This window comes from Nerophis ophidion, linkage group LG11 (assembly GCF_033978795.1).
Source record: "Nerophis ophidion isolate RoL-2023_Sa linkage group LG11, RoL_Noph_v1.0, whole genome shotgun sequence".
NCBI classification, from domain to species: domain Eukaryota; kingdom Metazoa; phylum Chordata; class Actinopteri; order Syngnathiformes; family Syngnathidae; genus Nerophis; species Nerophis ophidion.
The window spans coordinates 53,732,696-53,999,477 of record NC_084621.1 but is presented as its reverse complement, the minus strand read 5'-3'; the positions used below and the strand labels follow the sequence as shown (position 1 = coordinate 53,999,477).

The window sequence follows — 266,782 nt, the reverse complement described above, 5'->3', positions numbered from 1 at the left end:
GACGTTCAATGACGACCGCATTTGACAGGGGGGAAAAAAGCATGTGGAGGGTTGCTGTGCTTCCATCCATCTTCTCGTGCTTATCCGAGGTTGGGTCGCGGGGTAAGCAGCCTAAGCAGGGAAGCCCAGACTTTCCTCTCCCCAGCCACTTAGTCCAGCTTTACCCTGGGGATCCCGGAGCGTCCCCAGGCCAGCCGGGTGACATAGTTTTCCCAACGTGTCCTGGGTCTTCCCCGTGGCCTCCTACCGGTTGGATGCGCCCTAAACACCTCCCTAGAGAGGCGTTCGGGTGGCATCCTGACCAGATGCCTGAACCACCTCATCTGGCTTCTCTCGATGTGGAGGAGCAGCGGCTTTACTTTGAGCTCCTCCCGGATGGCAGAGCTTCTCACCCTATCCCGGCGGAGGAAACTCATTTCGGCAGCTTGTACCCGTGATCTTGTCCTTTCGGTTATGACCCAAAGCTCATGACCATAGGTGAGGATGGGAACGTAGATCGACCGGTAAATTGAGAGCTTTGCCTTCAAGCTCAGCTCCTTCTTCACCACAACAAATCGATACACCTTCCTCATTACTGAAGACGCCGCACTGATCCACCTGTCGATCTCACGATCCACTCTTCCCTCACTCGTAAACAAGACTCCTAGGTACTTGAACTCCTCCAAATGGGGCCGGGTCTCCTCCCCAACCCAGAGATAGCATTCCACCTTTTTCCAGGCGAGAACCAGGGACTCGGACTTGGAGGTGCTGATTGTCATTCCAGTCGCTTCACACTTGGCTGCGAACCGATCCAGTGAGAGCTGAAGATCCCGGCCAGATGAAGCCATCAGGACCACATCATCTGCAAAAAGCAGAGACCTAATCCCGCGGCCACCAAACCGGAACCCCTCAACGCCTTGACTGCGCTTAGAAATTCTGTCCATAAAAGTTATGAACAGAATCGGTGACAAAGGACAGCCTTGGCGCAGTCCAACCCTCACTGGAAATGTGATACTGATCGTACAGGGAGCGGACCGCAACAATCAGACAGTCCGGTACCCCATACTCTCTGAGCACCCCCCACAGGACTTCCCGAGGGACACGGTCGAATGCCTTCTCCATGTCCACAAAGCACATTTAGACTGGTTGGGCAAACTCCCATACACCCTCAGGGACCCTGCCGAGAGTATAGAGCTGGTCCACAGTTCCACGACCAGGACGAAAACCACACTGTTCCTCCTGAATATGAGGTTCGACTTTCCGGCGTAGCCTAATCTCCAGTACACCCGAATAAACCTTACGGGGAAGGCTGAGGAGTGTGATCCCACAATAGTTGGAACACAGCCCCCGGTCCCCCTTCTTAAAGAGAGGGACCACCATCCCGGTCTGCCGATGCAGATGTACCGCCCCCGATGTCCACGCGATGCTTCAGATTCTTGTCAACCAAGACAGCCCCACAGCATCCAGAGCCTTAAGGAACTCTGGGCGGATCTCATCAACCCAGGGCCTTGCCACCGAGGACCTTTTTAACTACCTCAGCAACCTCAGCCCCAGAAATAGGAGAGCCCACCACCGACCCCCCAGGCACTGCTTCCTCATAGGAAGACGTGGTTGTGGGATTGAGGAGGTCTTCGAAGTATTCCTTCCACCGATCTACAACATCCGCAGTCGAGGTCAGCAGAACACCAACCCCACCATACACTGTGTTGACAGTGCAGTGCTTCCCTTCCTGAGGGGACGGAAGGTGGTCCAGAATCACTTCGAAGCTGTCCGGAAGTCGTTTTCCATGGCTTCCCCGAACTCATCCCATGTCCGAGTGTTTGCCTCTGCGACCGCTGAAGCTGCACACCGCTTGGCCTGTCGGTACCTGTCCACTGCCTACGGAGTCCTATGAGCCAAAAGAACCCTATAAGACTCCTTCTTCAGCCTGACAGCATCCCTCCCCGCTAGTGTCCACCAACGGGTTCTAGGATTACCGCCACGACAGACACTACTACCTTGCAGCCACAGCTCCAATCAGCCGCCTCGACAATAGAGGTGCGGAACATGGTCAACTCGGACTCAATGTCCAGCACCTCCCTCGTGACATGTTCAAAGTACTTCCGGAGAGGGGAATTGAAACTTTCTCTGACGGGAGATTCTGCCAGACGTTGCCAGCAGACCCTCACAATACGTTTGGGCCTGCAAGGTCTGTCTGGCATCCTACCCCACCATTGCAGCCAACTCACCACCAGGTGGTGATCGGTAGAAAGCTCCGCCCCTCTCTTCTCCCGAGTGTCCAAAACATGAGGCCGCAAATCCAATGACACAACTACAAAGTCGATCATGGAACTGCGGCCTAGGGTGTCCTGGTGCCAAGTGCACATATGGACACCCTTATGTTTGAACATGGTGTTTGTTATGGACAATCTGTGACGAGCACAAAAGTTCAATAACAAAACACCATTCAGGTTCAGATCCGGGCGGCCATTCTTCCCAATCACGCCTCTCCAGGTTTCACTGTCATTGCCAACATGCGCGTTGAAGTCCCCCAGTAGGACAAGGGAATCACCCGGGGGAGCACTTTCCAGTACGCCTTCGAGTGTATCCAAAAAGGGTGGGTACTCTGAACTGCTGTTTGGTGCGTAACCACAAACATCAGTCAGGACCTGTCCCCCCACCCGAAAGCGGAGAGAGGCTACCCTCTCATCCACTAGGTTGAACTCCAACGTACAGGCTTTGAGCCGAGGAGAAACAAGAATTGCTACCCCAGCTCGTCGCCTCTCAATGCGTGCAATGCCAGAGTGGAAGAGAGGCCAGTCCTTCTCGAGAGAACTGGTTACAGAGTCCTTGCTGTGTGTAGAGGTGAGTCCGACTATATCCAGTCGGAACTTCTCTACCTCGCGCACTAGCTCAGGCTCCTTCCCCCCCAGCAAGGTGACGTTCCACGTCCCAAGAGCTAGCTTCTGTAACCAAGGATCGGACCACCAAGTGCCCTGCCTTCGGCTGCCGCCCAGCTCACAACGCACGCGACCTCTATTGCCCCTGCTATGGGTGGTGAGCCCATTGGAGGGGTGATCCACGTTGCCTCTTCGGGCTGTGCTCACCAGGGCCCCATGGAAACAGGCCCGGCCACCAGGCGCATGCCATCGTGCCCCAACTCTGGGCCTGGCTCCAGAGGGGGGTCCCGGTGACCCGCGTCCCGGCGAAGGAATACTGAATCTCTGTTGTTGTGTATCCGTACAGTAGAGGTCTTCGAGCTGCTCTTTGTCTGATCCCTCACCTAGGACCTATTTGTCTTGGGACACCCTACCAGGGGGCATAGAAGCCCCCGGATAACATAGCTCCTAGGACAGTACTTCTTAACTGGGGTTCGATGAGTTGGTCTCAGGGGTTCGGCGGAGCTTCCGCCGCGGAGGGCAAGACACACCCAACTCATCGTGTCAATTTGTGATGCTACGCCACGCTTGGCCATCACTGGCTGCAGATGATGATGTAGCGGCTGGCTACGTGGTGTTAGCTAATGGCTTTGGCTGGGGGGCGGGACTTCCGGGGAAGTGACATTAATGATAGGAAGTAGGGATTCGAGTTTTGCCGGGAAAGAGGAGGGACGCACATTGGAGCTGTTGTGTGGTTAAATTGATTTTGTACATTAAGAAGACAAGACTAATAAAAAAGTATGAGCCTTCATTCCTGGTATTATTACAATACATTGCTTGGCCAATCAGTCCTGCGGAGAATATAGTACACTCCGTAGTCAACATGTGACTGTCGTGGTAGTACGTCGTGTGATTTATTTCTTTATATTTTAATCCATACTAAGTATGTCAAGCAAAAAAAGAAAGTGGTCAAACGAATATGTACAACATGGATTCACATGTATCACGGAACGTGATGGGACCCAGCGTCCTATCTGCATGATATGCAGTGTCAAGTTGAGCAACTCTAGTGTTGCACCGGCAAAACTAAAGGAACACTTCATGAACCTGGATGAAGATGGGGAATACAAGAACACAACGCTTGCTGAATTCAAATTGAAGAGAGCCAGATTCGATGAAAAAGCCACTATGCCTGATTTTGGATTTGTACCTATTAAGAAACCGTTCCTCACATCATCGTACAAAGTTGTTTACCTAATCGCGATGCAAGGCAAGCCATACACCATTGGTGAAACACTCATAAAACCAGCTACGTTAAAGATGGAAAATCTGATACTCGGAACAGCGGCCAAAGGTAAATTATCCCAAATTCCTCTTTCAAATGACACCATTAGCAACAGAATAGATTATATGAGTAAAGACATCTTGGCTCAAATAGTCGCAGATCTAAGTCTAAGTTTAAGATCTGATTTCAAGCCTGGCAAAATTCAGCCTTCAACTCGATGAGTACACAGACGTTTCTAATCTAAACCAGCTTGCTGTTCTTGTGAGCTATGTGAAAGACGACATGATAAAAGAATAATTTTTATTTTGTAAGCCTCTTACAACAACAACTAAGGCATTCAACAACAATCTTTCCTGGGATATGTTTTCTGCAGTTTCTACGGACAGAGCTCCAGTCATGCTGGGAAGAAAGTCTCGTTTTTGGCGCGCTAGTAAAAGCCGATGCACCACACATCATTGTTACGCATTGTATTCTGCACAGGCATGTGTTAGCAACAAAAACCTTGCCTCCAAAAATGGCAGAAGTATTAAAAACTGTAGTGGAGTGTGTGAACTATGCGGAAATAGTGCTCTGAGGCACCGCATCTTCAGTGAACTGTGTAAAGAAATGGGCTCTGAATTCAAAGTATTTCGGTACCATTCTAATGTTTGGGGACAGGTGCTTAAAGGGGAACATTATCACAATTTCAAAAGGGGTAAAAACAATAAAAATCAGTTCCCAGTGGCATGTTATATTTTTTGAAGTTTTTTTTCAAAATTTTATCGGTCTCCGAACATCCCTAAAAAAAGCTTTAAAGTGCTTGATTTTCGCTATTTGCAATGCGACTATCCATTTCCCTGTGACGTCATGCAGCGCTGCCAATGTAAACAAACAATGGCGAATAGCACAGCAAGATATAGCGACATTAGCTCGGATTCAGACTCGGATTTCAGCGGCTTAAGCGATTCAACAGATTACGCATGTATTGAAACGGATGGTTGGAGTATGAAAGTATTGAAGAAGAAACTGAAGCTATTGAGCGAATAGCTATTGACGCTATTCATAGCCATAGCATGGCCAAATAGCTGCGTTAGCATCGTCGGTAAAATGTGCGGACCAAACGATCAGGACTTTCGCATCTTGTGACACTGGAGCAACTTAAATCCGTCAATTGGTAAGTGTTTTTTCGCATTTAATGTGGGTGGAAGGAAGCGTAATATAGTTGCAAATTCATCTGCAGGTTATCCATACATCTCTGTGCCATGTCTGCTTTAGAACCGCCGGTAAATAGCATGTTAGCATTGATTAGCGTAGCATGTTAGCATCAATTAGCTGGCAGTCAACATCAACAAAACTCACCTCTGTGATTTCTGTGACTTTATCGTGCAAATGCATCTGCAGGTTATCCATACATCTCTGTGCCATGTCTGCATTAGAACCGCCGGTAAATAGCATGTTAGCGTCGATTAGCATAGCATGTTACCATCGATTAGCTGGCAGTCACGCCGCGACAAAATATGTCTGATTAGCACATAAATCAACATCAATAAAACTCACCTTTGTGATTTCTTTGACTTTATCGTTGCAAATGCATCTGCAGGTTATCCATACATCTCTGTGCCATGTCTGTCATCGCCGGTAAAATGTGGAGACTTTTTTCTGCACCATCAAGGTATATATTGACGCTTACATAGGTCTGGTGATAATGTTCCCCTTTAATCGTGTTTTTGCCATGCGTGTGGAATTAGCCCTGTTTTTGCAAGAGCACCAACATTTTCATGCAGATTGCTTCAAAAATTCTGAGTTCATTCTCATTTCAGCATACATGGCTGATACTGAATATCCGCAGCTCTCAATCATCTCAATCAGCAGATGCAGGGTGGTGGAGTCAACATCATGGAAGCGGAAGAAAACCTGAAGGTTTTTCAAAAAAAGCTACCGTTAAGGAAACGACGAACAGAGAACAATAACTTCACAAACTTTCCCCTTCTGGACGACTGTGTAAGATCAAAGATGTGTCTGGATACGGAGACATTTCTGTACCCATGGAATTGAAGCAAACCATTGCTATGCACTTAGATGAGTTTGCAAAGTCTCTCGACGGATACTTCCCTACAAGATAGTCATATCCAGCATGGGAGAGACAGCCGTTCACGTTTGCTGTTGAGACAGCAGATGTCAATGAACAATACCTCGACGAAATCATGGAAATTCAGCAGAACCAGGTTCAACAGCAACTCTTCAGAACAACAACACTCTCAATGTTTTGGTGTCAACAAATGGAAACTTATTCATCCTTCCATCCATTTTCTACCGCTTATTCCCTTTTGGGGTCGCGGGGGGCGCTGGCGCCTATCTCAGCTACAATCGGGCAGAAGGCGGGGTACACCCTGGACAAGTCGCCACCCCATCGCAGGGCCAACACAGATAGACAGACAACATTCACACTCACATTCACACACTAGGGCCAATTTAGTGTTGCCAATCAACCTATCCCCAGCGCATGTCTTTGGAAGTGGGAGGAAGCCGGAGTACCCGGAGGGAACCCACGCATTCACGGGGAGAACATGCAAACTCCACACAGAAAGATCCCGAGCCTGGATTTGAACCCAGGACTGCAGGAACTTCGTATTGTGAGGCAGATGCACTAAGCCCTCTGCAAAAAAAGCCCTGGAGTTCTTTGCGAGCAATCATTTTCGAGGATGCTGGACATAAAAACGAAGAAAAGGAACAAACTTTGCTGTGAGAATAACATGAGAGTGACACTTGCCAAGGTGAAGCCACCCATATCTGAACTGGTCTCTCAAAGGCAACAGCAGAAGTCACACTAATTTGCAGGTGTGTAATTTGTTGTGAGTTCATGCACTGTCTGTGTCGGTTTTGTTCTTTGAACATGGTGATGTTCATGCACGGTTCATTTTGTGCACCAGTAAAAAAACATATACCTATGTCTTGAATTTGAAAAAAAATAATTTTTTATTTTTTTATTAAAGAAAAGTTCGGCGCATGCGCATATGAAACTGGTGGGGTTCGGTACCTCCAACAAGGTTAAGAACCACTGTCCTAGGATCATTGGGACACGCAAACACCTCTACCACGGTAAGGTGGCATCTCAGAGAGGAGGGGTTGCTGTGCTGTGTTTGGGGGGAAAAAATGGAGCCAAGCGTGTCTTGCCGTTGTGATATTTCTAGCAGGGAAGACAACAAAACTATCCTCTAAACCAGGGGTTCTCAAATGGGGGTACGCGTACCCCTGGGGGTACTTGAAGGTATGCCAAGGGGTACGTGAGATTTTTTTTAAATATTCTAAAAATAGCAACAATTCAAAAATCCTTTATAAATATATTTATTAAATAATACTTTAACAAAATATGAATGTAAGTTCATGAACTGTGAACAAAAAATACAACAATGCAATATTCAGTGTTGACAGCTAGATTTTTTTGTGGACATGTTCCATAAATATTCATGTTAAAGATTTCTTTTTTGTGAAGAAATGTTTAGAATTAAGTTCATGAATCCAGATGGATCTCTATTACAATCCCCAAAGAGGGCACTTTAAGTTGATGATTAATTCTATGTGTAGAAATCTTTATTTATAATTGAATCACTTGATTATTTTTAAACAAGTTTTTAGTTATTTTTTATATCTTTTTTTCCCAATAGTTCACGAAAGACCACTACAAATGAGCAATATTTTGCACTGTTATACAATTTAATTAATCAGAAACTGATGACATAGTGCCATATTTTACTTCTTTATCTCTTTTTTTCAACCAAAAATGCTTTGCTCTGATTAGGGGTTACTTGAATTAAAAAATTGTTCACAGGAGGTACATCACTGAAAAAAGGTTGAGAACCACTGCTCTAAACCGGTGGTCCCCAACCACCAGTCCGGGGAACGGTACTGGTCCTTGACGCATTTTCTACCCGGCCGCAGAGAAACATCAAATAATTTATAAAGGACTGCATTTTCTTCGACTTAACTTTTGCCCGTACTCTAGACACACTCTAAGCTTGTTTATAGATGTACAATAAAATTCCTCATAGGAAGTTGCCATTTGTTATACTTGGTATAACTTTGTGACATGATACAATGCACATTAATGAACATAAAAAATATAAAAGTGACAGATTGTAGCCAAAGGCTGATTTCCATTTGCAGTGCCCAGCAGGTTGATGGGAACCTGCTGGGGATCTCATTGCAAAGAAAGAAGCCCAAAGCCACTACTGCTGTTATAGTGAGTTGTATTTTTCATGCACTTATTTTTGCTGTATTTATATGGCAAAAGTGGAAAGCCGGTCCCTGAAATTAATGTCACATTAAACCGGTCCATGGTGCAAAAAAGGTTGGGGACCACTGCTCTAAACAACTCAACTCTAACCAAATAAGGGTATTAGACTAGTATGGTAGTGTTTCTCGAAGGTCTATTTTAGCCCCTCATTTTTCATCATATGGGGTATTCAAATGGTGGACCATGAGTACAGTTAATAACAATTGTGAGAGTCCCACATTTTTGCAGCAGATTCTTGACAACACCAGAGTGTTGCCATAGAGATGATCTTTCACTATCTTTTTTGCAGAAGGTCCTTGAAAACAGCAAAGCGCCCCTCGAAACTCTGACAAAATAAATAGACAAAGAAAATCAAATGTCTACTATAGAGGACACATGATGTCTGGAATATACAAAACAAGACCAATAGCAAAAGAAAAAGTATGCCCCCAAACTCGGATTACTGACAAAATTCAGCTGTCATTTTGGATTGGTGTGGTGGTGTTATGGAAAAGGAAAAGAAAATACAAAACAAGGTAACTTATTTAAAATCTGGAGTGAGACACAGGATAATACTTTAAAAAGCAAACAAAAGTTTGTGTGCGTGTCTGTAAGCCTCCATGTGTGCATGTGTATAATGCAAACATGTAACACCCAGGAAGCAGATAACAGAACTTGAAGGAAAACTGTACTTTTTTTTAGGAATTTGATCTATTTGACAATCCTCATCTGAGACAAGAACACACCCCTTTTCGGTGCATTTTAAATAGTGCAAAAATAACACTTTCATTTACATACTGTGACCTGCATAATAATCAAGGTGGGGCTGGGCGATATGGACCAAAACTGATACCGCAGTATTTTTAGTCCTAATACCGGTATATGGTATGTACTGGTATCTTAAACAAAATGTGCAAAGTGCTTAAGGTTGCCTCAGTGTTTTACGGAGAAATAACCAGTGATGAGCGTACTCAGGTTATTTTTCTTGTAAGTATTAATGTAACGTGTTGTTTATTGTAATAAAGTAATTAGTTAGCCATTATTATGTTGAAACAATTTTTATTAATTTTGTTCATTAATAATATGTTTATAGCCTCGCGCTTGTGCTGTGCTAAGTCAATAACTGAACTGAGCTGAACAACATAAACAAATGAGATTAGTGATTAAGTCACCTCAAAGAGAGATATAGGTTCTCAAGCAAATTGGTATATGTATAAATCAGTGGTTCTTAACCTTGTTGGAGGTACCGAACCCCACCAGTTTCATATGCGCATTCACCGAACCCTTCTTTAGTGAAAAATAAAAAAATATTTTTTTCAAATTCAAGACATAGGTATATGTTTTTTTTACTGGTGCACAAAATGAACTGTGCATGAATATCACCTTGTTCAAAGAACAAAACCGACACAGTGCATGAACTCACAACAAATTACACACCTGCAAAGTAGTGTGACTTCTGCTGTTGCCTTTGAGAGACCAGTTCAGATATGGGTGGCTTCACCTTGGCAAGTGTCACTCTCATGTTATTCTCACAGCAAAGTTTGTTCCTTTTCTTTGTTTATATGTCCAGCATCCTCGACAATGATTGCTCGCAAAGATATGTTGTAACAAATGGTATAAAAAACTCCCGGGCTTTGTTAACAATAACTTGATAGTTTTCCATTTGTTGACACCAAAACGTTGAGAGCGTTGTTGTTCTGAAGAGTTGCTGTTGAACCTGGTTCTGCTGAATTTCAATGATTTTGTCGAGGTATTCATCATTGACATCTGCTGTCCCAACAGCAAACGTGAACGGCTGTCTCACCCATGCTGGATATGACTCTCTTGTAGGGAAGTATCCGTCGAGAGACTTTGCAAGCTCATCTAAGTGCATAGAAATGGTTTGCTTCAGTTCCATGGTTACAGAAATGTCTCCATATCCAGACACATCTTCGGTCTTACTTACACAGTTGTCCAGAAGGGGAAAGTTTGTGAAGTTATTGTTCTCTCTTCGTAGTATCCTTAACGGTAGCTTTTTTTGAAAAACCTTCAGGTTTTCTTCCGCTTCCATGATGTTGACTCCACCACCCTGCATCTGCTGATTGAGAGCTGCGAATATACAGTATCAGCCATGTATGCTAAAATGAGAATGAACTCTGAATTTTTGGAGCAATCTGCATGACATTGTTGGTGCTCTTGCAAAAACAGGGCTAATTACACACGCATGGCAAAAACACGATTCAGCATCTGTGAGAACCACCGAACATTAGAATGGTACAGAAGTACCTCGAATTCAGAGCCCATTTCTTTACACAGCTCACTGAAGATGCGGTGCCTCAGAGCACTATTTCGCACATAGTTCACACATTCCACTACAGTTCTTAATTATTCTGCCATTTTTGGAGGCAAGGTTTTTGTTGCCAACACATACCTGTGCAGAACACAATGCGTAACAATGATGTGTGGTGCATCGGCTTTTACTAGCGCGCCAAAACCAGACTTTCTTCCCAGCATGACTGGAGCTCCGTCCATACAAACTGCAGAAACCATATACCAGGAAAGATTGTTGTCTCTGAAGAAGTCATCCACAAGTTTCTTCACATCGACTGCCTTAGTTGTTGTTGTAAGAGGCTTACAAAATAAAAAATCTTCTTTTATCACGTCGTCTTTCACATAGCGCACAAGAACAGCAAACTCGTTTAGATTAGAAACGTCTGTGTTATGATCCGCCTCCCGGATTATAAATGGTTTTGGGTTTTGAGTCTTTTGTGTTTCTTGTTTATTGTTTGACTCTTCCGATTCTTATTTTGTGCACTTCCTTGTTTGTTGTTGTCACCAGGGTTTCCTATTTGTCCCACCTGCCTTTGTTAGCACACCTGCTTTTCATTAGAGACTCTATTTAACCGGCCTGTTTCATATACTCGTCCTCGTCTCGTTGAGTTTGCTACGCGCAATCGGTGACTTTGTGGACTCCCTACTCTGGTAAAACTCTGTTTTGGTACTTGCTAGCTTCCACGCTTAGCCTCTCATGTTTTCTAGCTCATATGCTAGTTCTTTGTTTTACCTGTCGTGCCTCGAGCAAGTGTTCTGTTTTGTTTCCCTAGCTCACACGCTAGTAGCTCTTTGTTTGCCTTTTTGCCTTAGCACTAGTATTTTTGTTCTGAGCCTGTTTTGAGTTTTAATAAATCATTATTTCTTACCTGTACGCTGTGTCCGAGCCCAATCTGCATCATGGAAGAGCACCATCCACATCAGAATGCCACGAGACCGTCACAGTCTGTGGACTCATCGAGTAGAAGGCTGAATTTTGCCAGGCTTGAAATCAGATCTTAGACTTGGACTTAGATCTGCGACTACTTGAGCCAAGATGTCTTTACTCATATACTCTATTCTGTTGCTGATGGTGTCATTTGAAAGAGGAATTTGGGATAATTTACTTTCGGCCGCTGTTCCGAGTATCAGAGTCGCCATCTTTAACGCAGTTGGTTTTATGAGTGTTTCACCAATGGTGTGTGGCTTGCCTTGCTTTGCGATCAGGTAAGCAACTTCGTACGATGCTGTGAGGAACATTTTCTTAACGGGTACGAATCCAAAATCAGGCATAGTGGCTTTTTCATCGAATCTGGCTCTCTTCAATTTGAATTCAGCATGCGCTGTGTTCTTGTATTCCCAAACTTCATCCAGGTTCATGAAGTGTTCCTTTAGTTTTGCCAGTGCGAGACTAGAGTTGCTCAACTAGACACTGCAAATCATGCAGATAGGACGCTGGGTCCCATTACGTTCCGTGATACATGTGAATCCATGTTGTACATATTCGTTTGACCACTTTCTTTTTTTGCTCGACATAGTTTGTATGGATTAAAATATAAAGAAATAAATCACACGACGTACTACCACGACAGTCACATGTTGACTACGGAGTGTACTAAATTCTCCGCAGGACTGATTGGCCAATCAATGTATTGTAATAATCCCAGGAATGTAGGCTCATATTTCTTCTTTATTTATTTGTCTTGTCTTTATTGTACAAGATGCAATTTAACAACACAACAGCTCCAATGTGCGTCCCTCCTCTTTCCTGGCAAAACTCGAATCCCTACGTCCTATCATTAATGTCACTTCCCCGGAAGTCCTGCCCCCCCAGCCAAAGCCATTAGCTAACACCCCGTAGCCAGCCGCTACATCATCATCTGCAGCCAGTGATGGCCAAGCTTGGTGTATCATCACGAATTGACACGATGAGTTGGGTGTGTCTTGCCCTCCACGGCGGAAGCTCTGCCGAACCCCTGAGACCGACTCATCGAACCCCTAGGGTTTGATCAAACCCCGGTTAAGAACCACTGGTATAAATAAAGCTGTGGTCAGTCACCCACAGCCAAATGCAGTCGCTGTCCAAAGCATTGCATCACTCGGGCATGTTTTAAAAACAATGTGTAATGCCTGTGTATAGCCCTTACCTATGGGCTGATACTGAGGGCGACTGTGTTGACCAGTTTGACGCTTGTAAATGATAATGTTCAGTACTGTAGTTTTGTTTTTGGATATGAAAATCCATTTATTTTTAAGCTAACAAATTAAATCAAATGTATGCTCTACAACAAAAGTATGCTGACCTCTGCTAGCTTATTGATACAGCATTGTTGCAAAACTCACATCTGTAACGTCACGGCACGACACGACACGTTCGATAACATGTTCCTTGACACGTATAATGACACGACACAGTCAAAAACTGTTTGTCCTCCATTCGCCCTGCCCCTGCTCACACCTGAACCCAATTTAAGGAGGTTAACATGGTAACCACACCACAGCAACCGTCCCATCCCTGTCAACACTTCCTGGTTCTTAACAGGAAGTGGGTGAAGCAATTTGCCGAAAAGGAAATTCAACATGATCTGAGGCAAACATCAATTAGGGAAATTAAAATAAAAACAATATATACAAATAAGGACATTTGGCTCCAGCATCCCGTCATCATGCGCCATCAGGAAAGCCTTCGTAAACACGGTAGGTACGGGCGTGAGCCAAAGAGGATGTTCTGTGCTTCCCCTGTTAGACACAGATAAAAGCAGACATACATAACAAAGGCACATAAAAAATACTGGTATGGCGGTATCATCTCAACTATATACCGCTTTCTAAAACGCTTGTATATACCGGTGTTAACTATATTACTGGTATACTGCCTAGCTCTAAATGAAGCTACAACAACAGTGTCATTGTAAGAACTAAAAAAAAAAAAAAGTTATTGCAAGAACGAACACTGAGGAACTACTTTTCTGGTGTAGTAACAGCACCTTGCTCACAATGCTCCTCCGGCCACTAGCGAGAGGTAAACTAACCCCTGAGCTTCTAAATTGATGACAGATTATAAATCATACCTTGCACCTGTATAGTAGAAGGTTGTGGCCATAAGTCGAGAAGTTGGTCAACGTTAAGATTCTGCATGTCAACAGCCAAAACTCTGGACCAACTAAATCGTGGCTCTCAACTTAGACCTGAAGAATCCGAACGGAAAACAAAATTAAATGATAGATTGTTGTCAGCATTTTTTTTACAGAATTGACCATCTTTACTGGAAGCACAGATATATGTGCTGAAAGATACAATCATCCCATTAGTGGGAATACCAGTGAGAGCGGACATTGTAAGTCCATCCATCCATTTATCCATCTCGGTTCGCGGGGGAACTAGAGCCTATCCCAGCTGCACTGGGGCGGAAGGCAGGGCCAACATAGCTAGACAGACAACCATTCACACACCAGGTACTGTTTTTTTATGTTGTCAATTAAATGTATAGCACTTGGAAGTGATTTCTAGTGATGCTTAAAATAAAAAAAAATACTGTAAATAATATATGTTATGAACTTGTCTGTAACTACACTACATACATACTTGCAGCATGTATATAAAGCGTTGTTAGGGTGTTTTTGAGAGTGCTCTATATTCAGAGTAGGTCAATCCTCACTACCTGCATTGTTCGCCGCCTCTGACTCTCACGGTTGTGTTGGATCCACTATGATTGAACTTTCACAGTATCATGTTAGACCCACTCGACAGCCATTGCTTTTGGTTCCCCTAGAGCAGGGGTTCTCAACCTTTTTTTTCAGTGATGTACCCCCTGTGAAATTTTTTTTAATTCAAGTACCTACTAATCAGAGCAAAGCATTTTCGGTTTAAAAAAAGAGATAAAGAAGTAAAATACAGCACTATGTCATCAGTTTCTGATTTATTAAATTGTATAACAGTGCAAAATATTGCTCATTTGTAGTGGTCTTTCTTAAACTATTTGGAAAAAATAAACAAGTGATTCAATCATAAATAAAGATTCCTGCACATAGAAGTCATCATCAACTTAAAGTGCCCTCTTTGGGGATCCATCGAGATTCATGAACCTAATTCTAAACATTTCTTCACAAAAAAAAGAAATCTTTAACATGAATATTTATGGAACATGTCCACAAAAAATCTAGCTGTCAACACTGAATATTGCATTGTTGTATTTTTTTCACAGTTTATGAACTTACATTCATATTTTGTTGAAGTATTATTCAATAAATATATTTATAAGGATTTTTGAATCGCTGCTACTTTTAGAATATTTTCAAAAAATCTCACATACCCCTTAGCATACCTTCAAGTACCCCCAGGGGTACGCGTACCCCCATTTGAGAACCACTGTCCTAGAGGACGGGCGTTGCCCTCATATGCGGTCCTCTCCAAGGTTTCTCATAGTCATCATTGTCACGGATGTCCCACTGGGTTGAGTTTTCCTTGCTCTTATGTGGGCTCTACCGAGGATGTCGTTGTGGTTTGTGTTGTGGTTTGTGCAGCCTTTTGAGACACTAGTGATTTAGGGCTATATAAATAATCATTGATTGATTGATTGATTGATTGATATTTATAAGGCACAGAAAAGACACGTTTGATCTTGTGTCACCTCGGGATTGTGGATGATGAGCAACATTAAAAAAAAAAGTGCAGTTTCCCTTTACGATGTAATGAGAGAGAAATAATACATCTCAGTTTGGCTGAGTCGTCACTTAACTGACGGGGGCTTGCTGGCTGTCTTGGAAAACTCTGCTGACCTGGGTGCATCCAAATTAGATATTGGCACAGTTGAACGTATTACACACTGGGAGCGCCGGCCTGGCTCACGCACCCGCTGCTTTCATCCTGCTCTCACCAACACAATGCATCAGCAGGGAGGCAACACCTTCTCATCCTCATTAAGCTGCCAATACACAACGAGATAAAATAGAACCTTCATTTGTCTCCTATCTCAGTTTGATTCCGCTGCCGTCGCTGCTGCGACTGCTTTTAAGGCGGAGCTTAAATAAGCCAGTGAAAGTATAGGTTTATATTCACACGACACTACACAATGAGAGGCTCTCACGTATTTTCACCGAGTGACAACACGTAAATAATATCATGGCGACATCCGTCTATTTTACATCCATTCATTGCTTATTGCTTAAGAGATGAAAGCAGGAAGCAAAAAGAGGATGATAGAAAGGAAAGGAGGATTGGCAATAGTGATGATTGAGACAGGAAAGCAGGAAAGAAAAAAACGAGGTGGCCATCTCTCACTTTGATCAGTGGCCCAGTTGGGGAAGTGAGGAGTGCACGTCAAAGGTCGACGACTTTGATAAAACGCTGATTTCTCCTTGCACCATCGCCTCTTTTGAAAAAGTCCCTTCATGGCTGCAAGGAGTCAATGCCCTGCTTTTTGAGTACACGTTTTATTGAATTATTATACTGTGGTATGTGAATTATATTTATAAAGCGTGAATGGATTATTGTTTGTGTGTGACTGAATTATATTTATATAGCCATTTTCCCTAGTGACTCAAAGCGCTTTTACATAGTGAAACCCAATATCTAAGTTACATTTAAACCAGTGTGGGTGGCACTGGGAGCAGGTCGGTAAGTGTCTTGCCCAAGAACACAACGGCAGTGTCTAGGATGGCGGAAGCGGGGATCAAACAATGAACCCTCAAGTGGCTGGCACAGCCGCTCTACCAATCGAGCTATACCGCCCCTATAGCGCTGGTCTCTAGAGACTCAAGGCATTTTACATAGTTAAACTCATTATCTACATCTTTAAAGTACGTTTAAACCAATATGGGGCAGCACGGTGTGACAGGGGTTAGTGCATGTGCCTCACAATACGAAGGTCCTGAATAGTCCTGAGTTCAATTCCAGGCTGGGGATCTTTCTGTGTGGAGTTTGCATGTTTTATTTTTTTATTTAGCCTTTATTTAACCAGGTAAAATCCCATTGAGATTAAAGATCTCTTTTCCAAGGGAGACCTGGCCAAGAGGGCAGCAGCAAGGTTACAATAAAAACAGTAAACAACACATAAAACATCACATTTTCAACATTAAAACTTGCTCATATGACACATGTGCATATAGACAAGGTAGACTGCAATCCTTTCACAGAAGCTTTAAACTCATTCAATGTAACAAGGGTTTGAAGTTGAATATTCGATTGTAGGTTATTCCAAGCCTTCGGTGCTGAAAACCTAAATGCTTTCTTGCCCAGTTCAGTTCTTACTTTGGGGATGACAAATTGAAGAACATTCATTGAACGCAGATTGGGACTTCCTTGTTTTTTTGTTAAAAGACAAGATAGATAAGATGGAGTGATACAAAGAATGGTTTTGTAGATGAAAACATAACAATGATTGAGGCGTCGAGCACATAAAGATGTCCAGTTTTCCTGATGACTGCGTGGGTTCCCTCCGGGTACTCCGGCTTCCTTCGACCTCCAAAAACATGCACCTGGGGATAGGTTGATTGGCAACACTAAATTGGCCCCAGAGTGTGAATGTGAGTGTGAATGTCGTCTGTCTATCTGTGTTGGCCCTGCGATGAGGTGGCAACTTGTCCAGGGTGTACCCCGCTTACCGCCCGAATGCAGCTGAGATAGGCTCCAGCACCCCCTGCGATCCCAAAAGGGACAAGCCGTAGAAAGTGGATGGGATGGATGAATCAATATGGGAGGCACTGGGAGCAGGTGGGTAGTGTGTCTTGCCCAAGGACACAACTGTAGGAAGCGGGGATTGAACCTGGAAGCCTCAAGTTGCTGGCACGGCCGCTCTACCAACTGAGCCACGCCGCCAAAGTTGGTACCTCAAATAAAGAGGATTTTAAGATAAGAGCTGTGGCTCGGTTAATGGTTGTGCTTTTAGTTGCAAGAAAAATTTGAGGTGCAAGCATTTCCACTATTAGTTGGCGTAGAAGATGTCACAGCGAACACTATGTAGGAATTTATCCGTAACTGTTCTGATTGAAGGTCCAATAAGACATCTCATTCTTTTCTTTTCTTTTTAATTCTGTGCTCACACAACACACACTATCATTTAATCAATCAAAGTTTACTTATATAGCCCTTGATCACAAGTGTGTCAAAGGGCTGCACAAGCCACAACAACTCTCCATTGCTCATTTAGGACCGGCATTGAGATCATGCCTAATGAATTGTCATAGATGAGAGTTGGGGAAAGACTAGCTTGTAGTTTGATTCTATTTTAAAAATGTATACTGTATATACATACCATAAACATTCTTATCCGTATTATCAGCTGTTGCTTGCTGGTGACAGTTACAACTATGGTACCAGGTTAGCCTTAAGAGGTGCTCTCACCCGTCTTAAAACCAAAAGTGATGTTTTGAAAAAGACTGTAATGTATAGGGCAATCACTTACTGGAATCGACTTCCACAATAACTGGTATCAATCACCAGCATTGTGGGTTTTAAGAAGAGATTAAGAGGAGAAGTATTGCGGAAAGAGATTACTCTATTCTGTACCTTATGTCATGACTGGTTTTATTGATTATTGACTATTTTATTGATTATGGGACAACCAGTAAAAATGGATGGTTGGTACTTTTTTGTCACTTATTGTTTGTCTTTGGTACACTAATGTGTATTTTTTAGGCCATTGGTTCTTTGTTTAATTTTTGCAAAAATATATATATTCATCCATTTTCTACCGCTTATTCCCTTTGGGACGGACGTGATGTGGTTGGTATTAGGTGGGGATTGAACCAGGGACCGTCGGATTGCGTACGGCCACTCTACCACTGTGCCACGCCGTCCAAGGCAGAATTAACAAAAGGGGCAGTCTTAAATAAGGCAGGTGATCAGCAAAACAGGTGTGTGAAAACCGAGAGTAGCAGGTGGAAATAATATGTAACCATGGAAAAAGACTAAACAGGAACTAAGGAAGTCCAAACAACAGAATGTGATACAGAAAGGAACCAATGCAAACATTGGCAGACTATAATACACAAATGGAACAAAACAAGAAATATGGTATGATCCGTATATTGGATCACAACAATATATATATATATATATATATATATATGTATATGTAGGTGTGGGAAAAATCACAAGACTACTTCATCTCTACAGAACTGTTTCATTAGGGGTTCCCTCAATCATCAGGAGATTTTAATGGAAGCATTCATGTTGCGATCTGCTGCTCAGATCTTCACGTGTTTGTTTTTTCATTCTCAGTCTGACCCGTTTATTTCCTGTTTTTGTCCATCACTATGGTTACACATCAGTCCACCTGTTAGTCTCGCCCCGCACACCTGCTACTAATTTTCACCCTCCTATTTAAGCTCACCTTTTCTGTTTACTCATTCTCGGATCCTAATTTGCCCACGCGCATCAGTGACGACTCTCATCATTCGTATGTATTTTCTCGCTAGCTCTCACGCCAAGCCACTTTATTGTCTAGCTTTCATGCTAAATGTTTTGTTTACTCTTTTGTGTCCTCGTACCAAGTTCTAGTTTTCCTTGTTTTATCCTAGCTTTCACGCTAGCGTCTTTTGTTTACTTTTTCTCTTTACACCAGTATTTTTGTTCATAGACTTTTGTTATTAAATACCCTTTATCTTACCTATGCTGTGTTCTGCTTCGACGCATCCACGGGAAAACCACACCGGCATTACAATGCCGAAGAAGAGTCTTCACAGTAGGATCCGAGCGTTAAAGAGTTTTTCCGCGTCTGGCAACCACGAGGAGACCTTCGACGAAGGCACATGGAGGGTATTCCGAGCGATGGAGGCTGAGACTCTCCGATGCAATCCAGACGAAAGCATGATGTGGGACCTGGAGGGAAAACTGGTTCCGATCGATGCTTCCGGGAGCGGTGAGTTTCCCTCCCGCAGCGCTCGCGCTCGTCCGCGTCGGCGGAAGCCGCGAAGTATGGCTTCGTCGGGCGACAGAGCCTTTCCCACTCCATGTCTCCCTCCTCACGAACACAGCAGCCTACAGTCGGCACACAGGACCCCTACACCATTGTTTGGGGACCCAATAACACACTTTGCTAACAGTTTTACCGACTGGGCAAATTCCCAACTTGTGTCCCGCGCAGATGACGTCATTTCGTCGACGCCCCCCGGTGGCGCGGGCCCGTCCTCCGATGATGACGTCATCAACAAGGAATTTTTAGGGGAAGATTCGTTTTCTCAGCCATTTTCAAATGACAATAACATTAATAATAAGATACAAAAGTATCAGGATATTTTTTCTTATTATTCTAGTCAACCTCAGTCACCTAGTTTTTCTTCTAACCCACCGTTTAAACCTCATTCTCTGCCCAAGTCCAAAGTTTTTTCTCCCTTTTCAAAGGGACACTCTGGACAATATAGAGGGGAGGGGTCTGCCTGCCTCCAAACCTCCCACCACCCTCCCTTATGGTCAGTCCCTGACCACAGGGAACGGGTCTGGGATTCCCGTCTGGAGGGGGGGGCTACGGCCTATAGCTGTGTTGCGGAGGTAGGGCAGACGCTACCTCTTCTTAAAACTACTAAGCCTCCTAGACCTCCACCACCGGTGTTCTCCCCGGTCAAGTCACGCCCTCTTAGACCTCCTCCACCTGTGTTCCGTCCGTGCCCTAGTTCTAGTTTTAGTCACAGTCTCTCTCAGAGTTCGAGTCCCAGCCTTCTTCGTAGCCCATGCTCTAGTCCTACTCGTAGACCGACTTGTAGACTGAGTCGTAGTCCAAGTCCTGGTCCGAGTTTCCGTTCTGATTCTAGTTGTAGTCCTAGTCTTTCTCGTAGTCGTCCTAGTTCCACTCGTAGACTGATCCGTAGTCCGAGTCCTGTTTCGAGTCCGGTCCCGAGTCTTGTTTCTTGCCTTTGTAATATTAGTACTGATTCCCCTCGTGGTCTTAGTCCGAACCCTAGTCCTTACCCAAGTTCTTGTCCGAGCCCCAGTGTTACTGTAAGTCCTAGTCTTTGTCCTAGTCCTTGCCCGAGCACCAGTTTGATTGTTAGTCCCAGTCCTTGCCCAAGCCCTAGTTTGACCGTTTGTCCTAGTTCTTGCCCAAGCCCTGGTATGACTGTAAGTCCTGGTCGTTGCCCAAGCCCTTCTCAAAGCACTAGTGTGATTGTAAGTCCTGGTCCTCTCTCAAGTCCTTGCCCGAGTCCTAGTGTTTGTCTTATCACTCATCATAGTCCTAGTCCTGCTCACAGCCAGTCCCCTAGTTCTCCTCGGCAGACCCCTGTGCCTGCTCCTCGGCTGAAGCCGACTCCTGCTCCTCGGCTGAAGCCGACTCCTGCTCCTCGGCTGAAGCCGACTCCTGCTCCTCGGCTGAAGCCGACTCCTGCTCCTCGGCTGAAGCCGACTCCTGCTCCTCGGCTGAAGCCGACACCTGCTCCTCGGCTGAAGCCGACACCTGCTCCTCGGCTGAAGCCGACACCTGCTCCTCGGCTGAAGCCGACACCTGCTCCTCGGCTGAAGCCGACACCTGCTCCCAGTCTGGTTCTCACACCAGCAAATGACACTAACCTGGTTTTCACGCCAGAATTCGACTCTCGCCTGGTTCACACACCAGCAGCTTTTTCGGGCCTGGTTCTCACACCAGTTTTGAACTCTAGTCTGGTTCTCGCACCAGAAACTGATGTTAGCCTGGTTCTCACACCAGCCTCCGACCCAGAACTGGTTCTCATACCAATTACAGACTTTAACCTGGATCTCACTCCAGCAACAGCTCCAGAGCTGGAGCCGACTCCAGCAACAGCTCCAGAGCTGGAGCCGACTCCAGCAACAGCTCCAGAGCTGGAGCCCACACCAGCGTCGACGACGGGGCTGGAGCCCACACCAGCGTCGACGACGGGGCTGGAGCCCACACCAGCGTCGACGACGGGGCTGGAGCCCACACCAGCACCCCCGACGACTCCTGCGGCTCCCAGGCCGCCTCCGACGACTCCTGCGGCTCCCAGGCCGCCTCCGACGACTCCTGCGGCTCCCAGGCCGCCTCCGACGACTCCTGCGGCTCCCAGGCCGCCTCCGACGACTCCTGCGGCTCCCAGGCCGCCTCCGACGACTCCTGCGGCTCCCAGGCCGCCTCCGACGCCTTCTTCGGCTGCAGCACCCGCATCATCCTCGCCAGCTGCACTCGGGCCTGCTTTGGCTGCAGTCCCCGCACCCTCGTCTGCTGCTTCCAAGCCTGCTGGGATTTCGGTGCTGAGGCGTCGTCCACCACGTCGACCACGGGCGTGGCCTCTGCGAGGTCATCCTCCTCGCCAGATACTCCCTCCTCCATGTCGGCCACGGATGTGGCCGTGCCCGGGTCGTCCGCCTCGCCGGGCACCTCATCCTGCGAGGCGGCCACTAATGTGGCCTTTTCGAGGTTGCCCGCCAAAACTTTTTCGGCAGCAGCGTTCCACCCGCCGCCGCCACATGATGTGTCCTCGGTGGATTCGGGGACATGCGATCTGGCGACCCTCCACCGTGGACTCCCTCCGCCCTCCCTTCGTTTGTGAACTTTCTGGTTTTGGGGAGGGGGTTCAAGTTTTGTTTGTTTTTTAAGACATCTGGTATCTGTCTTTTGTTGGGGGGGAATACTGTTGCGATCTGCTGCTCAGATCTTCACGTGTTTGTTTTTTCATTCTCAGTCTGACCCGTTTATTTCCTGTTTTTGTCCATCACTATGGTTACACATCAGTCCACCTGTTAGTCTCGCCCCGCACACCTGCTACTAATTTTCACCCTCCTATTTAAGCTCACCTTTTCTGTTTACTCATTCTCGGATCCTAATTTGCCCACGCGCATCAGTGACGACTCTCATCATTCGTATGTATTTTCTCGCTAGCTCTCACGCCAAGCCACTTTATTGTCTAGCTTTCATGCTAAATGTTTTGTTTACTCTTTTGTGTCCTCGTACCAAGTTCTAGTTTTCCTTGTTTTATCCTAGCTTTCACGCTAGCGTCTTTTGTTTACTTTTTCTCTTTACACCAGTATTTTTGTTCATAGACTTTTGTTATTAAATACCCTTTATCTTACCTATGCTGTGTTCTGCTTCGACGCATCCACGGGAAAACCACACCGGCATTACAATGCCGAAGAAGAGTCTTCACAATTCACATACAATGGTTTATATAGGGCACAGAGTGGGTAGGTACAGGCAGGCGTAGGGTGTGGTGATTGGCTCATGTGTTACCTAGGAGGTGTTTCCGTCTGTGCCGGCATGTTGAAATGATTTCACTGCGCTTGTTGAGGGATGACCGATCTGGATGATATATAATAAACAGTTTCTCTTTTAAGCATAGGTTGCATCTTTTATTACCACTGTTGTAAGGTGTGCTGGATGCAAGAATTTACCATGTTATTGAATATTCAACATTATTGTCTTTGAGGTTCCAAATGTGTTTGCTGAGTTCTGTAGAATTCCGCAAAGTCTGGTTTCTAAAGGAGGCCTTGTGATTATTCCATCTGGTTTTAAACGCTCCTTCGGTTAATCCTACGTACGTGTCGGATGTGTTAATGTCCTTGCGTGTTACCTTTGCTTGGTAAACGACTGATGTCTGTAAGCACCCTCCATTGAGAGGGCAATCAGGTTTCTTGCGACAGTTACATTCCTTATTGGTTTCAGAGTCGTTTAGTCTGGGGGTAGGCAGTCCTTTTGCAATTACTTTGTTGTGGTTTGAAATTATTTGTTGTATGTTATTCATACAGCTGTAGCTCAATTTAATGTTGTTCTTGTTGAATATTTTTCTCAGGGTGTTGCCTTTGGGGAAGTGTTTGTCGATCAGAGTGAAGAACTTGTGGCCGATATTAGTTGAGACGTTTTTGCTGAATGGCGGGTTGTACCAGATGATGTTGTTTCGTTTTCTGCTCTTTTTTGGTTGGTTTCCTGGAGTGGGTTCATAGGTGAGGGTGAAGTTGTATCCGCTTTCATCAAGTGCTTTCTGGTACGGGGGGGTTGCTTGGTCCAATTCAGATTTGCTAGATGACAGCATCGATAGCCTTTTATTAAGGCTATCGATTTTAGGTATTCTTTTCGTGGTGGTGGGTGGGTGGTTGCTGTCACGGTGCACGTATAGGAGTTTTGTGTTGGGTTTCGTGAATGGTTGGTAGCTGTTATTTCTCAGTTTGAAAGTGAGGTCAAGGAAGTTGACGGTTTGCTTGTTGGCTTCAATCGTGATCCGTAGGCCGTTTTCTTTAAAGATTTGGCATATGCGCTTCTTGGTATTCTCGCTGCTCCTTGGCGAGGCGCGGCACCTTGCCAGTCCGTCAGAACTCAGCAAACACATTTGGAACCTCGAAGACAATAATGTTGAATATTCAATAACATGGCAAATTCTTGTATCCAGCACACCTTACAACAGTGGTAATAAAAGATGCAACCTATGCTTAAAAGAGAAACTGTTTATTATATATCATCCAGATCGGTCATCCCTCAACAAGCGCAGTGAAATCATTTCAACATGCCGCCACAGACGGAAACACCTCCTACGTAACACATGAGCCAATCACCACACCCTACGCCTGCCTGTACCCACCCACTATGTGCCCTATACAAACCATTGTATGTGAATGCTTCCATTAAAATCTCCTGATGATTGAGGGAACCCCTCGTGAAACAGTTCTGTAGAGATGAAGTAGTCTTGTGATTTTTCCCACACCTACATTCATATTGCGCTCTACCACGGTATCGAGCACTATTCTCTGGATAATCCAATCAAGATATATGTATATATATATATATATATATATATATATATATATATATATGCATTTTTAGACAATATGATTTGCCTGAGCAGCTAGGAGACACTGAGAGTAACAAGCGGTAGAAAATGGGTTTGAAAGGAAAGACTTTAAAAACATAAAATAAAAAAATCTGCGATGATGTGGTGTACTCGCTTTCCGCCCGAATGCAGCTGAGATAGGCCCCGTGACCCCAAGAGGGACAAGCGGTAGAAAATGGATGGATGGAAAATAAAAAAATAAAAATTATATATATATATTTTTTTTACTTGAAACTGGACAACGGCGGGCGTGATCTGACCCGCGGGTCGTAGTTTGGGGACCACTGAATTAGACGGACGTAATAAATGTGTTTGTGAAATCTCCTGATGTTGTTTTAACCTCGACATTCGCGCCGCACTACACACTGTTGCTACTGGGCAAATGTTTCTTAAAAAATAATGTTGAGCTTGGCTCAGCTATTCATGCGTAAACACATTTTTACTGCAAATGAATATCAGCGGCCTTCACGGTGGCAGAGGGGTTAGTGCATCTGCCACTCAATACGAAGATCCTGAGTAGTCTTGGGTTCAATCCCGGGCTCGGGATCTTTCCGTTTGGAGTTTGCATGTCCTCCCCGTGACTGCGTTGGTTCCCTTCGGGTACTCCGGCTTCTTCCCACTTCCAAAGACACTCACCTGGGGATAGGTTGATTGGCAACACTAAATTGGCCCTAGTGTGTGAATGTGTGTGTGAATGTTGTCTGTCTATCTGTGTTGGCCCTGCGATAAGGTGGCGACTTGTCCATGGTGTTGATTGATTGATTGATTGATACTTTTATTAGTAGATTGCACAGTTCAGTACATATTCCGTACAATTGACCACTAAATGGTCACACCCAAATAAGTTTTTCAACTTGTTTAAGTCGGGGTCCACGTTAATCAATTCACCGCCCGATTGTAGCTGAGATAGGCACCAGCGCCCCCCGCGACCCCAAAAGGGAATAAGTGGTAGAAAATGGATGGATGGATGGATGAATATCAGCTCCAACTGTCAATTATTGTTCTCCTTGACGAACAATTATCGGTATCAACCACTAAATCGTAATCGTATGTTTATTTTTAAGTGTAACAAATTATGTGCTTGTGTACGATCCGCTTATCGGTCAGAGTCCATCAAAGTCAACATTGTGAGTATCCTTCGGTTTCAATGCATTGCAGCACAAAGTCCCATCACCATAATGCTGTTGTAGGCACAATACCAATGTGAGCAATTAGCAAAATGCGCAACCGCATTTTGCAAATTTGTATAATGCACAATCTTTTTGCAATTTGCTTCCAGCTATATATTTGAATAATGTGTGGTGCACATTTTGCAAATCAATGGGCGCAAATACATGTTTTTGGTGTCAAAATAATTGATTAAATACTTATGTAAATCCATTCATTTGTAGTCGGGACAATATAACTGAGTATTGCCCTCAAATCAGTCCAACCCTAACCCCAACCCCAACCCTAATCCTAACCCTAACCACTATACAGTGTACATCCACGACTAAACTACTGACTAAACTACTACCACAACTTGATTTGCTATTTATAAAATATAATAATGTAGAGTTACTGACTAAACCAGGGGTCACCGACGCGGTGCCCGCGGGCACCAGGTAGCCCGTAGGGACCAGATGAGTAGCCTGCTGGCCTGTTCTAAAAATAGCTCAAATAGCAGCACTTACCAGTGAACTGCCTCTATTTTTTACATTTTATTTATTTACTAGCAAGCTGGTCTCGCTTTGCTCGACATTTTTAATTCTAAGAGAGACAAAACTCAAATAGAATTTGAAAATCCAAGAAAATATTTTAAAGACTTGGTCTTCACTTGTTTAAATAAATTCATTTTTTATTTACTTTGCTTCTTATAACTTTCAGAAAGACAATTTTAGAGAAAAAATACATCCTTCAAAATGATTTTAGGATTTTTAAACACATATACCTTTTTACCTTTTAAATTCCTTCCTCTTCTTTCCTGACAATTTAAATAAATGTTCAAGTATTTTTTTTTTTAATTATTGTAAAGAATAATAAATACATTTTAATTTAACTCTTCATTTTAGCATCTGTTTTTTTTCGACGAAGAATATTTGTGAAATATTTCTTCAAACTTATTATGAATAAAATTCAAAAAATTATTTCGGCAAATCTAGAAAATCTGTAGAATCAAATTTAAATTTTATTTTGAAGTCTTTTGAATTTCTTTTAAAATTTTTGTTCAGGAAAATCTAGAAGAAATTATGATTTGTCTTTGTTTGAAATATAGCTTGGTCCAATTTGTTATATATTTTGACAAAGTGCAGATTGGATTTTAACCTATTTAAAACATGTCATTAAAATTCTAAAATAAATCTTAATCAGGAAAATTACTAATGATGTTCCATAAATTATTTTTTTATTTTTTTCAAAAAGATTCGAATTAGCTAGTTTTCCTATTCCGTTATTTCGGTTAAATTTTGAATTTTAAAGAGTCAAAATTGAAGATAAACAATGTTTCACAATTTAATTTTCATTTTTTTCATGTTTTCACCTCTTTTAAACCGTTCACTTAAGTGTTTATTTAATCATTTATTCTCTACAAAAAACCTTCCGTAAAAGGAAAAAAATGTACGTCGGAATTACAGACAGAAATACCCTTTTATATATATATAGAGAGAAAGAGAGAGAGAGAGAGAGAGAGAGAGAGAGAGAGAAAGAGAGAGAGAGAGAGAGAGAGAGAGAGAGAGAGAGAGAGAGAGAGAGAGAGAGAGATTTATTAAAGGTAAATCGAGCAAATTGGCTATTTCTGGTAATGTATTTAAGTGTGTATCAAACTGGTAGCCCTTCGCATTAATCAGTACCCAAGAAGTAGCTCTTGGTTTCAAAAAGGTTGGTGACCCCTGGACTAAACCATCCTCAAAATCTCGTGTTAAATCTCGTTTTGCGATATGCAAATTGCTTGCGCACAATGGAAATGACGTTTAACCGCCTTGATTTACTAAAGCCCCGCCCGGTTTGGGTGTACCTGCAAAGCCAATGCAACGCACAGTGGCCTGACGTCACATCCTCATCAGTGTCCGTCCTCGGCTTGTTGGCTCCAATGTCCACAACACCTTCTTATTCCTTCATGTGTGACCAACACACCGCTTTCTCTTGGATTTGGACCGCGGCAATGTTTCGGGAAACAACCGTGGAGACCTCGTAAAGGAAAGAAGAGGACGTGGAGGACGAGGAAAAGTCGTGATTTTTGGAAGTAGGAGATGCAGTTTTCATTTCCACACTTTGATGTTCCTCCAGAGCTAACAAGCTAACCTGGGGAATGTGTGTGGAAATGACGTCTTTTAGCTATCTGGTGGCCAACCATGAGAAACCAAAACATTTTTGTTGTTTTAAATATGCATATTAAAACAGAGTTAACGTTTACAAATGTCTTATATTAGGTGTTGCGCGGCTGAAAGGAACAACTCTTTCGTCGCTCAGGCATGTCCTCGCGGAAAACAACAAACGTACAAGTTATTTTTTCCGTCTAACATAAAATTGACATTTTCTGCAAAATGAAAGTGACGCTGTACAAAGAAATCAAGCCCCGATGCCGCTATTGAGGCATATTTGTGATTCAGGACCAACTTTGGCCAGCTGCTTGGTGGCACATTGAGTTAGGTGCACATTAGAAGTCGCCCACATGCTTTGGATCAGTGCCCGGACTTGTGAAAGACATCCGAAGCAGAAGGTGGGAGACTCGCAGCCGGGAGAAAGATGGCGGCGCTCTCCCACAGGAGGTAGTCAAGCCCAAACTTCAGGACCTCTCGGATTTATCGCCGCGCATCTTCGCCCACATCTAAGGACACATGCAGGCCAAAAAACGCTACCTAATCTTGTTCTCCGCCGGCGTGTGTCTCGTTCTGCTCTTTTGTTTGGGGGGGATTCAAATTCCGCTGTCCGGACGCGCTCTAAGCCGGCGTGATGAGCGGAGTCTTCACCCGGGGGCGCGGTGGCGTCGCTCCCCCGGGACCCTGCAACCTTTCCTAGGCTGGGAGCAGGACCCCAACGACAATGTTAATGATCACGTATCTCCAGGACAAAATAAAGATGCAGACTCCGGAAGGCGGTGTAGAATGGAGACGTGTTTTGACTTCTCTCTTTGTGAGAGAAATGGCTTTAGAGTTTTCATCTATCCCAAACAGAAAGGAGAGAAGATGTCTGACAGTTATCAGAACATTTTGTCATCCATTGAAAGCTCAAGGTTCTTTACCGCAGACCCAGACCGGGCTTGTCTGTTTGTCCTGGGGTTGGACACCTTGGACCGGGACCAGCTTTCACCGCAGTACGTGCACAATCTAAAGTCCAAAATCCAGAATCTTCCCCTTTGGAATGATGGCAAAAACCACATTATTTTCAACTTGTACTCTGGCACCTGGCCCGACTACTCGGAAGACCTGGGCTTCGACATTGGCCTCGCCATGTTGGCGAAGGCCAGCATCAGCACAGAAAACTTTCGGCCCAACTTTGACGTCTCCATCCCCCTTTTCTCTAAAGACCACCCCAGGACAGGAGGGGAAAGGGGTTACCTTAAACACAACACAATCCCTCCTTATAGGAAGTACATGCTTGTGTTCAAGGGGAAGAGATATTTAACTGGAATAGGTTCTGACACAAGGAACGCCTTATACCATGTGCACAATGCAGAGGATGTGGTTCTGCTCACAACCTGCAAGCATGGGAAGGACTGGCAGAAGCACAAAGATGCACGCTGTGACAAAGACAATGCTGAATATGAAAAGTAAGTACCTTTTTTTTTTTTAAATTATCCGCAGTATTCAAACATGCACATAATGTTATGTGATTGCTCCTCTATGTTACATTAAGGTTGCACTAGTGGGCCCCCTTCATTTTTATGTTTTTGATACACATACTCGTATATAAATGTGTGCAGTGAGGGTGTAGCGATACGTTTTAACAATTCAATTTGATTCAGAAATTGTGGTTGCCGATACAATTAAGGGATGGTATTTTTTTAATTTAGAACGATACAATCTGAAACAATTCAGTGAGTTGAAAACGATTTAGTAACGTTTTAGCAAACAAAAAGAGGAGAAATTTAACCTTAAAGGAAAATCTAATTTAAAACATTTTATGCTCGTACAACACTTAAAACCTTTATCATTTCAGTATGTGGAATTAAATTATGGAATGGATTAACTAAAGAAATCAAACAAAGCACCAATATGATTCAGTTTAAGAGACAGTTCAAACTACAAGTGTTCACAAAGTACACAAAACAAGAATTATGATATGATTATGTTACAAAGAACAAATAAATCGGATAAAATTGCTATGGTATGAAAAGGGGTAGGATTAAATAAGCTCAGCTTCTTCCTATTCCTTTTTCGGACGTGCTGTAATGAAACATTTGGAAATATGTGATGAATTACATTGCATTGTATGCATGTTCGAAAAAAAGTGAAACTGAAAATCAACCAGTGTAATTACAAATAATTACTAGATACTGGGCAATGCAGGTGAAGTTACCTAAATTCCTGTTATTTCTTGTACCGGAAGTTAATAGATAATAATGAATGATAATTACAAAGAAGTGAACAACAATTAATGGCCAATGCATTCGCATCATATGTACAAGTGCAACTAACATTTTAGGTTGAATTAACAAGAGAAAACTTCTCTGCTCACATTTTTTAATAAAACTACAATAAACAACATTCTAACAGTATATTTAACCATTAAATAAAGTTCCCTGACCCCTCCATACAGTATCTGTTCTCTGCCCGGCAATGAAGGACAGAGTCCCAGGTGTGTGGAAGCATGTATGCCCCCTCATCCTGTCGATGGTGTTGGCCCCCCGCTTCCTAATTCCCATAGCTTCCTTCATGCATCTCTGAGATTGATTTGTTTTTGGTTAAATCAAACTACTCCTCATGTTCCTAAAGTCGGTGCATCGCCGTAACTTGCCCGTTATTGTTTCCGCTGTGTCAGTCGCATCTTTTGTGGACCTAAAGTTGTTTCGGCTTTTAAATGCGTTGTGTTATTTGTCTTTGTTGTGGCTTTTTCAATCACGCTGTCGCTAAAAAGTGGTCATGTCCACAACTGCCTACAGAAGTAGTACTTGATTTTTCGCACAGCTTAATGGTGATAAGTAATCATCCATCCATCCATCCATCCATTTTCTACCGCTTATTCCCTTTCGGGGTCGCGGGGGGCGCTGGCGCCTATCTCAGCTACAATCGGGCGGAGGGCAGGGTACACCCTGAACAAGTCGCCACCTCATCGCAGGGCCAACACAGATAGACAGACAACATTCACACTCACATTCACACACTAGGGACCATTTTTAGTGTTGCCAATCAACCTATCCCCAGGTGCATGTCTTTGGAAGTGGGAGGAAGCCGGAGTACCCGGAGGGAACCCACGCATTCACGGGGAGAACATGCAAACTCCACACAGAAAGATCCCGAGCCTGGATTTGAACCCAGGACTGCAGGAACTTCGTATTGTGAGGCAGACGCACTAACCCCTCTGCCACCGTGAAGCCCTAAGTAATCATCATTTTTGCAAAATAAATATACCACCTAACATGTAGAAGTACTTTGGGAATTGTTTGTCTCTGTGTTATAGAGTTAGTTTGGTAGTTTAAAGTGACCATGTGTACCGGTGGCAAGCACAGAAATGACCTAAGAATGGTGCACCATGCAAGGCTGTGTGTATATAGTGCTGGCACGACTCCATGGAGGTGAGTGTTTGTCAAGTACTCTGTAAACGGTCCCCTTTTCCTCTCAATCACAGCATTTCAGTCACATTACCACAATTTATGCGACTTTCTGTATTTAGATTCTGTTTTTAGCGTACATTGAAGCGGTAGAAAATGGATGGATGGATGATTCTGTCCGCAATTTTCGATGACACATGAATTTATGATTGTTTACTTTTGCAAACCTAAAAGTAGGGTGGTAAATGGTCGACTCGGATTCGCTCTTCCGCCAGTCTTAGGAATCTTTACCTAAAATACCTGTACTTGGTATACATCCCTAATCATAATAAATAACAATTGCAATTCAGATGTGAATTTATTTTTTGGAGCACCCCTGATAAATTGTCTTTTTCTCAACTTAGGAGCTAAAATTTTTCAATGACTGAGCTTGTAACCTAAAACACCTGTTCCTTAAATCAGTGGTTCTCAAGTGGGGGTTCTTGAAGGTATGCCAAGGGGTACGTGAGATTTATTAAAAGTATTCTAAAAATAGCAACAATTCAATAATTCCTTTATAAATATATTTATTGAATAATACTTGAACAAAATATGAATGTAAGTTCATAAACTGTGAAAAGAAATGCAACAATGCAATATTCAGTGTTGACAGCTAGATTTTTTGTGGACATGTTACATAAATATTGATGTTAAATATTCCTTTTTTTGTGAAAAAATGTTTCGAATTAAGTTGATGAATCCAGATGGATCTCTATTACAATCCCCAAAGGGGGCACTTTAAGTTGATGATTACTTCTATGTGTAGAAATCTTTATTTATAATTGAATCACTTGTTTATTTTTCAACAAGTTTTTAGTTATTTTTATATATATTTTTCCAAATAGTTCAAGAAATACCACTACAATTGAGCAATATTTTGCACTGTTATACAATTTAATAAATCAGAAACTGATGACATGGTGCTGTATTTTACTTTTTTATCTCTTTTTTTCAACCAAAGGTGCTTTGCTCTGAATAGGGGGTACTTGAATTAAAAAAATGTTCACAGGGGGTAACATCACTATAAAAAGGTTGAGAACCGCTGCCTTAAATCATCACCGCTCATTGAAATAAATTTAAATACATTTAAAACATGATTACACCATGCGACATGCCTTTTTAGAAATAAAACGGAACTTTTAGATAATAACTGTTTTTTGAAAAGTATTACGAATGTATTAATGGTAAATGGGTTGTACTTGTTTAGCGCTTTTCTACCTTCAAGGTACTCAAAACGCTTTGACACTACTTCCACGTTCACCCATTCACACACACATTCAAACACTGATGGAGGGAACTGCCATGCAAGGCGCTAACCAGAACCCATCAGGAGTAAGGGTGAAGTGTCTTGCTCAGGACACAACGGACGTGACGAGGTTGGTACAAGGTGGGGATTGAACCAGGGACCCTCGGGTTGCGCACGGCCACTCTCCCAACTGCGCCACGCCAAACATCTACAGTAGTTCTATGAAAAGCGAACTAATGTGGTGGGTTGCTTCTCGTCATTTAATGATGGGAACTGTTGTTTATGTGGCACAAAAACATCTTTGTGTGACAGACCAGAGAGGTTTGAGTTGACAGCAACTGGTATGTATGTCTGCATAAGATCTAGTTAGCAAGGGTAATGCTCAATTGTCCAGCTTGTAGTCAGGACACTGAACAAACTAAACCGCGTCGTACAAACCATTTGGTACCTTCTCTATATTTTCATGGTTTAATGTCCATGGTTTGGATATTGTTTTGGCGTGGAAAATGACTTCCGCTTCTAACGGTTTTACACTAGGGTTGCCTCGCCGGGTTAGCGACAAGGTTGGTCAAGCTTTTGATGGGTTGTTTTTCTCATTTGGTGGGTGTCATCTGCTTTTTCTTTTCTGTGATTTCCTTCGCACTATTTACAGAGCCACCTTCTTGTCATGTCTACTATCTACCCATTCATATATTTGGCTGACAGTGTTGTCTGTGTAAATATTATTCTCTCTACTGACTTACTAATTTCCAATCTAATTATCTCTCCTTCGCTGGTTATTCTCAGCTGGAATGCGGTTTCACTTAGACTTTTGTTGAAGTGTACCAAGTAATGATTGGCTTCTGTCCATCACATACTTTTTGACAGAAATGAGCAATAATGATTGGTGGCTAATCGATTGGAGTACCATCAGTTGCAACCTTTCCCCGTGTGCGGCCATATTTTCTCCACGCAAAGTATGTAACATTGACATATTTACTTCATTGATGAAGTTGATTAAGTTGACAAATTGCCCGAGCCCTACCTACTTTTGATTTGCGTCTATCTATACACCGTACATTGACCAATAGCATTTATTTTGTCTTTAATCAGACGGCTGTGTTGTTTTTGGTGGCTGCTGGATGTTTGACTTTGGATGGCTGGGATAGATTAGAAGGGACAAAACCCTGTTGCCAGTCAGGGGAAGCCACAGTGGGTCCTGTTTGCTCAGTCATATCCCGGTAAAACCCACATACATGAGCCAGGAATGCCCTGGTCCTAAATTGTGTCCTTGGTGACCTCTGCCACACAGTTTGGGGACTTGATACCCATAGAGGGACAAGCGGTAGGAAATGGATAGATGGATAGGATTGACAGTTGAGACTATTTTTTTCTTTGCTGCATTGTTTCACAGTATGTTAACTGTTCAAATTAAAAGAGGGCATGTCCGGTGAGAAGAGGAGGTATGGTCAGTCTATGGTAGCCCAGTTGCTGCTAATATGCTGTGTATTGTGCCTCGGTGTGTTATGTTTACACAACGTGCGGTACGCTACTTAATATGTCCAAGTGGAAACTCGTTCGGTTGGAGGGTCTTCCAGCTCTGGCTTTAACATGTTGTCCTAGCCCGGTCGCTGCTAGCATGTGTACTCGTCCTGTAAACCTCCGAACCGTACCGAAATCCCCGTACCGAAACGGTTCAATACAAATACACGTACCGTTACACCCTTAATGTTTAGTGAAGCATATTTAGCTATTCCTCGACCTGCGGATGATACCTGTAAGAAACTTCCTTTATTTGTCGCCATGGAGTCTACACACTGTGTCTGCTTGTAACTACTCCATGATTGTGCGTTGACGGACATGCTCCTCTGCTCTTAAAACCAGCAATATCATGACGTGACGACTTGCCGTAATGCTCGTTAAAAAAAGGGGAGGGGGGTGAGACTGGTACTTTTTAGGGGCGGTATAGTACCGAATATGATTCTTTGGTATTTGGACACCTTCTAATTCAAAGGGTTTTCTTTATTTTCCCTTGACATTTTTCTGTGTTGATTGAGCTGTGTTGAAGTGGCAAAAAGGGACATTATGTTAAATGAAGAGTTTCTGTCCCTAATAGTTGATATAATAATATAACTGCATCATAAAGCTTACATGAATTCCATGGTGTTCAGGGATGAATAGTCTCTATTGCTATTGTACTATTTTTCAGCTATAGTTACATTAATCACTAGTAATGTAGCAGCCTAGTTTTGAATGGCAGGGTCCCTGCTATCACATGTTGATAAAAATATAAAATTTACATAATAACAATCCACTACAGGCTGCCCAAATGCTGTAATAAATTAAGCATGATTAGTTGAGCATATGACAGCATGTGGCACCACTTTTACCTCTTTACTTAATGACTTACTTACAGTAAGTAAGGGAAATTAATGACTTACTTACAGTAAGTCATTAATTTCACTTAGTAAGTCATTATTTTGTCATTTATTGTGACTTAGTAAGTCATTATTTGGCCTTAGTAAGTCATAATAATGACATACTTGGTATCTCAGGTAACTATAAGTCATTATTATGCCTTAGTAAGTCATAATAATGACATACTTGGTATATCATGTAACTAGGACTCGTATATCGCATTCAGCGATGAGGTGGAGACGTGATGGTGACAGGCCGAGTTACCCACCCCCAGCCTCTTCCCCGTCCGTCCGCCTGTTACGCCTCTTCCCCCTGGAGAGACACCCACTTGACTAACACATTTTCTGGTGGAAACACAGAGTAGAATACCATTTTGTCTGTCATTCAGAAGGCACGGGCCATTTGCTTCTTATCACTCTTCCGCTGACTTCTGACAGCTTTTTGTTTGCTTTCCTTGCAGTGAGACATTCACACTGTGACTCACCGAGATCCCAGAGCCATTTCGAGAGATAATGAGCAAGCCAGTCACGTGATTGATTGATTGATTGATTGATTGATTGTAGTAGATAGTACAGTACAAATTCCGTACAATTGACCACTAAATGGTAACACCCGAATAAGTTTTTCAACTTGTTTAAGTCGGGGTCCACGTTAATCAATTCATGGTAGATCTATGACATAGGAGTAGCAACCACAAATCCCTTCCTTATTTACAATAATGCTAATCAAGCAGACCTAAATTATGATCCAGAACCAAATATTTTTGAGCCCGAACACAGAGAGTGAGTAATATGTTTTAGAAGCGTAGCACATTGCAAGGTGCTAAACATACACACTAACAATAATATGAACAAACACTTACTGTAATATTTACACTCTTCCCCGGATGCCAACCAACCGTATGCTTTCGTAATCCCGTTAAGATGAAGATTCAATCACAATCCTAACGAAGGGTTAAAAAAAAGTTGCAGCCATTAGCGTCTTTTTCACCATCTCGGGGAATGTGAAAGTCGACCAGCGTCTTTGTCCATGACCATGTTTGTCTAAAAGATGCAGGCATTGTAATCTGGAATTAACTTCTAGCAAGTTTGAGACAAGGCCTAAGAAGCAGCCACCGACTTCGTGTGGCAATAATGACGGCATTAGCTACCATTAGCACACTGCTATCAATGTACAACTAAAATAGGCTGCTTGCATTGGCACTTTTAATAATAGTACCACCCAAATTTGGTTAGTGTTTAGGTCATGACTTGTAAATGGAGTATTGTCGGTGGTTTCTGGACATTTTTTTTAGACATAGTATAATTGGCGCAATGGAGGACCCTCGATCTGTTGACTCATCAATTGTTTGCTATTTATTTACGATTTAGAATGCATAAAAATACCAAGCATATATGTTCTTGTCTTACATAATTATTGTGGATGATAGACAGCACATCTCTTTTTCATCTGTGCAGTGTTTCCCACGGGACTATTTGTGCCAGTGGATTGTTTTTTGAAGGCTAGATAATTGTCTAAATCACATAATAAAAAATTAGCAAAACATTTTTATGAAAATCAACACAAATACTTTCTGAAATACAAATACATGTCTTTTGTTACTTCTTTGTCTTGTAATGCTGTGGCAGACCAGTTGTTAGATGTTTTAAGAACCAGAGTTACAATCCACATCACCACCTACTGTACGGTGCTGTAAGTACAAACAGAATTCATTCACAGTCCAGAAATTATGCAATGCATTATGCGGTACCGCTAATCCATTTATCGTGGTCCAAATCTATTTGTGGTGGGTCGCCAGAAATACATTTATGGGAAACACAGATGTTTATCAGGCATGTGTGAAGCAGCTTACCTGGTTGTCTGTGAAGAATCCAGATCCCAGTGAGTAGTAGTCCTACATCAATTATGACGGAAGATAGATGCTTGCTGGTTTTTAACCTTTTATGGTTATCATTTTGTGTTCTGCTGTGTTGACTTGAGTGAAACAAGCATAAAATATGGCATTCTTAAGTGACACAAATTAATTTAATACAAATGATTTCTGTTTGCACTTAATTGCTTCTATTTCGGAGTTTTTGGATGGATAGATTTATATACAGTAGTTAGCTTGAGCATGAAATTAGTTTCTTTATTTCAAGTCCAACAATTATCTCTCAATAATTGTATATGTATTGTATTTTTTGTTGCATTCCTCAGAATCTAATGTTCTTTAGTTCAATACAACTTTTTATAACACGTAAAAGTTTCTCGCTTTCCCACACTAAATGTTCATTTTATAATAGGCAACTTGAATTGCAGCCAAAAGCGTGTGGAAAGCGAGAGCATGATGCAATTTTAATCTCAATGAGAAAGCCCTTACACATCTTGTTTCCGATTAAGAGGCCCTACAGAATGAGCGCGAGCATGTGAGTTCTTGAGAGGGCACAATGATGTAGGACTGAGGGATTAATTGCATTTGTGACTATGATTGCTTTATGATAAAACATATTGGGACGCGATTACATGTTGGTAATGTACCAGTACTTACTGAATTTCATACTGGCATTGAGGAAATAACTTAGACAATATCAGTGTTCTTTGACCAAGGTATTATGTTAATTGCCATGGGTTCATAGTATTGAATATGTTTTATAACCTTGTAAAAACGGTTCAGTATATTCTCCCATACATAACTGAGGAAGAATTCTGTACCCCAATTGTACAAAAAGTGCGGAGACAATTGCTGCAGATTCTTTAACATATTCGTACCAAGAGGAGCCTTTGGAAGCCATTTGTTTAATTACTTTTAAAAGCTAAGTTTTTTAGTACCTTTACTTTGTTATTTAAAGGGGAACTGTACATGTTTTGCCTATCATTTAGAATCTGTTTACAAGACATGAACACATACGTTTTTCTTTTTGTTTTATTCATTCTAAATTTTAAATAAATGCGATCAAAATTCCGCTTACAATGGAGCTTATGCGAGTCGCTCTATTCTGCCTATGAAGCCCCTTAAAATTCATCCAAATAACTCCATTAAGGTTTTATATGCATGGTGTAAATACAAATGAAATGTAGTTACAGACACATTAATAATAACATTTAATATATACTTATGTTGATCATCAGATGATCAGACTAGAATCTTGATCATCCCTGGCTGTTTATCAAAGTGCAGTTATCAATCGCGTTTTTTGTTTTTGCCTATTTTAATTTAAAACAGTAATACTAACCATTGGGAGTTAATACCGTTTATCAATACATCCATATTTTGAACATAAATTAGTGTTAAACAAAGCGTATGAAAAAAAAGTTGAATTATTTTACCAAGTTACCCCTGCGATACAGGCTAAGAGTGAAGGAAGGAGAAGTATAAAAGAAAACCCAATGCCAGGCATCTGGCAGTGAGAGGTGAGTGCAGTAGCTGGCCAGGTGCTGACTTTGGTCAAGTTGGTGTATTTATAGACTCACAGGGTTTTAATCCTCAGTAATGGCCAAAGCCTCTGGCTCAGAACAGCTATCCAACACGATGCAGGTTTTACAATTCTTGGGGAAAATTTATTTGTCTAAAGGACGAGTGGTTGAGTTCTCACATACTGTATATCTGAGTGCCTCTGTAATCTGTCTCGTTTTATTTATTTAATAGTTCAGCTAAACGCCTGACTACTTTTCCAACCTGTTTAGGTCATCCACATAAAGGAATGAGAAAGAAGTCGCATTTATTGCTATCTAAGTTGTATTATTTATACCAGGCCTGGCAATTATTTTGACTCGGGGGCCCAAATTTAGAGAAAAATAATTTCTGAAGGCCCATATGTCTGTTTTTAGAAACACTAATACAAAACCTCACAATAATGTCCGATTGATTGCTAAAAACGTTATGACAGACCGCCTTAAAAAACGTAATGGAATTTCAAATTTTTTACTGAATGAGATACCCAGAATGTACATGAAAAGAAAGAATATGGGATTTACAATATTAACTATGAATGAATATTGACAACACATGAACGTAACACCCCTCTCAATCTACATATTTTACAATCCAGCGAAATGCAACAAAGCAAACTATGAACACGAAGGGTAAAAAAAACAACCAACACTCTGATATATCCGATACAACACTAAGCTTTAGAACTTTGTTGTAAAAATCTCTTTGCGTCTGTCTCTGACACCCACATTTCAGGCTCGCTCTGGAAACACTCTGTAGAAACGCTCCCCACCCACACTGCTTGGTGTCTGGTCTGAGCTGTTGTGACTTAGATGACCATGGTAACTAATTAGATTACCATAGTAACTAATTACATGACCATAGTAACTAGTGTATCATGCAAAAGCGGAGATTACATCCATTGAAATACTTTTTAAAATTCGACTTATGGCCATTTGAAAAAAATCATTGCACATCATAATGGCAGCTACACTTTCCATCTTAAAGATCTGAAAAAATGATTTGGGACTGTGCAGCGGGCCAGATTGAAAAGCTTAACGGGCCGCATGTGGCCCCCAGGCCTTAATTTGCCCAGGTCTGATTTATACGAATAAGGCTGATGATGCAAGAAGAGTGGTTTAATATATTTTCAGTGTCCAGCAGTTAGTCATCCCTTCAGTAAATGATGAATTCATGAGGGCCAGGTGTTTGTATGGTACATTTCATCTGTATGAACAATATATAAATAATAAATGTCAGTGTTTATCTCACGACGACAAAATAAACACATCAGATCTAGCGTTAGCCTTGTTAGCATTAGCATTCGGTCACTCATGTTAAAACTAATAACTACACTAATGTATCTATATATGTGTAATGCATGTAATAAAGTAAATTGTGAATATTTAATGTGGTTCATTCCACTCCTTCAACTGCTTCCTCTGTTTCAAATTTATCATCAATGAGGAGTCAGAGTCCAGGTGAGCGGCTGCCTCTCCGCTTCGATGTCTGACTGAATACTGAATATTTTTCTGTAAATACCTTTCAAAGAGTCAATGTGCGTCTTGTAACTTTGTGTATCAAAATGAAGTACGCAAAAATGAATAAACAGCATTTAACTGCAAACTAGTTAAAACACTTCCACTGAGTTAAAACACTCTAATATAGCAGAACAAGAACCAGTACTCAATGCACCCTAAACATTGCAGCTGCTCAAAAGTTACTTTTTTTCTGCCATTTCTCTGTTAAGTATACCGTAATAGAAATACACAAGAAATTAACAAGTTGTCCTCGCATTCTGTAATAGCAGATGAAACTTTGAATACAAAGTTTTAGGAACCACTCAACTGTGTTCAACCAATCAGTGTTCGACAGCATAGCCCGCCTCTTTAAAGTTCCTGGAGAAACGTTTCACTAGGTGTTAGGAAGTCAAATAGTTCCTGTGGAACTATTGGTAGTTTTTTTGGTGGCAACGCAGGGGGGTATTTCATTAACCATGGGAAAGTGCCTGTAAAAGTTTCTCTGGTGACTTATGTATGTCGTGCCCAGGGAAAGCGCATGTGATGCAAGCTTTTTGGAAAACGGTAAAGAAGTATGTAAAATAATGTGTTGTTTTTTTAAATAAAACTTGGTGAAAAGATTTTTGTTTAAATATTTAGGAAACATTGGAGAACATTTAAAAATACCGCAATAATAATGTTAACCGTGATAATTTGGGTCACAATAACTGTGATAAGAAATGTTCATACCGTGACATCCCTAGTTACTACATTACATATATACTTACATCGTGTATATAAAACTGTAATGGAGGTAATTGGATGTTTTTAGGGGCTCTTGAACGGCTCCCATAGGTTCCATTGTAAGCAGACTTTTGATCACATGTATTAAATATTTAGAATGCATTAAAAAAAAGGTATCCGTCGTCATGTCTTTCATAATAACTGTGAACATTAGGCAAAATTCCAAAAAAGTGCAGTTCCCCTTTAAATTATATTAAAAGATTGTTTTTCAAGTTGCTTGCGTAGTGTGACTGGGGATTTTTTAATCATCCCCCATGTACAGAGAAATATGTTAAGACTGCTACATGCAGAATTAAGCGCTACGCCTTGACTAGCCAACTCTTTTGGGGATTTAATTCTGATTACAGAGTAATGTCTTTGCCTCTTGAGTCTTTTTTCATATTTTTCAAAGTACATTTGATTTGAATAAGCTTTTAGTACAGCAAATATTAGACGTATTAAGAAGTCACTTATTTATGAGGTCACATGAACGTGTTTGTCCCCAATATATTTTCCAAGGCATTTTGGCAACGTAAGATCTCACTATTTATGACCATCTTGTATCTGCACTTGGCAGCATTTAAACACTGTTGCCAAACACTCTTTTGGCCATGTAGTGACTTGGATCATCAGGTCAAATTCTTACATTCACAGATGTCCTACCCGTCTTTGGACAAATTAGGGCTTCAACTAGTGCTGTGAAAAATGGAATCTCACAGGCTCATGACCCAGCGTGCATGCGTGCGCTTCTTTATCATTAAACACTTGTTAAATATGACTGAATGTGGCGCGCCACCACAGCATTTTACATTACCGCTACACCTTGAAAATAAGGGTTGTTTTTTTTTACTTGCAAACATTAAAGTAATAAAATGTATTGTAGACCCCAGAAGAAATCACAAAGTCCAAAGCTATTTTTGACTTTTATTGCCAATATTTTGATAACAAACAGCACATTTCTAGCAGGTTTAAGTTTTTTGTCAACGTAAGATCTCACTATTTGGGACCATTTTGTAACTGCACTTGGCAGCATTTAAACACTGTTGCCAAACACTCTTTTGGCCATGTAGTGACTTGGATCATCAGGTCAAATTCATACATTCACAGATGTCCTACCCGTCTTTGGACAAATTAGGGCTTCAACTGGTGCTGTGAAAAATGGAATCTCACAGGATCATGACCCAGCGTGCATGCGTGCGCTTCTTTATCATTAAACACTTGTTAAATATGACTGAATGTGGCGCGCCACCACATGATTTTACATTACCGGTACACCTTGAAAATAAGGGTTGTTTTCTTTACTTGCAAACAAATTAAAGTAATACAATTTATTGTAGCCCCCAGAAGAAATCACAAAGTCCAAAGCTATTTTTTATTTTTATTACCAATCTTTTGATAACAAACGGCACATTTCTAGCAGGTTTCATTTTCCGTACAAACACTTCCCCGGACACACAGGAACACTTCCTCATTCTCCACCAATCACCTTTCAGTCACGGGCTGTGTGTTTGTGACCACGGGGAAAAACTGATACCAAATCCAAACCACACAGACATAGAACATCAACGCCAGCTTGTCGTTACAGTATATATTGATTAGGGATGCAACGATACACAAAATTTAGGGTTCGGTTTAGGGCTGGTCGATATGGCCTTTTATTAATATCTCGATATTTTAGGCCATGTCACGATACACGATATATATCCCGATATTTTGCCTTAGCCTTGAATGAACACTTGATACATATAATCACACCAGTATGATGATTCTATGTGTCTACATTAAAACATTCTTGTTCATACTGCATTAATATATGCTCATTTTAAACTTTCATGCAGAGAGGGAAATCTCAACTAAGTCAATTTATTAAACAGTTATTAAGCAGTGGCACAGACATTCATGTCATTTCCAAAACAGAAAGTGCAAAATTGTCAGAGACATTTTAAAACAAGCTATAAGTGCACTTTTGTGAATGATGTCACCAAGATGACATATCAAAACAATACTAAATTAAAGTCTACTTTTTGTACAGAATGCTACTACAATAGTTAAAAACAAATAAAGTGCACTTTTGTGCTTGATGTCACACAAGATATTTCAATAACTGTAAAATAAAATTGGGCTGCATAATAGGTTTCCGCGAACATTATCTCCTTCTGTTGTTGATTTTTTTTTCATACGGTGTTGATCTGGAAATAGTTGCTTCGGCATTTTGTTGGGTGGCACCGGCCAGAGATGTTGATGCAGAGTTTCAAGCACTCATTCTCTAGCGGGTGACTTTTCAAATCATGCTACATTAGCAGTGCTGCTACTTTTTGTAGTGACGCTTTTGCCCCATAAATGTTGAACATATTTCCACTTGAAGCCGAACCACCGCCGGAAGACGGATCCCATGCTTTTATTTTTTGGTAATTAATTCTTCCTCCATTTGTTACCAGATTCGCACCTTCTTTCTCTCGTATTACCACCCGCACCTCACCGTTAGCATCACAGCTAATGTTACCGTGTCGCTACCTCTCCGCTCTGCGAAAGTGTGTGATGTTGCACATGTGACAGTTTGTGACATGTGTAAGAAGGTGCGCTTGGTTTAAGTCTCTGTGAGCAGGAGAGACAAGAAAGAGTGGGAAACACATGCAGCGTAATGCCTGCAGCTAAAAGCAATTGCGTGAAAAATGTATACTCGAATATCACGATGTAGTCACTTTCTATATCGCACAGAGACTAACCCGCGATATATCGAGTACCTGTATATTGATATATCTCCCATCCCTAGTTCGGTTCAATATTTTTTTGTCACAGTTCAATATTTTTTCGATACAAAAAAAAGAAATTTCCATGCCTTATTTTACTTATAGTTTATTAAAATGATCAACATTTTTGTTTCAACTGAAAAGTAAAATTTCTTGTACCAAAGTACATTTAAAATATTGTATCTGGTGCAGCTATACTTGCCGCATTTTCTACTGTGCATACTTAGTACCATATAAAACAAATACGGCACCTTGTAAATATTTATAATAATAAAATGAATGCATCTGATAAATCACTCATCTTATGTGGTGCATTCTTAGCAGCAGAGTAACAGCTGGTGCCAATATTGTCACTGCGGTCTCTAATTGAGCTTTTGTCTTGTACAAAGCAGGAACTACAGTATCGTGAAGGAATCTTGTAATGGGGCTCAAGTGTCCGCAGCAAACCCGACATTTTCCACAACAGAAAAGGGTTGCATGTTGACAGCAATAAAAGTAGCAATCGCCTGATCGATTTGTTTTGCCCTCTTTGAATCATGTGCTATTGGCTCTTTAAATGCCCCGGGTAAAGTTTGTAGGGTGTTTGTTGTCGCTCTTTGTTTTTGTTTGGTTCCACTTATTTCCGCATCGGGGTGATGTCTGCGTAAATGTGTTGTCATGTTTGATGTATTTCTACTGTTGTAGTTTATCGCGACATACCGTTGTACCTGCTTAGCACGATACAATGATGTCCACCATCATTCAGATCTGAAGGATGGTGGAGGATCTCTTCCATTTCAGGTATATTCAAGGCATTAGCCATGTTTCATGTAGTATGGTATGGTCTTTATTGTCATTGCACAAGTACAATAAAACTTTGTTTTCTGCACAAAACCGTTCAAGACAAACAAACAGTGTACAGGGTTACAGAAAAAGAACGCTGATGGGTCGCCACAAGGCCGTAAAAGATGGGAAAAAGGTAGACGCAGGGGGAAGATGAGTAAAACAAATTTAATCCCAGACTGGAATCCTAAGGGGGCCCAGTCGGGAATGGGGAAATAAATTCCACCGCAAAGCACATATACAGTCATGGTCAAAAGTTTACATACACTTGTAAAGAACATTATGACATGGCTGCCTTGAGTTTTTAATAAATTCTACAACTCTTCTTTTATGTGATAGAGTGATTGGAACACATACTTGTTGGTCACAAAAAACATTCATGAAGTTTGGTTCTTTTATAAATTTACTATGGGTCTACTGAAAATGGGACCAAATCTGCTGGGTCAAAAGCATACATACAGCAATGTTAATATTTTGGTTACATGTCCCTTTTGGTAGCCACCCACAAGCTTCTGGCAAGCTTCTGGTTGAATTTTTGACCACTCCTCTTGACAAAATTGGTAGAGTTCAGCTAAATGTGTTGGTTTTCTGACATGGACTTGTTTCTTCAGCATTGTCCACATGTTCTCAAAGGTGTTTAAGTCAGGACTGTGGGAAGGCTATTCTAAGCCTTCATTCTAGCCTGATTTAGCCATACCCACTACCATCACCATGCTTGACTGTAGGTTGGTTTTCCTGGGATTAAAGGCCTCACCTTTCCTCCTTCACACATTGCTGGGTATTGTGGCCAAACAGCTCATTTTTTTTTCATCTGACATCACATGGACAAAGATAAGACCTTCTGAAGGAAAGTTCTACGACGCTTCACCCCACATGGTATAATAGACTAAGCAGCGCCCGTAGTGACTGGCAGCTTCAGGCCAGATGCCCGCCCCCTCACCCTTCATTGCAAGTCTCGAGTTGTATGTTGAAATATGTATATGTGTTTTGCTATTGAGTTTTTTCCTCACTTTACACTGGGCCCCTTTAGGAACCCAGTCTGAGATTGATTTTTTTACTCATCGTCCTCTAGTGTCTATATTTTCCCACCTTTTACAGGGCGCTGTGTGGCGACCCTTCAGCATTCCTGTCCTGTAAACCTCTCCAGTGTTTGTCTAATCTTGAACGGGCTTGTGCTGAAAACAAAATTGTATTATACCTGTGCAATGACTGTAAAGATCCATCCATCCAAAACAGGTGTTGGGCACTTCACTTCCACTTAATGTGACGTCACGCTAGTTCACTTCCTGTTGTCGTCTAGTATAGATGATCACTAAGCAAGTACATCCTCCCTATTGCAGTCTCTACAAAAGAGAGCCTTCAAGGGTCAAAAATACTAGTATAGTAGTCTTTTGTTGTTGTAGAAATCTCCAACATAGTTGGATATAAAGGTTTGTCAAAAAGCTTGATTTATGAATGTTAAGTCCATCAGTGTGTAGATTGTGTTGAATGCTCGATTATGTACATTATTGACAAAAACTCACAATTTGCTGAGCAGCCACTGACGGAGTAAAACATAACCATGTCCATTTTAAGCCTCATGCAATTAGTGTGTTTTCTATCGCTCCCTCTCCCAGTGAAATTTGTGATTTCTCCTTGTGAGCTCACAAGCAGAGAGCAAGCGAGGAAGCAGTACATTTGATCTTTCCTCCTGTCGGATCTAATAACCCGCCTGCAGCGGCTTGCAATGCCAGTTGGGAAATTCATTACCATTAAAAAGCCCTATAAAGACCAGAGTTTGACTGGAACACATCATTACATATAAATCCACCATTTTATATTTGCCTTTAGCTTTTTTCTATTTCAAAACATCAGTGTTTTTGTTGTTGCCTTTGTCATGGTAATCAACTTGAAAGGCCCAATATACATTTTCTGTTGGGAAAAAGTAATAAAAGTTGTGGAATTAATAGATTTTAGACATCCAAAGTGCCGCTTTACAGAAGTAAAACTGCTGCTTAGAATTACAGAAAAAAATAGTTTCGCTTGTTATCTAGCCAAATATGCTTTTGTTGCCGCAGTATCTTTTCAGTGAGTTCCTCTGTTACCATATGATCTTGGAAGTAAATTAAGGCTTCTCCCTCTGTGATCTCTGGAATTTTATGTTTGCCTTCTTGAAAGCATAAAGAGTTGGAGTTGCACACTTTGACTGCTTGACTGGACGCATTTAACAATTTACTCTGAACAACATTATTGTGCAGCCGTCCTATTACATCACACTGGTTTCCATAAGCCCTTTACTTGAGGCAATACTTTTTCATCTGAATTTTTTTTTTTTGTGGTTCATATTAATTTTAATGGTCAGCCAATGCAAACGCTCAAAATATTTGCTAGCAGGCATGTTGTTATTCCTATCCATTGTATTGTCATCCTTTCTGTTATAAGGCATTTGGTATTGCTCATTATTTACAGTCCAATTTCCAAACACCTTCCGTCCTACCTTCAGCTTACATGTCATCTCCTTTCTCTCCCCTTTAATAGTTGCCACAAGCTCCCACCAAGGACTGCGGCATTATGTCATGCATTCAAAATCTTTTTAGTTTTGAAGTTAGAAAAGTTTAAAGCAAACCCGTAAACAGGTTCAATTCGGCCCGCGAGATAAGTTTGCTAAGTGTAAAACTGAGCTGCATTTTTAAATGAAAGAAACTGCTGTTCTAAATGTGTCCATTGGATATTACAATAGCAATTATGTAGGGCAAACAAATATTTTATACCAGGGCGAGAAACTTTACCAAGCAAGAGGTACACTGTAAAGCTGAGCTGCGACTGCTCCCCCTTTACCCAATGTAAAACAAACAGTAGCACAGCCAATCAGAAGTGTAGATCTTTTGCATGCGCTCTGTTTCCAGCATCTGATTGGCAGACATTGAGAACCTTGGTACATTTGACTGGCTACATGCTGTGTAAATGTTTTTCCCTATCACTGTTGATGGAAAAGTGCTTAACTATAGCTTTTATCCTTTTTATGCATCCTTTAATCTCCTGTTAACTCTCTGTAGATACTCTTAATTCTAAATGATGTATGTCGTTTTTACATGGGATTATCTTCATAGATAATGCATTCACAGCTGTAGAATTTCTGTCTTTGTATTGTTTTGTGCAATTTTGCTGTAAAATGTTTCACATAATAGTCACATTGAAATCGTCATCTGAAGCAAGTTTATCTTCATAGTAAGTGATTGAGGGGAACATGTTTCCAAATTCAGGCATGCCTTTGAGACATTTGTGATTAAGAGCTAAAGTCATAGTCAAAAGTTTACATACACTTGTAAAGAACATAATGTCATGGCTGTCTTGAGTTTCCAATAATTTCTAAAACTCTTTTTTTTTTTTGATAAAGTAATTGGAGCACATACTTGTTGGTCACAAAAAGCATTCATGAAGTTTGGTTCTTTTATGTAGCTCAGTGGCCTTGTGGTTAGAGTGTCCGCCCTGAGATCAGTAGATCGTGAGTTCAAACCCCGGCCGAGTTATACCAAAGACCAAGGACCCATTACCTCCCTGCCCTGCTTGGCACTCAGCATCAAGGGGTTGGAATTGGGATTTAAATCACCAAAATAATTCCCAAATGCAGCCACCACTAGTGCTCACTGACCTCCCAGGGGGTGGAACAAGGGGATGGGTCAAATGCAGAGAGTAAATTCACCACACTTTGTGTTTGTGACTATCAGTGGTACTTTAACTTTAACTTTTATCAATTTATTATGGGTCTACTGAAACTGTGACTAAATCTGCTGGGTCAAAATACATACAGCAATGTTAATATTTTGGTTACATGTCCTTTGGCAAGTTTGTTAGCCATCCACAAGCTTATGGTTGAAATTTTTACCACTCCTCTTGACAAAATTGGCACAGTTCAGCTAAATTTGTTGATTTTCTGAAGTGGACTTTTTTCTTCAGTTGTGTCCACATAGGGTTTAAGTCAGGACTTTGGGAAGGCCATTCTAAAATGTTTTTTCTAACCTAATTTAGCCATTCTTTTAATACTTTTGACGTGTGTTTGGAGTCATTGTCCTGTTGGAACACCCAACTGCACCCAAGACCCAACCTCCGGGCTGATGATTTTAGGTTTTCCTGAAGAATTTAGAGGTAATCCTCCTTTTTCATTGTCCACCATACTCTCTGTAAAAAAACAGTTCCATTGGCAGCAAAACAGGCCAAGAGCATAATACTACCACCACAATGCTTGACAATAGGATTGGTGTTCCTGAGATTAAAGGCCTCACCTTTTCACCTCCAAACATACTGAAGGGTATTGTGGCCAAACAGCTCAAGTTTTGTTTCATCTGACCACTGAACTTTCCTCCAGAAGGTCTCAATCTTTGTCCATGTGATCAGCAGCAAACTTTAGACGAGCCTCAAGGTGTCGCTTCTGGAGTAAGGGCTTCCTTCTCGCATTGTAGCCTCTCAGTCCATGGCGATGCAAAACACGCTTGACTGTGGACCCTGACACCTGTCTTCCAGCAGCTTCCAATTCATTTCAGACCTGCTTTTTAGTGGTTCTCAGTTGTCTCTTGATCATCCTGACCAATTTTCTCTCAGCAGCAGGTGATAGCTTGCGTTTTCTTCTTGATTGTTGCAGTGACGAAACTGTTATGCACTTTATACTTACGAACAGTTGTCAGCACAGTTGCTCTTGGGCCCTTTGCTGCTTTGAAACGGCTCCAAGTGACGTTCCTAACTTGTTAAAGTCAATGATTAATTTTTTCAGATCCGTGCTGAGTTCCTTTGACTTCCCCATTGTCGCGTTTGAAACCGAGTCTAATGACTGCATCAAATGAGCCCTATTTAAATGGGCTCAGAGAAGTCAACAGGTGTCGTCAATCATAATCACTCACATGAAGTTAAGAGGCCATGCTACGAAGCTAATTTGATTCACATCACCAACATTTATAGTTTGTTGCTGTATGTATATTTTTGACCCAGCAGATTTGATCACATTTTCTGTCGAACCATAATAAATATATATATATATATATATATATATATATATATATATATATATATATATATATATATATATATATACATACATACAAAACTTTAGGCATGTTTTTTGTGACAAACAGGTATGTGCTCCAATCACAAAAAATAAGAGTTGCAGAAATTATTGGAAACTCAAGACAGCCATGACATTATATCCTTCACAAATATATGTAAACTTTTGACCACAGCTGTGCATAAATGAAATGTTATTGATTTATATTGATTGTCAAGTCATGTGACAGACAAAGGACATACAGTACATATAGCGCTAATGGGTCACACAATATTGCCACTAAAGGAATTGCATGTGGCCGGGAATACAAGCAAGTGCGGACTGAGGTATAATTGGATGGAGCAATTGACAAAACTTCAGATATTGACATCTTCATGTGTTGAGGAAAATGGGTTTTGATTAAGGATGGCCTAGGGAAGGAACATAGTCAAGAGTGTGATTGTTTTCTTAATTGCTTTTTTTGTAAGCATTTATTCTGCTATCAGGGTGTTTTTTACAGAAATAGCAGATAAGTGTTCATGTACAGTGGGGCAAAAAAGTATTTAGTCAGCTACCGATTCTGCAAGTTCTCCCACTTAAAATGATGACAGAGGTCTGTAACTTTCATCATAGGTACGCTTCAACTGTGAGAGATAGAATGTGGGGGAAAAAATCCAGGAATTCACATTGTAGGAATGTTAAAGAATTTATTTGTAAATGATGGTGGAAAATAAGTATTTGGTCAACCATTCAACGCTCTCACTGATGGAAGGAGGTTTTGGCTCAAAATCTCACGATACATGGCCCCATTCATTCTTTCCTCAACACGGATCAATCGTCCTGTCCCCTTAGCAGAAAAACAGCCCCAAAGCATGATGTTTCCACCCCCACGCTTCACAGTAGGTTTGGTGTTCTTTGGATACAACTCAGTATTCTTCTTCCTCCAAACATGACGAGTTGAGTTTATACCAAAAAGTTCTATTTTGGTTTCATCTGACCACATGACATTCTCCCATGTGCTCGCTGGCAAACTTCAGACGGGCCTGGACATGCACTGGCTTAAGGAGGGGGACACATCGAGCACTGCAAGATTTGATTCCCTGTCGGCGTAGTGTGTTACTGATGGTAACCTTTGTTACTTTGGTCCCAGCTCTCTGCAGGTCATCCACCAGGTCCCCCCGTGTGGTTCTGGGATTTTTGCTCACCGTTCTCATGATCATTTTGACCCCACGGGATGAGATCTTGCGTGGAGCCCCAGATCGAGGGAGATTAACGGTGGTCTTTTATGTCTTCCATTTTCTGATAATTTCTCCCACAGTTGATTTTTTCACACCAAGCTGCTTGCCTATTGTAGATTCACTCTTCCCAGTCTGGTACAGGTCTACAATTATTTTCCTGGTGTCTTTCGACAGCTCTTTGGTCTTGGCCATAGTGGAGTTTGGAGTCTGACTGTTTGAGACCGTGGAGAGATGTCTTTTATAAAGATAACGAGTTCAAACAAGTGCCATTAATACAGTTAACAAGTGTAGGACAGAAGAGCTTCTTAAAGAAGAAGTTACAGGTCTGTGAGAGCCAGAGATCTTCCTTGTTTGAAGTGACCAAATACTTCTTTTCCACCACAATTTACAAATAAATTATTTAAAATTTCTACAATGTGAATTCCTGGATTTTTTTTTCACATTCTGTCTCTCACAGTTGAAGTGTACCTATGATGAAAATTGCAGATCTCTGTCATCATTGTAAGTGGGAGAACTTGCACGATCGGTGGCTGACTAAATACTTTTTTGCCCCACTCTGTGTGATTTGTACCATGTACTGTAGGTTTGAGTGTAGTGACTTGGTACATTTGCCTTTGTTCTTTTTAGCTGGATTTTCAATCTTATCCCCAAGTATTTCTGATGTGGATTCCAACTTTGTCATTTTGCAGGTATGACTATAGAGAGATGCTGTACAACTCCACGTTCTGTCTCGTTCCTCGAGGACGTCGGCTGGGTTCCTTCCGCTTCTTAGAGGCATTGCAGGTCAGTGACACCCACACATAATTTACATATTTATAAATAGAATAAATATTTCTCAATGTAAGGATCCTCATAAACACATGCGATTAATTATGTGTGATACGGACTAAATTATATGTCCTGATACAGCTAGATATACTGGTGAAACTAAACAAAATCTGAATATCGTGCAGAATTTTATTCATGTCAGCAAATATGTGATATAAACGCATTACATGGAAAGTGAGATATGCCAATCCTATATTTTTTCATAATTTAAATGATCATGACTTATAGTTTTTGAAAACTCCAAATATTGTGAGATTTTTGATTTGTAAGCCATAATCAATCAATCAATGTTTACTTATATAGCACTAAGTCACTAGTGTCTCAAAGGGCTGCAAAAACCACAACACAAACCACTACGACATCCTCGGTAATAATCAAAATTATATCAAAAGAAAAACTTTAAACATCGGCCTGTGTCATGTATTAGTCTCACCTTGTAAATTTAATTCCATCCTTCTATCCATCTATTTTCTACCGATTGTCCCTCTCTTGGTTGCAGGGGTGCTGGAGCCTATCCCAGGTGCATTCTAATTGCTGGAATAAACTAACCTTTGCACAAAATTAAAATGTTTTATGTTTCACCTATACAAACACGTATTTGATGTAGTACAAGACAATTAAAAAACAAATTTTTGCTGTAAAGGAATCTCAGCTTCTCTGGAAATGTCAAATAAGTGGTACATTTGTGTTTACATTTTATAGTCTAAATATGTGCAAGAATGCGTTCAACTTTTGTTCAGAATCGGCTACATTCATGACAGCTGAAGTTAATTTGTTCTCATTCGTTGTGGTAGCCTTACAGTGCATTAAATCGTATTGAAGTTGAGCGTCCATTGGCTTCAATAGGGGAGCATGGAGTGGGTTGTTCCACTGCAGCCAAACTACAGTCATTGGATTAATGCACGGCTTTGTCCCGCCCATCAGTTTGACAGTTTGTTCGACTGCAAAATGAGCAAATCTGCAATCTTGAAATATAAACCAGTCCCACAGCATTTTTCAAGTTTGTGTTGTTTTAATCCTCTGACATTTTCTATCTAGCGCCTTTATCTCTTATTTATTATTAGAGACTGTACTCGTGTTTTAGAGTTGCTGAAAATGAGCTTTCCCTACTTAAAAACCCAGCAGATTCCACTGGTCTACACATTCAAATTTAGAGATAGCATCTGTAATTTCAAAGCTCCCCAAAAATTGGACCACCAATTTTTGACCTCAAATCCTGGTTGCAGCCCTGGTCGCACTACGATGTAGGGATTGTGGGATCTGAGCCGAAGATGTTGTTGTGGCTCGTGCAGCTCTTTGAGACATTTGTGATTAAGGGCTATATAAGTAAACTTTGTGAGTGTGAATGTTGTCTGTCTATCTGCGTTGGCCCTGTGATGAAGTGGCGACTTGTCCAGGGTGTACCCTATCTTCTGTCCGAAACGCAGCTGAGATAGGCTCCAGTGACCCCCTGAAAGGGACAAGCGGTAGAAAATGGATGGATGATTGATATTGGAATATTGCAGATCACTACATGCAATATACGTATCTGCTTTAACTTGGGATCATACAGGTTGCTTGAATGCAGTCATTTCTTGGATTTTATAAGACGTGATTTTTTGTTTATTTTATAAAACTGTTTATATTCTCGCCAACTCTACATTTATTTTACAAATAAAGCCCTATATTTGTCTGCACCGTAGCTGCTCTAACAGAACATACTAAACCAAGAAATGATCACACAGCCCTTATCAACAGTAAAGCATGTGACCATGTGATAAACGAAATGGCCTTTCAATTTGATTTATCCTCTACATGTATGTAAAAACACATCATGCTTTTATCCTGATATAATAGGATGATATGGGTCAGGATTGAGCTCAGAGAGCTTCCAGGCCGTTGTTCTGTGATTGGGCTCAAATGAGACCTTTTTATATAGACGCTAAGGACAGAACAGGATTGACCCACTGATGGGCAAGAGTCATGTCACACACTCCATTAAAAACACTACATCAAAAGCCATGGTGTAGCATACATTTTTCTGACAATGTTATATTGGCAACATGCAGAGAAAAAGGGCATTTTGTAAGAGATCATGCATTCAGAGATGCTGTGAGGCACGCCGCTGTCCTGTATTTGATCAGGAAATGTGCAAATACCAGATTTTTTTCTTAGTCAATGTTTATACTTGGAATCATACAGAAATTACATTCATAACACAGATTAGTCGGTAGATTGTCATACATGTTTTTTTTATTTTTGATCGTGTGTGAATGTGAGTGTGAATGTTGTCTGTCTATTTGTGTTGGCCCTGCGATGTGGGGGCGACTTGTCCAGGGTGTACCCCGCCTTCTGCCCGATTGTAACTGAGATGGGCACCAGCGCCCCCCACGACCCCAAAGGGAATAAGCTGGTAGAAAAATGGATGGCTGGATGGACAAAATATTTTCTTTTTCTAAGGCGAGGTGTGACAGAAAATAATTGAAAGCACTGACCTAAGCCAGTTAGTGACCAAGCCACTCAAACTAGGCACACACAAGGACTGTACAGTATATACAACCACTGATACGTACTGTAATATGGACAAACCTCCCAATTCAACACAATGTTAAACAAATAAAATGATGTATGTTCTCTGTGGTCTTATGTACACTCATTACAGGCAGCTTGTGTGCCAGTGATGCTAAGTAATGGCTGGGAGCTGCCCTTCTCTGAAATCATTGACTGGAACACCGCAGCTGTGATTGGTGATGAAAGGCTGCTTCTTCAGGTAAAAATGAATACTGTTCAAACTTTAAAAAACGAAGAATCGCAACACACTGTTTTGATTATTTATTCTATTGTTTTATGGTTGGTGTTTATAAGGCCAGATTGGATTAGGATTGGCACCACAATTTATCAGTTGTGTAGCATTGATAAAACCTAGAGGAAGTGTGTTCAACTTGTTTTAATTACAGGCTACATTCACTGTATGGTTGCCCTCAGTAAGCCAATAATGTGTAAACCCACAAAAACAACAATAAATTGATAGATAACTAGTTCAGAAGTCACAGTAAAATAGTTCCAAGTAGATGTAAAACAATTGTATATTTCATTTTATTTAGGGTTTGCTTGTTATGTCTTGTTGCATTAACTTATACTAAGTACATTTAGTTACAGATTTGTATTGTAATAATGTCTTATTGCAGAATTATTATTATTATAGCAAGGAGCTTCCTGTTTTCCTACTTGATCATGGAGGGGTTAATCAGCATGTCTGTTTGCTTGTGTCACAGATTCCATCAACAGTTCGCTCCATCCACCAGGATAACATTCTATCCTTAAGACAGCAAACCCAATTCCTGTGGGAGGCCTACTTCAACTCTGTAGAGAAAATAGTTCTGACCACATTGGAGGTACGATATCCATTCATTTGTGCAGACTACAATTTTAGGGGTAAATTAGTTTCTATGAGACATTATTTCATTTAAATTACAGTGGGCTTAAAAGTTTGTGTGACTTTGATAGAGACCTGAAGTTTCATCTGAAAGTGGTACACATCCGTTCTGCTCAATACCGCTGTCATGTTTCTTCCGTAGACAGTCGGTCATGACATGTTTGTTCCAGTGAGAGTTAATTTAGTTGACGTTTTCTGGTGAATATTGATCATGTTGCTCTTGAGCTCAAGTTACCTGATTTTTAAGAGAGGTTTGGTTAGCTATTAGATTAAATTTGCTACTACCTACTGCACATTGTTTTGCTTTCTGTTTATTATACACTTATTTAAATAATTTTCAGTTGTTTACATTTTAGGGTTGTAATGCAGTGGTATAATGCATGTAGGTCACATGGTCATATCTGGGTTGGAACCCCAAGTTGGGCATCTCTGTGCGGAGTTGCATGTTCTCCCCGTGACAGCAGTTGCTTTTGTGTGTGTAGAGTTTAGGTGCCTTTTCATGTTTCAACTCCAATTTCATGTGACTAAATTAACAGCAGGGGTAATTATCGCCGCCAATATTTGGCACTTTGACATATATCAGCAACTACCTTTTTTTTATCGCTATAATTTTTACATCAATAGTGAGCTACCAGTCACTCGTGGAGGGTGCGTCAGTCGATCGCCAGCCAGGCATTACAAAAATAGTCCTAAAAATCAGCCATCATGGGGGAATAATGCCTACTGCCAGCCCACAATGCTAATAAGTTGCTGATGGATGGAGAAAACCTACTTGCTGTTTGATTTAAGAATTTAGACATGCCAGCGCCCCCCGCGACCCCGAAAGGGAATAAGCGGTAGAAAATGGATGGATGGATGGACATTTTTTTGCCACTTTTATCTGCCTATGTGTCCATTTTTACTCAATGTTTTTGTTTTTCACTCGATTTAAATGATAACACTCTCACCAACAGACTGAGATTGATGGTACTTACTGCGAGCTTGTCTCTGTCATGTGGCTTTTTAGTTAAATGTTGTACCGAATAATAGAAATGACACCTCACATCCACAAATAATAGCACCAAAGGGAAACAACAAAAGGCCATTTGAAAGAAGTGACTGCAATATTCTTAAACTGCTTTAAAAGACATTACAGCAAAAATCCTACATTTGTATTTTCTTTTGCGTAATGGACACAAAAAGGCTGATTTCTTCCTGATATGTGTCTGACAAGCCATAGTGCTCAAACTGAAAACAGAGTTTTCCAAATGTAACATTCCATTTTTACAGATTATCCACGACCGGGTGTTGCAGCAGACCTCGAGGAGTAACTTAATGTGGAACAGTCTGCCTGGTGGTCTTTTCGCCTTGCCTCAATACTCTACATACCTGGGAGACTTCCCCTTCTACTACGCTAAGCTTGGTCAGTACATTATTGATGCACCCTGTGTGTTATAAATCACTTAAATGATTTTTCAGTCATGACACAAGGCTGGAACAGCTGGTGTGCGGCAGCTGTTGAATTTGAGAATATATGGCAGAGCCACGATTTATGCACTGAGCTTTTAATAATTTAACTTCACTGATGAGGTCTTCTCTAATACAAGTATGATTTTTTAATATCTACTGTAAATTTACTGACATGACTTTAGAAAATGGATTAATGGATGGACTTCAAACAACACTATTAGACCGTTACTATGCCAACTCAAAATACAATGAAGTGAATTTGATTATTTGTATTTCCCCTTGATTGCATGTACACCATTTTGCAGGTATCAAGCCATACCCAAAGTTTACAGCAGTCATTCACGTGGTGACACCACTGGTCTCGCAGTCCCAGCCGGTCATGAAGCTGCTAGTGGCTGTCGCCAAATCACAGTACTGTGCACAGGTAAGGCAGAACATATAGCTTTTCTTGTCTATCATGCCATTTTATTTCCGTAATATAACAAAAAGACATCAATGTGTGATGGCTGCATAAATCGGAATTTGCCTTTCAGCCTTAACGAGTTCCCCCCAAGGATTCATATCTGTGTTTTACAATGTGTCATTTTAGGAAGAAGTGGAGTTTTACTACAGGATGATCTTTGGCAGTCTATTATATATCATGGAAACGACTACCCTCAGAGCTAGTATAGCTGTCAAATGTAATATTTCTTACACTATTCAATTTGGCACACTTACCAAAACATTATTTACCTTAAGAGTGATAGAGGTGTTTTGTGCCTTCCTTGGCAAAAAGTTGTTTTTTTTCAACTTGTCATTATGTCTATTCTTTTAGGGTTTTTTTGCGCCTGAAGGTATTGTGAAATTGATCTGAATTATAATCATTATCCTTCCATCCATCTTCTTCCGCTTATCCGAGGTCAGGTCGCGGGGGCAGCAGCCTAAGCAGGGAAGCCAAGACTTTCCTCACCCCAGCCACTTCGTCCAGCTCTTCCCGGGGGATCCCGAGGCGTTCCCAAGCCAGCCGGGAGACATAGTCTTCCCAACGTGTCCTGGGTCTTCCCCGTGGCCATCTACCATTTGGACGTGCCCTAAACACCTCCCTAGGGAGGCGTTCGGGTGGCATCCTGACCAGATGCCAGAGCCACATCATCAGGTTCCTTTCGATGTGGAGGAGCAGCGGTTTTACTTTGAGCTCCGACCGGATGACAGAGCTTCTCACCCTATCTCTTAAGGGAGAGCCCCGCCACCCGTTGGAGGAAACTCATTTCGGCCGCTTGTATCCGTGATCTAGTCTTTTCGGTCATGACCCAAAGCTCATGACCATAGGTAAGGATGGGAACGTAGATCGTCCGGTAAATTGAGAGCTTTGCCTTCTGGCTCAGCTCCTTCTTCACCACAACGGATCGATACAACGTCCGCATTACTAAAGACGCCGCACCGATCCGCCTGTCGATCTCACAATCCACTCTTCCCCCACTCGTGAACAAGATTCCTAGGTACTTGAACTCCTCCACTTGGGGCAGGGTCCCCTCCCCAACCCGGAGGTGGCACTCCACCCTTTTCCGGGCGACAACCTTGGACTCTGTCTTGGAAGTGCTGATTCTCATTCCGGTCGCTTCACACTCGGCTGCGAACCAATCCAGTGAGAGCTGAAGATCACAGCCAGATGAAGCAATCAGGACCACATCATCTGCAAAAAGCAGAGACCTGATCCCGCTGCCACCAAACTGGAACCCCTCAACGCCTTGACTGCGCCTAGAAATTCTGTCCATAAAAGTTATGAACAGAATCGGTGACAAAGGGCAGCCTTGGCGGAGTCCAACTCTCACTGGAAACGTGTCCGACTTACTGCCGGCAATGTGTACCAAGCTCTGACACTGATCGTACAGGGAGCAAACCGCCCCAATCAGACAGTCGGATACCTCATACTCTCTAAGCACTCCCACAGGATTTCCCGAGGGACACGCTCGAATGCCTTCTCTATGTCCACAAAGCACATGTAGGCTGGTTGGGCAAACTCCCATGCACCCTCAAGGACCCTGCCGAAAGTATAAAGCTGGTCCACAGTTCCACGACCAGGACAAAAACCACACTGTTCCTCCTGAATCCGAGGTTCGACTATCCAGCGTAGCCTCCTCTCCAGTACAGCTGAATAAACCTTACCGGGAAGGCTGAGGAGTGTGATCCCACGATAGTTGGAACACACCCTCCAGTCCCCCTTCTTAAAGAAAGGGATCACCACCTTGGTCTGCCAATCCAGAGGTACCGCCCCCGATGTCCACGCGATGCTGCAGATTCTTGTCAACCAAGACAGCCCCACAGCATACAGACCCTTAATCATTATCTTCCACATAATTTATTTAGATAGCTATTTTTGATTAAATACATGAGAAGGAATGTCAAGGATGTATTCATTTATGGAATATCGTTATACTATCTTTTTTTTTTTTTTTGCAGGTCATAGTTGTGTGGAATTGTGACAGATCTCTTCCCACCAAGCACCGCTGGCCTGTCACTTCAGTTCCTGTCCTTGTAATAGAAGGGGAAAGCAAGGTAAAAGCCTTATTCTGATCCTGTTCTCATTAGGGATCATTATGACTGCAGCATTTTATATTTTGTATCCGTTGGAGCGCTAAAATGTCAAACTACATGGACTATTTGTGCTGTCTTTTTTTCATCATATTTAAAGGGAACCTATTATGCAAAACCAACATTTTTTAATTATTGGTACCTGTTTTTGTGTATGCGGGATCTGCAACAATTCCCAAAAATTTGGAATCAAACCATGGAGGTGTAGCGGTTGAGTACTCTCTTTCGGCTGTGTTGGGATTTTCCTATTGTTCCACCCAGGACTCAAACCCAGGTCGTTGGCAAGGGAAATGACCATGCTAACTCCCAAGCAATAAGCCAGGGCTATCACCCTGATTGCCAGCATTGCCTTTGATGTCGTCAGAAAGTGAAGTTTACTAACGTACACATGGCCCAGCCACACCAGCTGGCCTACGTTACAGAGGCATGGGGAAGATATTTATAGAACAATCTTGCCTTCCTTCATATTTCCTCCAAAAGAACCGTTTGTAATTTGTCCCTATTGTGACGTTTTTTTCCAACTAGGAGGTCAGCGGATATTTTCATAGATAGTAAAAATTTACCCAAAGTGCTTTGCGCGAATATGCCATTGTAGTCCATTGCTGTAGTCAATAAATTCCTTCTCTTTCTCCATCCTCTTCTGGTAGGGCATACTGTCTCGTACATGCACATGAATCCTCCTCTGTTGCCATTTCTAATACAAATTAGTGTATAGGTCTAACTTGTATGTCACTAGACTCGATATGGAGGCGTTAAAAACTACAAATTGGCTGACAGGGAGAAGACACTGTTGAAGTAGAGCCACGTAAACAAGACCACCCACAAAACAGTGCATCCTGAAGAGACTGTCAGAAAGCAGTTCAAAGATGGTCTGTCTGTAAAACATAATCTTTGCAAAATGTTGTCCAACGAACCACCATTACACGTTATGTAGATCACAAGTGACTTTAAAGTAACTTGCTCAACCTGAAATAGGATTTTTTTTAAATGTTTAAATGCAAAAATTGTGTTTTCCCCAATATTTCATGCAACAATGTTACAAACTTCCAATTCAGAAGCAAATAGAATAGAACAGAATAGAAAGTACTTTATTGATCCCTGGGGGAAATTCAGCACCACAGTTTGCACACAATACATTTCTGTGGTTTTGCCTTCATTGAAACCTTCAACGCCACTCCAAGATGATCTGGTCTCAAAATAAAAATGACAGTTAAAAAAATATATATCAAGGAATTTCTAACATACTATGAGTTGGGAAAAAATCCCTCTCATTAAAAAGTCGTCCAAATTCTGTCGCCAAGTGGATCATGTCATCAAGTGAGTTCTCAGCACATTAGCAGCATGAGGTGAGTCTGCTTTCAAATACTTTATCATCTTAACCTAAAATATAGGGGCTGTGAATAGAAATAAAGGGGAGATTTACCAAAGGGGGAGTTCCTAATTACATTTTTAAGGTTAAAGCGCGTGACGTGTAAATTATGCCACAATGAATATATGGTATGCTCACTAGTTGTATTCACGCTGCACTGATAATGTGTCGCTGTTTCATAATAATCATCCACAAGCTATTGGATTTAAATTCACTACATTTGACCTACAAATAGATAGGCTCCAGAACCCCCTTCTAAATCCAAACGGGACAAGCGGTAGATAAATGGATGGATGGATATTACTTTTATTTTTATGAATATCTATGCAAAAAGGAATATGAAAAGCGCAACTCCGGTCAATGAACCAAATAGTTGATATACATACCGTATTTCCTTGAATTGCCGCCGGGGCGCTAATTAATTTAAAACTTCTTCTCACTCCTGCGCTTACCAAAGGCATGCAGTAAAAGTAAGCATGCGCTAATTATTTTAAAACCTCTTCTCACTCCGGCACTTACCAAAGGCATGCAGTAAAAATTTGAGTGTGATGTAAGGATACCATCATGAAAAGCACATTTAATAAAAAAAAAAAAACGATATCATGGTTATTATTTTCAGCACCGAAGGCTTGGAATAACCTACAATCGAATATTCTACTTAAAACCCTTGTTACATTAACTGAGTTTAAAGCTTCTGTGAAAGTATTGCAGTCTACCTTGTCTGTATGCACATGTCATATGAGCACGTTTTAATGCTGTAAATGTTATGTTTTATGTGTTGTTTACTGTTTTTAATGTAACCCTGCTGCTGCCCTCTTGGCCAGGTCTCCCTTGGAAAAGAGATCTTAAATCTCAATGGGATTTTATCTGGTTAAATAAAGGCTAAATAAAAAAATAAATGAAAAATTCTCTTACCTTTTACTTATATATTAAATCCATGCCAGCTCTTTCTGATCAAAAGCATCGATAACTTGTTTATAGAAGTATTCCTTATCTTTATTCAGTTTTAAAAGTCTCTCTGTCTCGATGGAGATCTTTCTTTATTACCTCCTGCCATGATTGAAAATCCAGTTTAGAAAACTGCTATCAGACCACTGCTATCAGTTAACTCGGGTGCGGCCGACGACAGAATTATCCTCGAACAACTTCCCCTCCCGTTCTGCTCCATGGGTGATCTCTTTATCCCACCGCTGCCAACATGAATGTTATTGTATAAATAATACACTGGGTATTTAGGACTGGAACATCTTTTATTTCAGCCCAGTTGTTTACATTGCCAGCAACGGTCCGTCGTGCGCCCCGCCGCGTCATATCCGTCCCAGCACAACATGTCACTCATTTCACTTCTTCTGCAGCCGAATAGTCGCAAGAAGGATCACTAGCGCCCTCTACCACCAGGAGCCGGGAGTGATTTAATGACTCATATTTACAGACGCAGCTACGGTATTGTGGCGGTCTCAAGCCGTCGTCTTGCGGGTTCCCATGACCACCAAGAAAAGACATGGCTTGAGCTGTTTGACTTTGTTTATTTTTCAATAATACCTCAGTCCAGGTCGCTCTTTCGCTCCTCCTCTCCGCTCGCTCGCCGCTATCTTGGGCAGGGCTACAGCTGGCGTGCCCTGCCTGTCTGTCGGACCGTCAGCTCCACAGGTATATTAATAAAACATATCTGCTTACTGTTCTTTTTAGCATACCGGTATTCTATGGCTTGGGCCTTGAATCCTACGGAATAGCTCTTAATCTTCTTCCCTTTATACGATTTCAAATTATTGAAATCCGCCTCCTCCATTTTGAAAATGATGACAGGGGAAGTGTCATTCATGACGTCACGAATTTGACCCGGCGGTAATACTAAGCATGCGCTAATTATTTTACGAAGCGAGTTTGACCCGGCAGAAATTCAAGGCAGGCGCATTCTATAAGCCCGGCGGCAATTCAAGGAAATACGGTGTGTGTATATATATATATATATATATATATATATATATATATATATATATATATATATATATATATCATTCCACTGATGTTCTAAGAGTTTAACACATCAGAAAATATGTGCTTTTTTGCTGTCAGCGTCTATATGTGGCTGAGTCTACTGTTAACAGAGTGAGTTGAAACAACATTGTCGCACTGGAGGCCAGTTATTTTGTGTTTGTAGGGCTTTGTTGACTAAATGTTGTTGAGCTACCTGATACAACAACTGTAGCTGTGTAGGCATGTGACAACTGCCCTCATTTTGCTTTTTTGTTTTGTTTCCCACATTTACACCAGGTCATAAGCAGTCGCTTTCTGCCCTATGACACCATCCCTACTGACGCTGTGCTAAGTCTGGATGAGGACACTGTGCTGTCCACCACAGAGGTAAGAATACAGTTACATTTTGCATACACCATTTTGAATGTGAGTGTGAATGTTGTCTGTCTTTCTGTGTTGGCCCTGTAATGAGATGGCGACTTGTCCAGGGTGTAACCCGCATTCCGCCCAAATGCAGCTGAGATAGGCTCCAGCATTCCCCGCGACCCCGAAAGGGTCAAGCGGTAGGAAATGGATGGATGGATACCCCATTTTCGTTGGATTCAGTTTTACAAATATTTGTTTAAGTTTTCTGACGTTGTCATGGTTATCTTGCGGCCAAAGACTACTTAAGAAACTACTGTACCCTGTACCTTTTAGTTAGTCTGCCGACATTACAGTACTACATGCAAATATTACCCACAATATAGAGAACATACAAATCCTTTATTTATTGAATCAAAGATACTGAAATTCCACGACATAGTGAATTTGCAAACAGCTACAATTATACACAAAGCAATCTATAACCTGCTACCCAAGAATAAACAATTCTTCTCAAAAAAAGAGGAGAATTATAATCTTAGGGAAAAATTTAACTTAAAACATTTGTATGCACGTACAACACTTAAGTAAGACCTTCAGTATATCTGTATGTGGAATCAAATTATGGAATGGATTAAGCAAAAAAACAAACAATGTACTAATTTGATCCACTTTGAGAAACTTTTCAAACTTAGTGTTTACAAAGTACAAAGAAAAACCATGATAAACATTCTGAATTGATTTCATCCATCCATTATTTCATTCTCAAAATAATCTTACTTATCTCAGCATATGAAATATAACTTACTTAAATGATAAATGGGTTGTACTTGTATAGTGCTTTTCTACCTTAAAAGTACTCAAAGCACTTTGACACTACTTCCACATTTTCCCATTCACTCACACATTCACACACTGATGGAGGGAGCTGCCATGCAAGGCGCTAACCAGCACCCATCAGGAGCAAGGGTGAAGTGTCTTGCTCAGGACACAACGGACGTGACGAGGTTGGTACTAGGTGGGGATTGAACCAGGGACCCTCGTGTTGCACACGGCCACTCTTCCACTGCCCCACGCCGTCCTACTTCAACAATTATTGTTTATTCATTTATTTTGATTGTGATTACGTATGTAGTATATTGTGAATAAATTGATGACAGGAAGTGAACAAAAGTTTGAGCAACTTTTATGCAAAAGAAAAGGATTAAAAAGGATTAAATAAACTCTGCTTCTTCCTACTCCTTTTCGAACATGTTGAAAAGAGAAACTGGAAATTGTGATGTATCATGTTGTATGCATGCATGTCCGAAATAAACTCAAACTCAACTCAACAATTTGATCAGTAATTGATAATCAGTACACAATCAAGGCGATGTTAGACTACCGTTAGGTATCATGTTAGTTAATCCTAAATCTAAGGTAAGTATTAGTACAAGATGTTGTTCCACTGACATGGCTTAAGCTGACAATTAATAGGGCAATCAATCGAACAGAAATTTAAAATGAACTCCATAATTTTGCCGGCATCGATAAATGTTAGTGTGTGTTTGCTTTCTTTGTCTCTTGCTTCAGAACAAGGTACAAGAGTGTTCACTCTGTGCATCGCTTTCATTCAATAGTGAGTGAATCCTCTTCTCAGTCATCTAAAATCAATACCTTGGGAACTGGACGGGACTGCTAGCTTATGACAGCGACATAGTCTCAGCAGTCGCTTGTGAGAACAAAGGAGCCAGTGTGGCGATTTTGTTGCAAAGTGATGGAAACAACAACAACTGTGTTGAAAACATGCCTGATAGCTGGTCCAACAGGAAAGTTATTCATCTCTATGTCATCAGTTTTGATCAATAACACGTCACAAGTTTCTGCTTTTTTGAAGTACGGCTGTAAAACAACATGCTAGAACAGAAAGTAACCAGTTAATACCAGTAAATTAACAAGTAGATTCATCATAGTTTTGAGAAAATAATACAACAGAAAATTACGCAATATGTTACCGCGCATATCCGCAGCCAAATTAAGAGCCTCATTTATATACAAATAATATATTGTAACATGTATCGTTACCGCAGGAGGCTGCAATATATATTGCGATATAAAATTTTGGCCATATCACCCCACCCAAGTGTTCATACGTTTTTGTTTTCATCTGACCCTTTAAAAAGAATAAATAACTAAAACCAAGGCCCCGCTGTGATTTTAAAGAACTACATTTTTGTTCCCGTCGATCTATACTAAACATTATTATCTCCCTCATGTCTTTCTGATCCAGTTTTTATTCCTACATGTCTATCTAGGTGGAGTTTGCCTTTACAGTGTGGCGGAGCTTCCCAGATCGTATTGTAGGTTACCCAGCCCGCAGCCACTTCTGGGATAGCCACAAGGAGCGTTGGGGTTACACTTCCAAATGGACCAATGACTACTCCATGGTGCTGACTGGTGCTGCCATCTACCACAAGTACTTAGTCCCGCCCTTTTTTTTTACTGCATATACATGCTCCTTTACTTATTCTAACACTGTCTTTGTCCTCAGATACTACCACTACCTGTACACTACATACCTTCCCACCAGTCTGAAGACCATGGTGGACCAGATGTCTAACTGTGAGGACATTTTGATGAATTTCCTTGTCTCTTCTGTCTCGAAGTTGCCCCCCATCAAGGTTACCCAGAAGAAACAATACAAGGAGACTATGATGGCCCAGGTGAGCAATGCTCTACATTTTCAGTCTTTCTATTTGAACTAGAATGATCATTTCTAAATGCATTTTCTCTGCACCAACTTCATCTTTGTCAATCTCCTCTACTCCCCCTCAGAGCTCCCGGGCCTCTCGCTGGGCTGACCCTGACCATTTTGCTCAGCGTCAGACCTGCATGAACAAGTTTGCCAACTGGTTTGGCACAATGCCACTGGTTCATTCTCAGATGAGGCTGGACCCAGTCCTCTTTAAAGATCAGGTGTCCATACTGAGGAAAAAGTACAGGGACATTGAAAGGCTATAACCCTCCAGAGCCCCCCTGCTCTCTGGACACATGTGGGAAAGAGTAAGGGGGTGTGTTATTTCTTTATTGCACAAATGGATCAATAGAGAATAACGTGTTGATTGAAGTAAGCAAGAAAGAAAAGTTTAGTGTCCTCTTTACGCTATCTTTTTTTTCTACCCTTATCTGTCATGAATTGGGCAGTAGCAGAGCGTACAGCTTCATCTTTATTCTTGGTACATCACACTGGGGACTTTGAACTGGAATTGCCAAAGTCTTGCAATGGATCGTAGAAAATGTTTTCCTTGTCCCAAACCATAACAAACCATTCGTCTCCGTACACTATGCACACTTTCATGAAGGTTTGTGCTAATTATAAAAGTTACATTTACCATATTACTTAGATTTAAGAGGATACCAGTATTTTGGATGTCTTTTTACAGTTCTAGTCGTTTTTCTTATAAAGTACTGCTGCCTCTATTTTGAAGAGAACAACTACAAGCCCTTCACCGGAGTCAGGTTCTTATTGTTCACTGTGCCTCAAGTATATCATTTTTATTTGTAGCGCCAGATAGAAAGACATGTTTGAAAATTAGTTTCTTGCTGCTTTTCAGTTTTCATAATTTGACCGATAAAATGGTGTAGCTCACACTTGAGGCAACGTTCACATTTCTCTCATGAAAAAAGGTTTGGATTTAATGTTTAACAAACTAAATTGTTAGTATTCTATACATGTTGGGGCAACTTACACACTGACTGACTCAATTTTTTGGGATTTAGCCTCTGTTTTTCTATTTACTGGCTCTATGTGACTAAATATTTGCTGGTTTGAGTATAGAAGATTAAACCACTGTGGACTGCATGTGAAATAAACACTGCAAACAGTGTCATTTATGCAATACTGTTGAGCATATTTCACTTTTTTTGTCCACTGACAATCAGGTCCAATGGTACTCACCCTTTTTTATTTTTATGACATTCACACCACTAATTAGTAACATTTAGAATAATTGCTCAATAATACGACAGCATGTTTATACAATTCTAATTGGCAGCCCTAAAAAAAAAAGTCTAAAAAGCGTATCTTCCAAATTTTTTGCAGTAGTCGTCCATAAACCAGTAGCCTTAATGATTCTGATGAGTTTTTTCTCATAAACCTCCTGTTATTTTGAGGACAACAAGCTGTCATTTGACTCAAACTGTGGTTTCATATCAGAAAGTGTTATATGAATTATTTAAAAACGAAAACATTTCATTATTCTGTAGAATGTCTTTAAACTTCAATCCTCTACTCTTTACCCCAAGATGTGCCAATAGTTACCTTTTTTTGAAATGGTTGATACTGTATGGGGAATGCCATGTATTCTCATGTGTATGAATTCTTTCAAGTGTTTCTGTAAGGAGTGTTCTGTTCTAGAAAGAAAGGCTTTTTTTCTGTCCTGGTATTTCTAAACCCCAATGCTCTCAAGATATTTGAAAATAGGTGCAATATTCCGAGTTACATTTTCTCCTTTTATTTCTTTGTCTGCGATGAGGTGGTGACTTGTCCAGGGTTTACCCTGCCTTCCGCCTGCAGCTGAGATAGGCTCCAGCACCCCCCACGACCCCAAAAGGGACAAGCAGTAGAAAATGGATGGACGGATGGATTTCTTTGTGTTGTTTCAGAGGCTTATTATATATTCAGGTGCCTTCAGAAAGAAATACATTCTTCCCTAAATAAAGCCTTGTGTCAGAACCAAGTATCTTTTTGTTTTGCCGCTTGTCACTATCGTACTGGCTCTCTTAATTGCCATTGTTGTTCACCACTGGAATGCCGACATTCCTATTGTTTCTATGAACATTTCCAACATCCTGTTTGATTACATATATATTGTATTGTGAGTTAGGAAATACAGGCCACCTAATTTTGTGTACACATTACACCAGGGGTGCCCAAAGTGTAACCCGCGGGCCAAATTCTGAGTCATATCTTTTGGCCCGCCAAAGGGTGGCTCCCCTGAATTCAATACATATTCATACTCTTTTTAAGCTCACACAATCATTGAGGGTATGTCTGCAAGGCTAACCAGTTGCCATCTATCGAACATTATGAGCTCCACTACCTTAATAATGGCGGTATGAAATTAGACTATAATTGTGCAGCTGTACGCTTAAAATCTCTGTCTGGACCGCGGACCTTTAACACTTTTTTACTTTGGCCCTTGGAGGAAAAACGTTTGGGCACCCCTGCTGTACGTTATTCAACCTAATGGTCTTTTTCTTCTTTTTTTCCCCCCTGTAATCTCTGCCTGCTATTTTCACTTTCTTAAATGCTGCAAGTGTAAAGACTGAAATGGAATGACAGTGGAAGAAATCACATTTTTGTACAATAATTTTCTAAAATAAAATGTTTTAATAAATGACACGTGGCTGTGAGTTCTTTAAAAGTGTTGTTTTATTACCTCTTTTGGACCTGAATAACTATCCAGGTTTCAGAACAGAAAATTAAATGTTTAAATTCCATGTATTCCCCCTTTTCTTACCCGCTTTATTGCAACACATTTCTCAGCTACATTAATGTGTATTTAGTTTTCATCCTTGTGTATATGTGGACCTCATCCCATGCTATGTAACTGATGTCTTTAAATAAATCTGTCAGCAGGGAGATTGGTGGAGACATGCTGCATAAATAACTGCATGCATCTAGTTTCTTGAAAATGCACATGCAAAGCCCTCGCCTACAAAAATATACAGTATAAATACAACACCACAGACCAGGGATAGTCCACTAAATATTTTTTTCCAGAATACTAAAATGGACCCTTCATTATCGGTATTATTTTATACCAGTCTTTTTCAACCTTTTCTGAGCCAAGGCATATTGTTTTCATTGAAGAAATCCCAAGGCACACCACCAGCAGAAAACAAAGGAAAAAGAAACTCAGTAGCCGGTATTGACAATAAAAGTATTTCTCGCAATTGGTGGATATTAATTCAAACCATACCCAACCATGCATCACTATAGCAATTGTGTCAAAGTAGGTGTACTGTCACAACCTGTTACATCACAGCGTGACTTATTTTGAGTTTTTTGCTGTTTTCCTGTGCGTATAGTTTTAGTTCTTGTCTTGCGCTCCTATTTTGGTGGCTTTTTCTCTTTTTTTTTGTATTTTCGTAGAGCAGTTTCATGTCTTCCTTTTACGCTATTCTCCTCATCTCAATTGTTTTAACAATCAAAACTAAGTTGTTGCTATTCATCTTTGTGGGTACATTGTTGATTGTCATGTCATGTTCCGATGTACTTTGTGGACGCCGTCTGCTCCACACGCTGTAAGTCTTTGCTGTCGTCCAGCATTCTGTTTTTGTTTAAATTGTAGCCAGTTCAGTTTTAGTTTCGTTCTGAATAGCCTTCCCCTTTTCTTAGGGGCACTCACCTTTTGTTTATTTTTGGTTTAAGCATTAGATACCGTTTCACCTGCACGATGCTTCTGGCTGTGGTCTGCATATTGTGATCAAGACAAACCATCTTTGTCTCACATGACGTGTTCCTGACATCTATAAAGTACAAACCCCATTTCCATATGAGTTGGGAAATTGTGTTAGATGTAAATTTAAAAGGAATACAATGATTTGCAAATTATTTTCAACCCACATTCAATTGAATGCTCTACAAAGACAAGATATTTGATGTTCAAACCAAATTTTTTTTTTGCAAATAATTACCTTATAATTTCATGGCTGCAACACGTGCCAAAGTAGTTGGGAAAGGGCATGTTCACCACTGTGTTGCATCACCTTTTCTTTTAACAACACTCAATACACGTTTGGGAACTGAGGAAACTAATTGTTGAAGCTTTGAAAGTGGAATTATTTCCCATTCTTGTTTTATGTAGAGCTTCAGTCGTTCAACAGTCCGGGGTCTCCGCTGTCGTATTTTACGCTTCATAATAGGCCACACATTTTCGATGGGAGACAGGTCTGTAATGCAGGCGGGCCAGGAAAGTACCTGCACTCTTTTTTTTTTACAAAGCCACGCTGTTGTAACACTTGTCTTGTTGAAATAAGCAGGGGCGTCCATGATAACGTTGCTTGGATGACAACATATGTTGCTCCAAATCCTGTATGGACCATTCAGCATTAATGGTGCCTTCACAGATGTGTAAGTTACCATTGCCTTGGGCACTAAAACACCCCCATACCATCACAGATGCTGGCTTTTGAACTTTGCGCCTATTACAATCCGAATGGTTATTTTCCTCTTTGTTCTACAGGACACCACGTCCTCTGTTTCCAAATATAATTTGAAATGTAGACTCGTCAGACCACAGAACACTTTTCCACTTTGCATCAGTCCAATTTAGATGAGCTCGGGACCAGACAAGATGTCAGCGTTTCAGGATATTGTTGATAAATGGGTTTGGCTTTGCATAGTAGAGTTTTAACTTGCACTTACAGATGTAGCGACCAACTGTAGTTACTGACAGTGGTTTAATGAAGTGTTCCTGAGCCCATGTGGTGATATCCTTTACACACTGATGTTGGTTTTTGATGCAGTACCGCCTGAGGGATCAAAAACCCAAAATATCATTGCTTTCGTGCAGTGATATCTCCAGATTCTCTGAACTTTTTGATGATTTTACGGACCGTAGATGGTAAAATCCCTAAATTCCTTGCAATAGCTTGTTGAGAAATGTTGTTCTAAAACTATTTGATAATTTGTTTACAAATTGGTGACCCTCACCCCATCCTTGTTTGTGAATTACTTAGCATTTCATGGAAGCTGCTTTTATACCCAATCATGGCACCCACCTGTTCCCAAATAGCCTGTACACCTGTGGGATGTTCCAAATAAGTGTTTGATGAGCATTCCTCGACTTTATCAGTATTAATTGCCACCTTTCCCAACTTCTTTGTCACATGTTGCTGGCATCAAATTCTAAAGTTAATGATTATTTGCAAAAAAAAATGTTTATCAGTTTGATAAACATATGTTGTCTTTGTAGCATATTCAACTGAATATGGGTTGAAAATGATTTGCAAATCATTGTATTCCATTTATATTTACATTTAACACAATTTCCCAACTAATATGGAAACGGGGTTCTTAATTAGCTACTGGCTGCCACCTACTGATGTGGAAGAGTATTACATGGTTACGTTGCCGAGCTCTAGACGGCACCGACACTCAACAACGGCACATTATTTGCAGACTATAATTACTGGTTTGCAAAAAAATATTCTTAACCCAAACAGGTGAAATTACATAATCTCCCACGGCACACCTGACCGTATCTCACGGCACACTAGTTGAATATTTATTATTGAAGTCACAAAGTCCATTATATTTTTTTAACATGCCTCAAAACAGCAGCTTGGAATTTGGGACATGCTCTCCCTGAGAGAGCATGAGGATGTTGAGGTGGGGGGGTAGCAGGGGGTGTATATTGTAGCGTCCCGGAAGAGTTAGTCCTGCAAGGGGTTCTGGGTATTTGTTCTGTTGTGTTACGGTGCGGATGTTCTCAGAGGTGGGTTGTAACGCGCTACATTTCCTTCGTTACATCTACTTGAGTAACTTTTGGGATAAATTGTACTTCTTAGAGTAGTTTTAATTCAACATACTTTTACTTGAGTATATTTATAGAGAAGAAAGGCTACTTTTACTCCGCTCCATTTATCTACATTCAGCTCGCTACTCGCTACTGATTTTTATCGATCTGTTAATGCACGCTTTGTTTTGGTTGTCAGACAGACCTTCAAAGTAGGATCTATAACATGCCTACGTTTCACCAATCAACTGCAGTCACTGGTGACGTTTGACTCCGTTTCACCAATCAAATGCAGTAACTGGTGACGTTTGACTCCGTTTCACCAATCAAACAGAGCCAGTCGGTCATATGATTAACTGCACACTTTTAATTTTTTTTTATAAACCTCTATATATAAATTTCAACATTTACAAACAGTTGAAAATAATAATCAAAGTACAATACAGTACAAAAAAAACATACAAAACAGCACCAGGGGGTTGTAAATTCAAAGTAACTAAAATAGAATGCAAAAAAAAAAAAATATATATATATATATATATATATATATATATATATATATATATATATATATATATATATATATATATAAAATAAACAAAGTGCAAAGCCATAGGCTCACTCAATCTCAGTAAATAACTTAAATTTGAAACACAGCATCATCGTTTTCACAGCTTTTTGGTTGTTAGAGGTAGAGTGTTTTATTATAGAGTTCTAAATCTTTTTAAAGGCACAAAAAACAGGTCGGGTATTGAGAAACTTACATTTATGAATATAAAACTTAGCCAATAGTATAATGAGGTTGCAAAGGTAACATTAATTTTCCAACTTTTTTTCAATACAGTGTAAAACCAAATATATATTATTTAATATATATTATTGTTTTAGTTGCTTAAAAGATATTCCTGGCTCTGAATTTGTTCATTGCTATTTTTATGTTTTTGTGCATTACTTGTTGCCGTCATCATTAAACGAACAGGTTACTTATCAGTTACTCAGTACTTGAGTAGTTTTTTTCACAACATACTTTTTACTTTTACTCAAGTAAATATTTGGGTGACTACTCTTTACTTTTACGTGAGTAATACATCTCTAAAGTAACAGTACTCTTACTTGAGTACAATTTCTGGCTACTCTACCCACCTCTGGATGTTCTCGAGAAATGTGTTTTGTCATTCTTGTTTGGCGTAGGTTCACAGTGGGGCGCATATTTGTAACAGGCTGTTGACCAAGTATGCTTTGCATTCACTTGTGTGTGTGAGAAAAGCCGTAGAAATTGTGTGATTGGGCCGGCACGCAAAGGTAGTGCTTTTTAAGGCACGCCCCCAATATTTTTGTCTTGGTGGAAATTGGTAGAGATTCGGGAGAATGGTTGCCGCGGGAGATTTTCGGGAGGGGCACTGAAATTTGGGAGTCTCCCGGGAAAAACGGGAGGGTTGGCAAGTATGACTGGGAGACACAACTACTCTGTACTTCTCCCTACGTCCGTCTACCACTCCGTACAGTGGCATTTTAAAAAGTCCTAAATTTTTAACTTTTTGAAACCGATACCGATAATTTCCGATATTACATGTTAAAGCATTTATCAGCCGATATTATAGACCAAATTATATTATATGCCGACATTATATACCAAACCTACATTTTCACACATAATGGAAACAATCTGAGATACTCAGCCTTCCTTCTTCTTCCTTTTTCTATTTCAGTTTTCTTGAGGGGGGAATTTGACGAGTGCCAAATCTCATTTGTACATCTTTTTTTTTTTCTTTTTTTTTGGCAGGGACTCCCTGTGGAAACATGATTGAACGCTTTCAGATGAGTCACAAACAATTCATTTCATGAGATCAAACTAATTACGTACATCCATCAATCTGCATTTTGATTTAATGAAGATCTCCTGCTACCTTTTGAGTCCTGGGAGTGTGCTCAATCTAGTCAAGTTGTTTCACAAAGCGACACATTATGTTATAATTGAAACATGCCTTGTGCATCATCTTGTGCAGTGTGGAGCCCCTGTGGATGGAGGTGACGTGTCATTCTTCATATCAGCGTGCAGAAATTGCCTTCTGGGATGAAATGATCTTGTTTAACAGATGGCAAAAAGACTGGAACTGTGTCATCGTCCTCAGGAGGCTGAATTAGGTAGAGTGTTGTATATACTGTAAATGCAAATATCTTGGGTTTTCATATAATGTGATTTTATTAATGTGTTATATTTGACCTTGTTCCTCCCTCAACTGTATGCAAGTATTATGTGCAACAAATCCAATGTAAAAGCACGCTGTGACAGTATAGGATTACTTTGATGCCAGAGTAGATGGTGCTTCAGCTAATGTTGCAGAAATCCCTGTGCGATGACACGGCCTCCTGCTGCTGATAAATCATAAACATGCCCAGCTGGCAGCCTTCCTACAACAGCAGATGCCGTAGCCTATGAAACAAATCCGCTTTCCTGTCTCCCATTTATTGCAATTTGACTGAGAGTCTCTTTTCCCGGCATATTATATTGAATATACTGCTTGTGAAATGGAATTTGCTGCGTGCATTGGCGCCTGGTTCTCATCATTTAGCTTTCAGATGGTATAGTAAAGAGTGATAGGCACATAAACAGAAAACGTGGAGCAATGTTTAAAAAAAAAAAAAAAAGATCTTTGGATTGATAATCCCCATTATTTTTTATTATGCAAAACCTACTTGCTTTGTCATACTGTATGTTTAGATATGTTAGTACCGTAAATAAAGTGAGGAGTAAATCACGTCTCACTCACTGCCTCTAGACATGGCACTGATACTGTGTTTGTGTGTCATAATGGAAATTTGCCATGTAAAGGATTAAAAAGTCACTATAATTAACCTGCAAATAATGATTGGCAAATATTGATTAATTTATTTTTCAACAGATAGCTGTGCAGAAAGGAATATGAAATGCACAACTTTAGTTAATGAGCAGCGGTCATGAACAGTCAAACCCGTACTTTGTGTACATGTTTGTAATTTGGACGTATTTCATTGATTGATTGAAACTTTTATTAGTAGATTGCACACTACAGTACATATTCCGTACAATTGACCATTAAATGGTAACACCCGAATACTTTTTTCAACTTGTTTAAGTTGGGGTCCACGTAAATCCTTTAATGGTATTCATGGTGTCTTTTGATTAGAGCGCTTGCTCCTCGGGGTGGTATAGCTCGGTTGGTAGAGCAGCCGTGTCAGCAACTTGGGAGTTGCAGGTTCGATCCCTGCTTCCGCCATCCTAGTCACTGCCGTTGTGTCCTTGGGCAAGACACTTTACCCACCTGCTCCCAGTGCCACCCACACTGGTAAAAATGTAAAAATATTGGGTTTCACTATGTAAAGCGCTTTGAGTCACTAGAGAAAAAGCGCTATATAAATATAATTCTCTTCTCTCTCTCTATATAAATATATATATATATATATATATATATATATATATATATATATATTATATATATATATATATATATATATATATTATATATATATATATTATATTATATAAATATAATTCTCTTCTCTCTCTCTAATTCTCTCTTCTCTCTAGCAAGTAATTAATGACAGCTCCCACATGTTAATAACAATTCAATACAAAGTCATAACCACAGAACACTTACTCACCAGCAAGTAAATGGTCTGTATTTATATTGCGCTTTGCAATATCTGGAATGATACTCAAAGCACGTTACATTATACATTATATTCACCCATTCACGCACACAGAGCTCAACCACGACCCATCAGGAGCAACGATGAAGTGTCTTGCCCAAGCACACAACAGTCCTGACTATAGGGTGATCAAACCTGGAATTTGAGGGATGCTCTACCATCTGCACCATTTGATTAATGGGATTGCACATCTGCCAAGTAATTAATGTCCGCTGCCACATTTTAAATGAAAACTAATAGAAAGACTCAAAATAATTCAAAAGTCAAAACCACAGAATACTTACTCACCCGCAAAAACATTGTTCGTCGTATAAATATGTCCCTCCCCTCGCGAGTGAATGAATGACAACCGACATATTTTAATAGATATAAAATACAAAGTTTCAAAACAATCCAAAGGTCAAACCCACATCACCTTTGCTTCCTACGATGACAGCCGAGTTCGCTACTGAGATTTGTCATTGATATTATTTGATCGCACCTCCCACAGGTAGTAATTAATGACATAGAGATAAAATACAAAGATTCGAAATAATCCAAAAGTCAAAGGCACGTCATGCTCTCTCACCTATGACTACAGTCGGGTTCATAATAAACATCTGTCATTAGATGAATCACTTCCCTCGCAAGTAATAAATCACTGCCGTCACATTTTGACATATATACTATACAAAAACTTAAAATAATTAAAAGGCAAACCCATGGCCCCGAGGCTGAGTGGATTCTGCCTTATTCCATATATATATATTTATATATATATATATATATATATATATATATATATATATATATATATATATATATATATATATGTATATATATATATATATGTATATATATATATATAAATATATATATATATATATATATATATATATATATATAATTATTTGTATGTATTTATTTATTTATTTATTTTCATTTTGCAAATGTATTAACATTTTGAAAATATCACATGTATTCCCAGCTTTTAATCAAAACTGTGTTGCTCCACCCTTGGTAGTAATTATAGCCTCAAGTCTTTCTTAATATGATGCCATAAGCTTGGCACACCTACAGTGGGGAAAAAAAGTATTTAGTCAGCCACCGATTGTGCAAGTTCTCCCACTTAAAATGATGACAGTTGTCTGTAATTTTCATCATAGGTACACTTCAACTGTGAGAGACAGAATTTGGAAAAAAAAATCCAGGAATTCACATTGTAGGAATGTTAAAGAATTTATTTGTAAATTATGGTGGAAAATAAGTATTTGGTCATCCATTCAAAGCTCTCACTCATGGAAGGAGGTTTTGGCTCAAAATCTCACGATACATGGCCCCATTCATTCTTTCCTTAACACGGATCAATCGCCCTGTCCCCTTAGCATAAAAACAGCCCCCAAAGCATGATTTTTCCACCCCCATGCTTCACAGTAGGTATGGTGTTCTTGGGATGCAACTCAGTATTCTTCTTCCTCCAAACACGACGAGTTGAGTTTATACCAAAAAGTTCTATTTTGGTTTCATCTGACCACATGACATTCTCCCAATCCTCTGCTGTATCATCCATGCATCCATTTTGGGATTTAAAAATCGTTTTAAAATCGTGTTTTTATCACCTTTGTCTTTTAGTAAAGGTTAAACCGTTTTTATCTTTTAACCTTTTTGAACAAGTCGTGCATGCTTTTATTTCAAGTCGCCTGGACTACTGCAATGCACTTTATGCTGGCATTAGCCAAAAAGCTCTCTCCTGGTTGCAGTTAGTCCAGAACGCGGCAGCACAACTTTTAACAGGGGCCAAGAAACGCCAGCATATAACCCCAATTCTTGGGAGTTTGCGCTGGCTCCCAGTTCATTTTAGAATTGATTTTAAAACATCGCTGTTTGTTTTTAAATCTTTACATGGACTGGCACCTCAATATATCTCGGACCTCATCCAAATTTACATTCTTGCGCGCGCTCTGAGATCCGAGAACCAGTTCCAGCACGTGGTGCCCAAGACCAGACTTAAGACCAGGGGAGACAGGGCTTTCTCTGTGGTCGGCCCTATAAGCTCTGGAACACTCTGCCCCTCCATGTTCAAACCGCTTCCACAGTGGAGTGTTGTAAGTCTCGTCTTAGACCCACTTTTATTCTTTGGCTTTTAACACTACATGAGTTGTGTGGTCCTCTGTCTTCTGTTGTCCTCTGTGTTTTTTATACACTTTTATTTCTATTTTACTGTTTTAATTGATTTCACCATTTAAAATAGTTTTTAATCATATTTGTTTTTATATGGTTTTTTTTATATTGGTTTTATATTTAGTTATTTTTTGTTTTAATTCAGTCATTGGTGGAGCATAATATTGTTTTTTTAATATTTTTTAACATGGCTGTGCAGCACTTTGGAAACGTTATTGTTGTTTAAATGTGCTATATAAATAAAGTGGATTGGATTGGATTGGATAAAAAAAATCCATATATTTTGTTATGGTTTGAAAATGAAAAATATCAAAATGGCCCCCGCATGCTTACATTTTTCCGTGTGCGGCCCTCTGTGGGAAAAGTTTGGACACCCCTACTGTAGGAGGTTTAGGCCACGTTTCCATCCATCCTTTTTTTTACCGTTTGTCCCTTTCGGGTGGCGTTTGCCAAGTTTTTCTGGTCTTTGGAGGTATTTGTGCCACAGAGCTCCCTACTGGCCGCGGGTGTTCACTGCAGGTCTCGCCTCGCTCAGGAAACTCCTCCTCCGCCATTTTTGACTGTAAACATCCTGTCCATTTTAAAAGCGCAGCGGAGAGCGGGAGGAAGGCGACTGGCGCCATCTTTACTGCTTTAATGAGTACAACAGGGGGGGATTCGCTGGGAGAAATAACATAATTGGTGTGTTTTACTCACAAGTGGGGTACCGCCGGTGAGTACATTTGCAGTCGCTGCAGTTTGCGCCTTGTTTGCTGTATTTTTGATAAGAAGTTAGCATGTGTGGTCGTAGTGTTTGTGCAGGCCTTCGTAGTACATGAAGTGCTTAGCCGCCAGCTAACCACTTGCTTGGGGTACGAGAGGGAAAAGTGTGAACATGCTTGGATAGCAAACGTAAACGTGAGTTTGGCTCGTCATTTAGCGACGTAAATTGAGTCTTTGATAAGAGAGAATGCTGTTCGAACAAGACAAAATCATGATAAAACGATTGTGGCTAATGCTAATGCTACTGGCGGCTAACTTAGTTCATCCCAGTTGATGGCGCTCACTTTACTGGCGCCGTTCTGTATGTGTGCATCTATCTTACTTTTAATCGTTTTACTGGTACATAACCTCTCTCACTTTCAATGCGCTGTAATATGGGATGTAATAAGGCATGTGCACACTCTGTAATTCATTGCCACTAGTTGGAACAAAGTCTGTCAAAACAATGATGATACCGCGTCTACGTTTTGCTTACAATGCCACCGGAGTCCATCTAACATCAACATCGCAGATTAATTCGACTGTGTTTGTGTTTTAAATCGCTATGGGTTGAAATCATTTACAAAACGTCGGTGTTGTTAATAGTGTATATCCATAATACAGTAGTTCTCAACCCTTCTTCAGTGATGTACTCCTGTGAACATTTTTTTAACTCAAGTACCCCATTATCAGAGCAAAGCCTTTTTGGTTGAAAAAAGAGATAAAGCAGTAAAATACAACACTATGTCATCAGTTTCTGATGTATCAAATTGTATAACAGTGCAATATATTGCTCATTTGTAGTGGTCTTTCTGGAACTATTTGGAAAAAAAGATATAAAAATGACTAAAAACTTGTTGAAAAATAAACAAGTGATTCAATTATAAATAATGATTTCTACACATAAAAGTAATCATCAACCTAAAGTGCTCTCTTTGGGGGTTGTAATAGAGATCCATCTGGATTCATAAACTTATTTCTCAACATTTTTTCACAAAAAAAGAAATCTTTAACATCAATATTTATGTCCACAAAAAATCCAGCTGTTAATACTGAATACTGCATAGTTGCATTTCTTTTCACTGTTTATGAACTTGCATTCATATTTTGTTGAAGTATTATTCAATAAATATATTTTTAAAGGATTTTTGAATTTTTGCTATTTTTAGAATATATATTTTTTTAAATCTCACGTACCCCTTGGCAAACCTTCAAGTACCCCCAGGGGTACGCGTATCCCCATTTGAGAACCACTGCCATGATAGATACGCTGATGTCATCATCGTGTTGAGCCAGGTAATGCTGCACTTTCAAAAAAAACGTTGGACTTGATTTCAAACTCAGTAGTTCAATTGTACCATCTGTATCAATTCAATTGTTGAACTGCTAAACTACATTTGGACCCTTTTGGATTTTCAACTGTTCTATTGTTTAATTTTTTTCCTGTTCGATTGTGGAAGTGTACACCATAGGTTCAAAAAAGTGGGGTTTGCAAAAATTGTAGTAATTACTAGTTTTGCTGGACGATATACTCCAGTGGTTCTCAAATGGGGTACGCGTACCCCTGGGGTTACTTGGAAGGTGTGCCAAGGGGTACGTGAGGTTTTTTTTAGATATTTTAAAAATAGCAACAATTCAAAAATCCTTTATAAATAAACTTATTGAATAATATTTCAACAAAATATGAATGTAAGTTCATAAACTGTGAAAATAAATGCAACAATGCAATATGCAGTGTTGAAAGCTAGATTTTTTTTTGTGGACATGTTCCATAAATATTGATGTCAAAGATTAATTTTTTTGTGAAGAAATGTTTAGAATTAAGTTCATGAATCCAGATAGATCTCTATTACAATCCCCAAAAAGGGCACTTCCTATGTGTAGAAATCTTTATTTATAATTGAGTAACTTGTTTATTTAAAAAACAATTTCTTAGTTATTTGTATATAATTTTTTCCAAATAGATCAACAAAGAGCACTACAAATGTGCAATATTTAGCTTTTTTGTGAAGAAATGTTTAGAGTTAAAAGTTCATGAATCCAGATGGATCTCTATTACAATCCCCAAAGAGAGCACTTTACGTTGATGATTACTTCAATGTGTGGAAATATTTCTTTATAATTGAATCACTTGTTTATTTTTCAACAAGTTTTTTGTTATTTTTATATCTTTTTTTCCCCAAATAGTTTAAGAAAGACCACTACAAATGAGAAATATTTTCCACTGTTGTACAATTTAATAAATCAGAAACTGATGACACAGTGCTGTATTTTACTTCATCTCTTTTTTTCAACCAAAAATGCTTTGCTCTGATTAAGGGGTACTTGAATTAAAAAAACTGTAAACGATTTTATTGTCAGTATTATTTTGTGACTAAATAGCAACATTTCTATTAAATCAATATCAACCACTAGGAATGCAGTTTTTTACCCTTTTTTTGTTGCCATCACAAATTGGCATACTGGCTGGTTTGTGTTAATGGGGTCATGTTTTTCATTTGGTTTGAAGCCGAAATATTCCCGCAACGGGACTTTTGGCGGGATTCACGGTGGAAGAGGGTTTAGTGCGTCTGCCTCACAATACAAAGGTCCTGAGTAGTCCGGGGTTCAATCCCGAGCTCAGGATCTTTCTGTGTGGAGTTTGCATGTCCTCCCCGTGAAAGCGTGGGTTCCCTCCGGGTACTCCGGCTTCCTCCCACCTCCAAAGACAAGCACCTGGGGATAGGTTGATTGGCAACACTAAATTTGCCCTAGTGTGTGAATGTGAGTGTGAATGTTGTCTGTCTATCTGTGTTGGCTCTGCGATGAGGTGGCGACTTGTCCAGGGTGTACCCCGCCTTCCGCCCGATTGTAGCTAAGATAGGCACCAGCGCCCCCCACAACCCCAAAGGGAATAAGCGGTAGGAAATGGATGGATGGGGCATTTGGCTTTGCAATCAACTTTTTCCTTCCTAATTATTGTGACTGGTGCTTCTGACCAGGGAGGCTTTGTCTGTGCATGTGTGTCTGTCCACTTTGATTAACATTGTGGCTGGGTGAGGATTCACTCCGTTCATTTAATTTTGCTATTATACAATATTAACAAGCTCAGAGCGATGCACAGAGTGAACCCTTTGTACCCCGGTTGGTAATTTATCCATGCCTGTGAAGACATTGAGTTAATTTTCATTTATCGTTCGATTAATTCATATATTTGCCCATGCCTAATTTTTTTTATCTGATTGGGTTGGACTTCAACATTCTGGTCATTTTTAAGTACCGTATTTTCCGCACTATAAGGCGTACCTTCAATGAATGGCATATTTTAATATTTTGTTCATATGAGGCGCACCGCATTATAAGGCGCATAGAATAGATGCTACAGTAGAGGCTGGGGTTACGTTATGTATCCATTAGATGGAGCTGCGCGAAAGGGAATGTCAACAAAACAGTCAGGTCAGTCAAACTTTAGTAATAGATTACAAACCAGCGTTCTGACAACTCCGTTCACTCCCAAAATGAATAAACAGCAGTTTTATTATTTTCCCCGATTCAATAAACACGTAAAAAACTGTCTGATATTGTTACGGTAAATCAAACGTTAGTCCAGTCACAATATAGTAACACTCGAAATAGTGCAAAGCAATAATATATCAATAAGTCAACGTTGCTCAAACAATAATGTCACACAACACACAAAATAAACATATAAAGCTCACTTTATGAAATTATTCCCCACGAATCCCTCAAATTCTTCTTCTTCAGTGTTCGAATCCCGTCTTGTCCAAGACGTCAGTGTCGCTGCTGTTAATGTTAAATTCTTTCGCTGCTGCTCTATTCCTGTGTTCTACTGTGTGACTGAATACCTTGAGTTTAAACTCGGCACGCCTCCCGCAGTCATATATCCCAGCATGCACCGCGCGCTTCTTCTTCTACGAGGGAAAATAAGGTAGACTGCTGATTACCGTAGTTGCGAGACCTCTTGTGGCATGTTTAATTCGAACACTGAAGAAGAATTTGAGGGATTTGTGGATGAGGAATAACTTAATAAAGTGAGCTTTACATGTTTATTTTGTGTTTTGTGTTGTGTGACATTAACGTTTGAGCAACGTTGTTATTGATATATTGTGATTGCTTTGCACTATTTCGCGACGTCGTCAATGGAGTCAGTGTTGCTGCTTTTGTCTAGCAGTTCAGTGACAATTCCTGCTTTCCTGAAATCAAGTCTCTCAAAAGGAGCCATTTTGGGGTCTTTACATTTAAACACTCAAATGGAAATGAAACGACACGGCCTGGCGCAGTCATATATCCCAGCATGCATCGCGCGCTTCTTCTACGAGGGAAAATGAAATTGGCGGCTGCTTGCCGTAGTTGTGAGACCTGTTGTGCCTCAATATTGGTCCATATATAAGGCGCCCCAGATTTTAAGGCGCACTGTCAGCTTTTGAGAAATTTTTAGGTTTTTAGGTGCACCTTATAGTGCGGAAAATAGGGTACACATCCCTGACAGCACAGGTAGTACTGACTTTTTTACTGTTTAAATTCCAGTACATTTGGCTCCCCAGGTGAACCTACGCCATTGTGAGAGTGTAAGGCTGTGGTTCCGGGGCAATGTTCTACGCCCACTTTGTCCTCAGCAAACGTGGGCCGCTAGCCAAAATCTGGCTGGCGGCCCACTGGGACAAGAAGCTGACCAAGGCTCATGTTTTCGAATGTAACTTGGAGAGCAGTGTGGAGAGCATCATCTCGCCCAAGGTACGAACATAAGTTCACTTCCTGATATCCCGCAGGCTGTTTTTTTTGTGTGTTTGTCAAGTATAAAACTTGTTTGTGTTTTGCTTGTAGGTAAAGATGGCACTGCGTACATCAGGTCATCTGCTTCTTGGGGTGGTGAGAATCTACCACAGAAAGGCCAAATACCTTCTGGCTGATTGTAATGAAGCCTTTATCAAAATCAAAATGGCTTTCAGACCAGGTAAAGTGGCATCTCCTGAGTTTTCCCTTGGTGTGATGATCTGGGTGCAGTTGTTTTAACACACTTTTGGTTGTATTTCTCTGCAGGTGTGGTAGATTTGCCAGAGGAAAACCGAGAGGCAGCCTACAATGCCATTACCTTACCTGAGGAGTTCCATGACTTTGACCAGCCGCTTCCAGACCTAGAGTAAGTCAGCATTAGGGGTGTAACGATATGAACATTTCATCGTGACCAAAATGATCACGCTTATCATTATTATCGCGGTGTTGTTGAATGTGCTTAAAAAGTACTTGAAAAACTTTTCATCAAGTTTTTTTATTTTATTTTTTTAAATAACTTGAATACATAGACACACTTTTAGAAAACCTACTATTTTGCCTGGTTTCTGTTCCTTATGCTTCACTGATAGTGCTTAAGTCTTAGTAGTTTTTCTGTATCAATGGCTAAACTTGTATTTTGAATATAGTTTTGTACTGTTGCACTTTAAGATTTATTTAAAAGAAAAGTGTGTAACAAATAAAATATATTCATTATTTCACTCCGAGAGGGACGACTGGTAGAAAATGTATGGATTTATTATTTTAGTAGCTGTTGTGGTGTCATACTCTGTTCAATGTGCACAATTGAATAGCTTAGTTACTCAGACAGTAATCAGAAACAATGTTTTTGGCCAAGTATTTTTAACACACAAGGATTTTGACTTGGTAGACTGTGCTCTCTTTGTACAATGTAAGAAACAAAGAAAAACGCAACAACTACGAGAGAGCAAATTACAGTGGCTTCCATCAAGTAGTGTGTTTTTATATAATTTTAGTTTGGGTAAGTAATTTCTTTATGTTAATGCCTTTCTCTTTCATGTTAGCATTTAAGTTAGCGAGCTGGCGCCAGTCAGTCCGTGAGTAGCGATGTATATTAAGATTTATCGCTACTTGGAGTGTAACAGTTTTGTAGATAACCTGGTATTTCAGTTCCAAATACTTCACAATAATACTTTGTGATACCTGGCGGTATCAAACAAAATTTAGGTTTGTAGTTTTTTTCTGGCGCTTTAGTGCAGAATTCTGTGCGCTGCGCAGGGTGCCTAGGTATATAAAGAAACATTGATTGATTTAAAGTTAAATACCTACCTTTTTGAAAATGAGCGTTATTTTAAAATATTGGTATATATATATATATATATATATATATATATATATATATATATATATATATATATATATATGTATATATATATGTATGTATGTATGTATGTGTATGTATATATATATATATGTATATGTGTGTATATATATATATATATGTATGTGTGTGTGTGTATCTATACATAGTCAAAGTGTGTTGCATTCAACAGCCCAGGAAATTGATTGTTAATATGCTACTACATCGACTGTTTTCTTTGGTGTCCTTTCCACAGTGATATTGATGTGGCCCAGCAATTTACCCTGAACCAGAGCAGAGTAGAGGAGATCACCATGAGAGAGGATGTTGGAAATCTCAGTCTCTTGCAAGACAATGACTTTGGTAAGACAGTACTTCTAGACTGATGCCCCAGTTTTTTTTATTATAAAGAAACTTGCTACATTTTAGATGACACATCAAGCAGCAGCACCAGGATTAATTTTAGACTAATGTTTCTGGTGCTGAGGCACCTTTCACAAATACTTGCCATTTTGCAGTGTTTTGCAAAAAAAATTACATAACCGGGAAAAATTGCAAACACATTTTTCAACACCTTTTAATACACAAAAATAAACTGGATTTTTTTGCTCACAATAGAACTGTACTTGACTTGGACAAGTCGCTCCGTTTCCCCCGCTGGCCTAAGTTCACATTGAGCATTTGTGCTTTGGCTTTTCATGTTTTACTTTTGTTGCTGTATATAATAATGACGGCAATGAAGTGGCAGATGGTTGCGGCAGCTCTCTGCCCGTTTTTCCTCTTTTGTGTTCTTTAATGTTTCCCTTTTGTTCTCTGGTGTTTTACCTTTTGGTTTAAACCTCTTTGAACCTGGGAGAGAACTTTTGTGACTTTTGCGCTACTTTTAATACTGTTTCGTGGATTATTTGACACACATAATTTACCATTGTGGAATAAATAAGATTATCTCATTCTATGAGTTGTGAAATTAAAGTGACACTGAAGTGATAGATTCTAACATGGTGTGCTACTTTAACCTATAGGTTTTGCTGAAGTTTTTTTTTTGTTCTGTCAAAAATAGGAAAACCTTTTTTCATGTTGTCTTCATATTAACAATAATCTGCCTTTTTCAGCTGACTTTGGCATGGACGATAGGGAGATGATGCGTGATGCCAGCACGTTCGAGGAGGATATAATGCACGGTGCCGCAGCTTCTAACCTTTTGCTAGAGGCTGAGCCCGGTCCAGCTAATCTGCCTGATAAATCCAACCACATGGAGTATGATGACTTTGGGGACGCCTCCATGGGCAACAGTGATGGAGGGATGCTTGGTGAGCTCTTCAGCATGTCAATTAATTGTGCACATTCAAAATCTTTCCTGGGAACTTACCTATGCTGCATTTATTGTTAAGTGATGATTTGAAATGAGCTTGTGATTCCTCAGTGGATAAACTACTCAGCTCTGAAGATGGAGGTGGTATCTTTGACGACCCTCCGGCCATCACTGATAGCGTCATGATGCCTCCTGATCACGGTGATGATGAGGACGACTTCGACAACCTCCAGTCGCGTAAGTAAAGCTGTAGTTTGTGTGGGGATTACTAAAGTGGGGGGAAATAAATTATTTTAAAAGATTGGGGATTATATTTGACTTTTATTATTTTATTTTTAAGGCTTTTTTTCTTATCTCAAAACACCTCTTAAATTGGGATCCTATTAAACATAACATACTTTTCATACTTGTTTTTGTGTATTTCGGATCTCTATCCTTCCCGAAAATTGAAAAACAAGGCATGGTGGAAATATTTTAGTTATGTCAAATTTCCATTTATGGGTTAGTTTATGGGCCAAACTATATTGGGATATGAGTTTTGATGTATATGGCTCAGCCCTACACTCGTGTTAGCGACTTTGCTAGCACACTTTTTTCTGTGTTTAATGGAGTGTTACAGTAGGCCTTATGATTGCATTGTGTTGATATGAATGAGGGCACATGTGTACCTTGTTTGAGTGTTTATGAAATTGTAATATTTAAGACACTTAACACTGCTCCAAAAAAAATTCTGTGCTACCAATTTTTTTCATTTAGTAGCACGTGTGCTACTAGTGTAAAAGCTAAGCATACAGCACTGCACTGTGTTCTTTGGAGTATGTGCCTTTTGTGCATAATCTTGTTTGCACTTTATGATTGCATTCAGCAATGGCATATTTGTTTTTAGATAGCCCTTTTATCTTTTGTAGATTTGATTTTACAACTGATTTTTTAAGTTTAATTATGAAGTGAACATTTACAATGTTTATTTTAAAAGAGAGAGAGTGCAATAAAAATATGGTCTACTGAACATAGTAAATGATCGTGATTAAGGATGTAACATTAATGGTATAATAAACCGCGGTAAAATTCCAGACAGTTCGTAATACTACTTACATTTTTAATAACCAAAAAAGTGTCATTTAATAATGCATTTTAAGCAACACTGCTTACTTTTTGGAAAACGTAAGCGCCGCAGAACTAGCGTCATGAGGCTCGAGGGAAAAATGGCACCAACTTCACGGACTTTAGTCAATAACTTTAGCTTTGGAAATGTTACCGCGGAGTAAACGGAGCTGATTGCTTTGTTTCACTTAATTTCACTCCCTTCTACTTCCGTGGAGTCTTGGCGTGCGATTAAGTGTGCCTTGCTGTTAGTAGATGACAACTGGTGTGGACAATATTGGAGACAGACTCATTTGTCTCACACTAAAAGTAAGGTGCCATCTTTCAAATTTCTTACATTTATTTATGTTATTTTGTTTATGCCATGTTACCTTGTTTATAATACTTGGGTCACTTTTATATGCAAATTAAAATTTCACTTCAGGTGAATAAATACATTTTTAATGTGTTGTGTTGTTGGTGTTTTTTAAATAAACTTTCAGTGTAAGTTGTTTATTGAAAATTTTGAGCACATTTAAAATTACTGCGGTGATAATTAGAAATAACCATGATCATTTTGGTCACAATAACTGTGATGAAAAATTGTCCGTTATTCCCTAATCGTACTAAATAATCAGGATTTCAATGTTGCTTAAAATAATCATGATTATTATATTGGCAATAGTCCTGCAGACCTGGGTGTAGCTTGCTATTCGCATATCCTCCCACTTGAAAGATCATTACTTTTATTTGACGCCATGTAGGTGAGGATAACTAATTTAGAGGTGGCTTTGCTGCACTCTGGAGGGAAATTAGCTGCTAGTGAGGGCGCTACTTTGCATTCAGGTTGCAGTGTTCGTTTACTTGTAGCTGTCAGATTTGTGGGTCACAGCTCGAATGTGTCAACATGCATTATCATAATATAACGATAGCAATTAAAGCTCTATTGTCGTCCAGACTTGTACCATTTATCGTCTCCAACCCAATGTCTGATTTAAAAAAAAAAAAAAAAATTGAAAGATATAATTGGACATGTGATTTTCCGTCTACAGTAGGAAATCCGTCTTTATTATCTCTGTAAAAATATTTTTAAAAATGTTTTCCTTTTTTTTTCCGACCTACAATAAAATATTGAAAATATTACAATATTGATCAGTGTCTTTGCCATACCTGTTAATAACTAAGGTTTTTCCGTAATAAATCCGGTATTTGATAATCTATTCCGGTTTACAGCTGCAGTGGTAAAAACTATGGTTTTTACCACTGCAGCTATGGTTTTTCATAAAAAATTATCAACTTAAAAATCAAAATTTACGTAGCGAAGCTATGTAGATTGACTACATTTCGCAGGAGCTTTTCTACTTTTTAAACAAATAACGATTTCTGTAGCTTGGCTATTTTTAGACCCATGTAGTGGTTAGTTAAGCTACATGGTAAAAAAGAAGAGAGAGGGAGGAGAGAAAGAAATAAATGGACACATGCAACTCCACAGGCAGGGAACAACAGATACAGGAAAAATCAATGATGATTGGTTTTACGTATAAGAATATCCATGATTTGTTGGTTGGTTTACAATGATGAGTCACGATTGGTTAAGTTTAGAGTAAAACAGTAGGGACAGGCCAATCAGAGGCAAGATAGGGCGGGTAATAAATGGGTTGTACTTGTATAGCGCTTTTCTACCTTCAAATGCTAAATTTCATTTTCATTGGTGTTATAGAACAAAGAGGGAGCTGACATATTTTTCATTATTTATACGGTTTATATTTTGACATTGAATAGTTGAATCATTTTGAAACATATGCAAAATGACAGCAATATATTTATTTCATGCTATAAATAACAAATTACTATTCAGATAAAGGAAGTTAGGTCACAGAATAAACATTGTTTGTACTCTTTATGATTTTTAAATTTTTAGCAGTTAGAAGTGGAGAGTGAGTCGAAGAGACAGAAATTGGCTATGAAACCCAAGGCAGAATCCATTAAAGCAGAAGCAAAAAGGAAAATGCAAGCTGCTCAGAAATTTGCCAGTAAGGCCCATGTCACAGCCATCAAAGCAAAAATGCCAAAGTAATGTGAAAATGAACCAAAGTAATGTGTAAATAACTAGATGAACTATCTGTGGCTGTGAAGTGAACACTAGTAAGGTTGTATATACTGTATAGAGTAGGTTTACCCACGTGGCTGTGAACACAAGTTGTAATTACTGTAGTGACTAAATAACACAGTGACTGAAATGGACATAGTGATTCATTTGGATGAATGGGTTAATTATTTATGTAAACTCTGTTGATAGTTTTTCCAAATTTTTTAAACACAAACAACTTTAAATTGTGCTTTTTTTTGTGCAAATTTTTGCATGTGTCATTGCTGAAAAACCGGGAGCTTCAAATCACATGCCTTTTTATGATGAAAATATTTACAATTTGTGTGTGTGCAGCGGGGCCTGACAGCCCAGACTCTGGCCCAGCTGAGCCACTGCCAGCAATGGCTGACCAGACAGAGCAAACCACGCTGGTCCACAATGAAGAGGAAGCGTTTGCACTGGAGCCAATCGATATCACTGGTAAAAAGAAATATGTTTTGTTTTTGGCCACTTCCAGGCTTTAAACATTTCCCTCTGAATTTAATGACAACGTGTTATGTAGATCTTAATGATGATCTTTCATTTTGTTCCCAGTGAAAGAGACTAAGGCAAAGCGAAAGAGAAAGCTGATTGTTGACAGCGTGAAGGAATTGGACAGCAAAACCATCAGGGCCCAGTTGTCCGACTACTCTGACATTGTCACGACCCTTGACCTTGCCCCTCCCACTAAGAAGTTGATGATGTGGAAGGAGACCGGAGGAGTAGAGAAGCTTTTCTCTCTTCCCGCACAACCTCTCTGGAACGCCCGGTTGCTCAAGGTTTGTGACACTGCCAATTGATATCTAAATGATACAGAGGGGCAGAGCAAGGGTAAGGGAGCAGCTGATGAGTGGCATATTTAATTTATGGAAGAGCAAATAAACTATCATCTGCCCAACACGATAAACCTTTCACGTATAATTTTTCAAGTAGGAAAATGACTGCTGTTGGGGGTTGTTGTTTTTTTTTATCCCATCTTTTATTAGTATTCTGTTCTGGTTTTGAGATAGAAACATGAGGACGTTATGTGTTTTTGTATTTGTATTCCTTTTCTTGCCTGCTTGTGCTTCTCGAGAATACTGAATGAGAAGCATGTTGGCGCATAATTTATCAAAGCTATTTTATCTTTTTGTCTTGCGCCTGTCTGTTATATAGTTTTTTTTTTTTTTTTTTTTTTTTTTAAATTATTCTAATTTGGTTTTCTTCTCTTCCCTCTGAATGTCACTATTGGAATGCTAGATGTTCACACGCTGCCTGACACCGCTGGTGCCAGATGAGCTGAGGAAGAGGAGGAAGGGAGGCGAGGCAGACAGTCTGGATGAGTTCCTCAAAGAGCTGGAGAATCCCGAGGTGCCGAGAGAGGAGGTCATGGGTCAGCACAGAGATGTCATTGGTAAGAGGAGGTTATTGACGTGTGCAGTCGGAATGAAAAGCTAATACTTTTGCTTATTGCTCATATAGATCAGACTATCATGGAGGAGCCCAGCATACTGGCGGCCTCTGCAATGGAGGGCAGCAGGACAACACTGGATGAGACAGTTATGCCTCCTCCCTCCACTCCACGCGGTGTCAAACGCAAGACCCCTGACAAGGAGGGTACTCTGCCTGTGAGTTGTTCAAAAACGTTCCCCCCCTCCCCCATCAGAAGAGTCCCCTTGTTGGTGTGAAAATATCTCATTCGTCATGTTTTGTTGTAGCAAAAAAATGATGAAGCATTGTTACAAAGACAACAAAACACTGATACAAGATGTTGTTCTTTCAATTGTAAGAGAGTTAGATTATTAGAAGTGTCGTCTAATTGGCCGTTTTGTTGCCAGATGGCTGCGTTGGAGCAGCAGCCGCAACAGGTGGCTGACCGCTCAGCCTTGTCTCAGAGGCTAGATATGCCTCAGGTAGACCTGCCCCCAGAGGAGACTACCATCAACCTCACCCAGCTTGTTCCTGAACTTGACCTGATTGGAGAGAAGAGCAAGGACAAGAAAGATGACAGCGACGAAGAGGAGGTAAGGGTGTTAATTTTTTTTTTTTTGGCCTAGTCTGTTTGTACCTTTCAATTTAAATGACCATAGTGTAGATTAAGCGTGAAGCACACCGTCAATTTCATTAGAATAGAATAGAAAGTACTTTATTGATCCCTGGGGGAAATTCAGCATTATTCATCAAATGAATCACATGGCAAGTTTCAAGCTAATACCAAGATGCTACTGTAGTTTTAGTTTGATTTTGAATAGACAAAGGTGACCCTTGCTTTATAAACAAACAATAGCTGTTTCCATTGCAGTTTTTTACAAAATACAACGTTCTTACGTATGGCAGCGGCCACGAATAAAGGGATTTTGGGGGAGAATTGTGAACAAGGAATTCAGACGAGTTGTGGATTCAAGGGCCCCATCAACATTGGTCAGGCATGTCGGTCTCCCCAAACTTGCTGGTCGGCCTCTATTGCCGCAAATGGCCCCGCGCCAAAACAACCCATCTGCCCTTGTCTTGCATCACTGCCCCGCCGGTTGAGTTTAGGTGCCCTGTAAATGCAAAAAGTGTTTCCATCATTTTTTGTGATACACTTCAATATTACAATGTCTAAAAAACTACCTCCCGAGAGCGTTTAAAATAAATATGGCTGTTTTCATTACCAGTTTGTAGTTGAGATACTCGTCATCAATAAGTGAGATTGGCCGAGTGACTGTTAAACAATATCAACACAATATTTAAACTAGTTTAGTATTCTTTCATAATAATTTTATTTCAATTGCTTGAGCAAAGCAAAGTTAATAACACAAAAAATTAAAAACTACTTACTCATTGAAATTATTTTTGCCCTCAGTCCTCCCGTGTCCAAGGAATTATCTGAATTTGTAAACATTAATACAAACAATAATAAATTATTTTAGAGAAAATAAATATATAGATCTAATCATGCAAGATGCAAATAAACCATCTTGTAGTATCAATCATATACTGATATTACTCTTGTTGTCGACACCACTAATTTATGGGTCAATCCACCCTCATACATGTTGTGTACTGACTGACAATGCTGACACAATAACTGTTGGTATGTTATCTTCTCTCTAGCTTTTATTAATTTATTTATTAATTAACTGTCAACAAGTGCAGCTGGGATAGGCTCCAGCACCCCCATGTCCCCGAGAGGGACACGCGGTAGAAAATGGATAGAACTGCTCACTTACTGCTGTAACGCAGTTACATCTATACTTCTTAAACTTTACTAAGCACTTACTACTTATATGGTTTCCTGCGAGCTTAGCAGCTATCTTAGCTATTAGTATACATGCTCCTGCTTGCACTCGGTGTGTAACATGTTTAGTTGTGATAATGATACTTAGTAACTTAACCACCATTCAGTTTATTTGCTGTAATGGAGGTGATTATTTTTTAACTTGGGGCAGAGGCTCCACACTATGTATGGACACACATGATTAGCTATGAGCTTGTCAGCCGGAGGACTACAAATAAAAACAATATTAGCCAGAGGGGATCTGCGTTTGTGATTGGCATTAAAAATCCTTGAAAGGCAATGGTGATCACTTTTTTTCCCCTCATCGGTCATCCAATGCTGACCGGTGGCCTATAAATATGCACAGACCTACCTAGGATGTTTGTTTTTTTACTTCAAAACTGGCTTAGAAATGTTACCTTTGTAAACAAAAGCTGCCTACCAAGCTACAGTTAGTGTCTTCTACCACATAACTTTTGTCTTACTGCTACCCGTCACAGCCTTAAATGGCATTACTGATTTTGATACTGAAAAAACACACCATATGAATGTAAACTCACCATAAAATATCTCAAGACAGTGATATTCTTATCAAGTGCAAAATTACCACGCATGTAACAAAAGCGGGCAAAATAATCTGTACATTTTATCTTGTCTTTGAAAGGATGAAGAAGGCCAAGGCGGAGACCAGGACCAAGAGGAGAAGAGATGGAACAAGAGAACCCAGCAAATGTTACACGGTCTCCAGGTACAAAAGCATGTCTTAATGAGATGTTTGTCTGTGTAGCTATACTGGATTTCATTGTGCAAATACAGTTGTTGTTAAAACAGATTCTGGTGGTAGACTGTTGCACATCACCCTGCAACTGTACTTTTCCACTGGTGGTCCGGGGGCCAAATATGGCCCAGGAATGATACATTGAGGCAAACATTTTTGCAAGAAATTCCTTAAAAAAGCCAGAGTGCTCCTGTTGTACAGAAGAACTTGGACCACATTGACAAATCTTTGCATTGACATTTTAACCTTGCTAGCAAACATAAAACACTGGGGTCCAAACTTGTGATTTACGTAACGGAGCAATTCCTCAAGGCGCACCTTGAAGTCCTCTCCTTTTTGGTCAGTAAAAATTGTTCGCCCTTAATGTGATTTATGTAACTAAGGTATTGCTGTAGCTTGTTTAATTCACATGGGGCGGTAGAGTGGCCGTGCCAGCAACTTGAGGGTTGCAGGTTCGATCCCCGCTTCCGCCATCTTAGTCACTGCCGTTGTGTCCTTGGGCAAGACACTTTACCCACCTGCTCCTATTGCCACTCACACTGGTTTAAATTTACCGTATTTTTCGGCTTATAAATCGCTGCGGAGTATACGTCGCGCCGGCCGAAAATGCATAATAAAGAAGGAAAAAAACATATATACGTCGCACTGGAGTATAAGTCGCGTTTTGGGGGGAAATTTATTTGATAAAACCCAACACCAAGAATAGACATTTGAAAGGCAATTTAAATAAATAAAGAATAGTGAACAACAGGCTGAATAAGTGTATATTATATGACTCATAAATAACAAACTGAGAAGGTGCCTGGTATGTTAACGTAACATATTATGGTAAGAGTCATTCAAATAACTATAACATATGGAACATGCTATACGTTTACCAAACAATCTGTCAATCCTAATCGATAAATCCGATGAAATCTTTTTCCTCGATGTCGCTTCTAAACAACTCTGCCAACTCCAAAGGTATGCGCCGCTTCCTCTTGTCGTTTTCTGCTGCATATTTCCCTTTCGGTGCCAATTTTGTTCAGCCCTTCTCAGTTTTTATAAGTTACCGCCAACGATGAAATGATCCATTTTAATAGCTACGGCAGTAGCATATAGCAGTTAGCATTCCATGACCCACAATGCACTTCTGCCATGCCCCGCCCCCGCCGAATTCTTATTGGTTAACGTGTGTGTGACGATTGCTGACATTTTCTGTGTCTCTTACGCAAATTAAATAAATAATATTTTACGGTAATGTGTTAATTTCACACATAAGTCGCTGCGGCGTATATGTTGCACCCCCGGCCAAACTATGAAAACAACTGCGATTTATAGTCCGAAAAATACGGTAATTTAGATATTGGTTTTTACTATGTAAAGCACTTTGAGTCACTAGAGAAAAAGCGCTATATAAATATAATTCACTTCAGATGCAGTCAGTAGTCATTTGTTCAACTTCTTTAGTTATACTCATAGTGTTCCTCAAGGATCTGTTTCAGGTCCTCTCTTTTTCATCATCTGGATTATTCAACTGGTAGCCAGTGAGTTTTGTTGTTAGAGACTCTCACTTTTGCACCAGATTCTTCAACACCAGAGTGTTGTCAGAGATGATCTTTGGCTATCCTCTTTACAGAATGTGCTTAAAAACAGACAAACCGTGTGCTCCTGTAACTCTGTGTCCCCAAAACAATGGAGTTGAACATCCCTGCCCTGCACTGGGCAAGTGAAGGATAGATGAGGAAAGACTAACATGTTGGTGTCCCTGCAGCGCGTCATGGCCAAGACCGGAGCAGACTCCGTCAGCCTCCTTGACTTGTGCCGGAACAACAACAGGAAGCAGGCAGCTGCCAAGTTCTACAGTTTCCTGGTCCTCAAGAAGCAACAAGCTATCGAGGTCACCCAGAAAGAGCCTTACAGCGACATCATCGCCACCGCTGGACCGCGATTCGACCTTATTTAGACATTGGAAGAAAACAAACACTGCTTTTTTCTTTTCTTTTACCCAAAATCCTCAACTGTTTGTATTTTTTTCCATCAGACTTTTTTTCCCCAGAGAGAGGTTTGGGTTAGTAGGGAAGGGTTTTTGAAACTTTTAGACCGTTTTTACTGTATATCAGGTGGAATCATGCAGTATTCATTTGCTTCAAATTAAAAGAGGGAGAATGTTTAACAGTTATATTTATATAGAAGCATTTCTCAGTCACCAATTTGTGTTGGGTTTTTTTTGTAAAATTTTCCATTTTTCAAACCTAAAACTTAAGGTAACCCTCTCTTCCTGGAAATATTACAGCTTTTAAACAAAAAAGTCCTGTATGTACGTGTACATGTTATGGAAAGGTACTGTTTTATTACTCTAAAGTGTGACCTCTCCACCTGACCCTAGTTGCACTTGTCTTTTTCCAGAAACACAACAAAAGTTAAATCAGTGGAAAATGTTGACTCTTCCTTGCTGTCAGATCTCATGATTCAGTTGTATAATTCAATAATTTCATGTTTTTTTATTTGTATTTTTGCATTTACGCTTGTTCACCTTTTTGCATCATGTAACTAGGTAATGTACTTGTTACAGATACGTACAGTGTCCCACCTTTTTAGTCTTTGGGTAATCTCTAGTGATACATCTGTAAAGGTTGGAAATAAAGTGTTTTAAGTACATGGTTGCCATACATTATTTATGGATCAGGTTTTCTGGAAACATTCTGTATGTTTTAGGCTTCACTATTGTCTTTTAAATACTACTCCCACATTTTTCAACTATTCATCATGAAAACATTTCTTTCGTCAGGCTTATCGGCCTATCAATTTTTGTAAGAAAAATGTGTGGTATTCCTGTTTTACCTTAAAGGCCTACTGAAACCCACTACTATATATTAACTATATACTCTATAGTTAATATATCAATGATGAAATATTAAACATTGCAACACATTCCAATATGGCCTTTTTAGTTTACCAAATTGCAATTTTAAATTTCCCGGGAGTTTCTTCTTGAAAACGTCGCGTAATGATGACATGTACGCTTGACGTCACGGACTGTTAGGAAATATTAGCGCTGCGCACACACACAGCTAAAAGTCGTCTGCTTTAACCGCATAATTATACAGTATTTCGGATATCTGTGTTGCTGAATCTTTTGTTCAATTAATAATGGAGAAGTCAAAGTAGAAAGATGGAGTTGGGAAGCTTTATCCACACAAACACGGTGATTCCTCCTGATATACACTTCCGAATATCAGGTACTGTTAAACTCGCTAAAACACTAGCAACACAATAGAAGGATAAGGGATTTCCCAGAATTATCCTAGTAAATGTGTCTAAAAACTGAATCCGTCCCAATGCAATTTTTTTTTAACTTTTTTTTTTTTTTTCTAGTCCGTCGCCATCAATATCTTCAAACACGAATCTTTCATCCTCGCTCCAATTAATGGGGAAATTGTCGTTTTCTCGGTCCGAATAGCTCTTTTTGTTGGAGGCTCCCATTAAAAACAATGTGAATATGTGAGGAGCCCTCAACATGTGACATCATCGTCTGCGACTTCCAGTAAAGGCAGGGCTTTTCTCTTAGCACCAAAAGTTGCAAACTTTATCGTTGATGTTCTCTACTAAATCCTTTCAGCAAAAATATGGCAATATCGCGAAATTATCAAGTATGACACATAGATTGGACCTGCTATCCCCGTTTAAATGAGAAAATCTCATTTCAGTAGGCCTTTAACAGTCTCTATTTAAATATGTTACTACTTTATTTCTCAACTACTTCTAAATTCAAAATGCTCCTTGCTAAATGTTATGTCAACTTTGTTTTTAGCTAATTTTGCAGCTGTACACCTGAGTCATATTACTTGACACGTTAACTGTTAGTACTGTATATTATATTAACATGCCAACCTTTTTTAACCCAAGTTGACAGCCTCACACCTCAGTCATAAAACTAACTGACATGCTAACAGTAGGCAATTTTAACGCTTCCAAAGTAAAAATACTCCTCGATGTTAGTCAACTTGTTAGCATGAAAACTTTTTTTGCTAGTTTTGCAGACATCATTTACCTTGGTACATGACACATGTTAACTGTTAGCATGTTAATTTAAGCATGCGATCATCAGCTTGCAAACTTTTTGCCAATTTTACAGCCTTCCACCTTCATACAGCTGAGTAATTTTAACGTCCCTAAAATCAAAATGCTCAGTTAATGTTAGTCATCTAATAAACATGCAAACTTTTTTAGCTAATTTTGCAGCCGTACCACTCGGTCATGTAACTTGGTACATGACTCATGTTAACTGTTAGCATGTTAATTCACGCATGCTAGCATCGGCATGCTAATGTTTTTGGGTTTTTTTGACAATTTTACAGCCTTGCACCTCTAAAGCAGGGGTCGCCAACCCAAAATGTTGAAAGAGCCATTTGGACCAAAAATACAAAAACAAATCGGTCTGGAGCCGCAAAAAAATAAAAGCCATATAACATACAGATAGTGTGTCATGAGATAAAAATTGAATTATGAGGACTTAAAGGAAACTAAATGAGCTAAAATATAGCTACAAATGAGGCATAATGATGCAATATGTACATATAGCTAGCCTAAATAGCATGTTAGCATCGATTAGCTTGCAGTCATGCAGTGACCAAATATGTCCGATTAGCACACCACATAAGTCAATAACATCAACAAAACTCACCTTTGTGCATTCATGCAGAACGTTAAAAGTTTGGTGGACAAAATGAGACAGAAAAAGAAGTGGCATAAAACACGTCTTAGAAAGTCGGAAAAAATTATACATGTAAACAAACCACGGTGAGTTCAAGGACCGCTAAAATTAGTAGGACAAAACGGCGCTCACCAAATACTCGATGTAGTGAAGCATGTTTGATATAAACAGTGTGCTTTATAACAATTCGGGATGTTTGTGTCATGTTTGTCCTCCTACAGAAACCATATTAAAACAAAAAAATATGTTTTTTGTTTCCTCTCATCTTTTTCCATTTTTCATATATTTTTGAAAAAGCTCCAGAGAGCCACTAGGGCGGCGCTAAAGAGCCGCTTGCGGCTCCAGAGCCGCGGGTTGCCGACCCCCGCTCTAGAGTCATACAGCTTACTACCTGGCACATGCTACCTTCATTTTTTAGGTAATTTTAAGGTCCCCAAAATCAAAATGCTTACTGTTAATGTTAGTCAACTAATAGCATGCAAACATTTTATGTTTACTGTTAGCATGTTCATTTAAGCATGCTAACTTTTTTTTGTGCCAATTTTACAGCCTTGCACCTCGAGTCAAACAGCTTAGTACCTGACACATGCAAACTGTTTTTAAGGTCATTTTAATGCTAAAGTCAAAATGCTCCTTGTTAATGTTAGTCAACTGATAACATGCACATTTTTTAAAGCTAATTTTGAAGCTCTACACAGAATCCTATATAACTTGCCACATGACACATTCTAAAAGTTAGATTATTTTACAGTTGTACGTTCCATAGTCATCCATCCATTTTCTACCGCTTATTCCCTTTTGGGGTCACGGGGGGCGCTGGCGCCTATCTCAGCTACAATCGGGCGGAAGGCAGGGTACACCCTGGACAAGTCGCCACCTCATCGCAGGGCCAACACAGATAGACAGACAACATTCACACTCACATTCACACACTAGGTTCCATAGTCATATAACTTTGTAATCGACCCATAAGTTTAAGCATAGAATGCTAAATGTTAGCATGCAAACTTTTGCCTTTCAGGTCGATTTGCACATTCCAGCATTCACATGCAATTGCTCACAAAATTGCATTTTAAAGTTTGTTATTAGGTTCCAGATTTTATTGAAAAGTGTCTGTTGTGTGGCTGCAAAATGCTCATGAAAATTGCAGCATATGAATACAAAAATATTGATAATAGGTTGTTTCAACAGTAAAGAGCTTGTTAAAGTATAACAGCTGCATGGGGAATGTTGTTGGATTTGGTACTTGGTGCATTATGTTGGCCAGCTTTGATATAATTGTACATCATCCATCAGATCATTCACCATCTGCCTCCCTAAAAGCGCCTGAGAGTCTTTTGTGGACGGACACAAAAGTGATATGATATGTCCTGTGATGCCTGAAGAGCAGGAGAGTCAAAGTTGTTTTCATTGAGGGCCATAATGTGGTTGGCCTCGGAGGGCCGATTTTAATAATGAGTAATATATGAATATTAATGCAAACATATAATACATTACCAATATATATGTTTTACATAAGCTGCAAAAAATATGCATCCATCCATTTTCTACCGCTTATTCCCTTTTTTGGGGTCGCGGGGGGCGCTGGCGCCTATCTCAGCTACAATTTTTAAATACAGCATATAAAAAAATATTTGCACAATTGGGATGGAACCATACTTGCCAACCCTTCCGGATTTTCCGGGAGACTCCCGGAATTCAGCGCCTCTCCCGAAAACCTCCCGGAAGAAATTTTCTCCCAAAATTCAGCGGAGTTGGAGGCCACGCCCCCTCCAGCTCCATGCGGACCTGAGTGGGACAGCCTGTTTTTACATCGGCTTTCCCACTATATAAACAGCTTGCCTGACCAATCACGTTACAACATCTAAGGATTTTAATTAAAAAAACTGCACACACACACAAGGAGACGAAGCAGAAGAACGAGGAAGTTACAGCCATGTCGACGCCGTCTGTAATAGAGTGATTCTATGTTGTCTGTCGCCATCTCCTGGTGAATGTTGGCTATAGCGTTATGGGGTTGCTTTTTGATTGGCCAACGATTTACGTGGTGTTGCGCACCTGACGGCAAGTGACTCTCGCCAGTACGCAAATGGCAGAACAAGGGTTACTCAAATAGTGAAAGGTAAGTGTTGTTGTTGTTGTTGTTTTTTTTTTAGGAACCAGCAACTACAGTACAGTTAGTAAAACAACTGTGTTTTTATTACTGTGTATCTGATAGGTGCCGTCTGAAATTCAACTATTTATTTTATTTATATATATATATATATATATACTCGAATATAAATACTCGAGTTGGTGAATTGTAGTTGTAAATATACTCCTCCCCTCTTAACCACGCCCCCCGCCCCCAACCACGCCCCCAACCACGCCTCCGCCCCCCACCGCCCGAAATCGGTGGTCTCAAGGTTGGCAAGTATGAATGGAACAGACAAACAATAGCACTGTTTTTAGCGGTAACATTGTAGCAACAAAGCTGCCAGTTTGTTTGTTTTTAACCATAAAATCTTGTTTTAATGTTTTTTTCTTATTTTTTTTTTTTTTAATGTTTAAGTGTCATACTGTATATGGAAAAAAAACAGTGCCAGGGTTGATTTTACTTTAAAAAACTCAAGTCGCTGGAATTTAACCGTAAAATCTATTGTCATTTTTACAGTCTACAATTTGTCTTTATTTTAATTAAAAATATTTTTGGATACATCATAATATAATATGGAGTATTGTAGTTTCCTAATGAAGCCACAGCCTGACGCTCCTCTACTTTCCCCTGCTCCCGCTTGTTGTGGCAACAACGAACAAAACGCCAGACGCTCCTCTTGGTTCTGTACCGTTTACTTGTCAACTTAATCATTTAAAAACATAAAACAATAATGATCTGGGAACAAAATAAAGAGAGTTTGTTACAGTAAGAAAGAGAAAAAGTAAGAGTAAGTTAAAAAAAACTGTGTGGCTAAATTCCACCATACCTGACTGCCATTACCCATAATACACTGCGTCCAAACCATATGACCACACAGATCCTTCCGCCATATATGCAATTAAAAGTTACGTAATCTTTACTGTATTAAAGCAGTATAAAATAGTAAGTCATCAAATTATTCAGACAAATATAATAATTACAAATAAAGTATACCTTTTAATTATTGTAAGCATGTAATATATGCATGTTTGTATTATTTAAATAAAATAAAAAGTCCCCTTTTGGCTGACTAAACATAAAGCACCCTCCATCCAGCCATCCATTTCCTACCACTTATTCCCTTCAGGGTCACAGGGGGCGCTGGAGCCTATCTCAGCTACAATTGGGCGGAAGGCGGGGTACACCCTGGACAAGTCGCCCTCTCATCGCAGGGCCAACACAGATAGACAGACAACATTCACACTCAAATTCACACACTAGGGCCAATTTAGTGTTGCCAATCAACCTATCCCCAGGTGCATGTCTTTGGAAGTGGGAGGAAGCCGGAGTACCCGGAGGGAACCCACGCATTCACGGGGAGAACATGCAAGCTCCACACAGAAAGATCCCGAGCCCGGGATTGAACCCAGGGCTACTCAGGACCTTCGTATTGTGAGGCAGACGCACTAACCCCTCTGCCACCGTGCTGTCTCGTAAAGCACCTTTCATTAAATGTAAATTAACTTAAAGGCCTACTGAAACCCACTACTACTGACCACGCAGTCTGATAGTTTATATATCAATTATGAAATATTAACATTGCAACACATGCCAATACGGCATTTTTAGTTTACTAAATTGCAATTTTGAATTTCCCGCAAGTTTCTTGTTGAAAACATCGCGGAATGATGACGCGTGCGCGTGACGTCACGGACTGTAAGGAAATATTAGCGCTGCACCAAACACGGCTAAAAGTCGTCTCTGTTCATGGCGTAATTACACAGTATTTTGGACATCTGTGTTGCTGAATCTTTTGCAATTTGTTCATTTAATAATGGAGACTATAAAGAACAATGCTGTTGGTGGAAAGCGGTGGATTGCAGCTGTCTTTAGTACCGAGACACAGCCGGTGTTTCTTTGTTTGTTGTGAAGCTTTAACACATAGCGGTCGAGCGAACATGTTTTCTTTACGTCAACCAGCATGTTTTTGGATGGGGAAATTGTGATATTTATCTTACCGGAGAAATCATTGGATTATTTGATGTCGTGCAGCAGCTGTTTAAAAGGCAACTGTGATCTTGGCTCCTCGGCTTCTCTCTGAGACACTTCGGGTTCACCGACCTTGAGGTATGTCTTTACAATCTTTTACAATCTTTACAATCTCACTAAAACACTATTAAAACAATAAGCAGATAAGGGATCTTCCAGAATTATCCTAGTAAATGTATCTAATTACATCTGAAACGCTCACACTGCCGCCGCCCGGAGCCATTGCCTTTTTTCCTTTTTTTTTTTCTTTTTTTTTTCTAGTCCTTCACTATCAATACCCTAATTCACGAATCTTTCATCCTCTCACAAATTAATATGGAAATCGTCGCTTTCTCGGTCCGAATTAATCTTACTGCTGGTGGCTCCCATTAAAAACAATGTGAATATGTGTTGAGCCCTGCAACTAGTGACGTCATGCGCACATACTTCCGGTAAAGGCAGGGCTTTTCTATTAGTGACCAAAAGTTGCGAACTTTATCGTCGATGTTCTCTACTAAATCCTTTCAGCAAAAATATGGCAATATCGCAAAATGATCAAGTATGACACATAGAATGGACCTGCTATCCCCGTTTGATTAAGAACATCTCATCTACTACCCGCTAATTTGCAATTTTAAATTTCCCGGGAGTTTCTTCTTGAAAACGTCGTGTAATGATGACGTGTACGCGTGACGTCACGGACTGTTAGGAAATATGAGCGCTGCACACACACACACACAGCTAAAAGTCGTCTGCTTTAACGGCAGTATTTTGACATCTGTGTTGCTGAATCTTTTGCAATTTGTTCAATTAATATTGGAGAAGTCAAAGTAGAAAGATGGAGTTGGGAAGCTTCAGCCTTTAGCCACACAAACACACGGTGATTCCTTTTTTAAAATTCCCGGAGGTGAAGCTTTCCTATGGATCAGATCGGTCAAGCGAACATGGATCACGACCAAATGTCAACCAGCAGGTTTCGGTGAGAAAATTGTGGTAAAAAGTCGCTTCTTACCGGAGATCTGCTGATTTTGCGCCGTCCATAAAGCTGACGTCGACTTCCCTGAGACACTGCGCTTCAACACACCCGTGGACATTAAAACACTAGCAACACAATATAAAGATAAGGGATTTCCCAGAATTATCCTAGTAAATGTGTCCAAAAACTAGTCCGTCACTATCAATATCCTCAAACACAAATCTTTCATCCTCGCTCAAATTAATGGGGAAATTGTCGTTTTCTCCGTCCGAATAGCTCTTTTTGTTGGAGGTTCCCATTATAAACAATGTGAATATGTGAGGAGCCCTCAACATGTGACGTCATCGTCTGCGACTTCCGGTAGAGGCAGGGCTTTTCTCTTAGCGACCAAAAGTTGCGAACTTTATCGTGGATGTTCTCTACTAAATCCTTTCAGCAAAAATATGGCAATATTGCGAAATGATCAAGTATGACACATAGAATGGACCTGCTATCCCCGTTTGAATAAGAAAATCTCATTTCAGTAGGCCTTTAAATCTATAACAGATATGCAATTGCATGCAATATATGTTTTTTTAATGTCAAAAGGGAAAGAACAAATATATTTAGAAAAGATTGAGTAATTAATTAACACATATTATTTCCAGGCTTTTAAAATAATGTTTTTATGTGTTTTAATAAAAACATAACAAACAAACAAATAATGTTTCAATGTTTGAGTTGGACACCTGTGCTGTAGAGACATTAGATTGTGATGACAATATTCAAAAGATAAACATGACTGTCAGCTTCAGCTGTTTTCTGTGCACATCCCATAATACTTATGTAAAAGTGTTGAATATGACAACACAAACCCTTTGAAATGAGCCCCCGGGACTGATATGATGCAGGTGTGACTGGAAAATGACACAAGAGTTAAAAAAACCCATCAAACAAACACGCTAACGATGTGTATAGTCACTCCTAGAGGTGGTCGATGGCGTCCTGGCCTGACCTGCCTGGAGAACCTCCATAAAGCGTCCACCGTGATGGACTGCCGTGCCTCTGCAAATGGCTTCTGTGGCACTGAGAGCTCCATCAGGCGGGCACACATGTCATCCGTCAGCTGCCTGGTGCGCCCATCAGAGGGCTGACGAGCCACAGGATGCAATCCGTCTTTCCAATTTCTATATTGCTTATCCTGCGTGTGCCTCCGAGCCTCTCTTGGCTGATTTAGGGGCAGAGGTGGGCTTCACCCGGCATAGTCCATCACCACCCTGGAGTGTGGAGACAAGTCTTGAGGTGACCTTTTTGACAAGCAGGGGGTGGGCTCTACACATTCGTAGCTTTCGGTTTACTTCCCCTAACTAGTCTCACACTGCAGTGTTTCTAAGAACCTGCTGCAAAATGTAAGTCTACTACCAATTGGGTTTTTTCTTCTTTCTTCAGTTGGGTGGTTCCCGTGGCACCGCAGTGGTCTCCTGGGAGGGGTTGCTTGTAGGGGGGGGGGCGGTCTTCAGACACTCCAACAAACAAGGTCAGTACCCCAGCAGCTGGGTACCTCGCAACACTGCAGCATGCACGGCAGACTAGAACCTAAACCTCACCGAGCATGGCACCCGAAAGGGGTGCGCGGTGGGACCCAGGGCCCCCCAGACACACAGCACCTGGAGTCCATCCATCTATTTTCTATCGCTTATCTCTTTCTGGGTCGCGGGGGGTGCTGGAGCCTATCTCAGCTACAATCGGGCGGAAGGCGGCGTACACCCTGGACAAGTCGCCACCACATTACAGGGCCAACACATATAGACAGACAACCTTCACACTCACATTCATACACTAGGGACAATTTAGTGTTGCCAATCAGGTGCATGTCTTTGGAGGTGGGAGGAAGCCGGAGTACCCGGAGGGAAAACATACAGTCACGGGGAGAACATGCAAACCCCACACAGAAAGATTCCGAGCGTATTGTGAGGCGAACGTACTGACCCCTCTTCCGCCGTGCTCAATGCCCCCCAAATAAAAAGTACATGTACATACACACACATAACAAAAATGGGACCCATTACCGCCCTGTTTGGTACTCAGCATCAAGGGAAGGAATTGGGGGTTAAATCACCAAAAATGATTCCCGAGCGCGGCCCCCGCTGCTGCTCGCTGCTCCCCTCGCATCCCAGGGGGTGGAACAAGGGGAATGGGTCAAATGCGGAGGGTGACTATCAGGGGGTACTTTAACTTTAACTTTATAAATAAACACATACAGTGGGGCAAAAAAGTATTTAGTCAGCCACCGATTGTGCAAGTTCTCCCACTTAAAATAATGACAGAGGTCTGTAATTTTCATCATAGATACAAATTTTAAAGAATTGATTTGAAAATCATGGTGGAAAAGAAGGAGATGGTCAACCATTCAAAGCTCTCACTGATGGAAGGAGGTTTTGGCTCAAAATCATAATAATAATAATGTCGATCATAATATTTTATTAGAACGTATCAAAACATGAATTGGTATGTCAGACTTAGCCCTGTCTTGGTTTAACTCTTATCTTACTGATAGGATGCAGTGTGTCTCCCATAACAATGTGACCTCGGACTACGTTAAGGTAACGTCTGGAGTTCCCCAGGGTTCGGTCCTTGGCCCTGCACTCTTCAGCATCTACATGCTGCCGCTAGGTGACATCATACGCAAATACGGTGTTAGCTTTCACTGTTATGCTGATGACACCCAACTCTACATGCCCCTAAAGCTGACCAACACGCCGGATTGTAGTCAGCTGGAGGCGTGTCTTAATGAAATTAAACAATGGATGTCCGCTAACTTTTTGCAACTCAACGCCAAAAAAACGGAAATGCTGATTATCGGTCCTGCTAGACACCGAACTCTATTTAATAATACAACTCTAACATTTGACAACCAAACAGTTAAACAAGGCGACACGGTAAAGAATTTGGGTATTATCTTCGACCCAAGTCTCTCCTTTGAGGCACACATTAAAAATGTTACTAAAACGGCCTTCTTTCATCTCCGTAATATCGCTAAAATTCGCTCCATTCTGTCCACTAAAGACGCTGAGATCATTATCCATGCGTTTGTTACGTCTCGCCTCGATTACTGTAACGTATTATTTTCGGGTCCCCCCATGTCTAGCATTAAAGGATTACAGTTGGTACAAAATGCGGCTGCTAGACTTTTGACAAGAACAAGAAAGTTTGATCATATTACGCCTGCACTGGCTCACCTGCACTGGCTTCCTGTGTACTTAAGATGTGACTTTAAGGTTTTACTACTTACGTATAAAATACTACACGGTCTAGCTCCATCCTATCTTGCCGATTGTATTGTACCATATGTCCCGGCAAGAAATCTGCGTTCAAAGGACTCCGGCTTATTAGTGATTCCCAAAGCCCCAAAAAAGTCTGTGGGCTATAGAGCAATTTCCATTCGGGCTCCAGTACTCTGGAATACCCTCCCGGTAACAGTTCGAGATGCCACCTCAGTAAAAGCATTTAAGTCTCACCTTAAAACTCATTTGTATACTCTAGCCTTTAAATAGACTCCCTTTTTAGACCAGTTGATCTGCCGTTTCTTTTCTTTTTCTTCTATGGCCCACTCTCCCTTGTGGAGGGGGTCCGGTCCAATCCGGTGGCCATGTACTGCTCGCCTGTGTATCGGCTGGAGACATCTCTGCGCTGCTGATCCGCCTCCGCTTGGGATGGTTTCCTGCTGGCTCCGCTGTGAACGGGACTCTCGCTGCTGTGTTGGATCCGCTTTGGACTGGACTCTCGCGACTGTGTTGGATCCATTATGGATTGAACTTTCACAGTATCATGTTGAACTTTCACAGTATCATGTTAGACCCGCTCGACATCCATTGCTTTCCTCCTCTCTAAGGTTCTCATAGTCATCATTGTCACCGACGTCCCACTGGGTCATTATTGTCACCGATGTCCCACTGGGTGTGAGTTTTCCTTGCCCATATGTGGGCCTACCGAGGATGTCGTAGTGGTTTGTGCAGCCCTTTGAGACACTAGTGATTTAGGGCTATATAAGTAAACATTGATTGATTGATTGAAAATCTCACGATATCCATTTTGTCCTTAACACGGATCAATCGTCCTGTCCCCTTAGCAGAAAAACAGCCCCAAAGCATGATGTTTCCACCCCCATGCTTCACAGTAGGTATGGTGTTCGTGGGATGCAACTCAGTATTCTTCTTCCTCCAAACATGACATGTTGAGTTTATTTCCTTGCCCTTTTGTGGTTTCTTCCGAGGATGTCGTAGTCGTAATGTTTTGTACAGTCCTTTGAGACATTTGCGATTTAGGGCTATATGAATAAACATTGATTGATTGATTGATTGATACCAAAAAGTTCTATTTTGGTTTCATCTGACCACATGACATTCTCCCAATCCTCTGCTGTATCATCCGGGGAAATTTTTTACCTCTAATTGAAAAAACAGAGAAGGACTTTGCCCGCTGGTCTGTTTTACCATTATCTCTCGCTGGCCGGATCAATCTGATCAAGATGATCACGCTGCCTAAATTCTACGGCTGCAAATCTTTGGGTGTCCCACAATTAGATTCAATATCGATTCTTGGGGTGGCGATTCGATAATATATCGATTTTTTTCGATTCAACGCGATTCTCGATTCAAAAACAATATTTTGTCCGATTCAAAACATTTCTGTATTCATTCAATACATAGGACTTCAGCAGGATCTACCCCAGTCTGCTGACTTGCAAGCACCCAGTAGATTTTAAAAAAAAAATCTTTTATAATTAAAAAGTACAATGTTTTATCAACTGATTGCAATAATGTAAATTTGTTTTAACCATTAAACAAACCAAAAATATGACTTATTTTATCTTTGTGAAAATATTGGACACAGTGTGTTGTCAAGCTTATACGATGCGATGCAAGTGTAAGGCACTGTGACACTATTGTTCTTTTTTTTTTTTTTTATAAATGTTTAATTATAATGTCAATGAGGGATTTTTAATCACTGCTATGCTGAAATTATAACTAATATTGATACTGTTGTTGATAATATTCATTTTTGTTTCACTACTTTTGGTTTGTTTTGTGTCGTGTTTGTGTCTCCTCTCAATTGCTCTGTTTATTGCAGTTATGAGTGTTGCTGGGTCAGGTTTGGTTTTGGAATTGGATTGCGTTGTTATGGTATTGCTGTGTAGTGGTTTGGTGGATTGATGAAAAAAAGATATATATATTAAAAAAAAAAAAGAGAATCAATTCTGAATCGCACAACGTATTCGATTTGATTCGTATTCGAATCGATTTTTTCCCACACCCCTACTAAATTCCTTTACCTTTTCCAACATATCCCCATATTTATTACGAAATCATTTTTCGACAAATTAGACAAATCAATATCCAAATTTTTATGGGGGGCCGGATCGGCCCAAAACCGCAATTCTGTCCTACAATCTCCCAAATCTGAGGGAGGGCTTGCACTCCCCAATTTTAGACAGTACTACTAGGCGGCGAATGTTCAGAAACTCTTTTACTAGATGGATGGAAGTGAATTGTGAAGTGAATTATATTTATATAGCACTTTTTCTCTAGTGACTCAAAGCGCTTTACATAGTGAAACCCAATATCTAATTTTTACATTCAAACAAATGTGGGTGGCACTGGGAGCAGGTGGGTAAAGTGTCTTGCCCAGGGACACAACGGCAGTGACTAGGATGGCGGAAGCGGGAATCGAACCTGCAACGTTCAAGTTGCTGGCACGGCTGCTCTACGGAAGCTCTCAGACCCTCCCGGTCTGGGTATCCCTTGAAACGGCATTCCCACACTTTTCATTACGTTCTTGCTTATGCTCACCACTCCCTTTTCCATTTAAACTTGAAGGCGCAAACACCGTTGTATCGATCTCCATGAAAATATGGAACCAGCCAAGGAAAAACTTGGCTTTTCAGGGCTGACCCCGCTATACTTAAAAAAAACTGTTATTTAAACCGTCCCGTACCGACCCCGCATTTATGACTTGGCACGATCACTGTATCACCACTGTGGAAGACCTCTATACAGACGGAGTGTTCTCATCCTTCGCTGAACTCTCTTCCAAATACGATTTGCCAAACTACCACCTTTTTCGTTTTTTTCAGGTGAGGGACTTCGTAAAGAAGCAGTTCCCAAACTTTCCAAATCGTCCTCTGGAAACTCTTATTGATTCATTGTTATCTCTGAGCCCAAATCTTAAAAAATGTATCTCCGTGATATATACCTCCTTAAGCTCAGTTGCTCCAAAGTCTTTATCAGTGATAAGAGCCTCGTGGGAGAGCGATCTTAACACCAACATATCTGATCAACCCTGGAACTCTGCCCTGAAACTGGTCCACTCCTCCTGGATATGTGCCCGTCTTTGTCTCATCCAATGCAACGTAATCCATACAATTCACTACACGAATAAAAACTATCCAAAATCTACCCCACTGTTAGCAATACCTTTAATAGGACTGTGTGACAAGGGGTGGCACTTTTGTGACCTCTGCGGTGCTTTTTTGTGGACTTCTGAATCTGCCTCCCGGGAATCTTTTGGCCATGGAGACCAGCTGCTGGGTCTCTGCAACACCAGAGTCAGTTTGGAGAGGCTGTAGGAGATGCGGATGAAGAGACAGGGCTGCTGAGCTAGCACTGACTGCCGGGACGGACAAACTTCACAGTGTCTTGGCTGAAAGAGCTGGTACCGGACACCTCAGTCTTCTTGGACGTATCCTCGCTCATCCATGCGGACTGGACACTGGCCGAGAGTTGGTTGGCGGCCGAGAGTGGAGTCGGCTCTCTTGGTCGCTTTGTTGGGTCTGCTCCTGTCTCTGGCCATATTCTCTCCACCCCAGAGGACACTGGCGTGGAACACCGCAGAGGCCACCACAGTGTATATTTTTATTTTACTTTTTGTTCTAGTTTAGGGACGGCGTGGCACAGTGGAAGAGTGGCCGTGCGCAACCCGAGCGTCCCTGGTTCAAATCCCACCTAGTACCAACCTCGTCACGTCCGTTGTGTCCTGAGCAAGACACTTCACCCTTGCTCCTGATGGGTGCTGGTTAGCGCCTTGCATGGCAGCTCCCTCCATCAGTGTGTGAATGTGTGTGTGAATGGGTAAATGTGGAAGTAGTGTCAAAGCGCTTTGAGTACCTTGAAGGTAGAAAAGCGCTATACAAGTACAACCCATTTATCATTTATCATTTATTTATTCATAGCTGTATGTAGAAGTGGCTGGTTGCATCAGCTCCGCTACTTTATTGTCTTTCATGTCCTTTGTGTTCTTTGATGTTTGATGTTTCCCTCTCACACACATGTAAGAGGGATGTGTACTATGGCTATGAGTTGTGTTTTCCCTTGGCCTCAGTCTGGACCCCCTCTCCAGGGGCCCAGGCTTAGACCGATTTTTTAATTTTTAATTTTATTTTATTTTAATCCTTTATTTTTTTTCTCCCATTCCCCCCACTTGTTTATCTGTATCTCACCTTTTTTGTAAGGGGCACGGGAAGTTGGCAAACTTGTCAGCGATCCTGTTCTGTCTCCCGGTAATGTTTGTCTGATCTTGAATGGGATTGAGCTAAAAATTTTAATTTCCCCTAGGTATGAATCAAATATGTATGATTCTGATTCTGATTCTGAATAGATGCAAACAATCTCCGGCTGATCATGTTCATATGTTCTGGTCCTGCTCTAAATTATGTTCCTTTTGGGAGGACATTTTTGACACTATCGGAAAGACTTTCCCTCCAACCCATTATCAGCCATTTTCGACATATGCCCTGATAACACGTGCCCTGTACCACTAAAACGCGCTGTGGCTTTTACGACCTTTCTGGCCAGGCGACTGATCTTGTTCAATTGGAAGCTGGCTCACCCCCCATCACAAGGCCGTTGGATTAGAGAGGTTCTCTACAAACTAAAACTGGAAAAACTTACGTTTTCAATAAATGGCTCTGCTCAAGTGTTTGAAAGTTCATGGAGTCCCTTCTTACTGTATGTCAACTCTCTTGATTTATGTCCAGATGCAGATGAGGAATAATCTCCCTTTTATTTATTATTATTATCTATTTTTTTTCCTTTCTCTCTTTCTCCCTTTCTCTCTCCTTTCAGTCTCTGTCTGTCTCTGGCCTTGTATGGGTGTGTGTGTGAGTGTGTCTGTTTTTGTCATCTTACTTGTTGTTTGTTTGGGCCATATGTCCCTGGTTGGTTTGACCTGAGTGGGGTGGGAGGGTGGGTGGGTGGTTTAAGGGGAAAGGGTATGAAGAATTCACTGACTTTAAAATTGTAATGTTTCGACTTGCACTTTTTTTTCTGTCTATTTGAAAAAGTCAATAAAAAAGTTGCATTAAAGAATACAGAGGAGATGACCTCGGTGTCCTCAACGAGGTGGCGACTTGTCCAGGGTGTACCCCACCTTCCGCCCGTGTGCAGCTGAGATAGGCTCCAACACCCCCCAGGATCCTGAAAGGGACCAGCACCAGAAAATGGATGGATGGAGAACTGACTACATGCATGATTGGTGGGCTTTGGTGGTTGGAAAGTTGGGGAAGCAATATTTTTTTTTTTACTTAAATTCAGAAAAAAAAAAATTTAAAATTGTATTATTTGATGAATTTTTCATCCATCCATCCATCCATTTTCTTCCGCTTATCCGAGGTCGGGTCGTGGGGGCAGCAGCCTAAGCAGGGAAACCCAGACTTCCCTCTCCCCCAGCCACTTCGTCCAGCCGGGAGACATAGTCTTCCCAACGTGTCCTGGGTCTTTCCCTTGGCCTCCTACCGGTCGGACGTGCCCCAAACACCTCCCTCGGTAGGCGATCGGGTGGCATCCTGACCAGATGCCCGAAGCACCTCATCTGGCTCCTCTGGATGTGGAGGAGCAGCGGCTTTACTTTGAGTTCCTCCTGGATGACAGAGCTTCTCACCCTATCTCTAAGGGAGAGACCCGCCACCTAGCTGAGGAAAATCATTTTGGCCGCTTGTAACCGTGATCTTGTCCTTTCGGTCATAACCCAAAGCTCATGACCATTGGTGAGGATGGGAACGTAGATCGACCGGTAAATTGAGAGCTTTGCCTTCCGGCTCAGCTCCTTCTTCACCACAACGGATTGATACAGCGTCCATATTACTGAAGACGCCGCACCAATACGCCTGTCAATCTCACGATCTACTCTTCCCTCACTTGTGAGCAGGACTCCTAGGTATTGAACTCCTCCACTTGGGGCAAGAGCTAAACCCTAACTTGTAGATGGCACTTCACCCTTTCCTGGGCGAGAAAACAATGGACTCGGACTTCAAGGTTCTGATTCTCATCCCAGCCGCTTCACACTCGGCTGCGAACCGATCCAGTTGAGACTTGAAGACCCTGGCCGGTTGAAGCCATCAGGACCACATCATCTGCAAAAAGTAGAGATCTAATCCTGCAGCCACCGAACGGGATTCCCTCAACGCCCTGACTGCGACTAGAATTTCTGTCCATAAAAGTTATGAACAGAATCGGTGACAAAGGGCAGCCTTGGCGGAGTCCAACCCTCACTAGAAAAAAATGTATTTTTCAACTATATATTATTCTAATAAGAATGTGTATTGCAGTTCTGCAAATATTCTACCTGCAAATATTTTACCATGAATTGATTCAGGTGGGGCTTCACGGTGAAAGAGGGGTTAGTGCGTCTGCCTCACAATACGAAGGTCCTGAGTGGTCGTGGGTTCAATCCCGGGCTCGGGATCTTTCTGTGTGGAGTTTGCATGTTCTCCCCGTGACTGCGTGTACTCCGGCTGCCTCCCACTTCCAAAGACATGCACCTGGGGATAGGTTGATTGGCAGCACTAAATTGGCCCTAGTGTGTGATTGTGAGTGTGAATGTTGTCTGTCTATCTGTGTTGGCCTTGCGATGAGGTGGCGACTTGTCCAGGGTGTACACCACCTTCCGCCCGATTGTAGCTGAGATAGGAAATAAGCAGCAGAAAATGGATGGATGGATATTTTACGTGGGCCCAGACTTAAACAAGTTGAAAAACTTATTTGGGTGTTACCACTGAGTAGTCAATTGTACGGAATATGTACTGAACTGTGCAATCTACTAATAAAAGTTTCAATCAATCAAAAAATAGACATGAAACATTTTTGATTAATCCAATTCAACGATACACATGTCCCCAAATAATTCAATAAATATTATATGTAGCTTTCTACATACATGTATATTTAACCTGATTAAAATGACAGCGACCTCTATTTTTGTGAGCGGAACCTTGCTTTTGCGACGAGCGTTCCTGTACAAACCGGAAGTTTGATTCACCTCTATTCCTTCTACCGGAAACTGTCCGTCACAGAAACATTTCCCCCTTTTCCGCGTGCCGAGGATTGTCGGTGTTTTTCTAAAGAAGAACGGTCCGATATATATCGCTGTTATGGCTTCTACTGCGGGTACTTTGGATTCTCCTGTCAAACAGATCCAAATTGAGGGCTTGGTAAGTGTCATGCAACATTTATGTACCTATTTTGTTCATGTATAATGACTAATATTTGAGAAACTGGTGATACCCCCTCGCGAACATATGCGAAGACAGTACTTGCTATAGCAGTAGCACTCTGGCTATTTGAGTGCTCATTAGTCTTATTTATATTATCTAGAATCAAAATCCTGTCAATCATGTTATGTTATTTGGGTTACGATGTATGACTGACCAAACCGATGGACATGTATATTTTGATTGTAAAGCCCAAGTACGTTACATGCTAATGAAATGCTAACTCGAGCCCAGAAGGGACAAGCGGTAGAAGTGGATGGATGGATGGATGGATGTGTAAGTAGCCATGGAAAACGTTGATACATAAACCAATTATTTGTGTTTTGTTTAACACACTTAAGTCTAAAATACATCCAAATACATTACACTGCTACTACCACTTCATATATAGGGACCAAGCGTTTAAATAATCCAGGTATTAAACCCCAGTCTGTCTAGGCAGCGTCGTCTCCAAATGGAAATGATTCATTATTGTATATCGATGGATACTATCATTTTACTATTATGATGTTGAAAAAAAAAAAGCTGCCACTGGCACTTATATAGTCTCACAACATGATCAGACTCAGTGCTAGATGTATCCTGTTTATATTAAAGGCCTACTGAAATGAGATTTTTTATTTAAACGGGGATTTTGATTGCTTGATTGATTGATACTTTTATTAGTAGATTGCACAGTTCAGTACATATTCCGTACAATTGACCACTAAATGGTAACACCCGAATAAGTTTTTCAACTTGTTTAAGTCGGGGTCCACGTTAATCAAATCTTGTTACAAATATATACTATCAGCATAATACAGTCATCACACAAGTTAATCATCATACGATATACATTGAATTATTTACATTATTTACAATCCGGGGGGTGGGATGAGGATCTTTGGTTGATATCAGTACTTCAATCATCAACAATTGCTTCAACAGAGAAGTGGACATTGAAACAGTGTAGGTCTTACTTAGTAGGATATGTACAGCGAGCAGAGAACATAGTGAGTTCAGATAGCATAAGAACAAGTATATACGTTAGAAGTACATTTGATTATTTACATTAGGTTACTTATAAACCGGGGGGATGGGATGTGAATGGAGGAGGGTATTAGTAAAGGGTTGAAGTTGCCTGGAGGTGTTGTTTTAGAGCAGTTTTGAAGGAATATAGAGATGCACTTACTTTTATACCAGTTGGGAGTGCATTCCACATTGATGTGGCATAGAAAGAGAATTGAGTTAAGACCTTTGTTAGATCGGAATCTGGGTTTAACATGGTTTGTGGAGCTCCCCTGGTGTTGTGGTTATGACAATCATTTACGTTAAGGAAGTAGTTTGACGTGTACTTCGATATCAGGGAGGTGTAGCGGATTTTATAGACTAGGCTCATTGCGAGTTGTTTTACTCTGTCCTCCACCCTGAGAAGTGGGCTGAAGTGAGGTGTGATCTGGGGTGTAGGTCTAAAAGTAACCAGACTAGCTTATTCTAGGATGTTTGGAGTCTAGATTTGAGTGTTTTGGAGGTGCTGGGGTACCAGGATGTGCAAGCGTAATCGAAAAAGGGTAATCGATAGCAGGTCCATTCTGTGTCACACTTGATCATTTCGCGATATTGCTAGATTTTTGCTGAATGGATTTAGTAGAGAACATCGACGATAAAGTTTGCAACTTTTGGTGCTGATAAAAAAAGCCTTGCCTTTACCGGAAGTTCGCAGACAATGACGTCACAAGGATGAGGGCTCCTCACGTCCTCACATTGTTTTTAATGGGAGCCTCCAGCAGCAAGAGCTATTCGGACCGAGAAAACGACAATTTCCCCATTAATTTGAGCGAGGATGAAAGATTCGTGGATGATGATATTGATAGCGAAGGACTAGAAAAAATAAATACATTTAAAAAAAGTAAGAAAAAAAAGACGATTGCATTGGAACGGATTCAGATGTTTTTAGACACATTTATTAGGATAATTCTGGGAAATCCCTTATCTTTCTATTGTGTTGCTAGTGTTTTAGTGAGATTAAATAGTACCTGATAGTCGGAGGGGTGTGTACACGGGTGTTTTGAGGCCAGTGTCTGAGGGAAGTCACGGCAGATACAAGGACGGCGCAAACTCCACAGATCTCCGGTAAGAGGCGACTTTTTAACACAATGTTCTCACCAAAACCTGCCGGTTGACAAGTGGTCGGGAACCATGTTCGCTTGACCGCTCTGATCCATGGTAAAGCTTCACCTCCGGGAATTTTAAACAAGGAACCACCGTGTGTTTGTGTGGCTAAATGCTATAGCTTCCCAACTCCATCTTTGACTTCTCCATTATTGATTGAACAAGTTGCTAAAGATTCAGCAACACAGATGTCCAGAATACCGTGTAATTGCGCAATGAAAAGAGACGACTTTTAGCTGTAAGTGGTGCTGCGCTAATATTTCCTGACAGTCTGTGACGTCACACGTCATCATTCCGCGACGTTTTCAACAAGAAACTCCGCGGGAAATTTAAAATTGCAATTTAGTAAACTAAACCGGCCGTATTGGCATGTGTTGCAATGTTAATATTTCATCATTGATACATAAACTATCAGACTGCGTGGTCGGTAGTAATGGGTTTCAGTAGGCCTTTAAGGGGTGTCAAGTTATTATAAATCTCCGGATATCTTGAATTATTGATCGTAAAACATACAGAAGGTGAAAATGTCATACAAATACTATACTTATCTTACGCCTGGCAACGCTGCTTGGCATGTTAGTGAAAATTGACCCTTGAGGACAAGTTGGTAAATGGCCTTTTTTTACTTCGTAAAAGCAACTCAACACTTTTTCCGTTTGAAAGTAAGGATCCCTTAAAGGGGAACATTATCACAATTTTAGAAGGGTTACAACCAATACAAATCAGTTCCCAGTGGTTTATTTTATTTTTCAAAGTTTTTTTCAAAATTTTACCCATCACTCAATATCCCGAAAAACGGTTTCAAAGTGCCTGATTTTCACCATCACTATATCAACCCGTCCGTTTTCCTGTGACGTCACTGCGTGATGCCAATACAAACAAACATGGTGGATAGAACAGAAAGATATAGCGACATTAGCTCGGATTCAGACTTGGATTTCAGCGGCTTAAGCGATTCAATAGATTACGCATGTATTGAAACGGATGGTTTTAGTGTGGAGGCAGATAGCAAAAACGAAATTGAAGAAGAAACTGAAGCTATTAAGCCATATCACGACAGACAACGGAAACGAGGACGAATTCGGCGATTGCCTTCCAACCAACGATTGCATCTTTTGACAACTGATGCAACTTGAATCCGTCGATTGGTATGTATTTGTTTGGCTTTAAATGTGGGTGGAGGGAAAGGTTGAATGCAAATATAGCTACAAATGAGGCATAATGATGCAATATGTACATACAGCTAGCCTAAATAGCATGTTAGCATCGATTAGCATGCCGTGACCATTGATATGTCTGATTACCACACTCCACGTAAGTCAACTTGAATCCGTCCCTGTTCGCGTTGTTACACCCACCGACAACACACCGACGAGGCATAAAGTCTCCAAGGTTCGGAAAACAGTCGAAAAAATTGAAAATAACAGCTGATTTGACTTGGTGTGTATACTGTGTTTGAGAAAATGGCAGATTGCTTCCTGTTGTGACATCACGGGTGAAAGTTCATTGCTCCGACAGCGAACAATTGAAAGGCGTTTTAATCGCCAAATTCACCCTTTTAGAGTTCGGAAATCGGTTAAAAAAACATATGGTCTTTTTTCTGCAACATCAAGGTATATATTGACGCTTACATAGGTCCAGTGATAATGTTCCCCTTTAAAAATATGAAACATTATCTTAAAGCACGGGTCTCAAACTCAATTTACCTGGGGGCCACTGGATGCAGAAACTGGGTGAGGCTGGGCCGCAAGAAAAGATTTCTTAAAAAATCCAACATTCACTTTTAATTAATTCCCCTTCTATGAATGGCTTTCCCGCCCTAGCAACATACTTGCCAACCCTCGCGATTTTTCCAGGAGACTCCTGAATTTCAGTGCACCTCCCGACAATCTACCGGTGCAACCATTCTCACGAATTTGTCCCAATTTTCACCTGGCCAACATTATTAAAGGCCTACTGAAATGAGATTTTCTTATTTAAACGGGGATAGCTGGTCCATTCTATGTGTCATACTTGATCATTTCGCGATATTGCCATATTTTTGCTGAAAGGATTTAGTAGAGAACATCTACGATAATGTTCGCAACTGGAGAAAAGCCCTGCCTCTACCGGAAGTCGCAGACGATGACGTCACATGTTGAGAGCTCCTCATATATTCACATTGATTTTAATGGGTGCCTCCAACAAAAAAGCTATTCAGACTGAGAAAACGACAATTTCCCCATTAATTTGAGCGAGGATGGAAGATTTGTGTATGAGGATATTGATAGCGACGGACTAGAAAAAAAAAAACAAAGTTAAAAAAAAACGCGATTGTAATCGCGTTGCATTGAGACAGATTCATATGTTTTTACAGACATTTACTAGGATAATTCTGGGAAATCCCTTATCTTTCTATTGTGTTGCTAGTGTTTTAGTGAGTTTAACTGTACCTGATAGTCGGAAGTGTACGTCCACGGCCGAGTGTTGACGCGCAGTGTCTCAGGGAAGTCGACGGCATCTGTATGGACGACACAAGCTCAGCTGATATCCGGTAATATGTGTAAGATGTGACTTTTTAACCACAATTTTCTCACCGAAACCTGCTGGTTGACATGTAGTCGGGATCCATGTCCGCTGTGATCCATACTAAAGTTTCACCTCCGTGAATTTTAAACAAGGAATCACTGTGTGTTTGTGTGGTTAAAGGCTAAAGCTTCCAACTCCGTCTTTCTACTTTGACTTCTCCAATATTAATTGAACAAATTGTAAAAGATTCAGCAACACAGAAGTCCAAAATACTGTGTAATTAAGCCGTTAAAGCAGACAACTTTTAGCTGTGTGTGTACTCAGCGCTCATATTCATAACAGCCCGTGACGTCACGCGTACACGTCGTCATTACGCAACGTTATCAAGAAAAAAGTCCCGGGAAATTTAAAATTACAATTTAGTAAACTAAAAAGGCCGTATTGGCATGTGTTGCAATGTCAATATTTTATCATTGATATATAAACTATCAGACTGCGTGGTGTGTAGTAGTGGGTTTCAGTAGGCCTTTAAGGGCGTGCAGTGATTGCACTGCCTTTAACGTCCTCTACAACAGTGGTTCTTTGCCTTTTTTCAGTGATGTACCCCTGTGAAGATTTTTTTAATTCAAGTACCCCCTAATCAGAGCAAAGGATATTTGTTTGGAAAAAAAGAGATAAAGAAGTAAAATACAGCACTATGTCATCAGTTTCTGATTTATTAAATTGTGTAACGGTGCAAAATATTGCTAATTTGTAGTGGTCTTTCTTGAACTATTGGGAAAAAAAGATATAAAAATAGCAAAAAAACTTTTTGAAAAATAAACAAGTGATTCAATTATAAATAAAGATTTCTACACATAGATGTAATCATCAACTTAAAGTGTCCTCTTTGGGGATTGTAATAGATATCCATCTGGATTCATGAACTTAATTCTAAACATTTCTTCACAAAAAAATAAATATTTAACATCAATACTTATGGAACAATTCCACAAAAAATCTAGCTGTCAACACTGAATATTGCATAGCTGCATTTCTTTTCACAGTTTATAAAGTTACATTCATATTTTGTTGAAGTATAATTCAATAAATATATTTATAAATGATTTTTTAAAATTGCTATTTTTTAGAATATTTAAAAAAAATCTCACTCACCCCTTGGCATACCTTGAAGTGCCCCCAGGGGTACGCGTACCCCCATTTGAGAACTACTGCTCTACAACACGTCATCGCGTCCGCTTTTACATCACACAACCAACAAACACATCCGCACCCTAACACAACTTAAACACAACAGAACAAATACCCAGAACACCTTGCAGCCGTAACTCTCCCGGGCTACAATATACACCACCTCAACCGACGCAAGTACGGGGTGTGGGGGGTTTGGTGGTAGCGGGGGTGTATATTGTAGCCCTGAAGAGTTAGGGCTGCATGGGATTCTGGGTATTTGTTCTGTTGTGTTTATGTTGTGTTAGGGTGCGAATGTTCTCCTGAAATGTGTTTGTCATTCTTGTTTGGTGTGGGTTCACAGTCGGCCACATATTTATAACAGTGTTAAAGTTTTTTTTACGACCACTCTGTGTGACCTGTATGGCTGTTGATCAAATATGTCTTTCAATAACATACGTGCGTTTTAAATAGTCAGATGCAACATATAACTGGGCTTGTACGCTTTCTGCACAGGTTGTATAGGGCGCTTAAGGCAGTGCCATTATGGGTCCCCGTGAATATTGTTGATTGGGTATAAATTGACAGAAACTCGAGGGTCTCCTGGGAAAATTGGGAGCGTAGGCAAGTATTTTGCTGTCAAACTCGTGGGCCGCACCAACATTGAATCATTATATCAAAGTGCGGGCCGCAAAATAACGTATCGCTGACCGCAATTGGACCGCGGGCTGCATGTTTGAGACCACTGTCTTAAAGGGATCAAACCCATTTTTTTTTTTTTCCTTTTGGCACCTTCACCCGCTTTTGTGCCTTTGGGATCCTCATAAGTGTTGAGGTGAGGTAACAATTAACAATTCTGTTAATACCTCACAATCGGATGTTTAGCTTCGCTGGCTTCTAGGGATGTAACAGTAAACGATATAATGATTAACCGCGGTAAAATTCCAGACGGTTAGTAATACCGTTAACATTTTTAATTACCAAAAACCTGCCATTTATTATTGCGTTTTAGGCAACACTGTATATTTCCTGAAAACTGAGGAGCCTCAGGGAATGCGCAGTAGCACTGTAAGGCTTGAGAAAACATGGCAGCGACTACTCAGACTTTGCTTCGAAATTGTTACCTCCGATTAAACTGAGCCAATCGCTTCTACTTCTGTGGAGTCTCGGTGTGCGTTTAAAACCACAATGCTGCTGGAGGAGAATAATATTTGATGTTGCGGTTTCATTTTGAACGTGCAACTAGCTTTTGTCCTTTAGCTGCTGTGACTTAGAGTTACAATGCAGCAGGCGATGTGACGGGAATGTTGCCACAACTTGTTTATAAAGTCTTAACTTTGTTTATATTGTATTAGCTAAAATGTTTTGTCATCTCATCGAATTAAACACAGTCTGTGTTGTCAGTAAGACACAAAGATTGTGTATTTGTTGTGAGAGGTATCAATCCTGTTTATTTGTGTTGGCCAAACTGTTGTTACTCAAGTACATGGTGTTGTTGAAGAAGAGCAGAGCTTGTTTTTTTTAGACTTTATCTTCATTAGCCAAACCGCTTTGTGATCTATATTCATATCAAAAAGTAAACACAATTTTTTTAATATTACTTTTTTTTTTCATTCCTCAAAGTAATTTCTTTTATAACCATTCATGTGACATCGCATTTTGTTACATTTTCATGGTGTATAATTAATACCTATATGCCATATTTCTGCTCAAACTCTCAGTGGATCTGTCCCGATACAGCATGTACATGTACATGTAAATGTGTGTACATAACTTAAAAAATATCTCTCACTATGAAAAGTTAAAAATTGAGATAAAGGCTTCATATATTAAAAAAAGCTGATGCTACTAATGAACAAAAACACAAATATATACATATCTAAATATATATATATATATATAATGTTTATCTAGAACATTTTTATTGTCGTTTAAGTAATGTACAACTCTACTTCTGCCTCGGACTGGGTGATATAGATTTAGATTGGTCAGATCCAGTCCCTTGACTCAATCTGACCAATCTAAATCTATGAGCATGAATTGAAGAAGCCTACTTGGATGAGTGGCGAAACGTCTTCTAAGACAAACCGAACAGTCCAGTTGCGATCGATTGAACGCCTGAGATGGCATGCAATAAGTCTTTATTATTTTTCCATGAAATTACTTTTAACAATATTTATTTTAGTTGATCTTAAATTGTTAAACAATGTTATAAATAGCCCGCAATGTTTCGTTGCTCTCAGATCAGTTTGGGAAAATGTTGGGTTTCCCCATCTATCTTGAAGACAAATGTTCTAAGGTGGTTATTTCCAACAGACAATGAGTAAAGTCTCACAGTCATATAATGCCTCAAGATTGTATTTATGAGAAACGGCGAGTGTTGACTGTGTAGTACTGCTCTGTAAACAGCAGAGGACAAACTTGCTTCATGTCCATGTAGTTCCACTCTTACCCCACTTGCCCCCCTCAATCCCTGCAGCCCCCAGTGCCATGGACACAATGCAGTTCATTTTCCCAGTGTGACTTAAAATTGCCAGCTGCTGCCTTTCTTTTATCTTGCTAATTAAAGTTGCCCTGGAATGTGCGGGACCCTAATTTCAAATCTAAATATTTCACGTCAATGTGTATTCTGTAGAGCTCTAATGAGATTTTCTTTACTCATTCTGCCATTCTTATCAACCAAACGTTTTAAATAAAAAACAGCATGACCTCTGTTTGAGCCTTTGCAATAAAGCAAAGGTGTGTGTTTCAGGCAGTGATGTGAAATGTCTTCTGCCCTTGTGTAGTGATGTGCAACACTTGCTCGTGTATTTCGTCATGATCTATCTGTAGGAGGTGTAGCTACAGGTGCACCCTCAGCAGCAGCCTCATTGCTCAGTTGTTGCCATGATTTGAAGTCCATCAGCAGTCGTGTTGCCTCTAAAGTGGCCCGCTCCACAGTGAGAGGTTCTATAGCACACCTATTAAGATCAAACAGTTGCTGTAAATTTGAAAATGCCCTTTTTGATTTCAATCTATGATTTGTGGCAGTCAGTTAACAAGCTCTGATTAAAGCCACAGTACAGTTTTCAAATGAGATCTGATACGTTTGCACTCTGGAGCGTATTACTCTCGGATTAGCATTGCAAATGCAGGTACAAGCCATTCATTTTTTTCCAGAACAAATGCATACTAATAGTTTTATTTGCCTAAATGCTTTGACACAATTGTAATGGACGCCCAGCGCGGTTCGAATGGTCTCGTGTGAATACGTCCCTAGTGTGAATACACTCTTGGATAGGGGTGTAACAATTGATCGATACGATTTATATTCCTTAAATTCAAATAAATCGACCTGTGTTCTGCTAGTTGGTCTTTCATAAGATATATACCGATCTAATACCGATCGATATAAAAGATAATTAATTGATTTTATCAGTATTAGAAAATAAAATATTGGCTATATAAACGGCAGACTTTATTTAAGGTTGTTTATAGCATTTTTAATTGTATAAAAACTTAACCTTTTACGCAAGTATGTCGCCCGGTTGTGACATCACCAGGCGCTATCAGTCATCAAAACAAGTAGGGTTAATACCTGAAGACAGGGTTTACGTGGGGCATTAAAAGTCATTTTATTGATTTTGCGAAGATTAAGGCCTTAAATGGCATTAAAAAGCATTACATTTGATGTCCCGAGGCATTGAAACAATTATACAATTGCAGGACTGGGCTGATAGTAGTAAGTCAATCAATCGAACAGTTAATGAAAATGAACACAATAACTTTGCCATCATCGATACACTGCTTCGTCTGTCTATGTGTTTCTTCCCTTTGGCTGCAGCTTTCAATCCGGGCACCAGAGGTTAGGTAAAGTCCAAAAGTGTGAAAAGTGCTGCCTCAATACGGCAAAATGAAACGGCTCTTGGGGCTCAAACTTTGCCATTCTTTGGTCACTGTAAGCGTGTAATTCTTTACTCTGATGCCATGTCATGTTTTTTAGGAGACTGAACTCGTTATGGGGCTTCACGGTGGCAGAGGGGTTAGTGCGTCTGCCTCAAAATACGAAGTTGCTGCAGTCCTGGGTTCAAATCCAGGCTCGGGATCTTTCTGTGTGGAGTTTGCATGTTCTCCCCGTGATTGCGTGGGTTCCCTCCGGGTACTCCGGCTTCCTCCCACCTCCAAAGACATGCACCTGGAGATAGGTTGATTGGCAACACTAAATTGGCCCTAGTGTTTGAATGTGAGTGTGAATGTTGTCTGTCTATCTGTGTTGGCCCTGCGAGGAGGTGGCGACTTGTCCAGGGTGTACACTGCCTTCTGCCCGATTGTAGCTGAGATAGGCGCCAGCGCCCCCCGCAACCCCAAAAGGGAATAAGCGGTAGAAAATGGATGGATGGATGAACTTGTTATGTACATGCCTCTTTTGTTTCAGTTGTCTCCAGTTCAACGCACATGAGCTAAATTGGCTAACATCGTCTCCAGTTCAACACACATGAGCTAACTTGGCTAACATTGTCTCCAGTTCAACACACATGACCTAGCTCGGCTAACATTAGCAGCGCTCGTGACGCAACTCAGGTGACCTACGGTTGCCTAGGATGGATAAACAAGGCAATTCTCACAAGACCAAAACGCTTATTTTATGAATGAAAGTTCCTTCACCTGCCTGACACTTAATCCATAATTTGCTATTAACTGTACCCAGTTTAAACAACTGAGAGGGTGTAAAATACAATCTATTCTGGGATTGTCCCAATACCAATATCTTGGTACCTGTTTGTTTGTGTCTTTTCTGCATAATCTTTGCATTTCATGATCGCACTCTGCAATGTGACATTTATTTTAGTTTGCTCTTTGACTTTTGTACATTTTATTTTATTTTTAGTTAATGATTGTTATAGTTTCCTTTTGAAAAATCGTGAATAATATTCGGGATTTCAATATCGATGAAAATAATCAGACTATTATTTTGTCCACAATCGTGCAGCCCTAATTTGAGGCTGTAAAAAAAAAAATAGAGCGACTTTTTAAGTTGCGGCTATTGTCTTCCTGCTTGTACATTGATGTTACATCAATGATGTTGTTCACAGCAACACCATCAACTGAGATGTGTTGTGGATGTATGGATTGTTCTTAATAGCTTTAGTTTCGTAGTTTAAATGCTGTTTCAAGTGGTCATACAGACATTGTTTAGTTTGACATTTTTCATCACCAATGTTCCTTCTCCAACAATGGCAGTATTTCAGTCAGATTTATGTAAATTTCCATGATATTATTTTGCGTTTAACAGCCGATTCTTTTTTTTTTTTGGCCAATTATGTGACTTTGTCCGTGGTTACTTCAATGCGTAAATCATATGCCTCACTTTTTTTGATTATTGATTAGACATACTAGTAGGGCTGGGCGATATTGGCTTTTATTAATATCGCAATATTTTTATGCCATATTGCGATATATGATATATATTACGATATTTTGCCTTGGCCTTGAATGAACACTTGATGCATATACAGTTGTGATCAAAATTATTCAACCCCCACACAATTTTGATGTTTTAGCAAGTAAGACATTTATTCCGTATTTTGTTTATAGTCATATCAAATAAAGATGCATTAAATAGACAAATACAACTTGAATTACAACAATATATTTTCTAACATACCAAACAGTATCATTTCTCTTAATATCTCATTGACAAAATTATTCAACCCCTTGAAGATCATAACTCATAAGAAAATAATTTGAATAAGGTCTTTTCAATCATGTGTTGAAACGCTGAGGAACTACAACAGGACATTACAGAGGGGGGAACGCAGGTTTCGTCCCAGACAATAAGGCGCGCACTACGAGATGAAGGCCTCCATGCCAGAACTCCCAGGCGCACCCCACTTCTGACTACCAGGCGCAAGAAAAATAGACTCCAGTGTGCCAAAAATCATCTGGACAAACCCCAAAGGTTTTGGGAAACAGTTCTATGGAGTGATGAGACAAAACTCGAACTCTTTGGGCCTATGAATCAACGTTATGTCTGGAAGAGAGAAAATTAAGCTTACAAAGAGAAGAACACCTTGCCTACTACTGTTAAGCATGGTGGGGGGTTAATCATGGTCTGGGGCTGTTTCTCTGCCTCAGGTACCGGGAATCTCCAGCGCGTTCAAGGTATTATGAATTCTATTTCCTACCAGGATATATTAGCTGCAAATGTCATGAAGTCAGTGACGAAGCTGAGGCTTGGGAGACGTTGGACCTTCCAACAGGACAACGATCCCAAGCATACCTCCAAATCAACATCAGAGTGGTTGCAGAAGAAGGGCTGGAAGATTCTGGAGTGGCCTTCACAGTCGCCTGACCTAAATCCTATAGAAAACCTGTGGTGGGACTTGAAGAAGGCAGTTGCAGCACACAAGCCCAACAATATGAATGAACTGGAGGCCTTTGCCCAAGAGGAATGGGCTAAAATACCTGTAGATCGTTGCAAGAAGCTTGTGTCCGGTTATGTATCACGTTTGAAGGATGTAATTACTGCCTAGGGTGTTCGATAAGTGTTTGTTACTTAGAATATGTTCCCCTAGAGTCCAAATAACTCTAAATTAAGTCTTTGTTACTTACAATATGTTCTCTTAGTGTCCAAATAACTCTAAATTGAGTAGTTGTTACTTAGAATATTTACCCTAGTGTCCAAATAACTCTAAATTAAGTCTTTGTTACTTAGAATATGTTCTCTGAGTGTCCAAATAACTCTAAATTAAGTCTTTGTTACTTAAAATATGTTCCCTTAGTGTCCAAATAACACTAAATTAAGTCGTTGTTACTTAGATTATGTTCCACATAATAAAGTGTTATCAAATACATATAACTTTATCTTGAATTAAAAAAAACACACACAAAAAAATCATTGTTTTTTTTTTAGTAAAGAAGGGTTCTTTATGAAACTGTTGGGGTTCGGTACCTCCAACAAGGTTAAGAACCACTGTTCTAAAACAATAATGTTGTCTCTGAATTATATCAGTAACCACACATATTAATCAAATCTATAGCTGTGTCTCAATTAGGGGGCCGCCTCCTTCCAAGGACCCAGCCCATGAAGTCGACAAAGTGTGGGTCCTCCTGGCGAGAGTCCTCAAGCAACGGCTGGAGTGATATTGATTGGGACAGTCTAGCCTACGGGACACTTCCTGGTTACGTCAGTTGTAACCGCCATTACATTTATGTCACATATATGCTCCTCAGTTTCCCGAGGTTTACCAATGACCAATTTAAGACAAGAATGTCCAATAGTTTTTTTGTCTTCTCTTAGTCCTTTACCTTATTACAGAGGAAGTGGTTAAGAGCTCACGGCATCGCCAGTGTCGGATTTTCCTGATCATGGGAGATGGTTGTAATGGAGATGTGTTATGTGTTGACAAGTATTCTAAAGCTGTTATTCCTAATTTTTAGTTAATAATAGATTTTTATGCTTGTGAGTGCCTGTTGGAGTGGGACATGTACCTTTTAAAAACATACAGACAATCCCAAAGATGTCCCAAAAAGTGTCCTCACGGTCTATCCCTACCACCATCTCTTATTTAGCAGTTACTTTTTTATTATTCGATTCACAATTGATGTCCTTTTCTAATCGTGTCACATTGCTTGCATTATAGCTAGTAGCTAGTAAAGTATTGGAATAATATATTACTATTATTATCATATAATTATTTGTAATGAAGGCAGAGAAAATGAATCACAACAATTACAGTTTCATTACATGAGTTTATTAATTTATATAGGTTATAAAAATACTTAGTTTTTAATCATCTAAATTGGTATGAACGTGTTTGTGTCATTTCTTTTTGCTCTGTTGTTGTCCAAGTCCTTCTTGATTATCCTGCACGGGAAAGAAAGCAGAAAAGTTGAACACAAGATTGCAATTGGGGCGGTATAGCTCGGTTGGTAGAGCGGCCGTGCCAGCAACTTGAGGGTTGCAGGTTCGATCCCCGCTTCCGCCATCCTAGTCACTGCCGTTGTGTCCTTGGGCAAGACACTTTGCCCACTTGCTCCCAGTGCCACCCACACTGGTATAAATGCAAAAATTAGATATTGGGTTTCACTATGTAAAGCGCTTTGAGTCACTAGAGAAAAAGCGCTGTATAAATATAATTCACTTCACTTCACTTCACTTCTACAATAATCATTGATATAAGTGAACATTTTCAAATACCATGAAAATGTACACAAAAAACAGCAATATTCAATATTGGTACATAGATGCACATGATTATATTACTTTAATTTTCTGGCCACACATTAATAGAACATACTTGACTTATTGCCGTTTAAAAAAGTAAATTAGAAAATGGCAGGCTTTACTTTCAAACATTGAAAAAACCTCTGGACACGAAGCAGTCTGCAATGGCCGAATACATGTCTCTCCCTCGGGGTTAAGGTCGCTCAACATTTCGATAGTCGAGGTGTCGTATTTCGACACAAATGTATATCACTTGACGAGTCTGCTTTTGGCTGTTTTAAATGAATAAATGAAGCTGTACTTACATTTTACAGTGGCGTCTCCATGTTGAAAATAATTTTCAGAGTTGAATTTTGAGAAATGAAAGGACGCAAAGTGTACACGGATTGCAAACTTTCCGCTAATGGGAGAAAAAGACACATTTGTCGGCCGCATTCGAAGGACACTTGAAACTTTTTTGAATTGGGACTGCCTTCGCGCACCGCGATGACGTCAGCACCCCACAAATGCACACTGCAAAGGGTGCAGCCGCCGAATCGAGACACAGCCATTGTTAAAAGAAATCATTACACCCCCTACTTCAACCCTAGTTCCACTGTACTGCAGTGTAGAAATGTGTTGTTATAAAACACTTTTGTATGGAGCCAGGCTGAGAAACTATGCACCATATTGTGTTCCTTTATACGCTCATGCGACATCAAACTATCTTTGAAGGATATGGGGAAATTAAAGTGTTAATTTCCAATTTGGTGTCCTGCAAAGCAAAAACAATGATACTGTGTATTTGGCCCGAGGTGTCTAGATTGAATTTTATTGAAAAACTTTAGAAAGCTTTGTTGACCACAAAGTTTGGACAATCTTAAACAAGTGCTGCAAAGAGTGTCCTGTCTGTACATCCCAGAATGTATCAGATGGGTTTTTATGTTGGAAACTTTTTCCCCTTAAATGTGTTGTGCCAGCCTTCATATATAGACTCCAGATGCCTTCCCACCCGAGCATGTGCAAAAACCTCGAGGTGGCTATAGGGTTTATTGTTACACCCAATCTGTGTTGACATTAAAATCACTTTTTACAGCCAGGTTTTCAAAAGGACTGTTTGCTGTAGTGACTGCACTTAAATTTAATTGCCGTGTTTGTTCAATCAGATGTCCATAATCTTTAAATTAAGTATTTTTTTATGTAGCCTATATTTGCATTTATCCTACAAATCATAGAATGCACTGAAGGAAAAAAGGTCAGAATTAAATGGACTGAAAAATCAGATTTTATAACTCCATTTGTTACTCATACAACAGTACACTGGACAAACGTCCTGAGGCAACCATTTTAATCGGTAATTTATCAATTTATGTTTGTATAGACACCGTTTTAAGACCTTTTGCATGTTGTTGCTTGCTTTCAGTTTGAGCAATGCCCTTATCAGTCACAACCTAGCTGTGTCCGTAAAGGTGTGGTTGAATGGGTGTAGTGTCGAAAAACGTAAAAACTCAAAGCTCAGCCACATGAAACATCTTTGGGAACATATATTTTGAGCCAGGTTTGCGCAGTCATTTTAGTGAAGCCTGCTCGCACAAATGTACACAACTTTTAAACTATGAAGGTTTAACCAGTTCTACATTTTCTTCCAATGTCAGGTTGTTGTTGGTGTAAAGTGTCCCCTTTGCCATTTAGCGGTTCACTTACTGCGGTCTCAGTACATCGCAGATTTTAGAATACCAATTTCACCCAGATTACCAATATACTGTACTTGTGTTGGTTGGAGCATGGTTAAGGGTGTGGTCAAGATGTCATCATATAATTTGCATGATCAATGATGATGCATATATTTTCTTTAAAAAATGTTATACATATATTGAAAAACAAATCTGTTGTATTAGTTATTAGGAACATATTTTTTTTATACCATTGCTTCACTGTATTCTGCCTTCTCCACGATCAATTACATGTAGGGGAAACCCTGTCCTGAGTATATAGAGATTTCAGTACCCCTTTATGATTTAATGTTACTGTTACAAATATTTTAGAGTGTATGACGTGTTTTAAGTAGGGCTGTCAAACGATTAAAATATTTCATTGCAATTAATAGAATTTTGTATGTTAACTTGTAAATAATTGCACTTAGTTGTAGATAGTTTTTTATCTTTAGTAAGTGTACCTTCGACAGATCATTTAAATTTTTGAAATATAAAAAACATGGAACTCGGAATGTAACAAAGTGGAATATGTAGAATTTCTGACGTTTAAATTATTGTTTTTGTTTTAAAAATGATTATAATACCGTGATTGATAACTGCACTTTAATAAACCTCATGGACTAACTGGCACCAGCTTGCTGTCTTAAATGCTTACATGTAAACAAGAGAAATTAGTGTTTTCTCCCATTAAGTTACAACATACCCCAATCTAAACTTGTATTAACACATTGGTGTGTGGACAACCAAGTTATTCAATTGTGCACATCAAAATTTCAAATATACTGTGAGTAAGTCAACAAATATAAAATACCTAAATAATCATTATCTAATTTTTTTTAAAGGTTCAAGATATTTATCATAATTTATTTTTGTACTTTGTGGGCTTCACGGTGGCAGAGGGGTTAGTGCGTCTGCCTACCCGTGAATGCGTGGGTTCCCTCCGGTACTCCGGCTTCCTCCCACTTCCAAAGACATGCACCTGGGGATAGGTTGATTGGCAACACTAAATTGGCCCTAGTGTGTGAATGTGAGTGATACCTTGGAGACATCATGCCTCGTCGTTGTGTTGTCGGAGGGTGTAACAACACGATCAGGGACGGATTCAAGTTAATTTACATAAAATGTGCATCGATTAACACGGCATGCTAATCGGTGCTAACATGCTATTTAGGCCAGCTGTGTGTACATATTGCAGCATTATGCCTCATTTGTAGGTATATTTACATCTAGCCTTTCCCTCCATCCACATTTAATGCCAAACAAACACTTAGCAATCGATGGATTTAAGGTGCTCCAGTGTCAAGAGATGCAAAAGTCCCCCGTTTGGTTTTTACCGGCGATGCCACGCCAGAGATGGCAAAAATGTATGGATGTCCTGCGACACTTAAAGTAGATGCATTCCCAACGATAAAGTCAACGAAATCACAAAGGTGAGTGTTGTTGTTGTTATTGACTTATGTGCTAATCAGACATATTTGGTCATGGCATGACTGCCAGCTAATCAATGCTAACATGCTTTTTAGGCTACCTGTATGTACATTTGAAACTATATTTACATCCAGCGTTTCCTTCCACCCACATTTAATGTGAAACAAACACTTACCAATCGACGGATTTAAATTGATCCAGTGTCAATGCGAAAGTCCTGATAAGTTGGTCTGCACATTTTACCGGCGATGCTAACGCAGACATGCATGGCAGAATAGCGTCAATAGCTATTCGCTCAATAGCTTCAGTTTCTTCTTCAATTTTGTTTTCGCTATCTGCCGCCATACTCCAACCATCTGTTTCAATACATGCGTAATCTGTTGAATCGCTTAAACCGCTGAAATCCGATTCTGAATCCGAGCTAATGTCGCTATATCTTGCTGTGCTATTCGCCTGTTTGTATTGGAATGTGACGTTACAGGGAAATGGACAGTGGCTTAAGCAAATAGCGAAAATCAAGCACTTTAAAACTTTTTTTTAGGGATATTCCGGGATGGGTAAAATTTTGAAAAAAAATTCGAAAAATAAAATAAGCCAATGGGAACTGATTTTTATTGGTTTTAACCCTTCTAAATTGTGATAATGTTCCCCTTTATAAAACCCAATACAAAAATAATATTTTCCAAGAACTGAGTGAACAGAATGATTTACCCTTCAGAATATAAAGCCAGGGTGGTAAGGTGATTGAAGCACAAGGTCTTTGTAAAGTTCAACAGCTTCAGCGTTTGCTCTTGTTCTCTTTCCTTATTATTTAGTTCCCCTGTCTTGTCTTCTTGCCTTTCACCTGGTCACCTGTCCCCCCTTCCTCTTGACCTTTTCTGCGTCCAACCTTTTTCATCAAAGGAGCCTGGGCTGGAAGGCCGGTTGTTATAATAATTTTTTTCTTCACTCCAAGCCATATTCTCTCTGCTACCATTCATAGCACTTTTGCTTGTAATGTGACAGATCCAACACGCTACCAGATTATATCATGTGCCCAGACAGATTTGTGTGTTCGTGTGTGTTTCCGTGTGTGTGTGTGTGTGTGTGTGTGTGTGTGTAGCAGGCTGGTGACACCATTGGGGTTGGCTCATGATTTTGATGGGTATTTTTGTTGTTGTGAGCTTGGCTCCAGGACTGCACACCCTCTTTTTTGGTGTATGTGTGTATTATTAATGTTTTTCTATGGCCTGCCCACACTGGTATCACTGTGATTTATGCTCCACACCCTCCACACTATGCTTTGAGTTGATGTTCTCTACCTTTTCATTTAGACCCATTGCCCTGCCTTTTTAACTCTTTGGTTTAGCTGTTCTCCTTTGCTTGCTAGTTTTGTGCGTGTGCATATGTCTAAAAACAAATATGTGTTTAAATAAGCCACAGCCTTACGCTGCTGGAGCCGGTGACACAACATTAGAGGTCAAACGAGCCTTTCATTCAGGAGGCTTTTCCTGTTGGCCCATTTTTATCGGGCATTAAAAATTAAATGCATACAATGGTGTATGGATGTTCTGAAATACGTGTCCAAATATACCCCCCACAGAAGTTAAGTAACATTTTATTCACACTTTATGAGACTCATGTATCATTCCAAATGTGCACAACTCTTCCACTCCAGGGTTGCTCAGAATACTCACATGCAATTACCTCATTGTAGATCAACAATGTTGGAAAATGTTTATATGCATACAATGTGCAATGCTACATTTTTGTTAACAAAACTATTGTATTCAAGCAGAAGTATTGTTTCCCAAAATAAGCTGTTAATTTCATTATTTGAAAATTATTCAATAAAAAGTACAATTTATATCTTGTCTAAAAATAACATCATTGCACAAATTAGAATTCTGCTGTGAATAAGATGCAGTGTATGCAGTATCATTTCAAACTACTAGAATTGGATTAAATTAAAGAAAAACTTGTTTTTAATTGTCTCTGTGATTTGTATTCAAGGGTTTCTTTAAAAAGTATGGAAAAAATTTGTGACTCAATTTTTTTGTGTGACAAACACAAAAAATTCTATCTGAGAATTAAATCTTACTGCAAAAAGCAGATACGAGCAAACAAATCAAACTATGCAATGCAATAGATCCCTAGACTTTATCAAAACAGATTTGTCGAGTGATATCAAGGATTACTGTATTTTTCGGACTACAAGTCGCATTTTTTTTCATAGTTTTGCCCGGGGTGCGACTTATACTCAGGAGCGACTTATGTGTGCAATTATTAACACATTACCGTACAATATCAAATAATATTATTTAGCTCATTCACGTAAGAGACTAGACGTATAAGATTTCATCGGATTTAGCAATTAGGAGTGACAGATTGTTTGGTAAACGTATAGCATGTTCTATGTGTTGTAGTTATTTGAATGACTCTTACCATAATATGTTACGTTAACATATCAGGCACCTTCTCAGTTGGTTATTTATGCGTCATATAACATACACTTATTCAGCCTTTTGTTCACTATTCTTTATTTATTAGGGACCAAATGTCCCTTTGGGACAGAGGACCCTATTGAATTTCTAGCGTTTTATTCTTTCTATTTTTCTTTCTTTATTATTATTCCGTAGCTTTGCGCTGTAATTTGACCCCCTAAACATGCTTCAAAACTCACCAAATTTGACACACACATCAGGACTGGCAAACATTGCGATTTACTCAAAAAACCTATCCCCAAAACTAATAATTGCGCTCTAGCGCCCCCTAGGAAGAAAACACAGACAAAACTGCCTGTAACTTCCAGTAGGAATGTTGTAGCGACATGAAACAAAAACCTTAATGTAGGTCTCACTTAGACCTAGATTTCATACACTGACATCCTTCAGCATAAAACAACAGGAAGTTTGCAATTCCCCTTTCAAAACAAAAGTTTTGTAAAAACACTCACCTTTGCCTCTTTGAGCTGTAATTTGACGCCTTTAACATGCTTCAAAACTCACCAAACTGGACACACATCAGGACTGGCGAATATTGCGATCTAATCAAAAAAACCTAACCCCAAAACTCAAAATTGTGCTCTAGCGCCCCCTAGGAATAAAACACGGACAAAACTGCTCCTAGGAAGAAAACACAGACAAAACTGCCTGTAACTTCCAGTAGGAATGTCGTAGAGACATGAAACAAAAACCTCTATGTAGGTCTCACTTAGACCTACATTTCATATAATGACAACGCCCAGCAAAAATCAACAGGAAGTTTACAATTCCCCCTTCAAAACAAAAGTTTTGTAAAAACCGGTCATTTTTCAAACATTATCTCCTCTGAGCACGTTTGTCGTGTCGGCTTCAAACTACCACAGGAGAGAGATTGAACCCTTCTGATTAAAGGTTGATGAAAGAGTTATTCCTACTGCTCCGGTTTTGATTTTATCAGCCTTCAAAGAACCGCTGCGCTGAAAACCATTTCAAAGATGGGCGCCGTGCGCAGACACAGTGGGGGAGATGTTTTTTTTCCCCGTACCGTCTGCTGCTGGTGCGCACGAGCCATCATTCGTGAGGGAGGGGCTGTGATCGTCTATACCAAGATGACTGCCAGGTGCCGTAGCTAAGCCGGTATGTTTTAAAGTTGTCGTTTGCCTGTATATCGTAAAAACAACCGTCCAACATTTTACAACTAATTGTAAACTTATAGGTGCCGACCATCAGGGCTGAGTTGCGACGAGAGCGTGTGTCGATGTTAAGATATTACGCCGAGTTGGTAAGTCTATCTGTTTGCTAATAGTAGCTTCTAATCGTACCCATGTATTTTCAATGGACGGTTAGCATCAGGTTTTAGTCCCGTTTCCTCCTATGTTTCTGCTCCGATTGAATTTCTTTGTATGTCGAGTCTTTATTTTGGGTACGTACATATGGTGCCTGACTGTTGTGGCGTTTTAAGGCCATCTGCACTTTTTATGCGCCGAGTTGGTAGAGCTATCTGTTTGCTAATAGTAGCTACTAGCCGTACCCATATATTTTCATTCTAACTTATATCTGTCAGTAGACACATCATGGAAGATAAAAACTACAACATTTATAATACTAAGTAGTTCTAACTTATATCTGTCAGTAGACACGTTATGGAAGGTTAAATCTACAACATATTACAAAGTAGTGTGTAGTTGTAACTTATATCTGTCAGTAGACACGTTATGGAAGGTAAAACTTACATCATTTATGATACAAAGTAGTGTATAGTTCTAACTTATATCTGTCAGTGGACACATTATGGAAGATAACAACTACAACATTTGTAATACAAAGTAGTGTATAGTTCTAACTAATATCTGTCAGTAGATTTGTTATGTAAGGTAAAAACCACAACATTTATAATAAAAACTAGTGTATAGTTCTAACTTATATCTGCCAGTAGACACGTTATGGAATGTAAAAACTACAATGTAATACAAAGTAGTGTGTTGTTCTAACTTATATCGGGGAAGCCCAGACTTCCCTCTCCTCAGCCACTTCCATATATACTCGGTCACGTCCATCGCTGCTTGCGGCTTTAATTTTAAATTGCCTTTCAAATGTCTATTCTTGGTGTTGGATTTTGTCAAATAAATTTCCCCAAAAAATGCGACTTATAGTGCAGTGCGGCTTATATATGTTTTTTTCCTTATTTATTATGCATTTATGGCAGGTGTGACTTATACTCCGAAAAATACGGTGTGCGTCGGTTGTGTTCTCAGACTTATCAAACTATTGTGCACCAGACGCCATTCTACGTGACGAATCCGATGAAAACTTAAAAAAGCATGGAGGTCTCCAACTTATTTGTGTGTGGGTGGGTCAAGGAAATTGCTATCAAGACTGTCGCGGGTAAATTTACATAGTTTTTACTCGGGTAAGGTTGCATTTCATGATTTAACTTTGCAACGACAAATGTTTGTTGCTGTTGCATGCGCCAATTACGAGTAGCGTGTTTTTCGCCGTCTTTATCAAAATTAACTATGGATGTCAACAATTGCGTATGAGCTGAAAGCTTCGTTTAGGATTGCTGTCTTTTGTAAAATCGTAACTCTTTTATGTTTTGCTCACATTTGCTTTCTTATATTTACACTCGCCGAGTTGGTGCTTTTTAAAACACTTGTAGCAAACGTTTGTTTAAGAGATACAAATAATATCACTAATAAATAATGAACTATTTAATGCATTCAAACAAATCTTCAATTAAGCAATAACTGCAAACTCATGCATTCCTCAATTCTTCTTCCTTGGACTGGAGTGTGTGCTGCTTTTCTTGTCGTTCCGTAAAATCTTGCACTTTTCCTCCCTTTTAAATTTTTTTTAAAGGAACTCTGAAGAAAGGTTTATCCTTTTCGTATTTTGAAGGATTTGTACAGCCGAAAACACAAAGCATTTTACTTCGAGAAAGGCTATACGGTGCCTAGGACCCATTGAAAACAGAGTTAACTTGACCACCATGTGTAGTCATTGGGAGGGACGTGCGCTGGATGTGACGTCAGTAACATCCCAGCAATACCTTGGAGTTGCACTTTCAAAATGAAAATCCTTCCGTCAGCTGCAGGGGCTGAGACTTACCATGCAGCAGGCGATGTTTCGGGATCATTGCCACAACTTGTTGATAGTCTTTCATTTGTTTACTCGGATGCTCACTCGTTCTTTATCTTACTGCTAACTTTTTTAGTGTTCTAATAACATCGATACTAGCTAAATGTTTTGTCATCTTATCGAATTAAACACAGGCTGTGTTGTCAGTGAGGCACAAGGAGATATTTTTTGAGATATGGTAAGTTACTGAAGTAAGCAGGGAACTTGTGGAAACTTGTAACAACCTTTCACCCCCACAACACATCACTTCCCATCCTTGTCCCAGAAGACCCACCACATAGCCAAAGCCATTGGCTTGAAGCCGTAGCCAGCTGTTATACTATTTATGACTGACAGACATATAGTCTTACTTTATGGATTTATTGTCTCTCCTGACTTATTCATCTACTTGCTAATTTCCTCTTCTTACCTGGTTACTTTCTGCTGTAATGCGGTTTCTATTAAATGTTTGTTAAAATGTACGAAGCATTTTTTTCACTACTCTACATTCAAACCAGCTTAGCGCCACGGCTAGCGAAGCTTGTCCTCTACTTCTCCCTCTTCTGTGTGTGTCCTTCCTAACCGCGGTAACAAATAACATTAAAAGATAATTAGTTAATAGTTCTCTTTAGATTAATTAGAACTAAACATAGAACTAACGTTTGGTGAACATAAGCGTTATTGGCCACTTTTTGAACCGTCTGTATTACTTTAACATACACAAATAACAGATGTTTGGACATTTTGTCCATCGATTCATGAATCGCACACATTCAAATTGTAATGGATTAGAGTATCAATTATTTTTTTCCACCCCTAGCCAATACTGCCTTTGTAACTACATAGTATTGGATCAATAACGGATCTTTTGACTCTGAGGCAGATGTGCTAACAACTAAGCTGCTGTGCTGCCCTTGGCTGAAGTATTACAATATTATGGACATCGCTTCTTCTGTTGACACAGGTGGTTCTGAAGATCATCAAGCACTACCAGGAAGAGGGCCAGGGCAGTGAAGTGGTTCAAGGTGTCTTGTTGGGCCTTGTGGTTGATGACCGGCTGGAGATCACCAATTGTTTCCCTTTCCCACAGCACACTGAGGATGATGCAGACTTTGATGAAGGTATGGAATGTTTCTCTTTATTGCACGGCTGAAATAAAGCTGTAAATAAATGCATACACCCTTCAAAACCTTTTTCACTTTAAATGTTAAATGTTATAACTATCAGCCATTTTGAGACATTTATCGTTGTTGTACAAGTGTAAGTGGCCATTTGCATTTGTATATGTTAGCAGAATGAATAGTGCAGAAAACAGACTGGAATAGGACAGTGAGTGGGAGGAGAAGAGGGTGTACCACGGACGTTTAATGCCAAAGGCAAAGTAATTCCTCAAGTGTTTAATTTCAAAATGTATTTGTCGGACATCATATCCAGTGGTGTTCCCAACATTTAATTCGCAAAATGCTTGAATTATATATGCTGACTGATATTTAAATAATTAATACTCAAGGTTACCAACTTCATTGAAACTGTTATTATAAATTAGTATTATTTATTGATCACTGAACTTTAACAAACTCAATAAACGTTTGGGAACTGAGGAAACTTATTGTTGAAGCTTTGAAAGTGGAATTCTTTCCCATTCTTGTTTTATGTAAAGCTTCAGTCGTTCAACAGTCCGGGGTCTCCGCTCTCGTATTTTACGCTTCATAATGCGCTACACATTTTCGATGGGAGACAAGTCTGGACTGCAGGCGGGCCACGAAAGTACCCGCACTCTTTTACTACGAAGCCACGCTGTTGTAACACGTGGCTTGGCATTGTCTTGCTGAAATAAGCACGGGCGTCCATGATAACTTTGCTTGGATGACAACATATGTTGCTCCAAAACCTGTATGTACCTTTCAGCATTAATGGTGCCTTCACAGATGTGTAAGTTACCCATGCTTTGGGCACTAATACACCCTCATACCTCACAAATGCTGGCTTTTGAACTTTGCGCCTATAACAATCCGGATGGTTATTTTCCTCTTTGTTCTGGAGGACACCACGTCCACAGTTTCCAAATATAATTGGAAATGTGGACTCGTCAGACCACAGGAAACTTTTCCACTTTGCATCAGTCCATCTTAGATGAGCTCAGGCCCAGTGAAGTGGGCGGCGTTTCTGGGTGCTGTTGATAAATGGGTTTGGCTTTGCATAGTAGAGTTTTAACTTGCACTTACAGATGTAGCGACCAACTGTATTTACTGACAGTGGTTTTATGAAGTGTTCCTTAGCCCATGTGGTGATATCCTTTACACACTGATGTTGGTTTTTTGATGCAGTACCACCTGAGGGATCAAAGGTCTGTAATATCATCGCTTACGTGCAGTGATTTCTCCAGATTCTCTGAACCTTTTGATGATTTTACGGACCGTAGATGGTAAAATCCCTAAATTCCTTGCAATAGCTCCCTTGAGAAATGTTGTTCTGAAACATTTCGACAATTTGCTTACAAAGTGGTGAACCTCGCCCCGTCCTTGTTTGTGAATTACTGAGCATTTCATGGCAGCAGCTTTTATACCCAATCATGGCATCCACCTGTTCCCAATTAGCCTGCACACCTGTGGGATGTTCCAAATAAGTGTTTGATAAGCATTCCTCAACTTTATCAGTATTTATTGCCACCTTTCCGAACTTCTTTGTCAGTGTTGCTGGCATCAAATTCTAAAGTTAATGATTATTTGCAAAACAAAAAGGTTTATCATTTTTAACATCAAATATCAAATATGTTGTCTTTCTAACATATTCAACTGAATATGGGTTGAAAGTGATTTGCAAATCATTGTATTCCGTTTATATTTACATCTAACACAATTTCCCAACTCATATGGAAACGGGGTTTGTACTATATACTTATATAGTATTTTTTTTGTTACGTAATTTGTTGTGTATTGTTGTAAGGTAATAAGTTAGCCGTTCTCATGTCAAAAGCAGTTTTTGTTTATTTTGTTCATTAACGTTAGGTTTACCACCTTACGCCTTATGTAGGGATAGATGGAGCTTCTACTTGCTCACTGCGGTGAAGGCCGCTGGCTGTCGAGTTTGAAACTACTTTTTAGCCACCCAGCCGCTATTCTAGGTTATTCAGCACGGGTAATGGGGAGAGGCACTTTCAAGCCGAGGAGTAGCTAAACATTTGACACAGCAGCGAGGAGCTACTGCTAACTGCTGTGCTAAGTTTATAACTGAACGGAGCTTAACAATAAAAACAGAAGAGATTAGTGATAGTCACCACAAGAAGAGCTATAGGTTTCCAAGCAAACTGATATATGTATAAATAAAGCTATAGTCACTCACCAATAGCCAAATGCAGTCGGTGACCAAAGCATTGCATCACTCAGAAGTCGAGAAGTGAGCACCAGAGCCACTATATTCTTTTGAAAATGTTGTTGTGTTGCGTCATTGTGTGTCAGAGAAGCCTACGTACACACGTAAGGGGGGAAGTGTAGCCAAAGCAAATGTTGTGTGCTTTGCCCATCAGGTGCAGAAAAGAGCAAACAATCGTACCAAAGGCACATTGTAAGATACCCTTATGGCGGTATTGTCTCAAGTATGTATCTATTCAGAAAATATACCTGTATTAACTGTAATACTGCTAAGCCCTACACTGATGTAATGACAATACATAATAATAGTGCATGTTTATCCTTTCAAATGCAATAGACTTGTATTGTATATTTTAACATTGTCATAGAAATGTAAACTGTTAAATTTACAAACAAATAACAATAAAATATACTTTGTTGGCAAAACTTTGCACTTGAACAAAACTCTAAACCAAAAGCAATAAAATATGTTGAGGGGGTTGTTGGTCGCCAATTATACACAAACAAAGCAATAAATAAAATGGCTATATAAGGTATTGACGATCGAAGTTGCACTTCAATACTGAACACGTAGAACGAGAGAGACATTACTTAACTGACAATCAAGTTCTGACAATTTTAGACACGTGCAGAGTAACAATATAAACATTACAGTATAACTAAATGTATTAACAAGTCATATGAATAAAAACTGAAGTCTTGCAGATTCCGAATGAGGAGACACCAACATGACAGGACAGTGTGACAAATGTCTGTCAGTACATGTCGATGCACTAAATTAGTCAGATTTTTCAAATAGTTGACTCAAAATAAGTATCCTTTAGCCCTTAATCCAATTGTGTTTGTTTTTTTAAGAAACTGGACAGGCACACCTCGATTATGCGAAAACCCGATCTCTCGAGTGGGTGTGTGCAGCCGTAAGGGACTCTTCATATCGTGCATATCTCAGTGCGCAGGTTAATAACCAGAAGCAGATACTATTCAATCTAAACAGGCAACAACTAGAATTAAGAGGATACCTTTTCTTTACAAATGAAAAGAACATATATTTTTGAAGTGCATTGATGGGAGAAAAAAAGTGCATGGTTTGTAGAAAAAAAATCGTACAAATTTATTTAAGAAAGTAACCAAGGCAATGAAAAATGTGACTTCATTCAGACTTCCGGACAAAAACGAGTGCAATGGAAGCGAAGCATATATATTAAAGGCAAAAAATTAAGTGTACACAAACCTCTTCACGCCACATTTCTGCACTCCAAACTGATGAACAATAACTCTGAATTCCACACAACTGGCAAGATAGTCCAGAACAATAGCAACCCTCACCTGGAACAGTATCAGCCAGGGCAGGAACTGCATTTTCCCAAGGATTTAAACCTCCTTCCATCAATCCACAGAGCATTTTATATTAACTCCGAGACTCTGATTCTCAATGCGTAAATTCCTTTTGAAACAATTCTCTCCTGCCAGTCTTTCTTTGCTTCGGACCTACATTCGCCCTGACCCTTTTTGATTATAGCGTCATGTTCGTAGTGCAATCTAACATCTTTTCTTGATTGATTATTGCTATTTAACATCAACATAGCCACTGGACACGTAATATTTGCCAATATGAAAGCGATTATCAGGTACAACAGAGCTAAAATGTTTCGCTGTGAAGTCATTGTCAACTGGAAGAGCAAATCAGCACCCGCCAGTGTATGAGAGGCACACGGTGTTTGACCAATAGTCGCAATACAGGGTGTGCATGGACAGTTGGACTTCACATGTAGGTGTTAAACTACAAAAAAAGACTATTTAGGTAATCAGACTAATTTAGTGCAATGAAACGTACTGTGTCAAACATTTGCAGTACTTTTAGAAATAGTAGTTTTCTACCGGGTACCAACATAATTACATTAATTGCCCTAATAACAAAGGAAAACAATAAAACGGTGGCTTGACTTGTAATTGTCTATGAAGTAAAACCCAGTATTAGGGTAACATCTATTGTTTGTGCCTGTTATGTCAAACCTGTGACGAGTCACCCCCATAAGTGTGTTATTAATTTAAAATGTAAGTTCCTTTTACAGTGAATTAATTTGCCTTTCCAACACACCTCACATTTACATTAAAAATGTTACAGAGACAAGTAACCGGAGTGCATTCGTATCTGCAACCTACTAAATGTATGGTTTGTGAGTATCGGAGGTTTTAAATGTACATAAATAATCAATGCAGAAACCTTGTAATGAAATGACTGCTTAGGTATTCATGGTAGTTGAGTAATGGATTAAAATGGCTAACTGCAAAATTAATTACTGTTACAGATTTTCCCAATACATGCCAAGATTTTATCTCACTAATCACAACCACTGATGGGCTTTGTACACGGGCTGGGTGTGTGAACAAAACATGAAAAATGCATTTAACATATTTCAATTATTTTGTATCTTGAGCACAACAGCCCTACCACTACATTATCCCCCTTAGACATTCTCTTGTTTATTTTGTAGCGTCTAATTATTCGAGATTCATATCTACTGTTGTCAGGACAGGTTACCACAACCTTCTGCAAAGGTGCAGTGGAACAACACAGACAGAGGAGTTCTGAAGTGTCTAAATAAAAAAGTATTGCCCTAATTTATACAGTACTGATTTTTTATCAAAGAATTTGATAAACTGTAATTTTAAGATGATCTTTGTTCGAGTTGTATATCATAAAAGCAAATGTGTGTCAAAAAAAAACTACATCCTTCTGAAGGAATCAGTCAATAAGCCAATATTGAGAAATAATTAGTGAGGACAATAGCTTTGCTTCAGTAAGTACAAGCTAGTGATAACCTGTACCATGTGCCTACTACCAGTATTTTCTTCTATCCTAATCAATCTTTCTAATAACATTGCAGGCTGACTGGTCAGCGAGAATTTCAGCTCCAGTCTTTACTGTGGTACACATTGTCCACATATTGCTTTATCTTGGCTTTAACACAGCTGACTGCATGGCTGCATGACTTTGGCCCAAGATTAAATCCCATTTTTTTTCTTTGAATACTCAATATTCGATTACGATTTCTATCTTGGGGTTGCTGATGTCATCATGTTATTTATAATGACATAGACTAAAGAAACAATACTACAAATTAGGGCTGGGCAATATGGCCTTTTTTTAATATCTCAATATTTGTAGGCTGTATCGCGATACACGATATGTATCTTGATATTTTGCCTTAGCCTTAGCAGGATGATGATTCTATGTGTCTACATTAAAACCATCCATCCATCCATCCATCATCTTCCGCTTATCCGAGGTCGGGTCGCGGGGGCAGCAGCCTAAGCAGGGAAGCCCAGACTTCCCTATCTCCAGCCACTTCGTCTAGCTCTTCCCGGGGGATCCCGAGGCGTTCCCAGGCCAGCATTTATATATGCTCATTTTAAACTTTCATGCAGAGAAGGAAATCGCAACTAAGCCAAGTCAATTGATCAAAACTGTATTTATTAAACAGTTATTAAGCAGTGGCACACACATTCATGTCATTTCCAAAACAGAAAGTGCAAGATTGTCAGAGACATTTTAAAACAAGCTATTAGTGCACTTTTGTGCAAGATGTCATGAAGTTGACATATCAAAACAGCACTAACTTAAAGTGCACTTTTTGTACAGAACGCCACTACAATAGTTTAAAATAAATAAAGTGCACTTTTGTGCATGAGTTGGTGGGCGTGTGGCACCAGACGGAGATGTTGACAGGCGGAGTAAACACTATTCATTCTCTAGCAGGGGACTTTTGAAATGATGCTACATATTAGCCGTAGTGCTACTTTTGGTAACGCTTTAGCACCACACTTGACAAATTAAGGTTGTCTGTTTGACATATTCCCACTTGAAGCCAAACGATGGACCCCCTGCTGTATTTCTTGGGAATTAATTTTTCCTTTATTTGTTACCGGATTCGCACTTTCTTTCTCTCTTATTACCACTCGCACGGCTTCGCTAGCATCACAGCTGCTACCTCTCTGCTCTGCGAGGGCGTATACGTATGACGTGACAGTAGGTGGCGTGTGTAAGTGCGCTTGCTGTCTGTGAGAAGGAGAGACAACAGAGTGGGAAGAGCCTGTAGTGTAATGACAGCAGCTAAAAGTAACTGCGTGAGAACGTATATTCGAATATCACGATAGTCATTTTCTATATCGCACAGAGACAAACCCGCAATATATCGTGTATATCGATATATCGCCCAGCCCTACTACACATATTTGTGATATTTGTTTTTTGCGTCCACATTTCAGCCTTTTCTCATTGTTTTATGATTTTTGACTTTGTTTTTTCAGTTTTGATTTTATTTCTTCAATGTGCTTTACAGGTTTCTTTTAAAAAGCTGTGTTCCAAAAATGCCCCCACAGCCATTTTTAAACATCTATGGTTTACACATTTCACCAGGACGGCAAAGTGTTATTAAGATGATGAAATAGTGTCTCTAAGCTTTATGTTTTTGTAATTTGATTTTGGTTAAGAATAATTCGTTTAAGGCATTTTTAGCAACTATCATTAGGGAACCTCAATTGGTTACTTTGGCACCTTCAACATATCTGAAAAGGAGTAGGGAGTAGGCTTGTATTCAATCCTTCACCTTCTCCATGTCTTTCCATGAACCTTCATTCACAACATATCTTATATATCTTCCATCCATATTGGGAAAAAATACTTATGTATTGTACTTATGTATTAATATTGTAGCATATGTCATTCTATGGCGCTATTGTAGCTCTTATTATGTTTGGAGCAACTACACTTCCCAGAAGTCTTAGCGGTAGAGCAAACTAAAAGGCCAACACTTTATCTTTCATGACCATTTGTATTTGATTACTGCATCAATGCATGGCGCAAAGACGCACTCATCACTTTCACTATTAATAAGTATTAGGAAAATTAATTTAAAAGACGAATTACAGTTGTCACTTTCCAAACTTTCAAATATCTGGTGTATGTAGTTGAGAGATGTTTTAATGAGAAAAGAGTGCGGGAGTGTGTGGCTTCAAGAGGTTGTGCCTGTTGCCAAGTGAAGTGTGACGTCAGCGAGGGCGAGCTCATTGGCCTTTTTAGCTCAGCATTGGTAGACTGCGACTGGAAGGAGATTGTTGATGGCAGCGTTCATGATAACGTTGCTTGGATGGCAACAAACACTATATTGCCAAAAATATTTGGCCACCCATCCAAATGATTGGAATCACGTGTCCTAATCTCTTGGCCCGGTCACAGGTGTATACAATCAAGCACTTAATAATGGAGACTGTTTCTACAAACATTTGTGAAAGAATGGGTCGCTTTCAGCGTGAACATGTCATAGGATGCCACCTGTGCAACAAATCCAGTCGTGAAATTTCCTCGCTCCTAAATATTCTAAAGTTAACTGTCTGTTTTATAATAAGAAAATGGAAGAGTTTGGGAACAACAGCAACTCAGCCACGAAGTGGTAGGCCACGTAAACTGACAGAGGGGTCAGCGGATGCTGAAGCGCATCGTGCAAAGAGGTCGCTGGCTTTCTGTACAGTCAGTTGCTACAGAGCTCTAAACTTCATGAGACCTTCCAATTAGCCAACGTACAGTACGCAGCGAGCTTCATAGAATGGGTTTCCATTGCAGATCAGCTGCATCTTAGCCATACATCCCCAAGTCCAATGCAAAGCATCGGATGCAGTGGTATAAAGCACGTCGCCACCGGACTCTAGAGCAGTAGAGATGCGTTCTCTGGAGTGATGAATCACGCTTTTCCATCTGGCAATCTGATGGACGAGTCTGGGTTTGAAGGTTGCCAGGAGAACAGTACATTTCGGACTGCATTGTGCCTAATGTGAAATTTAGTGGAGGAGGAATTATGGTGTGGTGTTGTTTTTCAGGAAATGGGCTTGGCCCCTTAGTTCCAGTGAAAGGAATTTGGAATGCTCCGGGATACCAAAACATTTTGGACAATTCCATGCTCCCAACCTTGTGGGAACAGTTTGGAGCAGGGCTCTTCCTCTTCCAACATGAATGTGCACAAAGCTAGGTCTATAAAGACATGGATGACAAATTTTGATGTGTATAAACTTGACTGGCCTGCACACAGTCCTGACCTAAACCCAATTGAACACCTTTGGGATAAATTAGAATTGAGACTGAGAGTCAGGCCTTCTCGACCAACATCAGTGTGTGACCTCACCAATGCGCTTTTGGAAGAATGATCAAAAATTCCTCTTAACACACTCCACAACCTTGTGGACAGCCTTCCAGGAAGAGTTGAAGCTGTAATAGCTGCAAAAGGTGGACCGACATCGTATTGTACTCTATAAGTTAGGAATGGGATTGCACTTCAAGTTCATTTGTGAGTCAAGGCAGGTGGCCGAATACTTTTGGCAATATAGTGTATGTTGCTCCAAAACCTCTATGTACCTATCAGCATTAATGGTGCCTTCACAGATGTGTAAGTTACCCATGCTCTGGGCACTAATACACCATCACAGAAGCTGGCTTTTGAACTTTGCGCCTACAACAATTCGGATGGTTCTTTTTTTGTTCGTTCCGGAGGACAGAACGTCCACAGTTTCCAAAAACAATTTCAAATGTGGACTCGTCGGACCACAGAACACTTTTTCACTTTGCATCAGTCAATCTTAGATGAGCTCGGGCCCAGCGGCGTTATTAGGTGTTTTTGATAAATGGCTTTTGCTTTGCATAGTAGAGCTTTAACTTAAACTTACAGATGTAGCGACTAACTGTAGTTACTGACAGTGGTTTTCTGAAGTGCTTCTGAGCCCATGTGGTGATATCCTTTACACACTGATGTTGCTTTTTAATGCAGTAGCAGTACTGCAGTGATTTCTCCAGATTCTCTGAACCTTTTGATGATATTACGGACAATATATGGTGAAATCCCTAAACTCCTTATAATAGCTGGTTGAGAAATGTTGTTCTTAAACTGTTTGACCATTTGCTCACGCATTTGTTCAAAGTGATGACCCTCGCCCCATCATTGTTTGTGAATGACTGAGCATTTCATGGAAGCTGTTTCTATACCCAATCATAGCACCCACCTGTTCGCAATTAGACTGTTCACCTGTGGAATGTTCAAAATAAGTGTTTGATGAGCATTCCTCAACTATTTTGCCACTTGTGCCAGCTTTTTTGAAACATGTTGCAGGCATCAAATTCCAAATTAGCTAATATTTGCATAAAACAACAAAATTTTCCAGTTCAAACATTAAGTGTTTTGTCTTTGCGGTCAATTAAATTGAATATAGTTTGAAAAGGGTTATTAGCAAATCATTGTATTCTGTTTTTCTTTACGATTTACACAACTTGCCAACTTCACCGATTTTGGATTTTGTACATGTGTATTTAGGTATATATGAATATCTCTGCAGGCTAGAGTGCAGAGAATCTCACAGGAAAGAGAGGCCTAGCTTGGAGACGCCAGACATTTTAGAGAGGAACTTTGATTTTACGATGTTGTTTTTGTTGCATCGTCATAATTAAATAATCGGATTTTGAAATTAAACCGATAAATCCTGCAGCACTAGCACCATGTTGCTTTTGTTTATAAGAGTGCACAATAGACTGACATCACAAATAAGCGACCATACTGGAAGGTAGGGGAGGAGTCGAGGAGCCGAGTGGCAGTACAAGCCACAACAGAGAGAAAAACGACCGATTTTAATGGTTGGACATTTTTAAATTAGAACAAGTTGTAATAAGGCCTGCTGGTGCTGCTTGTTGCCGCATCTACTTGACACTAAATTGTTCAATTGTCTCATTTTGTGAATGTAGCTTTACACTAATATGCAAAAACGGTTTTCCTTTTCTTTCACTTTGATTTATTAGTTGCAAGCAATCCTAATAGATTGAATATATCTTTGCATACGTCACTCGGTAATGTGCTGTTCATGACATCATCCATATATTTTGGTCCAACAACCCCTAATGTCAGTGTAATTTGTAGCAAACCATGTCAAAGTATTGTCCTTAGCTTTGACAGAAAGCTACACAAATGAAGGTCTGCCAGTACGCTACAATTAAAATGATGGCAAGCCAAGTCAAAAAAGTCATCATAAAAGTAGCTAGTATCAGTATATAGGCAAAGATTGGTTGAAGAATGACACACTTTCTTGATCTGATCTGTACACACTGTAAAAAGGACTGAAAAGCACATGGCTGGGAGCCTCTAAGCTGTCAATGTGCTATGCTGTTTTTTATCAACAGGTGCCAGTGTGGAGCCACTGTTTGAGCACAGATGAGCTGAAATAAACATGACAAATATAAGTGAGCACGGCAGAATAACTGAGCTTGCGCAGAAAAAAGGCCTTTATTAGGAGCGGAAAAAACCTTTACTGACATTGCACATGACCTTGCATAGGCCGACCTTGTGTCATGGAGAAATGTATGGAAAGATGTGTAGGATTTAATGCAAGAACCGTTGGGGCTGCTGTATGCAGTGGATCCACACAAGTAGCATGGTTGATATGTTTTTGATCCTGTTACTTTCTTTAAAAAGAAAAACAAGCAGTAGAAAGGGAATGGATTTCTGTGACTAACAATGGAAGATTTTACAAACACAATTTCCTCGTTTGTGCTTCACATTCTCAGTAACAGTTTTTGTCACACACTGAATGCAGTATGATCTTGTGTACTGTCACTTGACACAGGTGTGAATGTTAGTCTATTGTGTCTGCTTTTTTGCATGCTACATATATTGCAGTTGCATGTTGATATTTACATGGTCTGCAGAAGCCTTGTATGCCATATCAATAAAAACATAATACAAAGCTGCTATGAGGCAGCTTTAGTATTTAGAGAATGAACATCTAACCTAATTGAATGTTTAGGCAGTCTTGTCCCTATTGTCTCCTAATTATTTTATTTAAATGTATTTAACCAACCAATATTTACAGTTGTGATCAAAATTATTCAACCCCCACACAATTTTGGTCTTTTAGCAAGTTGGACATTTCTTCCGTATTTTGTTTATAGTCATATCAAATAAAGATGCATTAAATAGACAAATGCAACTTGAATTACAACATTATATTTTGCAACATACCAAACAATGTAATTTCTCTTAATATCTCATTGACAAAATTATTCAACCCCCTAGTTACATGCATCTTTAGTACTTAGTCGAACACCCTATGGCAGTAATTACATCCTTCAAACGTGATACATAACCGGACACAAGCTTCTTGCAACGATCTATAGGTATTTTAGCCCATTCCTCTTGGGCAAAGGCCTCCAGTTCATTCATATTGTTAGGCTTGTGTGCTGCAACTGCCTTCTTCAAGTCCCATCACAGGTTTTCTATAGGATTTAGGTCTGGCGACTGTGAAGGCCACTCCAGAGTCTTCCAGCCCTTCTTCTGCAACCACTCTGATGTTGATTTGGAGGTATGCTTGGGATCGTTGTCCTGTTGGAAGGTCCAACGTCTCCCAAGCCTCAGCTTCGTCACTGACTTCATGACATTTGCAGCTAATATATCCTGGTAGGAAATAGAATTCATAATACCTTGAACGCGCTGGAGATTCCCGGTACCTGAGGCAGAGAAACAGCCCCAGAGCATGATTAACCCCCCACCATGCTTAACAGTAGTAGGCAAGGTGTTTTTCTCTTTGTAAGCTTAATTTTCTCTCCTCCAGACATAACGTTGATTTATAGGCCCAAAGAGTTCGAGTTTTGTCTCATCACTCCATAGAACTGTTTCCCAAAACCTTTGGGGTTTGTCCAGATGATTTTTGGCATACTGGAGTCTATTTTCTTGTGCCTGGTAGTCAGAAGTGGGGTGCGCCTGGGAGTTCTGGCATGGAGGCCTTCATCTCGTAGTGCGCGCCTTATTGTCTGGGACTAAATCTGTGTTCCCCCCTCTGCAATGTCCTGTTGTAGTTTCTCAGCTGTTACCCGGGGGGTTTTCTCCACGGTACCCTTCAAATACCGGACAGCAGTTGCACACAGCATCCTCTTTCTACCACGCCCAGGTAGTGTTTCCACTGTGCCTTTAGCTTTAAACTTGCGAATTATGCTCCCAACTGTGTATCTTGGAATGTGTAATGTCTTTGCTATTTTCTTATATCCATATCCTTTTTTATGAAGAGAAATTACCTCCTCTCTTGACTTCTTTGACCACTCCCTGGACTTCACCATGTTGCAAATACACCATTGACCATCTACAAGAAGCTGATTGTCACAGTCTTTTTCAATCAGTTTAATTGTTGCTCGTTATGGTTCTAATCACATCTACAGGTGTTTTCAACACCTGATTGAAAATACCTTATTCAAATACTCTTCTTAGGAGTTATGATCTTCAAGGGGCTGAATCATTTTGTCAATGAGATATTAAGAGAAATGATACTGTTTGGTATGTTACAAAATATAATGTTGTAATTCAAGTTGCATTCGTCTATTTAATGCATCTTTATTTGATTTGACTATAAACAAAATACGGAATAAATGTCCAACTTGCTAAAACACCAAAATTGTGTGGGGGTTGAATAATTTTGATCACAACTGTAGATTAGTTCATATCCTACCAGGACAAAAAACATTCTTTTTTTAGCCTCTATCCACATTTCTGATATAGCGATAACTTTGAAGGGTTCGTTTAATTGTTCCAAAAATGCATTGTTGTACTTTGCATAAAAACCTCTGCTGTTTAAATGTATAATCAACATTTTGTTGTTGATTTTAATGTTTCCGTCATATTGTTTGTCTGTAAAATACAAACAAATTTTCCTGGTTTGAATGAAAAACATTATATCTCTATCTATGTCCTTATTTAATTCTAATTCAGGACTATTGCGATCTATGCTGCTGAAGGTTTTCAGTTTCATACATTCCTGTTCAGTAATCTTTTGTATTGCCGTATGAATGTCTACAATTGTAGAGCAGTGGTTCTCAAATGGGGGTACACGTACCCCTGGAGGTACTTGAAGGTATGCCAAGGGGTACGCGAGATTTTTAAAAAAATATTCTAAAAATAGCAACAATTCAGAAATCCTTTATAAATATATTTATTGAAAAATAGCAACAATTTAAAAATCCTTTATAAATATATTTATTGAAAAATAGCAACAATTTAAAAATCCTTTATAAATATATTTATTGAATAATACTTCAACAAAATATGAATGTTGGTTCATAAACTGAAAAGAAATGCAACAATGCAATATTCAGTGTTGACAGCTAGATTTTTTTTGGACACGTTCCATAAATATTGATGTTAAAGATCTATTTTTTGTGAAGAAATCTTTAGAATTAAGTTCATGAATCCAGATGGATCTCTATTACAATCCCCAAAGAGGGCACTTTAAGTTGATGATTACTTCTATGTGTAAAAATCTTTATTAATAATTGAATCACTTGTTTATTTTTCAACAAGTTTTTAGTTATTTTTATATATTTTTTTCTAGTTCAAGAAAGACCACTACAAATGAGCAATATTTTGCACTGTTATACAATTAAATAAATCAGAAACTAATATAGTGCTGTATTTTACTTCTTTATCTCTATTTTTCACCAAAAATGCTTTGCTCTGATTAGGGGGTACTTGAATTAAAAAATTGTTCACAGGAGGTACATCACTGAAAAAAGTTTGAGAACCACTGGTGTAGACGAATGTGCACTTGAGTAAAGACTTTCTTGTTTCTTGTGATTCCTTGGGAGCGTTGAAATTTTGTAGTTGAATGTCGATGTTTGTTTTCCGACATACTACATTATTGTTGTTGTTTTGGTTGCTCTGGGAGTTAGAATATTTGCCCAGCTTCTTGATGTTTTTGATAACTGGTACTCTTGCTTCTTAACCCCTATTCAGTTTGATGTAGATTTTGCAGTTGGCGCTCCAAGTTCACTGAATTTCCCCCCGTTTCCTCAAATCGGGTGCTTTCTTGGTAATTTCAGCATTGCGTTTATTGAGTTGCTCGTTCCTTTACACATTTGTACCCTTCAGCTTTTTTCCCTGTCAGCAATGCCATTTTGGATTCCCTGTTGACAATCTTCACGATGTTGACTGGCGTGGAGGTGTTGCCTCTTCTATTCATTGAGATGCACTTGTCAATTATGTTAAAGGGCAACATTATCACCAGACCTATGAAAGCGTCAATATATACCTTGATGGTGCAGAAAAAAGACCATCTATTTTTTTAACCAATTTCCGAACTCTAAATGGGTGAATTTTGGCGAATTAAACGCCTTTCTGTTTATCGCGCTGGAAGCGATGACGTCAGAATGTGACGTCGCCGAGGTAACACACTTGCTATTCACATTTTCAACACATTACAAACACCGCGCCTCAGCTCTGTTATTTTCCGTTTTTTTGACTATTTTTTGGAACCTTGGAGACATCATGCCTCGACGGTGTGTTGTCGGAGGGTGTAACAACACTAACAGGGAGGGATTCAAGTTGCACCACTGGCCCGAAGAGGCCAAAGTGTCTGCCGCCAGACCCCCATTGAATGTGCTGGAGTGTCTCCACATTTTACCGGCGATGCTAAAGCAGACATGGCACAGAGATGTATGGATAACCTGCAAATGCTTTTGCAACGATAGTCAACGAAATCACAAAGGTGAGTTTTGTTGATGTTGACTGCCAGCTAATCAATGCTAACATGCTACGCTAATCGATGCTAACATGCTATTTACCGGCGGTGCTAAAGCAGACATGGGACAGAAATGTATGGATAATCTGTAGATGCATTCTAAACTATATTACGTTTCCTTCCACCCACATTTAATGCGAAAAAAACACTTACCAATCGACGTATTTAAGTTGCTCCAGTGTCAAAAGATGCGAAAGTCCTGATCGTTTGGTCCGCACATTTTACCGGCGATGCTAATGCAGCTATTCGGCCATGCTATGGCTATGAATAGCTTCAGTTTCTTCTTCAATACTTTCATACTCCAACCATCTGTTTCAATACATGCGTAATCTGTTGAATCACTTAAGTCGCTGAAATCCGAGTTTGAATCCGAGCTAATGTCGCTATATCTTGCTGTGGTATTCCCATTGTTTGTTTACATTGGCAGCACTGTATGACGTCACAGGGAAATGGCCAGTGTCTTCGCAGAGAGCGAAAATAAGGCACTTTATAGCTTTATTTAGGGATATTCCGAGACCGGTAAAATTTTAAAAAAAACTTCCAAAAATACAACAAGCCACTCGGAACTGATTTTTATTGTTTTTAACCCTTTTGAAATTGTGATAATGTTTCCCTTTAACGTCAACATCATTTCCCTTCGATTGCAGAAAGTTTACCACTATTTGCTCTGTTGAAGCAGCGTCCATGTCATCTGGTTCTCTTCAATTGTCAACTGCTTTGCCATAGAATTGAGGATTGATGCGTAGCCCAGCAGTGATGATGTAATTTTTTCCATATAAACTAATCCATTTTCTCTTTTATGTTTTCGAATACAGTGATGTTCCCCAGATTGGTGATATGGTGTTGACTCAAATTGAGCTGTTGTCTCAATGCAGCCATCTCCTCCCTGAAGATCTTTAATTCAGTGTTATCGAGTAGCAGCTGTTGGATCAGTGCTTATATTTCCACTTTAATGTTCTCCACAACACTGCTTTTGTCCCAATGGTTGTTGTCTTGTAGCTTGACATTTGACTGTTGGTGCAATGTTGCATCCTCCGCTTTCAGCTTCTCCACCTCCTGTGTTGTTTTCACTGAGAAGCTTAATTTCTTCTTTGTACTTTCTAAATTCATCATATCATCACGAGACTCTTTTCTGTCTGATAGTTTGTTGTTCAATATCCGCGACATCTTTTTGTACACCATTGACAATCTGTTCATGGAGATTATTGAGATCACTTCGTAACTCATTTAAATCATTTTGTAGAGTTCCTATTAACGCTTTTGAGTCCGTTGACGACTTCTTGTTTTGTTCATTGTTGCTCGGCAGCTAAGTGAAGCCGCCGGTGTTGTTGGCTTCCATGCAAAGCGGTGGCCCTATGGTGTTTTTACTTGTACCGTATTTTTGTACTATAAGTCACAGTTTTTTTCATAGTTTGGCCGGGGGCGCAACTTATACTCAGGAGCGACTTATGTGTGAAATTATTAACACATTACCGTAAAAATATGAATTAGCTCCTTCACGTAAGAGACTAGACGTATAAGATTTCATCGGATTTAGCAATTAGGTGTGACAGATTGTTTGGTAAACGTATAGCATGTTCTATATGTTAGTTATTTGAATGACTCTTACCATAATATGTTACGTTAACATACCAGGCACCTTCTCAGTTGGTTATTTATGTGTCATATAACATACACTTATTCAGCCTGTTGTTCACTGTTCTTTATTTATTTTAAATTGCCTTTCAAATGTGACTTATATATGTTTTTTTCCCTCCGCTAAGGAAGTAAGAGGGCGGGCGAGGGCTACGGAAGCTCATGGGGAAAAAAAATATGTCTGACCAAGAGGAGAAAAACACTGATTTTCTTTTTTTTTTTTTATCGTCTGCAACAAAAAACTTGAATTTATCGATAAAATCGATATATCGCCCAAATTGATTAAGCATATAATTCATAAAATATGTGAAAAGTGTGTCTGACTGGTTTATTTAAATTGATGTTTGGGCTCTGATTCTTTTGTGAATATTTGCTGAATGTTTGCTCATCCAGTGAGTGAAAAAGGGTGTTAGCAATCCCTTTTTCATTGTTTATTTCGTCACATAGAAAATCTCATCAACCAGTATCAGTCTATATGTTGCAAGTCTAGGAAAGATACTTTTTTTAAGGTTCTTCTGGGGTTACAGAGGGAAATGGAGACAGATGCTCAAATACTACTACTTAATCTATTTAAAAAAAAGCTATGACAATTTTTCACCTGAATTGTTACTTGATGAATCAGCCTCGTATTTAGAATTCAGTAGTGTATCGTTAACCTTAGGCAAAATACATAATATAATTAGCTGCTTAGCAATAGGACAATTTTATGAATATGTTCAAAATATTCCACTCAACCAGTTAGATGCTGATGTGGTCATTGCTCTTCATAAGTTATTTCTGACTTCCTTCACGGTATTGGCAATCATTTGTTTATTATGTGTTGTGAAAAGTGCAATACTGCCATGTAGGGCTGGGCGATATGGGCTTTTTTTAATATCACAATATTTTTAGGCCATATCGCGATATACGATATATATTACGATACTTTGCCTTAGCCTTGAATGAACACTTGATACATATAATCACAGCAGTATGATGATTCTGTGTCTACATTAAAATATTCTTCTTCATACTGCATAAGTATATGCTCATTTTAAACTTTCATGAAGAGAAGGAAATCACAACTAAGTCAATTTACCAAAACTGTACCCCGCCTTCCGCCCGATCGTAGCTGAGATAGGCGCCAGCGCCCCCCGCGACCCCAAAAGGGAATAAGCGGTAGAAAATGGATGGATGGATGTATTTATTAAAGTTATTAGCAGGTGACTTTTCAAATGATGCTACATATTAGCAGTAATGCTACTTTTGGTAGCAACGCTTTTGTCCTACACTGGACAAATTAAAGTTGTCTATTCGACATATTCCCGCTTGAAGCCGAACCACCGGCAGATAATGGACCCCTTGCTGTTTTTCTTGGGAATTAATTCGTCCTTCTTGTGTTACTAGGGGTGCAACTGATCAAAAAACTCACGGTTCGGATCGTTTCTGGGATCAGAGTCACGGATCGGAGCATTTTTCGGATCAGCAAAAAAAAAAAAAACACAAGACAAAAAAAAGAAGTTTTGTTTTGTAACACTTTTGAATTATTAAATTAAAATATATAAAGTAAAGTTAAAGTGCACAAGGCATAATATCTTCTTTTTAGCATAATTAATGAAAAACAGTGCCACATAAAAAGGGATTTGTCCTTTCGTTAAACTTGGACCAATGACCATTAATAAAAAACAACAACATTTTTTTTAAGTGCAACACAAGAATGCACAACAGCTTCCTTGAAACATAGGTAGTGAAATAAAGCTTGACATCTGGAGTGATGCTGCTGTCTTCTACACTTGGAGCCATGGATTGTAGAAGCCTTGTTTTCAGTGGCAGGATCATTGACACAGATGGTGAAGTTTCAGTGCTCAGCAGAGATGTAACAGTTTTGAGGGGTTTAAGCACCTGGAGGACTTCCTCTGCCACTCTCACATTATCATCAGACATTTGTCTTCAGGTTCTTGTGGGTCAATGCAAAGTATATAGCTACCTGATGCTCCAACATATCAAAAGTGCAGTTCCACCTTGCTGGGGCATCATGTATGAGCTTATGAGTAGGCAGCTTTAGCATTTCTTACTTTGTCTTAAGCACACGAGCAGCTGTTGTGCTTGGGTGGAAGTACAAAACCTTCCTGATCCTCCCAAGGAGGCGCTCCGTCCTATTGACTGAGATCTGATGCCAAATTCACTACATGTGCAAAGCACCCTACCTGTGGTCCCAGTCCTGCCTCATTCAATGCATTTATTTGATTTTTGGCATTATCAGTTGTGACTGGGATATCTTTATCTTCCATTCCTCCACTTCTTGAGTCAGTACCTGCGCAAGGTGACTCTCGTAGAGGGGTCGTGTCTTCACATCTCCCACTCTGCTGTGATGAAATGAGTGCTTATCGTCACATAGTTACCCTGGACCTCCACCCTTCTGTCGTGAGCGCAACAGATGACGCTCAGGATAGTTCGTCCACAACTTCTCTTGCTAAAAAAATCTGGCACAATCTTATCGCTGAAGTTGGTGCGCGGCGGGATGTCGTAATGTGGCTGACGCACTTTCAGCATGTGTTTAAAACCCTCGTTTTGTACAATGGAGTCTGCACCTATAAACACAACGATTAAATGACACGGGGTGTTCAAGTTCCTCCGTTACTCCGTTTGCCATTACCACGCTGTGTGAACAACTTTTTTTTTTCTTCATAAATCAGACCACAGATCACGTGTGAGCCGAACTGAAGATATTGATCGGAACGGATCACGGATCAACGTTGATCCATTGCACCACTACTTGTTACCATATTCGCACCTTCTTTCTCTCGTATTACCACTCGACTGGGATGAGAATCAGCACCTTCGAGTCCGCCAGCATCACAGCTAACGTTAGCCACGCCGCTACCTCTCTGCTGGGCGAGGGCGTATACGTATTTGACGTGTGACGTGACAGTATGTGACGTGTGTAAGAATGTGCGCTCGCTGTCTGTGTGAAAGAGACACAAGAAGGAGTGGGAAGAGCCTGTAGTGTAATGCCCGCAGCTAAAAGCAACTGCGTGAGAACGTACACTCGAATATTACGTTATAGTAATTTTCTACATCGCACAGAGTCAAACCTGCAATATATCGCATATATCGATATATTGCCCAGCCCTGCTGCCATGTGAATGCGAATGATCCAACAGTGATATTCTGCCCCCCCTGAAATATTTTGTTATTAGGATTATTTACAGCTAATGTAACTGACACTGAGCTTTAGTATCGGGCATACTCATTGGTTTGTGATAATACAAAACGTTACATTGCAAAGTAACTAAAGATTGTATTGACTATACTTTTGACATGGTGTCTGTTTTAAAAGCATCCAGATTAAAATTAGAAACAACTGCTCACTAGTCTGTTTTCCCCTCTTTAAACTCACTGCAGGGGAGTGCCGCCTCTGCCTTTCCCTTCTATTTCCTTACCTTTTTCCTTTCCTGTTTCCAGCAACTTACTGACGCTGCGTCTTTCCCTTTGCACTTTTCTTTATTGCTTCTTTAAGGTCTTTCAATCTTCTATCTTCCATAATAGTCGGACTACATCCTCCAGGGTTTCCCCTACATGTAGTTGACCGTGTCCCATTGCCACGGCAAAATAAAAACACTTAAACAATTTAAACAAATTTAAAGGGGAACTTAATTTTTGGGAATTTTCTCTATCATTCACATACCTAATTTTACAGACCTGTGTATATATATGTATGTATGTATATATGTAATATAGTAAGGGGCACATTTATAATAACGTTTGATATTTACTTATATTCCTCCTTTTAATCATACACGGCACATTCATTTCAAAAATGCATCACCATTTTTGATTTTTTCAATTCTACTGATTTCTACTCACTGCAGACTTTTTGAGGGACAACAAATATAATAAAACATTATTTATTGTAAAATGTCTGCTGTTATTAGGATAGCGATTGATAAAATGTTTTTATATTCCTGTTAGCTGATTTAGCTGACTTATAATCCTCGCAAAGAAAAGGTGTCTTTTAGTGTTTTTCTCGCTATTTTTATAATTGGCTCTCAAAGTGTACGAACTTGTCGGAGTGCGTTCTCCTACTATCAAGGTGAGAGGCATGATTTATGATCTCAAATAAACTTATCATGATCACTGAGGCAAGGAAGCAGCTCATTAGTCGGCACACAAGCTAGTAAACACGGTGCCGCTCACGGTCTCTGTTAGCGTTTGTAATAACAGTATCACTCATACTTGGTTATTTTTCAAGTCACGAAATGTAAGAATTTTTGGATAATATTTATTGGGTTTTATAATCGGAATAAAGGATCTCTCCCATTGGCTTCGTTGTAAGTTGACTTTAATTGATGTTCATTTATGAGTTAGAATGCAAAAAAAATACATATGTGGTCATGTCTTTCATGATGATTGTGAACGATAAAAGTGCAGTTCACCTTTAAAGGAGAGAATAGCTTCCAGCAGCACAAATCAAGTGTAACGTCAGGCTCTCTGCAGCTCGCCTTTCGTCGCGGAAATGGAAACGTTTTTAATCATGAGTACAGTCTACAATAACACCAGAAATAGATGATCAATTGTTTTTTAATTTTAATAAAGAAAGAGTAAAAGGATTAGAGGAATCTCTTCGGGAAAAAAATACTCATTTACTTTGTACATTAAGCAATAACAATTGAAAAATACACAAAACACTATATTAAAATTAAAAAATTTTTGTTTTTAATGAAGTAATAAATTGTTTGCCTGTTTAAAGAATATATATGCATCATATTAAATGAGATGATGTCATATTGACCACACCCCTAACCACTCCTCCACCACCACAGGTGTTTTGATAATCTTAAGGAAACTCTCAGTACAGTACATAGCATATGAATTAGATTGCCTCAAAATACATTGAGGACAGATGGTTTCATTTATTTATGAGATAAGTTATAACATTTATATGTCAATGGCACAAATACAATTTTAACAGCATTTTACTGATTCATATGGTTTAAGGATATAAACAATTACACTGTCTTATACAATTCCAACATTATTTTGGAAAGGCTGTAAAATCAAACATGAAACCAGACCAAAGTAGGGAATCATTGCTAATAATGAAAGAAAACTAGGGATGTACCGATCAGGGTTTTACGCTGCCAATTCTGATATTCCATATTCAAGATTGGGCCAATAGCGATCAAATGTATTATTTCATTTATTTATGATGAGTGCATATTGACAGTTTAACAACAATAACACAATATTTAGAACTTATGGTAGTTATTTTTTTATACATGGAAATGCTTGAGCAACACAAAGTCAATAGTACAGGGATTCATTTTTTTGGGTTTAGAACAAAAACGATTTTAGGAAAATGAAAGTATTTATTGAATCACTTACGAGCATCGATCTCTGAGACTACTTTTCATAGCTACACCGCTGATATCTGGATCGATTCGCCCTTCACTTATGTGTACTCCTGGTCGCGAAAACAGAGCAAAACCATTGCTGTAATATTATCCTCTCTCTAGACTGATTAATCTAACACCGCAATAGCTGTATAGCTGTATGGACATACACCGTTAGTTGCTAGCTGTCTGTCAGCCAGGGAACCAAAAATAAATGGTGTCAGCCAGACGAGATTGGCTTTTGTGATTGACATTGAAAGGCAATAATTGGCATTAGCCAATCATGTACTTTTTCATGAAGATCAGCCGACCCTTGATCGGTGGCCAATCGATTGGCGCATCAACCCTGGAGAAGACATTAATTTAAAAATGTAGGGTTTGTGGTTCTTGGTCAATGGACATCGATACATTTTTCACATGTACATGTAATTAACAATCCAAACAAACCAGTTGTTACAAGCATTAGGCGTCTGAAAATTTACCAAAGTAATTGAGAACTACTATTGACCACTTACCTGATGGTACTTTGCTAACCAGAATTGGCAATCCTTTTTGTTTAGGTCCAAGAAATTCAATGAAATACGCTGTTTATCAATATGAATATTCAAACCACCAATTCCTGTTGTTCTGTCAGTGTACAGTAAATGGTGATGTGAACGGCGGCATGGCGTAGTGGGTAGAGCGGCCGTGCCAGAAACCTGAGGGTTGCAGGTTCGTTTCCCACCTATTAACATCCAAAATCGCTGCCGTTGTGTCCTTGGGCAGGACACTTCACCCTTGCCCCCGGTGCCGCTCACACCGGTGAATGAATGATGAGTGAATGTTTGGTGGTGGTCGGAGGGGCCGTAGGCGCAAACTGGCAGCCACGCTTCCGTCAGTCTACCCCAGGGCAGCTGTGGCTGCAAATGTAGCTTACCACCACCAGGTGTGAATGAATGATGGGTTCCCACTGCTCTGTGAGCGCTTTGAGTATCTAACAATAGGAAAGCGCGATATAAATCTAATCCATTATTATTATTATTATTATTATTATTATTATTATTATTATTATTATTATTATTATCAACATTTGAATAGAAGGGCTTTGGAGTACTTTGAAGCTAAAATGGTGTGACCCATTCTAAACAGCAAACAAATTATGAATGAAAAATGAAAGTGTACTGAGCAGATATATTTGACGTATTTGTGGTTATTGCAAATAAGTATTTTATAAGACAGAAAAAAGTGAAATGTATAGTATTGTGTAACCCACAATACAAAAAAAAAAATCTAACTTTACACGATAGCAAAAGAGAGAGTTTATTGTGATATCTACTAATATGTTCCTGAGTATATCTATTTTTGTTGATTTTGTCCTTGCCTCTGCCTAACTCAAATAATTAAGGTTGCTTAGTCCTTTGTCCTGGCGGTGCTGTTTTTCTTGTGTGTTGTGATGATTCAGTAATTAAAGTTTGTAAGTGGGCTTCTTTTTTGTGCTCTTGGAATGAACTTATAACAAGGTTCTTGTTGTTCTCGTTCAAACTCAATTAGAAATGTTACTAAACACAATATGTAAAGATATCACTATTATTAAAAGTTGAGTTGAGATAGGCGCTAGCGCCCCCCGTGACCCCAAAAGGGAATAAGCGGTAGCAAATAGATGGATGGATGGACTTTTTTTGTCTCATTACCAAAATAGCAAAAATCGGCAAAATCTAGACAAGAAAACCAATTGCAATAGTAGCTATTATCTGTGATTTGAGTGTTATCAGGAAAGCTGCCACATTGAACAGTTTGGTCCTTCTGCATCCATTCATGTCCAGTCAATGGACCTTGACAGCACCACTGATGAACTTCCTTATCTTTAAATGATGTGTTTTGGAATCTGCTTACTATCCTTTCCTCTATTCTCTGTTATTATTGTTATGGCTATTTTTTCTGGAGCTACTGGAGACTGTAGTAGTTGTTAGAGACTCTACATCTGCTGTCCAATGTCAGCAACGAACAGCAAGAGCTGCAGCGAGCCTGACGTCACACTTGCTTCGAGCTGCTGCTCCAGCTGCACTTTGTATCTTTTGAAAGAGCGCCATTTTCCTCTTAATATTAAGGCATTGCACATTTTATATATTTCTGTCCGCGGGTATAACTCCAATGTATTAAAGTATGTCCACATCGAAGGCTGCAGACACGCTGCCTCTGCTCCAGACATCCATCCATCCATCCATGCTCCAGACATGTGCGTGTGTATTGCTTACATCATCATGACATCCTGTTTCAGCAGTGCTGTTTCAGTGATCGAAGTCTTTTTTCGGTTGCCAAATTTTCAGTTGATCACTGCTAAATAAATAGGCTGTATGTATCCATTCATACGATAATTTAAACAAAACGTGCAACGTGTTTAGTTTAAACTTAACACCTCATTACTGTTACCACCAGTGTTCTGAAAATGACTTTAATAAAGTCATTATTATAGTTACTTGTTACTAGAGATGTACGATAATGGCTTTATTGTCCAAGTCTTAATTACCGATACCGATGTATACAGTTGTGGAATTAACACATTACTATGCCTAATTTTGTTGTGATGCCCCGCTGGAAGCATTAAACAATGTAACAAGGTTTTCCAAAATAAATCAACTCAAGTTATGGAAAAATGCCCAATTGGCACTGCCGTATTTATTATTGAAGTCACAAACTGCATTATTTTTTTCAACATGCCTCAAAACAGCAGCTTGGATTTTGGGACATGCTCTCCCTGAGAGATCATGAGGAGGTTGAGGTGGGCAGGATTGGGGAGGCGGGGTTGAGGTCGGGGCGTAGGGAGTAGCGGGGGTGTATATTGTAGCGTCCCAGAAGAGTCAGTGCTGCAAAGGGGTTCTGGGTATTTGTTCTGTTGTGTTTATGTTGTGTTCCGGTGAGGATTTTCTCCCGAAATGTGTTTGTCATTCTTGTTTGGTGTGGGTTCACATTGTGGTGCATATTTGTAATTTGTGTGGCGTATATTTGTAATGTTAAAGTTGTTTATAAGGCCACCCTCAGTGTGACCTGTATGACTGTTGACCAAGTATGCCTTGCAATCACTTGTGTGTGTAAAAAGCCATAGATATTATGTGACTGGGCTGGCACGCAAAGGCAGTGCCTATAAAGTTTATTGGCGCTCTGTACTTCTCCCTATGTCCGTGTACACAGTGGCATTTTAAAAAGTCATACATTTTAGTTTTTGAAACCGATACCGATAATTTCCGATATTACATTTTAAAGTGTTAATCGGCTGACAATATCGGACATCTCTACTTGTTACTTAGCCGAAAAAAATGTTTACTAATGTAATTACTCTTTAACAAATGTAATTAATTACTGGGAAAAGCAATTTATGCGTTACTTAAAAAAAACCTTAACCATATCTCATATGCAGTTGAGAGACAGACACACATGCATGTGCGTGCATGTGTGTCTGTTGCCAAGTGACGCGTGACATCAGTGAGGGTTCCAGCTGAACTGTATTTGTTAGCTTTAGCAGTTAGCAGCAGCAGTTTGTCGGCACTGACAGCTCTTCTGTTGAATTTTTCCCCAGCTCGTGTTCCATCTGGTTAATAAAAAGGAGCTACTAACGCCTTAATCCAATTGTGTTCGGTTTATGAAAAGTCAGACTAACACACCTGGATTATGCGATTGGAACCCAGATCCAAAAAGGACCCTTCATATCGCGCATGCATCAGTCTCAAGGTGCGGGATAAAACCCGCAAAAAGATACCATTCACCAAACAAAGCATCAATTGTATGGAAAAGGAGAACTTTTATATGCTTCACAAAGTAAAAGAAGAGATCATTTTGAAATGATGGCATAAAAAAGAAACATAGATTTATTTAAGAAGGTAGCTTCATTTGGACTCCCAAACAAAATACAAATGGGATGTAAGATAATGATGCAAGTATATCAAAGGTGAAGAATAAAGTATACACAAACCTTTTCCCGCTGCATCTGTGCAAGCCAATTGATAATTTCCTGCACAACTGGCAAGATAGTCCAGAACAACCTTCTCCTGGATACCAGTTGGGGAACAAACTGTATTTTTCATTGGATTTAAAACTCTTTCTATCAATCCATAGAGCCTTATGAATTTGAAACATTTTTGTTTTCCATGATTTTTGTCAGAATTCCTTCAAAAAACCTTTCCGCCGCTTTTCTTGGTAGTAGCGTCATGTCCGTAGCGCAATTCAACATCAGCATAGCCATTAGAGACATGATGTTTGTAATCTGTGCCAATATAACAGCAGAGACTACCTAAAACAAGTTGTAAGGATCCCTAGATGGCTATTGTGGCATCATAAGTCAAACAGAAAAGCAATTCAGTTATCAGTTTTAAAATAAAATAAGTGTCCTCCAGTGTACGGGAGGCAAATGGTGCCTGACCAATAGTCCCATTTGAGAGTGTGCATGGACACTTGGACTTCTCACATAGGTGTGACAAAAAAAACAGAAATCAGGCTAATTTAGTGCATGGGACGTAGACGTGTTGCATGTTTTGCCTCGTCCTTATATTTGATATGCTTAAAGTATTATGGAACTGAAAATATTAAGGAATGCAGTTTATTTGCTGTAATGCCTGTGATTTTTAGTAATTTAGGGGAGCGCCTCCACCCTGTTTATGGACATACACAATTGACTGCGAGCTTGTCATGTAGGGGACTAAAAATAAATACAACCTTGGTGAGAGGAGATTGCCGTTTGTGATCACCTATAAAAGGCATTAAGTGGCAATGGCGATCACATACTTGTTAAATAAACTTAGCCGATACTGATTGGTGGCTGATCGGCACATCCCTACTTACTACCCAGTAAATATTGATCTTATGCATCAGCAAAGTCATAAGGCATGCCTGTAATTAATTACCACAGGTTTTATTTTTATAATTTAATTAAAGTGACAAACGATTACCAAAAAATGGGGGCCCTGCGATGAGGTGGCGACTTGTCCAGGGTGTACCCTGCCTTCCGCCCGATTGTAGCTGAGATAGGCGCCAGCGCCCCCCGCGACCCCGAAAGGGAATAAGCGGTAGAAAATGGATGGATGGATGGGTAATTTCATTTTAACACCCACAGATTGGTCAGTTGGCCGTGAAGTTTATACAGAAGGCTAATAAGTAAACAGCTTTTAAAAAGCAAATACTATAAAACCTTAGAAGTAAATGCACAAACGGAACTAATTAAGACCAGTTGAATCGGCAATTTACTGAGGGTCCTGTTAGGTTAGCCCTCAATTTTGGAGCCTTAATTGTCATCTGCAGCAGACATCTTCACCGTAGGTTAATTGAAGTCAGAGGATTAAGAACACCTCTGCCATGATCTCTCAACTCTTTTCTGTAAATACACTGCTCAGTATGCAGTAAATGGTGTGAGTGTGGTTTGGAAAAAGTTTGCCCTAGCCTTTTCTGATGGGGTCTTTGCTTGGGGTTTGCCCTTCAATATATCACTGTACCTGCCCCAAATGGGAAATTGATTTCCACTATTTTTCCTTGTTCAGCATCAGTAAAGCCAATTAGAAATCATTTGGTGGTCCTCTATTCAGGATAGTATGTTTTCACTCAGTGTGTCTCCTATTTTTACTGTACTGCAGATATGTGGTTGTCTCCTAGCCCTGAGCAAGAGCTCTATCTGATTTTGATTCCTCACGCAGCATTATAAATCATGGTGCGGGTCCCTCAGGTGCAGTTTTCATTTCCATCAGTTCCACTGTTTTATTCATCTGGTCCTTTGTCTCATCACGATTCCGCCCTACATTAAATTTTGTGTCTGTGTGGGGGTGATAGGCAAGAAGGTAAGGTGACAAGGACGAGACAAAATGAAGAGGCCTTTGGATGGCTAGAAAGGGAGGTCTCTGAGAAGTGTGGTGGAGTGATGAGGAGAGAAAGTTATAGAGTGGAAATAAGGGCAACCAAGCAAAAGATTGCAAGTTAGTGCAGGCACAAGGAGAGGAAGGAAGAAATGGAAAAAAGATAGACAGCAAAACTAAACAGCTGTTAGAGAGGTACCGGGCTCAGAACAATTCGGTCAAAGATGGAGGAAGATGTGATGAGTTGCTGTGGGAGTGGCATTGAAAGAGGGAGCGTAGAGAATTAAACCATTTCTTGATCTTAATGCTGAGCGATAAACAGTAGTATCGTGTGGAGAACAGTAAACACAGTAGTTGACCATGCAGTAAAACATTAACTCTCCCTTATGGTAACAAGAAATGTAGTATTTTGTTTTTTTATAAACTGTGTGGCAGTAAATCCGTTTCATATGCACATTAGATATTTTATTTATTTATTTTGCATATGTTTATTCTCATTACTTACATTCTGACTGCATGTTTACGAGGCCGTGTTTTGAAAACTCTGTCCAGGCTTTTAAATCTGTCTTTTTATGGTCATGCCATGATGTTCCTATGTTCTTGTAAATTGTTCCAGACATTGTTACCAATATAGTACAAAATGAATACTTTGGTGTCTTCATCTTCTGTTAGGAAAACCTTAACCCCATTTATCTGTCGATACCTGGTATTTTACCTGCTAGGGATGTAAATCTCTTTGTGATCGACCATTCGATCTGCATTGCGATACATGGGTTGCGATGCGATTTATTTATAAAATCTCTGTGATTTGATTCGGTATATGAACAATTCGATACGATTTGGTTTAATGCATAAACAATTCGATACGATTCGATTTTATGTATGAACAATTCAAAAAGATTTGATGGTTTATGAACGGGGCAGCATTGTGACATAGGGGTTAATGTGTGTGCCTCACAGTAAAAAGGTCCTGGGTTCAATCCCCGGGCTTGCGGTCTTTCTGTGTGGAGTTTGTGTGTTCTCCCCGTGACTGCGTAGGTTCCCTACAGAACCTTCACTTTGTTCTGCTGTAGCCAATGACAGGTTGACTTGGCCTTGTGATTTGGATCATTGTCATGTTGAAATGTCCAAAAACGTTCCATGTGCAGTTTGCCAGGCTGATGTTTGCAAATTGTCCTCCAGTATTTTCTGATAACATGCCACACTCATCTTGCCATCAAGTTTGGCAAAGTTTCCTGTGCCTCTGTAGCTCACACATCCCCAAAACATCAGTGATCCACCTCCGTGTTTCACAGAAGGATTGTTGTTCTTTCATCATAGGCCCTGTTGACTCCTCCAAATGTAGCGTTTATGGTTGTAGCCAAAACTAATAATCGGATAAAAAAGACAAACTACATTTCTATCCTTTCCAGTACATTATTAAAAAAAACCCCAGCATATTGGCTTATGTTCTTTCAACCTGCCAAATAAAACAGGGCAAGTGTTACAAAAATGTTTTTTTTATAAAGTGCACCATTGTCATGCACAATAGCAATAATTTTGCTTAGGGGAATTTCAAACCTGTCTACTACCTATTACAACCATTCTGCAATGTTGGATGCTGACTGTCTTTCTTCTAGTGGCATGCTCGTGAAGCAGATTGACTTCATGTTCCATTCGTCTCCAATGTAGTGGCATGTATTGCAAAGGTAGGCTTCCGTGGCTACACTTGTCCACACATCAGTAGTGAGAGCAATTTTGCTCTGGGTGGCTTTTATGTCAGTCTAAACTGCATTGAATGTCTTCTCCAACTTCCTTTCCATCAGTTTGGTAGAATGGGTCCTCGAGGGAAGAGTATAACCAGGGTTGAAGACGTCAATCATTTGTCTAAAACCTTCATCCGCCACCATTGATAGTGGCCTCATGTCAGTTGCCAACATGTTCAGGATAGCATCAGTCTATACAGCCGCTTGCTGTGGTGTGCACAACTTTCTTTTTTACCAAGTCTCTAATGTTGGCTTGTTTTTTTCTGAAATGAGAGAAACCATATTATGAACGTACATAGTAGCATCATTTACATTTAACTCAATACATACCCAGTTGATTGTATTAATAATTTGTGACGTAAAAGACAAATACGCCACCCCTTAAAAAAAAACTGCTAAATTAAATAAATGGACATTGGAGTTGCAGAATACACTAATAATAACACAGAACTGGATCAGATTTAGTACATGTTTCTGTTGTGAATAATAAAGGATTCACTTTAGCCTGCCTCTGAATAATAACATGAAATATTCCAGCACCTTCAAAACGTTAAGTTATACTAAAGCGTCACTCAAATCTAAATAGATTTGTATGGTTTTATGGGGCCCAACTACATTGATCCATTATGAAACGAACCTGAGATATTTCTGTTTGTTACGTTTATTTCGAAATTGGTAACCGTGCGTTTTCTCTGTCAAAATGGAGTCAAATATGCCGGATTCACATTATCAGCCCATGTTGCAACAAAGGGATAACTTAACTTTACTCACAAAAAAGAGCTGGTGTGCTGAACTCATGAATGCCTGTTGCCACTCAAAACAACACCGAAAATGAAGTCGTCCTCTCTCAAAAACGTTCCTAACAATCTGAAAGTTAATACACAACAGTTGCTGCTGCGCTTCCTTAAAAAAATATCCTCGTTAACAAAAGATTGAAAACACAAAATGACGGACACAACGGATCAATATACTCGGACTATGGACTTAAAGTTACGTACAGTGAGTTCTTCTCTTCATCCATTTCTCCAACATGTCTCCTCTTCAGGTGCTCCCGAAGCAATGAGGTCCATGCTGCACATTTTGCAGGAAACTGTCTTCTTTTAAGTCATTAATGTAAAGTGTTCACACACTTTTGACGACTTAGGTCGTACACTTTTCTCCATTGAAGCAATAACCTCAAGATGTTTCGCCGCTGAACTATCGGTACTGCTTTCCTCCGCCATTTTTCGAATGTTTCCAGGCAAAGGAGACGCCGTGGTCACGTTAGCTGCACATGACACATCATTGACTGGCTTATTGTCACCTCATGAGACGTAGCCTCAGTGCATGCGCATAGCGTAGATCCAACGAATCGATGACTAAATTCGTCGCCAACTATTTTTATAATCGATTTTAATCGATTAGTTGTTGCAGCCCTACTTTGTCCCAGATTTGTTAGCTAGCTAGCAGAGCACACCATGCCTCCGCTTTAATTGCTCGCGTATGACACACATGTACTGCCATAAAAAAAAAGTCAGCTTTGCAAAACGAGCAAGGTATTAATGTTTTTAAAAGAAAATGTTCTCACATGTTGTTTACATGCGAGGGGCGGTGATTACCGCTTCCGCCCGGAAAAACACGAATGATGTTTCCATGAACCCATGATGAGGACTATTGTCGACAAATATAATTGTTGGCTACTAATGTCAACTAATCATTGCACCCCTACTTGTGTTAAGCAATGTCGAAATATCAACTCATAAAGTTCACGCATTCTGACTGAGTTTTGATGCTTTGTTTACGGGGTTTTGCAGTTGTGCCATCGCATCAAGGTGGATATGCTTATGAATGAAAACTACTTTATAGAAAATAATAAATATTGTATAGCGCTTTTTCAGAATTGTCTCAATGTGCTTTATATTGGGCAACCCATGCATTCAAACTTGGGGAGGACGGCACTGGGAGCCAGGTGGGTGAAGTGTTTTGCTCAAGTCAGATGCAATGGCAGATGCTGGAATCGAACCAGGAACCCTCAAGTTTCTGAGTCCCTCCGCTCACAAATTTAAGTCATAATTTCAGCCCAAAGCAGCTTTTTTATATTCTGAAATATTAGCACATGTGCAAGTATACCTTATGTGACCGGCAAATCAATATGTTTTTTAAGTTTATTTTCAACTGTTTTGGAAAAAAAACAAACTGCGATGACTTCAAGAAATATTTTAAACAGTGTACATTTTTTAAAAGATCGATTTGATACTTTTAAAGAGGGTGAGGCATGGTTTTAAACACAATCTGGGAGGTTTGGAACACCTCCATTAACGGCCAGATTCCAAAAAACTGGTTTAAGTGACTGTGGAGCAAAATGTACGTAACATTGAAACACAAAGATTATCCAACACATGTTTCATCTACCACAAGTAAGGGTTCTTGCTTGGTTTTAAATTATGTCATGTCCCGCTCATTAATTAGGCGTGGTTGTCAAGCCATAGTCTGTTCTCAATGGGATAGGTGGCACTTAGCCTTTCTGGAAGAAAAATGCCATATGCTTGCGTTGTATTCAGGTGTAAGAACCGTTCAAATTGCAAAAACCATAAAAGTTTCTTCAGAGTTCCTCAAGAGGTAATCAAGAAGGGCGAAGGAGTGCAAGATTTTAGAAAACAAGGACGACAAAAGTAGCACCCACTCCCGTCCAAGGGAGCTGAGTCAAAGAATGCACAAGTTTGCAGTGATTACTTCGTTGAAGGTTTGTTTGATATACTTTTAACGTTTAGTGTTTCCCATTTAAGTATTATCTTGATTCGTGTTTCGAAACGGCCCAACTCGGCACGTCTAAATAAAAGAAAGCAAATGTGGGAAAACCTAAAACAGTTAAGCTTTTATCAAAGGCAGCAATCATAAATTAAGCTTTGAACACATACACAATGTTGACATCTATGGTTCTATTTAGATAAAGACAGCGAAAAACATGCATTCTCATAAACAGCGCGTGCAACAACAATCATGGCGATAGACACAAAGTTAAATAATGAAATGCAACCTTACTCGAGGAAAAACAATGCATATTTATCCAGGATGGTATATACATTTTTTTGACCCAGCCACACTCAAATAAGTAGTAAACCTCCATGATTTTCCCAGTTTTCATCTGCTTTGTCCTGTAAAATGATGTCTGGAACGTGAGATAGTTCGACATGTCTGGAACCGTGGCCGACGGATACTCCATCACTCGATAAATCTTTTTTTTATTGAATGTAGGGATCTAATCCATTGCATTGTAAGATTTTTTTTGCTCGTGTCTGCTTTTTTCATACGATTTACGCCCCTTGTGTACACAGGTAGTTTGCATGCCGCACGGCAGCACTTTTGGCTTGGTTGACCACTATAGTTTTTTGTTTTTTTTTACTTCCGGGAAGAAGTCAAAAAAATATATATATATTTTATGTCCCCCTTTAATGCATAGGTTGTCTTTACATAGCTACATCATGTGAAAATTTACAATAAGCTCAAATAGGTGTTAATTACCGGTTTTAATGTTCTATTTTCAAAAGACACGTTTGCGTCACTGACAAATTGAGTAGTGTGACAAGTGGTGTCAGATGCGCATATGTTCAGCTCATCAGTGTGAACAACCTTCTTCTTCAGTACATCATACTTTGTGTATTGGTCTTGTTTATAGCTCAGTGTTTGTATGTGCCTGAATGTGTCAGGCAGTCCACTGCAGGTCTTTCTTAACTGAGATTAATTGCACCAAATCCACTGTGCCAGGTGGAACATGGACCAAGGTGGCTGCGTTCACACAAATACGCAGGCACTAACAAAAAGGCACACACATCCCATTATATCCTTGCTGCTGAAAATTAGCCTTGTGCCTCTGTTGACACCTCGGTGTAGACTGCAACTCGATACTACCATTTACTTCTCGACATCTTGCACATTTATCACTGTTCTCTCCAACAGATGAATCTATGGACGAGCCAAATAAGTTAAAAAAAGAACAAGCAATGTGTTTTTTCACATTAGCATGACCTGACCTTCAACAAAAAAGTGTGTGTCCTCTTTTTAAAGGATATGGTTGACAGGAAATGTCCTCAATATAGGGAATGGTATGAATGGTGAATTTATTATTCAGGAATGTCCTTCAGTTAATCGTATATTCAATCATAACCTTAACTAGACGGCTAAAAAAAAATCCCACTATTATAACTATTTAAATAAAAAAACTTGTCATGTACTGTATTTGTTTTTCACACTTTACTGAAAGCTTATGGTCCTCTTTACGATGGGTGTCCTGTTACTGGATTTCTGTCCGGTATGAGCAAAAAAAAACAAGTATTGGATGATATTGGCTTGCATCTAAATCTCACTGATATTTGTTCCTAAGGCTGGGCGATACATCAATATATACGATATATCACGGGTTTGTCTCTGTGCGATATATAAAATGACTGTATTGTGATATTCGAGTATACGTTCTCATGCAGTTTCTTTTAGCTGCTGGCATTACACTGCAGTCTCTTCTCGCTCTTTCCTGTCTCTCCTTCTCACAGACAGCAAGCGCACCTTCTTACATACGTGTCACATACGTCTTACGCCCTCGTGGAGCAGAGAGGTAGCAGCATGGGTAACGTTAGCTGCATGTAAGCGATTATAATACGGACCTTCAATTCCTCATGCGGAGCCGTGCGAGTGGTAATACGAGAGAAAGAAGGTGCGAATAAAGGAATAATCAATTCCCAATAAAAACAGCACGGGGTCCATCATCTGGCGGTGGTTTGGATTCAAGTGGGAATATGTCGAACAGACTACCGCAATTTGTCAAGTGTGGGCCAAAAGCGTTGCTGCAAAAAGTAGCATTACTGCTAATATTTTGCATCATTTGAAAAGTCACCTGCTAGAGAATGAAGAGTGCTTACTCTACATGTCATCTCCATTCGGTGCCAAACAAAGATAAAGCAGAGTCAAAACAATGTTTGTTAAAATGGGGTAATGGCTGCACCTCGGAATTATTTCCTAAGTAGATTAACACTATATGACTTGGTTATCTGGAAATCCTATAATTGCCGTGTTAATGGAATCTTGGATGGAATCGGCCAATAAAAACTGAATTTACCAATGAATACGGAAAGTCTCCAATTTATGTAATGTGATTTAGGTAATGTGATTGATAAAAATTGTGAGGAGAAAAAATATTTCCCTGGGGAAATCCTTTATCTAGGGACCTCCTCACAAACATTCACAAACCCTTCCAAAATTAAACGTTTCACTTACTTCTATTGAGACAGGCCAACACTCTACTGAGCCGCTCCGCACCCTTCTCAGGCCAGCTCTCTGCTTGCTTTTGGCACTCTTGTCACTCTGACCTCAAAGCTGTCACCGTCAGTCAAACGATGATTGCTTATGATCTGCTGTACAGCTGTAGGGTTTTGCGTTGAGTTGGCACTTTATTTTAACAAATGTTTTAAATCCTATTATATTGAATTCAATTATAACAAAAAAAACAAATTAATGGGAAACCATTGGTTTTACTTTATTACTCAAGTATATAATCACAGTATATAAATCAACATACTTATCGCACCAACAATAAAACACGGTGAGCCTTTTGATCTCGCTATATCACCTGGGGTTTTGTGTTTTGATGAAAGTCACTCAAAACAGATGGCTGGTGCCGGCCATCGATGTCCAAAGTGCACAATAAAAGCAAGAAAGCTGAAGAAAAAAATTACAAAACATTTCTGTCAGGCGGGGGCGACAGCTCACTGAGCTAGAGGGGGCGTGGTGAGGAGGGGTTAGTTTGCATTTCACATCTACGCCTCTCAAAACGGCCTGTTTTCAAAACGAGCGAAAATATGGCTAACAAATCTGTAAAACAAAATCGATGCAAATTTTTCACCAAAATGTTTTGGAAACCAAAATGTGTTTTAAATGTAAAAGTTTAAAATCATAATATGGCCCTTTTAAAACATGCATTGTAATCTACATAACGTATACTGTAAATGTGGTGGTTGTGTCAAAATGTTGTATACATTTTGTTTCACAGACCAACTTTAAGCCGCTTTCTGTCTCTTCATTATGCGTTGTTTTGTGGGTGGTCTTATTTACATACCTCCACAATCATTCACCAAAAGGGAAAGAAGTGTTAACATGAACAGTTTGGGCAGTCTGGCAATTAAAATGTTATTTATCGACCAGTCGACAATAATAAATATTTGTCAATGAATTTTTATAATTGATTTTGGTGATTATGTGGACTAAACTTTACAGCCTGAATTGGTACTTAACGACATTATTATGCTTTGACTTAAAATATTTTGGAAACACTGTACAATGATTTATCAAATGTTAAAATCAAATGTTAAAAAGTTGTGTTTGAATTAGGCCTGTTAAAATTACGAAGTTAACTCATGTGATTAATCACAAAAAAATATAAACATGAACACACTTAGACTGGTCATGCAATTTTTTGTGACTGCACAAGCTCGTTCGTTTTCACCGCTACACGCTCTGTGATCAGATCAATGCATACATCAGAACAAAAACTCTAGATAAAACTCTTACCAAGTTTTGGGCAAATAAATGACATTCATTTAAGTAAACTGTTCATATTTTTTCCTGGATAACATTCTGACAATGACATTGCATCTGTGGGGTATTTTCTAAAACAAATTTTGAATATGCAAGCAAGAAATCACATGTGATCAATAATAATAAATCCAAATTCCAAAATGTAATCAATCTGATGAAAAACATGAATAAATATCGGATCTGCGGGATCATAGAGCCCACAAGTCTTTAAGCCGCTCCCACAACATTTTAGGTAAAATAAATGTTAAACAGTTAAACCAACTCAATAACTCCGCGGTTAAGTTTTGTGGAGTTTATTGAGGTATTTGTGAAATTGAAGCAATGCAAAAAGAATGTCGTTGTAAGTTAATAATACTAACAACACAGACACTTGTAAAAACGTTTACATATTAGGTAATGCTAGTGTCGTTACATTACGATAGCATGTACAAATATGCATGAAAATACTTCTACAGAGATCACACACGGGACGATTTAGTAAGTATTAACAGTTTTAGTTATTTTGTAAAACTTACAAACATTGCTTGGAGTTATGAATGAAGAATCCATACAAGTAGGAACGCTATGAACTGCTAGAAGTTTGAAGGGCACACTACTGGGTGAAAGCAGTACATTGAAGGACGCTAAGGCACCTGCAGTGAGCAAATTAATCCAAAATATGGCACCATAGCACAGACAATAGAAAAACTTGGTGTTTTTACTATTTTTATATTTTTTATTTGTAGTATGGCTGTCAGCAAAGAAATATATAGTCTGGAATTTACAGTAATCATATGACAGCACTATTTTGAATTGCTGACATTTTTTTGGGGGAAAAAAATAGGGCTGTCTTCGACCAAGGATTTTAATAGTCAAATCTGATTCGTCAGATATTGCCCATAGTTGATTATCAGTCGAATCTAAGAGTTTTTTTTTTAAAGAAACATGAAGATATTATGATGATAGTAGTGTACACTGAATGGTCACTAGGTGTCAATATAATGTCACATGTATAAATAGCAGCTATAAGGTGATTATTTTGAATACTTATAAACGTAATAGTCTTTCACAAAACCGAAATCTCATTTGCAAGTAATGCTACGGCTAAACCACTCTGATAAACACTGTACAAATTGAATTGGGTAGATTGGAAGTCCTCGGCACTTGCGCTGCACCGACAACACGTAAAACTTGACTAGACAGAGTAAACACAGGTAGTGACAAAGTTTCTGTATGCAAACCTGCGGAAAGATCATTACCTTTACAGCAACGAGATATCCCTATGGGACGAGGTCTTTCGTCTGGGTGCACACTATGTCCAATTTCCCGTGGAACTGATTAATTAAAGTTAAGTTAAAGTACCAATGATTGTCACACACACACTAGGTGTGGAGAAATTTGTCCTCTGTCCTCTGAACTGATGAGGGATTCTGCCAACAACAGGAAGGGGCGGTACAGGTGGCTTCCTGTTTGACTGCGGATAGTCCCAACAAGCCCGGTCCTCAATGAAGAAACATCTTAACAACACTATAAGTCAAATATTCTTGTGTGCATGGAAATATTTCCAGAGAGCAAGAGAGAGATGTTGGACACCAAAGCACACGGCCAGCTGTTTTCGGCATGTGGGGTATGACACCCTTGTGTCACACCCCATTTTGTCATAACCTCAAGCAGTGACCAAAAGCAGCAATCAATTTTTAGTGACAGCCAAAATTGGAAGCAGATAAAAGTGATCTCTTACTCTCTAAAAATGATTTGTCTGCACACAACAGTTACTTTTTTTCACCAAAGATGAACACAATTATTCATTCTCCCAACACACATGCTGCACGCGGGGGGCCTCAGCAGGTACTGAACTCCGTCTCACTCCCAGAGAGGGTTTAAGGGCTTTTAATATCTGAAGAAGTGGCATTTCTTCCCACCTGTTTGCCTCTCAAATTGGGAGCGTGAGTCTGCTACCGAACTGTCCTTCACAGACATGCAAGTCTGTTCAAAGGGTTTTATCTGCACAGTTCACAAATTCCAAATGGCTAAAAGGTTAACAGAAATAAACCAACAACTACATTTCAGTTGGCAAATATTTTGTTCATTCATGCAATAGGAGAAAACTATTACATTTCCTCAAACCAGTATGACTAAATGTTGGGTGATTCAATCGGAAAGAAATTAAGAATCCCAGTATATTAAGGGTCTGTTTGCAAACTTAGTGCAGATGCCGAGAGGGTGCTAACTTTCCAAAGTGTTATCAACATATCCTGTCCTTTTCCGGCTTTCAGCATGTGATGACGTAAATTGTGTGTTGTTGTGATATAATGACCGCAATTTGGCTTATATTGGCTATCAATAAATATATAGCCTATTGTAACGGCAGCATTACTGCAAATTGTTTGTTGTCAATCTAGGGTTAGGGTTCCTGCTTTTGTGTATATGCACACACTCCCTGCGTGTGACTGTGGACAAGACCGCTTTGAATGACAGCGCAGTGACAACGCCAGACAAATTTCCTTGGACCGACAAGCAATTTTAATGTATCATATGACTACTCTGCCATTTTAGAAGAAAATGGGTTTTAATTTACACATTTGTTTGTTTGTTTTTCAGAATTTATTGGACTAAAAGTAGTAATGCATGTAAAAGTTTTTTTGTATTTACACTAATCCAGTTAATGGTTTAAAATTATTTTAAAAGATTTGGTAGTGATACATATTTGTTGTCCAAAACCCAAGGGATCCCAACAGTACTGCTGGATGGGAACATGCCTTTCGATGAGCATTTTTTTCCTCATCAGCTTGTTTGTGTTTGTGTTTGTGCATGTGCGCTTGTGTGGACTTTCCAGGCACGATCCCTTTAGTGTGACAAGGTGGTGATTTGAATGTGTTGTGACAGACAGTTACGTGGATATACACTTTTAGAGACAGAGGCTTGCTCATACACACATCTTGCCTCAACTGAAATGTTGTGGCCTGCAGCAGCATGCAAGGTCTAAAGCACTTCACCTCTTGTGTCATTGACTATTAGAGTATAGACTATATGTCCAGTTCATTGCACGGACACACAGCCATTTCCCTTGTTATGTCAAGCATGTTTTACTATACACACACATACACACGGGTCTTTTATTTTTTGTAAGTGTAATTTTTGTAATTTCTTGTAACACTGCTGCCCAAGGGAGAGATTTTAGCTCCCAGTCGCTGAATACCAAGGCACAAACACACAGACACACACACACACACACACACACACACACACACACACACACACACACACACACACACACACACACACACACACACATGCTCACACATGCGCAAAAGCACACAAACTAGTTTCACTACCGTCAAATGTGTACCCCCTTTTTTGCTCTTTTACATCATCCTTCTTGGAGCACCCTCACATTTGTGCACAGGCATACACATCAAGCAGCACTCTGTGAATGGGGTGTCTGAATCCTTGTCTGGCCTTAAGACCCTCATTGATTGATAAATGGCTCCAGGGTAAAAAAATGAGTTAAGAGTAACAAATGGTCGCACATGAACTTAATGACATTGTTAGATGGCTTATTTTCAAGCTAAAATTACCTACATAATACCAACATAATTGTCTCCTCTTTTTTTGTAAATGCAGTCATTGAGACACACATGTTTCAGTGGAGGATACAAAGTGAGACGAAATAAACAAGTCTTAGTTTTATTTTATTTTTAAAATGTAGTCTATCCTTTTGTGCTGGATGATGAAAGAATTGCCTGCATTTATTTTGGTCATTTACAAATTCAAACACACTTAAACTCACAGTAATGTTTAACCGAATGTGATCGGGGTCTTTCTTACGGGCAAGCGTTTTATGAATTATTCACCAGTGCACTGCTTCTATTTCATCTATTATTTCAGTTGTTTTTTAAATAGGATTTTCGTTCTATACCTGCTCCATGAGTGCCGTCATATAACTTTCGTTGTGACTTGGCATTATATAAATACAATTGAATTGAATTGTAATCCATGAGTTTGGCCTAGATGAGATGGCCTTGGGTTTTTTTCTTTTTCTTTCTACTTTCTACTTTTTATAGAAAACAATACATACAAATGACAGAGATAATTCAGAGAAAGTTTTGAGTTTATTTAATCAATAATTATTTGATTGAAAGGAGACAAATGATGCAACTACAACTTATAAGATACATTGTATGAACATACACTGCATCTTAATTTTAGCAAAAATGTATTTAAAATAATTGTTCTTTTTAGAACAGATATAAGTTGCATTTTGTTTTTATAATAAAAAAAAAACTTTATATAAAGAAGTTTGTCTCGGAGGCAAAACTTCTGTTTTGAATAAAATACTTCTGTAAACAAAAATGTATCATCACCTTATGTACAGTAATTAATTATAAACATTATTTTAAACTGTAACTCGGCTGAATGCCTCTGTTTCAGACGCTAATATAATAAGTTCATAGTGCAGTCGCTTACTCCATGTCTGTTGCAGCAAATCCACCATTTTTGGATGCGCAATGCCACTTTGAGATATTTTGTGCTTTAAAGGTTCTAAAACAAACCCAATGTAGAGCAGAACAACATATTTGTCTGAGTTATAGGTAACAAAGCAAAATAGTATATCTAATTATACATCACATTAATAATGAATACATTTTTAATTTAGAATGTGCAGAGGGTTCAATTAAAAACAAGCTGCAGACCGAAAATGGCACGGAGGTTTACAGTTTTTGGTTTTCAGAAAAGTTTAACACCAACTGTTTGAACATTCTGAGTTATTTTATCTTTTGAAAAATAAAGTGGCTTACTGTCTGAAGTAAAGCATAATTAGTTTCAGCTAATGGCTTTGTACCTGATCCGAAATGAACAATGTGTCTCATTGCTATTCACTTAGAGTACTTATGTATTTATTTCACAAAAGATTGACTCTTTATTGAATTTTGGTTTGTAAAGGTTGTAATTGCTCAGTTTGTTCATGGAGTGATAATATTACACTGCAGTGCATTGAAAGGTTGGCGTTTCATTTTTGAAACTTTGCAGTTGCATTATGCATAACAAGGCTGTATATTCACAAATGTGTATTTTTGACAACAAATAGCCCAAAAACAAATATCTATTTGCTAGGGGTGTAACGGTATACAAAAATGTTGGTTCGGTACGTACCTCGGTTCAGAGGTCACGGTTCGGTTAATTTTCGCTACAGTAAGAAAACAACAAAATATACATTTTTTGCTTGTTTATGTACCACATTTGTAAACAATGGCTTTATCCTTTTAACATTGGGAACACTATAATAATTCTGCCCACGTTAATCCACTTTAAACGGCCTCCAATTGTTGCTCGGATTAAATAAAATTCCAAAACTTTTCTTCTACATATAAAAAGTGCAACATTAAACAGTTTCAAGTCAACTCATCATGCATCATTTATTACAGCATTTGGGAACCCTGTAGTTAGTTGATTTTTATTATGTAAATGTGATATTTTTGTCAACATGTGAAAGCAGGTACCCTGCCATTCAAAACTAGGCTGCTACATTACTAATGATTAATGTAAATATTGCTGAAAAAATAGTACAATAGGAAAAGGAGAGACTATTCATCCCTGAACACCATGGAGTTCAAGAGAAATAACAGACAGACAGGGCTATGCTGCCCCTAACAAACACGCACGAACGCACACACACACACACACACACACCCACACACACACACACACACACACACACACACACACACACACACACACACAGCAAAATGAGCTAACGTTACGTTAAAAGCTAATTAGCCTTCAAGCCAGGACTGCGAGAGAGCTGAGCTGCAGTTTAAGTTTCTAGAAAGTCGACGGGCTTGTAGTAACATCACTACGTTACTATGTTACTAGTAGTTGGAAGGTGTTTATTATAATTTGGGGGAGAGTACGCAGCCTTAAGCTCACCTGCTAAAGACCCATCTGTTCAACGCTGAAGCATTGACTACACGCGCTCTGAACACGCACTGCTGATATGCTGTTACCACTCTGAATACGCACTGCTGATTGGCTGTTATCACTTTGTATGTAACCAATCAGATGGTTGTGTGGGTGGGACAATGCTGGGTGCAGAGAGAGGCAGAAGAAGCAAAGCAGATTGTTAAGACTTTAGCTTAGAAACTCGTTCGGTACACCCCTGTACCGAACCGAAACCCCCGTACCGAAAGGGTTCCATACAAATACACGTACCGTTACACCCCTACTATTTGCAGAGAATGCTGATTCTCAGGAAAATATACATATATCTGATTAGGGACGGCGTAGCGCAGTGGAAGAGTGGCCGCAACCCGAGGGACCAGGGTTCAAGTCCCACCTAGTACCAACCTCGTCACGTCCGTTGTGTCCTGAGCAAGACACTTCACCCTTGCTCCTGATGGGTGCTGGTTAGCGCCTTGCATGGCAGCTCCCTCCATCAGTGTGTGAATGGGTAAATGTGGAAGTAGTGTCAAAGCGCTTTGAGTACCTTCAAGGTAGAAAAGCGCTATACAAGTACAACCCATTTATTTTATTTATATAGTTTCAAAAAATAATGCAGTCAAGTTCTGTACTATTACTGTAAAACACATCCTAAATGGTAACAATTTTACATTGATGCATTTCAAATAAATGCGCATTTCCGATACATCCCTCAGTTGCAAGCATGCAGTATCTTTGTAAATGGGTGCGTATTTAAATGTTGTGAACATAAAGTGTAATGTGCAATCCGTTGTGTGTATTGTGTCATCAAAGACATTTGTAGTGTGGCATTAGGGCATACCATCTTCATACACTTCTTCAGATGGTACTTTTACGGCTTATTTTCATAGCAGTTTTATTGTTATGAACCATTACAATTTATTATTCATGTTAAACATAATAGAACCAAGACCTGGGGACTTGATTTTTTGCCGATTCACTAATGTGCAAAATGTGTGTGGTCTGTTAGAATGCAAGAATGAATAAATCTTTTTTAGTTTAGAAGCAAAGTACAGCGTTCTGAATGATTGAAAGGTTCAGGTCCAATACATGTGTGGCAGAAGGGGCTCACTAGTCACTTGTTGCAGACTCGTCGAGGTGGGCATCAGAATATAAAATCATCCGCTCTCTGTTAATTTATTTACACAGTACAAATCTGCATCCATAATTTTCCGACCTTCTCCTTTAGAAACTTTGGCTCTTGGTATAACTTTTGCTCTTTGCTCCTCTAGGCGTGGGCATTATTAGTAAATTGATAATTAAATGTGTTTTAACTCCACAAGAGCTTTGCAGCAGCACCACACGTCCGATTTGGATGTGCAGAGTGATGACTTAAGTGATGGCTCTGTGCATTGTTCTCCTTTCTCATCATACATGATACCTTGTGTATAAATTATCCACCATAGTCAGTTGCTTCTTAAGTGGAGTTTGTTGTTGTGGTCTTGTTAGCCTCTAGAGAGTTATATTTCCCCCAATCGGCTTGATGCTTTGTTTTTAGATGCTGGAATAAGTTTGTTGTGCCACTGTCTTTTATAAATACACTTTGCAGCGTGTAGTCATTTGTTCCACACATGTTGTTGCAAATCTAAAGAACCGCAATACTTTTATTTGGAACAAATGTTGCGCTTTCATTTGGGTTTGGCGATATATCGATATACTCGATATATCGCGGGTTTCTCTATGTGCGATGTGCATGTTCAGGCCCCTCTGAAGTTTGCCAGAGAGCACATGGATGATAAAACAGAGGATTGGGAGAATGTCATGTGGTCAGATGAAAACAAAATGGAACTTTTTGGTATAAACTCAACTCGTCGTGTTTGGAGGAAGAAAAATACTGAGTTGCATCCCAAGAACACCATACCTACTATGAAGCATGGGGGTGGAAACATCATGCTTTGCGGCTGTTTTTCTGCTAAGGGGACAGGATGACTGATCCGTGTTAAGGAACGAATGAATAGGGCCATGTATCGTGAGGTTTTGAGCCAAAACCTCCTTCCATCAGTGAGAGCTTTAAAGATGAAACGTGGCTGGGTCTTCCAGCATGACAATGATCCCAAACACACCGCCCGGGCAATGAAGAAGTGGCTCCCTAAGAAGCATTTGAAAGTCCTGGAGTGGCCTAGCCAGTCTCCAGACCTCAACCCCATAGAATATCTGTGGAGGGAGTTGAAAATCCGTGTTGCTCGGCGACAGCCCCAAAACATCACTGCTCTCGAGAAGATCTGCATAGAGGAATGGACCAAAAGACCAGCTACTGTGTGTGCAAACCTGGTAAAGACCTATAGTAATCGTTTAACCTCTGTTATTGCCAACAAAGGTTATATCACGAAGTATTGAGTTGAATATTTGTTATTGACCAAAGAATTATTTTCCACCATAATTTACAAATACATTCTTTAAAATTCCTTCAATGTGAATTCCTGGATTTTTTTTCACACTCTGTCTTTCACAGTTGAAGTGTATCTATGATGAAAATTACACACCGCTGTCATCATTTTAAGTGGGAGAACTTGCACAATCGGTGCCTGACTAAATACTTTTTCCCCCACTGTATACTCAAATTATTGTATTTGTCAATGCTACCTGCTTTGTCGAAACTATTCATCAGTTTTGATATTGACATTTATACAATACATTTTCCAAAGATTCAGTGTGACCCCATATGTGCATCACTAATTATCTTTGTTGACTGGAGTTTTTACAGTGTGTCTGTCTAGTTAATTCAATCCCATGTAACACGCTGCTAATAAATCCAGGGACCCTCTTTTATAGAAACACTTATCATTAGATCTAGCCTCATGAGAGTGAGTGTTCTTTGCATTGGACATTTGTGTTTTGCATAACATGGCTTTTTATTTATTTGTGCAACTTCAAATGACATTGGTTCTCAGGAGGAGATTCATGATATTCATGCTGTTGGCTGTCTGTATGTTGTGTGCATGTAATATTGCTTCACCGAGACCTTAGCCAATGCAAACAATCCAAGACCATAACAGTGCCACAGGCTTGCCACTAATCACACAGAGAACATATTTTTCTCTCCCTGATAAGTGTGGAAAACTGCAAGGCATATGCTTGTATATCATAAGACCTTAAATTAACTCCCCAAATTAACCTTGTTTATAAAATAACCCTTTGAGTATACACCTGTTTTATGTCTGCACATGCGGTTCTGATTCTCAGAAAATGTAAATTTACAAATCATTCACATTTTTACAATTTTGATAAATTCAGGAGGTTTTTTTCTGCTTACATTGTTTCATGGAATTGGAATCTAAGGACCAACTGTTACACATTCAGCATTGTTTTTTAAAGTGAAAATTCAGAAAAGAGAGAGAGGCAGACCTAAACTGAAGACTGGATAGGATATTAAATCTAGCTTGTTGGTAGCCTTGCCTCTTGACATCCCTTGAGCCTCGAGCTTTAACATTCCAAGACAGATTGCTGTCTTAGTGTTGGGTCAGGTCTGTACTTCTGAGGAACTTGAGAGATAACCACACATACTTATTGGTTTAAAGGTGCAGCGAGGGATGCCTTTTACAGAAGACTGCCTTTGTTATAGTAGCCTTTGTTATAGTAGTGATTACTGAAGATAACTAAAATGTATAGTATACTCTGTTGTAAACAGGGATATAATGATTAACACTACTAGTTTCTGCATACTCAGCCTGCTCTAAAAAATACTGAAGTAAAAGTTAGGATTACAATTTGGCTGTTATTAAGATTCTGCAATTGTCACTGTATTGCAGTGTAGTGGCGATTTTAGACTTATCGTTTTTTTTCTTTTACTTTGTCCTTTAACCCTCTGTCTTTTGACATGTTTTCCCTCCAATTCATTTCCTCCTCTTTTATTCTATCTCTTCATTGTGTTTTTGTTAACACCCACAGCAGGAGAAAGATATGCTCTCCAGGCTGGGGTCTAGGAGGGCACAGCTGCCCTAAAATGCTCTGATTTATCAACCTTCTTCTGCGAACCTGTATGGACATGCTGTTTTGTTCAGTTGCTGTGGCTGTTACTTACTGTCGGCATGGCAAGGTTATTTGTATTTCTGGTCACTCTGCGTCTGGTGCAATGAATTGGTACTCTACTTGTCTATCCCTCTCTCTTCCAACCAAATGTATCAGTCCATCTTTTACCTCTTCACTAGGAAATATTATCAGCATGATGAATGAACTAGTAAAGTGAGTGTCTGCAGTTTCTATAACAAACAAACATCAAATGGAATTACCAATCAATTGGCGAGGGGTGGGCTTTCCTTTTTTTGTTTGTCCATTATATCTTTTGGGGAATAAAATAATTCCACTCTTGTATTTCTCTAATATGCATCATGTCCAATTCAAATTGCAGACCGGATGATCCAATCCATAATTGGAAAAAGACCAACAAGTGTATAGATCGTTTTAATTTAAAATAATTCTAAAACAATATTGTTCTGTTCCATGTTTCCGAATCCAGTCCAGTACCAGATGGAGATGATGCGTTCTCTACGTCATGTTAACATCGACCATCTGCATGTGGGATGGTACCAGTCCACCTACTACGGTTCCTTCGTCAGCAGGGCGCTCCTCGACTCCCAGTTCAGCTACCAACATGCCATTGAAGAGTCTGTTGTGCTCATCTATGGTAAGTAGAACAAGGGGACACATTTTTTAAATGATCACAATGGGTCCATGGTGCATTTGTTGGAAAATGTAGCTTCTAAACATTTTATTTGTCATCACAGTGGAAAATATACAGTGGTCCCTTCACTTAAGAGTATTTCTAGACACAAGATGTTTATTGGCTTTTTGCTACAGTGAGCAACGTAAGATATGCCCCAGAACATCCCGTCTTACTTTCTAGCATTGATTTATATCTTGAAATACAAATAACTTTGTTTTCCACCATTAAAAATTACATCTTTAGCAGCAGCCCAGCTTCTACAGCATTCTAACCGACATACTTTTGCTCCTCCACCCACGGCTCGGATTAATGCACACGCCTGAAGCACTTCTGGGTTACAAGGAGGATTTGTTTCTGTGCTGCAAACAGACACTGCCGATGTCTTCTCCACTCCCGCTACTGCCCAGTTACTCTCCCAGCACATCGTCCGAAAAGCGTCGACCCTTTTCTATCACAACACCTATTGTGGGAGATAGAATAACTAGGAAAATCTGCTTTTTCAACACCATTAGTTGCTGCTATCTCAGCGCTATTTGCCAGCCTTTCTTCTTCGGTGCCTTGGCTCATTGTACATGTTGGATTTAATGGACTGGAAAGACGCCAATCAGAAAAGACTAAATAGGATTTTGAAGTCCTCTTCAGTCTGCCGGAAGAGGTATATGCTGTACATTGTACATTATTAATGTATTACATTACTTATACTACAGTAGTTTTTTACTATTATTGTATTGTTTATTTTTTAATTGTGCTTCTTTGGGATGGCCAAGCACACATAAAATTGATTTCAATGTATTGCAATGGGCAGGACTCATTTAAGATCCAAGTATTCCAGGTTATTGAGGTTGAGATATCACTGTAAACTTGAAGACAGTAGTGATTTTTTTATCATAACTAACATGCTAACTTTCATTGTTTGTATTTTTTGCCATGATTACCATTATTATTGTGATATTCACGTAATTATCATCAAAATAGTTTGTGTTACAATATTGACTTATAGAACGCTTTGACATATGAGAAGCAGAGACACTGATGCCCTTAAATGACAATAAGAACACTGACAGGGCAGCAAAAGAACCATCACCATCCGGCACAAGTTACTTATAATTCATTTATATGCAATAGATTTACAATTTACATCCTGCATCATCATTTACAAAGGAGGTTGTACATGGCATTATTTTGTGTAGTTACAGAGCATAATAAATTCTTTAGACCAGCACCCAGCGTGACGTTTAGTTTTTAAAGTTTTTAAAAGTGTTGTAAAACATTTGTCTATTATAATTTGTAATCACTATTTTCAAGTGTGTCTCTTTCCATTTTATGGAAACGCATATAAAAAGTTCAGCCCGGGTCACAAAGGGCTTTCTACAAAATTTACATCTGCAGAGTGACGGCCAGTAAACATGTTTTGAAAAATGAAATTACTCTGTATTCTGGTATTTTTGTACATCCATGTGTTGGAAAAAAACAGTATTCGCTCCTATTCAAGACTGTCATGTTTAAGAATCGACAATATACGATTCTAACCAGGGGCGGCATAGCTCAGTTGGTAGAGCGGCCGTGCCAGCAACTTCAGGGTTGCAGGTCCGATCTCCGCTTCCGCCATCCTAATCACTGCCGGTGTGTCCTTGGGCAAGACACTTTAACCACCTGCTCCCAGTGCCACCCACACTGGTTTAAATGCAACTTAGATATTGGGTTTCACTATGTAGAGCGCTTTGAGTCACTTGAGAAAAGTGCTATATAAATATAATTCACTAATTCACCATGTGACACATGAACCCCTCTGATGTCTTCTTGCAATCCATTTAGCAAGCCAGGGAGTTAGCGCTTTGTTTTTTGTAAACGGGGCTCCTGTTAATGTCAATAACACAGCACTTAATGGATCAGAGCACCTCAAAGTAATTGATCTGAACTCTGTTTAAAGTCAAAGAAAAGAACATTGATTTTGTTTTTGTTCTCTTCATCATTTGGGTACCAGTCATTTTATGAGAGTGGATGAATCAATCATGTGGCCAATGACTGAGCTAGTAATGTATATCCAATAACAGCTTAGAGCTACATCGGGCTGTTAAACTAATCTTTTGAATATGGTTTATTAACAGCATTTTCTGACAAGCATTACTAATAATATTTTGTATGGAACACACAACATAATTATGTTAATGTTATAAAACAACAGATTAAGGCTAATTGGAAACAAATTGCACACCAACTCCAGTTTTTGTCTTTTGAGTTTAATGTTTCCAATTGCTTTCACAGTTGATATAACATTAACTAACAGAACACATCTACATGTGTACTGTTTTTGATACATACGTTCCACTAATTTATGTAAATGATATTACCCGACTGTCAGATCACTTAGATATTGCATTTAAAACAGAAGCAATGTTTTCTGATCAATTACAGATTTCCCCCACCAGTCTCCCAGGAAAAGAGTCAATATATGTTCATATTGGTTTGTCAATAGCCAAATATGGTTTGTCACCATTGGCCGTTAGAAAAATAACAAGACATGTTATTGGACTGGAGTTTATCCATTTTTCAAATGGTATAAATAAGAACATTAAGGAGTTGCGAATCAATGGAAATCTAACTCATGATTCAAATGAGATAGAAACAGCCCTAAACATATACTAAATTGACTCTGTAAAAAATCGGCCACTTACTCCTGTCCACACATCCAACTTACAATGCCTCTGAATACCACTACTCCGGTTTTTAATAAGAATGAAGTGTTTCAGTTAGATGTAAATAGTTATCTGTGGGTTGAAGAACTCAAAACACAAGAACACATTTGATATGTACACAATGTTTCTCAAAACTCTTAAGTTCAAGTTCAAGTTTAAGTTTATTTTTATTCACAATACCATAAAACAATTTCAATAGTAGTGAATATAATCAATTAAACAATTGTTCATTGATCCAATCACCAGCATCATTAAGAAATCTATAATTAAAGGAACATTTCCAAAGTCATGTAAATCTGCAGTTATTACTTCATCTTTTAAATAAGGAGACCCAGCAATAATTAATAACTACAGACTGATAAGCAAATCTTTCTGCAGTTTCCAAAATAGCTGACAAATTGGTGGCAGGGCTATTCATTAAACATTTCAATAATAGTCCATACAACTAAACCCAATTCAGTTTGGCTTCAGAAAAAAAAACATTCTACTAAGACGGCAATTTGTTTCTTTGTGGAAAATTCAAATTCTGAAATCCATTTTGGTGGTGTCATAGGAGCTGTTGTTCTTGACTTGTAAAAGGTGTATGATACTGCAAATCATCAAATTTAATTAACTAAGCTGTCTTATATAAATTTTTTGGTAAGTACATTGCAATGGATAGAATCATATATTGTGGGGCGGTGTGGCTCGGTCGCTAGAGCGGCCGTGCCATCAACTTGAAGGTTGCAGGTTTGATCCCCGCTTCCGCCATCTTAGTCACTGCTGTTGTGTCTTTGGTCAAGGTATTTTACACCCACCTGCCACCCACAGTGTTTTAAATGTAACTTAGATAATGTTTTGCACACTCTTGGAGTCAACATGTGCATAGTCATGTACATAGTGTCATGTACATAGTGTATATATAACCCCATTTTTTGTATATATTGTGTTTCAAATCACCTGACATGTATACTGTATATATGTACATAATTTATTAATTTTTTTACAGAATATTGTATATATACTGTATGTTACAGGTTATATATCTTTTATTATTGAATGTATCAAATGTGATGAATATTTAATGGACCACAATGGAAACAAGCCTTTTGGGTTTTTGTGCCATCCATTTGCCTTTTTAAAGCATTACATGGATTCAATTCTTTAAGATGTCAATAAACTTCTCAATCAATCAATTGTGACGAGTTTCAGTATGTAAAGCGCTTTGAGTCACATGAGAAAAGCGCGATATGAAAATAATTCACATCACTTCACTAACGGTGTTTTAGAGTACACAAAACAACATCTGAAACTTCTGACATTACTCTTGTTGTACTTCTAGTTTGGGTTTTGGGACCATTTTTGTTAAGTCTGTACATTATTGAGCTGCCAAATAGCTGTCGCTAAAACATAACTTTCTAGATGTATGCTAATGTTGTTGTGTATGTGTTTGCAAAAATTAAATACCTAACTTCACATGATCTATTTGCTGCTATGTCCTCTGCATCTTAATGTGTCAAAACTGTTTGCATGTTTTTTTCTAAGAAGGCAAATTCTGACACAACTCCTGATATATATGTAAATTTTACAAACCTTGAAGTTGTACAGGAGTTTAAATATCCAGGAATTATGAATTTACAGCTAGAAGTAAGAAGCTGAGTTTTGGTGAAGTTAAAAAAAAAACGGTGAAAACAATAAAATACAACGTGTCGACTTCCAGATTAATTCAAAATAACTTAACTCCAGACTCTGCAGAATTATATCTGAATGTTATGATAATGGCACGTATACTCATTGTATAACAACTTGGGCATCGGCATGCAAGTCCACATTAAAGCTTGTCAAATCGGCATACAAGCAAGCTGTAAAAGTCTGAGAAAAAAAACCAACCCACGCCATTATTCTAACATCTTAAAGAAATATAAATTGCTGAGTTGGAAAGCATTTATAAATTGTGCAGATGTTTATTTAGTGTACAAGATTCTCCGTGGACTGGGTTCACCTCCACTAAAATAATTTATAAAGACAAACCTAAATCGATTGAATAGATCTGCATCTAGAGGTGACTGTTTGTCCCATTCAGAAATATAACGGTTGTAGAAACACTGCACATAGTGCTCCACTATGACAACATCAACCAAAAGCTACAAACCAATCCGTAGGAAAATATACAATTATAACAAGACCTTTCTCGAATTTGACCAGGAAATACCAGAGTGGCAAAGCTTAGTTAAATAATAGTCAAAGCACTTAGTTTTCAGTATACCATTAAAAATAGGCTTTCGGATACTATACGATTAAATGATGTTTAATCATTTAAATGCTGTCTGTACAAAGAACCTTTCATAAACACAAGAAAACAAAACTACAATGTAAAACATGCTCTAAATTACACATTATCAATGTGAAGATTACTCTATTCTGAACGTCTGTCTTGCACTACTTACAGACCCTATAAAGACGGCCCAAGGCTCTCTGTCCCTCAAGGCTTACAGGCTCACGCCTAAACTCATGGAGATCTGCAAAGAGAAAGATTTCACCCCTGAAGCGTAAGTAGCTTCTTGCACTGTTTTTTTAAGACAATGTGTGTGTAACAATTAATTACATCTAAATATAACACAACACTAATTTTAGGGATAGAACGTTCAACATGTTTTTTGTTGCAATTTGCTGTACAAAGTGGAAATGAAAGTAAATTAAAGTCCACCCACGGGGCAATCATTCGGTAGCAGCTGGAGATTGATTCAGCTGCTGGTGACTTATCAGTTTGCCCTTGCCAATCAAACAAATGTACTGTTTACGCCTTTTTTGACCCCAAGGCTTAGCATAATTGCTTTTAAATTGCAGTTAAAAGGAAATGTAATAAGGGAACTATTTCGACGCAGCTCATGTGAGTCCAAGTGCACACGTTTTGGCATACAAACACATGAATGAGGACACCTGTACAGAAAAAGACACAGTTTTTTCAATAACAATATACACACTGTGCCAAATCAACTCCCTTTGTTTATTTTGATAACAAAATTAAATCAACAAATTGTAATGTTTCCCCACAACACAATACTGAAAAAAGGTATTTGTTGTTACTATAACTAATGTCATACAAGTGTGCATCTTCTGTGTATCTTGTTTTCATCTCACTCTAATAGCACACAGGGACGTACGAGTGACAATTAGACCCATCCCTTTGGTGTGACCCCCAAGTCCGCTGAGCTATGAAGGCAGCGGTCAATAGCATCCACTTGAGCTCACAATTTGCAGCCTCAAATTAGTCAGCCTATAAAGTCAACCTTTGGCTTTGTACAGCAGGGACCAACTTGGAAAAGATCACAACATTAAGTGTGCCAGAGCAATTTGTCCTGCCTAGAATTTGTTGTCCTTCTTTCTTCATATGCCTATTTGTATTGCCATCTGAAAAGGTCATAATATGCAGGATATATGTTGAAACCCACTGATGGATAATTGTGCCAATATATGTAAGCGTCTATAGTTATCGATAGTGTTTTCTGTCCTCCCCATTTAGACTAATGCAGACTTGTTGGTTCTCTTTCTGAAGTTTGCATTGAGTTATACTTGGGTTAATAAAAACTTTTTTTTAAAGAAACAGCGCTCTTTAGACATACAGGGGTTCACTAAATATTTAGACTTACAGTGAGTGTTGATTTAGTCATATGTCATCAATAAAGTAATGTATACAAACCCGAGTTGGAGATTATGAATAAGCCTTTCTCTGTCAATTGTGATAGCTTCCCCAAAAAGCACTCAAGATTACTATTTGGTCTGTCACAAGGCTGCACAATTAATCAAATTTGAATCACAATCAAGATTTTGGCTGCCGCGATTTAATGAGGATGATCGTAAGCGATGATTTATGATTTAGGGTTTAAGTTTATTTCAAACATAGGATAGAATATACTTTTGTTCATCCTACAATGGGGAAATTACGTTGTTGCAGTGCAGGTTTTTACATACAGTAACAGAAATACAACGTAATGACAACAAAAAAAATTCTAAAACTACTACGTATTGCGCACTAATATTTTGACATAAAAGATCAAATAAAACAAAAAACAATAACATGCGCGTTGCACTCCAAAAAAAAGATTACAATAATCATATTTATTTGTAATGGCTTCTGTGGGTTCTCTCTTGAACAAAACAGTCGTGTGGTCTGCAAATAGCACTAACCATAAGTCCTTTGTAACTTTACAAATGTGGTTTGTATTAAGATTGAACAATTTTTGTCCCAGTATTTATACCCTGGGTTGCGCCGCAATATATATTTAGCACTGCAGACGTATGTTCACCAAGCTTCACGTATTGCTCCACGTTGCTTAAGTAGCTTCTTACTCAGGTCAAGACCACGTTGTAATTTGTTAATTAAAATGTTATGATTAATTGTGTCAAGTGTTTTTGTTCAACCAATAAACACTGCAACTGCACAATGTGTACAATCTATTGCATTGGTAATCAATCAATCAATCAATGTTTATTTATATAGCCCTAAATCACAAATGTCTCAAAGGACTGTACAAACCATTACGACTACGACATCCTCGGAAGAACCCACAAAAGGGCAAGGAAAACTCACACCCAGTGGGCAGGGAGAATTCACATCCAGTGGGACGCCAGTGACAATGCTGACTATGAGAAACCTTGGAGAGGACCTCAGATGTGGGCAACCCCCCCACTCTAGGGTACCGAAAGCAATGGATGTTGAGCGGGTCTAACATGATACTGTGAAAGTTCGATCCATAGTGGATCCAAGACAGCAGCGAGAGTCCCGTCCACAGGAAACCATCCCAAGCGGAGGCGGATCAGCAGCGTAGAGATGTCCCCAACCGATACACAGGCGAGCGGTCCATCCTGGGTCCCGACGAGCGGTCCATCCTGGGTCTCGACTCTGGACAGCCAGTACTTCATCCATGGCCATCGGACCGGATCCACAAGGGAGGGGGGGACATAGGAGAAATAAGAAAAGAAGCGGCAGATCAACTGGTCTAAAAAGGAGGTCTATTTAAAGGCTAGAGTATACAGATGAGTTTTAAGGTGAGACTTAAATGCTTCTACTGAGGTAGCATCTCGAACTTTTACCGGGAGGGCATTCCAGAGTACTGGAGCCCGAACGGAAAACGCTCTATAGCCCGCAGAGTTTTTTTGGGCTTTAGGAATCACTAATAAGCCGGAGTCTTTTGAACGCAGATTTCTTGCCGGGACATATGGTACAATACAATCGTCAAGATAGGATGGAGCTAGACCGTGTAGTATTTTATACGTAAGTAGTAAAACCTTAAAGTCACATCTTAAGTGCACAGGAAGCCAGTGCAGGTGAGCCAGTACAGGCGTAATGTGATCAAACTTTCTTGTTCTTGTCAAAAGTCTAGCAGCCGCATTTTGTACCAACTGTAATCTTTTAATGCTAGACATGGGGAGACCCGAAAATAATATGTTACAGTAATCGAGACGAGACGTAACAAACGCATGGATAATGATCTCGGCGTCTTTAGTGGACAAAATGGAGCGAATTTCAGCGATATTACGGAGATGAAAGAAGGCCGTTTTAGTAACGCTTTTAATGTGTGCCTCAAAGGAGAGAGTTGGGTCGAAGATAATACACAGATTTTTTACCGAGTCACCTTGTTTTATTATTTGGTTGTCAAATGTTAAAGTTGTATGATTAAATAGAGGTCGGTGTCTAGCAGGACCGATAATCAGCATTTCCGTTTTTTTGGCGTTAAGTTGCAAAAAATTAGCGGACATCCATTGTTTAATTTCATTAAGACACGCTTCCAACTGGCTACACTCCGGCGTGTTGGTCAGCTTTAGGGGCATGTAGAGTTGGGTGTCATCAGCATAACAGTGAAAGCTAACACCATATTTGCGTATGACGTCACCCAGCGGCAGCATGTAGATGCTGAAGAGTGCAGGGCCAAGGACCGAACCCTGGGGAACTCCACACGTTACCTTAACAAAGTCCGATATCATACTGTTATGGGAGACGCACTGTACCCTGTCAGTAAGATAAGAGTTAAACCAAGACAGGGCTAAGTCTGACATACCAATTCGTGTTTTGATACGCTCTAATAAAATATTATGATCGACGGTATCGAAAGCAGCGCTAAGATCGAGGAGCAGCAACATAGATGACGCATCAGAATCCATCGTTAGCAATAGATCATTAGTCATTTTTGCGAGGGCTGTCTCAGTAGAGTGATTTGCCCTGAAACCGGATTGAAAGGTTTCACATAGATTGTTAAACGCTAAGTGTTCATTTAGCTGCTCTGCAACAATTTTTTCGAGGATTTTCGAAATAAAGGGAAGGTGAGACACCGGTCGGTAGTTTACCATGAGGTCAGGATCGAGGTTAGGTCTTTTAAGGAGAGGATGAATAACCGCTTTTTTGAATGCTAGGGTAACAGTGCCCGAGGAAAGTGATAAGTTTATAATATTTAGCACTGATGGACCTAATAATACAAAAAGCTCCTTGATAAGTTTCCCAGGAAGTGGGTCAAGTAAACATGTTGTTTGTTTTATTCCATTTACACGTTGTAACAATTCTTCTAATGTTATTTCATCAAAACGAGAGAAACTATTTTGGATATTTGCAGTATCCGCCGTATATACAGTCGTATCTGTGTTAATAGAACCCAGTTGTAGCAGCGACGCATCTTTCCCATAATTTCAGATAATACCATGGATGTCAAATGTTAGCTCTGTAGCCGTATTGGTTGTCTGTGAGTGTTCCGCTTTTCTTAAAAATGTGTCCAATCTGTTTATAAATAGTTTTTCAATCATTTAAAAAAATGTTGCTAGTAAGGAAACAGGTCTATAGTTTGTAAACTGCTGTTTGTCTCCAGTCTTATAAACTTGTACAACTTTTCCATTTTCATTTTGTTTAGGGATATGCCTGTTTGAAATGATAGGTTGCTGATATATGTTAAAGTTTCTGAAATTTCTTCAATTACCTTTTTTTATCGTTTTTATATCAAATCCGTTACAATTAGTTGAAGTATTGTATTTACCGTACATTCCTTTACAATTTGGATTAGTTCTTCTTTGTTTCGTTTGTGAGAAAACATTGAGTTGGGATTTCTGTCATAGTGTCTTTTAAGTCCTCAACTGACACGGTAGCTTGAATCCTTTCTTCCAGATTTCGTCCAATATTTGACCAACACACAGCTCTGCTTGTCCCCATGGAGTCACACGAGCAGAACTAACCGCTAACCATCATACTAAATAAATTCTGGCAAGACAAGCGCCCCATTAGAATTTATGCATCTGTAAATGCGTATGAATTAAGGGAATGCGAAAATGTAATTGGTCATTGAAGGACTAAACTAAACTAAATAACTATTTTTAGATTTTGTCATTTAATACACATCTTTCACACACCAAACAATCAAATGAATGATTAGGCCAAGCTAGGGTGTCCAATTGATGACGGACAGGCCACCCATTAAGGGTGCATAAACAACAGAAAAACATAACTAAAAGCTTCATGTAATGAGAAGAGGCTGACACGAAAGTAATAATGAACACAAACACAAAGTTATGCCTTTAAATATATGGATATGGTTTATTTAGCATTTTTATTAGACTATTACATTTTAAATTAAATAATGGTGTTGCGTTCAGCCACCACAACCGATTCAATAATTATGATTATTAATGATTTCAATATTGTTAATATTGTTTAAGCCAGGGGTGCCCATTACGTCGATCGCGAGCTACCGGTCGATCGCGGAGGATGTGTTAGTTGATCGCCAGCCAGGCATTTAAAAAAATAGACCTAAAAATTAACGATCATCAATCTTCACCAAGACGTGACTTTCGTCACTTGATTGACATTCACGACACCTGAGGGTCTTGTGAGATGACACTGGCTGCTGCAAGCTCTTTATTAAGAAAAAGTGATAGACAGGAAGACAATAATTTTTTTTTTTCAACACATTGGCGCCGTACCTGCTGTCAAAACTCTAAAGACCGACTGCACAGTTCCTCTCTTCACAATAAAAGCGCTGCTTCCTCTTGCCTGCGCCAACAAAATAAGAGTCTCAGAAAGCTGGCGTGCACAAGCTAGCAAGCTACGGAGCTAATGGATTTCTTGTAAAGTGTATAAAAATGAGTATGGAAGCTGGACAAATAAGATTCCAAAAACCACTTTCATGTGGTATTGGACAGACAGGAGGAGTTTTGTTCTCCTCCATTTGAAAAAAACAACTTTATCCGCACTTCTGTCGGATTCCAATCAATGCAAGTCATCCGAATCAGGTAATACTTATATATTCTGGTCTTCATGAAAGAAAGGACTCTATATGTGTTAAAAAATATTGCATTATCATTAAAAACCTTTAAAATGTTAACAAAAACGTATGTTTCATAAATAAAAACATATAAATGATATATATGAATGAGGTATATCCCCTCGACTTGGTCAATTGAAAAGTAGCTTGCCTGCAGTAGAAGTGTGGGCACCCCTAGTTTAAGCCATCATTGTGCAGCCCAAGTCCACCCACAATATTTTAGCAAAGCAATAAAGCCATATCATGAAAGTTTACAAAAATCCATTTGGCATAACATCATATATTAATTCACTCTCATAAAGCTTTGATGTAATTGAATCAAGATAAGTTGAACCCCACCTGGGGATAGGTTGATTGGCAACGCTAAATTGGCCCTAGTGTGTTAATGTGAGTGTGAATGTTGTCCGTCTATCTGTGTTGGCCCTGCGATGAGGTGGCGACTTGTCCAGGGTGTACCCCGCCTTCCGCCCGATTGTAGCTGAGATAGGCGCCAACGCCCCTGCGACCTCAAAAGGGAATAAGCGGTAGGAAATGGATGGATGGATGAATTGTAATAACACCGTTTTCCATTTGTTATATTCAAGGATTGCTTTCACTGCTAAACTCTGGAAAGAGGTTCGCAGCCTCTTTTGCAGAACTTCCAGGTTCTGTAACAGCTTCTTCCCTCAGACCATCAGACTCTTGAACACATCAAAATAATCCCCTCAATTCTTCCACAAAACGGATTAACTCGCTGGACCATAAAGACAATATAACATACATCCGTAAACGTGGATGCATATGCAAAAGTGCAATATATTCATCTGTACAGTAAATCTATTTATATCTGCACCTTCCTTATTGTTTTTTTTTATCCTGCACTACAAGAAACTTATCAGTACTTTAGAGTTAACATTTAAAAAACAATAAAAGGAAGTCTAAGTCTCGTGTGAACAAATGTATAACTCACTGCTCTAAAAATATATTCAAAGCACACCAAGTAATATATTTTCTCTGATAGCACAATAATAGTTATTACCGTACACTTGTTTTACTTGCAAATATGTTCAGAAAGATTTGGGTCAGCCTTTTCAGAGCATGGCTATAAAGGGCTCTTGTACCACAGAAAGTGCATTTACTCAAATAACAGACTGTTTTATGTCAAACCAAAAACTGTTAATCTCTTCAATGACTAAAAAAGATGTCACTTGTGGAAATAGTTGAAAACGCAATTATGAATATCTGTTATAACCTCATCACGAAGGAAAGCACTTAACTTTCAATATGTATTTGTGTCTTTTGTCTTTCTCTTTACCCTCCAGATTGAAGAAGGCTAACATTGGCTTCGAGCACATGTTCGAGGAGGTGCCTATTGTTATCAAAAACTCTCACCTCATCAACGTCCTGATGTGGGAGCTGGAGGACAAGTCCACAGTTGCCAACAAACATGAACTGCTCAACCTATCAAGCAGGTTAGCTCATCTAGAATTTACTCAGGCCTTAGGCTAAGTCCTCACTGTATCAATAGAGAACTACCACATGGAACAACTTTTTGCAACATTTTTATTCTCAAATGACCTTTCTATTTTATCAGACTAAAGTTCCCTTAGAGGCCCTCTAAGAGTTTATCAAGTGTCTTCTTTAGACCTTCAGAAGTCAATGTAAAACAAATGTAATAACAAAAACTTGCAAGAAATACTCATGCTGAAGAAAAGAAAAGCATCATATATTTATTGTGGCTCTTTAGAATAATCCTTTGCATATACTTCTCAGGGCATTCAATCCTTCACATGCAGAATAGGATGTTCGGGTGTGTAGATCCATTCCCAATCTACTCTAATGGTCTGTTCATGGCCCTCAAATTGATCACAATTTCACCTTGCTGAGTGGAAAGCAACATCTTACCCAGTTTGCGATTTAGTTCATGTTGTCTAGCAACTGCCACAACTGTTTATTAATAGTCAATTTTTGCAGAAATCGTGCGTTGTGTGCACAAAGTATTGTAATGTCAGCGGAATAACATTGAGTCAAAGTATTTGTTGTGGAATATTACATATTGTATGTGGCAAAGCTGCTGATGAAATAGAGGAGTGCCCTTGTTTACTGAACATTTGTTTTAGGCTCAGATCAGATACCCGACATCTCATGGGCACAATGTTTTGGCGACAAACAAGACTGCCAATGGAAACAAGACTTACTTTTTGGAAGTAAGCGTATGTAAATCGGGGTAACACTTTACATGTATATTCAGTACATCAAACTACCTCTTAAAAGGGAACTGTACTTTTTGGGGAATTTTGCCTATCGTTCACTAAAGGTTTTCTTTGTTGTTGTTGTTGTTGTTGTTATTGTAAGAGCGAACACTAAGGAACTCTTTTTCTAGGCTAGTAAGACATTTTCTTGGGCCGCATGCTAAGACATTAGCCGTTAGCTAGCGTTTGCGTCAGCAGCTGAATTGCTTTTGAGTTTATAATGATATATAATAATAATATTAATAATACACAACACAATGCGATAGGACACCAATCTGTATTAACTGAACAATAATATTACAGTATATGTAAAGTATTAGCCCACATTTCATGTTTTGTTTGTACACAGCGAGCTCAACTTTCTATGTGGATGTAATAACAGACATGGTGCGCTGCATGTATCATAATCAATATTGTAGTGACTCACTCGGTGGACAGTTGTCTGTTCAGCTGGCCGGGGAAGTTTTTTCGACTTGACTTTCGTTAAGCATGCCAAATATGTCCGCAAAGCTTGGCTCCAAGTTCCACATTTATACCCTTAAGTCATGCCAACTTCACTTCCGTCTGCTCAAACGTTTCACCCTCTGTGCGTCCTCGCTTCTAAAAGCAGCAATTCATCCTCTGTATATTCAGCTTCAAAAAGATAAGGTTTTCAATCCTCATTTGTCCAAAAATAGTCGTCTTTGTTATCTGTTACCAAGTCTGCCATGATTACATGACACACTCATGTTTGTTTACGGAAGTGGGAACACTCATTTGTTGCCGGAAGTCGGAAGTATGCTGCTTTAGAACAGAAAATAATTGCGCAGAGGAAGGAAGTTCCAGTAATGCATAAAATGACCAAAACCTGTTAAATATTGAACATATTATGTCCATGGATGTTTTCATTCATCCAAGTCACTGTATTCTCAGGGTATTCAATCAATCGCAACTGGACTGTTTGTTTTGTTTTAGAAGATGATTTTCCTTTCATCCAAGTCGGCTTCATCAGTTCATCCTCATAGACATAGTCAGATCTTCAGTTGTTGTTCAGGGATGGCTCTTCATATGTACAAAAGAGGAGTGAGGAAGCCATTTCTCTCAAGGTTGAAAAAACATACCTGAACAGAGGAGATGTCTTGCAACATCACATATTTCCCACACAAAAATCTGTCCTTTCAACCATTCCTAAAATACTGTGCAATTTAGCCTCCAACAAATACCAGGAGTTCATGCTCTTTTGTGCCACTTGTTTACAACTGAATGGAATGCTAATGTGGGTGTTTTTGACTATTTTGAGCTGGTAGTGGTCAATTCACAGCGATCGCTTGCCCCACGATACCTCAATGCTGACAAAGGGAAATGACACTTCTGCGACTGGCGAAACCTTTTCTAGCAGTCCAGTTTCGATCGACTGAATGCGCTGAGAATTGAACATGTTACATATTGTCATGAACTGGTCTATTATTCATTTTATATACAAACCCCATTTCCATATGAGTTGGGAAATTTTGTTAGATGTAAGTATAAACAGAATACAATGATTTGCAAATCATTTTCAACCCATATTCAGTTGAATATGATACAAAGACAACATATTTGATGTTCTAACTCATAACTTTATTTTTAATTTTTACAAATCATTAACTTTGGAATTTGATGCCAGCAACATGTGACAAAGAAGTTGGGAAAGGTGGCAATAAATACTGATAAAGTTGAGGAATGTTCATCAAACACTTATTTGGAACATCCCACAGGTGTGCACGCTAATTGGGAGCAGGTGAATGCTATGATTGGGTATAAAAACAGCTTCCCAAAAAATGCTCAGTCTTTCACAAGAAAGGATGGGGCGAGGTACACCCCTTTGTCCGCAACTGTGTGGGCAAATAGTCAAACAGTTTAAGAACAACGTTTCTCAGAGTGCAATTGCAAGAAATTTAGGGATTTCAACATCTACGGTCCATAATAATATCAAAAGGTTCAGAGAATGTTGAGAAATCACTACACGTAAGCGGCATGGGCGGAAACCAACACTGAATGACCGTGACCTTCGATTCCTCAGACGGCACTGTGTCAAAAACCGACATCAATCTCTAAAGAATATCATCACATGGGCTCAGGAACACTTCAGAAAACCACTGACAATAAATACAGTTCATCGCTACTACATCTGTAAGTGCTAGTTAAAGTTTTACTATGTAAAGCAAAAGCCATTTATCAACAACATTCAGAAACGTCGCCGGCTTCTCTGGGCCCGAGATCATCTAAGATGGACTGATGCAAAGTGGAAAAGTGTTCTGTGGTCTGACGAGTCCACATTTCAAATTGTTTTTGGAAATATTCGACATCTTGTCATCTGGACCAAAGGGGAAGCAAACCATTCAGACTGTTATCGACGCAAAGTTCAATAGCCAGCATCTGTGATGGTATGGGGGTGTATTAAAGGCCTACTGAAATGAGATTTTCTTATTTAAACGGGGATAGCAGGTCCATTTTAAGTGTCATACTTGATCATTTTGCAATACTGCCATATTTTTCCTGAAAGGGTTTAGTAGAGAACATTTACGATAAAGTTCGCAACTTTTGGTCGCTAATAAAAAAGCCTTGCCTTTACCGGAAGTAGCAGACGATGAGCATGTGACGTCACTGGTGTGAGGGCTCTTTACATCCTCACATTGTTTATAATGTGAGCCTCCAGCAGCAAGAGCTATTCGGACCGAGAAAGCGACAATTTCCCCATTAATTTGAGCGAGGATGAACGATTCGTGGATGAGGAAATTTAGAGTGAAGGACTAGAAAAAATAAAAAAATTAAGTAAAAAAAAAAGGCGATTGCATTAGGAGCGATTCAGATGTTTTTAGACACATTAACTTGGATAATTCTGGGAAATCCCTTATTTTTCTCTTTTTTTGCTAGTGTTTTAGTGAGTTAAATAGTACCTGATAGTCGGAGAGGTGTGTCCACGGGTGTGTTGACGCCAGTCTCTGAAAGAAGTCACGTACGAAGCTGCAGCAGGACAGAAGCTCCGCTGATCTCTGGTAAGAGGCGACTTTTCACCACAATTTTCTCCCGAAACCTGCCGGTTGACAAGTGGTCGGGAACCATGTTTGCTTGACCGATCTGATCCATAGTAAAGCTTCACCTCCGGGAATTTTAAACAAGGAAACACCGTGTGTTTGTGTGGCTAAAGGCTAAAGCTTCCCACCTCCATCTTTCTACTTTGACTTCTCCATTATTAATTGAACAAATTGCAAAAGATTCAGCAACACAGATGTCCAGAATACTGTGTAATTGCGCGATGAAAAGAGACGACTTTTAACTGTAAGTAAGGCTGGGCTAAAATGTCCCCTCCAACCAATAACGTCACAAACACGCGTCATCATTCCGCGACGTTTCCAACAGGAAACTTCGCGGGACATTTAAAATTGTAATTTAGTAAATCAAACCGGCCGTATTTGCGTGTGTTGCAATGTTAAGATTTCATCTTTGATATATAAACTATCAGACTGCGTGGTCGGTAGTATTGGGTTTCAGTAGGCCTTTAATGCCCAAGGCATGGGTAACTTACACATCTGTGAAGGCACCATTAATGCTGAAAGGTACATACAGGTTTTGGAACAACATATGTTGCCATCTAAGCGGCGTCTTTTTCATGGAGACCCCTGCTTTTTTCAGCAAGACAATGCCAAGCCACATTCAGGACGTGTTACAACGTGACTTCGTAAAAATAGAGTGCAGGTACTTTCCTGGCCCGCCTGCAGTCCAAACCTGTTTCCCATCGAAAATGTGTGGCGCATTATGGAGCGTAAAATACGACAGCGGAGATCCCGGACTGTTGAACGACATAAGCTCTACATAAAACAAGAATGGGAAATAATTCCTCTTTCAAAGTTTCAACAAATAATTTCCTTAGTTCCCAAACGTTTGAGTGTTGTTTAAAGAAAAGGTGATGTAACACAGTGGTGAATATGCCCTTTCCCAAGTACTTTGGCACGTGTTGCAGCCATGAAATTCTAAGTTAATTATTATTTGCAAAAAAAAAAAAAGTTTATAAGTTTGAACATCAAATATCTCGTCTTTGTAGTGCATTCAAATGAATATGGGTTGAAAAGGATCTGCAAATCATTGTATTCCGTTTATACATTATTTACATCTAACACAATTTCCCAACTCATATGGAAACAGGGTTTGTGTATATATATATATATATATATTATATTGTTTTATTGGATTGATTTAAAAAAAAGAAATAAAATTAAGAAAAAAAAAGATAAAAAATAGGGCTTCACGGTGGCAGAGGGGTTAGTGCGTCTGCCTCACAATACAAAGTTCCTGCAGTCCTGGGTTCAAATCCAGGCTTGGGATCTTTCTGTGTGGAGTTTGCATGTTCTCCCCGTGAATGCGTGGGTTCCCTCCAGGTACTCCGGCTTCCTCCCACTTCCAAAGACATGCACCTGGGGATAGGTTGATTGGCAACACTAAATTGGCCCTAGTGTGTGAATGTGAGTGTGAATGTTGTCTGTCTATCTGTGTTAGCCCTGCGATGAGGTGGCGACTTGTCCAGGGTGTACCCTGCCTTCCGCCCGATTGTAGCTGAGATAGGCGCCAGCGCCCCCCGCGTCCCCGAAAGGGAATAAGCGGTAGAAAATGGATGGATGGATGGATGGAAGATAAAAAATAAAAGAATCGATTCTGAATCGCACAACGTATTTGATTCAATTCGTAATCGAATCTATTTTTTCCCACACCCCAATATATATATATATATATATATACATATATAAAAATAATTAAATAAATAAATGATAAATGGGTTGTACGTGTATAGCGCTTTTCTATCTTCAAGGTACTCAAAGCGCTTTGACACTACTTCCACATTTACCCATTCACACACACATTCACACACTGATGGAGGGAGCTGCCATGCAAGGCGCCAACCAGCACCCATCAGGAGCAAGGGTGAAGTGTCTTGCTCAGGACACAACGGACGTGACGAGGTTGGTATTAGGTGGGAATTTAACCAGGGACCCTCGGGTTGCGCACGGCCACTCTCCCACTGCGCCACGCCGTCCCATAATATATATATATATATATATATATATATATATATATATATATATACACATACTTGTAGTGTGTATATATACTTGCAGTGTGTAAATAAAACGTTGATGGAGAGTATTTAGTTTTAATAGAGCGCTTTGAAGGCTACAATGGTGAAATGTTTTTATTACTTTTAAGATCCTTTAAAAAAAAGGATGTGTTCTTGTCTCTCATAATGATTGTGAACGATTGTCAAAATTCCCCCAGCAAGTGCAGTTCCCCTTTAAGAACTGTATTTGGATCTTTAGGCTTTTCAGCTTCATTTTCCTCTGTATTTGTCAGCAATCACTTATGGAAACACACTGCTGCAAGGAGAAACAGCTGTGAAGCTGCTGCCAGTAAAAACAAAAAAACATGGCCAGGTGTTAGAAATTATCACAATAATAACTGACAGCATATTCTATGCTCATACAGTATCTACTTTATTTTATTTCCCCACATGTTTGATGGCATGACTGCAAGTGGACTGTCTGACAGAATGGAATGGTTTCTTGACGTTGTCAGATTGCAACTCAGTTTTCTGTCTTTGTATTGAATTGTAGTGTCTGTTTCGCTACATCTTCTGCTGACAGTCACACCCTTTCTTCTCATTTCCAGTCCTTCAAAGAAGTAAATGATAATGGGTTTTATTTAATGTTTTTCCTTTTGTCATTTTCTAATCTTTGGTACCATTTGTCTCTGTCATCTACTTGGAAAGCGGAGTGAATGCCGTTTCACTCCAGGAAATGAGTTTGTTTTTAACCACAGATGATGCTGTGGAACCCATTGATGGATTGCATGAATTTTAAGTAATTTCTAACTTGCACATTTTTTTTTCTAGTTGTAAAGTTCCCAAAGTGCCTTTTGTTTGTCAGTCAATATATTTTCCCCCTTTTGGGGGGTTTTCCTACTCACCTGATCCTTTCCCCTGTTTCTCGTTTCATCTTATACTTTACATCACAAGTCTGACTTTTCTTCTTCTTGAAAGAAAATCGCTTTGTTAGCTTTTGAGCGAGGAAACACTCAAATGCTGTTTCAGAAGATAAACATGTTATTGACTAATATTAAACAATACAACATTAGTAAATTAAACAAAATGGGGACGGTGTGGCGAAGTTGAGAGACTGGCCGTGCCAGCAATATTAGGGTTACTGGTTCAATCCCCACCTTCTACCATCCTAGTCACGTCCGTTGTGTCCTTGAGCAAGACATTTCACCCTTGCCCCTGGTTAGCGCCTTGCATGGCAGCTCCCGCCATCAGTGTGTGAATGTAAGGGTGAATGTGAAAATACTGTCAAAGCACTTTGGGCTCCTTAAAAAGGGGTAGAAAAGCGCTATAAAAGTACAACCATTTACCATTTTTACCATTTAAAATGGTCAGACTTTTTTCTCCCATCAAATAAATAGCTTTTGACTCAGCGATTATTTCATTCTTGTTTTTTGTTTGTTTAACTTTAATATTATTTATAGTGTTCTATTCTTTAAAACAAAAAATGGAAGGTTGCTCAGTTGCTCTTCACAAACTTGTGCGTTTTTTGTAGATGGGTAAAATTAATCTTTTGGGATTTTCATAAAAATGTGTGTAATTATCTTGTGTTTTTAAACCTCACTCAACAGAGCATTACGTGTATGACTTACTTATGTGAGGGAAAAGAGGCACAACACTGATTGAATTTTACATTGTGAATAGCCTGACTTTCACCACAGTGGACAGGGACTGCACGCACACACACAAACACGCACACACGCACCAAGGTCCATAAGGGCAGATTGTCCCGTGCAGGATTATACCGAGTACTGCTTCCCTACTGTTTACTACTGCAGTACCTTGTAACAGACATTCACGCCATGTTTGATTGAGTAATGTACGCTCACAGATGATTAATGTAATCAACCTGAAATCAATCACGATCATATAATTGCCCAGCACCTAATTGAGATATAGATTTTAGACCAGGCAGTTCTTGCGGGTGTAGTTTTCATCCTATATAAGCAGTCAGAATGTGTGTTTAATAGTACATACTCTATTATGTATCACAAAGACTTTCACAAAATAATTCCAAAGAGGAAAATTCAAACCAGAAGTTGAGTGCTGCGGCCTCGTTAAGGTTGAATTTATACAGGCAGTGAGACTCTCCACTTGCAATGGGGCTCACGGGAGGAGAGAGCGTGGCTTGGTACTGTATTGAGTGTTGTCGGTGTGCTGGGACTGTTTGTTACTGTATTGAGTGTTGTCAGTGTGTTGTGTGAGGAAAAATGATCGTAGCTGTAATAGATGTGATAGAGTGATAGATGTGGCAAAGACACATGTGGAAGAGTCCTCAAGTGTGATGACATGTTTAGGACACGTGCTGCAGGAAAAACCGTGAAAGTAATATGAAATAATCACAAAATGTTAAGACTGTTAAAAAGCAAGGATTAGCTAAATAGAATTTACAAAAAAAAATGTCAAAGCGTTAATCCTACAGTTTTATTTTGTAAAGCGGTTAATTTTGTATGAAACAGTCTCTTGGACAGGGTTTGCTGCTTTATGTCCTGAATCCATTCCTTTTAAGTAGGAGATTGTGAGAAACTTTGACCTGATAGAAATCTGATTGCAACACCTTTTGCCATTATCTTTTGAATTACAAGAAGGCATGATCAATATTTTTATAATGGCAACAATATATCAAATGTCATTGTGTCCTCTTAGAGCCGTCAGTCTCGGTGATGAACCTAAAGATACTTATCACCTCGCTCTGCAGCTCCTCTCTCCTTTACAATTCTTGAGAGTGCATGTTCAATGTTTTGCTACAGCCTCTGACGTTACGTTTTGGTTTGCTGCAGTTACTTACTGCAGCAACCTGCTGTTTTTGTTTTACAATAGAAACCCCTCAAGTGCACTCTGTATTATTTTCTGACCAACACACGTAGTCAATTGAACACCATTTATCAAAAGAGCAAAATACTTAAACAATTTGGATTGAGATTTTTTACTGAATCTTGACTCTAGGGCATGTCTTAGAGAGCAAGGGTTCCTAACCTTTTTGAAGTCGGGTTCCAACTGTTCCACTACAGAGGAGTCTGGGGCCTTCTAACGCAGAATTTCCACTGAATGCGGAACTGCTGTGGACTGGCACACGCTTACCGACCGACTCTTTCCGTTTTTGATCAAGTCATTGTGTCAATTTCCACCGCCTGCAGAACGTCACCGACATGCCGTTGCCGTTCCGCATTTCAGCGCTAAATAACTGCTTCTATTTTTGCCAGACGCCGCAACAATTACGTTTAATTTTGCTAAAAAAAATGCTAGTGCTGGACCGTAAGTCATGCTCAACCGCAAAATAAAGTATCAGGTTTACTTCCAAAATTAAATTATTTTTCATGGCAGATCGTATTTTACACTTTGAAAGGTCCTAATGAGTGGCAACAGACATGAAGTCACACGTTTTCATACTCAATTTAATTTTGTTGACACGAAATGATGAATACATACTGATTCTGGAAGTCCAAAATTAAAGAATAATGTACAGGCATGTACATTATGGAATGTAAATGTTTTGCATTTTCAGTTTTATTGATCATTACAGTAATCATATTAGTAAATGATGGGTAAAATGTTTGTATAAAACTTTACCACTGCCAACTGCACTTGCGTTATACAACCTAAGTTCTGCTTCACACAAGAAGGAAAGATGAATGCAGCAATGTACAGAGACATCCCACCCTTCACTCAGTGTGGCTTGTGCAGCCCTTTGAGACACTTGTGATTAAGGGCTATATGAGTAAACTCATTGATTGATTGATTGAAGTGTCACTTACCTCGAAAGTACGCCTGGGCGGTCTTGCTTAAAAATAAAATGTCACATCTGGCTCACAAAAAGTGCGAATTCCAAACAAGCTCGTTTGCGGGAGTATGCAAAATATGCAAGATTATTTTATAAATATCTCCACAAAGCCTCCACAGTTTTATTTAAAATTTTCGGGACTTATGGAGATCTAAAAGACACAACAGCAGGTACCAATAGGTAAGAAATGTCGCTTACACATAATAGGGCTTCTTCTAAGATGTTCATGCAGGTACAAATCAAATGTTATACTTTAAACGAAATCAGTCAAGGATACACACAGTTAGTTCAAAGCTGTGATTTTCAGGTTAAATGGACATTTGTGATAGAGCAAAAGAATGTGAATGATTTAGTCCTTTTTCTTGCAGTAACCATTTGGAAAAAAGCCTTCAGCTCCTGATGGACAGAGTGGATGACATGAGCCAAGACATCGTCAAATATAATACCTACAGCCGCAACCTGAGTAAACAGCAGCAGCAGAAGCACCAGGTAATACTCATCCAGACACTTGTATGCACCCGCGAATTTTCCTTAATAGCGACACATGCACACCACCCACAGACCCTGGGAGCCAAGTAGCAGGAAAAATATCAACATTGCAGCCTGCATATGTTAAAAAAAGATCTACAAAGGTGCACACATGCTCGCTCGCACGCACACACACTGCCTCTGCAGAAAAAAACAGGTATCAGTCTCTCAGCCGGAGATATGATCGATTGCAACAATAATCACAGTATGCAAGCTGCAAAGCATCAAGTAGTGAGCACACACAAAGAAAATCCAAAACAGTTTTTTCAGACTCACATTACTGTAAACCGGATTAACTACAGTAAACAGCACCTGTGAAAACATGCAAATACCAGTGTCATTAACTAAAAACATGTTCCGTAATTCACTCTCTAAGTACAGACAGAAACATGTTTTGTTTTAATTAAAACTATTATTGTGTAACATTTTTGCCTTTTAAATGATGCAGCTCAACCACACAAAGTACTATACCCCTCAATGTTTACTATTTTTTTAGCCTTTTGTGTAGCAAGGAAAGCCAACCCAAAGACTGGAAATATCTGTATTATTTAGTATGATGCAGTGCAGGTCAACGTTATTGCCAACTTCAAAAGAAATAATAACTGCTGATATGAAACCTCTGAGTATTATTTGTTCATTCATGTCAAACATATGTTCTGTCTTAAAGTGATGCACTTGCAGTTTTTCTCACAGGACTGCAATCTGTGGTGATAGGTTGTGGGGGATTTTGACATTTTACTTAATGAAACAAGACGAAGCTGCCTGGAAGTGCTTTGAGATGGATAATGGGCTGCAGTAGTGAGTCCTACTAGTTTTAGAAGGCTCTCCAAAAGTCTCCAATCATTAATGGATAAATTGTCGCTAGTGGGGATGGGTCCCTTCCACATTTCAATCGATACGACACCAATTCCCGATAATCGATACCAGTTCTCAACAATACCAATTTTCATTACTTTGGTGTGTGTTCAAATGTTAATTAAATGCATTTCTTGTTCAAGCCTGTGTAAACTACCCTATTACTTTTGACATTACTACCAACAATAACGTCTAACTTTACGCCATGTGCATCTTAGACCTCCGTTAGGACGTCTCTGTGTGAGAGAATGTTATGTTGAAGAGGTTCATTTAGCCTACTGGCGTGTATTTATAAATGGTTGATTTATATAGGCTAGTAGGTAAAGTGTTGTACCTGACAACACTTGATGGTACAATCCATATAACACATCACAGACAATGTCACGCTAACATCACGTGACACCTCTGATGAAGGCTGCAGAAGCAAGGTAGCCCAAACTTGTCAGGTACAACACTTTACCTTACTATCCTGTATAAATCAACCATTTATAAATAGTTAAATGTTGTTACCCACATACGAAAAACGAGCAGCACTCTTTGAAACACTATGTGGGCATACTTTTATTTTGAAGTGTCTCGTTTGGTCTGTCGATGGATGTAAGGAAGCTACTTCCGGGTATGAGTACACATTTTTTTGATGGCTGAGAAGGGAGAAAGAGAGCGACTGATCGCAACAAAAACCAAAAAGTGTCACAAGGACTTTAAGCGTTTGGGCTATAAGAGCCAGAAGATCACAATTTCCTCTTAAAATAAGCATGCAGGCCAACAAGGTATTTGTTTGTCATCTGTTGGTGTTTTACTTGGTAAAATGTTTGATCCACATGCTGTGCATGTTATTATTTTTACGTTTCTAACGTGCTTTATTTATTACAGTTTTCACGGTGAATTTGAAGGGAAAGGAAGCCTTCGAATAAATCAGTTCAAGAAAGTCATAGTGTCTGTGCTATTCGGAGGGAGTTACACTTTCTAACCTCACTAATGCCTTGCATCGTCTATATTAGATATATAACAACGGGCGGGTGGCGGGTGGTTGTGGCTTTGATAAAATGTTGGTTCGGGTGTATGGGGGGTGGATGACCACTTTAGTGATGCGATTGCGTATGATATAATTGCCTATCCGCGCATCTCTAGTGCGCGTGCATGTGGTTTTTCTTTGGGTAAGCCAGCTTCCTCTCACATTCCAAAAATATGCACGTTTGGTATATTTGAGACGGTAAATTGTCCTTAGATATGAATGTTAGTCTATATATGTGCCCTGCGATCATCCATGCTTATTCTGGTTAGCCTGTCTATTTGCTAATCTATTGTACGTTAGCATTAAGCTAGCGGCATTAGAGCTCAACCCTTATCCTGTATAATTAAATTGCTTTTTTCAGTTACACATATATATATATATATATATATATATATATATATATATATATATATATATATACACATATATATATATATGTATATATATATACACATGTATATATATATATACACATATATATATATATATATATATATATATGTATATATATATATACACATATATATATATATATATATATTTTTTTTTTTTTAATTTTTTTTTTTTTTTTTGTGAGAATTGTGTTAAATTTAGAATCGATTCTGATTTGAATTGTCACCCCAGGAATCATAATCGAATCGTAAAAAAGATTCCCATCCCTAGTGGTTATCCCTCACTTGTTGGAGGAGTACATGAGACCCTCACTATTGGTAAAAGACAACACATTACTGCTTACTGTCTGCTGGTGGATTAAAGAGGTGATCTAAAAGAACAGTTAATTAGCTACTTTGCTGCACACTCTTCTCCACATTTTTTAAACTTATAACTACATTTTCAAACATCGAACCCGGTTCCACATTATTTTTAATTATAATATTTGACTATTAATTATAGTCATGATTCAGCTGCAATATGCACGCTGTATGTGTTTTTGTTGTTGTTTTTTTCCAAACACAATCATATTCAACCTAACTGTCAGGTTGTCAAATCTGAGTCTTGCTTTCTAACCTGTCAATCACACTAGACACAGAAGACCTCATACAAATGGGCACAAAACATTAGAAAAGCTGCTTTTTTTTTTTATTTAAAATTTTTTTTTTTTTTTTTATTAGTGTATGATAATCCTGTTTTCATTATCTTCCAGTGTCTCAGAGACCCATTTCATACACAGACTTCATTAGCTGTAAATGAAAAATCTGCAGCAGTAATGGTTTTAGTGTGCTCAAAAACACTTAACATGCACACAGACACCACTTATAACACACACTCAGAAGCAGGGAAAGATTCACAGATGAAGACTCATTAGGGTAGCGCATTTTCAGCAACTGCAGCCTCAATCAGATGCATCATAAATGTCCGCCAACACACGCACAAGAGATATTAGAACAATAGTAGCACAGAAGGCTCATTAATGCGCTTTGTGTTCGTACAAACTTCCACCTACTTTCCAACAACGTCAATGATTTTGTTGCTACTCGCAGCGATTGGAATTGAGAAAATGTCCTAAGTGTTAATGCTCAGTCTTCATCATCACGCAGGTTCACAAGCATCAGCCAGGCGTACAATAATCACAACTCTGAGCCCATCTCAGTTCACCATGTGCGCCTCGCACAAAGACAACACGTGTCCCCGGGCCAATCACCCACACTCCAGCCACTATGATTTATCATCCTTTCCCACCGACCTTCTCATCATTGCAGGCCTCGAGCCACACACGCACACTAGTATACGCACACACACGTGTGTGTATACAGTGCCATACACAAACTGACCACTTTAATGGTGTCTCCAGTTATGTACAGTTTGAACAATATATGCACTGAGAGGAGCTGAAATTAAGCTCTTACTACACCTTTCATGCATTCACTGTATTTGCGCCCTGTAATCTTGTGCTTATGACCCTGATGCTTCTGGGACCTTATTAATCATCGGAAGGCTGCAAACCTCACAGTGCGTGAGAGGGCTCCATTTTTCATTGAGCGCTCTTTGAATTTGGTAAATAGCAGGTTCTCAGTAAGACTTGGGTGGAGGAATTGTTTGTCACTCCTCTTGATTTATGTATTCTCATGTTTTTATCTTTTCCTCCCTTACCTCACGATAATCTTTTTGCAGATTTTTACGGCATGACAGCATTTTTGTCTTCTTACTCGTCATTTTTTTTCTGTAACACTTCTAAGCTGTCAGGGATGACATTGGCCAAGATGTCAGTGTGTTTCACGTCAGTCAGTTCAGTGCTTCAAAAGATTAACTGCATGTGTTTGGATTTATATGGATAAACAGTATTAAGACAAGAAGGATATTAGATGAGAAGAATACCCACTAAAATGTACATGAAGCCGACGAGGAATCAATCTTACCATACCTGCTGTCACTTGTTTTTCATTTAGAGCGGCATTACAGTAATAATCGTTTTCCACCAAAAAGTACTTCTTTATGCTTATCTACAAACCCTATTTCCATATGAGTTGGGAAATTGTGTTAGATGGAAATATAAACGGAATACAACGATTTGCAAATACTTTTCAACCCATATTCAATTGAATGCACTACATTGACAAGATATTTGGCTTTTCAAACTCATAAACTTTATTTTTTTTTTCAAATAATAATTAACTTAGAATTTAATGGCTGCAACATGTGCCAAAGTAGTTGGGAAAGGGCATGATCACCACTGTGTTACATCACCTTTTCTTTTAACAACACTCAAACGTTTTGGGAACTGAAGAAATTAATTGTTGAGCCTTCGAAAGTGGAATTATTTCCCATTCTTGTTTTATGTAGAGCTTCAGTCGTTCAACAGTCCGGGGTCTCCGCTGTCGTATTTTACACTTCACATTTTCGATGGGGGACAGGTCTGGACTGCAGGCGGGCCAGGAAAGTACCCGCACTCTATTTTTACGAAGTCTCGTTGTTGCAACATGTGCTGAATGTGGCTGGGCATTGTCTTGCTGAGAAAAGCAGGGGCGTCCATGAAAAAGACATTACTTAGATGGCAGCATATGTTGTTCCGAAACCTGTATGTACCTTTCAGCAATAATGGTGCCTGTACAGATGTGTAAGTTACCCATACCTTGGGCACTAATGCACCCCATACCATCACAGATGCTGACTTTTGAACATTGCATCGATAACAGTCTGGATGGTTCGCTTCCCCTTTGGTCCGGATGACACGATGTCGAATATTTCCCCCAAAAATTTTGGAATAAGGCTGTAACATGTGGAATAAGTCAAGAGTTGTTAATACTTTGTGGATGCAGCATTTAAGGCGACTCGGCTAATTTGGTACGTTTTTTGGCACATTTTGTAAATTAGCTGGGTCATGCTTCTAGCTCAAAAATGCAAAATGTTTCAGGTGTTAAAAGCAGGTTTGGATGCAAACATGAAGCCTGTACTTAAAAGATGCCGTTCTTGGTATAAGCCCAAACGGAAGACGCTCTCTGCTACATGAGGCTCTCTTGTTCCAGCTGCAGGGTTGGTTCTCTGCAGGAGGCTCTGGAAGCCTGGTGAAGTAGAAGGGTAAATACAGCACATGACTGAGAAAATCCTCCTGCAGTCTGTCTGACAGCTGCTATGTGGGACAGAATCAGTTCCGTCTTAAGCGAACACGGAAAGCCAAAGCTGCACTGCACTGAACGCCAGGCCTCAATCAAATCTACATTTTGTCTTCTAACATTCATCTGGTGTGTGGGTTGTCAATTTGTCAGACAGGAAAAAAAAAATGCTCACCAATTGCTTGCATAATGTAAATACCAAATAATCTGCTAATGATGAACCAATAACTCCAATGCAACTAAGATGGTGCATTTATGGCAAAGGTAATTGCCAGCTCTGCATAGAAAATGTGTATTCATTCATTTTCTATACTGATTATCCTAATTAGGAATACGGGTAAACTGGAGTTTATACCACAGGACTTCAGGCCCAGGTGACAAGCCATCAGCCAATCGCAGGACACATATAGTGGAAACTTGATTTACAAACTTAATTGGTTCTTCAATAGGGTTTGTAGTAGAAACATTCATATATTCAAGCACATTTTTTCACAAGAAACAATGTAACATGGATATGTTACAGCCTCGACAAAATACATACTTTAGTAAAAGTTTGTACACTAAACATTTTATAAGGTGCTATGCAGTACTGTATATCATATTTTTAATATAATAACTAAAAAAATAAATTGCTGAACTGTCCTCATTTCCAGCCGTCCTGCCGACACGCACACATAGTGTCACTTGCCTTGTAGTACACCCCAAGTTTGAAATCACAAAACTTATTAACTTGAACAGCCATGTTGCTACAATGATTATGAATTGGTCATGTAACAATATGAACAGTTTCACAGTTATGAGGACCACAATTATCACAGTTATCATCGCAGTATTGTTGATTGTGTTAAAAAAAACTTTTACTTTTTGTGTTTCTTATGCTTTGTGTTTTAGTTTTAGTATTTCATCTGTTTTAATGGCTAAACATTTATTGTTTAGAATATTGGTTTGTACTGTAGCACTTTAAGATTTATTTAAATGAAAAGTATGTAAGAAATAACATTTATTATTACTTATCATTTCTGACAGGCGCACAATTGAATAGCTTAAACAGCAATGTGTTGATATAAGTTTATTTTTTTGGTATATTGTTTTTTTTTATAGGGGAAAGACTTTAATGTCTCTAGTTTTCATATCAACATTTAATTTAGAGAGCTGGCACCAGTTTGTCCATGAGTTTATCAAAGTGCAGTTATCAATCAACATTTTTCAATATTTTTTTTATTTAAACCCGTAAAAGTAATTGTCAGGTGTTTTACCATGGTTATCATTATTATTTTTACTAGGAATAAAAATTTAAATCCACTTTCCCTTGTGGGTTAATTGTTTTATCTAGCGGAAGTGAGAAGGAGGGAAGGCAGTGTCGACAATACTGTGGATACTTTCTGAATGTTTCAAACTACACATTGCTTGTCCGTTGCTTTCTTTGGACTTATATTGAGCTAGTAAAGCTTGAAAAATGCTGTAACAAAAGACTTAAAAGCACACAAAGTATCAGAGTAGCTAATGACACCGCGGCTCTGCTGACTGAATAAGCTTAGGGGATCGATCACGGAGACCAGGTTCATACAGTAAAGTATATTTCTATTTGGTCTGTCGTTCGTAAATCAAAGTTTGTACAATGAGGGGTTCATCAATCACTTACATAGACTGCAATATGCCCTAATTTTTTACAAATCTTCATTATATTCTTCATCTAGCTCTTCTTGTTTGAGCCTAGTCCTTCTTACAACTTGCTGTGCTCAAACTCCCCTCTGTCATAGTTATCTGATGATGTTGTCTCCTCACATTATTATGCTAAGATGATGTCCCGGTCTCCTCTCTCACCCGTTTCAATGCAGTCAGACTTTACCGTGCCACCCTCTAATGCCTCCCTGTCCATCTTACCTACAGTACCTCCAGAGGCGGCAGCAGGAGAATGCTCAGCGGCAGAGTCGAGGAGAGCCACCGTTGCCTGAAGAGGACCTGACCAAAATGTTCAAGCCCCCTCAGCCTCCACCTCGCATGGACACACTCCTTATTGCAGGTACAGTAAACACACAAAGCATGTACACAACATGTCCTGTCCATAGTTCAACCCCACAAACTTTCTGTGCTCCGCTAACAATAGCTCCTACTCTACCTTGTAATTATCTACCCTATTATCAAGAAATTACATGAATCTAAAGTTTATTTGCTCAATCTCCAAGTGGACCGCCCCTTTGTATACTGCTTCATGCTGTTCAGCCTTCTCCTCCGCCCCCTGACAGCTATTTGATCCTGCAGCTTATCCTGTACTGATTTGATGTTTTGTTTGTGTTCTTCCCCTTTTTCCTACCTCCCTTGTTCATATCGTGTGGATGTGTGTGGCTACCTTCCAACAGGGCAAATCAACAACTACTGCCAGAACGTGAAGGAATTCACCTCGCAGAACCTTGGGAAGTTGTTCATGGCGGAAGCTCTCCAAGGCCACAACTAGACGAGAGGAAAAATACATAAAAACAAAACTAACCAGACAACTGAAGTGCTCTCTTGTTTATTTCCTGCTAATCTATTCATTATCTCACACCGCTTTGCATATAAAAGTCAAGCCGACCTTTAATTTTCCCTGTAATTTTTTCATCATTAAAACCAAAATTGGGCAACTTTATTTCATATCTATGCCTTTTAATTCACTTGTTTCTTGTATAAAAGCAAACAAGGCATTTTTCCTTTACGATTGTGAGCTAACGAGTCATTTCATTGTTGCAAGCACTTAGTTTACATTTCCTTGCTCAAACCTGTTCCATGGTCAACACTACGTGGTGTTGTTGCAAAGTGCAACATTTAGAGAGCACAGTAAGTCAGCCACAGTGTTAGAGAGAGGGGTCGCTGAGTGCTGATGCACACACTTTGATAAAGTCACCAACACTCTGCTGACTCAATTAGTGCAGAGTTCCATACATTCTCTAACATTAACCTCAGCAATAGACAAAAAAAAACTGTGCTGGGTGCTTAATGGCATGTGTTTCTTTGGTTCAGTAGCTACTTGCAATCAAAGCACGATGCCAACATACTTTTTCTGTGAAGTCAGTTTTGGAGAACTACATCTGCAGTATAAAGTTTGATAATTAGTGATGGGTCACACGATACTGATGCACTAGGAAGGAGTGACACTGCGTACCCAGACGTGTGTCACTTTTAGAAGAAAAAACACCCGACTGCTGGAATGTTTGAATGTTAAGAGAGCACTGCATTTGACATCGGGTTTCGTCACCATCAATGATCTAAATAGAACTAAAAAATATAAATTTTTTAAAAAGTCTGGCATCATATTTTTATGCAAATAAGATAAATGTTCTTTTTCTGTTTACTATTTGGTTCATTGATCAGAGTTGTATGTTCCAAATACCTTCCAACAATTCTAAATCAAAGGTATTATATTTACTAACTAGAAAGTTTTGATGGGCCTGCTATCTGTGCCCAGGACCTCTGGCCGAGGGTCGCTGGAAGCCGCCGTGCTTTTAAGCTGTATGAATACTGTGAGTTTTAGGTGTAACTGCACAAAAATAACTACATAGCGCGTACCCATTCAATTTTTTTTTGGTGAATAGCGTTGCCATAGTAACACAAAATATTCCCTATTTAGATTTCCCATTGGCACAAAAGAGACCTTTCCGACGGTATAACATATGTGGGGGTTAGTTGGCCGGTTCGCCTCGTAGTGGATGTAACTGAAACGTGCGGAACAAGAATAATAACGTTTGAAGTATGAGCAATATCAATATGGGCTGCTTGCATTGCAGCAGGCCCATAATAATTATTTTTACTTGCAGGTCAAATGATTTTTTAAATCCAGTAGATGGCGCCGATATGAAACACCAAGTCAGTAGCAGTGCAACTCAGTTGGGAATAATTTTACCAGCCATCACCGGCGATAATTACAGTAATTCATACTAGGACAGTGTCAGTTTAGTTAACTAATAACCGTCAATGACCTATTGCTCTTGGTGAACATCTGACGATGATCGTAATTTCTGGATTTATAGAGCACATCTGCTTATTAGCTGCACCAACCTTATTTTTATTTTGTACATATATTGGCTGCACCCCTGTTTTAGCCACAGGTGTACACATTGAACCATGCAATGTTTACACAGGCTTTCACCATTTTACAGAACACACTGGCAGGAAGCGCTGTCCTCGTCTCCCTAAGTTGTCTTCTTCAGGGCCTCTTGCTGATGGATTTTCTTTCCGTGCGGCGGGTTTTTACTTTTTCGATGGTTGGGTCGATCTTCTTTGGCCTTGGGGTCAGTTGTGTGCATTTCGTCGACGTGCGGGCGAAACAACGAGTTCAACCAATCTGAAAGTGATGGCGCTTTTTGGCCGACGGGGATAACACAGCATGACAGGTAAGTTGTGTCCTTATTTAGGTTGTGTTAAACAATGGGAAAAGAATGGAGGTGTTGTCAATGGTGTTCCTAATATAATGACCCCGCTCTTCACCGACTCACGTGCTCTATCACCTCTAGGAAATCAATAAACTAGCCTCAAAATTGTATCCATCCATCCATCTTCTTCCACTTATCCCAGGTGGGGTTGCGGGGGCAGCAGCCCATCTGTGGGTACTCTTGTCAGGCCATACTTGCCAACCTTGAGACCTCTGATTTCGGGAGGTGGAGGGTGTGGTTGGAGGTGGGCCGGGGGCGTGATTAAGAGGGGAGGAGTAAATTTACAGCTAGAATTCACCAAGTGAAGTATTTCATAATATACATATATATACTGTGGGGCAAGAAAGTATTTAGTCAGCAACCGATTGTGCAAGTTCTCCCACTTAAAAAGATGACAGAGGTCTCTAATTTTCGTCATAGGTACACTTCAACTGTGAGAGACAGAATTAGAAAAAAAAACGAATTCACATTGTAGGAATTTTAAAGAATTCATTTGTAAATTATGGTGGAAAATAAGTATTTGGTCACTTCAAACAAGGAAGATATTTGGCTCTCACAGACCTGTACCTTCTTCTTTAAGAATCTCTTCTGTCCTCCACTCGTTACCTGTATTAATGGCACTTGTTTGAACTCGTTATCTGTATAAAAGACCTGTCTACAGCCTCAAACAGTCAGACTCCAAACTCCACTATGGCCAAGACTAAAGAGCTGTCGAAGGACACCAGGAAAATAATTGTAGACCTGCACCAGACTCGGAAGAGTGACTCTCCAATACGCAAGCAGCTTGGTGTGAAAAAATCAACTATGGTAGCAATTATCAGAAAATGGAAGAGATACAAGACCACTAATAATCCCCCTCGATTTGGGGCTCCACGCAAGATCTCATCCCGTGGGGTCAAAATGATCATGAGAACAGTGAGTAAAAATCCCAGAACCACACGGTGACCTGGTGAATGACCTGCAGAGAGCTTGGACCAAAGTAACAAAGGTTACCATCAGTAACACACTACGCCGACAGGGAATCAAATCCTGCAGTGCCAGATGTGTCCCCATGCTTAAGCCAGTGCATGTCCAGGCCCGTCAGAAGTTTGCCAGAGAGTACATGGATGATGCAGCAGAGGATTGGGAAAATGTCATGTGGTCAGATGAAACCAAAATAGAAGTTTTGGTATAAACTCAAATTGTCGTGTTTGGAGGAAGAATAATACTGAGTTGCATCCAAAGAACACCATACCTACTGTGAAGCGTGGGGGTGGAAACATCATGCTTTGGGGCTGTTTTTCTGCTAAGGGGACAGGACGGTTGATCAGTGTTAAGGAAAGAATGAATGGGGCCATGTATCGTGAGATTTTGAGCCAAAACCTCCTTCCATCAGTGAGAGATTTGAATGGTTGACCAAATACTTATTTTCCACCGTAATTTAGAAATACATTCTTTAAAATTTCTACAATGGATTTTTTTTTCACATTCTGTCCCTCACAGTTGAAGTGTACCTATGATGAAAATTACAGACCTCTGTCACCATTTTAAGTGGGAGAACTTTGTCAATCGGTGGCTGACTAAATAATTTTTTGCCCCACTGTATAAGAAATACTTGACTTTCAGTGAATTGAAGCTATATATATATATATATATATATATATATATATATATATATATATATATATATATATATATATAAGAGAAATACTTGAATTTCAGTGTTCATTTATTTACACATACACACACACAACACTCATCTACTCATTGTTGAGTTACGGGTTGAATCATCCATCCTTGTTCTATTCTCTGTCACTATTTTCCTAACCATGCTGAACACCTTCTCTGATGATGCATTGCTGTGTGGCACGCACAAAAGTGCTTTCATCAAATGCACTAGAGTCTGGAATCTTCCATCTCTCCCCAGCATGGCCTTAAACCGGTCAATCTTTGCTTCCTGAGGAATATCTTCACTACCAAGCACTTGGTAGTCCACTAGTTCTTCCCGGAGGCTATCCAGGTCCAATCGCAGCTGCGGCTTGGAACTTACAAGCATATTTCTTTATCTTACTCGTCGTCAGCCGCGCCACTGCCCTGGCTGTATCTTCCTCGTTCTTCTGCTTCGTGTCGTTGTCTGCGCAGTTGTGCACTTCACTCTCTAAAAGCCGTAGATGTTATTGTCACATATGCATGTACAGTAGATGGCAGTATTGTCCTGTTTAAGAGTGTCACAACATTGCTGTTTACGTCAGGTGAACTGCTTTACGGTAGATGAAAACGTGACTGCTGTTGTTGTGTGTTGCTACGGCGCTGGGAGTGCGTTAATGAAACTGCCTAACAATAAACCCACATAAGAAACCGAGAACTCACCCTCGATCATTCTACAGTTATAACGTCATTGGGCAGGCACGCTGTTTATATTGTGGGAAAGCGGACGTGAAAACAGGCTGTCGACACGTCACTCAGGTCCGCATGGAGCTGGAAGGAGCGTGGCCTGCTGCTCCGCCTGAATTTCGGGAGATTTTCGGGAGAAAATTTGTCCCGGGAGGTTTTCGGGAGAGGCGCTGAATTTCGGGAGTCTCCCGGAAAATCCGGGAGGGTTGGCAGGTATGTTTCAGGCGGGGGTCGGCACCTCAGGCTACTGCGGCCGTGCTGCGGTTCTGGGGCCCCTGGGTCCCACTGTCCACCCTTTCGAGATACCCGTCTTGGTTTGGGCCTGCTTGGTCTAGTCCCCATGTCAATTGTGGCAGCTTGGTGCACTGCAAAGTATTCCGCAGTGCTGCAAGTCGGCCAGCTACTGGGGTAGTGACCTTGTGTGTCAGCGTGTCTGTGATCTTTTAATAGATTTTTTTTTATATTTTATCTTAAAATGTTATTTATTTTTAAAACATTTTTTAAAATCATTATTATTATTGATTAAAGGAGCCACCTTAAGGACAACCTAGAGAGATCATGGGGGCCGGGTTGCTGGTGGGGCGGGGATGGTCTTCCGTCCGGTTTCGTTGGCTTGGGGGCTGGCTGTCCCCTGCTTCTCCCGTGCCATGCTGCTGGCCGGCCTGGCATATACACATACTGTACAAATACATTTGCTGTACAAACATACATATACTCATACTGTACACATACAAGCACATATGCATAAATACACTCATGCATATAATAACATTTCATCATTTTTGTTGTTGTTGTCATTGTTATTGTTGTGTTTGTTGTTGTCTCTCTGTCTTATGCTCCTATTGTTCCCGGCTGCACCAAATAATAATATAAATCCATTTAATAAAGTCAAATACAAATAAGGCAACATAAGATGTTTTCCACACTTCTCTTGCAAAGTAAATCTGTACAGCTGATATGGGCATTTACATCAACAATATGATTTGCCCGAGTAGCTGTACAGGACCAAAAAAGATATTAAAACTGCATGCGGAGTCTGCTGTATACATTACAAATGTCCATCCATCCATCCATCCGTCTTCCTCCGCTTATCCGAGGTCGGGTCGCGGGGGCAGCAGCTTAAGCAGGGAAGCCCAGACTTCCCTTTCCCCAGCCACTTCATCTAGCTCTTCCCGGGGGATCCCGAGGCGTTCCCAGGCCAGCCGGGAGACATAGTCTTCCCAACGTGTCCTGGGTCTTCCCCGTGGCCTCCTACCGGTTGGACGTGCCCTAAACACCTCTCTAGGGAGGCGTTCGGGTGGCATCCTGACCAGATGCCCGAGCCACCTCATCTGGCTCCTCTCCATGTGGAGTAGCAGCGGCTTTACTTTAAGCTCCTCTCGGATGGCAGAGCTTCTCACCCTATTTCTAAAGGAGAGCCCCACCACCCGGCGGAGGAAACTCATTTCGGCCGCTTGTACCCGTGATCTTATCCTTCCGGTCATGACCCAAAGCTCATGACCATCGTTGAGGATGGGAACGTAAATCGACCGGTAAATTGAGAGCTTTGCCTTCCGGCTCAGCTCCTTCTTCACCACAACGGATCGGTACAACGTCCGCATTACTGAAGACGCCGCACCGCTCCGCCTGTCGATCTCACGATCCATTTCCCCCCCCACTCGTGAACAAGATTCCTGGGTACTTGAACTCCTCCACTTGGGGCAGGGTGTCCTCCCCAACCTGGAGATGGCACTCCACCTTTTTCCGGGCGAGAACCATGGACTCGGACTTGGCGGTGCTGATTCTCATTCCGGTCGCTTCACACTCGGCTGCGAACCGATCCAGTAAGAGCTGAAGATCCCAGCCAGATGAAGCCATCAGGACCACATCATCTGCAAACAGCAGAGACCTAATCCTGCGGCCACCAGACTGAAACCCCTCAACGCCTTGACTGCACCTAGAAATTCTGTCCATAAAAGTTATGAACAGAATCGGTGACGAAGGACAGCATTGTCGGAGTCCAACCCTCACTGGAAATGTGTACAACTTACTGCCGGCAATGCGGACCAAGCTCTGACACTAATCGTTCAGGGAGTGGACCGCCACAATAAGACAATCCGGTACCCCATACTCTCTGAGCACTCCCCACAAGACTTCCTGGTGGACACGGTCGAATGCCTTCTCCAAGTCCACAAAGCACATGTAGACTGGTTGGGCAAACTCCCATGCACCCTCAAAAACCCTGCTGAGAGTATAGAGCTGGTCCACAGTTCCACGACCAGGACGAAAACCACACTGTTCCTCCTGAATTCGAGGTTCGACTATCCGGCGTAGCCTCCTCTCCAGTACACCTGAATAAACCTTACCGGGAAGGCTGAGGAGTTTGATCCCACGATAGATGGAACACACCCTCCGGTCTCCCTTCTTAAAGAGAGGGACTACCACCCCGGTCTGCCAATACAGAGGTACCGCCCCCGATGTCCAAGCGATGCTGCAGAGTCTTGTCAACCAAGACAGTTCCAAAGCATCCAGAGCCTTAAGGAACTCCGGTGGATCTCATCTACCCCTGGGGCCTTGCCGCTGAGGAGCTTTTTAACTACCTCAGCAACCTCAGCTCCAGAAATAGGAGAGCCGACCACAGATTCCCCAGGCACTGCTTCCTCATAGGAAGACGTGTTGGTGGGATTGTGGAGGTCTTCGAAGTATTCCTTCCACCGATCCACAACATCCGCAGTCAAGGTCAGCAGAACACCATCCGCACCATACACGGTGTTGACAGTGCACTGCTTCCCCTTCCTGAGGCGGCGTATGGTGGTCCAGAATCGCTTCGAAGCCGTCCGGAAGTCGTTTTCAATGGCTTCCCCGAACTCCTCCCATGTCCGAGTTTTTGCCTCCGCAACCGCTAAGGCTGCACACCGCTTGGCCTGTCGGTACCCGTCCACTGCCTCCGGAGTACTATGAGCCAAAAGAACACGATAGGACTCCTTCTTCAGCTTAACGGCATCCCTCTCTGCTGGTGTCCACCAACGGTTTCTGGGATTACCGCCACGACATGCGCAAACCACTTTGCGGCCACAGCTCCAATCACCCGCCTCGACAATTGAGGTGCGGAACATGGTCCAGTCGGACTCAATGTCCCGCACTTCCCTTGTGACATGTTCAAAGTTCTTCCGGAGGTGAGAATTGAAACTCTCTCTGACAGGAGACTCTGCCAGACGTTCCCAGCAGACCCTCACAATGCGCTTGGGCCTGCCAGGTCTGTCCGGCATCCTCCCCCACCATCGCAGCCAACTCACTGATCGGTAGAAAGCTCCGCCCCTCTCTTTACCCTAGTGTCCAAAACATGAGGCCGCAAATCCGATGACTCAACTACAAAGTCGATCATGGAACTGCGGCCTAGGGTGTCCTGGTGCCAAGTGCACATATTTACACCCTTATGTTTGAACATGGTGTTTGTTATGGACAATCCTTGACGGGCACAAAAGTCGAATAACAAAACACCACTCGGGTTTAGATTCGGGCGGCCATTCTTCCCAATCACGCCTCTCCAGGTTTCACTGTCGTTGCCAACATGAGCGTTGAAGTCCCCCAGTAGGACAAGGGAATCACCCGGGGGAGCACTTTCCAGTACTCCCTCGAGTGTACCCAAAAAGGGTGGGTACTCTGAACCGCCTGTAAGCACAAACAACAGTCAGGACCCGTCCCCTCACCCGAAGGCGGAGAGAGGCTACCCTCTCATCCACTGGGTTGAACTCCAACGTGCAGGCTTTGAGCCGGGGGGGGGGCAACGAGAATTGCCACCCCAGCCTGTCGCCTCTCACTGCCGGCAACGCCAGAGTGGAAGAGAGTCCAGTCCCTCTCGAGAGAAGTGGTTCCAGAGCCCTTGCTTTGCGTCGAGGTGAGTCCAACTATATCCAGCCGGAACTTTACTACCTCGCGCACTAGCTCAGGCTCCTTCTCCCCCAGTGAAGTGACGTTCCACGTCCCAAGAGCTAGCTTATGTAGCCGAGGAACGGACCGCCAAGTGCCCTGCCTTCGGCTGCCGCCCAGCTCACAATGCACCCAACATCTATGGCCCCTGCTATGGGTGGTGAGCCCATCGGAGGGATTTTACAAATTACAAATGTCATTGTAAGAAAAACAGAATGACTGGACAGCGAGGTTCAGTGTTAAATGATAATTACAAAAAAATATGAACACACAAAAGTATGGAAACATTTGTAAGGCTGAGTACAAATAACTTGTTTTGTATTGTTTAGAAAGGTAAAGGTGTTTTTCATTTCTAATCATGACTAATTTTACTTAAAATGCTGATATGGTTTTGTCCTTCATTATCCTTGCACTGATCAATTATGTACTATATTTGCAGGCAGTAATTATTGTACTCTTCCATAAGGTGCTAAATGTGCTCTCTGTGAATACTAAGCAGGCGTAATTTGTGCCAGTCATCAAACCAGTGCAGCCTATATTGAGTCAACTTGAACTCTTGTCACATGGTATGATGAAACGACACATTAATCCAGCAGCTGCATTCCTGCTCGTCCTCTCACCTTCAGACGTGGAAAAAGTATTATCCTAAGCAAACTTTTTGACAATCCTTAATCAAAAACATGACGAGTCAGCACTCTTGTCGGATGTAGGAAACGTCCTTGAACTAACTACATCATTTTACAGCTGGTGATCCTTTGCGCCGGATCAAATCTCTTTGCGTAGTTATGTCGGTGCTGTTCATTCATCAAGCTTTTTTCCCTTTCGTTTCCTTCGTCAGTGCTGCAACAGGAAGCGTGAGTGATGGCTCTACTGGCTCCATTTAATAAAGAAGCTGCCAGTGGTTCATTGCATAATAATTACTTCAGTCCTCTGTTGCTGCGCCTTAACCCGCGGTGCAACGGCAGAAATATTCAGCAAACCTGGTCTGGGGGCCACATTTACAAAAAGCTAAGGACTGGGGCCAGACTTCTCCCTTCACTATTAGTCTTATTTTGTATATTCCAGAGAATCAGTAGATTTTAGTCTATTTATTTTGTCAGTTACAGGAGCGCTCTGCTCATACTTTCCAACCCTTACGATTTTCCCGGGAGACTCCCGAATTTCAGTGCCCCTCGCAAAAATCTCCCGGGGCAACCATTCTCCCGAATCTCTTCCGATTTCCAACAATATTGGGGGCGTGCCTTAAATGCACTGCCTTTGGCGTCCTCTCTCACCTGTAAAGGAGACTATTATATATGTCTCAGTTATCCATAGGTTTATCTATAACCCATAAAGTAGGCAGGCATGGCGCTATTTCTCAGCGTGTGTTTATTCCAGCCGGCACGTTAATACACTGACACACAACATCCGGATTCCCTTCATGCATTGGTTCAAAACTACGGCAAGTCGTAATGTCCAAAAACATAACAGAGACGAAGCATAAGACCGAAGAAGCGACATGGCGACGACAAGTAAGAAGAAGAAGAAGAAGTACGGTTGCAAGTTCCAAAATTATTGGAAAAAAATATTTCAGTTCATCCAGGACAGCTCGAAGGGGAAGTGGTATGCTGCCTGCAAATTTTGTAGATCAGACTTCTCCAGTGAACACGGTGGCCGAACGGATATACTCATTTATGAACGGATTATATACATATATATATATATATATATATCTATATATATATAAATATATATATATATATAGATATATATATATATATATATATATATATATATATATATATATATATATATATATATATATATAGCGGAGGATGTACATATTATACATATATATATATATATATATATATATATATATAAAAGAAATACCTGAAAATATGTACATCCTCCGCTATCTCCCCCCATCTCCCGAATTTGGAGGTCTCAAGGTTGGCAAGAATGGCTCTGCTGTTTTTAAGCACCTTCTGCAAAAAAAGCTAGTCAAAGATCATCTGTGACAGCGTTTTAGGAATTTACTGCAAAAATGTAAGTGCCTCACAAGATTTTTGAATTGAATTCGCGGCTACCAGTTGAATAGCAAAAATGATGAAAAAGAGAGGAACTAAAATAGAACCTTGAGGAACACCACTAGTATAACTAAAGCAGTTGACCAAATGATTTCTGACTGCATCTGAAGTAAACCAGCTACAGCAACACTTCAGTTACATAAATCACATTATGTAAAAAGGCGAGGACTTAAAGGGTGCCTTTAGGAACACCTCAGTTATGTTAATCACACATTTGGACCAGTGTTCTATGTTTGCAAGCAAGGTAAAATGTCAATACAAGGATCTGCCAGTGTGTCATACATACAGTGGTCCAAGGTCCTCCGAACAACCGAAACACTTGTGTTTTTAGGAATTTCCTGCCTGCTCAGTGGCCTTGTGTTTAGAGTGCCCGCCCTGAGATCGGTGGGTCGTGAGTTTAAACCCCGCCAGAGTCATACCAAAGACTATAAAAATGGGACCCATTATCTTCCACTCAACATCAAGGGTTGGGAATGGGGGTTAAATCACCAAAATGATTCCCTGCTGTTCACTGTTCTCCTCACCTCTCAGGGGGTGGAACAAGAAGATGGGTCAAATGCAGAGAGTCATTTCACCACACCTAGTGTGTGTGTGTGACTATCAGTGGTACTTTAACTTTAAAATGTCAATGCAAGGCATACTTGCCAACCCTCCCGGGGGCCAGCAGCAGGGCACGGGAGAAGCAGGGGACAGCCAGCCTCCAAGCCAACGAAATACCACAGCCCTCGCGGGCAGAAAGGCGGAATGCCCCGCCCCAAATGACCCAGAGACCCTCCCCCTCGCAAGGGGACGGAAGACCGTCCCCGCCCCACCAGCAGCCGGGCCCCCATGATCCCAACAACAATTCCCCCATGTCCCTTAAGGTGGTTCGTTTGATCAATAATAATAACAATTTTAAAAATGTTTTAAAAATAAATAACATTATATAATAAAATATTTAAAAAATCTATTAAAAGATCACAGACACGCTGACACACAAGGTCACTACCCCAGTAGCTGGCCGACTTGCAGCACAGCGGAATACTTTGCAGTGCACCAAGCTGCCACAATGTACGCGGGGACTAGACCAAGCAGGCCCAAACCAAGACGGGTATCTCGAAAGGGTGGACAGTGGGACCCAGAGGCCCCAGAACCGCAGCACGGGCATAGTAGCCTGAGGCGCCGACCCCCGCCTGACACATACATGCCAACCCGAGACTCCCGAAATTCAGCGCCTCTCCCGAAAACCTCCCGGGACAAATTTTCTCCCGAAATTCAGGCAGAGCTGGAAGGGGCGTGGCCTCCAGCTCCATGCGGACCCGAGTGACGTGTCGACAGCCTGTTTTTACGTCCGCTTTCCCACAATATAAACAGAGTACCTGCCCAATGACATTATAACTGTAGAATGATCGAGGGCGCGAGTTCTTGGTTTCTTATGTGGGTTTATTGTTAGACAGTCTCAATAACGTCCTCCCAGCACGGCAACAACACACAACAACAGCAGTCACGTTTTCGTCTACCGTAAAGCAGTTTGTCTGCCGTAAACAGCAACGTTGTGACACTCTTAAACAGGACAATACTGCCATCTACTGTGCATGCATATGTGACAATAACATCTACGGCTTTTAGAGCAGTGGTTCTCAACCTTTTTTCAGAGATATACCTCCTGTGAACATTTTTTTTAATTCAAGTACCCCCTAATCAGAGCAACGCATTTTGGGTTGGAAAAAAAAAATACAACACTATGTCATCAGTTTCTGATTTATTAAATTGTATAACAGTGCAAAATATTGCTCATTTGTATTGGTCTTTCTTGAACTTTTTGGAAAAAAAGATATGAAAATAACTAAAAACTTGTTCAAAAATAAACAAGTGATTCAATTATAAATGAAGATTTCTACACACACTGCGATGAGGTGGCGACTTGTCCAGGGTGTATGCCGCCTTCTGCCCGACTGTAGCTGAGATAGGCACCAGCACCCGCCGCGACCCCAAAGGGAATAAGCGGTGGGAAATGGATGGATTTTTGACTGACTATGTTGGTTAGAACACAATGCCCCACCCCCAACCACGCCCCCCACCTCCCGAAATCGGAGGTCTCGAGGTTGGCAAGTATGATGCAAGGATCTACCAATGTGTATACAGTACTCCAAGGTCCTCTGAAAAACCGAACCACTCTTGTGTTTTTAGGAATTTCCTGCAAAAATGTTCGTCTCGCAAGTTTTGAACTGAACTCGGAGGGCCGGTGTGGTGCCATTCCAGGGACTGTCATTTGAATAATACCGTAATACAGTCTCTGACGTCTGACTTGTCATTAGCAAAAACTTGTACGGCTCCTGCTTGCCATCAGCCCAGTCATTAGTGATAATCACGAGTCTGCCGACATGATAAATGTTTATGGGAGCAGCGGTACTCCAGACGCAAATAAGGTATCTACTCTTTGGATGGGCACACCTGTGCTGGTTATTGATGCCTCTTATGATGGCAGTCATGGCTTCCTTGCAGGTATTGATTGGCTCTGGAGAGGTGGCTTCTGTTTAAGCTGCAGGCTGGTTGTTTGGAATTCTGAGACAGCACCACGGGGCCTTGTTGCCCTTGAGGGCTGACTGGGGCGCTGCCTCTTTTGTCGCTAATCCAGCGATGTGGGAGGAATTATAAAAACGTAAGAAAAAAGGCCTGAAGCGGAGCTGCGAGGCTTGTGTGAAGCTCGCGTGATGCTCTGCAGAGTGAGAACGTCCCGGCATAGGTCGTGCTCCCGGTGGTTTTGATGGGCGAAAAAACACAGTACGGATTGAATCATGTTGTCATGGCAGAGCTCAAGGGCGGTAAGGAAGTCAAAGTGTTGCATTAGGGCACTGTCACATAAATCATGACATAAACCACTGACCATCCCAGCAAGCTTGACCTTTTATGAGTTTATCACGGGGCTCAAAGAAACTGCCTGCGTGTGCTGCGATAAAACCAACCTCTTGTTTTACTTAGTAGTTACATATTGCACTGTGAGCTGATTATTTGTAAAAAACAAACAAAAAAAAAAACTAAAATTTTTAGACATGACTACTTAATTTGGAAGTAAATAGTTAATGATGAAATCAAAGACCTAAACATTAGATTTAAGCTATCTTTTTCCTCTTCCATTGAAAGTGATAATTATCACCGTCTTTGTGAGAATATTCTCTGCTATAAATGTGAATGGTAATTCATTCATCCAATGGGCTTAAAAGATAGAAAACCCCCCTACCCCCCTCCGTTCCCCCTAATTAAGTCTCTTCATAAAGAAAGAAATGCTGGAGTAATTGACATAATAATCATCATGCCATAGATGACGAAAGGAATCTTTCCTGCACCCATAATTATATTGTCGGTCGCTGTTATGATTACACAACTAATAGATGAGTCACAACTGAAAATAACATCCTTTACAATTCTTATCTTTTAAATACTGCATTTTTGACTGAGGGGCTTCACGGTGGAGGAGGGGTTAGTGCGTCTGCCTCACAACACGAAGGTCCTGAGTAGTCCTGGGTTGAATCCCGGGCTTGGGATCTTTCTGTGTGGAGTTTGCATGTTCTCCTCCGTGACTGCGTGGGTTCCCTCCGGGTACTCCGGCTTCTTCCCACCTCCAAAAACATGCACCTGGGGATAGGTTGATTGGCAACACAAAAATTACCCCAAGTGTGTGAATGTGAGTGTGAATGTTGTCTGTTTATCTGTGTTGGCCCTGCGATGAGGTGGCGACTTGTCCAAGGTGTATGCTGCCCTCCACCCGATTGTAGTTGATATAGGTACCAGCGCCCCCCGCGAAAATGGATGGATGGATTTTTGACTATGTCGGTAAGAACACAATTCCAGAATCCAATGTTCATCCATTTTCTGTGATGTTTCCCCCTCAATAGGGTCACAGTTGTGCTGGAGCCTATCCCAGCTGACAAGGAAACATTTCCACTGAAATTCACAATGATATCAATCAATCAATCAATCAATCAATCAATGTTTATTTATATAACCCCAAATCACAAATGTCTCAAAGGACTGCACAAATCATTACGACTACAACATCCTCGGAAGAACCCACAAAAGGGCAAGGAAAACTCACACCCAGTGGGCAGGGAGAATTCACATCCAGTGGGACGCCAGTTACAATGCTGACTATGAGAAACCTTGGAGAGGACCTCAGATGTGGGCAACCCCCCCCTCTAGGGGACCCAAAGCAATGGATGTCGAGCGGGTCTAACATGATACTGTGAAAGTTCAATCCATAGTGGCTCCAACACAGCCGCGAGAGTTCAGTTCAAGCGGATCCAAGACAGCAGCGAGAGTCCCGTCCACAGGAGACCATATCAAGCGGAGACGGATCAGCAGCGTAGAGATGTCCCCAACCGATACAGGCGAGCGGTCCATCCTGGGTCCCGACGAGCGGTCCATCCTGGGTCTCGACTCTGGACAGCCAGTACTTCATCCATGGTCATCGGACCCGACCCCCTCCACAAGGGAGGGGAGGACATAGGAGAAAGAAAAGAAGCGGAGGTCTATTTAAAGGCTTGAGTATACAGATGAGTTTTAAGGTGAGACTTAAATGCTTCTACTGAGGTAGCATCTCGAACTGTTACCGGGAGGGCATTCCAGAGTACTGGAGCCCGAACGGAAAACGCTCTATAGCCCGCAGACTTTTTTTGGGGCTCTAGGAATCCTCCAAGTCTGTTAAAAAGTCAAATTGTAAAAGTAATAGTCGTAACCATATTATTATTATTGTCATGTACGACAGGTCATGAAAAAACACAGAGGTTATTTCATCTCTACAAGCCTGTTTCCCAGGTTTCCCTGCTCTTCAGGGGATTTTTAAAATCTTACCTATCGTACAGTTAGGTCCATAAATATTTGACCATTGACATAATTGTCAGTATTACAGCTCTGTACAACACTACCATGGATTTAAAATGAAACAATCAAAATGTGCTTTAAGTGCAGACTTTGAAGGCCTATATTTTCTTATTCAAACGGGGATGGCAGGTCCATTCTATGTGTCATACTTGATTATTTCGCAATATTGCCATATTTTTGCTGAAAGGATTTAGTAGAGAACATCGAGGATAAAGTTCACAACTTTTGGTCACTAATAAAAAAGCCTTGCCTTTACCGGAAGTCGCAGACAATGACAACACCTGTGTGAGGGCTCCTCACATCCTCACATTGTTTTTAATGTGAGCCTCCAACAGCAAGAGCTATTCGGACCGGGAAAACCACAATTTCCCCATTAATTTGAGCGAGGGTGAAAGATTTGTGGCTGAGGATATTGATAGCGAAGGACTAGAAAAAATAAGAATAACTGTTAACTGTTGTATTGTGAGGGAATTCCGATGTTTTTAGACACATTTACTAGGATAATTCTGGGAAATCCCTTATCTTTCTATTGTGTTGCTAGTGTTTTAGTGAGATTATATAGTACCTGATAGTCGGAGGGGCGTGTCCACAGGTGTCTTGAGGCCAGTCTCTGAGGGAATTAGTCACGGCAGCAGCAGCACGACAGAAGTTCCGCTGATCTCCGGTAAGAGGCAGCTTTTTATCACAATTATCTCACCGAAACCTGCCGGTTGACAAGGGGTCGGGAACCATGTTCGCTTGACCGCTCTGATCCATAGTAAAGCTTTACCTCCGGGAATTTTAAACAAGGAAACACCGTGTGTTTGTGTGGCTAAAGGCTAAAGCTTCCCAACTCCATCTTTCTACTTTGACTTCTCCATTATTAGTTGAACAAATTGCAAAAGATTCAGCAACACAGATGTCCAGAATACTGTTTAATTGCGCGATGAAAAGAGACGACTTTTAGCCGCTAGTGCTGCGCTAATATGTCCCCTCCAACTCGAGACGTCATGCGCACTCGTCATCATTCCGCAACGTTTTCAACAAGTAACTCCGCGGGAATTTTAAAATTGTGTAATTTAGTCAACTAAACCGGCCGTATTGGCATGTGTTGCAATGTTAATATTTCATCATTGATATATAAACTATCAAACTGCGTGGTCAGGAGTAGTGGGTTTCAGTAGGCTTTTGAGCTTTAATTTGAGGGTTTTTACATCCAAATCAGGTGAACAGTATAAGAATTACAACACATTTTGTATGTGCCTTCCAGCTTTTAAGGGACCAAAAGTAATCGGACAATTGGCTACTCAGCTGTTCCTTGGCCCGGTGTCTGTTATTCCCTCGTTATTTAATGTACTAGGAGCAGATAAAAGGCCTAGAGTTAATTTCAAGTGTGTTATATGGGTTGTACTTGTATAGCGCTTTTCTACCTTCAAGGTACTCAAAGCGCTTTGACACTACTTCCACATTTACCCATTCACACACACATTCACACACTGATGGAGGGAGCTGCCATGCAAGGCGCCAACCAGCACCCATCAGGAGCAAGGGTGAAGTGTCTTGCTCAGGACACAACGGACGTGACGAGGTTGGTACTAGGTGGGAATTGAACCAGGGACGCTCGGGTTGCGCACGGCCACTCTCCCCCACTGCGCCACGCCGTCCCTTATATCAATTTGGAATCTGGAGAGGTCATCTCTCAATATGAAGTCCAAAGAGCTGTCACTATCAGTGAAGCGAGCCATCATTAGGCTGAAAAATCAAAACAAACCCATTAGAGGGATGGCAAAAACATTAGGTGTGGCCAAATCAACTGTTTGGTACATTCTAAAAAAGAGATAACACACTGGTGAACTCAGCAATACCAAAAGACCTGGAAGACCATGGAAAACAAGTGTGGTGGATGACAAACAAATCATTTCCCTTGTCAAGAAAAAGCCCTTCACAACAGTTGAAAAACTCTCCGGGAGGTAGGTGTATCTGTGTCCAAGTCAACAATTAAGACAAGACTTTACCAGAGGAAATGCAGAGGTTTCATCAGGTGTAAACCATTGGTGAGCCTCTGTGACAGGTCTCCAGCCGTCATCGTGTGGGTTGCAGTGACCATCGATGCAAGACGCATTGTAGCAGGGTTGACGCTGGTTTATTATTTCAATAACCAAGTTCTCTTGCCAGTCGGTCGCGCCAATTTCAAGCACGCCCTCTCTTCTTGCTCGTCGCGGCGCGCCTTTCGGTGGCCGGTAGCTGTGTGTTTCGCGGGGGCTCATCTCTCTCTGGGTTGCTCTCGTTGTCTTTGTTGTCGGGTGGTTCCTCTCCTACTTCTGCCACGATTGTTCCTCCTTCTCCCCTTTTATGCTGCAGCAGAAGATGCAGAGATTGAGAGCAGGTGTGTCGTTTACACACCTGTCTCTGATGGCTGCAGTGTCGCTCCAAGCGTGCCCCGCCTCTCCGCTCCGCCCCCTGGCCGCCATCTCGGGTAGGACCGCTGTCTGTCCTATCCTGCTGTTGGCTCGTCGGCTCTGTCTCTCCACAGCCTCAAAACCAGAAAGGCCAGAGTAGAGTTTGCCAAAAAATATCCAAAAGAGCCTGTACAGTTTTGGAACGTCATCTTATGGACAAATGAGACAAAGACCAACTTGTACCAAAATGATGGAAAGAGAAGAGTTTCTACAAGGGAAGGAACTGCTCAAGATTCAGAGCATACCACCTCAGCAGTGATAGCGGTCGTGGTCGTGGCGTGCATGGCTGCCAGTGAAACTGGATCTCTTATATGTATTGATGATGTGACAGCTGACAAAAGCAGCCGAATGAATTCTGAAGTGTTTCGGGCAATATTATTATATGCTCATATTCAGCCAAATGCTTCAAAACTCATTGGAAGGCGCTTCAAAATGCAGATGGACAATGACCTAAAAGCATACTGCTAAAGCAACCAAATCGTTTTTTTAAGGCAAAGAAGTGGAATGTTCTGCAATGGCCAAGTCAATCACCTGACTGGAATCCGTTTGAGCATGCATTTCACTTGCTGTAGACAAAACTGAAGGGAAAATGCCCAAAGAACAAGCAGGAACTGAAGACAGCTGCAGCAGAGGCCTGGCAAACCCAGCGTCTGGTAATGTTTATGGGATCCACACTTCAGACTGTCATTGACTGCAAAGGATTTGCAACAAAGTATTAAACAGTGACAATTTGATTTATGATTACATTAGTTTGTCCAATTACTTTTGGTCCCTCAAAAAGGTGGAAGGCCCATATACAGTGGGGCAAAAAAGTATTTAGTCAGCCACCGATTGTGCAAGTTCTCCCACTTAAAATGATGACAGAGGTCTGTAATTTTCATCATGGGTACACTTCAACTGTGAGAGACAGAATGTGAAAAAAAATCCAGGAATTCACATCGTAGGTATTTTAAAGAATTTATTTGTAAACTACGGTGGAAAATAAGTATTTGGTCAACCATTCAAAGCTCTCACTGATGGAAGAAGGTTTTGGATAAAAAATCTCACGATACATGGCCCCATTCATTCTTTCCTTAACACGGATCAATCGTCCTGTCCCCTTAGCAGAAAAACAGCCCCAAAGCATGATGTTTCCACCCCCATGCTTCACAGTAGGTGTGGTGTTCTTGGGATGCAACTCAGTATTCTTCTTCCTCCAAACACGACAAGTTAAGTTTATACCAAAAATTTCTATTTTGGTTTCATCTGACCACATGACATTCTCCCAATCCTCTGCTGTATCATCCATGTATCCATTTTGGTATAAACTCAACTCGTCGTGTTTGGAGGAAGAACAATACTGAGTTGCATCCCAAGAACACCACACCTACTGTGAAGCATGGGGGTGGAACATCATTCTTTGGGGCTGTTTTTCTTCTAAGGGGACAGGACGATTGATCCGTGTTAAGGAAAGAATGAATGGGGCCATATATCGTGAGATTTTGAGCCAAAACATCATTCCATCAGTGAGAGCTTTGAATGGTTGACCAAATACTTATTTTCCACCACAATTTACAAATAAATTCTTTAAAATTCATACAATGTGAATTCCTGTTTTTTTTTTCACATGCTGTCTCTCACAGTTGAAGTGTACCTATGATGAAAATTCCAGACATCTGTCATCATTTTAAGTGGGAGAACTTGCACAATCGGTGGCTGACTAAATACGTTTTTGCCCCACTGTAAATGTAATGTAATTCCTACACCGTTCACCTGATTTGAATGTAAATACCCTCACATTTAAGCTCATAGTTTGCACTTAAAGCACATATCGGTTGTTTCATTTCAAATCCATTGTGGTGCTGTACAGAGCTGGAATACTGAAAATGGTGTCAATGTCCAAATATTAATGAATCTAACTGTATATTCCACTCTTGAGCACTGTATAACGGATAAACCACACAAACCTCGTGTATTGAATGACTGTATTTTCATTGTTGAAAAATTAATTTAATCGAAGTTATTCATTCGGCAGAGGTTTCGTAGAAGCTGACAGTTGAAGTTCAAAGGTACCTAAGGTGATTTTAATCTACATTTAAAACTCTTCCTTATGGCCTACAATAGATCATATGTATTGAAAATAATTCGGTGTAAATTTTGCTCCACAGTCACTTTTATAACTTGATTTTTGAGTCTGTCTGCAAGATGTTCGATTTTGGAGGCGTTCCCAGATTGCAAATGAAACCGCACCCACTCCAGAAGTATCATAATTCATCTTTTGAAAATGTACACTGTCTGAATAAATATCTTGAAGTGGGATAAGGATTATTATATATTTAATCTCGGCATGCGCACAACGACACTGATGTGCGACATAAATGTTGATAGAAAACAGCTGTTTAGAGAGTGGGCATGTGTGCCTAATGATGTGACCAGGTGACTCTGTGTCATGTTGAGGTAGTTTATTGACTTTTGACTGCATTTTGAAGAAAATATTTGTGATACCTTTTGAATAGAAAAAGGAGTTTTTGTGTTTGTTTTTTTGCAATCTAAAGCCTCCACACACAAACCATTTGCAGATGTACACAAAACGTAGGTGGTAAAAGTGATTCCGGACCAAAATTTACACAATATCTACATGAACGCAGATCCACTGTGTATTATCTAGAACAGTGTTTATTTACCATTGTGCATCCTAAAGGGCCGCTAATAATGTGCTTCTCAGCTGTGGTCCGTTGGTACTACAAAGGTACTCTGTTGTAATACACTTTTCCACCACTTGTGGCAGTAATGCGTCTCTCAGTTGACTGGGTGACGCATGACAAGTGGAGACAATCAGAAGTCTGGAGTGTTGCGGAATATTCTCTACATTAGGAGAATGGAATGCGTAAGGAGTCATTATGTGTGCATATATATGTATGTGTACATATTTCTATGTATGTACATGTATGTATGTGTACATATTTCTATGTATGTACATGTATGTATGTATATATATATATATATATACATATATATACACACACACACACACATATATATATATATATATATATATATATATATATGAAAATCTCCTCATGATTGAGGGAACCCCTCATGAAACAGTTCTGTAGAGATGAAGTAGTCTTGTGATTTTTCCCACACCTACATATTGCGCTCTACCACGGTAGCGAGCACTATTCTCTGGATAATTCAATCAAGACATATATATATGTATATATATATATATATATATATATATATATATATATTTATATTTCAATACTTTTCACTCCTTTTCTAAATAATGGGGACCACAAAAACATGTTATTATGGGCTTTATTTTAAGAAATAATCTTGTGGTACATTCACCATCTGTTTCTTATTGCAATCGAAGATCAATTTTGTCCTTAAATAAAATAGTGGACACACAAGACATGTCTTTAAGTAGTAAGTAAGCAAAAAAAGGCTCCTAATTTGTCTGCTGATGTATGCAGTAACATATTGTGTCATTCCCCATTCTATTATTTTGTCAAAATGATAAGCATGTAGACTTGGTCCCTGAGCTGAAATTAGTTTGACACCCCTGACCTAGAGGGACTTGAGTGCTAGTTTACCCGCCAAGTGTTTGAGCCGAATCTGCAATGGGATTAGACGTCACGTGTAACAAATGAATCACAATATGGCATGTTTTGATTGTACGTGAACCGATACCTGGTAGTAACACGGAATTCGGTCGGTGCCTAAAAGTACCAAATTCGTTACCTATCCCTACTTTCCTTTGGTGTTTTGTTGCCACTCCAAGTTGGAGTGGAGGTGCATGCAGCTGCACTTCTGATACTGCTTAGGAGAAAAAGCCACATGCAGCAGCTGCCATGTGTGCGACTCCCTCTCCCACGCTAACCTGCTAAATTGACCGTGAGATGACTGTGAGTCGCTGAAAACGAGAACGACATCCTCATATTGGCCACCTAAACCTCAGGCAATATTTTGCATTTTGTCATGTCCTTTTATTCCATTTGCAAAGATTAGCCATAAACCACATGCTTGAAAAGGAGCATGTGAAACCAGCAGACGCTTCCTATGCTGCAATAGGAGGAAATACTTCATTAGGATTATGGGATTTGTCTGTGCACCTTTAGATTCCTGAGGAGGAGGCACTGAGATGTCAGAGGGATATAAGTTTGGTCTCATTTAATCAGCGGGTGCGGCCTGCACCGCTCTGACCCCGGCGGTAATTTATTAGGGCTCCAACACAAACACTTTCCTAGCGCCTGCCATCGCTCTGCCACTGGTGATCGAGGGAATCAGCTGGCTGACTATAATGAAACCAGTTATTTCCCTGTCAGCCCTCAATACTTTTCTTCTTATTTTCCCTCCTTTGGTCACATATATCGCCATGGCAACAGGTTTCTGCGTGAAAAAGCTATCCAGGATGTAAAGTCACTGCAGAAACACTGTTAAGAACCCCTCCCAAAAAAAGGAGGCTAAGCAAAGCAGTTGTTAGGGAATTCATTTCTTGGCAGGACTATTTACCTGGCAGCTAAGGAATGACACCATACCAGCCCCCGAGTTCAGTTTAAAACTTGGGAGACAAACATTTTTGCAGAAAATTCGTAAAAACACTAGCGCGCTTCTTATGTATCAAGGAACTTGGACCACTCTAAACACATTGGCAGATCCTTGCATTGTCATTTGAAACCTTGCTGGCAAACATAGAACACTGAGGTTCAAACTTGTGATTTACATACCGTATTTTTCGGACTATAAGGCACACTTAAAACTCATTTGTATACTCTAGCTCAGGGGTCACCAACCTTTTTGAAACCAAGAGCTACTTCTTGGGTACTGATTAATGCGAAGGGCTACCAGTTTGATACACACTTAAATAAATTGCCAGAAATAGCCAATTTGCTCAATCTACCTTTAATAAATGAATATATATATATATATATATATATATATATATATATATATATATATATATATATATATATATATATATATATATATATATATATATATATATATATATATATATATATATATATATATATAAATGGGTATTTCTGTCTGTCATTCCGTCGTACATTTATTTTCCTTTTACGGAAGGCTTTTTGTAGATAATAAATGATGAAAAAAAAACACTTAATTGAACGGTTTAAAAGAGGAGAAAACACGAAAAAAATGAAAATTTAATTTTGAAACAGTTCATCTTCAATTTCGACTCTTTAAAACTCAAAATTCAACTGAAAAAAAATGAAGAGAAAAACCAGCTAATTCGAATCTTTTTGAAAATATTAAAAAAATAATTTATGGAACATCATTAGTAATTTTTCCTGATTAAGATTAGTTTTAGAATTTTGATGACATGTTTTAAATAGGTTAAAATCTAATCTGCACTTTGTTATAATATATAACAAATTGGACCAAGCTATATTTCTAACAAAGACAAATCATTATTTCTTCTAGATTTTCCGGAACAAAAATTTTAAAAAGAAATTCAAAAGACTTTGAAATAAGATTTAAATTTGATTTGACAGATTTTCTAGATTTGCCAGAATAATATTTTTTGAATTTTAATCCAAACATTTTTTAAAGAAATATTTCACAAATATTCTTCGTCGAAAAAACAGAAGCTAAAATGAAGAATTAAATTAAAATGTATTTACTATTCTTTACAATAAAAAAAAACAAAACTTGAACATTGACCTAAGTTGTTTGGAAATAAGAGGAAGGAATTTAAAAAGTAAAAAGGTATATGTGTTTAAAATCCTAAAATCATTTTTAAGGTTGTATTTTTTCTCTAAAATTGTCTTTCTGAAAGTTATAAGAAGCAAAGTAAAAAAATTAATGAATTTATTTAAACAAGTGAAGACCAAGTCTATAAAATATTTTCTTGGATTTTCAAATTCTGTTTGAGTTTTGTCTCTCTTAGAATTAAAAATGCCCATCATAGCGAGACCAGCTTGCTAGTAAATAAAAAAAAAAATTAAAAAATAGAGGTAGCTCACTGGTAAGTGCTGCTATTTGAGCTATTTTTAGAACAGGCCAGCGGGCTACTCATCTGGTCCTTACGGGCTACCTGGTGACCGCGGGCACCGTGTTGGTGACACCTGCTCTAGCCTTTAAATAGACCCCCTTTTTAGACCAGTTGATCTGCTGTTTCTTTTCTTTTCTGCCCCCATTCCCTTGTGGAAGGAGGGCACAGGTCCGGTGGCCATAGATGAAGTACTGGCTGTCCAGAGTCGGGACCCGGGGTGGACCGCTCGCCTGTGCATCGGTTGGGGACATCTCTGCGCTGCTGACCTGTCTCCGCTCAGGATGGTCCCCTGCTGGCCCCACCATGAACTGGACTCTCAATATTATGTTAGATCCACTATGGACTGGACTTTCACAATATTATGCTAGACCCACCCGACGTCCATTGCATCCGGTCACCCCTAGAGGAGGGTGGGGTCACCCACATCTGCGGTCCTCTCCAAGGTTTCTCATAGTCATTCATATTGACATCCCACTGGGTTGTGAGTTTTTCCTTGCCCTTTTGTGGGCTCTTAAGCGAAAATGTCTTTGTGGCTTGTGCAGCCCTTTGAGACACTTTTGATTTTGGGCTATATAAATAAACATTGATTGATTGACTTGAAATGCTTTCATGTTCTCAAAAATTGACAGTGCGCCTTATAACCCGATGCACCAATGAACAGAATAATTCTGGTTGTGCTTACCAACCTCTAAGCTATTTTATTTGGTACATGTATTGAGAAATGTGACCAGTAGATGGCAGTGACATATGGCACTCAAAAATCTGTCAAAATGTTTGGTAAGCTCTGAAGCCGCAATGCTTAATGGATTGTCGGCGCATTACGGCTAACATAGTCAGACATGCTGTGCTTCAACATACGGGTATTATTATGGTGTGTGTACAAGGACCACTAAATCGCACCTATTGAGGCACCTATTATCTGGCGTTTTGTTTCGCAGTATTGTGCAAAACCAACTTTTCTCACCTTCTGGTACCTGCTGATGTGTATTTGCGATCTGCATAAGTCCTGAAAATGTGCGTCCATCTGCCATTGTAGTTCGTAGTCGATTAGCTTCTTCTTTTTCTCTATTCTCTTTGTTGTAGAGCATTCATCCCACGCTGTTGCCATTTCTAATAAAAAGTAGTGTACAGTTGTAACTTATATCTGTCAGTAGACTTGCTACAGGAGCGCAAAAAACTACTGGTATAGTGGGTTTACATTCATCCACGGAACTTTAGTTTTTAGAGAGTTCCGGTTGGACGTTTTTTCACTGGACACATTTCCGGTGTTGTTGTTGCGCTAATGAGCCACGACTGAGGAAATGCTGACCCGTTATTGATATAAGTAAAGTCTGAATGTCATTAAAAAAGTTAGCTCCATCTTTTGACACCTGCTGATGTGTATTTGGGATCTGCATAAGTCCTGAAAATGTTCACAGTCTGCCACTATAGTCCATGACCATGCTGTAGTCGATAAGCTTCTTGTTTTTCACTATCTTCTTGTTATGGGGCATTCACCCTCTGCTGTTGCCATTTCTAATATAAAGTAGCGTAAAGTTCAAACGTATATCTCGCTATGGAAGCGCTAAAAACTACCAGTGTAGTGAGTTTACATAATTCAACCTCGAAACTTTAGTTATTAGAGCGTTCCGGTCACGGGACACATTTCCGAGTTGTTGTTGCAATAGTGAGCCACGGGTGAGGAGATGCTGCTCCGTTACTGATTTAAGTAAAGTCTGAATGTCATTAAAACAGTTAGCGCCATCTTTTGACACTTCTTCCCCCCCCGTCCTTGCACGCTACACCGCTACAACAAAGATGAAGGGGAGAAGACCCTGCCAAAGGTGAACCACGTAAATAAGACCGCCCGCAGGCGCATCCTGAAGCGACTGTCAGAAAGCGGCTTGAAGATGGTCTATAAAACATAATCTATGCAACATTTTGACCAAAGAACCACCATTACATGTTATGTAGACCACAAGGACGTGGTTTAAATTTAGAAAAAAAATCATAATATGAACCCTTTATGCGCCTTATTATTCAGTGCGCCTTTGTTATGAAAATAGACATAAATAGACCCACTCATTGGTAGTGCGCCTTATAATCTGGTGCGCCCTATAGCCTGAAAAATTCGGTAACTGAGGAATTCTTTAAGGCATCTTTTTAAGTTCTCTCCTATTTGGCAAAAACACATTTTCTCATGTAATTCATGTAAGTAAGATATTGCTGCAGCTTGTTTACTTCAGATGCAGTCAGTAGTTTTTGGTTCTTCAAGGTTCCATTTTAGGTCTTTTTAATAATTTGTGCTATTTCACTAACTGGTGGCCAGTTCAAAAATCTTTTTGCCGAAGATCATTAAAGCAGCAGAGTGCTCCTGTAACTCACAATAAATAGAACAAAATAAAATGTCTACTGTAGAGGCTGCTGGTGAGCTGGAATTTATTGTAATCACCCGACGTCACGTCCAGCTCAATAAATATGCGAGACTGATGGTCAAGAGAGCGTCTGTGAGGAGGCGTGGCCTGCGGAGCTGCAGCGAGGCGGAGTGTGTCGGGGCCGTTTTCCGAAATCGGCGACACGTGCGTAGATGGCCCACCTGGGCGCAGTTGTCTGATCACGTGCTGTCACTCTACAAAAGGGCAGAAGCAGAGATGGACTTGGTTGGTGAAGACGTAGTTGATGAGAAAAAGCGGACTTGAGAACGAACGCGAGCACGAGCGAGACGGAGACGCGGAAGGCTGAAAAGCGAGCGAAAGAGCGAGACGGGCAGAAGGGGCGTGTTCTGAAAAGCAGAGCAAGAGAGCGAGTTTGTTGCAAAATAAACAAAATCTCGAAACCGTCAAGCCTGTCATGTCTGTCATGTCCGTCATTGGTGGTCTGAAGAACCCGGAGGTGCAAGACCTCCACAGCCCCATGTTTCAGGATGTTGGAACTGTTTGGATTGCGAAAAGCAGATTTTGAAAAAGTAATAATAATATGACTCCTTAAATGCGCTTTATAATCCGATGCGCTTAATGTGTGAAAAAAATAGAGCATTCATTGGCAGTGCACTTTATAATCCGGTGCGCGTGTAAAAAAAATCATATTATGACACTTTATGTGCCTTAAAATCTGGTGTGATTTTTGTATGAAAAAAGACCTGAATAGATCCGCTCAAGCATACTTGCCAACCCTCAAGGATTTTCCAGGAGACTCTCAATATTCAGGGCCACGCCCAAAAACCTACGGGAAAAATTTTCTGTAGTAAATCAAGCGGCGCTAGAGGCCACGCCCCCTCCAGCTCCATGCAGACAGACCTGACTCAATGTTGTGACACTCTTAAACAGGACAATACTGCCATCTACTGTACATAGAATAGAATGTAGATATATTTTACATTTAAGTGCAGTCAAGGAACATGCATTAGAGAGTCTGTTCTGAAGCCCACAGTAAAGAGACTTCATCACGTTGCCTGGTTATTGACTCCAACCCAATATATTACATCGTGGACGAGCAAAATGAAGAAATACGCTTGCAAGTTCCAGAACGATTGAAAACAGGAATTTCAGTTTATCCAGGAGAGTTTGAAGGGGAAGGGGTATGTTGCCTGTAAATTTTGTAGAACAGACTTCTCCAGTGAACACGGCGGCCGAACGGATATTCAGCCATGAACGGTCAGCGAAGCATAAAGCGTCCACAGCGCAGCATCGTTCACAACCCAGTGTTATGGCCCACCTCGCTAAATGGAGACCCGATGGTGTATCTTATGCTGAGACAAAAATGGCTATGCTAATAGTTGGAAGCAACATCCCGTTCTCATTTGCGGATGTCTACAACAAATCCGTGAAGGATGTTCCCGGATTCGGCGATCGCTCGCCATTACGCAAATGGCAGAACAAAGGTTGCTCAAATAGTGAAAGTGTTTTTTTTTTAGTAACCAGCAAGCACAGTACAGTTAGTAGAATAACTGTTTATTACTGTGTATTTTATAGGTGCCATCGGCACTATTTCTTTTATTTATATATATAATAAAATAAATATATATAGTTAGAATTCACTGAAAGTCAAGTATTTCATACATATATATCCCACCACCCCAACCACACCCCCAACCACACCTCTGCCCCAACCCCGACCACGCCCCTCCCACCTCCCGAAATCGGAGGTGTCAAGGTTGGCAAGTATGCGCTCTAGGGCAGTGCGCTTTATAATCCGGTGCGTTCCATGGTCCAGAAATGATGGTAGTTGAATATCCCTTGTTTATGGTGTTATACACACAAGTCCAACACAGCCTGCGGAGTACAGTTTAATTCACAACCTAAGAACACTCCACCTGTGGCAAGTCCTTCCTTACCTTATCTCTCCTTTTCTCCACCGAGGTCAGCACATCTGCTCGGTGATTGGCAACAGTATAGATCCTCCTTGCAATGCATCTCTGGCTGCCACCCAGTCGGATGGCTGTCACGCGGCCGTGGCACAAACCCCACAGGCCATTATGAGGCAGCTTTAATCCCCTGCAACGGCGGCGAGGAAAGCCTTTCAAGAAGGTTTTCCAAGCATGACACCCTTCCTGTCACATGCATCCGTGGGCTTCAGGCGAGGCTACAGTGCATTGTTGTGATCCCACTCCATCACTAATGTCCGCTCTTATCCCCAAACTGCAAAGACAAATGTACTGGATGTCCTCCTCCTGAGGATCAATCACATGTTGCTTGTAATCTGCAGCCTGGCCCTTCTTGTTACATACCGTGTAATCAATCATCTCGTTTATTGATGTCTTGATTATGCAGGTAACGACGGCTGTCTGTCGGTCCATTTGTTTGCCCACGCTCGTGTATTTACCATTGAAGGTTATTCTCTGTCAGAAACAAAAGGAGCCCGTTGGTTATTTATGAATCTGCTTTTTGTAAACAAGCTGACCCCGGGCTCATTAATTCTCCCAGACCTACCCACGTTGTCATGGCGATTTATTGTGGCATGTGCTCGTTTGAACAGTGTTGCACTCCTCGATTGCGCAGGAAATAAAGTGGGTGCTCGGCACTCTTGCCTTGAAGCGCAACATGGCGGCAAAGCCAGGAAACATTTTGCTGAGCTAGCGTAAAGCCTGAGCAACAAACTACTGAAATAGATCCTCCAGCACTTGGAAAAATCCTACAGATTAATCGAATACAGTCCAGTTTATTAAAAAAGTACTACATTTTGTCTTGACCCAGTGGAAATACTGTATAACTGTTTAATTGGGTATAAATGATAACAAATTGACCCTGGGATTAGGTGGCTACTTGTCCAGGGTGTACCCCGCTTACCGCCCGAATGCAGCTGAGATAGGCGCCAGCGATCCCCCCCGACACAAAAGGGACAAGTGGTAGCAAATGGATGGATGGATGATACCAAATTGTAAAAGGTGCCGTGACAGCTGATCCATAATATATAATTTTTATCATGTTTCCCACAAACTCGCAAGTCGTTTATGGCTGTGACCTCATCAAAACATTTGCATCATTGGCTTTGACTAATGACGATAAAAAGTGTACTGGTACACTATTTAAAGGGGAACATTATCAAAATTTCAGAAGGGCTAAAACCAATAAAAATCAGTTCACAGTGGCTTATTTTATTTTTCAAAGTTTTTTTCAAAATTTTAGCTATCATGGAATACCCCGAAAAAAGGCTTTAATGTGCCTGATTTTCGCTATCTGTGAAGCCACCGTCCATTTTCCTGTGACGTCATCCAGTGATGCCAATACAAGCTACATGGCGGATAGCACAGCAAGATATAGCGACATTAGCTCAGATTCAGACTCGGATTTCAGCAGTTTAAGCGATTCAACAGATTATGCATGTATTGAAATGGATGGTTGGAGTATGAAGGCAGATAGCGAAAACGAAATTGAAGAAGAAACTGAAGCTATTGAGCGAATAGCTATTGACGCTATTCGGCGATCGCCTTCTAACCAACGATTGAGTGTCGCAGGATGTCCATACATCTCTGTGCCATGTCTACCTTTGCATCGCCGGTAAAATGTGCAGACCAAACGATCGGGACTTTCGCATCTTGTGACACTGGAGCAACTTAAATCCGTCGATTGGTAAGTGTTAGTTTGGCATTAAATGTGGGTGCAGGGAAAGGCTGGATGCAAATATAGCAACAGATGTACATACAGCTAGCCTAAATAGCATGTTAGCATCGATTAGCTGGCAGTCATGCCATGACCAAATATGTCTGATTAGCACATAAGTCAATAACATCAAGAAACTCACCTTTGTGATTTCGTTGACTTTATCATTGGAAATGCATCTGCAGGATATCCATACTTCTCTGTGCCATGTCTGCCTTAGCATCGCTGGTAAAATGTGCAGACCAAACCATCGGGACTTTTGCATCTTGTGACACTGGAGCAACTTAAATCCGTCGATTGGTAAGTGTTTGTTTGGCATTAAATGTGGGTGTACATTACATTTTTGGCATTAAATTTGTATTTACAAATGTACATACAGCTAGCCTAAATAGCATGTTAGCATCGATTAGAATGCACTGCTAATCGATGCACACTCCACGTAAGTGAACTTGAATCCGTCCCTGATTGTGTTGTTACACTCTCCGAAAACACACCGACGAGGCATGATGTCTCCAAGGTACGGAAAACAGTCGAAAAAACGGATAATAACAGAGCTGATTTGACTTGGTGTTTGTAACGTGTTTGAGAAAATGGCGGATTGACTACCTATGTGACGTCACGTTGTGACGGCATCGCCCAGAGTGCCAATAATAGAAAGGCGTTTAATTCGCCAAAATTCACCCATTTAGAGTTCGGAAATCGGTTAAAAAAACATTTGGTCTTTTTTATGCAACATCAAGGTATATATTGACGCTTACATAGGTCTGGTGATAATGTTCCCCTTTAAAGACAAGTCTGTGTTATTAGCTATTAATAGCAACATATATTTTTTCTTGCTCCATTATATTGTTTTGCTGTATTTTCTAATTGTTGCTACAATGTAACACAGGCTGTACTTTTTTGTACATCAACGGTTTATTGCCATGTATTATTCTGCCCTCCCTGAATTGTGGAATTAAGTCCTTCCATCCATCAATTTTCTACCGCTTGTCCTTTTTGGGGTCGCTGGAGCCTATCTCAGCTGCATTCGGGCGGAAGGCCGGGTTACACCCTGACAAGTCGCCACCTCATCGCAGGGCCAACACAGATAGACAGACAACATTCACACTCACATTCACACACGAGGGCCAATTTCGTGTTGCCAATCAACCTATCCCCAGGTGAATGTTTTAGGAGGTGGGAGGAGGCCAGAGTACCCGGAGGGAACCCACGCAGTCACGGGGAGAACATGCAAACTCTGCACAGAGGGATCCCAAGCCCGGGATTGAACCCAGGACTACTTAGGACCTTCGTATTGTGAGACAGATGCACTAACCCCTCCTTCATCGTGCTGCCTTGTTGGAATTAAGTTGGGCAGATAAATAAAAAGACCTTTAGTTGGAGATGAAAACTCTTGAGGTTGTTTATTGATAGTTTCCTCGATGAAGTAAAACTAAGAAAGTACAATAATAAAGACATGTTAACGATGCACACATATACTCGTCATAAATGGAAACGCTTCAGGTCTGAACAACTTTGGATTTGTCTGTTGTTATAAAGTTTGCATTATTTTTGTCTGATTATTTTCTTCATGTTTTAAGGCTTCTTTGTCGAAACTAACTGTTTTCTTAAAATGTTTGAAAATGCTAAATATGCAATATTTCAAAAAAAAAAAAAAGATAGGTTGGTGAGTGGAATATTTAAGGTTGGATAATTGCAGCCTTGAATAGATCAATAAGTCATGACAACATAGATGTTGATAGAATAGAGAAGTAAAACAATGTTTTTAATGCCTAATGAGCAATGTTGGTGGTTGATACTCTTACGTGATTGGCTGTTAGCACTTCCTGTTTCCTGTCTGCTCGGTTCCCACAGCGCCAGTGATTTCATGCAACAAATCTTGCTTCATAAAACCCCTTTTTCCCATTATTTACTTGTGGCCGCCACAATTTGGTTGCATCCAAGAGCACAGAAGGCCAGCATTTCTATGGCTCGCAACACTTCAGCAAGCAGGCAGCAGCAAAGACATAAATCTCAGACTGACAGTAACAGCTTTCTTTCTTATTGTAAATTATGTGTGCTGCGCTGTTGAACAACACAATCCGAGGTTGTAAATTCATGAAAATGTAGAAACCACAACGTTCAGAGCACATCATGGCAGATGTGACATTTACTTTTGGCTTCAACAGATTTGTATCGTTGAGCCGTCATCGACTTGTTTGCTGTTTTTCTCATGCGTCATGTCTAACGGGAGTTTACATTGGAGCCTCTGCTCACACTTAATGCAGCGCCAATGCAATTGTCAGCTACTTATTGTACATTGGACTACTATAGGGACGGCGTGGCGCAGTGGGATAGTGGCCGTGCGCAACCCGAGGGTCACTGGTTCAAATCCCACCTAGAACCAACCTCGTCACGTCCGTTGTGTCCTGAGCAAGACACTTCACCCTTGCTCCTGATGGGTGCTGGTTGGCGCCTTGCATGGCAGCTCCCTCCATCAGTGTGTGAATGTGTGTGTGAATGGGTAAATGTGGAAGTAGTGTCAAAGCGCTTTGAGTACCTTGAAGGTAGAAAAGCGCTATACAAGTACAACCCATTTATCATTTATTTATTTATAGTTCTCATCTTGTATATTTTCTTTACATTGTATGAGTAGACAGTTTTCATTCTGGACCCAGCTTTCTTGACTCAACATATTTAGTACTGAAATGTATGGTTTTACTTTCCATGGTATGAAAATGGACTTACCCAACATGATCACGACATACATACAACATATAAAATCAGACCAGGCCAAAATTGTATATGTTGTTTTAACGATACTGTTGAAATGTGGTGAAATTGGTTTTGTGTTTTGAGGATAATCCTGCCAATTGTGTCTTTACTTCTGTTTACCGTATTACTGTCCCAGATATTATTTTGTTGTGAGTTGGCAATCGTCACATTGTGCGCTGAATCTTTTGTCTTTTTTCCTCGTTTGATGATCACACCTGTTACTATAGCATTCTTACAGTTTTAAAAGGTTGGCTCTTATGTTGCTAGCTAAAAGCATGCTAACATATACCGCGATAATAACAATATATCATTTTTTTTCTTAAAATGACTGTATTTTCAGGACTATGTGTTACGCCTGTTCGGCATTGTGGTGCCGGGTTCGATTCCCTCGAGGATGCGTCAAAACAGAACACAACAAAGGTAAGATATAACCAATTTATTCTAAATAACGGAAGGAGAGCTATAACAACAACACTGGAGCTAACACAAGGCAAACCAAAGACGCTAATATGAAAACTAGGAGATACAAAATAGGAAATGAAACTGGCACGTTGGCACACAAAAAGGAGTAAATAAAAAATTTAGCATGTGAGCTAATAACGAGGTGCGTAGCGTGAGAGCTCGCGAAAATAGTAGGAATTGCGTGAAAGCAAACGATCAAAACAGACGTATAGTTGCGTGAGAGCAAACTACAGTCCCAGGCAGAAGAATGAAAAGAGGAAAGCTTATAAAGGGAAGGTGATTAACAGAGAACAGGTGTGCAGGAACCGGGAGTAACAGCCGAAACTAATAAGTAACCATGGTGATGGACTAAACGGGAAATAAACGGATGAAACGGAGAATGAGAACGAAGATGGAAAAATAAACAATAATATGTGAAGATCCGAGTCACGGATCCCAACACTATGAGGCGCGCTTATTGTACAATAATTATGTATAAATTATCACACAACTCTTATGCTTAAGGGCAGTTGCTATAGTTATTATCAATTGTGTTGAAGTAGTACTTCTCTATTTGTGCAAAGAGACAACTTGCAAATCCAAAGATTGGAAGGCGTCTTGTACGAGTGTCCGTGTCCAGGAACGGCCTGCTGACTGACTAGATTGTTTTTCTATTTACATGTTAAAACTATTGTTTTGTGGGGCCAAGCACCAGTGAAATTGACTTTATTTCATTTGAATGGGTGAAGCTGCTGTGAGGTAAGAGTGTTTTGTTTTGAGATACAAACTCAGTCGTGGAACGCAATTGCGATCGCCTCTCCGAAAAGTAGTCATTCATGGATAAGACCAACTTGTACTAAATAAACAATTATTAGGACTCCAAAAAATTAATAATAATGCAGAAAGTCAGAGACATCGCAGTTAAACACTCGAACATACTTGCCAACCCTCCCGATTTTTCCGGGAGACTCCCGAATTTCAGTGCTCCTCCCAAAACCCCCCCGGGGCAACCATTCTCCTGAGTTTCTCCCGATTTCCACCCGGACAAATATATTGGGGGCGTGCCTTAAAGGCACTGCCTTTAGCGTCCTCTACAACCTGTCATCACATCTGCTTTTCCTCCGTACATACAGCGTGTCGGCCCAGTCACATTATACAATCGGCTTTTACGCACACGTACAGTGGGGCAAAAAAGTATTTAGTCAGCTACCGATTGTGCAAGTTCTCCCACTTAAAATGATGACAGAGGTCTGTAATTTTAATCATAGGTACACTTCAACTGTGAGAGACAGAATGTGGGGGAAAATATCCAGGAATTCACATTGTAGGAATTTTAAAGAATTTATTTGTAAATTATGATGGAAAATAAGTATTTGGTCAACCATTCAAAGCTCTCACTGATGGAAGGAGGTTTTGGCTCAAAATCTCACGATACATGGCCCCATTCATTCAATCGTCCTGTCCACTTAGCAGAAAAACAGCCCCAAAGCATGATGTTTCCACCCCCATGCTTCACAGTAGGTATGGTGTTCTTGGGATGCACCTCAATATTCTTCTTCCTCCAAGCACGACGAGTTTAGTTTATACCAAAAAGTTCTATTTTGGTTTCATCTGACCACATGACACTCCGGCTTCCTCCCACTTCCAAAGACATGCACCTGGGGATAGGTTGATTGGCAACACTAAATTGGCCCTAGTGTGTGAATGTGAGTGTGAATGTTGTCTGTCTATCTGTGTTGGCCCTGCGTTGAGGTGGCGACTTGTCCAGGGTGTACCCCGCCTTCCGCCCGATTGTAGCTGAGATAGGCGCCAGCGCCCCCCGCGACCTCAAAAGGGAATAAGCAGTAGAAAATGGATGGATGGATGACCACATGACATTCTCCCAATCCCCTGCTGTATCATCCATGTATCCATTTTGGCATAAACTCAACTCGTCGTGTTTGGAGGAAGAAAAATACTTAGTTGCATCCCAAGAACACCATACCTACTGTAAAGCATGGGGGTGGAAACATCATGCTTTGGGGCTGTTTTTCTGCTAAGAAGACTGGACGATTGATCCGTGTTAAGAAAAGAATGATGGGGCCATGTATCGTGAGATTTTGAGCCAAAACCTCCTTCCATCAGTGAGCACTTTGAATGGTTGACCAAATACTTATTTTCCACCATATTTTACACATAAATTCTTTAAAATTCCTACAATGTGAATTCCTGGATTTTTTTTTCACATTCTGTCTCTCACAGTTGAAGTGTACCTATGATGAAAATTACAGACCTCTGTCATCATTTTAAGTGGGAGAACTTGCACAATCGGTGGCTGACTGAATACTTTTTTGCCCCACTGTAAGTGAATGCAAGGCATAATTAATCAACAGCAGTACAGGTCACACTGAGGGTGGCCGTAAAAACAACTTTAACACTGTTACAAATATGCGCCAAACTATGAACCCACACCAAACAAGAATGACAAACACATTTCAGGAGAACATCCGCACCGTAACACAACATAAACACAACAGAACAAAAACCCTTGCAGCACTAACTCTTACGGGACGCTACAATATACACCCCCGCTACCACCAAAGCCCCCTTCCCCCATCTCCCGAATTTGGAGGTCTCATTGTTGGCAAGTATGCACTGGAATAGAAGTAATTGCCAATGGGGGCCAGGAAAGTCCACGACGATAAGGTCTAGTGTGAGTTCCCCTTAGGGGCGTAGAGAAGCTTATTAGTGCGCGACGCTCACAAGTTACCAACTAACCTGTTTAATATCAAACGCTATTTGTACTTTCTGACACGATGAGCGCGACCCCGCCCTTGCCTCCTTCTTAATGCTCTTTTAATAGGCCCGCTGCTCCCTATTCCGCACTACGAGTGAGATTATCAATCATCGCTGTCTCAGCCTAACCTTCCATATTTATTTAGCCTCTTTCTTTCATATTTCCTCCCCAAATGAAGGAAATGCCAAGCATGGTAATTTATTGTAATTCATGATCAACTGGCCTCTGTTCCTTGAAGTTTAAAGATGCTGGCTTGCCGCGGGTGCAGTGATTGATGAGATGCTTGTGACCTATAATAGACAGACCCACAATTAAAGTGCGTCTTATCTCCCGGCTGAGGATCTTTGAGATAAATGCTGATAGCAGCCTCCTGCTTGATGTTCAGTCACCTCCTCCTTACCTTGGTCTCTCCTTAGAGTGACTGATGTGGATGTGAATATTCTGAGCTGCAGATGAACAGTAGGGCTCACTTACTCATTCACTCCTCATTGTAGATTAGATCGGCTTGTTCTGCTTCTCTCTCACCATTATTCACTTCCTTCAGGATTTTGCAAAGTTTTTTTTTTTAGATTGTTTCGGCATAAAATGCCTTTTTCCACGGCAGCAATTAAAAAAAAAATGGCAGTGTTTTGAAGTATTTTTACATGTCATACCCATTTATTTTTTTTAAATTTCTATTTCTATTTATTGTTTTAATTGGTTTTACCCTTTAAAATAGTTTTTAATCATATTTATTATTATTTTTTTATATTGGTTTTATTTTTTATTCAGTAATTGGTGGAACTAAGGATATTTGAATATTGTTTTTAATATTGTTGTGCAGCACTTTGGAAACACTTATGTTGGGACGGCGTGGCACAGTGGGAGAGTGGCCGTGCGCAACCCGAGGGGCCCTGGTTCAAATCCCACCTAGTACCAACTTTGTCACGTCCGTTGTGTCCTGAGCAAGACACTTCACCCTTGCTCCTGATGGGTGCTGGTTAGCGCCTTGCATGGCAGCTCCCTCCATCAGTGTGTGAATGTGTGTGTAAATGTGGAAGTAGTGTCAAAGCGCTTTGAGTACCTTGAAGGTGGAAAAGCGCTATACAAGTACAACCCATTTATCATTTATTTAAATGTGCTATACAAAGTGGATTGTGATTTTATGACATTTGTAATCAGTGTTTTTTTTGTAACCCTAACCCTAAAAATCACAGGATTTCTACAAATCTAAAAAAAAAAAGAAAAGCTTTATTTGCATCTTAAATTACAGCTTATTGGTCATTGACAACATTTTAAAGGTCCACTCAGGATCTCGCTTAAAGGGCAGTTTTTTAAAAATCTCTCTGTTGTTGTTAAAGTTGCAAACTGTTATTGTAATTTTCCCTCTGTAATTATAATAGGACAATTTGCTGACGAAAAGTAATTAATGAACAAATATAAACAGACTCAGAACTACCAACATGGCAAAAAAAAAAGTGCAAAAACTTCATTCAGCAACAACAAAGTTCACTTGTGTTACCGTACTGGGACTAAAACTGACCTTCAGTTTAAAAATAATGTACGCTGAAGATGACTAAACACTGCAAGAAATATGAAAGAATGAAAACATTTTTTTTATTACTCGCTGTTTGTTTGTGATTTTTTTCGCCTAAAATGCCTGATTTCGCGGCAGCATTTTAAAAAGGTTGTGACAAAAGTTATAAGGTTTCATTGTTTTCAATGACATTACATCCTTTTATGATTTTATGAATTTAACATCAGTGTGTTAAGTGTTTTTGTAATTCTGACCTCATAAAGCATAGGATGTCAACAAATCAATCAACATTTAATGTATGTGCATCTTAAATTATGAATTATATTTTGTATTATATAGTTTTTGAACATTGAAAGTAGTTAATCATTTCCCTTAGAATCGTGCCTGAATTTACAGAAGTCCTTTCAAGAAGTTGCAATGAAAAATGCAAATTTATTTTTTTAGGTGTTTTTTGCTCTAAAATTCTAGAAAAAACGGAAATTCGCTGAGATTTTCCCTTTGTTATTCTAATAGGGAAATATGCTTAACAAAAAGTAATTAATGAACAAATATAAAGAAAAAAGCATCGAACGAACGTGGAAAGCAAAATAGGCTTCATAAAGACACAGCAAAGTACACATGTATTACTGCAAGGAAAAGACAAAAACATGTATGTCAGCCTAAATGATAAAAAAAATAATTTTGTACGCCAGCTGTACACTGACCACTCTAAAGTATACCAAAGCTTAATTTCTAGTGTTCTCCCCTTTTTGATATACTGTATATACAGTACACTTTATACGTATTATTTCTTCATAAAGTGTAAATGTAGGCTTAGTGAATTAACTACATATCTTAAAGGCCTACTGAAACCCACTACTACCGACCACGCAGTTTGATAGTTTATATATCAATGATGAAATATTAACATTGCAACACATGCCAATAGGGCCTTTTTAGTTTACTAAATTGCAATTTTAAATTTCCCGCGAAGTGTCCAGTTTGACATCTCGGGTTGTAGCGAACATTTTGTTCCAGCCCGATCCAAGCTATAAGTAGTCTGCTTTAATTGCATAATTACACAGTATTCTGGACATCTGTGTTGCTGAATCTGTTGCAATCTGTTCAATGAATAATGGAGACGTCAAAGAAGAAAGATGTAGGTGGGAAGCGGTGCCTTTAGCCACACAAACACAGCCGGTGTTTCCTTGTTTAAAATTCCTGAAGGTGAAGCTTTACTATGGAACAGAGCGGTCAAGCAAACATGGTTCCCGACCACATGTCAACCGGCAGGTTTCGGTGAGAAAATTGTGGTAATAAGTCGGATCCTACCGTAGTTATGAGCGGAGCTTGCGTCCTCCTGCAGCTGCTGCGGACTATTACCTCCTCCCACCGGAGACACTGGCGGTCACCACACCCGTGGCCACACCCCTCCGACTTTCAGGTACCATATAATCTCACTAAAACACTAGTAACACAATAAGCAGATAAGGGATTTTCCAGAATTATCTTAGTAAATGTGTCTAATAACATGTGACTCGCTCCCACTGTCCTCGCCTTTTTTTATTTATTTTTTTATTTTCTAGTCCTTCACTCTCACTATCCTCATCCACGAAACTTTCATCCTCGCTCAAATTAATGGAGAAATTGTCGCTTTCTCGGTCCAAATCGCTCTAGCTGCTGGTGGCCATGATTGTAAACAATCACACCGGTGACGTCACACGCACATCGTCTGCTACTTCCGGTACAGGCAAGGCTTTTTTATTAGCGACCAAAAGTTGCAAACTTTATCGTCGCTGTTCTCCACTAAATCCTTTCAGCAAAAATATGGCAATATCGCGAAATGATCAAGTATCACACATAGAATGGACCAGCTATCCCCGTTTGAATAAGAAAATCTCATTTCAGTAGGCCTTTAATGCTTGCTTGTTTACTCATGTGACCAATTCACTGCGTGCATAGTTTGTAAAACAAACACCCTAACACTTTTTTTGATTATTATTGTCGTTTTTGTCTGCTTGGCCATCCACTACTTGCAGACATTCTCGTGCCCGTTTTACGCTTGAAAGTTGATCATAAACTATTGCTTAATTTCAAACCCCGTACCATACCATACCATACCAACTTTATAGATATAAAGCCCTTTAAAAACAACCACAGTTGAAGAACAAAGGGCTGTACACCACAAAGAAAATAGAGGCAAAGGACAGACTAAAAAAGAACATTAAAATAGATGTAAAATGCACGTTGAAAAAGCAAATACAAATTACCCTACGAACAATTTGTTGGAGAAAAAGCAGTTAAAAACTGTTTAAAGTAGTTTACTCGCACTTTTGGCGAGAACATTGAGCAACTCTTAAAAGCGATGCAGAAATGTGATTTGTGTTGGTACATAAGTGAACAATGATGACCGGAAATAGAATTGAAGATGTGGGACGATGCAGGAAGATATTTCATTTTTCTTTGGGACAAATTCGGTTGGCAAAAATGTCGATGATCGCCCAAAATATCTGTGGTGATTGGTTGAATTTGTGTCAATGGGCACGATGATGACTTCGAGAAATCCTGCAAGGTCTGATTACTAACGATTGGTGCACCCTTTGTATTGTGGACACATTTTCAGTATATGAGCTACTCTTGCTCACCCCAGGGTCAGTTTGCAAAACTGTTTCTTTAATAACTACTTCTCGGACTCTGGAAGAACCAATGAGGTTACAATGGAGGAGCCCAATTAGTCGTTCAGCTAGAAACTGAAGCCTGTCGATTCATCCGCCAGGTTCTTCAGAGCGAGAGCTTTCATTGACAGTGCTTGAAAGGGGCAATGAAAGTGCGCTGTGGGTGAAAATGCCATTTGGAGAATAGCACCGCAATTTGGAAATCCTTTCTCGCTTTCAGAATGTTTGTCAGTTCCTTTTATGAAGCTTGTTGAGTATGTTCAATAATGGTTGGATTCCATTCTAGCAGTGCAAATCACAATGTCCCGCTTTTTACATGCAACATTCTGCAGTCTCATTCAGAATGGAAGCCACCTCTGTGTGCAGCAAAAACAACCACACAGTTTGTTCCGTACATTTTGAGTGCAGTCATGCTGAATAAATGCAATTTCTGCCAACTGAACTGTTGGCAAATATGTTTCACACTGTTAGCACAGGTATAAACTAACAGAGAGGCGCACACTCAGCGGCTGCCACTGACCTTTTGACGGTCTGAATACATTATTTCTCTCTCCACAGGACGGCTTACATCCAAACTAAACATTTATTTTACATTACTTATGTTTTCTTGTTTCACGACCATCGCCCCTGATTGTTTTCTTTTTGAAAGTAACACGTGTTGATGCCGGGGCCCGGCGGCTTGTCGTTTGCTGTCCATTTATCTCCTTTTGAGGGCAGCAGCAAGCTCACTGACATTCAATCACATTATTTTGGCACAATGATTTGCTGCTTCCACATGTGACCTGAACCACAAATAACAGCACACGACAAGCACGCAGTAAATCAGACCACCGGGACACACATGCAGACCCCGAGCTGTGTGTAGACAAGCTGCCCAACCTACTGTATATCCAAGACTACTTTTGCCACCATCTAAAACAGTGGTTCTCAACATTTTTTCAGTGATGTACCACCTGTGAACTTTTTTTTTAATTCAAGTACCCCCCTAATCAGAGCAAAGCCTTTTTGGTTGAAAAAAAGAGTTAAAGAAGTAAAATACAGCACTATGTCATCCGTTTCTGATTTATTAAATTGTATAACAATGCAAAATATTGCTAATTTGTAGTGGTCTTTCTTGAACTATTTGGAAAAAAAGATATAAAAATAACTAAAAAATTGTTGAAAAATAAACAAGTGATTCAATTATAAATTAAGATTTCTACACATAGAATTAATCATCCACTTAAAGGCCTACTGAAACCCACTACTACCCACCACGCAGTCTGATAGTTTATATATCAATGATGAAATATTAACATTGCAACACATGCCAATACAGCCTTTTTAGTTTACTAAATTACACTTTTAAATTTCCCGGGAGTTTCGTCTTGGAAACGTCGTGTAATGATGAGCTGTACGCAAGACGTCACGGATTTTTAGGAAGTATGAGCGCTGCACACACACACAGCTAAATGTCGACTGCTTTAACGTCATAATTACAAAGTTTTTGGGACATCTGTGTTGCTGAATCTTTTGCAATTTGTTCAATTAATATTGGAGAAGTCACAGTAGAAAGATAGAGTTGGGAAGCTTTAGCCTTTAGCCACACAAACACACGGTGATTCCTTGTTTAAAATTCCCGGAGGTGAAACTTTCCTATGGAGAACATGGATCCCGACCACATGTCAACCAGCAGGTTTCGGTGAGAAAATTGTGGTTAAAAAGTCAGTTCTTACCGGAGAAAAGCTGAGCTTGTGCCATCCGTAGCTGCCATCGACTCCCCTGAGACACTGCGCGTCAACACACCCGTGGAGACACCCTTCCGATTATCAGGTAATATTAAACTCACTAAAACACTAGCAACACAATAGAAAGATAAGGGATTTCCCAGAATTATCCTAGTAAATGTGTCTAAAAACATCGAAACATCCCAATGCAATCGCGTTTTTTTATTAAACTTTTTTTTTTCTATTTTTTTTTTTCTAGTCCGTCGCTATCAATATCCTCAAACACAAATCTTTCATCCTCGCTCAAATTAATGGGGAAATTGTCGTTTTCTCGGTCCAAATAGCACTTTTTGTTGGAGGCTCCCATTAAAAACAATGTGAATATGTGAGGAGCCATCAAACATGTGACGTCATCGTCTGCGACTTCCGGTAGAGGCAGGGCTTTTCTTTTAGCACCGAAAGTTGCGAATTTTATCGTGGATGTTCTCTACTAAATCCTTTCAGCAAAAATATGGCAATGTCGCGAAATGATCAAGTATGACATATAGAATGGACCCGCTATCCCCGTTTAAATAAGAAAATCTCATTTCAGTAGGCCTTTAAAGTGCCCTTTTTGGGGATTGTAATAGAGATCCATCTGGATTCATGAACTTAATTCTAAACATTTCTTCACAAAAAAAAAAAATCTTTAACATCAATATTTATGGAACATGTCCACAAAAAATCTAGCTGTCAACACGGAATATTGCATTGTTGCATTTCTTTTCACAGTTTATGAACTTACATTCATATTTTGTTGAAGAATTATTCAATAAATATATTTATAAAGGATTTTTGAATTTTTGCTATTTTTTTTATTGTTAAAAAGTCTCACGTACCCCTTGGCATACCTTTAAGTACCCCCGGGGTATGCGTACCCCCATTTGAGAACCATTGATCTAAAATATTCTAATTCAACCCGTCCCTAGTGGCCTTGCGAGGTGTATTGTTTGTAGATGCTGGACAGTTATTGCTGCAGTTTGATAGCAAACAAATTTAGAACATCTGTTACAGACTCTAGTAGGGTAACTATGACCAGCAGGTATGCGATTTAGTAGAAAACAGGTCGACACTCTCTAAAGCACCAACCACAGTACCCAAAGCCAAACACGGGTGCATTTTTTGTAAAGTGTCAGCGTTTTCCTCAATGCGGTCCCTAGGCTCACCTTGAATATATTCTCAAACAATTTCCATGGCTGGAATTGGTCCTTCTTAGTGCGCTTTTTCCACTCCCAGACATTTGATAAAGAATTGGAAATCCAACGTGTCGACTCTTTGCTCTGGGTTTGGCCTTGCAACTCATTGGAAATATCAGTCAAGACAATTTCTAATTCTTTCAGCCAGGGAGCATACAAAGAACTTATTTGCAACAAATTGGAGTTTATCTGATTAGCTCAGGCTCAGGATGGCACCTAAACAAGGTCTGCAGAAACATTAGTCACATTTCATACGTCCATCCTATAGCGTAGCTTCACACTTATTGCTTAATATTGAAATGATTGATGAAGTCTTTTATTTACTTCGGCCGAGTGTGGAAGGAACTCGCCGGCACAGCAGAACACAACTGGAACAAAACGCACATTTTCAAAAAGCAATAGTAAACAAATTCATTCAAATGATAAGAATCGGATTTAAATGTCCGTCAGGAAAAATGATCAACAAAAAACAAGTAAATTTATCACATAGTTTTTAAAAATTTTACTTGGGTTGTACGGTGTACCGCTACCAATAAAGTACTGCGGTACTAATTAACTAAAAACGGTACTATACTACTTTTGAAAAATACCGTTACTTTTTTTTTTCATCGAAATGTAGTGTCAATACTGGTTTAAAAACCGTGGCGCGTGTTTGTCAACAAACGCACACACACTGTCTTACAGCACAGAAACTATGGGGAAACAGGTGCGAGAATGGACATATCTTGGCTTTAAACCTAACGATAACGATGGAGTGCTTCCTTGTAAGAGGTGCTTTAAAATACATAGTTAGCTAACGGCTAACGTCTCTCCATAGTGTTGTAGCTACTTCCAAATCACTAATCCTTGCCTCCATGGCAACAAATAAAGTAAGTTTCCTACAAGTATCATCCCTGCAGGACGAGGAATAGCTAAATATGTTTCACTACACACCCTAGGAGAATACAGTAGCTAACTCAATGCTAACAAAAGGGTAGATCGCCGGAGATATTGATTGTAGCAATATCAAGGACAAGACCTATATCTAGTTGATACTACAATGATTACATTTAAAATTTTTGTCATCACAAAACCTTTTATTTCTTTTTACTTGTTTTATTATACTTATAAACTCAGTATATACAATATGTCCATGGAAACAGAAGGACTTTAAATATGACCAATGTAAGAACCTGTATCTACTTGGTATCGGACAAATAACCAAATGTGTGGTATCACCCAGAACTTATGTGCCTTAAGTACAGATCTGAGGTGGGTAGAGTAGCCAAAAATTGTACTCAAGTAAGAGTACTGTTACTTTAGAGATTTATTACTCAAGTAAAAGTAAGGAGTAGTCCCCCAATTATTTACTTTAGTAAAAGTAAAACGTATGTTGCGAAAAAACTACTCAAGTACTGAGTAACTGATGAGTAACCTGTTTGTTTAATGATGACGGCAACAAGTAATGCACGAAAACGTAAACATAGCAATGAATAAATTCAGAGCCAGGAATATCTCTTAAGCAACTAAAACAATAATGTATATTAAATATTATATATTTGCTTTTACACTGTATTGAAAAAAAATGTGGAAATGAATTTGACCTTTGCAACCTAAATTATACTATTGGCTAAGTTTTATATTCGTAAATGTAAGTTTCTCAATACCCGACCTGTTTTTTGTGCCTTTAAAAAAGATTTAGAACTCTACATCAAAACACTCTACCTCTAACTACCAAAAAGCTGTGAAACCGATGATGCTGTGTTCCAAATTTAAGTTATTTACTGAGATTGAGTGAGCCTATAGCTTTGCACTTTGTTTATCATATATATATATATATTTTTTTTTTGCATTCCATTTTAGTTACTTTGAATTTACAACCACCTGGCGCTGTTTTGTACGGTTTTTATACTGTTTTGTACTGTTTTTGTACTTTGATTATTATTTTCAACTGTTTTTAAATGTGGAAATTTATAAATAAAGGTTTATTAAAAAAAAAAAAAAGTGCAGTTAATCCTGTGACCGCCTGGCTCTGTTTGATTGGTGAGACGGAGTCAAACGTCACCAGTGACTGCACTTGATTGGTGAAACACAGGCATGTGATAGATCCTACTTCAAAGGTCCGTCTGACAAAACAAAACAAAGTGTGCATCAACGGATCGATAAAAATCAGTAGCGAGTAGCGAGCTGAATGTAGATAAATGGAGCGGAGTAAAAGTAGCGTTTGTTCTCTATAAATATACTCAAGTAAAACTAAAAGTATGTTGTATTAAAACTACTCTTAGGAGTACAATTTATCCCAAAAGTTACTCAAGTAGATGTAACGGAGTAAATGTAGCGCGTTACTACCCACTTCTGCTTAAGTATCAAACAATTGAAGAATAAATGTTTATTATATGTTAACAGATATGTGGCTAGAACATGTTTAAACAGAAAGTAACCAGATTTTAACAGTAAATGAAAAAATAGGTAAATATTCAATTTTCTACCGCTTGTCCTTCATATTGTTGACAAACTATTAGAATGGAATATGACAATATGTTTCTGCATACGTCAGCAGCCAAATTATAAGCTTTTCTTTGCTTACTTATTTGTAAAAGAGAAGTTGTCTAGTATGTTAAGTATCTTATTTCATCACACAATTCTTCTTTAATTGTAATAACAAATGTATGTCAAATGTATCAAAAAATCTTTTTTGTTAAAATGAAGCCAGTAAGGCAATTTTTTGTGGTCCCCCTTCTCTTTTTCGAAAATATTGAAATACACATTGGTACCAAAATATTGGCTTTAGGAGAACCTAAAATTGACTATAGTGAAGGCCTGATCTCCTAAAAGTCTGTGTGTTAAAGCTGGGTCTGTCAAACTAATAAAATATTCAATGGCATTTTGTTCACTGTTAACTCAAAATTAAACGTGATTAATCATGGATAGATGTGATTTTTCATCATTAATGTGTGTACTTAAGACAGATAATGTCTAGATTTTTAATACAGTCACAAGACTGTAGTCAGCTGGATTGTAGTCAGCTGGAGGCGTGTCTTAATGAAATTAAACAATGGATGTCCGCTAACTTTTTGCAACTCAACGCCAAAAAAACGGAAATGCTGATTATCGGTCCTGCTAGACACCGAACTCTATTTAATAATACAACTCTAACATTTGACAACCAAACAATTAAACAAGGCGACACGGTAAAAAATCTGGGTGTTATCTTCGACCCAACTCTCTCCTTTGAGTCACACATTAAAAGCGTTACTAAAACGGCCTTCTTTCATCTCCGTAATATCGCTAAAATTCGCTCCATTCTGTCCACTAAAGACGCTGAGATCATTATCCATGCGTTTGTTACGTCTCGCCTCGACTACTGTAACGTATTATTTTCGGGTCCCCCCATGTCTAGCATTAAAAGATTACAGTTGGTACAAAATGCGGCTGCTAGACTTTTGACAAGAACAAGAAAGTTTGATCACATTACGCCTGTACTGGCTCACCTGCACTGGCTTCCTGTGCACTTAAGATGTGACTTTAAGGTTTTACTACTTACGTATAAAATACTACACGGTCTAGCTCCATCCTATCTTGCCGATTGTATTGTACCATATGTCCCGGCAAGAAATCTGCGTTCAAAGGACTCCGGCTTATTAGTGATTCCCAAAGCCCAAAAAAAGTCTGCGGGCTATAGAGCGTTTTCCGTTCGGGCTCCAGTACTCTGGAATGCCCTCCCGGTAACAGTTCGAGATGCCACCTCAGTAGAAGCATTTAAGTCTCACCTTAAAACTCATTTGTATACTCTAGCCTTTAAATAGACTCCCTTTTTAGACCAGTTGATCTGCCGTTTCTTTTCTTTTTCTTCTATGTCCCACTCTCCCTTGTGGAGGGGGTCCGGTCCGATCCGGTGGCCATGTACTGCTTGCCTGTGTATTGGCTGGGGACATCTCTGCGCTGCTGATCCGCCTCCGCTTGGGATGGTTTCCTGCTGGCTCCGCTGTGAACGGGACTCTCGCTGCTGTGTTGGATCCGCTTTGGACTGGACTCTCGCGACTGTGTTGGATCCATTGTGGATTGAACTTTCACAGTATCATGTTAGACCCGCTCGACATCCATCGACATCCATTGCTTTCCTCCTCTCCAAGGTTCTCATAGTCATCATTGTCACCGACGTCCCACTGGGCCATTTTTGTCACCGATGTCCCACTGGGTGTGAGTTTTCCTTGCCCTTATGTGGGCCTACCGAGGATGTCGTGGTGGTTTGTGCAGCCCTTTGAGACACTAGTGATTTAGGGCTATATAAGTAATCATAGATTGATTGATTGATTGAAGACATGTGGTTTGCTTTAATGTTTTTTTTTTAAATATATCATTTTTTTTAAAGAGCACAAAATGGACATTAACGTCTTTTTAAGGACAATAAAAACATTACCCGCTGTACCTTTATGTTTTAACAGATTTTTTTTTTGTAGAAATACAACATTTGTATTCCTGCTTTAGGAGCACTTGCATTCAGAGGAGGAGCTACACCATGTTTAAATATCAGTTTTGACATTCATATCACAAAATGTGGATTGTTACAATCATGGTTTGATCATCAAAGATTTTTGGTGATGTAATTTGTCATATTTCTACCTAAATAAATGCTTCTGATATTCTGTACGTTGTATACTTACTTACTTAGACTTAGTTCCTCCCATTCCTATTGGAACATTGGGCGACGAGTCCCCTCCCTTTGTTCCGGTCACTGGCGACCCTTCTTGCTCCATGCCAGCTGCATTTCTAATAGTTGTTTGTGTGCCATGTTGTTCCAGACCACAGCAAACATTACCCAGCTTACCAAAGATTGTAGTAAATCCATTAGAAGAAGACATCCTTCCGTTTCCTTAAACTTGGACACACTCATCTATACCTTTGGCCATTCTAAGACAGGAGTTATCTCACCTCGACGGAGACAGCCCTCGCAAAAATGACTAATGATCTATTGCTAACGATGGATTCTGATGCGTCATCTATGTTGCTGCTCCTTGATCTTAGCGCTGCTTTCGATACTGTCGATCATAATATTTTATTAGAACGTATCAAAACACGAATTGGTATGTCAGACTTAGCCCTGTCTTGGTTTAACTCTTATCTTACTGACAGGGTACAGTGTGTCTCCCATAACAATGTGACCTCGGACTACGTTAAGGTAACGTGTGGAGTTCCCCAGGGTTCGGTCCTTGGCCCTGCACTCTTCAGCATCTACATGCTGCCGCTAGGTGACATCATACGCAAATACGGTGCTAGCTTTCACTGTTATGCTGATGACACCCAACTCTACATGCCCCTAAAGCTGACCAACATGCCGGATTGTAGTCAGCTGGAGGCGTGTCTTAATGAAATTAAACAATGGATGTCCGCTAACTTTTTGCAACTCAAAGCCAAAAAAACGGAAATGCTGATTATCGGTCCTGCTAGACACCAAACTCTATTTAATAATACAACTCTAACATTTGACAACCAAACAATTAAACAAGGCGACACGGTAAAGAATCTTGGTATTATCTTCGACCCAACTCTCTCCTTTGAGCCACACATTAAAAGCGTTACTAAAACGGCCTTCTTTCATTTCCGCAATATCGCTAAAATTCGCTCCATTCTGTCCACTAAAGACGCTGAGATCATTATCCATGCGTTTGTTACGTCTCGCCTCGACTACTGTAACGTATTATTTTCGGGTCTCCCCATGTCTAGCATTAAAAGATTACAGTTGGTACAAAATGCGGCTGCTAGACTTTTGACAAGAACAAGAAAGTTTGATCATATTACGCCTGTACTGGCTCACCTGCACTGGCTTCCTGTGCACTTAAGATGTGACTTTAAGGTTTTACTAATTACGTATAAAATACTACACGGTCTAGCTCCATCCTATCTTGCCGATTGTATTGTACCATATGTCCCGGCAAGAAATCTGCGTTCAAAGGACTCCGGCTTATTAGTGATCCCCAAAGCCCAAAAAAAGTCTGCGGGCTGTAGAGCTTTTTCATTTCGGGCTCCAGTACTCTGGAATGCCCTCCCGGTAACAGTTCGAGATGCCACCTCAGTAGAAGCATTTAAGTCTCACCTTAAAACTCATTTGTATACTCTAGCCTTTAAATAGACTCCCTTTTTAGACCAGTTGATCTGCCGTTCCTCTTCTTTTTCTTCTATGTCCCACTCTCCTTTGTGGAGGGAGTCCGGTCCGATCCGGTGGCCATGTACTGCTCGCCTGTGTATCGGCTGGGGACATCTCTGCGCTGCTGATCAGCCTCCGCTTGGGATGGTTTCCTACTGGCTCCGCTGTGAACGGGACTCTCGCTGCTGTGTTGGATCCGCTTTGGACTGGACTCTCGCGACTGTGTTGGATCCATTATGGATTGAACTTTCACAGTATCATGTTCTCATATGTTCTCATGTGGGCCTACTGAGGATGTCGTAGTGGTTTGTGCAGCCCTTTGAGACACTAGTGATTTAGGGCTATATAAGTAAACATTGATTGATTGATTGACCTTCTGGGCAGCACGGTGGAACAGGGGTTAGTGCATGTGCCTCACAATATGAAGGTACTGAGTAGTCCTGAGTTCAGTCCCGGGATCTTTCTGCGTGGAGTTTGCATGTTCTCCCCGTGATTGCGGGTACTCCGGCTTCCTCCCACTTCCAAAGACATGCACCTGGGGATAGGTTGATTGGCAACACTAAATTGGCCCTAGTGTGTGAATGTGAGTGTGAATGTTGTCTGTCTATCTGTGTTAGCCCTGTGATGAGGTGGCGACTTGTCCAGGGTGTACTCCGCCTTCCGCCCGATTGTAGCTGAGATAGGCTCCAGCGCCCCCCGTGACCCCGAAGGGAATAAGCGATAGAAAATGGATGGATGGAAGGATGGATCTCACCTTCTGAGAAGCCTCCATTTTCCAATGTTGCAAAAGTATAAATATATAGATCACGTGTGTCAAACTCATTTTAGATCAGGGGCCACATGGAGAAAAATCTACTCCCATGTGGGGCGGACTGGTAAAATCACAGCACGATAACTTAAAAATAACAAAACTTCAGATTGTTTTCTTTGTTTAAAAATAAAACAATCATGATCTGAAAATGTACAAATCATAATGTGGTTGGATTTTTTTTTACACTTACATGTTGCGGTTAATAGTTTTCTATCTTTATTTGTCGTTATTTGTACTTTCCGAAAAAAATTATGTGATTATAATCATCAGTCAACTCATTGGTGTTAATTTCCCAGCTATCAAGATTTAAAAAAAAAATCTAACTACACAATGTTATTTACGTGTTTTGCTCGTTTTCCTCAACTGATGTACTAACATCCATTCATCCATCCATTTTCTACCACTTGTCCCTTTCGGAGCCTAACATCATGTGTTTTTTTAATCGTTTTTTTATTTATTTTTTATTCTAACATATGTACTATCATCTACAAAGATACAAAGAATTGCTATTTTGACATCTAGTGGACACATTTAGAACAGTAGTTTCTTTCATTCAAAAATTCAGGCTTATTTTTATTCTTAGCAAACTCATCCCGTGGGCCGGATAAAACCTGTTCTAGGGCCTGATCCGGCCCGCGGACCTTACGTTTGACACCCCTGATATAGATGCTTACATTATGTGTTGCCTTCATTATAACGCTTGTATAGGACTTTTCAAGTAAGTTTGATAGTAGGCTAATATAGCTAATATACACACATGTGTTTCCTTCATTGTAACTTTACATTTTTTGCAGCTCCAGACCGATTATTTTTTTGGTACCTTTCGTCCAATATGGCTCTTTCAACATTTTGGTTTGCCGACCCCTGTGCAAAAATGTGAAAACTTGATAGTGCATGGAAATCTGATTTACTAAGCCCGTGTGCAGGGGATTATGTTTTTTAAATGAGTGAAGTAGAGAGCGCAATCCTTGTAGCTTGTCTGTCTTCATGTACAAACGTTTGTATATTCAGAGTAGATAGATTCTGATCAGAAAGCAGTTATTTATTCCCAACCAGGCATCTGTTTGGTTGTCTGAGGCTTTTAGAGCATTCTTTTGGTGCAGGACAGCTGGGTGATTAGTGCTGTGGCTCTACTCAGGCACACGGCCACCTCAGACCCACACGGACTCGCCGCTGTCACCCCCTCACCGTGTCACGCCAGCGCTCCTCTCCAACAAGCAGATCCCCTCCTGTCACTGCCGCCATATTGCAAAGCAGCTTTGTGCTTCTGCTGGGTAAACTGCACATCCATCTTAGCTAAGTGCAGAGCCTGAAAGCCAAGAATGTAGCTTGCCTGCAGCCAGATTCAGTATCAGTGGAGAAAGAGCTGAAAGTTGTTTAAATGGATACCAAATGGATTATATTGAACTGTGACGGGTGGCAGAGGGGTTAGTGCGTCTGGCTCACATTACGAATGTCCTGAGTAATCAGGGTTCAATCCCGGGCTCGGGATCTTTTTGTGTGGAGTTTGCATGTTCTCCCCGTGACTGCGTGGGTTCCCTCCAGGTACTCCGGCTTGATTGGCAACACAAAAATGTTGTCTATCTGTGTTGGCCCTGCGATAAGGCGGTGACTCCAGGCCTTCCGAGTGCAGCTGGCACCAGTGTTAGGACTAACGCGTTACTGTAACGGCGTTATTTTCGGCGGTAACTAGTAGTCTAACGAGTTATTTTTTATAGTGAGTAATAGGGCTGAAAATCTTTGGGTGTCCCACGATTCGATTCAATATCGATTCTTGAGGTCGCGATTCGATTCTAAATAGATTTTTTCGATTCAACGCTATTCTCGATTCAAAAATGATATTTTTTCGATTCAAAACGATTCTTAATTTTTCCAATACATAGGATTTCAGCGGGATCTACCTCAGTCTGCTGACATGCTAGGAGAGTAGTATATTTTTTTTTTTAAAGTTTTTATAATTGTAAAGGACAATGTTTTATCAACTGATTGCAATAATGTAAATTTGTTTTAACTATTAAACAGACCAAAAATATGACTTATTTTATCTTTGTGAAAACATTGGACACCGTGTGTTGTCAAGCTTATGAGATGCGATGCAAGTGTAAGCCACTGTGACACTATTTTTCTTTTTCTTTTTATAAATGTCTAATGATAATGTCAATGAGGGATTTTTAATCACTGCTATGCTAAAATTATAACTAATATTGATACTGTTGTTGATAATATTCATTTTTGTTTCACTACTTTTGGTTTGTTCTGTGTCATGTTTGTGTCTCCTCTCAATTGCTCTGTTTATTGCAGTTCTGAGTATTGCTGGGTCAGGTTTGGTTTTGGAATTGGATTGCATTGTTATGGTATTTTTAAAAATTAGAATCGATTCTGAATCGCACAACGTATTTGAATCGATTTTTTCCCCACACCCCTAATATATATATATATATATATATATATATATATATATATATATATATATATATATATATATATATATATATATATATATATATATATATATATATATATATATATATATATACATATATATACATATATATTGGGTGGCGCAATGGAAGAGTGGCCGTGCGCAACCCGAGGGTCCCTGGTTCAATCCCCACCTAGTACCAACCTCGTCACGTCCGTTGTGTCCTGAGCAAGACACTTCACCCTTGCTCCTGATGGGTGCTGGTTAGCGCCTTGCATGGCAGCTCCCTCCATCAGTGTGTGAATGTGTGTGTGAATGGGTGAATGTGGAAGTAGTGTCAAAGCGCTTTGAGTACCTTGAAGGTAGAAAAGCGCTATACAAGTACAACCCATTTATCATTTATCATTTATATATATATATATATATATATATATATATATATATATAACCCGTTTCCATATGAGTTGGGGGGAAATTGTGTTGGATGTAAATGTAAATGGAATACAATGATTTGCAAATAATAATTAACTTAGAATTTCATGGCTGCAACAGTTGGGAAAGGGCATGTTCACCACTGTGTTACATCACCTTTTTTTTTACCACACTCAATAAACGTTTGGGAACTGAGGAAACTAATTGTTGAAGCTTCGAAAGTGGATTTCTTTCCCATTCTTGTTTTAGGTAGAGCTTTTGTTGTTCAACAGTCCTGGGTCTCCGCTGTCGTATTTTACGCTTCATAATGCGCCATATTTTCGATGGGAGACATGTCTGGACTGCAGGCGGGCCAGGAAAGTACCCGCACTCTTTTACTACAAAGCCACGCTGTTGTAACACGTGGCTCGGCATTGTCTTGCTGAAATAAGCAGAGGCATCCATGATAACGTTGCTTGGATGACAACATATGTTGCTCCAAAACCTGTATGGACCATTCAGCATTAATGGTGCCTTCACAGATGTGTAAGTTACCCATGCCTTGGGCACTAATACACCCCCATACCATCACAGATGCTGGCTTTTGAACTTTGCGCCTATTACAATCCGAATGGTTATTTTCCTCTTTTTTCTGGAGGACACCACGTTGTCTGTTTCCAAATTAAATTTTAAATGTGGACTCGTCAGACCACAGAACGCTTTTCCACTTTGCATCAGTCCATCTCAGATTAGCTCGGGCCAAGCGAAGCCGGCGGCGTTTTAGGTTGTTGTTGATAAATGGGTTTGGCTTTGCATAGTAGAGTTTTAACTTGCACTTAGATGTAGCGACCAACTGTAGTTACTGACAGTGGTTTTATGAAGTGTTCCTGAGCCCATGTGGTGATATCCTTTACACATTGATGTCGGTTTTTGATGCAATACCGCCTGAG

General features: G+C 40.0%; 3 protein-coding genes across 4 annotated transcripts; all 3 read left to right on the top strand.

Annotated features, from left to right (window-relative positions):
* The first annotated feature begins 27,419 nt into the window (after positions 1-27,419).
* LOC133562243 (exostosin-1a-like) lies at positions 27,420-67,649 on the top strand. The gene is made up of 11 exons (XM_061916248.1): positions 27,420-29,158; positions 50,986-51,079; positions 53,766-53,873; positions 54,379-54,498; positions 55,809-55,941; positions 56,294-56,412; positions 58,428-58,523; positions 62,203-62,292; positions 64,563-64,723; positions 64,799-64,970; positions 65,083-67,649. Exons 1-11 carry the CDS (start codon positions 28,227-28,229, stop codon positions 65,266-65,268), a joined length of 2,211 nt encoding a protein of 736 aa, XP_061772232.1. The 5' UTR covers positions 27,420-28,226; the 3' UTR covers positions 65,269-67,649.
* A 9,527-nt stretch (positions 67,650-77,176) lies between these two features.
* On the top strand, positions 77,177-94,652 carry LOC133562242 (double-strand-break repair protein rad21 homolog A-like). 2 transcript variants are annotated; one of them, XM_061916246.1, is made up of 14 exons: positions 77,177-77,334; positions 81,908-82,097; positions 82,188-82,317; positions 82,404-82,503; positions 83,732-83,838; positions 84,588-84,785; positions 84,899-85,024; positions 88,314-88,439; positions 88,554-88,777; positions 89,238-89,391; positions 89,460-89,605; positions 89,816-90,001; positions 91,901-91,984; positions 93,768-94,652. In XM_061916246.1, the coding sequence occupies exons 2-14, from the start codon at positions 81,954-81,956 to the stop codon at positions 93,957-93,959; spliced, it is 1,917 nt and encodes a 638-aa protein (XP_061772230.1). In that variant the 5' UTR covers positions 77,177-77,334; positions 81,908-81,953; the 3' UTR covers positions 93,960-94,652. The 2 variants fall into 2 exon arrangements, with proteins under 2 accessions (XP_061772230.1, XP_061772231.1); XM_061916247.1 differs by having other exon boundaries at positions 77,184-77,334; positions 81,891-82,097.
* A 17,482-nt stretch (positions 94,653-112,134) lies between these two features.
* On the top strand, positions 112,135-213,472 carry LOC133562240 (eukaryotic translation initiation factor 3 subunit H). Its single transcript, XM_061916245.1, has 8 exons — positions 112,135-112,292; positions 136,053-136,209; positions 182,594-182,761; positions 187,925-188,024; positions 195,080-195,229; positions 205,266-205,386; positions 212,737-212,869; positions 213,207-213,472. Exons 1-8 carry the CDS (start codon positions 112,233-112,235, stop codon positions 213,299-213,301), a joined length of 984 nt encoding a protein of 327 aa, XP_061772229.1. The 5' UTR covers positions 112,135-112,232; the 3' UTR covers positions 213,302-213,472.
* The last annotated feature ends 53,310 nt before the right edge of the window (positions 213,473-266,782 follow it).

Coding starts and splice junctions, on each gene's coding strand:
- LOC133562242 (XM_061916246.1), top strand. CDS start 81,954: ATGTTCTACGCCCACTTTGTCCTCAGCAAACGTGGGCCGCTAGCCAAA. Junction 88,440..88,553: donor GGAGCCAATCGATATCACTG/GTAAAAAGAAAT, acceptor TTTTGTTCCCAG/TGAAAGAGACTAAGGCAAAG. Junction 91,985..93,767: donor AAATGTTACACGGTCTCCAG/GTACAAAAGCAT, acceptor GTGTCCCTGCAG/CGCGTCATGGCCAAGACCGG.
- LOC133562240 (XM_061916245.1), top strand. CDS start 112,233: ATGGCTTCTACTGCGGGTACTTTGGATTCTCCTGTCAAACAGATCCAA. Junction 112,293..136,052: donor AGATCCAAATTGAGGGCTTG/GTAAGTGTCATG, acceptor CTGTTGACACAG/GTGGTTCTGAAGATCATCAA. Junction 136,210..182,593: donor TGATGCAGACTTTGATGAAG/GTATGGAATGTT, acceptor TTCCGAATCCAG/TCCAGTACCAGATGGAGATG.
- LOC133562243 (XM_061916248.1), top strand. CDS start 28,227: ATGCAGGCCAAAAAACGCTACCTAATCTTGTTCTCCGCCGGCGTGTGT. Junction 53,874..54,378: donor ATGAAAGGCTGCTTCTTCAG/GTAAAAATGAAT, acceptor CTTGTGTCACAG/ATTCCATCAACAGTTCGCTC. Junction 58,524..62,202: donor TAATAGAAGGGGAAAGCAAG/GTAAAAGCCTTA, acceptor CATTTACACCAG/GTCATAAGCAGTCGCTTTCT.